At 38.1% G+C, this 288,358-nt stretch overlaps 4 protein-coding genes, 2 long non-coding RNA genes and 1 pseudogene across 7 annotated transcripts in view; 4 read left to right on the top strand and 3 right to left on the bottom strand.

The window, feature by feature from the left end:
• Positions 1-45,217: 45,217 nt before the first annotated feature.
• HSF2BP (heat shock transcription factor 2 binding protein) lies at positions 45,218-163,812 on the bottom strand. The gene is made up of 9 exons (XM_069074830.1): positions 163,685-163,812; positions 146,136-146,283; positions 122,365-122,468; positions 111,895-112,044; positions 95,763-95,898; positions 91,145-91,262; positions 68,297-68,400; positions 45,974-46,200; positions 45,218-45,316 (listed from the first exon to the last, which is right to left on the bottom strand). Exons 1-8 carry the CDS (start codon positions 163,766-163,768, stop codon positions 45,992-45,994), a joined length of 1,053 nt encoding a protein of 350 aa, XP_068930931.1. The 5' UTR covers positions 163,769-163,812; the 3' UTR covers positions 45,218-45,316; positions 45,974-45,991.
• LOC138151383 (uncharacterized) lies at positions 47,366-50,128 on the top strand. Its single transcript, XR_011165806.1, has 2 exons — positions 47,366-47,658; positions 49,821-50,128. It is a non-coding gene; the product is annotated as an uncharacterized lncRNA (long non-coding RNA).
• Positions 119,528-131,432, top strand: LOC138151385 (uncharacterized). The gene is made up of 2 exons (XR_011165807.1): positions 119,528-121,777; positions 130,968-131,432. It is a non-coding gene; the product is annotated as an uncharacterized lncRNA (long non-coding RNA).
• Positions 163,813-185,681: 21,869 nt separating the features above from the next.
• On the top strand, positions 185,682-231,242 carry RRP1B (ribosomal RNA processing 1B). 2 transcript variants are annotated; one of them, XM_069074831.1, is made up of 16 exons: positions 185,682-186,048; positions 192,522-192,604; positions 194,100-194,157; positions 195,430-195,515; positions 195,981-196,042; positions 199,518-199,647; positions 200,181-200,245; positions 200,961-201,139; positions 214,003-214,094; positions 218,922-219,019; positions 219,457-219,476; positions 220,270-220,398; positions 221,201-221,940; positions 224,752-224,904; positions 227,061-227,127; positions 228,047-231,242. In XM_069074831.1, the coding sequence occupies exons 1-16, from the start codon at positions 185,697-185,699 to the stop codon at positions 228,238-228,240; spliced, it is 2,508 nt and encodes an 835-aa protein (XP_068930932.1). In that variant the 5' UTR covers positions 185,682-185,696; the 3' UTR covers positions 228,241-231,242. The 2 variants fall into 2 exon arrangements, with proteins under 2 accessions (XP_068930932.1, XP_068930933.1); XM_069074832.1 differs by lacking the exons at positions 185,682-186,048; positions 192,522-192,604 and adding an exon at positions 194,770-194,895.
• Positions 203,047-204,551, bottom strand: LOC138151387 (alpha-galactosidase A-like). Its single transcript, XM_069074833.1, has one exon. The coding sequence runs from the start codon at positions 204,371-204,373 to the stop codon at positions 203,306-203,308; it is 1,068 nt and encodes a 355-aa protein (XP_068930934.1). The 5' UTR covers positions 204,374-204,551; the 3' UTR covers positions 203,047-203,305.
• Positions 203,047-204,607, bottom strand: LOC138151388 (alpha-galactosidase A pseudogene; annotated as a pseudogene).
• Positions 231,243-263,887: 32,645 nt separating the features above from the next.
• Positions 263,888-288,358, top strand: part of PDXK (pyridoxal kinase) — a 92,591-nt gene continuing 68,120 nt past the window's right edge. The window contains exon 1 of the mRNA XM_069074835.1: positions 263,888-264,240. Within this exon, the coding sequence (XP_068930936.1) occupies positions 264,154-264,240 (87 nt within the window). The 5' untranslated portion in view covers positions 263,888-264,153. The remainder of the gene's footprint in view (positions 264,241-288,358) is intronic.

Consider the following 288,358-nt stretch of genomic DNA (forward strand, 5'->3'; position numbering starts at 1 on the left):
GCCATGACCAAAAATAATGCCTAGACATCATATTTCAAGAGGTCTTTTAAAAAATTGTGCTGATCTCCTGGAAAGAGAGGGCAAAGTAGAAATATAAAGAAATCACTGGTCACCTCCTGAAAGAAACTTTCAAATGAAAATCCTCAGGAATAGTACAGCCAAAATATAGAATGCCCAGGTTAAGAGAAAAAGTACTACAAGCAATCAGAAAGAAAAATTTCAAGTACTGAGGAACCACAGCCAGCATTACATAAGATTTATCAGTCACTACTTAAATGAGCAGAGAGCTTGAGATATGATATTCCAGAAAGCAAAGGATTTAGCTTTACAATAAAAAATAACTTATTCAGCAAAACTGAGTATAATCCTACAGTAAAAAAAAAAAAAATGGATCTTTAACAAAACAGAGAACTTACAAGCATTCCTAATGAAAAGATGAGAGCTGAAAGACCGGTAGAAAATGTGATATACAAACACAAGAATGAAAAGAAGCATTAAAAAGGCAAATATGAGTGAACAATCATCAAGAATTAAACCAGATTAAATTGCTTACTTTTTAATAGAAAAAGATGCCCTGCACTGACAGCAGTGCTTGTCTCTGGAACCAAATCTCTTGGATTTAAGACAAAGTCTAATCTGGCTCCATGGCTAAACATCAGTCTATAAAACCAGTAAAAGATCTGTTCTTCATTTAAAAAAAAAAAGGTTTGAGACTGAGGACACAGAGGTGACAGAATACACCTTTCCCTGATCTGGTTTGTCAATTAATTGTTGAATATAAGTTTTTATATAACCTAAGTGCTTGTCCTAAAACTCACTCCATGGGAACCCTTTTGGGATTCCTAATTAGAGGTAGGTGTTCTCACCTGCCATCAGAGGTTACTCTTAGTTTTAAACCTGAAATTGAATGGAAAGGGCTCTCTTTTTGTTTGTCAGTAAAATAAGGATAAACATTTTGTCCAGTTAAAATGTAGCCCTCCCTATGTGTTAATCTAGCTTATAGTGTCCAGCATTCTTTGTTGATCACAATGCAATAAAAATGGTAATTCAGAGAATATAAACAAAACATATAGACCTCCTAAACGAACATCCCAAATAACAAGTCCGCAAAAGAACACATGATAGAAAAAAATAACAACTGTGAAAGAGAATGATAATGATGAGACAACATGCCAAAATATCTAGGATGAAACTAAAGTCAACCTCAGAGGACAAATATCTCTCAAAATATAACTTCACAAAATAGAAAGAAAAAAGAGAGAATTAATGAATGGTATTGCAATTTGTGCCTTTTTATTTTTATTTTTTTTGCTTTTTGGAGGGCAATTGGGGTTAAATGACTTGCCTAAAGTCACAGGCTAGCAAGCGTGTCAAGTGTCTAAGGCCAAATTTGAACTCAGGTCCCCTTGACTCCAGGGCTGATGCTCTATTCACTACACCACCTTGCCTCCCCAATCTATGCCTTTTTAAAAGCTAGAAATTCAACAAATCAATAAATCCAAATGTAATAGTAATGGAATTTAAAGATGCCCCTGTATTGGCTTGGTTTTTGGATTGAGTGTGTTAAAACCCAGAGCTTGTGAATCCCACTTGTGGGATGGACTTATTGACATGAAAAGAGAGGGCTGAACTGGGAGGAGCTGGTGACATGAATTTAGAGAGGCACAAGCAGAGAGAGAGGCAGAAGAATTTTTTGGAAGCAGCATTGTGGAGGCAGAGAGATGGAGAGGATTGCTGAGGGCCAGTTCGAGCTGCCCAGGACTTTTGAGAGTTGCCACCCAGAGCTGCCAAGGACTGAGGAGACATGGCTGTTATGCTGGTACGTTGTCTGTCTGTTTTGATGTTGTTTTGCCAGATTTGTTCACTGGTGAAGGACAGTCCTGTTGTTGCAGAGGTTCTGGAACCTTGCTGTTGGTTCAGAAGCCCTGAAGAAGGATTTTCTTGTTGTATATTTACAGAAATCCTGGAAGAAGGTCTGTTCTGCAGACAGAGAATGAATTAATGAGGACACTGGCAATGTATCTTGTGGCTAAGCTTTGTCTCCCCAGGAACAAAGATTGCTGAGAACTTGCCTCGGGTTAAGATGAAGAAAAGACCTCTCTTTGGGTATTAAATGCTGTGCTTAAGCTTATTGTAACTCTGAGGTAGATGGCCTTTTTAGTTGTGATCAGGGGTGGGAAACTTTTGACTTTTTTGTGCTCTGTGACTGACCAAATGAATGTACTTTGTTTATGATTGTAAACTAATCTCCATTTGAGAAGAGGGACTTTGTGATTGACTAAATGAATGTAATGTCCAGGGGTAGAGTAGTACTTGGAAATTATTGAATTATACTTGGTGAATGCTGTATTTTGAATTATGCTATAGTTTTATTTTCTCTGTTCTTAATTTGTCACTGAATAAAAGGGAGGCCAGCTATGCTGGTATTTTGAACCTTGGGAAGTTGCCTTTGCTTGGCATTACACCAAAATAAGTGCAAATGAAGAAATTTTGAATGTTAGAAGAGAAATAGCTAAGATGAATGCTCTAAATCACTATTGATTAGAGAGATGAAAATCAAAACAACTCCAAGGTACCATATCACATCTATGAGACTGGCTAACATGACAAAACAGGAAAATGATAAATGTTGGAGAGTATGAGGGGAAGCTGGAACACTAATTCATTGTTGGTGGATTTGTGAGCTGATCCAACCATTTTGGAAAACAATTTGGAACTATGCCCCCAAAGGACTATAAAAATGTGCATACCCTTTGACCCAGCAATACCACTTCTAGGACTGTATCTCAAGCAGATCATAAAAAAATGGGAAAAGGACCCACATGTACAAAAATGTTTATAGCAGCTATTTTTGTGGTGGCCAAGAACTAGAAATCAAGGGGATGTTCATCAATTGGGAAATGGCTGAACAAGTTGTGGTATATGAGTGTAATGGAATATTATTGTGCTTTAAGAAATGATGAACAAGTGGACTTCAGAAAAACCTGGAAAGACTTATATGAACTGATGCTGAGTAAAGTGAGCAGAACCAGGAGAACATTATACACAGTAACAGCCACAGTGTGTGATGACTGATTTTTGATAGATTTAGTCCTTCTCAGCGATGCAAGGACCTAAAACAATTTCAAAGGATTCATGATGGAAAATGCTGTCCACATCCAGAGAAAGAACTATGGAGTCTGAATGCAGAGAGAAGCAGGCTATTTTCTTTCTTTTTAAAAATTTATCATGGTTTTTCCCATTCATTATAATTCTTCTATACAACATGACTAATGTGAAAATAGGAATGTTTAATAGGGGTGTATATGTAGAGCCTATATCAGATTGCATGCCATCTTGGGGAGGGAGGAGAAGAGGGAGGGGGGGGGAATTTTAAACTTGTGAAAGTGAATTTTGAAAACTAAAAATAAACTTAAAAAAGAAATAGCTAAGATGAAAAACCAAAGACTACAAAATTAATCAACAAAAGTAAAAGTTAGCTTTTTGAAGAAATTCCCCAGTGGATAAGTAGGAAAATGATAAGAACTAACAAATAGTTCTTAATAATAGTCTTGCAAACTATTAACAAAAAAGACTGCTCCCAATCACTAATAACAAGAGAAATTAAAGTCAAACCAATTCTGAGGTTTCACTCCCCACTCAGTAAAGTGCCAAAGATGACAAAAGATGTATACAATCAATTTTAAGTACTTCAGGAATATAGATACATTAATACATTGTTGGTGAAACTAGGAATTTGTCCAACTCTCCTGGAAAACAATTTGGAATTATTCTATGAAAGTAACTTATGTTACTTAAATTAAACACCCAAGCTTCTTGACATGTAGAGCCCATTGCTAGGCATATACCCCAAAGAGGTCAAATAAAGGGGGGAAAAAACCATTCACAATAACATTTTTTGTCGTGCTCAAAAAAAGATATGCCTACCAATTTAGGAATGGAGAAACAAATTGTGATACATGAATATGATAGAATAATACCAGAATTTTATGGAATAATGAATACGAAGAATTCAAAGTAACATGGAAAACCTTCAGTGATGCAGAACAAAGTAAATATAACCAGGAAAACAATATGTACAATGACTACAGCAACATAAATGAAAAGAACAAAATGAAAACAAAAATAAAATCACATAGCAATTATAATGATCAACTTATCCCAAAAAGAGATGAGAAAATGTACCTCCCTGCCTTTTGTGCAGAGGCAAGTTATTAAGGGTGTGGGACATTGCATATACTCTCAGATTTCATTGATATATTGGCAAATTCTATTGGATTGCTTTTTTTTCTACTTCTTTAAATATTTTTTTGTTACAAGTTATCAGGATCCCCATGCCAAGACCACCCCTCTCTTTTTATTCCTCTCTCTTTACTATTTGGAAGCACTCTGTTTTTCAGAGCAAGCTGTGCCCTGAGCTTGGCATAACCACAATCCTTTGTGTTCACCCTCTGGATGAACTCGGACACAGCAAAATCCCAGAATTGTTTCACCCCATATCAGGTGGTCCCTGAGCTCGGACAAGTACCTGCAGGACCCTTGTTCCAGTCATGAAGTCCTGCTATGAATCAAACTTGTCTCATTGTTGCTGTTACCCCTCATGGCCAGGTCTACAGCTCACTGTGTAGTCACTAGCATATGTATTGAGATTTGCCCACACTACAGTGGGTCTCCTCAGTTTCAGAGGAGGCACCCAGGCACATGTATATAGTTTTCCTCCTCTAACAGAATACAGAAAGCTTTTTGCTTATGACCACGGTTAATTACTTGGTTTTATTTTGTTTTTATTTTATTTTTCGGAGTTAATTGAATTAGGTTGCAATAACCTGTGTGAGTTCTTTGGTATTTTCAGAGTTAATAGTGGTTACATAACCTCTGTAAGTTTTTGGTCATTTGTTTTCAGAGTTGACAAAAGCATAGCTCACTTATTAGAGGAGGGGTAAGAATAGGTTCAGAAATAAAATCTCAAAAAAATTTGTAAACTGTATATTGTTTTCATTTATCTGTGTGAGAATTGTATCCCATTAATAGAATGTAAGCTTCCAGAGGGCAAAGAGTATATATATATATTCTTATATATCTTCAGTGCCTACCATAATGCTTTACACATAGTTAGCACTTAATAAATACTTGTGAAATTGAATCAAATGATTTTGTGATGGAAACCTCACATTACAGGATTTTTGCTTCCTAGTTCTGTCTTGGTGATTTAAGATGGGCCAAAAGTACCAGAGCAGGTTAGGTGGCACAGTGGAGAGAATACTAGACATGGAGTCAAGAAGACCTGAGTTCAAATCTAGCCTCAGATACTTACTAGCTATGTGATCCTATGCAAGTCACTTAACCCTGTTTGCCTCAGTTTCTTCATCTGTAAAACGAACTGGAGAAGGAAATGGCAAAACACTCTAATATTTTTGCCAAGAAAACCCCAAATAGGGTCACAAAGAGTCAGACACAACTGAAATGAAACAACAACAAATATACCAACCTTCTAATAATATTAAATCCATCCTGACATTTAACTAAAAGGCTACCTGACAAAGGGAGAAAATTAGTTTGTTGCTTAAATTCACAATAGAACTAGTAGGAACTTTTGAGAGAATCTAGTACAGAGGTCTAGACAGGCCAAGTAAATTACACAAGATTATACGGTTTGTAAGTAGCAGAACCACAATTCAAATCCAAGCCTTCTAACTAAATCAAGAGTTCTTTATGTTGTGGTTCAAGTGAGATAATACACAGTATACATGAGTGTATGCTCATCTATTTTTTGCTAGCATAAGGAACTCTGATGAGGAAATGCTCTCTACTTGCAAACATGCAACTGTTCTGAAATTTATCTAAGTACATCCCCTGGAGCAAAGAAAAGTCAATGGACTTGTCTAGGGTCCCCAGAGGACTTGAACCTTGGTCTTCCTGATTCTGAGGCCTGCTATGACACACTGCTTCTCTCTCTCTCTGTCTCTTTCTCTGTCTCTGTCTCTGTCTCTCTTTGGCTCACACACACTCTCCTCTCTCTCTCTTGCTCTATATTATCCATATGTATATGCGTGTGTGTGAAAATACATCATTTTGAAAAACTATTAGCACAAGATTAGCAGTAATGACCAAGGTGAGGCTAAATACACTAACTGAAAAATCCAGGTGTTGGTGTGGGGATGGGATTGGGTCCCCCAAGCCATCCTAGTGGAAAGTTTTAAAATTCAGTTGTTTCAGTAAACATCTCTCTTAGAACAAGGAGGCTGGAAACAATAGTGGTAGGCTGGTCTGTGTGAAGGAATTAGCCACCCCTTCCTCTGTCTGTCAAACAAACCACTTTCTCCTTCAGAGACTTCACCGCCCGAGGTCTTTTCCTGCCAGAGGAATCAAATTTTCCTAACAGTCACGCTTTTCCTGCTGTTTGACTATCTAGGTTTTGATGCCCTTTTATGGTTGTTTTGACTTGGGTCCTCACGTATCATTGCTCTAGTTACATTCAAATCTTATGTAACAAACAGGCTCAGACTCATCTAAGAGAAGCTCCTTCTAAAAAATATAAAACCCAGATCTGGAAGAAACTTAAAAAGTTATAGACAAACCTTACAAAGGGTAGTTTGCAAAGGTCATTTGGCCCTCAACCTTGTCTTTGCCCACATTTACTGCTACCTCCCCCACTGTTCATCATAATACCTACTTCTGGTAGGAAACAAAGATTTCCCCAGGAAACCACATTAAGAGGAACTCAAGAAAAGAGGCCTCCACTTAAATAAATTTCTAATGTACGATTAGATTTGATTTTTCAGATTAGATTAGATGCTGATTTTTTGATACCTACCCCTGGATATATGAACTTGAACTCATTTTTTTCTTTTTTCTTTTTGCCTGCTAACTTTCTCTATTCCTTTGTCTCCTGCAGGGTCCCACTTAACTAGACCTTAAATGGATAAGAATTTATCCTATTAATAAAGACCTCCAAAAAAAGGAATATTCAGGTAGCATATTACAGAGTTTCAGTCTTTCTAAGCCCCAAAGATGGGACAATCAACTCCCAAAATAGTGTCCAAAAAAGTATGCAAAGCATCTCATTCACAGTAAGACCTAAGACTTTAAATGACATACCCAGGTCATAAGGAAACGGGCAAAGGAAGACATCTTCAAGACAAAGATTATATGCCAGGTCTGAATTAACAGAAGGAAGGGGGAAATTGCTTCCCAGTCTCTGCAGTGGGATGATGGAGAGAGGTCACCAAGGCCTCAGTTGGAAAAATGGTCAGGCCACAGCAAGAGGAGAAAGGTCCTGCCAGAAGTTTCTCAGGTACTTGGTTTCCCCAAGCTATTGCTATGGGAAAAATATCTTTTCTATGAATTCATGTGGTAGGTAACTGCTGCCAAAATATATTTACCACAATGCAGAAATTACAGAGATTAAAAAAATTAGGTTTTATTATTATGTTACAGAATAGGTTCAAGCCTTAGAGAAAACAATAAATCTGAACCATCAGTATTTCAACAAGTCTTATAAGCAAAATTACCAAAGTGATAAAGAAATAATTCTTTTACATATTGCAATCTTGTACATTCCTTTTGGGTCATATAAGTTAAAGAAAAGACAGATTCATGCTAGTATCCTTCCTTCAATGTCATAAAAGTTGAAAAAATGTAGTTAAGCATAATCACAATCTTGCATATCCCCTAAGGAAACAAACTTCATCAAGCAAATTCTATAGGCAAACTAAAGCAGGTTACACATTAAGCTACATTAAGCAGGTTCACAAATAGGCTAAAATGATGAAAGATTTACATGTTGCCAAAGAGTCAGAAAGAGTTGAGATTCTTACTGAGGTTTATCTGAGGAATGTTCAAGGTTTTAAGTAAATTTTTACATCCCATGGGATAGGTTTTGATCAGGTGAGGAAGACAGGTTTTCAGTTAACTCAAAGATTAAAAAGTAAAAAATTTCCTTTACACTATCATCACTCCTAGGGATATGTGGGAAAACAGATTCATTCATCACCTCCACACCAGGGCAGCATCTTGACTTAGGTAATGCCTCTGGGAGGCATGAGGAGGTGGGAGAAGGTTCCTGCTTAGGAGTGTCTGATTGGTTTTACATCATTTATGGCACATAAAAGGAATTATAAACCTGAGCAAATAGATAGACAACCAGATAGATGATAGATAGATGAATAAATAACAGGAGATAAATAGATAAAATAAATAATGATGTATGAAGTCTCTGAGGGCAGGAATTTTATCTCATCTGAAATGTTTTTCTCCTCCAGATATTTAATCACTTGTTGAATTGAATGATTCCTCAGAATTCATATGAGCAACCAATAGATGGCAAGTTCCTTGAAGGAAGAGACTGTTTCATTTTTTGCCTTGGTATCTTTCTCTCCCCCTGTGTCTGACATTGAACTGCATTACATTGAATTGAGCGGAATTAAATTTCCAGCTACAGACTTTTATAAGAGCTAAACCTACTTACTGCATCTAAAAGTCTTCTTGTATAATTTTTTATTTCAAAGAAACCTGGCATCAAGATATATGCCAATGGTGAGTTTTCTTTTTTTAAATACTGGAACCCCTTAAGAAAAGCATTACTTTTTAGTTAGACTTTTTCCTAGCATAGTGTAACAAGGCCCCAGGAGCTGGAACTAGAGATTAACCTTGGGATGTGACTGTTTCTATTTGACTTCAGCCCTAGGAACAACCAGGACTTAGTTACATACATGTTCAGCTGCATTTGTGAAATATGTTCCCTGTTTGTTCTTTTACTAGCTTTGCCAGGAAATCAGAGCTTTCCATTTCCTGTACACTATGGATCTTGTGCTCTTTTGTATTCCCCCAAATAGGAAGTCCTCCTCTAACCCTTTTGCCAAATACATGGAAACATGATTTCATTTTAAAAGCCTGAGATTAATGGGCAGGAAGTGTTATTACAAAAATGAACTGACAGGCCAATAAGTGATACAAATGGCCTGAAAGTAAAGACCATTATTTATGGACCTTATGGGTCATCCAAGGAATGATTACTAAGAGTTCTAATTATTTTCATTCTGGTCTTCTAATTCCCATACTTTGCCACACTTAGAGTTCTCACTGGGATAGTGAAAACCAAACTTATCTCTCCTCCTGAATACTATCTGTTCTTCTGAGTTCATCTCTCTCTTAGTTCTCCTGCCTATTTGACCACTCCTTGTCAGACTTCTTTGAAGGACTGTCAACCAAATCATGCCCCTAAATTTAGGTGCATACCAAACTTCTGTCCTAGGCCCTCTTTTCTTCTCTCTATACTGCTTTACTTGGTAGCCTCATCAGTTCCTATAGGCTTAATTATAATCTTGATATAAATGTTTCCCAGTGTATATGTTTCCATAGATATATAATATGTGTATATATTTGTATATTTGCATAATGCATATATGTGTGTGCTATATAAACATAAAATTGCATATGTATGTCTTTACACAGATAGATCCTTATTCTCTTTCCTGAGTTCCAGTTCCAAATTACCAACTAACTGCTTTTCCATATTTTATCTATCCTCCATATAGTTGCTAAAGTGATTTTCCTAAAGCATTGATCTTACCATATTACTCCTCAACTCAATAAACTCCCCCAGCTCCCTAGGATCAAATATAAATCCCTCTTTTGGGCATTTAAAACTCTTCACAACTGGACCCCAATCTATTTTTCCCACCTTATTATAAATTATTCCCCTTCACACTTTATGAGATGGCCAAATCGATCACTTAATGTTCCTTATACCCAGCACTTCATTTTCTAGCTCCATACTTTTAAATTCCCTCTTCACCTCAGCCTCACAGAATCCCTAGTTTCCTTCAAAACTCAGGTCAGTCTTGGCCTTCTACATTAAGCCTTTCCCAGATTTACCTAGCTGCATATACCTTCTCCTTGAATATTACTCTTTATTCATTTATATAAAATTTGTTCACAATTATTCTATTTGAACTGGGGTGTGTAGGCATTCAAGGAGGACTAGCTCCTCTGATGTGAGGGCCTGCTGATCCCTTTTCAGGGCTGTTCATCAACCTTTGGTGTCAACTGGCAGCAACTGTGGCCACACCCCAGTTAACCATCTCCCAGACAGGATAAAGATATGGGCAACAAACCCATCGGTAAGTTAGGGAGATGTCTATCCCAAGCATGTTAAGACTTTCCCTGGTAGAACAGGCAGATGAGAAAAATTCATTCCAATGACCATGAAGGTGGCTAAGTTAGCAGGAGCTGTGGAGTACTTAGAATTTGGTCAGAAATTGAAGACACCCAGATAGATCACCCACTGCATCCTAGGCCATCACCAGTCATCCTGACTTTTGTCTTGTCACTGGACTTCAATGACTCTGGAAGACAGAGTGAGGCTGACAGCTTTGTGCAACTCTTCACTTAAATCCAATCCAACTGTGAGTCAAGACATCACCCTTCGATGTCATTGGTCCTCTTCAAAATGGAGGACAAACAACATTGAATTATATTGTATTGTACTGTTTTATATTGCATTTTATATGGCTACTTTTGACTTCAGTGGGAGAAAGTTGTGGGAAAAGGAAGAGGAGAGAAAAGAAGGAAATAGCATAGGTGACTTGGAAGGGTTTGGACTAGTAAAGTGGGTTAGAAGTTTAATTTAAGAAGAAATTTGGCAAAATTTGAAGGAAATTGAGGGGGAAAATTGAAGGAGAACAATATCCAAACCCAGATACTAATCAGGATTCTACTGTAGGATATTTTAAAAAGTAAGATCAAGGAAGATTAAGGAGAATATAAAAAGATTTAGAAGGATGAAAAGTACCAAGGAAGATTTGGGAGTAGAATCTGGAGAGGTAGATTCAAAGAACAAGAAGACAGTTGACAAGATGAGGTAAGGTAAATAAGAAAAGTTAAATGGAGGGGGCAGCTAGGTGGCACAGTGAATAGAGCACTGGCCCTGGAGTCTGGAGGACCTGAGTTCAAATATGGCCTCAGACATTTAACACTTACTAGCCCTGTATCCTTGGGCAAGTCATTTACACCTATTTCCCTGACTTTCTCCCTCCAAAAAGCCAAAAAAGAAAAGGTAAAAGGAACAAGAATCAAAGAATTAAGCAATTCATAGAATGGATTAGTGGGTGGGGCAAATTGCTGAAATAAACTAGAGATTAGACTGAAATGGAACTAGTAGTATTTTTGAGACAAAGTAAAGAAATTTGAATAACATTATTAAGTAATTAAGAGAACTAATCTGAATGCCAGTAGAAGCATACTATTTTCACTTTATCTTTTTCTTGTTTTTTTTTTCCTTTTGATCAGTTTCTTCTTTCACCATATGACTAAATATGAAAATATGTTTTACATGGTTGCACATATACAACCTATTTAAAATTCTTACCTTCTTAGGAAGGATGAAGGAGAGGGAAGGAGGGAGAAAATTTGGAATTCAAAATTTAAAAAAATTTAATGTTAAAAATTGTCTTCACATGTAATAGGAAAAAATAAAATAAAATAAAAAAAAGATATATTGGGTTCCCTTTCCTTGGAAGTCTTCAAGTAGAGACTGGAAGACCTCTTGTTAGATCTAGTATAATGGGGATTCCTTATCTAAGTGGATTGGATTTGAGGTCTCTTCTAATACTGAAATTCTGAATACTTCTAATACAGAAATACTGAAATTCTCTGATTCTGTAATATGTAAGGAAAGGAAAATTTGGCCCCCTCTCTTCTAGCTCAGTTAATGCAAATGTAATCATAGAGAATGAAGTGTTAGAGTGTTAATAAGGTGTTAATATCCACTATGTCATTTTGAAGCAAGAACATCTTTCTCTATGATGGAATTGATAGACTAAAACATTGGACAGTGATTTTCCATGCTCCCCAAAAATTAGAGGAGCAATTATGGAAATGATGAGGCTCTGGGAATCCCCTTGATCTGTGATTAAATCTTCCCATTTGATGAGGCATTTGCCTGAGGACATAACCCTTTCATTATAGACTAGCCTAGCCCTCCATTGTCTCATCTCCAGGTAGCCTCCAGCTACTTCCCACCCTTAATCTCTCATCACTCCATTCTGACCTCATTTGACTCCTCCTGATGACCCTCCCCAAACTCCTCCTCTAGACCACCCCTAGATTTCTCCCACAACCTTTCTGTATATAAGACCCCATCTTGCCTCCATGAAAAGAGAGAACTGCAAGAATTTTCTAGTGCAGACTCATTCTGTGTCAGATGATTCTGGCCCGCTTGTCCAATGCAAGCTTCACAGATACTGAGGCTCCTTAAGAGTCTACCAATTATGGAGAATCTCTAATAAACTTTGCTTTTCTTTGGCTGAGAGAAGACTTGAGTCAAATTAATTTGGCAGGAACCGGTATGTTGGTATTTTGGGGTCTTGATCACCCCTAAACCCTAAACCTCAACATTTTGTGGTTCCCTGAGCAGGAAACACTGCTAATCTCATGTTCTTCTCCAGACAGGACTAGAAGGTAAGTAAACCTCTCTCTTTCCCTATTCCCTTCTTGCTCTCCAGTACCATGGAGGTGTTTTTTGGGGGCCTGACCTCTCAGGTTCCATTAGGTCAGACAGCTAGAAGCCTATCTTGTACTCAGCCTGACACGCTCAGGTTCTCAGTGCACCTGGGCACAGCCGTGCACCTGGGCACAGCTTCTGAAGAATGGAAGATAAGGATAGATGCCCCATCCAGAAGTGTAAGCCAGATTCTCTCAATTCTCTCAGTACTAGAGAATTGGGAAAATTTCAGGTACCTTTCGTTTTTTTTTTTCTTGTTTTGTTTTGTTTTGTTTGTTTTTCAAGGCTTACTCCCAAATCTTTCTCTATGGAGGAAGGGCCTTCCAGCTCCTATGCCTATAATGGGCTGATCTTTTTTAGCTCCTAAAAGTTTGCCTTTGGGTTGTCTTTTACAACATTGGAAAAAAATTAGTTTCTCTAAAGAACTTGAAAAGAAAAAGTTGGGGGTGGCTAGGTGGCACAGTGAATAGAGCACCAACCCTGGAGTCAGGAGGACCTGAGTTCAAATTTGGCCTCAGATACTTAACACTTACTAGCCCTGCAACCGATTGTCCTCCAAAAAGAAAAAAAAAAGAAAATTGGTGTTCTTTTGCAGCACTGTTTGGCCCCGGTATCACCTAGAGGACCACAAAGAGTGGCCTGTTTTGGGGACTTTAAAAGACAATACTCTTGCAGTTAGAATTATACTGTCACAGAGAAGGAAGATGGATAGAAGTTGACTGCTTAATGGTCTTTGTCAAACTCTCTCGGAACATGGTTCTCAGGAAAAATTGTTGAGATGCTTGAAGCTAGAGCCTCTCCACAAAGGGCCAATAGGAGCCAATTAAATGACCCACTTCCTATGGCCCCCAGAGCTTTGGCTCTAGCCCCTCCCCCCTCAGTGACTCCTGCTCAGGTCCCAGTCTCGGGTCTCGCTGAGGCAGCTCCTCCAACCCCTCCTGCTGCTCCCCAACCCTTTTCCTCTTGGTTTCCCTTCCCTTTTCCTCTAGCCCAACACCCCTCGTTTCCTGCCTCATACACCATCCATATCTCCTACCCTGCACATCTCCCACCATGGTTCCTCCCCCTCAGAAACTCCTGCTCAGGTCCCAGCCACTGGTCTTTCTAAGGTGCCTCCCTCTGTGGCCCCTCCCCCTGAGGCGACACCCACTCACACCTCAGGCCCTAATCCCATGGCAGTCTTTGGGGTATCTCCTCTTCTGACCCCTTCTACTCCTCAGGTACAAGCTGACCTTCCCCCTTGCCAGCCGAATCCTCCACTCTTGCAGTCTGATCCAGTTCAGCCAGCACCCCCCAGTCACACCCTCACTTCCTATCTCCTTTCCCAAGCCCCTGTCCCTTCAGGACCTTTTCCCCTAAGGGAAGTGGCTGTCTCTTGTGGGCCAACTAGAGTACACATACCATTCTCCATTTCAGATCTCATTCGAGTTAAAGAAAAACTGGGGAGGTTCTCCAAAGATCACACAAAGTTTACTGACGGCTTTAGAGACATACCTCTACAATTAGAGCTTTCTTGGGGTGATTTGAGTATCCTTTTCTCTACCTGTTGTTCCACTGAGGAGAAGATAAGAATCTGGGAACAAGCCCCAAAATTTGGGGATTGTTTGGCTAGCAATGACCCCACAAAATACCCCCCAGGAACAGCTGCTGTTCCCACTAGTGATCCAGGATGGGATTACCGAACATGTGAGGATAGGGGAAAAAGAGACCATATGGTACTTTGCCTTTTAGAAGGCCCAAGAAATGCATTTCAAAAGCAAGTAAATTATCATAAGATTAGGGAAATTACTCAGACAGATAAAGAAAAACCTGCCCTTTCCAAGATTGACTGGTAGAAGCTATTAAAAAGTATACGAATTTAGATCCTGACTCTACAGAAGGGGCAGCAATCCTTAACATGTATTTCATTAATCAGTCTGTCCCAGATATTAGGAGAAAACTGCAGAAATTGGCAACGGGACCCCAAAAACCTCAGGCCCAATTGCTGGAGATGCCCTTTGGAGTGTTTAACAACAGAGACCTTGTTGTGGCAGATGAGAAAGAATGAAGGGAACAAACCAGAGACAGAGAACATGCTTGATTCTTGGCTGCTGCCATGGCCAGGAAAAGCCCTTCTAAGGCACCCCCTTGGAGGAAGCGCAGAAAGTTGGGCAGTGGGGAAACCTGCTTTTGATGCCACAAGGAGGGTCATTGGTCCAAGAAGTGTCCCTCCAGGGCACTCCCCTCCCCCTAGGGAGACCCCTGGAACCAAAGTCTCTAGGACTGTGTCTATTTGACCAGGAGGGACATTGGAGGAAGGATGGTCACCAACGCTGGAAAAGTGATAGAGCCACCTCTACCTGTCCTCCAGTCTTCTCAAGATTTGGAATCACAGGGAAGCCTGGAGCTTGGCAGTGCTCCCACCTTCTCTATCTCCCTTCTGAGCCCTGGGAAAGCATTGAAGTCAAAGGTAAGATTACCTGATTTCTAATCGATACTGGGGCTACGGGCTACGTTCTCTAATTTAATTAGTTACTCTAGCCCAACTCACACCTCCACCCATTGGGTCATGGGCATTGAAGGGAAAACTAAGAGATGTGGCAGGACATACCCCCTCCCCTGTCTATTTGAGGATCTGTTGTTTTAACACTCCTTATTATCTCCTCTTGCCCTGCTCCCTTGTTGGGAAGGGACCTGATGGACCTGAGGAAAATTGAGGGGTCAATTTTCTCTAGTTAAATCTCCCATCTCCCTTTTCCCTCTGTTCACCAGAACCCTTACCCCCCTCCCACCCCATGTTCCACCAGAAGTATAGAAGACAGTTGAGCCAATTGTTTGGGTTCAGGAAATTCCTGGGTGAGCTACTTCTGCTATGCCAGCATTTGTTTGACTAAACAAATTAGTCCTAAAGTGTTCCCCCATCTCAGTCTATATCCAATTAAGCCCAAGGCCTGGGAGGAACTGCAACCATTAATTGCTATTCAAGGCCCAGACCACCACAAGTGTCTAAATTGATTACCGATCCAGCTTTACCCAATCTAGAAAAACCTTTCACTCTCTATGATGATCAAAGGAGAGAACAGGCTTTGAGAGTTGTTGCCTGTTTTTGAAAACTATTAGATTCTGTGGCTACTATTGCTTTCCATGTGCTATATGTCCATGGAGCAATTTGGAAAGGAAGGGGATATCTGACAGCGTTCTGGCCTTGCCATAGTCACCTTTAAATCCAACCAGGAAAATTTTCATTTATACCAAGGAAATTATCCTTTCTCTATACTTTTTTTGGTGCCTGTTTGGTCTTCCTTTGCTTAACCTCTTTGTCAGGTTTGTCTCCTTCAGGGTTCAAGCCATCAACCTCTGGAAGACCACTAAGGCTATGCAAATCTCTGACTGAATCCAAGTTCTCCAGCACACTGGACCTGGCAAGTCATGTTCCAGAATCTATTCCCTTGAATGTGAAGTCTGATCCCCTTGAACAGGACCCAGAGAGGCAGGGACAGCGACTCAAGTCTTCTCTCAGCCAAAGAAAAGCAAAGTTTATTAGAGATTCTCCATAATTGGTAGACTCTTAAGGAGCCTCAGTGTCTGTGATGCTTGCATTGGACAAGCGGGCCAGAATCATCTGACACAGAATGAGTCTGCACTAGAACATTCTTGCAGTTCTCTCTTTTCATGGAGGCAAGATGGGGTCTTATATACAGAAAGGTTGTGGGAGAAATCTAGAGGTGGTCTAGAGGAGGAGTTTGGGGAGGGTCATCAGGAGGAGTCAAATGAGGTCAGAATGGAGTGATGAGAGATTAAGGGTGGGAAGTAGCTGGAGGCTACCTGGTGATGAGACAATGGAGGGCTAGGCTAGTCTATAATGAAAGGGTTATGTCCTCAGGCAAATGCCTCATCAAATGGGAAGATTCAATCAGAGTTCAAGAGGGTTACCAGAGCCTTTACCTCATCAGAAAGGGACCTTTGCAACTATGCCAGAGGGAAGCAAGGTAGATCAAGCTATTTCTCTCATCCTCCTTTCATCAGCCATGGAATCTAGAAGTAGAGCTACTTGCACAGAAGGAGACACTGATCCAGTAGTTGGAAAATAAGTTTGAGAAAGTTCAAGGCACAGTTGGCAGAACAGAGACATGCTTTCTAGGCAGACATAGATGCAGAAAGGAGCTTCTTTCAAGGACCCTGACCTCTGCAAGCAAAGAAAAGAGCCAGTTATGAATTCAAGAGAGAGTTAACCCTGGCAACCAAAAATTTGGCTACAGAGAACAGCAGAACCTGGGATCCCAAGCAAGTGACTCATGCAGCCGAGACATCGTACCCTAAGGGAGGGACTTCCTGAGAACTGCACAAGGAGGTTCTGGAGTTGCCAATATGGATTCCCTACATGTCTGCCTTACTACTATTATATTCTAAGTTTCTTCTTACTCTTCTCATGGATGCTGTGTGTATTTGTGGGAGAGTATATCCCAGGTTTAGGGGTGAGCCAATGTCTTGCAGCCATTGTTCTTAATGTCGTTTTGAGAAATGTCTGACTGTTCTGCAGACCTCTATGTAAAGGATTTTTATATAAGGTAAATTTGCCCAAGGTTGTGGAGAAGGGAGAGGGAAGGAGACAGGAATGGGGCTGCACATTGGTGGTGGGAGGAAGCCAGCACAAGGTTGAAAGACACAGGGGGGCCAAGGACAGAAAAAAGAGGAGCAGCAGGAGGTATACTGGTGGTAGGAGCCAGTCAACAGGAACCTGGTCAGAACCCAGAGAAAGAGCATGGGCAGGGAGGATGGAGGGAGGGAGATACACGGGGTCCAACATGGACACAAATGGGAGTGGACAGGCAACACTTGTGGGGCAGGACAGGAAGACAGACATGTTGGATTGACACATAGTCAGGAGCAGGAAAAAGGTCTCCAGTCTCAGCTCTGGAGATCTCAAGCCAAGCCCCAGGCAATCTCACCCCACACCTTCTGCTTTCACCTGAAGGGTTTTTGTTTTGGGGGGTGGGAGGAGAGGGGGAAGGATTTTTGTTGTTGGTATGGAGAAAGAGAGCACAATACTATACAGTAAAGTTAACATAGGTATTTTTTTTAATGTGCATTTCTTACAAAATCATATACATAAAGCAAGAATTGTCTGTAATTGTATCTATAGGCTGTTCAAGGAAAGTACACCAGTGAAGGTTTATGAACTATAGCTTTAGAAAGTGAGTCCCATAGTATACCCCTTTCAGTCCGGGAATCAACTACCATCTGGGACTCAAACTTAGAATGAGAGCACAATAAAACCGTTCATCAGTTGACTAAAAATAATAATAATTATGATGGGGTACATGTTCTGGGAAACCCCTTGAACTCTGATTAAATCTTCCCACTTGATGAGGCATTTGCCTGAGGCCATAAGCCTTTCATTATCCTAGGTCCAAATCTTTGTTACTCTACCTAGCCTAGCCCTCTACTGTCCAACTGCTTCCCACCCTTGATCCTATCAAAAATATCCATACCCAGATCTGTTACCCTTAAACTAGCCTAGCCCTCCATTGTCATCTCCAGGTAGCCTTCAGCTATTTCCCACCCTTAGTCTCATTATTGAAGTCTGACTTCTGTAGTCAAGATCTTCCTTAGACTCCTCCTCCAAGACCCTCCCCAAACCCCTTCTTCTAGACCACCCCTAAATCCTCCCATACTCTTTCTATTTAAGATCCATTTTGCCTCCATGAAGGGTCTGAGAATTCATTCTAGCAGAGACTCAGTGTCGGATTATTCTGACCCACTTCTCAATACAAGCTTCACGTATACTTAGGCTCCTTCAGAGTCTACCCATTATGGAGAATCTTTAATAAATTCTGCTTTACTTTGGCTGAGAGAAGACTTGAGTTGAATTCATTCGGCAGGACCCAGTGTGTTGGCATTTTGGGGTCTTGTGCTCCCCTAAATCCTAAACCTCAACAATAATCACTAACATTTATATAGTACTTACTCTGTGCCAGGCACTATGCTAAGCATTTTGTAAATTTCTCATTTGATCCTTACAATAATTCTGGTAGGAAGGATTATTGTCTCCATTTTATTTATTATTGTCTCCATTTTACAAATTAGAAAACTAAGGCAAACAGAATTTAAGTGTCTTGCCCAAGGGTCACCCATCTAGTAAGTGTGCTGAAGTAAGAGCTGAATTTAAACTCAGGCCTTCCTGGCTCAGACCCAGTGACACATCCACTGTGCCATCTAGTTGCATAGGTAGTGTCTATCTAGTTATCTAGCAATCACTTATCTGGTAACCTCAATTATCTAGAACATATCTGAGAAGCAGGATGTAAACAGAAAAGGTCTTTGTACAGTCATACTAGATATTGGCATCATGATATCACTGGGGGCAAAATGTTTGGTTTTAGAATCACAGTATCTGGGTTCAAATCTTCAATTTTCTATTTATACTTGGTCCTTGGAAGGAAAGTTATGGCAAATGTGGACAGCATACTGAAGCAGAGACATCACTTTGATGACAAGAGGTCTGTATGCTATGGTTTTTCTAGTGGCAATATATAGCGGTGAGAGTTAGACTACAAAAAAAGCTGAGTATACAGAATCAATGCTTTTGAATTGCAATGTTGGAGAGACTTTTGAGAGTTCCTTAGACAGCAAAGAGATCAAATCAGTCTATACTTAAAGAAATTAATTCAGGCTATTCACCTGAATGTCAGATGCTGAAGCTAATGCTTAAATACTTTGACCACATGATAAGATGGGATTCCTTAGAAAAGACCCTCATGTTGGGAATGATTGAAGGCAAAAGGAGAAGAGGATGGCAGAGAATGAGATGAATAGATAGTATCATGAAAACGACAGACTTCAAGAGATGAAGAACCTGGTGCGCTATGCTCCGTAGAGTCATGAAGAGTTGGACACAACTGAAGAACAAACCTCAGTGACCCTTAAACTATGTTAAACACATTCTTGTCATAAAGGCAGGGGAAATATCAAAGTCTAAATGTTTTTGTAGAAAAAATAAGTAAAATACAAACCATCTTGACACCTATAAAGGTACATGTCCTTCTCTGGAAAAGTCTCTTACGTGTAACAGCTCATTTTTATTTTCCTTAGAAAAGGGACTTGGTCTGTGATTTCATTGATACAAGTAATTCTCACCACACCATCTCTGAAACTTGTAGTCTTGAAGAGTTTCTAAGGGCACTGAAAGTTTAACTGGTTCACCTAGGGTCACATAGTCACTGTGATAGGAACAGCAGCATTTTCCTCACCCAATTTACTTGAGCCTCAGCTTCCCTAAAGCCTCTGCTTCTCAAACTTCTTGGGTGCCTGAGACCTTTAAAGTCATCATAATTTGATGACTTACTGACCAGACTTGTTTCTAGATGGAGGTGGGGACCATACCCAAAGAAGCAAAGGACCACGATATTCTCCTTCCATACTCTTGACTGGGTTAGTGCTAAGTAAACCTCCTTTGATCAATGTTCAGTGACTTATAAGCATTTAATTTCTCTCAACATTGAACCAGAACTAAGAGGGTATTGGCATTAGAACTATACATACAACATTTGGAATGGTCTTGGCAGGTTGGGACAAGAAGAGATGGCCTCATGGCTCATGTCATGTTTGAGCTGCTAATATGGAGGAGGAGGGTTGTGTGATAGGAAAGTGGGAGCCTGCCTGACTCCCTGTACCTAGACCCTTCCTGATCTTATATAAGGAGTCCTCTCTGTGGGATTAGTAGCAAGTCCCCATTCTGGCAGAGAGAGCTGTTGGAGGAGAACAGCCCAGAAGGATAAAGAGAGTGCCAAGGCCAGCATTCCCTCGAGGTTTTTACTATAATGCACAAATTGCACTGCTTGTATAGTTATACTGAAAGTAAACTGGGCTGGCTGCAACTAGACACAGTTCTCAGCTTTCAGGGACTGAAATCAAAGCAGAGGGGTGGCTAATGGAGTTGGTGACTAGGCAAGTCAAGAGATCTCTTCTGATGGGTATAGGGACTAAGGGACCCCAATCAAAAGCCCATACCAGAGGTTCTAGATTCTGCTGAGATAGGAGCCATGACACTAGATGAAAACATGGAGCAGAAACTGGGAAACTCCCAACCAGGTTATGAAAACTTCAGGCTTATCCTGTCACTACTCCCAGGAGGAATACTTTGACTCCCTACCTGTGGGTGGATCTCTTCTACCAAGAAGCTAAGGAAGTTGCAAAAGTTCAAACAAATTTGTGGAGCCCTGGCTACTGTTCTAATGGAACCAATGCTGAAAGGTTCTCTGCTGTGGACTGTCATAGATGGGGGAAATATCTCAGGATCTTCTTTATAAAGCCAACTAAATTTTGGGGGACCTCCAGAAAGAGATGTGGAATTATTTGTACCTGACCTTGTAAAGATGTGAGTGAGCTTACTGCAGTGAGCTTACAGGTGGAGATTCATAAGGGAAGGCATGAAATTTCTAAAGGAAATAGGCTTAATAAGTTGGTTTTATGTTCCCCTCCCCAAGGCTTGCAACACACTACCCAACTTAGTCTCACCTTCTGGATAGAGCCCCACCTGAATGGCTTCTAACTTTAACTATAGATCTCTCCCCCACCACATAACCATTAGGTGTGGCCTGATCAACTGGTGAAATTTAAGCAATAAGTTGAGACGGTTGTGGCTAGGGCAAATACTGCTCTCAGTGAAAATAGACACTCTGCCAATGAGAGGAGAAGTCACAGAGTCCGTTGCTATACTGGTAGGTGGGCATATGGGAATGACACCATTCCTAGGAGGGAGCTGGAACTGATCAGAGGGGCTAGTAAATCTGCACAGAGAAATCAAGCATCAGGGCACTAGGGGCTCTTTAGTCTCACTAAAGCCTCTGCCACATTTGGATCATACAGTACATACATACATGGACTACAGAGCCCATGGAGGGAAGAGGTGCTATGGGGTTAGGATTTGAATGGACCCTTTCAGTAACCTCCATGCATGTCAAATGGAAACCCTTAGAGTTACCTGAACCATCCCATAAGGTTATCATCATATATCAGGTCTCCAGGAGAGTAAAATATATTTCTTCTATAGTGATGAAGATGAAGGAAATTGGAGTACTTCATTATACAAAATCCCCTTTATAAACAACCCCGTGTTAATTATTAGGAAGGCAGATGGTACCTGGTAGCTTCTGTTGCTAAGTGGAAATGGTACATTAGAAATCATGATTGGCTGGGTCCCCCAGATGTTAGAGCTCTTCACAGTCTAGTGATGACTATGCCAGACACCAAGTCCTCCAGTCCAGACCTTGGTCCTCTGCCTCCTCCCCTGGCCCAATGGGCTCCCAATAATGATTTGGCTCCTGAGGATTGCCATATTTCCAGTTGAACCAATGGCTCCATCTGCTATGAGAGACATAAGTACCTGGACTTGAGCAGCTACTAATCTGGTAACAAGAAATACATTGGGGAGTAGGAGTCCTGGCAAGTCCTTCTAGTTAGCTGAGGTCTAAGATGCATGGCTGGCATGTGAAAGAGCTTTGAGGGATGGGGTATAGAATATTTTCATTTACACTAGCTCCTGGGCAGTGGCTGTGGTTCTGGTCAACTGGACTGGGACTTGGAGAACTAGACTGGATAATGAAAGGTTTTCTCCTTTGTGGCCAGGACCAATGGAGAAATTTTGTGGATATCTCCCTCTAAAAAGAGTTGTTTATGGGGCATGTCAGTAACCATCAGAGACATATGCTAAACAACCAGGTTAGAGATTTTACAAAAATAGCAGAGGTTGTGAAGTGGGTCCAGTGTCAATTTGGACATTTAGGTGTTGATTCTATGCTGTGATGAGCACAAAACCATACAATCCCACTCACTAAGAACTAGGCAATTATTCCTAATCCAAGGGGTTCTCAACTTGTCCCCAAATGGCAAAATGGAACTCTCATCATGTATTTGACTTCCCATATTAGGTGTCCAACTTACCAGAAATCATGTCTGTGACAAACCAATGCTACCCTGAAAGAGGGAAGGGTTTTCTTGTCCAGCAATTTCTTTGATTCTAGTCTTGAGGAAGACTTATCTGATAAGATTGGATTGTGAACATAGTTCTGGCTAAACGTCTCTGTCCTTTCCTTCCTTCCTTATTCCTTCCCCAGCAGAGTCACCTTAGCCTCAAGGTATTTGCCCCATCAGAAAGCTCCATCAACCCTGGAGAAATAGTCAATATCCCCCTCAATTGGAAGACTTTCTTTCCCCTGGAATGGTTCAAATAACTCTTTTCCAAAAGGTCTTAGGGGACCAAGAGATGGTACTGTTGAGAGGTATATTGTTTTTTTTTTTTTTAAAGCAATTGGGGCAGGGGCGGCCAGGTAGCACAGCAAGTAAGAGCACCAGCTCCAGTGTTGGGATGACCTGGAGATCAAATCCCGGGCTCAGATACTCAGCACCACACCCAGAAATAACTGGCCGTGTAACCTTGAGCAAGTTACTTAACCCTGATTGCTTTAAAAAAAAAAAAAGTTCATTAAAGCAATTGGGGTTAAGTAACTTGCTCAAGGTTATGCAGACAGTTATTTCTGGGTGGGGTGCTAAGTGTCTGAACCTGGATTCGATCCCCCAAGTTATCCCAACACTGGGGCTGGTGCTCTTACTTGCTGTGCTACCTGGCCGCCCTGTTATATTGCTTTTTAATAGCATGTGGAAACTAAAACTTTTTCTATATAATTGTAGTGGGTATGCATTTACCTGGAAGAAAGGGGATCCCTTAGTTGACTTTGTGGTAATTCTGAGTCACTGGATGACGGTGAGAAAGACTCCTTACTTAGCCACTGTGGAAGAAGGGGAGAGGCCCTCCACAGAGGCTTCTAAGAGGTAAAGATTTTATATGATCCTCCTGATGTAGCTGCAAGGGAGGGGGAGGTTTGGATGGTGGGCTAGGGAATATTGAGTGGGTGGCAATACAGGGAGACCCTAAGTATCAAACTTAGATCCGGTGATAAGTTGCATGCAAGAGGCTTAAGACCTCTTAGTCACTTTACTACAGATGACCCTAATGTTGTATGAAGAATTTGGAGCATGTCAGAAGTGTCTGTGCAGTGACCCTGGTATTCTCATCACTACTGCACATCTGGAGAAGAATTATTCTATAACTATCCTATGTGTTGTGGCTCTCATATTCCTGACGATGCTCTGGTTCATTATTATTTTGATCCACTTTGAACTCCAAAGATGTGGTATCACCCATCATATGAACCAGACTGTGAGATTTTGAGACTTAGTCTAGCTTAGCACCCCCACAGAGTCAAAACCCACAGTTTAAGAAGTGCCGAAGGGGTCAAGAGTAGAAAAACTCTAAGAAGCCCTGGTCTAGCTGGGGTAAGGAAAGGTTTAGGATTTCCTGACTTTTGTATTTCTCTACATTTTTATTTTGTTTGGGTGCCTCTTTTTTCCTTAGTGCTGTCCACACTAGGAGTACTGTTCAGTAAAAACCTGGAGACTTGAGACTTGGTCCTTCTGAAGAAGGGGAGGAAAGGCCTAGAATTTCTAGTTTTTGTTCTCTACATTTTTGTTTTTACTTTTTTCCCTTTTCCCTTTTTTTCCTTTAGTATTATTCATGACAGGAGAACTATTCAGTAAAAACAAAAACCTACAAGCATGGTGGAAGGTCCTCCAGAAGATCCTTAAGACCCTGCTACCAAAGGGTGGTATGTGGACCAGCATTTTGCTGATGCAACTTCCTTCAACCACAGCTTCCCTAATAACTCCAGCTTCCCTGACAGAGTTCTCTAGTCTAGGTACATAAAAAGCCCCATCATGCCTCTCAGAATTAGTAGGTACTTGAGACTGCATGAGTCACTGTAGCCTGATAATTTGCTGACCAGATTCATTTCCATAAGGGGGGGCCATGTCCAGAGAAGAGTGTCTTGTTGCATATTTGCACTCTGTTAGAGAAAAGTAAACCTCCTTGCTGATCAGTGATTTGAGTGCCGCATTTTGTCCTAGAGTTGAAACTTAACCTGAAGGGTGCTTGAGTTAGAGCTGCACCTACAGTAGCCAATATGTATCAGAGGTAGGTCTTCCTGGTTTTGAGGCCTCTTCTCTCTCCAGTATACCATTCTGTCCATAGAAGAACCAAATGAGTAAAGAATAATAATAGAACAATAGTATATTCTTTCCTTTCTCTGATGCACTTATGTATTGTCATTTATTACAATTACCAATGTGTCTTATTCCCCTTAGTATCCTCATAGAGAACTCCTAGAAGGCAATAATTATTCCCTTTCCAAATTGTCCATCTTCTCCAGTTCTTCCTGCATTTTCCCAGGTCCCCTAATCTTGAATTTGCAACCTCACAAAAGTGTCTGGGATTCCTCTGAGAATTACTGAAGTTCCAATTCTTGAGGCACTTAAGGGCAGCATTCCAGCAACAAAATAACATTAGTCTGACACAACCATGAAAAGGCTCATGAAAGAATGACACAAGGAATCACATGGCATATTTAGGAAATAAACAGGCATTTACCATATGACAAATAGAGGAAGTTTGATGGGCTGAGTAAGTGCAAAGTGTTTCAGGCAGGGAAAGTAGAGAACACATAGGGAAAAGCATGTCACCAGTGTGTGAGAGAAGACAAAACAGTTAAGACATGAAGAAACAAAGAAAATAGCTTTCATTAGGCTTCTTAGAGACTTAAAGTTGAAATAGCACAGAGAAGCAGGGCAACTGAACTGTGGGAATAAGGACGGCATCAACTGTAGTTAGCTAATAAAAGCAAAGAGATTCGGGACCTTTAAAGTTAATGTTTCTAGACAGTTCTTATGTGATAGTGAGACAATCATCTTAACAGAAGTAGGACAAGACAGCACAAAATTGCCTCTTCAGGGCAGAGCAGTAGAGCTACAAGAAATAGGGTATGACAGATGAATAATTCCTAGGGATTCCTAGGACGTTCCTAGGTGACTCCTGGGTAAGTTTTGGCCTGGTCAGAGTTTGCGTGACCCTGACAATCAAAGGTACAAGGATCCTTATGGAGATTATAGAATTTTGTTCTGAGATATAATTTGTACAAATTATATTGTACCTATAGGGTCTTAAGGTAAGGAATATTATATAAGTGGTAATTAGAGATGACTTTTTTTTTTTTAATCACAGAGTGGTGAAGTCTAAACCCTAGACAGCATTCAATGAATTGCTAGTGTGGGGGGGGGGGCAGGTAATTGGTAATGCAGATTGCTAGTAATCAAGGAATAAATTAATTAGTGGGGGAAATATAACAGAATTGCAAGCTAGTTGGATCATAGCAAAAGATACTGGAGGGAGGGTAATAGAAAGAAAAAGAGGAAATGAGCAGTCATTTATCAGGTCTTACTTGCAAGGATTAGAAATATAAATTTTAGGTAATCAGATAGGAAATTACTACCTGATGAATATATTTCAGGAAGTCCCTGAACCCATTCATTTGGCAAACACAGTATCAAAGAACTTTTTCTTTTAAAAGTGAAAGAAGAGGGGATTTAAAAAAAAATTCAGTGACATTTACCAATGACAGAGTAAGAAGCAACAATATGTCCTACTTGATATACACGATAACAGTTTGAAACAGAGAGGGAATGAAAAGGAATTTGCAGCCAAGGTCTATTAAGACCATAATAATAACAATTGGCATTTACATAGCTCTTTAAAATTTACAAAGCACTTTATACATATATTTATATTATATTATACATATAATATTTATACATTTGGGCCTCATAACAACCATATAAGTTAGATATTATAGATAATACTATCATCATTTTAAGAAACTAAGGCTCAGAAAAGTTAAAGTTACTTGCTCTAAGTTATACAGCTAGTAAGCTTTCAAAGTTGAGATTTAAATTCAGGTCTTCCTTCAGTACTCTAGTCACCATACCATACTCCTGCTCTAGGCAAAAGTGTAGATAGTACAACATTTATTACTGAAGTAAGAAACCAACTTTATTTAACAAGCATGTATTGAAGGTCTAACATACAGACTACTGTGATCTTGGATCACTTTTCTAGGGAGAGAGAGCAAGGGAAAGAAATGAGTTCAGACTGGAGAAGGATCTAATCATTGAACCCAGATACTCAATTTAACAGAGCCTGAAGGCATGTGTGTGTGTGTGTGTGTGTGTGTGACTAAGAAAGCAAATCCCAGAGCTTCAAGATATTATTTTTCATTTTCTCTAAGTCTCAGGAAACAGGAAAGAAATTCAGTCATACAATGTTCCTTCATGCTGGAAGGGGCTAAGCATGGTAATGTTTTACGTCTTCAACAGGAACATATCTTCAACAGGAAGAAGCACTGAACAAAATAAGATTTCCCTCTCCTTGCTGAGATTCCATCAGGATTTCATAATATGTGACATCATGGTCAAATGTATGCGTTGAGGTTAGGAGAATGGCAAGAGAAGAAGTTATACCAAGATGGGCAAAGGACACGCAGGTATAAGGGGCATAGAAATCTGCCATGGAAAGGGAAAACTTAAAGCAATGTTGGTGGAAGCCAAATTGTGTTAGACTTTTGTAGGAAAAGAAAATATTCTACTGTCATGAATATTAGAGCAAGAAAGGGGGAGGACCCAAATACCAGGAGAAAATAAATGGCTTTCATCAGTAAGGAATTAGTCATAGATTGAGCAACAATAATGAACATGACTGAGCCTCAAGACCTGGCAAGGTACTACATCAAACAGGTTTGAACAAAGCCACACTTTTTTTTTCTTTTATGATATGAAAAGAGCAGGAGGCTGGGACTAAAGAAATCTAAGTTCTAGTTCTAGCTCTTTGAATAACTGGCTGTGTGATTGTTGGTTGCTACCTCTCTGGACTTGTTTCCCTATCTATAAAATCAAGATGTTGAAAAAGGTAATAGCTAAATGACCCACTAGCTCAAATAATCTAACATATAGTACACACACACACACACACACACACACACACACACACACACACACAGTATCCTAAATCCTGGTATCAAACAAAAGCCCTATTACTCCCTCCCCATCCATCCATCTCTCATTCTCATTACTTGCCAATATATCACTCTCAAAAAGGCAGCTCTAGAATAGGGGCTTGGATTACCTGCCTTCTAATTCTGGCTCAGACATTAAATTGCTACCACTCAGAGGCTCATTTTTCCTATTTGTAAAATGGTGGGATTGGGTTGAATAATCTTTCAAATGTAAAACTTAATAGTTAATTGTTTTATGCTCCCAGAGTCTTGTGATCTTAAAACAACTTATAAACAAAAAACTATATTATTTCTGCCAGAGCCTGGCCACTATTTGACAGGCGTTAATGTAACCTGAAGTTAACAAGACTCTCAAACTTTATCACACAATTTGTCCTTAAGTAAATTGCTTTTTTTATACTAGACCTCTCATCTTTGCCGGATGGCAGACAAATTTAAATAGGAAAAGAAAATTCCCACCTGTTCTTTATGGTAGTAACACCCATGCCCTAAATAACTAACAGCATTTCTGTCTCTCATCCCACAAGCTTCAACTTGTGGGGGTGTAGAATATCTCAGCTCCATCAGGGAACATTCTTCAGATGGGAGGGATGTTCTCTTTCTCTCTGAGCCTTATACAGTGTCTCCTAAATTCGCCGTGAGCATCAGAGTTCCCACCCTGGGCGGGTTCCTCAGACTGTGGTATTGCTTTGCTCTATGCTAAGGAAATAAATACATACTGTTTCCAAGGAAGTAAGAATGTCTGGAGAAATACCTCCTGCTAGCACTGAGCTTGCATACTTCCTCTACCATAAGAGCTAGAGCTGAGTCCCACAGCTTGTTCCTTTTGCTGTAAATACTCTTGCACCCATGCAGGCATAAGTGTTCATTTTCAGAGCCCAGAGTAAGTTGGTTCCTCATGTGTGACTAAGCTATTTTCCAGAGGAAAATGTATACATATTTTTCAGTCCATTTACAGAGAGAAGAATCTATGTTTTATTGCTTTTCTTCTCTTGGCCTGTAGTATAACCAGGAAAAAAAACAACATAAAATATGAAAAATTAAAGGACAGCTGTAACAAATAAAGTTTTTATCACTGCATGTGAGGTTTTCCCTAGTTATTAGTCAAATATAGCCACTTCCCTCTAGGATGACAAATTAGAACAATTCAATTAAACACTTATTAAGTGCCCCCAATGTACATAGAACAGTGCTAGGTGCTAGGTACACAAATATAAGATCAGACAGAGTTCTTACCCTCAAGGGGTTTACAATCTAATAGGCAGCTGGGGAGAACTCTTCTCAGCACTTCCATCCCCAACCCAATCCATCACCACCAAATGCACTACCTAGCGCAGTGCCTATCACATAAGCCCTTAATAAATGCTTGTGACTTGGCAAAAAGGGTAATCAATTTCTTCTGTCATGTCTTGGTACATGCCCCAGGAATTCATCTTTATTATTGTGATTAGTTCTACAAGTAGTTGTCTCAGCACCCCTAAGAAGAAAATCACCAACCACCTCTACCCTTCTGTTCTTTCTCTGACCTTTTGCTGAATAATTCTTTCCTGAACGATTCTATGGTTCTACTGTGTCATTCTTTAAAAAATGAGCATCAAGGTTATCTTTTATAGAGTACCACCTCATGTAAGAAACCTTCTACAAAATCTTTGCCTCGTTTAGCTTCAATACTTTCAAGTTACTTTGTTAAATTTTTTTAAAAGGAGATTCCATTGCTAGATTATGAAAAAACTCTTGCTTACATTGATCAGAAATCTGCCTTCCTGTAACTTCTACTCATTGGTCCTAGTTCTGTCTACTGGAACAGAAAAACAAATCTCTTCCACATGCTTGCCCTTCAGATATTTGAAGGCAGGAAACAGGTTCCCTTAAAAAAGACAATGTAGAAAGATCTTTGTCAGAGTACACAAATTCAAATCTTAGCTCTGCCATTCACTCACTATCTCTACAGCATCAAACAAGTTATTGACCCTTACGGGGCAAGAATTCCTGATCTGAGAGGACTGGACTCATCTCTAAAGGTTCCTAACAATCTATGCCTAAATTCTCTTCTCAGGTTAAAACAGCACCAGTTCCTTCACATGATCCTCATAAAATACAATCTCTGGTCCCCTTCACCACATTGGGTTTGCATTTCATCATTTTAAATTGTCAGAGTATGCTGGGATATGGAGAGAAATGGTAGTCATGTGACTAGCAAGATGGGGAATTAGTCACTTTTTCTGGACCCCTTTTCTAACCTTCCAGAAAAGGAATTATGCAACAGAGGTAGAGCATTGCAGCTCAATCTAGAAGGCAATGAGATGATTTCAACTACTTAAAATCCTTAGGAATTAACACCTAAGAACTCTAATCTTCAAAGGCTTCATATATCTCCTACTAGGCTGAAAAGGTGCCAACAACAGGGACCTGAGCTGACTCACAGACTTATTATGCCTAGGATCCACCTTGGGTCCCTTGCCCCTTCTGAGAGAGTATTCCAGAGCTCCATCTCTGCCCATCACACATACATATAACCATCTCTGCCCAATCACATCTAACCAAAAAAGATAAGAGAGGAAGGCCTGAAAACATGCTACCTTATAACTGTCAACTCTGGTAACAAACAAATGACCAAAATGTCACAGAGGTTTTATAAACACTGTTAACTCCAAAAATACCAGAGTTCACATAGGTTAAAAACAAAAAGCTTTCTTTATTCTATTGAGAGAAATTAGGTACATGTTGTCAGTGCTTCCTCTAATAGGAGGCTAAACCTTGACTTATTTATTTGTGGCTAGATAAAGAATCAAACTGTATAGTGTAGCAACAGTGGTGAGGCCCAACAGCAACTGGGAGGCAAAGCTGTCTAGTGACAAACAGCCCATTCACAGCAGGGCTTCAGGTCTGGGCTTGATGTTTTCCCAAACTCAGATCTGTTCAGTGATTTAGTCACAGAAAAAAATCATCCAGGGTGCAAAGGACTGTTGTTATATCAAGCTCAAGGCACAACCTGTTTGCTGGGCCTTAGTTCTAGAAAAGAGGGTGTTTAAAAGGAGAGAGGTGGTCATGTATCCTGACATAACTGAACCCAGCCCTAGTTTAGGGACACCAAAGACTACAGAGACACTACTCTGAACACCTTCTACACCCTCATCCTGTCCTGCAAAAAGTGGCAAATTTCTAGCTGACACTGTCCAGCTAGAAAAAGGAGAGCAGAGAAGAACTAAGGCAGAGGACAAGGGTACATTGCTACAAGAGTCCTGAAGGGAAGCAAACTGAAATCTGGCTGGAGTCAGTCCTGTCCCTGCCTTAAGGCACCCAGGACAGAAACAAAGACCAGTGAGCCCGACATCCTTCTCAAAGAGAATGTTGTGCTTGCATGGCCATCCTGGCCCAAGAGAAGGGATGTGTGAGCTCTTGGGACCAGCTGGCAACTCAGAAGGCTCAGGAGGATATTGCAAGCCAGTTCTGACTCAAACCAGGACAGTGGTTCAAGTTCAGGATGAGAACAAAATGATATACTCATAGATCATCTACCAGTCAACAGGAGGAAGTTGACAGTCATAGCATGGAAAGGATATTCAGATTTGAAATAACACTGATTTATGCCTCTTCATTTGCCGTGGTGGCACATTGATGTCAAACCTGAGGGAGGAGCTCCTGGTTCCTTATGTACTAGCTTGCCTTCTTAGGCCACCAGGAAACTATGTTAATGGACTGAGCCTTCACTCCTTCAGTCAATTAATTCTCAAGGATAATTTCAGTAACTTAAGACAAACAAACAAACAAACAAAAAACAACTAGCCTAGCCTTCATGGGGTAGAGCCTTAGGAAAATCTAGCCCAACCTACATGTCAAGGACAATATTGATTCTACCACAGGTGATATGTACTCAAAGATGAGATAACATTGGGAACCAAAGGGAAGAAAACTTTAATGAGAAGGACAAGAGGTAGAAGTGGACCACACATTTAGGGCAATAGGAGTAATTTCTAATGTTCAGAGACGCTTCTATTTAACTTTACTTCTCTCATGAATTTGAATTGATCATTCAAATTACAAGGCAGAGCAAGAAAAAAGAATGATGAAAAGAAATTTATAAAGTCAACACAAGAACTTAGAAGGAGGATGAAAAGAGGGAAGATTTTAAACTAGTCACTAACAAAGAGGGGGAAGAGAAGAAGTAAAAGAGGGGAATAAATAGATCACTAAACAAATAAAAAAATTCATAATTTAAGTAAAACACAAAATTTAAGAGAAAAGGTAGACAACTGAAAGCAAGGAAGATAGGGAAAAGAAAGCCTGTGGAAACAGAGTTGGATCAAAATAGTTTAAGAAAAGCTAGTTTCAGAGATAAATTATTAATTTAAAAGATAAATTAGGTTTTTTTAATTTAACACTAAACAAGTTACTTAACCCCAATTGCTTAAAAAAAATTTAACATAAATGGAGGAAAAGAAAATGAGTGGACTAAAGAATACAATAAATGAAAAGGGCAGGATGGATAAGAAAATAGTCTCACAATTTGTTGTATATAAGAAAAACATCTAAAAAGCAAAAAGAAACAAAATCAAAATGACAGGCTAAGTATTAGATCCAAAAATGCAAAAATTATAGTCATGGTATTAGACAAAACAAAAATAAGAATTCACAATATCTATAGAGATAAACAAGGAAAAGTCATAACTACAGGAACCATAAACAATGAAACACATGTACACCAAATAGCAGAGTATCTAAATTAATAGTTAACTGAATTGCATAAAGGCAGATAGCAACAGAAAAATAGGAAACTAATGTTCCTCTCTCAGAGCTGGGCAAATCTAAAAGAAAAATGAACAAAATGGAAAATACAAAACCAAACAAACTGTTTGAGAATTTAGAGTTCAAAGATTTATGGCCCCTTTTGAATAGGAATATTAAGAACATGCATATTTCTCATCATTACATGGCATCCTTACAAAAAAATGAACTATTACCTAGGCACTCAAATTCAAAGCATCCTTGTGTTCCAACCCATACATTTTGTTCCAACCCAAATATCTATATCTAGGACACAGAGACAAAGTAAACTATTCTCTAACCATTCTTTAGAAGTCTACTGTCTGACCACATACTTAGTCATCCATCCCACTTGACCCAAACATATTTATTCAAATTATAACACCTGTGGGTATCACTGTAGATTGTAGAGTTTACTGGCCAGCATTCAATCCCTTACATTCTATCCTCCTTGCTGGACAGGGACTGAGATGTTTCTTATATCCTCTTTAGGGTGTGATCATTTCTCTAACCAATGTCCTCTTCACCCTACCCCTTTCCTCTTTGACGATTTAATCAAGAATACCCTGTTATAACAATTAGCTTACTTTTTAGATGGGGGAAATGTAACAGTCTTCAAGTCCAATAGTATCTTAGAATCTGGATAAATTCTCTGCTGCTTGTGCTAATTTTGGCCTAACAATTAATACAAATACTTCTCCATTGGTCAGCACCACACCATCCAAACATGGAAACATCAGTTATATCAAATGGAGAAGTTCTGAATGCTGTGGATAAGTTCACTTACCTTGGCAGTATATATCCAGGGACATACACATTGATAATGAGGCTGACACATGCATTGCCAGAGCTAGCTCAGTGTTTGGGAGGCTTCGGAGGAAAGTGTGAGAGAGAAGAGGTATTAGATTGACTACTAAACTGAAGGTCTACAGAGCCATTGTGAGGTCCTTTCTTGAACTAAACTGCCAAGTGAACTCGAGTTCACATGGTGGTGAAAAAGTAATACAAGGACACTCTCAAGGTCTCTCTGAAGAACTTTGGAAATGATTATATGACATGGGAGATATTGCACAGGACCACCCAGCATGGTGTGCACTCATCAGAGAAGATACTATGCTCTATGAGCAAAGCAGAATCGAAGTAGCTCAGAAGAAACATGAGATGCACAAATTTAGAAAATCCACTCCAAATGTTCATGTAGATTGTTTGTGCCTGACCTGTGGTAGAGTACTCCAAGCTGATCAGCCACAGTAGGACATACTGTAGCTTGACTCTAATACAGTGATGTCATTTTGGGCCTCTTAGAGAATGAGGGACAACCCGTCACTTTCTTCAATTTAACATGTTTATATCAAATGGCAAGTATATATATATATATATATATATATATATATATATATATATATATATATATATATAATCACAAACTTGAAGCCTCAGTTAAGAAAAGTTCTAACATCTCAACAAAGTTTTGTTCATCTGCCCTAATTAAAATGCTTTATTTCTCTTTAGCTTACCCCTTTGCCTCTTTATGTTGGAGGCAAAAAATGAGAAGGCAAGAAATGAGCAAAGCATATTACGGTATCTATTACTAGCCAGGAATGGAGAGTGGAAGATGAAACAAGCAAAAACATTTCTTTGAAAACTTCATCTTCAAGTCCTCCAAGTAGTTTCAGGAGACCAGACCACTCCTTTCTAGTTTGGATCCATGAACCAGAACTGAGTGATAGGCCATAAAGCTTCCAGATGACATCTGTTCCTGTACCTAGTACTAGTTTAGAGATCCCCTGGGATTTCTTTCTGCTTTGGTGCTTCCTGACTGAGTGCTCTGCCTCAGCCCCCTTTCTGTCTGTGAGCAATGGAATGCTCCTTGCTGCTGCTGCTGCTGCTGCTGCTGCTGCTGCTGCTGCTGCTGCTGCTGCAATGGGCACTCTTGGCCAGATCACCTCCCAAGTGTCTGCAGATACTGTCTGTCTTCCTAAACTTCCCTGAAGTGGAAAAAAATGACTCATTATGATTTTCTCTTGACTGCCACTCAGAATCCAATCTAGTATATTTTCTAGTTTTTTTGTGGAGGACGTGTGCTGTTGACCTAGGCAATAATGCCTCCTCTCACTCATCATCTTGACTTAGTCCCCTCTGACTTAGAGTCCCCTCTGACTATTGTTTTATATTGTTTGAGTTCTGAAAGTGCAATTCCTCCTTCATCTCTACATTTTTTTCATTGTTCTTTTGATATTCTAGATCTTTTGTTTCTTCAGATGTACTTCACACTTTTAATCAAATTCTATATAGCAAGGCCTCATTGTTGTGTGGGCCCATGTATACTAAGGGCTGTCCACTGCATGTGGCATGTCCACTACACATAGCATACTTGTGTGGCTTAAAGGGAGACAGAATAGATATCTCTAGCCTCTTCTTCCTCTATCCTTCTCTAATGAAGACTTTCACTCCTGCCAGGAAGAAAAGTGGGAGGCTGGGGCCAGAGGCTATTCAGAGAGAGGCAGTACTGGGATAGAATTATATCTATCTCCCCCCTAAATATTGTTAGTCTGGGGGATGTTATTTTCAGGTTCAATCTAACTTCTGAATACTGTTTCATTTTGGGGGAGAGGTAAATCTCAAACTTTAATCCAAGACTTGACCTCCTTCCCACCAAACACCAGTTCCACAATGAATAGATACAGAAATTATCAAACTCATTTATCCAAATCAGTAGCAAAACCAAAATCAGAGAAGGTACCAATGTAAGAATATATACCAGACAATACAGAGTGAAGGAGCTCTCCCACTGGAAGAGAAGTACCTCAGCTCAACTAAGAGAGAGTCATAGATCTCACCCAAAGTGAAGTTTCCCCAAAGTCTCTAATGTAGTAAGTGGGGACAAGAACATGATGGAGATTGCTAATTCCTCTCATGTCCTCCCAAAGTCTTTTCCTTCAGCAACCTGAAGTGGGGTTGGCCTCCTTCATCTTTTCTCTCAAAGCTGGAAGCCAGAAGTGCCTGAAGCAACTACAAACTTCAAAGCAACTTGAAGAAAATTTGAAGACTCTAGTGCCTAAATAAGAACTCAAAAAAGACTGAAGAAACAGATGAGATCTCTTCTCTCATTCTTGCTCTTACCAACTCTGCCCTGACCCTTATACAGGACTGGGCCTTCATCTCCACCATTAAGGAAAGAGTCTAATCCAAATGGGCTTTGGGACTGGTGTTACATTGATAAAGTACCCCTTTGATTGTTTTATTAGAATATTATTAAAACAGTAAATTAATTTGGTAGTATTGTCATTGTCATGACCCAGACATGAGCACTCTAGCTATTTAAGTTGTTCTTTATTTCTTTAAGGAACACTCTGCAATTGGCTCTATACCAGTCTTTTTTGTGTTTTGGTAAAGTGACCTCCAAATATTTTATTTGTTTTGTAGTTATTTTGAAAAGGTTTTCCCTTTATATCATGAACTCCTGAGTTTCATTATTATTATTAAACAGAAAAGTGGTCAATTTTTGTAGGTTTATTTTGAGGCCTTCAACTCTGCTAAAGTTTACACCTTTAATTTCTTTTTCTTGTCTTATTGCTTGCTATACTAGCATTTCCACAACTACACAAAAGTAGCAAAAATTACTAATAACAAACTCTGCTTTAGTAAAGTTCCAGTGATTAACGTCCCAGTCCCATAAAGTGTAAAATAAGCTTGGCAGATATAACCTGAACTTACACATTCTGTAAGCCCCAATATTCAGAAGGAGACTTGCTAGAAACACATACAGCTTTCAAGCTGGAACAAGACACTGAGACAATTGGGTCCAGTGATCATCTGGACTAGGAGCTCTGTAAATATTATAGAATTGGTTTGTGGCAGAGGTAGTGAAAGACACCAAAAAGACATCCCCATACACATAGTAACACGTTATATATACTCCTTTGAAAAGTAATAGAGCCAACCCTCTACACCCAAATTCTTAAAATACTGTAAAATACCTATGTAGTATAGGCACTGAGGTCACCCTTCTAGCACACATTTGGCCTAGCAACTTAGGTCCTCAGAGCTCAGATGCTTCTCTTCTCTGGGTTCCAGGAATAACCCTGATGGGTTTGGTGGGTGGTTGGAAAGTATGTGCATCCCTCCTCATAACTTTTGACCAGTTAAAATCAACCCAATATCACTTAGACAATTAACATCAATTAGCTTTTACAAAGAGTAAGAGTGTAGTACTCTTTACAAAGAGTAAATTGGCTGTGAAGGTATAGCAGGGACCTAAGTACAACAATATCCCAAACCAAGAGGACACTCTTCCTCACCACTTCAATCCCTGGGGTTAGTGGGCTCAAACTTAAAGTGGATACAAAACTGCTACAAAATACTTCCCCAGTAAAGTCACATCTAGATGTGGCATAGCTGATGGAAACATTTTTCCTTTGGTTACAGAACAGAGTGTCTTGGCCTCTGGGTTGATTTACCACTGGTCTTGATCAAACAAGTCATTCCTTAGGGCTGGCTCCTTCCTGGGCTTGGCTACTGTATCTACCATGAAACTCTGCTTCTATCCCCAGTTAACAGACCTCTGATGGCTTTTCTGACCTTTTGAAGCTCATAGCAGTGTAACATGGTCTGCTCTTTTTCTAATATTTAGTCACCTTAAATCAGGAAAGAAGAAATATGGCAGAGACAAAAGAAAGAGCAGCGCCATGTTTTCACAGTCACATATCAACCAAGTGGGAAGATAAGGCGCCTGGAGACTGGAGGCAGCTGTGGCTGCCACCTCTTCCTCTACCCCTAGGCTTACAACAGATCTTAACTTGCTCAACCCCGGGGAAGAAAGAACAAATGAGGTTTTTTTTTTTAGTTTTTGTATGCACATTCACTTCTAGTTTATCAGTCAATTAAAAGGATTTTTGACTAGCACAGTGAGCCAATAAGAAACAGTTATAGGATTACTACACATGCTATAAAGTAGAGAGGGAAAGGGCCCTACATTTCCTGCTTTTTTTTTTTAACCTTCCGTTTGGCATTTAAAGCCCTTCACAACCTGGTCCGAACAGCTTCCAGCTTTATGATACATTACTCTTCTTCATGTACTCTGTGGTCCAGCCAAATTGCTGTTCCTCACATGCATTACTAGATTTCCCATCTTTTAGCCTTTGCCCTTGCTGTCTCCAGTGGAATGTGTTCTTACTGAGTATGGTGATCTATACACAGAGAAACACGACCTGTTGAAAAGCTATTAAGCTGTTCAGTAATAACAGGGCTTTGGCAGAGTGAGTTTGAATTGGCTCAGACATTGTTAAATTTTCATTTTTAGTATTTACACCTCAGAAATCAGCAAGAGCCACAAAATCAGGCTTGATTTATTTCTTTGTTGATTGCTTATACTTAAGAAAAATATGGGAAAATGTTCATGCATATTAAATTCAAAAGTACTTTTTTTTTCATGTACTTTTTTTGAGTGGGGAAGGTTAAAACATTTACCAGCACTCCAGCACTGAATATTAACTTAATATTTGATTATTGTATTATCTTTTTTCTCCAGAATTTATTTTGTTTTCTACACTCATTTCCACATGATTTTGAGTTTCAAATTTTCTCCCCATCTCTCCCCTACCCCCCACACCCCAAGATGGCATGCATTACTGATTACCTCTTCCCCCAGTCTGCCCTTCCTTTCATTCCTCTTATCCCTCCTTTTCCTCCTTCCCCCTTACTTTTTTTATAAGGCAAGCTAGATCTCTATACCCCCTTCCCCATTTATCTTATTTCCCAATTGCATCTAAAAATAATTTTTAACATTTGTATTTAACTTTGAGTTCCAGATTCTCTCTTTCTTCCCTCCTCACCTATCCTCATTAAGACAATCGATTCAATATAGGTTATACATGTGTAGTTATGCAAAACATTTCTGTAGTAGTCATATTGTGAAAGAGTAACTATATTTCCTTCCATCGTATCCAGCCCTGAATTTATTCTATTTTCTCCTTGGATCCTGTTCCTTTTCAAAAGTGTTTGCTTCTGACTATCCCTTCCCCTAATATGCCCTCCCTTCTATCACCCCCCCCCCCCATCCCTTTCCCTTCTACTTTTCTGAAGGGTAAGATACCCAATTGAGTGTGTATGTTATTCCCTCCTTAAGTCAAATACAATGAGTAAGGTTGAATCATTCCCTTTCACCTCTCCACTCCTACCCTCCATTGTAACAGCTTTCTCTTACCTCTTGTATGTGAGATAGTTTACCCTATTCTATCTCTCCCTTTCTCCTCCCAATACATTCCTCTCTCATCCATTAATTTTATTTTTAAGATATCATTCCTTCATATTCAACTCATCCTGTGTGCTCTGTCTATATATATTCCCTTCAGCTACCCTAATACTGAGAAAAGTCTCATGAGTTACAAATATCGTCCTTTTCATGTAGTTCAACATGAAACTAAAAAAAAAAGTTTCAAACAGTTCAACTTTAATAAGTCCCTTATTATTTCTCTTTCCTGCTTACCTTTTCATGCTTCTCTCTCTTTTTATTTTCTTGGTGGATGGAAGGCAAGGCAATTAGGGTTAAGTGACTTGCCCAACGTCATACACATAGTTAAGTATCAAGTGTCTGAGGCCAGATTTGAACTCAGGTCCTCCTGACTTCAGGGATGGTGCTCTATTTACTGCACCACCTAGCTGGTGCAGTATGGATGCTTCTCTTGATTCTTATATTTGAAAGTCAAATTTTCTATTCAGCTCTGGTCTTTTCATCAAGAATGTTTGAAAGTCCTCTATTTCATTGAATATCCAAATTTTCCGCTGAAGTACTATACTCAGTTTTGCTGGGTAGGTGATTCTTGGTTTTAATCCTAGCTCCTTTGATCTCCAGAATATCATAATCCAAGCCCTCCAATCTCTTAATGTAGAAGCTACTAGGGGTGGCCAGGTGGTGCAGTGAGTAAGAGCGCTGGCCCCAGGTCAGGAGACCCGGGATCGGTTCTGGCCTCAGATACTTGGCACACACACAAAATAACTGGCCATGTAATCTTGAGCAAGTTACTTAACCCCAATTGCTTAAAAAAAAAAGAAGCTACTAGATCTTGTGTTATCCTGATTGCATTTCCACAATACTCAAATTGTTTCTTTCTGACTGCTTGTAACATTTTCTCCTTTACCTGGGAACTCTAGAACTTGGCTATGATATTCCTAGGAGTTTTCTTTTTGGGATCTTTTTCAAGAAGAAAACAGTGGATTCTTTCAATTTCTATTTTGTCCTCTGGTTCTAGAATATCAGGGCAGTTTTCCTGGATAATTTCTTGAAAGATGATGTCTAGGTTCTTTTTCTGATCATGGCTTTCAGGTAGTCCAATAATTTTTTAATTATCTCTCCTTGGTCTGTTTTCCAGGTCAATGGTTTTTCCAATGAGATATTTCACATTGTCTTCCATTTTTTCATTCTTTTGGATCTGTTTTACAATATCATGGTTTTTCATAAAGTCATTAGCTTCCATTTGTTCCATTCCAATTTTGAAGGAATTATTTTCTTCAGTGACTTCCTTTTCTATTTTGGCCAATTCTGCTTTTTAAGGCATTTTCTCCTCATTGGTTTTTTAGACCTCTTTTGCCATTTGGGTTAGTCTGTTTTTCAAAGTGTTATTGTCTTCAGTATTTTTTTTTTGATCTCCTGTAGCAAGCTGTTGACTTGTTTTTCATGATTTTCTTGCATCACTCTCATTTCTCTTCCCAATTTTTCCTCTACTTCTCTTACTTGATTTTAAAAATCCTTTTTAAACTCCTTAATGGCCTGTGACCAATTCATATTTTTTTGGAGGCTTTTGATGCAAGAGTTTTGGTTTTGTTATCTTCTGGTTCGATGTTTTGACCTTCTTTGTCACCAAAGAAAGATTCTATAGTCTGATTTTTTTTTCTCTGTTTGCTCATTTTCCAAGTCAATTACTTGATTTTGAGCTCTTGGCCAAGTAGGATCCTGCTTCCAGAGTGGAGAATTCTGTGTCCTAAATTTCTGGGGTTTTGCACATCTGTTGCTAGAGCTTCTTTTAGATACCCAAAAATTTTCAGTTCTTCCAAGCTCATATCATCAAAGGAGAGGTGTTTACTCCTCTCCTGGCCTGTGCTCTACTCTGTGAGTGACCACAAACACTCTTTTCTGCCTCAGAACTGTGAGGTGGTCTCCCTTTCCACAGCCGCCACAAGTTCTGGCACACCAGTACTCCTCCTCACTCCAGGACCACCACCCAAGACTGCAACCCATATCCAAGTAGGGCAAAGCAAGAGAATCTTGCCTCAGTGCCAGCAAAGAGATCCCCGCAATTGTCTTGTGATTGGCCGCTTGATCCCCCCACCATCTGTGGTCCTAGAGTTCTAGAAGCAGCTGTAAGTGCTGCTGCTGCTGCTGCTCTTGCTGCTCCTGCTAGGGCCCTACATTTCCAAGCAGGGTCACCAAACCTCAATGTGGATATTGTGCACTGCTAAGGACTAGGCTCTCGTTGGTCAGACACATAATTATACCTAGAATAATTTATAATCTTCACCTGAGCCTAAAAGACAGGTAAGTTAAATGACTTAAAGTATTATAGATTAGAAACAGATTATCTAAACTATGCTTCTAGTATAATACAATAATTGTCAGAGAAAAAGAAAAACCTCTGTAAATGTTTTACTTTGTGTTCTGAGAAGCAAAAACATGTGTACATATTCTTATTTTTGTAGAACTCTTTATTTCCAGGGACAGATTTTTCTGCCTCTGGGGAAAAATAAATATTACCTCATGCTAATAAATATTAATTAAATTTGTGCTATTTCCCCTATTTCATTTCTTTTCTAATGTAAGTTCTGTGGGGATAGGAACCATGACTTACTTAAATTTGCATCTTTCCAACTTTTAGCACACTGAATTAAACACAATCATTATTATGGGTTGTTTTTTTTTTTTAATGCAAAAATCTAGTCATACTACTCCTTTGCTCAAAAATGGTTACCTATTGCCTACTGATTAAAGTTCAAAGGTCTCTACCTGGCACTCAAGGCCCACAAAAATATGAAGGGATACTATTTATCCAGCCATATTTCATATTATTCCCCTCCATTAACTGGATGGTATAATCAAACTACACTCCAATCCAGCTCCATCTAAGTATGGATGACTCCATACTATGGTGGGCATGTATCTTTCATCCTAAGCTCCGCTCCTACTTCTGCTTCCCTACTTCCTCACCTTCCCCTACCTCTCTAGGGGTAAGGAAGTCATTTTTAAGTTTTAATTTTGTGTAAAATTCTTAGGAATTGGGTTTTTCCAACTATTGTATTTTTTTTAACATATATACTATACAAGCCCACATTAGAGATTTCATCTGGAAACTGTGATAAAGTCCCAACCTTGAATCACATACTCAGATATACTGTTCCACTCTGTGAGAATTAGCTTCAGGAAGAAGAAATGAAAAGAAACCCAGTGAGACAGTCCTTTGCCACCAATGGACATGAAAATCTCTTCTGTTCCAGAGGTCTTTGAGCTGGTTCAGCACTGAAATGCAGAATGTAAGCATGCACCTTTGGTTATTACTAGGGTCTACAGCATACTTCAAAGTGCAGGAAGCTGAGGTTAAGGGCCAAATATAATGAATAAAGCTCTCAATTCAGAGCTAGCAGAATGAATATAAGTGTTGCTAATTTCTACTTACTCTTATACATCCTTCAAAACACATCTCTAGGGTATTGTAATAGTGAGGGGGGACATAATCAGGGAGCCTCCTTGGTTTGTTCTGGCAGAAGCACATCCCTCTTCATGTTCTATTTATTTCATCCCATTTCTTCCTACATATTGCCCCTTAAATCATCTCTTCCCTTTAATCTTTAATTTCTTTCTATTGATTTCTTCTCTAATCCCTACAAATATGCCCATGTCTCCCTCATTTCTGTAAAACCCTAACTCAACCCTAATATCTCCTCAAGTTATTATAGCAAATGCTCCAGGGTTACTCTACCAAGACACCTCACATTGGCCAAGAATCCCCAAAACTCAACTGCTTTATCCCCAATCAGGTCTTTAGTGGCAACTCTGGAGGTGAGGGGTGTTTTTTCTAATGCTATTGCATAAAAACTCCCATCAGTATGTCTCTGCCAATAATTATCAGTTGATATCAATTAGTCAGACTTAACTAGAGGTATGTACTTAGGCAATGGGCAGCAAGGTGGCACTGTGGATAGAGTTCTGGGCCTAAGGCAGGGAGACTCATCTTTAAATCTATCCTTAGATACTAACTATGTGACTCTGGGTAAGTCACTTAACCCTGTTTGCCTCAGTTATCTCATCTGTAAAATGAGCTGGAGAAAAAATGGCAAACCACTTTAGTATCTTTGCCAAGAAAAAGGGGTCATGAAGTATCAGATATGACTTAAACTACTGAACAACAATAATGACAGCCTTAGTGTAGTAACTTCTGATAAAATCACACATACATACACAGAGTCTAGGATACAGTCTCCCACAGGGTCTAAGTAAAAGAGGGCTCAAGCTTAGAGCTCCTGATTGCTAGAAGGCCTTTTCTCCCCTTTGTTGGGCTATCTATGAAGTTCCCCTTAGGCATTATATAATTTATGCTAGATCTGCTTTGAATCTGCTTTTTACCTCATACCTTATGTACCTTGATCAACAGCCAGAACCTACTGATCCCTGGGTGTGGGTGAGGAATACCAAATCTTTGTTCATTTAGAGGTTCTTGAGGAACTGTCTACTTCTTCTGAAGCAGCTGGGTAGACACTTTTGATAGAATCCTAATAAAGCTGCCCCCAGCCCCAATATGCTAACTTCATTATAGGCCTGGCCCTAGTGAACAGCAGGCCCACTGCACCTACCTAGCCCCTCCATCCCGACCAATGTCCTAACTTCTTTGTATATGCCTCACTGCTCACTGAAACAACAGGTGTGTCCCTGAACTCTTAGTTCCCACAGAAACAGCAGGTGTGTCTATATGATGGGAACCTAGCTACTGCCTCTACCTGGTCATTGCCCCCAGACCCATTCCCACAGAAACTGGTGTGTTATTTTATTCAATCACAATCACATCATCCATCTAGCCCAAGACAGGACCACAATAGCTAGCCATTTGGGGGACAGAATGACCAGAATGTTTAACCACCAAACCATAGATGGGACCACTCCTCCATTACCTAATCCTTTAACAAACTCCTCCTGCCTTTTTAATATTAATGATATTCCTCTATTCTATGTAAATTTCTGTTGTGTAATTACATAGTTATCCTATAAAAATCCATTGTGCTTTCTCTCAAGCTTCTAGTTCCTCTTGGAATTTAGCTCACTTCATGAGAAGCGTCAATCTCAATAAATGCCTATACTTTTCCCCAATTGATAAATGGTCAAAGGATATGAACAGGCAGTTTTCAGAGGAAGAAATTAAAGATATCTATAAGCACATGAAGAAATGCTCTAAATCACTACTGATTAGAGAAATGCAAATCAAAACAACTCTGAGGTACCACATCTCACTAGTCAGATTGACTAAGATGACAAAACAGGAAAATGACAAATCCTGGAGAGGATGTGGGCAAATTGGAACACTAATGCATTGCTGGTGGAGTTGTGACTGATCCAGCCTTTCTGGAGAGCAATCTGGAATTATGCCAAAAGGGCTATAAATACTTTCATATCCTTTGATCCAGCAATACCACTCCTAGGGTTATATCCCAAAGAGATCATAGACATGGGAGAAAGACCCATATGTACAAAAATGTTTATAGCAGCTCTTTTTGTGGTAGCAAAGAATTGGAAATTAAGGGGGTGCCCATCAATTGGGGAATGGCTGAACAAGTTGTGGTATATGCATGGAATTATTATGGAATTATGGAATTCTATTTATGGAATACTATTGTGGAATACATTATGGAATAGTATTGTGCTATAAGAAACGAGGAGCAGACGGTCTTCATTTTACCTGGAGAGGCTTAAAAGAACTGATGCTGAGTAAGAAGAGTAGAACCAGAAGAAATTTGTACACAATTACAGACACAACATATGTGTGATGACCAACTGGACTCTTCTCAGCAATGCAGTGATATGTCAATCCCAAAAGACTCATGATGGAGAGAAATATGTGCATCCAGAGAAAGAACTAAAAAGAACTAAGTTTATATCCAGGTGGAAGCAAAATACCTGATCTTTTTCCTTCTCTTATTTGGTTTTATGTCCTCTTTACCATTTTTCATTCCACCTGGTACAATCCGTCCTTATAACCTGACTAATGTATAATGTGAAAGTATTTACAGACCCTATACTTGACTATAAGCCGCCATGGGGGGTGAGGGGAGAGGAGGGGGACAAAATGTGAAACTCAAGGAATTGTGGAATTGAATCCTGTAAACTAAAAGGAAACAAACAAATTAATAAAAAAAAAAAAAAGATTAAAAAAATGCCTATACTTGGATTAGAGGTGGTCTGACTCTGAATTCTTTGAGATAGTTCCACCACCACACATTATGAAACCGAAAGAGTTTTGGGGTGGGCAGAGCCTATACCTCAACAGTTTTTGGTGTCCCTGGGTTTAAACTGCAACAGCTTTTTGGCATCCCTGGATTTAAACCACAACACTTTCACTTTCCCCTGTCACCAGAAAATAAACCACCTCCCAACAATGCCACTGCCATCCAAGCTCTCTTTGGAGATGAGTTGTTCAATGACCAATAGGGTACTATTAGAACTGTGGAAGGATACCATTGGTTCCAGATTCCATTAAGGAAAGGGTTTAGTGGGTCTGCCTTTACCATTCTGCTACTGGGTCATGTGATAAAACCCACTTCTCTTCAGACTCACAGTTTCCTCATATCTCTGTGTACCTTAGCACCTACCTCCCAGGTAGAGAAAGAAATGGGCAATTGTTATGAGTATTTGCAAAACACTTAGCCCAGTGCCTTGTACTTAGCATCTATCTATTGATAGACACACACACACATACACATACACACATGCCCACATCTACACACACATGCAACTGGAATTCACACAACTATGCCAGCTGGATCCACTTAATAGCAATCCATTTATTGTTCCCTCGTTGACTATCACATTTCCCTCAGCAGCTGTTCAAAATTTTCTCCTTTCTCCTTGAGGGTCCTCCACCTAAATAGATGACAGTGTGTATGTTTGTCAATAGATAGATTATTATTACATTGTATCAGTTATATTAATAGATATTAACAAATCTATCAATCTCCTAGATACATTTATTTAAAAAAACAATGAATACATTAGAAAACAAATATAGGGTTAAAATGTGCCACATAGTTTTTAAACTGACTATAATCACTTGAAGAGGACTGAAGTGACTTGTTTTTGCTTTTCTTTACACACACACACACACATAGTAACACTAAAGGCACCCAAGAAAAATACTGACCTATGAGACACATACTTATTTCATTTTCCATTTTTAGGTGATATCATATTGGGAAACAAAAGGCTTACTGAAAACCTAATGAAATTTAATGAATCATTCACTTCAAGAAATACCACTTCAAGATGTTCAGATATCCAGAAACAATTCAAGAAATGAACAAGATACGCCTTCTTGAGATGGCTCTGGCAGAATCACCCAACTATTTTTAGATGTTTATATTCTGCCAAGAGAAATTTAACCCAGACTCACATATAAATTTATGTCCCTCTCTAGTCATTTGTATTTTACCATGTGGAAAATATGGTTACAGCATAACAAATGCAAAATGGGGGAGTGAAAGAATAGGAAAGGATCAGAAACAATATCTATAACCAAAATACCTCAATTTCTAAGCATCTCTACACTTCAAATTCTAGGGCTTTAAAATCTTCTAAGAGTTCTTCAGCCAGTGTCCGCAAGTTGAAATTCTGACTCTTAGATGTAGTTATGATATGGTGAAGGAGCATGGAGTCACGGAACTGTGATGCTAATTTAGAGAAGACTTCTGTTTCCAGAACCACAGACTGGATAAGTCGAAGAACATGAAGACATACTTCTGGATCTGGATCTAAATAGAATAAAAAAAAGTTCAAATTTCTTATTTGATACAAGTTCTCATACAACGTTACACAAGTTTCCAAAACAAAAGAAATTGTCTCTTTTTTTCTGTAAAAGAAAGATTAATTCCATAATCTGTAACACAAGTTGTAAGTGAGAAATAAGAAAAAATTTAACTATATTCTGAATATTAATCAGCAATCTCATCACCAGACATCACTGATGATTATATAATTTCAAAATGCAGAACTCAAAAATAACTTTGTATCTTTGGGTTTGCTATAATTCTTTCCAGTAGTATCAAATTCTTTTTTTAAAAATAACATTTTCATCAATATTCTTACTTCATACCCAAATGACAAAAGATAGTCAGAAAAACACTTTAAGAAGCAAAAAGCTGGGGCAGCTAGGTGGTACAGTGAATAGTATGCCGCCGCTTCTGGAGTCAAGAAGACCTAAGTTCAGATCCAGCCTCAGACACTTAACATTTACTAGCTGTGTGACTTTGGGCAAGTCACTTAACCTCAATTGCTTTGCCTTCCCCCACTTCAAAAAAGACCCCCCAAAAAAAGAGAAAAAAGAAAGCAAGAAGCCCTCACAACTAAATTCTTTAACTGGGATAAAGCCCACTGATTAAAAAAATTTTTTTCTTGACTGCACCTCTCTAATGTACTTCTAATAATATATTATTGTGCATTACAGTTATATGTTCTTGACTAAAGTACAATTCCATTGCTTTAATGTGATACAGAGGAGCTGGTAGGTAAGATCACAGATTGTGTAAACTCTGGCAGATAGTAAGAAACTGGAAAGCCTTTGAGTATCAGCTTAACAAAAATGGTCAATATCCAAGGAAGAGCCTAGCTAAATTTTAAAAAGTTTATGACCAAGTCAGTCTCAGGGTGATTAATTTTCCTACAGTCAAAACTTAGAATTTTTAATGTAGAGCTGGAAAAGACCTCACAGATCAACTAGACCAATCTCTTCATTGGATCTTCAGATTAGGAAACTGAGGCCTAGAAAGGCTAAGTAACTTGCCTAAAATCATACAGGTAATATCAGAGCATCTAAATCCAGTTCCTCTAATACTTTACAAACTCTTAAAGAATACCTAGATGAAATCATAGATGTTGAAGTATTGAAATGAGAGTGACAATTTATTTGTATACCTGTCTTTTCCCCCTTTTAGAGTACAAACTCCATGGTTACAGCATAACAAATGCAAAGTGGGGGAGAGACCCAGATCCATAAGTAGGTCATGTATTCATGAGTTAGCACCAGGTTTCCCACAAATGCTGGGTGTGCTCTGGCCCCCTTCCTAGCTTCTCTCTTGTCCCTGAGATGTCACTTAGGCATTTCTCTCTTAGAACTGGAGGGTAGGATTTATTAGTCAAACCTGGCTGCATCAGTTCAAGGGAAGGACTAACTCTGAGAACACAATGAGGAAAATGCTGAAAGATTCCAGTAGGTAATCATCTTCAGAATTCCTATTTCCTTGACTACTCTAAGGAGTATTACACATTTATGCCATGCTTATATGAACTTGTGTGTGCACAATTTTATATTCTTGTCTGGGATGTGAAATTAGCTGGTTACAGTTCTTCTAGTTATAGCAGACAGTATCTGATTTCTCTACCCAATATGATAAAGAGGTCATCCATAGCACTGAGTTAAAGAACTGAGAAATCTTACTGTTGCTGGTAATATATGTTAATCTTACACAAATCAGCAATCCATTTGTTCAGAATAATTAGATTTTTATCCATTTTGTTAATACTATGTAAATACTCTGTGACTATTATAAAAAATATCATTGAAAGTCCTTTGCTTATCATCTAGATTTAATAAGACAACACGAAAGAAGCCATAGTATTCTACTTGTTTGGTTTTATTTTAGTTTTTCAATTTAGGTCTTCCAGATAAATTGAGGGATCATTTTTCATAAAAATCAACCCCCACCAGGAGCCTGAGCTAGCTATAATGAAAATCACAAAATCCTACTAAAAAAGGGGACTAAGAAGGGACAGCCAGGCAAGACTAAAACATATATGGTGGTGAAATGGTTTGGGGCAGGGAAGAGGCTATCCCAGTTGGACTTAATATTTAACATAACTCTTGTCAGTCACAATGAAACTATTTATAATGCATTAAGTTTATATTTACCATTGTGTAAACTATGATACAGTCCTCAAAATAAGTTATCACTTACAGCAGCAGCACGTACCTAAATAATTGAATAATTACTTTATGATCCTCCTAGATTTCACTTTAGGAAAAATGCATTTTTTCTCCTTAAGACTTGGACACTTTGTACAATAGATCATAATGCAGAAGTACTAATAAGATCACTACATGAAACAATGTTTTTAACCTCATGTTCATATTATGTTTTGGTAGCCCAATTTGTCAAATGTCAGAATTGACAGTTTTATTACTGTCAGAAATGCTTATGGTCATTATAATCCTTATTCCTTGTCAAGTCTTTGTGAACCTTCTTAACCACTGATGTGGAGAGTTTACTGGTAAATTAATTTCTCAGTTAGTAATTCCAAGTCTGTAATTCTGAAGGGCGAAAATACTTTAGTACACTACCTGGATTAATGATCTTGAATAGAAAGTATAATAGAATTCTTACCACAATTACAAAGCATTGATGTAATTTTAACAATGTAATGAAGGAGTTTCATTGTGCAGATGCCCTCTCCATAGCTAACACTGCCATTTGGTGTTACTGACAAAAGTCTCTGATTAAGCAGGCAGATTCTCAGTCACATCTGTCATTTGCAACAGCTCTCTGGCAAATTGTTCTCCATAGTTAGGCTTAAGTAATTGCATTACATCAGTGCTAAACAGCTTAAATGCAATTGACTCTACAAGCAGGGCCAACTCAATTCATATGTGCCCATAACATTCTCAGGCCACCTGGACAAAGGATTCATTGTTGTCAAATGATCTATAACAGTGAGGAGAGTGGTAACAACCACAAGGAAATTATTTCTAGAGTTGTTAGGTTTTTGTTTATGGTGGATACCAATAAATCCAGGATGGAAAATTAGGATATCAATGTCCTTCAGCAAAAATGATTCCTATAAAAAAATAAATTACCTCCTTTGTATGGGTTATAGATTTCAATTTTCTTTCAAGCACGCCAGCTGAGAAGTCCTGTTTCCTCATGGGCCTTTCAGTAGCTTCTTTTACACACAAAAAAAGTTCTATGTTGACTTATTGACACTTAAAAAGTCAATGAGAGAGACAATATGGCATAGTAGATAGAGACCTTTAATGGGAGTCAAAGAAACTGACTTCTAACTCAAACATTAGCTATTTGACCTTGAGCAAGTTAAACCTTTCTAAGCCTCAGCTTCCTCATTTGTAAAATGAAGTTCATAATAACAGGTCTATGTAAAGTGCTTTGCAAACCTTAAAGTACTATATAAATATCAGTTATTGTTACAATTATTATTGTTATTACTACTATCAACATCAACTTCTGATAGCAGAAAGGCTCACACACATACACACAAAAAAATTCATTCTCAATAACTTCCATCATTATCAGCCTAATTTATTGTCGATCCAGACCAAAGAATTTGGCTATGGTACTGAGACACTTTGATTTCGTATTTCCAGGCTGCTCAGGAAATCTGCACTCACAAAAAGAAGACTCATGGACATGAAGAAGAAACCACTATTCTTTTCAAATGGCAATTGACAAAACTTTAGCCACACTTTCCTTTTTATACCTTAATTTCTCAAGTATCAGAATTTCACAATCAAAAATGCTGAATTACAAATCTTTAGATTCTGGTCCCAATGTGTTTCATTATAGCATTAATAGGAGACAGCTTTATAGATTGTTTATGTCAGTGGGACGGTTGAATATTTTGTCTTTAGACATACCTGGCAATAAAAATTCCTTTCCCTTTTTTGCACCAATATTTCATCTGCATTATTATTTTCTATTTTCAGAAATGTCATGTTTGCTTATAGTCTAAAACATAAAGTAAATTAGTAGCTTATAATGCACTTACCCAGAAAAAAATATTCATTTTTAAAAATCTGAACAACAGGTATGATAGTTGTTGATTCATCTTACAGATATAGAAACTGAGGCATAGTATAACTACTCCAACAAAGATTAAAGAAAAGCACCAAACTGAGTGGTGATCAGGAAATCCAAGAAGAAACATCCAAGTGGGTCATTTTTACTGTCCATGTCAGCACAAGGAGACAGAATCCTTTGGGTACTAGGGGAGGGGGGGGTGGGGAAGATGGGGGAGGAAGTAGGGGAGAGATAGTCAAAAAGACAGAGCTTTCCAAAACAGGGACTAGAAAACAGTGGTTCTCTATGCATAGAACAAGGAGCAGGAATAGTTCTGTTGCTTTGACCCCAGACTGGGGTAAGACAGCAAACCAAGAAACCAGACCAAGAATGACCCTGAAGTTATTTTGCTGACTCCAGAGCAGGATCTGGGATTCCACAGACCTGGTCTAAAGCTTGTACCTGAGACAGGGGGTAGGGATAGGGTTCCCTATCAAACAAATTTAAGTTCATTGAGACTTGGTTAAATCCCTTCAGAATGACTAGCAGTTTTATATCCTTCCAACTCATATACAAAACAAACAAAAACACCTTACTGATGGACTGATTTAACTATTGAGCATGTAGCAATGTGTGCACTTAACTGCAGAAATTTACTGTATTTCATTACCTATTTCCCTTGTGTCTGGCTGTACTTAGCATTTAATACTTCAGTATTCATCTTATTTAATCACTTAATTTTAAGGGAATTTATCAGCCACAACTCCAATCAATTGCAATGTCTATGCTGTATTAAGCTTACATTCAGCATGAGGTAAACTATGATACAGTCCTAAAAGTGAATTATATATCAATTGTAATGGCACCACTCACCCCCCAAATGGAATATTTACTTTATAGCCCTCCTAGGTTTCACTTCAGAAAAAAAGAATGTTTCTTCTTAAGTTCAAGAACTGGATCCTTTGTACAATAAATCATAATTCAGAATTACTAATAAGTACCAATAAGAGCACTACATGGAATAATGTTTACAACCTCAAGGTCATATCATGTTTTAGTAGACCAATTTTTCTGGAATTACCAAAGTTTATTAATGTCAAAAATGCTTTGAGAGTTAACTACTGATGAAAGCTTCTTCACCATGCTGTCAATCTTCTGATGAATCATTCTGAACTTAGCTAGCTTCACTGTCACTGGACCCATACATGAGCCATTTACACTATGCACTAAGTGCCATGAAAAACAAATAGCTCAAAATATATTAGGCTTGTGTTATTAGAACATTTAACTATCATAAATACATTTCTTTTCCACTTTCTGCCCAAGCAAAAAAAAAGCATTTTTATTAATAATAATTGTTGTTGTTGCTGTTGTTTAATCATTCCGTCATATTCAATTCATGATAGCATGCCAATACTATCCACGGGTTTTTTCTTGGCAAGTATACTGGAGTAGTTTGTCATTTCCTCCTCCAGGGGATTAAGGCAAACAGAGGTTAATGAGTTGTCTAGGGTCATAGGACTTGCCTCTGTCTGAGGCCGGATTTGAACTCAGGTCTTCCTGACTCCAGGCTCAGTGCTCTACCCACTGAGCCAACTAACTGGTTCATAAATAATAAGACTCTTGATAAAGATAAAATATTACCATTAAAAATAGGTCACAATTGATTTGGATTATAATGTTGCTAAGAAAGAAGTCATATACCTATCACTGAAATATAATTGATTAATGTTGTGTCTAACAAGATGGAGGACTAGACATTTTCTCTGATACAAACTCTCAAAACTTTCCTAAATAAGAATAATGTACAAGAGGAAAAGCAAATGCAGCTGTCTCTATAGGCTGAGACACTGAGAACCTAATGAGGTAATAACTTGATGAATTAACAGCAGAGGACATTAATCCCTAAAGTGTTCACTTAGCACCCCCTCCCCCAATAGTGCCCATTTTCTGAAAGGGTTGCAAAGTGGGACTCATGGATGTGTGCTCTGAAATCTACTCAGCAATTCTTTTGCTACTGAAAAGTAAATAAGAGGGAGCGGAGCCAAGATGGTGTAGTAGAAGCAGGACCTCTTGGCTGCTCCGGCTTCCACCCTCCCCAATCCATGAAAAAGGGGACTCTAAACAAACTTTGGAGCTGCAGAACCCACAAAATGACACAGAGAAGCTAACCTCACGCTGAGGACAGCCCAGTAGGCCGGCAGGAATCCAGCACAGCACTCTGGGAGCCAAGCCCAGCACTGCCGAGGCTTTAACCCCAGGGCGGGCCTGACCAGCTGCAGCCTGAAGGACTCCAGATCAGCAGCAGCTGTGGCCATTTCTAGATTTATCAACACACAGATGCGAAGGACAAAGTGACAGGTCAGTGCAGTCTGGACTTTGGGAACAGTAAGTGAGAGTGTGTGGCTTTTGTCCCCAGGGCGAGAAGCCGCTGAGGTGGCCTGCACAGCCAGCCCGTGCCATGTGGCAGCTTCAGCTCCTGGCCTGCAGAGTGTAGGGGGGCCAAGCACCAGTCTGAGGGGTAATTGCTCTTGCCTTAACCTGCTTGGATCTGGATTGCAGTCTAGGGTGGAGGTCCTGGGGTGTATGTCCAGCTTGCCAGAGTGTGTGGAGACCTCAGAGAGGGTACCCATCTAATACATCCGGCAACTGAGAAAACCCCAGCATTTGGGACAAAAGCTCCCCTGTCTGGTGGCAGAGTCCTACTGTGGCAAAAAGCCCAGGGGTCAAGTGACTGAGGGGCGACCTGACCAGGCAAAGGAAACGAAGCAGACAGAAGATTCCAACATTACACTCTTATTTTGGGGACAAAAAGGAGCAACGCAAGGAACAGGAGGAAGACAGTGAAGTCAGAACTCCTGCACCAAAAGCTTCAAAGGAAAATACAAGCTGGTCACAGGCCATAGAGGACCTTAAGAAGCAGATAAGGAAAGTGGAGGAAAAATTGGGAAGAGAAATGAGAACAACGCAAGAAAATTATGAAATGAGAGTCAACAGCCTGACTGAGGTAAATAACACTTTAAAAAACAGACTGACTCAAAAGGCAAAAGAGGCTCAAAAAAGCAATGAGGAGAAGAATGCCTTAAAAAGTCAAATTTGCCAGATGGAAAAAGAATCTCAAAAGCTCAGTGAGGAGAATAATGGCATCAGAATTAGATTGGAGCAAATGGAAGCTAATGACTTTATGAGAAATCAAGATGCTGTTAAACAGATCCAAACAAATGAAAGAATAGAAGGCAATGTGAAATATCTCATGGGAAAAAACACAGACCTGGAAAATAGATCCAGGAGAGATAATTTAAAAATTATTGGACTACCTGAAAGCCATGATCAAAGTAAGAACCTAGAAATCACCCTCCAGGAAGTTCTCAAAGAAAACTGCCCTGATGTTTTAGAATCAGAGGGCAAAATAGAGGTTGAAAGAATCCACCAATCACCTCCTGAAAAGATCCCAAAAAGAAAACTCCTAGGAATATTATAGCCAGGTTCCAGAATTCCCACATCAAGGAGAGAATATTACAAGCAGCCAGGAAGAAACAATTTGAATATTGTGGAAATACAATCAGGATAACCCAGGATCTGGCAGCTTCTACACTGAGGGATGAAAGGGCTTGGAATATGCTATTCCAGAGGTCAAAGGAGCTGGGATTAAAACCAAGAGTCACCTACCCAGCAAAACTGAGCATCATGTTTCAGGGGAAAATATGGTCATTCAGTGGAATAGAGGACTTTCAAGCATTCTTGCTGAAAAAACCAGAGTTGAATAGAAAATTTGACTTTGAGATACAAGAAGCAAGAGAAGCATGAGAAGGTAAACTGGGAAAAGAAATCATTAGGAACTTATCAAAGTTGAACTATTAACATTCCTACATGGAAAAACAATAATTGTAACTTATGAAACTTTTCTCAGTAGTTGAAGGGAATAGAAATATATATATATATATATATATATATATATATATATATATATGTCGATATATGAGGGTAGATGGGCATATGAATACATATGTGAATGTGTGTATATATTTACAGGTATACATAGATAGAGGGCACAGGACCAATTTATCAGGAAGGGATGATACTTAAGAGGTGAAAGAGGAATATAATGAGAGGAGATGGGGAGAGACAGAATGGGGTAAGCTATCTCATACAGAAGAGGCAAGGGGAAATGGTTACAATGGAGGGGAAGAATAGGAAGGCAAAAGGGAATGGGTCAACCTTATTCCCATTGAATTTGGCTTGAGGAGGGAATGAAATACACACTGAATAGGGTATCTCACCCTACAGGAGCGTAGGGGATAAGGGGATGAGAGGGGGGATGATGGAAGGGAGGCTGGGGGGAGGGAAGTTGGAAGCACCCACTTTTGAAAAGGGACAGGATCAAAGTAGAGAATAGAACAAGTGGGAGGTGGGATAGGAGGGAGGGAAATATAGTCAGTCTTTTACAATATATCTACTATGTTATTGTTTTGCATTAGCCATACGGGTACATCCTATCCTGAACTGCTTATCTTTCCAGTAAGGGTGGGTGTCACGAGAGGAATGGAATGAATCTGGAATTAAAAGTTTTAAAATCAAATATTCAAATATGTATGTATATATACATGTGTGTGTATATACATATTATTTTCAATATTATTTTACATGTAATTGGGAAATAAGATATACAGGCACTGGGGCATAGAGATCCACTGGAAAAGTCGAAAGGGGTATGGGAGAAAATATGGGAGAGAGAAGATTTGAGGAGGGGATATCCTGTGGGACTGCTATTTTGGGGGGGGTGGGTAGGGGAAAAACGGGGAGAAAATTTGTAACTCAAAATCTGGCGGAAATGAATAATGTAAATCAGAAGTTAATAAAGCATTTGGAAAAAAAAAAGAAAAGTAAATAACAGAGGTTACTGGGGCAGGATGCTAGTTGTGGAGGGGACTAGACCAAGTGTGAAGGAATGGAGACTGACATCCACCCTGGGGCCAATTCTTTCCCCTCAAAAGTCATTTTGGGTATATTGAGGCTGGTGAATTCCCCAGCCTTGGAGGAGGCAGAGACCCCTTTAAGGTCCAATCCTCAAGGAAACTGATTATCAAAAGGAAAAGTGTCAGAAACTGAGCAATAGGGGAATATAAGGAAAAAAGACTAAAACATCAAGCATCTCAGAAGGAAAATTCAGTTTAAAAAAAAACACAAAACAAAACCTTGAGCCCAAGCAGTTAAATCAATAGGAAAATTATTAATAACACAATACAAGATGGGCTGCAAGACATCTAAATGACTCCTAACATTTCTGAATAAATATTACAAGACAAGGGAAAATGAATCAACATTCAGTAAGGCAGACGATCCTGTGGATTCCCAAAAGAGCATGGAATCACAATAAGATGTTCCTGAATGGTTAAAAAAAGAAATAAGAATGATGAAGGCAGAATTTATGGTCTATAGAGAAGAAATCATTGGCATAATAGAACAACTTTAATTCATGATGGCAAATCTCTCAAGAGAAACAAAAGTGAGAATAACTGCTTGAGAATACAAATAAATAGAAATAAAAACAATCTGGGAGAAGAAAAGCAAAAGGCAAACACATTAAAAGAAAACAGGTTCACCATACAAGCAAAACATACTGATGCTGAGTGAAGCATCCATAGAGAAAACCTAAGATAACAGGTGTTCAAAAAGAATGTGAGAAGCCTAAAAATGCAAGAAATCATACAAGAGCCCAGAACTTCTAAACACAGAAAACAACGTGCCATTTGAAAAGACCCATTTTTCATCTTTAGAAAATAAAATCAAGGGGGTAGCTAAGTAGCACAGTATAGAGTACCAGTCCTGGAATCAGGAGGATCTGAGTTCAAGTTCAGCCTCAGACACTTAACACAAAACCAGCCTTGTGACCTTGGGCAAGTCACTTAACCCCAACTGCCCTACCTTCCCCCCTCCAAAAAGACAAAAAAATAAATTTAATGTAATTTAAAAATAGAAAATAAAATCAAATGCTGTGATCCCCCAAATTGAAGAATTCCAACTACAAGCAACAAATTTTGTAAGGGACAGGAAAAAAGATCTCCAAATATAAAGAAAAGAAAATTCAAATAACATAAAACTATTCTGTACTAAACAGAAAATCCCAAAGGGAAATGGAATAATGTATTACAAAGAGCAAAATGGGCCCAAAATGCAACATAAGGCAGCATACCCTGCAAACCCGAATCTAATCATCAATGAAAAAGGATAGGTATTCAATGAAAAAGAGGCATTTGAAGCTTTCCTAGAAAGAACACTAAATATGATCTATTTATTTGCTTTAGAACACCCCAGACAATAGAAACAAAAGAAAGTTAAACAAATAGAGAAAGCAAGTTGCTCCAGAAAAAAGACAAAAAGAGAGAAAGACATCTATGGGGTTTAAAAAACAACAACAACAAAAGGAGAACAGTTAAAAGGTCTTTTCTAAAAGTACACAAGGAGATAAGGACCATGGACTAACAGTGACAAGACTATGCCTATGGGTAAATCAATGTTTGTTTGCTGACCAGTAAACAATGAAGGGAAAATAACTCTTTAGTCCTGTAAGATGAAGAGGGGATATGGAGAATGGGTAAGAGGTCAAGGGGAGAAGAGAGGAATTAAAATAGGGAGAAAGAAAAGAGGAAAACTTGATTCAGTGCTAGGAAGAAATTCTACTGAAGAACACTACCATGGAGGGAGAAAAAATCCATAATGGAAAATATGGACATTAAATGTATATAATCTGCAGGAATTTGGTGCTCAGAGAAACCACTATTTCTCAGAGTATCATGCCTTCACTGTTAGCATTCTGTCTTGGGAGAAGGGGAATAAGAACTCCTAGGGGGCAATGAAATGCAGAAGGGTAAAAATGAATGAATCTAAAAAGGAGATTTCATGGCAAATGGGGGAAAATGAGCATAAAGAGAAGATGATATGGGGCAGCTAGGTGGTACAGTGAATAGAGAACTGGCTCTGGAGTCAGGAGGACCTGAGTTCAAATCTGACCTCAGACCCTTAACACTTACTGGCCGTGTTAAAAAAAAAAAAAAAGAGGGGATGATATAATAATGGACATCCCAATCTGAGACAGAAAATTTTCTGCTATTAGGTAATATTGAATACAAGAAGCTGTTAATCTAGGCATATGGTCATTAAGATAAAAACTCCTTTTTCTTTATTCCTGGCTTGTGGAATCATCAAGTGAAGTCAAAAGCTACCAAGAAAAAAATGGAATTCCAAGATGGATATAGTAATCATATTACTGTCTTCATCACCTTGATTACTAAACTGGGGGGCAGGGAGATAAGGACAATGGTGGTAGAACCAAAAAGAGAATATGTATAATCTTTAAGGTCAATAGCATTGCTTTCTCAAAATAAGCACCTTTGGTTATCAATTAATAAGTTATCCTCCACTGTTTATTTGTTAGAAAAATATTGAAATAATAAAGCATTTCTAAGTTGTTAAATGAGTGTTTTCAGAAGCTAACTACAGCTTGTTCTCCTCAGCACAAAGGGGTCAGATGTTCTTTTTTTTAGCTTCTTTTAAAATTTTTACTAATGTTTTTCATTAATATAATACATTCATTCCATGTTATTTTTATTTTATTTTGTTAATCTTCCCCTCCCAAAATTTCCTCCATTAAGCAAAATTGTTTTAAAACCATGAAAAATAAAGCCCTTGATGCATATTTGTAACATTTTATATAGAAATATTAACTTCCAAATGCATAATCATAAATATACTCCCTGCCATATGTGGGAGGTATAATTCTCCTTCCCTTCTATGCCACCTCAGTCTACAAGGAAAGGAAGGAGGTTAGGTTCATAGCTTAGCTTGGTTCCCATACAGCACAGACCCAATTCCAAGTCCAAATATCCCACTGGGCTTGAGTCCCAGGCACCCTGATTCTCAGGGTTTCCATGCTGAGATGGCCAGCTGCTCCACCACCCTGCCTGCAATCTTGGCTCCAGGGGTCTCCATGGCTTGAACTCTGGCCTGGTCTGTAAGGATCACCTCCGGTACCTGAAACTGAGGAAAAATTTAAAAAGCAGAAACAAATACCCCGAACCCATTTCTCACAGGGTGTAGAGATAAAAGAGCAAGGCAGGAAGGTAAAGTCCCTCCCCTCTACCTTTCTGATTCAGTTCATGGCATCCATGATGGGCACAGCAGCTAGGATTACAGTTGTAAAGATGGTGAAATCTAAGAAAGAACTACAGAGTCTGAATGCAGACTGAAGCAAACTACTTGCTCTCCCTCTTGTGTTTTGTTTTGTTTGGTCCCTTCTTTCTCATTGTTCACTCCATTGTTTATAATCTTTCTTTACAACTTGACTAATGTTTAATGTGAAGGTATTTATAGATCCTATATTTGATTGCATGCCACCATGGGGGAGACAGGGGAAGAAAGAGAGGGGGAGAAAATTTAAAACTCATGGAATTGTGGAACTGAATGTTGTAAACTAAAAGTAAGTAAATATTTTTTAAATAAAATTTAAAAAACAGAAAAGGAAATAATGTGGAAAAAGAACTAGGGGGGCAGAGTCAAGATGGCAGAGTAGAAACAGGACTTCCCTGGGGTTCCGGCTCTCACCTCCTCCAATTCATGTAAAAGGGGACTCAGAACAAACTTTGGAGCTACAGAACCCACAAAACGGCACAGAGAAGCTAACCTCTTGCTGAGGACAGCCCAGCCTGCCAGCAGCAAGCAGCCAACACAACGCTGTAGGAGCTGACTCTGGCCCAAGGGAGCCAGAGGTTTTAGCCCCAGGGTGGGCCTGATCAATCACTGGCTGGAGAGACTCCAGAGCACCAGCAGCTGTGGCACTTTTCAGAATTATCAACACATAGATGCTAAGGACAAAGTGAGAGGTCAATGCAATGTGGACTTTGGGATCCAGTAGTTGGGAGTGCCTCAGCCTTCATCCCCTGAAGGGAGAAGCAACTGAGGGCTGCAGCACAGCTGACACCATGTGGCAGCTTCAGCTCCTGGCCTACAGACTATAGGGGGATCAAGAGACCAGTCTGAGGGGCAATTGCTCTTGCTTTAACCTCCTTGGACATGAATTGCGGTCTAGGGTGGAGTTCCTGGGGTGTGTGACCAGCCTGCCAGAGCGTGTGGAGGCTTCAGAGAGGGTACCCAACTAATATCTCTGGCATTTCAGAGAGGGTACCCAACTAATATCTCTGGCATCTGAGAAAACCCCAGTGTTTGGAATGAAGCTCCTCTGTCTCGTAGCAGAGCCCTACTGTGGCAAAAAGCCCAAAAGTCAAGTAATTGAGTAACAACATGACCAGGCAAAGGAAGCAAACCAAGCAGAGCAATCCAACATTAGACTCCTATTTTGGGGACAAAAAGGCTCAAAGTATGGAATAGGAAGAAGACAGAGAAGTCAGAACTCCTGCACCAAAAGCTTCCAAGAAAAATACGAGCTGGTTACAGGCCATAGAGGACCTTAAGAAGCAGATGAGAGAAGTGGAGGAAAAATTGGGAAGAGAAATGAAAACAATGCAAGAAAATTATGAAATGAGAGTCAACAACCTGACTGAGAAAAATAACACCTTAAAAAGTAGACTAACTTAAATGGCAAAAGAGACTCAAAAAGGCAATGAGGAGAATAATGCCTTAAAAAGCCTAATTTGCCAGATGGAAAAAGAATCTCAAAAACTCACTGAAGAGAATCATTCCTTCAGAATTAGATTGGAGCAAATGGAAGCTAATGACTTTATGAGAAATCAAGATGCTGTTAAACAGATCCAAACAAATGAAAGAATAGAAGGCAATGTGAAATATCTCATGGGAAAAAACACAGACCTGGAAAATAGATCCAGGAGAGATAATTTAAAAATTATTGGACTACCTGAAAGCCATGATCAAAGTAAGAACCTAGAAATCATCCTTCAAGAAATTCTCAAGGAAAACTGCCCTGATGTTTTAGAACCAGAGGGCAAAATAGAGGTTGAAAGAATCCACCAATCACCTCCTGAAAAAGATCCGAAAAAGAAAACTCCTAGGAATATTATAGCCAGGTTCCAGAATTCCCACATCAAGGAGAGAATATTACAAGCAGCCAGGAAGAAACAATTTGAATATTGTGGAAACACAATCAGGATAACCCAGGATCTGGCAGCTTCTACCCTGAGGTATCTAAGGGCTTGGAATATGCTATTCCAGAGGTCAAAGGAGCTGGGATTAAAACCAAGAATCACCTAGATCACCAAGCAAATCTGAGTATCATGTTTCAGGGGAAAATATGGTCATTCAGTGGAATAGAGGACTTTCAAGCCTTCTTGATGAAAAAACCAGAGTTGAATAGAAAATTTGACATTGAGATACAAGAAGCAAGAGAAGCATGAGAAGGTAAACAGGGAAAAGAAATCATAAGGAACTTATCAAAGTTGAACTATTAACATTCCTACATGGAAAAACAATAATTGTAACAGATGAAACTTTTCTCAGTATGAAAATAGTTGAAGGGAATAGAAATCTATCTATCTATTTATCTATACATATATATGTCTATATAGGTGGGTATATGGGCATATGAATACATATGTGAATGTGTGTGTATATATGTGTACAGGTATACATAGACAGAGGGCACAGGACCAATTTAATAGGAAGGGATGATACTTAAAAGGTGAAATTAAGAGGTGAGAGAGGAATATAATGAGAGGAGATGGGGAGAGACAGAATGGGGTAAACTATCTCACATAGAAGAGGCAAGGGAAAATGGATACAATGGGGGGGAAGAACAGGAAGGCAAAAGGGAATGGGTCAACGTTATTCTCACTGCATTTGGCTCGGGGAGGGAATGGCATACACACTAAATAGGGTATCTCACCCTACAGGAGAGTAGGGGAAAGGGGATGAGAGGGGGGATGATGGAAGGGAGGGCAGGCTGGGGGGGGGGGGGGAAGTTGGAAGCACCCACTTTTGAAAAGGGACAGGATCAAAGTAGAGAATAGAACAAGTGGGAGGTGGGATAGGAGGGAGGGAAATATAGTCAGTCTTTTACAATATATCTACTATGGTAATGTTTTGCATTAGCTACACATGGACAACCTATACTGAATTGCTTATCTTCCCAGTAAGGGTGGGTGACAAGGGAGGAAGGGAATGAATCTGGAATTCAAAGTTTTAAAACCAAAGGTGTTTATATATGTATATATACTATTATTAATACTATTTTACATGTAATTGGGAAATAAGATATACAGGCACTGGGGCACTGAGATTCACCATGCCCTACTGGAAAAGTCGAAGGGGGTGTGGGAGAAGATATGGGAGAGAGCAGATTGGAGGAGGGGATATCCTGTGGGACTTATATTTTGGGGTAGTGGGTAGGGGAAACATGGGGAGAACATTTGTAACTCAAAATCCGGCGGAAATGAATGATGTAAACCAGAAGTTAATAAAACATTTGAAAAAAAAAAATAGAAAAGATGGTGAAAAGAGAGAGACCGGCTCTGTCTCACCAGTTTTAAAGATGCAGGCAGCCAACCAAAGGAGATTATCTTAGTCATGTGGTTGGGGACGCAGCTATCTCCACATTAGGCAAGCTATTTATTACACTTTTTATATTTTAAATTCATCACTTCTTTGGTAGGAGGTGAATGGTATGTTTCATTTTCATTCTTTTGGACTCATGGCTTATCCACTGTATTGATCAGAGTTCTAAAGTCTTTCAAAGTTGTTTTTCTGTTATTGTATAAACTGTCCAACTTCTGCTTTTTTTGTTTTGCATCAGTTCATAGAAGTCTTCCCAGTTTTCTTTGAAACTGTCCCTTTCTGGGGTGGCTAGGTGGTGCAGTAAATAGAGCACCAGCCCTGGAGTCAAAGAGGACCTGAGTTCAAATCTGGCCTCAGACACTTAACACTTAGTAGCCATGTGACCTTGGGCAAGTCACTTAAGCCCAATTGCCCTGCCTTCCCTCCTCCAAAAAGGGGGAAAAAAGAAACTGCGCCTTTCATCACTTAATATGGCAAAATATTTAATTAAATACTTATTCCGCAAATTAGCTATTCCCCAGTAAGAAGAAACTGCCTTATTTCTAATTTTTGACCACTACAAAAAGAGCTGCTATTGATACTTTTGTACATTTAGGTCCATTTAAGCTTTTAGCAGTATATCTCGGTCAAAGGGTATGTAGAATTGAGTAAATCTGGGGGAATAGGTCCAAACTGCTTTTCATAATGGTTGGACCAATTCATAGCTCTACTCACAGTGCAGTTTTTCCACAGCCCTATTAACATTTGTCAACTTCCTCTTTTGTCATTTTTGGCAGTTTGATAAGTATGAGGTAGAATGTCAAAAGTTGCTTCAATTTGCATTTCTTTGCAAATATTTACAATTACTAGTAAGAATATTTTTTTTCTGGTAGGGTTATTATTAGCATGGAACTGCTTTTTGGTAGCCTTCCAATACTAGATCTCTATATTACAAACTACATTATAAAACTGTAATCATCAAAACTATCTGGTACTGGCTAAAAGAATGGTGGTTCAGTGGAATAGATTAGGTACACAATACACCAGAGTCAATGACCACAGTAACCTCATGTTTGATAAACCAGAAGATCCCAGATTTTGGGGTAAGAATTCACTGTTTGACAAAAACTGCTGGGAAAGTTAGAAAACAATAAGACACGAACTAGGTACAGACCAACATCTCACACCATATACCAAGATGAAGTAAAAATGGGTATATGATTTAGACATAAAGGGTAACACCATAAGCAAATTAGAAAAGGAAGGAATAGTCTACCTGTCAGATCTATGGGGAGGGGAAGAATTCATGACCAAACAAGAGATAGAGAGTATTACAAAATGTAAAATAGATAATTTTGATTATATTAAATTAAAAAGCTTTTATACAAACAAAACCAAGACAACCAAGATTAGAAAGAAAGCAGAAACCTGGGAAACAATCTTTATAGCCAGTGTCTCTGATAAAAGTCTCATTTCTCAAATACATGGAGAACTGAGTGAAATTTTTAAGAATACAAGCCATTGGGGCAGCTAGGTGGCACAGTGGAAAGAGCACCAGTCTTGGAGTCAGGAGGACCTGAGTTCAAATCAGGCCTCAGACACTTAACACTTACTAGCCATGTAACCTTGGGCAAGTCACTTAGCCCCAATTCCTCTGCTTTCCCCCCTCCAAAAAGCAAAAAAAAGAATACAAGCCATTCCTCAATTGATAAATGAAGAAATCCCTAAACTGATAAATGAAGAAAATGGTAAATGAAGAAATTAAAGTTATATATAGGCATACCTTTGTATATATGTATATATATGTTTATATATGCCTATATATATAAACTTCTTTAAGTGCTCTAAATCACTTTTTTTTAAAGCAATCAGGGTTAAGTAACTTGCTCAAGGTTACATGGCCAGTTATTTCTGGGTGTGGTGCTGAGTATCTGAGCCCAGATTTGATCCAGGTCATCCCGACACTGTAGCCAGTGCTCTTACTCACTGAGCCACCTGGCCACCCCTTCTAAATCACTTTTGATTTGAGAAATGCAAATTAAAGCAACTCTGAGATATCTATCAGATTGGCTGATATGACAAAAAAAGGAAAATGATAAATTTTAGAGAGGATGTGGGAAAATTGGGATATTGATGCATTGTTGGTGGAGTTGTGAACATATCCAACCATTGTGGAGACAAATTTGGAACTATGCCCAAAGAGTGACCAAACTGTGCATACTCTTTGATCCAGAAATACCACTACTAGGTCTATATCCCAAAAAGATCACCAAAAAAGGGGAAAGGACCCACATGTGCAAAAATATTTATAGCAGCCTTTTTTGTGGTGGTAAAATATTGGAAAAATCAATTGAGAAATGACTGAACAAGATGTGGTATATGAAGGTAATGGAATACTATTGCACAATAAGAAAAGATGAACAGACAGATTTCAAAAAATCCTGTAAAGCCTTATACAAACTGATACAAAGTGAAATGAGCGGAACCAAAACCAGGAAAACATTGTACACAGCATCAGCAATATTGTGTAATGATCAATTATGAATGACTCAGTTCTTCTCAGCATAACAGTGATCCAAGATAAATACAAAGGACTCACAAAGGAAAATGCTATCCATATCCAGATAAATAACTGATTAACTCTGAATGCAGATCGAAGCACATTTTTTTCACTTACTTTATTCTTTCTCATGGTTTTTTTTCCTTTTGATCTGTTTCTTCTTCCACAACTGTGACTGATATGGAAATTTTTTTACAAGATAGCACATGTATAAACTATATCAAACTGTCTACCATTTTCAGAAGAGGGGAGAGGAAGGAGGGAATAAGGGAGAAAAATTTGGAATTCAAAACCTTGTAAAAATGAATGTTTAAAAATTATATTGACATGTAATTGGGGAAAAAAATGAAATACTACTAAAAACTACTTCTCCATTAATCGTTCATCTATTGGAGAATGGCTCTTAAGTCTTATACATGCAAATCACTTATCAGAGAAAATTATGGAAAATGTTTTTTCCAAGTTACTCATTTTCCTTATATATAAAAGACATTCTATAGATAAGTTTGCACGAAAATGTTTTAAATTTTATAAAACCAAAATTATTCATTTTAGCTTGTGTGACTTGTTTAGTTCTGAACTCTTCATTTATTCATAGGTCAAAAAGATAATTTCTTCTTTGCTCTTCTAATTTGTTTATAATGTAACTTTTTATATCTAGGACATGTATCCATTTGGAGTTTACCTTGGCACACAGTATGAGGTGTTGGTTTAGAATATAATTTCTGTCATCTAGTTTTTTCAATGGTTTTTGCCAAAGAGTGTTATCTTCCCTTCTAATAACTAGGATCTTTGAGTTTACTGAACATAATGCTACTGGATTTTTTTTTTGCTTCCACACATTGAACCTCTAATATGTTCCACTGAACAAACTCTATTTTTAGCCAGTAACATGATGATTACTGCTTTGTGGTATAGTCTGAAAACTGGTATTGCTGAGCCCACAGAGTCCTACTTTTTTTCATGATTGTCCTTGAGATGAGATCTTTTGTTCTTCCAAATGAATTCCCCTCTTTTTTTAGCTCTATGAAATATTCTTTGAAAAGTTTGATTGAATAAGTAAATTAATTTAGGGCATATTGTCATTTTATTATATTTGGTAGCACTACCCACAAGCAATTGTTTCTCCAATTATTTAGGTTTATCTTTATTTCTGCAAAGAGTGTATACTTGGATTCATAAAGTTCTTGGGTGAATCCTGGAAGACACACTCCCATATATTTTATACATTTTGTAGTTATTTTTATGAAATTTCTCTTTCTAACTCTTCCTGCTTGTTTTTGTTGGGGATATACAGGACTGCTGAGGATTTATGTTACATGTTACTAGTTATCAAGTTTGCTGAAGTTTTAATTATTTCAATTAATGTTTAATAGACTCTCTGGGGTTCTCATATCATCTCATATTAAACTAGCACAGCTGAAATAGCAAGGCTCCCTGAGGGACACACAGAGGCAGAATGTGAAAGACAAGTTCAACAAACCACCGTCACCTTCCCTCAGACACTGATATGGAGGGCCCAGGATACTGAACCACAGAGTCTTGATGGCCCCCATGACACTAAACCTGCTTCTAGTTCAGGCCCCAATGAGGAGAGAAATCATTGTGGAGAGAGGGAATAACTTCTTCCTCACTAACAGCAACAACTGCTGACCAACTGCCACCAGCAGGCATGGGAACTCTGAAAGTGGCAGCACCACCCAGAGCATTGTTCTTGCTTCTAACCCAGCCCTCATGACCATCAGTGGGGAATGTGGTTCCTGTGAAGAAGCCAGCCAACTTCACTAAATACCAACCAGCTGATACACATAGGGCAAGCCAGCCACCCGGATTGAAGTAGCAAGGCACTTTAACTCAAATTCTGCTGAAGTTTTAATTATTTCAATTAATTATGAATTGATTCCATAGGGTTCTCATATCATAAAATGCTTATCACAGTGCCTGGCACAGAATATGCACTACATAAATGTTAGCTATCATCATCATCATTATTTCACATCAAATCAGTCTAACTAAAGAAGCAAAATACCCTGAGAGACAGTAGGCAGCATTTGCCAGAGAAGTCAAACCACCACCATCTTGACTATTATGTCTTAAAATCTTATATTTGGGGTTTAAAAAATTGACTTCATCTTATACAAGATGAGAAAGATGTGGTTAGACACAGCATTATGTCAGAAAAAAAAGTTTTTTGTTTTATTTTTGTTTCTGTGGCAATGGGTAAAGAGCAGGATAGTTCCAATTAACTAACCACCTACTGAAGAGAAGGCTCTTTAATCATCTTTGGAAGCATTCAAAAAAGTCTTACAGCATCTGACTTCTTTTTCTTTTTGCTTCCTTTTGACTCATTCTCCTTAAGTTTTATTCAGTAATTCTTTAGCTCATGGCTTCTGGTGAGAGACCATGCTGAATATGGGAATGCTGAAAGGTCAAGAAAGAAAACCACAGGAATCTGTTCGTTAGAATCCAGGAGACAGAGGCCAAGTTAAGTTTCACAACTACAGTGACACTGATGCCACAAGGAGCAACTTTTGGGAGTACCTTCAGGTTTGTAGCCCAACAATAGGTGACACAGACACTCATCTAGCAGTTGTACTATATTATCTGGACATGCACCTGACAGAATCAAGGCTATGTAGTAACTGAGCTAAGTTTCAAGGCTTCTTCCCCAGACACATAGGTTTTATATCGTAGAGTATATCCTTAAGGTGTTGGGGGAAAAAATTGTATATTTTTTCATGCTATATCTTTGAAGTAAATATTACTTTGAAGTAAATATTAATTGATGTCATATTTGAATGGAAATAGGTCCCAACAAATGGGGAAAACATAGGTGATAAGAACATTACAATGGCATTAGAAAAAAGTCCCACAACCCCCAACTCTTCAGGGTACCTAGGATCCTTGAGGTGAGATGTAGCCTGTTTTGGCCCTTAGAGAGTGGGGCCAGGGTACACTTACTACAACTGGTATATGAAACTCCCTTTACCAACGCAGATCAGTTCTACAATTTGAAGCTAATGGAATTAATTGAGGGGAAGCAAGATTCTGTGAAGAGAAGTCATCAAAACAGAAAACTATTCATGAATAAATCACATTTTATTAGTTCTTGATCAAATATCCTTGTCTGCAACTATAGATGCTTGTAATAGCATCTATCCCTACCCATCCCTACTCAAGTAGTCAACATCTTGGTCAATAAATGTCTCAATGATTTTAGGCAGGTGCTTCAAAACAGAATAATTTGAGCATCAATGGATTAAGAAAGGCCCTTGGGAAAATTGATTAAGCCCCCAAATACTTTAGTAAAAATGACTCTTTATTATTGTGCCATGGAAGTCAAATCTAAAGGGAAGTATGTCATATGGTGCTATATACTGTATCATGCAATTTTGTCAGAAAAATTATGTTCCTCAACACTTGATTCAATCTTTGTTCATTTTGAGAATTAGAGTGTTTCAAATTAGAACATAAATTTATTAAAAAATAAGATAAACTTATTTTGATAATTTTTTTTGCTTTTTTGGAGGAGGGAAGGAAGGGCAATTGGGGTTAAGTAACTTACCCAAGGTCACATGGCTAGTAATTGTTAAGTATCTGAGGCCAGATTTGAAGTTAGGTCCTTCTGACTCCAGGGCCAGTGCTCTATTCACTGTGCCACCTAGCCTATATATATATATATATATATAAAATTTTTACTTTTTCTATAATTTTTACTTTTTCACATAAAAGTCCTAATCAAACCTGTTCTTCAGTGTTTACTATGAAATGTTGGTCCCCATTTTAAGCACATTTAAGAGGACTTTTTACCTGTACTAACTATTCCTGGATAACAAGAAGATGACAAATATTCATAGAATACCTTTGAGTTATCTTTATCTCAAGGAATTTCTTGAAAATATAAAGTAAAACATCCCAACATATTAAATCAAAAATTTTAATAGTAAAATCTACTTAGCCATTGCATAAGAAGTTTACATATTATAGCTTATTCAAAGCCCTTACCTTTCAAGAGCCATGACAGTAGAGGGATGAAACCTGGACTGTCACTTATATATTTCAGGCCTTTCAAGTTGATGCTTACATTGTATAGTGTCATCAGCATTAACCTGAAATATAAAAGAAAATGGAGTAAAAAACATGGTACAATTTCTTTACCAGAAGTACATTTCATTATATTCAATAGGCCATTAATATACTTGACAATTTGTATGAAATAAAGTATTATTGAGAATTTAAAGCTATTTCCATTATATGTAGCAGAGATCTATAGCAAACAGAAAAATTCAATAAAATTAGGGTACAAATAGTATAAAACCTAGGTTATTCTAAATTAAAATGTTGATAATGACTCATTCTACCTCAAATAAAAAACAAAGTAAAATAATTATAGAGTTATAGGTCTTAAGGTAAACAATAGTAGAAAATGATACGTTATTCCTCACCATTTTTTTTTTTTTGCCTTTTTGGAGGGCAGTTGGAGTTAAGTGACTTGCCCAAGGTCACACGGCTAGTTTTTGTGTTAAGTGTCTGAGGCCAGATTTGAACTCAGGTCCTCCTGACTCCAAGGCTGGTGCTCTATTCACTGAGCCACCTAGCCACCCCCTATTCTTCCCCATTTCTAATGGTATTTTGTGGGATACTTTAAAACAAATGCTAAGTAAATACCTAGAGTTAACATATTTACAGAAATTCTTCTCTTGATAGTCAGATAATGGAAATCAGTTATAATTCCTAATTACTATTTATATATGATGAAAGGCAAAATAAATATTCATTTTCTACAAAAACTATAGGATTATGGGCTCATATAATTGGCTTTTTAATTTAATTTAATATAATATTAAAGCTGCAATGGGCACATATAACAGACTCACAGACCCATTTTGCTTACTTATTTATTTGCTATGTAGGGAGTATTACTTCACAAAGTCCTGCTACCATGCCTCACAACTGAATAGAGAAGGGAAATTTTTCAAAGGCTATGCCAACAGAGCATAAACTCTAGCAGGTTCACTCAAGGTAGGCCACTTTGAATGTAGGCTTAGCAACAGACAATGTTTAGTGTCTAAGGATCAACCTAGCTAAGTATGGTGGGGCTCATCACCAGAAAGTTAATGTAACAAATTTATTTGATAATGATTACACATAGCACTGGACAAAAATATAAAATGACTTTCAATACCATCTAATGGCTTTTCTATTTGAATCAAACAGATCTTAGACCAAACATTAATTTATAAACGTTGATCCAACCATTCATACTTCTAACATTACCTATCCAATGTCTTAGAAATTTATATACTCAGAAGTGAACCATATCCATATGAACATTCATGTTATAAATGAAGCCAGAAGGATCTTAAACAAGCTTACAAAAAGAAAAAAAATCTTACTCTTTCCAGTGTTATGGAGACTCTGGTTCTAGGCTATGGAACTTTGCATATGTGCTGACAGCTCAGCCATAGACCTTCAGGAGCAAAAGCTTGCTTAGGGCCTGCAAACCTCTACCATCAACACTGCAATGCTCTGAACTGCCAGTGTGGGGCATATGATGCTGAAAACTCTGAACTGCTGGTGTCAGGCCAGAGAACTGAGGAACAGAGGGAGTGGGGCAAATCACCAGGAAAGATACTCTGTGTGCACTTGGGGGTGGGGGTGAGAGTAGGGAATGGTATATACTGTACAGCACTCCACTAACCTTGAAGTAAAGAGTAGAACATCTAGTTATAGCTATTTTTATCCCTCTAAAAGTCACTTGAGGCAGAGATCTAGACTGGTAAACCATGAAATGATAAACATAGGAAGAGGTTGAGACATTTTGAGATCCAGCCCCCAGAGAAGCTACCTTCAGAGAGGAGAGAGTCAGAAAGTGATCCATAAGGAAAAATAATGGGCTAGGGGGTGGGGAGAAAGATTTAAATTACCAAAGATGTCAGGGAGAAGAAAATTCAAAGATTGCTGAAAACAGATACATCAACAGGGAAAATATTAACAACAGAAGGAAATATGGTCCAGATCTAGTAAACAAGTTTAGGCATCTATAAATAAGTACTACAGAACAAAAGAAAATGATCTGACTCTTGATGAGGTAGGAGATCATATGGAATGTGAGGAGAACACAGAACTACAACATGCTGTTTTTGAGTGACTCAAAAGAAAAATGGGAAGTATGAGAGCAGAATTTATGGCCTGCACAGCAAAAACAATAGACAGAATTTTTCAAAAAGTTGAATATGCAATGCTAGCCCTCACCAAAAAAAATAACAACAACAAAAAACAGACTGGGAATGCAAATATATAAAACTGAAGAACAATATAGAGGAAAAGCTGCATAAAAAATAACATTAAAAGAAAATATGCTCCCTATTCAAGCGAAATCATAGGTCTCCCAAAAGAACATGAGAGGACAAAAAATAATAAAAAAGAATAATGAGGGAAACAACAGAAACAAACTGATCAGAACTCCTGAACAAAGAAAATGAAATACCAAGTGAAATAATTTACAAATTACCACCAGAAAAAAAACAAAAACCCAAGGCTGCAAATTCCAAGATTCATAGTGGTTAAATTTAACAATTCGGATGAGAAATAACAAATTCTACAAGAGATCAGAAGAAAAACCTTCAAATAAAAGGAAAATAAATTTGAATAATACAAAACAATTCTGCACTAATTGTGACAATAGCTTCAGCAAAGTTTCTAGTCAGAAAATAAATCTACCCAAATCAACAATATTTCTATACAATAATAACAATAAAATACAAGATGCAGACACAGAAAGTAAATCTCATTCCAAATATTTACAAAATGCATAAAATAACTAGAGACTGACCTCTCAAAGCACATACAAGACTTGTACAGATTCAACGGTAACGTGTTTGGTAAAAGAAATAAAGAACAACTTACATAGAGAAATATTCAGTGTTCATGGCTAGGCCAAACCAATATAATAAAAATGCAATATTACCAAAGGTAATTTGTACTTTTAAAACTTTACCAATCAAATTACTAAGGAGTTACTTTCATAGGACTTGATAAAATAATAACAAAATTTATTTGGAAAAATAGAAGACCTAGAATATCAAAAGAAATATTGAAAAGAATGATAAAAACTGAATTCTAGAACACAAACAGCAGCAGTGATCAAAACCATCTGGCACTGTTTAAAAAACAGAGAGACAGATCAATGGCTAAGACTAGACAGAAGAGAATCAGAAACAATGAAACTCAATAATCCAATAAAGTAAAAAAGAATTTCTCAGGAAAAAAAATCTATTTGATTAAAAAGCTGCTGAAAAAACTGAAAAACAATCTGGTAGAAATCAGACCAACACTTTATACCATACTCCATATTGCTTTCTAAATGGAAATGTGATGTTAATATTAAAGATTTTACTATTAAAAAAAATTAGAAGAGAAATAGATTATATGCCTCTCACAGATATGGGTAGAAGAAGTATTCTTAACCAGAGGTGTCAAACTTGGAGCATACATGGAATATTGCCCAAAACAGATTAAAATGTAATTGGGAAATGATTAACAAAATAAATAAAAATACAATGCAACATAGATTATGTTAATTTGTGGTTTCCTAAATCAGTATGCCACATACAGGAATAAGTTTCTATTTGAGTTCAACACTACTACTTTTTTATTTATTAGACATAGAGGCAATTACTATAGATAAAATAGATAACTTTACAGGAAAACTGAAAAGTTCTACACAAACAAAATTAATGCAGCACCTAGGATAAAAAGGGAAGTAGGCTAATAGGAAAAAATCTTTGTATCAATTTCTCTAATAAGGGGTTGGTATCCAAAATGCATGAGCAATTAATAAATGTATTAAAACTAATAGCTATTCCCCAATAATATAAGTGGTCAAATGATATGTCCAAATGGTTCTCAAAAGAATTGCTAAGCATTCACAACCATATAAAAGAATGCTCCAAATCACTGAGAGAAATGCAAATCAAAACAAGCCTGAGGTTTCACATTACAATTTGCAAATTGGCAAAGATGACCCTCCAAAAAATGGAAATAGTCAACAGTCTCAGACAATGTAGGGTATGGAATAATAGGCACATTAATACATATCATTTCTCATGGTGAAAATGCCTGTGCCTAAAATCTACAAGTAGCTGACTTGTCTTCTTGTCCTGTTGGGTGAGTTTCCAGCTCTATTTGTTTACCCTTGCAATGGCAAGGATCCTTGGAGAGAATTTTGGGTGCCCTTTAGAACAAAGACCCAGGAAAAGCTGCCCTCTAGGGAACCACCTATGCTACAGGGTCCCCTAGAGAATGTAGGTATGCCCTGTGTAAAAAGGAAAACTTTTTGTCCAAACCTGGGTTGAATGGCCAAAAGCATGTAAGACTTTCCACCTAGGACAGTTTCTCATCTAAGAAAGAGGTGATGCCTACTGACTCATGTCCAAAATCCCTGTAGGGAAGTAGTTTAAATTCCAGGTAGTTTGAAAAGTCCAGTGGGAATCAAGTTTCTTTCCAAGACAGGAAGCCAGTTTTCTTTGTTTTTGCTCTTTCATTTGCTTGTAGGTTGAACTTACTATATGGCACTAGGGAAGCAAGTGAAGACATTGTTTCTGCCTCCCTATAGACCATAAAGAACTGTTCTGCACTTGAAACAAGGACTGAGTTAAAAAATGCACCCCTACCTATTTGCTGGTGGCACATTTCAAACATAGGGAAGTGTGTAATGGGACCTTGAAGCATGTCTAAATGGCCTAATATAGCTAGGCTATCTCTGCATTCTCTCTCCTTTTCTGTATTCCCCTACAATGGAGGAGCCTTCTTCAATTGCCTGAAATAACCAGAACAAGTTGAGTCTTTAAGCTGCCAAACTTGAGTATTTCATTCTTTTGCCTCACATTCTTTCTTATTGCATCCAGACAGTGAAGATTCCATATGGTTTATTCATAGCATAGGCACCATGAATTGAACTGAGGAGGAATATCTTCCTGCCTTCCCATCTTCTTTACCCTGTGCTTGGGATGTTTGTCTTACTCTGTTTCTTTTGTTCTTCTCAGTTTCAGGCGCTGGCAGTGATCCCCACCAGACCAGGAATTCAAGCTAGGGAAACCTTGGAGGCATGATTCTAGGTAGGATATTGTAGCCATCCAGACTGGCAGGGAAGTCCTGAGAAGCCAGGGCATTTGGTATTCAAGCCAAAAGGGAATTGTGCCCTCTAGGAACTGAGCTAATTTATTAATCTAAGCCCCTTCCTTTCCCCAGAGAATGAAGTAGTATAGGGGCTGGAGAAGAGGAGGCCCCACATGTTAAGGAGTAAGTTTACACATCTGGGATTATATTTTTGAAGTAAATATTTCTTTGTGAAAACTCATCCAACTGTTAGTGGTTAAATGGAACTGGGAAGGAGTAGGCCCTCCCTCCTATAATCAGGGAAACAACATGTGGGAGCTTAAATCAATGGAATAGAACCTAGAATCCTGTAATGGCAAGCAAAGTAGAATTTTTTGCTGTTTTACTGGATTGGGTTTTAGCCAATCAAGTGCCTTTGATTGAGTCTTACCTTTGACTGAATCAAGAGTCTTTGATTGAATCAAGTCTTTGATTGGAAATAGTATATACTGTATTGCTTGTAGGGAAAAGTGAGAATAGAGAAAGAAGCAGAGCTGAAAGAGACAAGTGAGTGTGAATGGGCTAGGGAAACTTGCTTGTGGGAAGGCCTAACAGAAAGTTAGGCTTTTTGATTTGTGATGTCAGTGCTTTCTCTGCTAATCTGTGTTAATTTTTCAGACAGAAGCCTCTCTGTTGATCTGTGTTAATTTCTCAGACAGAAGTCCTGTCTTTATTCAGTATTAATTTCTCAGACAAAAGCCTTATCTGTTGGTCTTTATAAGTGAATTGAGCTGAAGAGCGGAGATCTACCCATGGGAAGGAAGCTTAGTTCAAGCTCCTTTGAAGAGCTGTTAAAGTGAATTGAGATGATGACTGCTGGTGATGTATATAAATATTGTTGCAGCCCTGGTAAGCTTTGTTTTTCTAAAAACATAAGCTGTAGGAAGGAATCTCTGGAGCCTGTTGTCAGGTAGAAGTAGGAAGAACTTAGAGTGGAGCAGTCCCCATGAACTGAGACAAGGAGCAGAAGCAGAAAGCTGCTCCCTTGGTAAATATTGCAAAATAACTATTTGTAGGAACAACTATTTCTAAGAATTTGATCATCTTCATCAAGAGAGTTGAACTACTACTGAAGATACATCATTCAAGCAATCAATTTGCTGTTGCTAAGCAGTTCAAAGGCATAATCGTATAGTCTGAATACCAAAGGAACAAGGGGAACTTTCCTTCTGGTGTGATAACTTAGCAAATGTCATCAGATATTTGCCTACTAGGCCTTTAACTTTTCCTTTAAGGATAAGTATAAGCAGGTGTTTGAGATGAAATGAACAAGTACATGCAGTTTTGAAGGTATTTTGCTGGTAATCTTGCCCCTGGTGGTACAATTGGAATCACTCTCTGCTTTTTCTATTCCTTGGATTTTTCAAGGACCCACTCACAACAATTACAGGAAATCTGACACTGAGAGAGAAGTGAAAGGCCTGGGAAAATGCCTTGTGAAAATCAGCAAGTATGATGAAATTCATGGCTTGTTTCATGTTTTCCATAGATTAATACAGGATATTATTATCTATAGAGCATTCCACTTTGGAATTCATGATACCACAAAAGATATGCTCCCAAATCTTATGAACAATCATGCTGCAATAAGTTGGATGTTTGCACAATCAATGACTGTTGTAGAAAGTATCTTCTCCTATTGCTTCAATACAGTAAAGCAGTGAAAGATGATTTAGTTGCAGCACAAGGAGCTAATATCATGTGTACTGGAACAATTAACTGCTGAATGAAGACTGCTAAACATGAGAGTCACAATTTTCTTCAAGAGTGCCTAGTCCAATGTTCTTAGAGCCACGGATGGAGCTTTTGTGTTTGTCTTGTATGATGAATAGAAGAAAGTAATTTGAGAAATCCTAACTAAAAATGGAAACAGTGGAAATAGATCATGTAGAATATTTAACCATCATTGGCATTTTGGACCTCTGACTCTCAAGGGATTCATGCTGTCTTTATTCTCAGCCAGATCATATTTGTAAAAGAGCCAAGAAAAGATCTTAGAAATAGATACTTATTTACTGTGATTCATTATTCACAAAATAGCACTAATGATTCTACTGGTTTTGGGAAGATAAATTTCTGTGGATCCAAGGATGGAGATCAACCTAAACCATCTAGTTTAAATGCTATTTTACAAGAAAAATAAATTTGTGTTAAGCATTTATATTAAAAAAAATTGTGTTTGCCATTTGTACTTAAGTACTATACATACTATTTTGCACAGCTGAATCTGCATATTTGCACAGCTGAATCTGAATTTACATAACTGATCACATTTATTATCTGCATTGGGCATTTTGCTGTATAACAATAAATACAAACACTCAAAGAAAGAAAATAAGGTAGTGGACATCAGCAATTTCTTATTTCTCTGTTTCTGTAATGCCATGCACAGAAGCTTTCCAGAAGAACTGCTACTGTGAACAGCATTTTTTAAGGTTCTGATTACTCAGGATAGTGATCACTCTATTCCATAACAAAAGCATGGAAATCATCCATGGAAAATCAAGGTACAGCATAATTTAAAATACAGCATTCACCATATTTCAACTTATCACAGAAAATCACAATATAATATTCACAACATAGTCTCAAAGTAAAATAGTCACTCTTAAGTTAATTCAAGCAGTCACAAAATAGTGACTCTTAAGCTAATTCAATCAGTCACTTATCAGTAGCATCAAAGTCTTCCCCTCTTGGGGCAAAATCTTGATTAACTCAATCAGTCACTAATCAGTAACAATAGTCAAAGTACAATCAGTCACTTATTCAGCAAAGTCTTACTAAGTATCATACACAAAACCCTCCACAGCTTAGGTCACTAGAAAATTATAATTCCATAATTACTCAGTACCCAAGGAGAAGTCTTTTCTTCATCTTGACTTTGGGGCCTGTTCTCAGATTCCCTGGATCCCTTTCCATGGTCCCACATTCTACCTGGATTCAATGGCAGACAGCTCCCAGTTCCTTGACCAGCTCTCTGGGGAGGTCCTGCTCCACACTTGTGTTCCCATGGTTTGGTCCATGTCAGCTCCTTGACCATTTCTGCTCCAAGGAATTCAAGGCTCAACTAAGCCACAAACAAACAAAGTCTCAGCATCCTGGTCATGCTTCAGTCACCTGGCCTCCTGGCTCTGGGCTCCTGGGATCCTGTTCAGAAGAAGCTCCACCAAGACAAGTTTTCAAGACTCAAGTTCTCCATTCTTCTGTAGCTGTTCTGTCACCAGATCTCAGTCTCAAGGAAATTCTGACTGTACCTCTCTGGGGCTTTTCTTATATACACAGTATTACCTACCTCACTTCCTTCAGCCAACTTCCTGTTATGTCAGTAACAAGGGGCAGGAGTTCATACCTTCTGTTCCTCCAATCAGAGGCTTGATCAGTTACTAAGTGTTAAGTACCTGTTACTTTTATCAACATAAAAGGGATCTTCAAGTTCAAAATTACATTACCATTAGTTTTATAAGTAGGAATGAGAGGCAAGAGAGAAGGGCATATTATATAAATACATATATAGAAAAAAATTAGACAGAGAAAATAAACCCTGTGTCAGAACTGCTGACACTTTAAAATGTTTATTGGAGTGGCTAGGTGGTACAATGAATAGAGCACCAGACCTGAAGTTAGAAGAACCTGACTTCAAATCTGGCCTCAGACAAGTCACTTAACCCCAATTGCCCTGCCCTCACCCTCCAAAAAAAAATGTTGATTGAATGAATGAATTAATCTTTCTGGCTACAAACTTTGGAATTAAATGAAAGAAAATTTTATTGTTAACTTCACATAGCAGAGTAAAAGCATATATTTAATTTTCCCCAAGACAAAAGCAGTAATTTTTGTTGTGTGGGAGAGAGAGTGAGTTGCCACAGGAGGCTATTTGATGCTTCTCACTGATCTATTTTTTGCCTTTCATTATCCTCCTTTCATGTAGCTGAGGACAGTGACTAGAGAGACAGTCACTCCCAATGGGAAGAGTGGCTGGAAAAGACTGGTGATATTCATACTCTAAAGATGGGGGTAGAGGAGGCCAGGTAGCACAGCAAGTAAAGAGCACCGGCTCCAGTGTCGGGATGACCTGGGGATCAAATCTGGGCTCAGATACTTACCTAATGAGCTAGTTCTTTCCATCAATTAACATTGATTAACTGTCTTCCGTATATCAGGCACTGTGCTAAGCACTTAGGATACAATGAAAGGAATGTTTGTTATAAGGATTTTGTTTTTCTTTCTGTTTCTGTTTGTTGATTGGAAAGTAGAAGGGAGAGAAAATAGCCCTCTGTTAATTAAAAAAATTTTTGATTTTTTAAAAGTCATAAACTTTACTCAAGATAGAGACTCCCTGAGAACTAAAAGACCAGATAGAAATCATTAAGATAGCAAGACATACTTTAACAAAATCAAAAGGTTGAAAAGGTGAACATAAAATATAAGATATCTGATATCAAAAAGAACCGAAAATAGTCCAAGAAGAAAAAATTGAAGAATCACTAGATTCTATGAAAATTATGATTTTTAAAAATTTGGAGGGAAATTCTGGAAAGATGGCAGAATAAGGCAGGAAATTATTTGGTTCTTCTAAATTTCCCCATAATTAATATAAAATAATACCTCAAAGTGAACTTTGAGTAGCAGAAAAAATTTAAAGTCAGAGTAAAGCAGTTGTCAGCCTAAAACAACTTTGGCATAAAATAACTTCAGAGGATGTGAGGAAAGACTCTACCTCTGGAAGTGGTTGTTTGACTTGAATGAAGTCCAAACACCTTCAGACATATACTGCTCTGTCAACAAAACAACAAGCCCTGGAGACAGCTGAATCAATAAACAACAAGCCCTGTGAGAAGCTATATAGGTTGCAGCCTCAACTTCAGGAAATTTTCCCCCACAGACACCTGATCAGGGGAAGACTGCAGGGTGCTCAACTGGTGCCCAGCCCAGGTAAATTGACCTGATGTCCAGGACTGTGGCTGTGGGTGAGGAGGAAGAAGAACATGCTGGGTGAGTGTGATCACAGAGGGCAGGGACCTGCTGGCTGTGGGCACTCGTGTGGTCCCTGGCTTTGGTTCCAGGGCAGAGGGGTAAGCTGAAGCTTGCAGATGCAGGAGGGACCACAGGAAACAGAAGCATTTGTGGGAACAGCATTTCAGGGGTGCCTGGTCATGGTTCACAGACAGAGAAGAATACCTGAAGTGAGTGAGACCCCTGGATAAAGCTAAGAAAACAATTGCACAAAAAAACCCTGTAGCCTTGATGAGGGATGACAATAGGTGCAGCAGGAACTCTTATCTTTATCTAAGACCAGAAAGTCTGGAAAGAATTCAGTCCAAGCCAACTTGGAGTCAGAGTTGTAAAAGTTTATTGTATGCTTTACAGCAGGCAAGGGTCCTTAGAGGACCTGCAAGCTTAAAGAAGACACAGGAATAGCTTTTAAGGAGTTAAAGCTATTCATTGGATGTCAATTATGCTGACCAGGTGAGAAGAGGGTGGGATTAGGGAGGAGTTAAGGTGGGGCCAGTGTTTAAAGGAACATGCACTTTTAATGTCAACTGTGCAGGTGTATTGCCCATAATTCACTGGGAAATAGTCCAAGGGGGGTTCTACCTGGAGGTGTGGTTTTAGGCTTGAAACATCACTAAGTCAGCTAGCAGTCAAGGGCTGACGGAGAAGTGCCCAGTCTGCCACCTATCAGTGTCATGTTTGACAAGATTGATGTCTGGGAACCAAGGCTAATGGAGACGAAGTATGTGGATAATTACTAAGGAGTTAACCTAGAGATAGAGTATTGAAGGGTTCATGGGGGCAGCGGGACACTATACAAGGGGGAGATAATAGTTGCCTAAGCTGGAATGTTTATAGATACTTTTGTGAAGGATTCATAGGTGTAGCTTCTTATTGTTTCAAGCTGAGATAAACAATTCATGAGTTGTTGCTGGGCAGAGTTAACACTCTGAAGCTGGGGTGTGGGGGGGTATGATTTTACAAACTGGTTTTACAAATTGGCTTTACAGACTGATGTTACAAATTGGTATTACAAATTGATGTTACAAATATAGATCCCAAGCACCCCATCAGCCTGAGATACTATCACACCTTTGGATTGGAGCCAGACTTTAACACTAAGTCCACAGAGAAGAAATAAGCCACTAAAATAAGAATAATAATAATTAAGCAAAAGAGAAAGAATCTACCACAGATAGTTACTATGGCAATAGAGAAGATCTGGATTCAAACTCAGAATACAGTGAAGTTAAGACAGGTACTTCTATCTCAAAGAAAAAAGCAAAATGGTCACAAACCCCAAAAGAGTTTCTGGAAGTTCTTAAAAATGGACTTTAAAATTCAAATAAGAGAGTTTGAGGAAAAATTAGGGGAAAAAGAAAGTAATACAAGAAAATCAAGACATTTATGAAAAGAAAGTCAACCAACTGGAAAAAGAGATCAAAAAACTTATGAAAGAAAATAACTTCTTAAAAATTGCACCTACCCAGCAGAACTGAGTATCATCTTTCAGGGGAAAATGTGGTCATTCAGTGGAATAGAGGACTTTCAAGCATTCTTAATGAAAAAACCAGAGTTGAATAGATTAATTTGACATCCAGATACAAGAAGCAAGAGAAGCCTGAGAAGGTAAACAGGAAAAAGAAATCATAAGCAACTTATCAAAGTTGAACTATTAACATTCCTACATGGAAAAATGATAATTGTAACTGATGAAACTTTTCTCAGTATGAAAATAGTTAAAGGGAATAGAAATATATATATTATGTATATATCGGAGGGTATGTGGTCATATGAATGCATGTGTGAATGTGTGTATATGTGCTTATAGGTATACATAGAGGGCACAGGACCAATTTAACAGGAAGGGATGATACTTAAAAGGTGAAATTAAGAGGTAAGAGAGGAATATAATGAGAGAAGATGGGGAGAGACAGAATGGGATAAACTATCTCATAAAGAAGAGGCAAGGGAAAAAGGGTTACAATGGAGGGGAAGAATAGGAAGGCAAAAGGGAATGGGTCAACCTTGTTCTCACTGCATTTGGCTTGGGGAGGGAATGAAATACACACTAAATAAGGTATCTCACCCTACAGGAGAATAGGGGAAAGGAGATGAGAGGGGGCGATGATGGAAGGGAGGGCAGGCTAGGGGGGAGAGAAGTTGGAAGCACTCACTTTTGAAAAGGGACAGGATCAAATTAGAGAATAGAACAAGTGGATGGTGGGATAGGAGGGAGGGAAATATAGTCAGTCTTTTACAATATATCTACTATATTTACAATATATCTACTGTATTAATGTTTTGCATTAGCTACACATGTACAATCTATACTGAACTGCTTATCTTCCCAGTAAGGGTGGGTGACAAGGGAGGAAGGGAATGAATCTGGAATTCAAAGTTTTAAAGTCAAATGTTTAAAATTATATATACATATATATTATTAACACTATCTTACATGTAATTGGGAAAGAAGATATACAGGCACTGGGGCATAGAGATCCACCATGCCCTATTGGAAAATTCTAAGGGGGAATGGGAGAAGATATGGGAGAGAGCAGATTGGAGGAGGGGATATTCTGTGGGACTGCTATTCTGGGGTGGTGGGTAGGGGAAAAATGGGGAGGAAATTTGTAACTCAATATCTGGTGGAAATTAGTGATGTAAATCAGTTAATAAAGCATTTGAAAAATGAAAAAATGCTCCCAAGAAAGGCAAAAAAAAAAAAGGAAAATGAAAAAAATGTGCAAGCAGAAGCTAATAACTTCACAAGACACCAAGAAATAATAAAACAAAATCAAAAGAATTAAAAAGTAGAAGAGAACATGAAAAATCTCATTAGAAAAACAACTGACCTGGAGAATAGACAGAAGAGAGACAATAAAAGAAATGTTGGACTACCTGAAATTTATGATTTAAAAAAAAGTCTAGATACTATATTTCAAGATTATTAGGGAAAAATGACCTAAAGTTTTAGAATGACAAAGTAAAACAGAAATGGAAAAAACTACTGATCACCACCTGAAAGAGATCCCAAGTTAAAAACTCACAGGAACATCATTGCCATGTTTTGAAACTCCCAGGTCAAGGAGAAAATACTACAAGCAGCTAGAGAAAAAAAAATTTTAATACTGTGGTGTTACAGTAAGAATATCATGAGATTCAGCAACTTCTACATTAAAAGACAAAAGGTGACGGAAGAATATATTCTGAAGAGCAAAGGAGCTGAATTTTCAACCAAGAATAACACCCAGCAAAGCTGTGTGATATCCAGAATTGGGGGGGGGGGAGGAAGGGAATGGACATTCAATGAACTAAAGGACTTTCAGGTATTTGTGAAGAAAAGACCAGAACTAAATAGAAAATTTGACCTACTAGACTTAGGAGAAATATAAAACAAACATTAAAGGTCAATTATAAAGGACTTCATAAGGACTTCAAAATCTTTACTTCTTATATGGAAAAATGTTACCTATAACTCTTAAGAATGCTACCATTACTTGGGTAGTTTGAAAGTGAATACATAGATAGGAGGCTTGGGGTTGAGTTGAGTATGATAGAATAATCCTAAAAAGTAAAACTGGGTAGGGAGAGGTAAAATGTGGCAATTATCTCATACAAATGAGGTGTGAGTGGAAGAACTGCTACAAGTGGAGGAAGGAGGAAGTGGAGGGCTCAGAGTACTAGAATCTTATTCTCATCAGAACTCTAAAGAGGGAATAACATATACATCTAGAAGGGGACTGAAGTCTCAACTTAAAGAGAAATAGAAGGAAGACAGGATAAAGGATGGATCTATACATACAAGGGTGTGCAGATCAATAAATAGGGTAAGGGGAGAGAAAAAGGGATTCTTGCATGATTGTACATGTATAACCTATATCAGATTGTTTATCATCTCATAGAGAGGAATGGAGAAGGGGGAGGGATAGAATTTTGAATTCAAAACTTTTAAAAAATCAAAATTTTTTTCATAAAATAGTTTACAAAAAAATTAGGTTTTACATATAATTTGGAGGAAAGTAAAAGTTTTTAATTTAATGTTAAAATTGTTTTTACATATAATTCAGGAAAAATAAAATATTAAATAAATGTATATAAAACTTGAAAAATTATAGCCTCTTTCCCAATATTATATTTAATAATTTTAGGTATAAGTGTTTGCTAGAAATATTAGCATAGTTTTCTTTCTATGCTTTAGATATTCCTATCAAGATCATATTTTTATAGCAGGAATTTGGTAAGAACCCTTTTTCTATTTTTGTAATATTGGATTCAATTCTCCTGGAAAGAATGATAGAATTCATTTGTATGTCTACTGGTCATGGGTTGTTTTTCTCCTGCCCCCTTTGGGAATTCCTTTTATGGGCTAATCATTTTATTTGTTTGAAATAGGGTTATTAAAATTACATATTTCTCATTTTGTTAATATGGAGTTTTTATATTCACCTATTTTGTTTAAGGGACATTTTGTCAGCATATACTTGTGCAAAATAGTTTCAAATTGTTTCCTTTATTTTATTTTTATTAAATGTGAGTTGTCCTTTTTTCAATTTTGATACTGGAAATATGGTTTTTCTCTCATTTTAAAAAATCAAATGAGTTAATGGTTCATTTATTGCATGAATTTTTTTAAAAGTTTCCCAAAGTTAACATATTTCTATACTTCTGTGTATGTGTGTGTGGTGTATAACATTTCTAGCTGTGTTCAATTTGGGGTTTCATTCAGGAAATAACTGATAGATTATATTTTTATTTTGCCCTCTGGCTCTAATAGAACTGAGCTTTATTTTATGATTACATGAAACATGGTACTTATATTTTTGTCTAGCCATGTTTTTTTTTTTTTCAAAATTTTTTACATTTTTATTTAAAGTCTTGAGTTCGAAATTCTCTCCCTCCCTTTTTTCCTCCCCCTGACCTGAATTGGTAAGGAATAAAATATAGGTTACATGTGTAAAAAAGACTTGAATAAAAGAAAAAAAGAAAGAGTTGAAAACAGCATGCTTCAGTCTGTTTTCAACTAATAGCAGTTCTTTCTCTGGAGGTGGATAGTATGCTTCACCATTAGTCCTTTGGGATTGTCTTGGATCACTATATTGCTGAGAATAGTTAAGTCATTCGCAGTTCTTCATCAAACAACATTACTGTTACTACATACAATGTTGTCCTGGTTCTTCAGTTCACTTCACTATGCATCAGTTCATGTAAATCTTTCCAGGTTTTTCTGAAATCATTCTACTTATCATTTCTTATAACACAATAATATTCCATTACAATCATATGCCACAGCTTATTTAGTCATTTCCCAATTGATGGGCATCCCTTTGATTTCTAGTTCTTAGCCACCACAAAAATAGCTGCTATAAATATTTTTGTACAAATAGGTCCTTCTCCCTCCCCCTTTTTGGGATATCTTTGGAATATAGACCTAAGAGTGGTACTAGCCATGGTTTTCAAGAAGTCCAGTGATTCTTTTTTTTTCCAAATGGTTATTTTATCAGATTTTGTTTGAACATTAAATTTATTCTCATTTAGCAATCCAAAATAGTTACCTGAAGTTTGTTATGGGTTTTTCCTTGTGTTTATATTTTTATTGGTTTTTTTTTACTCTTTGGCACAATTTTTGGGGGCGTTCAGACTGTCACAGTACAAGTCAGGAGAGAGCTTTCCCTTTGTGCTGCCAATTCTGAGCATTTAAATAAGAAGTCCAGTGATTCTTAAATCCTCATTCTGTATTTTAGGTCAGTTGCTTGTGATGGTATATATAAAACTAATTATTCTAATTTTTTGGCCTTGTTGACTTGATTCTACTCTAATATTTCTTGTTGCTTCATTGAATCACTGAATTCTATTTTATTAATTCTGTTTTGGGGGGAATAGAGGCAGTTGTTTACTACCTGATTAATGTTGTGACTTTTCACTCTTTCTAAGGGTTCTAATTATATTTTTAAAAATCTCATTTCACGTCTTCCATTTCTTACATTTACTTTTTTTTTTTTGGCTTTTTGCAGGGGGGAAGGTAGAGCAATTGGGGTTAAGTGACTTGCCCAAGGTCACATGGCTAGTTTTTGTGTTAAGTGTCAGAGGCCGGATTTGAACTCAGGTCCTCCTGACTCTAGGGCCAGTGCTCTATTCACTGTACCACCTAGCCACCCCTTTACATCTAGTCTTAAAAGTCTTGACATACAATTCATTCTCCTTTTTTAGTTTCTGTTTGTTCTTTTCTGAATTATTTCTTTCCTCTAGGATACTGTTAGGATTATTTTAAACCTTATCTTCATTACAATAGTCTTGGGTTTGTCCGGTTTTTTTTACTGTTTGCTCATATCTACCTACAACTTCAGTTCTTAAGTCAGGACTTTATGCCAAGGCTAAAATCTGACCTACCCTGTGCTGCTGGATGGAGCACTAAATTTCAGGTCTTATGTCCAGCTGAAGTTTGGAAATGGGACAACATTCTACTAGGACTATATTCTGCCTCCATTGCTGTCTGGAAGCTGATGTCTTGTTATCATTGAGTAGGATGCTCTCTGGGGCCAGAACCTGCCTTTTTCCACAGCCCTGACCTTGGTGAGTTTGTGGAAAATATTTTTTCTCCAGAAAAATTAATCTTATAAGTCAAAGAAAGGAGCAACAGCATTTTATTTTTTTTTTAAGCAATCAGGGTTAAGTAACTTGCTCAAGGTTACACAGCCAGTTATTTCTGGGTGTGGCGCTAAGTATCTGAGCCCAGATTTGATCCCCAGGTCATCCCGACACTGGAGCCAGTGCTCTTACTCGCTGTGCTACCTGGCCACACCTGAGCAACAGTATTTTATAAGAGTCAGATTGAGTCTGTATTTTATTCAATAACAGAATAAATCCAACGATTCTCTCTTCAGAGCTAATGCTATCCACCCAACAACAGCCCACCAGCTAATAGCTATTAAAAACCCTTTTTTTACTTTCTAGTTGTGACTTCTCATTCATTGACCTCCAATCAAATGGACCATTGTAGGAGAACTTCAGGAAAGACCTCTAAGTTAAGGATGTCTCCAGAAAAAGCATGAGTGTCTAAATCTGTTTTTGAGGACTAGTTTTCAAGTTCTTTCAGCTCAGCTGCTAAAAAATATTGCAAGGATGAAACTATCTCATTTAAAGTACTAAAGTACCAATTTTAGGTAACACTCTGGCTAATCCAAATACACTTGGTTCATTGCATGAGAAAGTAAACATATAAATTCCTCAAGATATGGACAAAGTTCTCTGTACTTGTCAGCATTAAAAAAAAAGATATTTTAGTATATGCTGCTAAAATAGCTTAAATGATAATAACAATGTTTTCATCATATCATCATTGTAGATGTATCTTTAGGTGTAATCTTCAGTAATTTTTTTAAAAATTAATTTTAGGGGCGGCCAGGTAGCACAGCAAGTAAGAGCACCCACCCCAGAGTCAGGATGACCTGGGATCGAATCTGGGCTCAGACACTTAGCACCCACCCAGAAACACCTGGCCGTGTAACCTTGAGCAAGTTACTTAACCCTGATTGCTTAAAAAATAAAATAAAAAATTAAAATTAATTTTAAATTTTGCTTTCTTTAATCAATTTTGTTGTTCAGGTATAAAGCCAAGCATAAGCAGCTTTCCAGAGAATTGCTGCTGTGGACAGCTTTCAAGGTTCTGATTACACAGTATAGTGAACTCTATTCAGTAACAAATCTGAGCAAAACATTCACAGAAACCAAAGTACAGCATTAAGAATTTTATAACTTCACAACTTATCACTAAAATGGAGTCACTACTAATTACCCTCTTAAGGGGTAGTGGAAAGTACAAAGGCCATCCATCCCTAGGTCATAATTAAGTTGCAATATCATCAATCACTACTAAGTACCCTCTTAAGGGCTAGTGGAAAGTACAAAGGCGATCCACCCCTAGGTCACAAGTATGTTACAATCTCATCAGTCAGCATTAAATACCCAAGGAGAGGTCTTTTCATCTTGACTCCAGGCAGACTCTCAGCTTCCATTGTTCCTCTTCCATGGTCCCAGCTCCTACCTGAATCCACCAAACTGTCACCTGGGTTCAAAGGCAGGCAGCTCCCAGTTCCCGTTCCATATTGAAGCTCACAGTGTCCAATCCATCTCAAGTCCTTCATAGTTTCTGTTCCTGGGAAGACAAGGTTAACCAAGCCACAATAATATCCATGCACATTGCCAGCATCCTCATCAATTCATTTTCTGCCTGTGAAATTAACATGGACCCAAAACAGAAATACAAAGTAATGTCACCACAGTCATGCTTCCTCTGGCAGCTCCGGCTGGCCCTCAGAAGTCTTTGGCAGCTCTGGCTGGTTCTCAGAAGCTCTTAGCAGAAGTTCTGGCTGGCTCTCAGAAGAAGCTCTGTCACCATAAGCTCCATTTTCAAAATCAAAATCACTTTCTCCAGCCTGGGCTTCTCCTCCTCAGCCTCCACTTGGCTTGCTCCAAGAAGTTCAGTATACCTTGCAGAGGCTAAAGCTTGTGTTTTTCATTATATGAGGTATTAGCTCCTCCCTCTTCCACCCCTTTCTGTTACATCAGCAACAGGGGTTCATACCTTGCTGTTTCTTAACAGAGGCTTAATATAATTAACTTGAAACTAAGTGCAAAATACCTGTTTATTTGCCAATACAAGGGGATCTTCAAATTCCGTTACTATTACATCAGGCAATACTAATCTTCAGTAATTTTTTATTTTAAATTTTGTTTTCTATAATCAGTTATTAAGTATTAAATATCTATTATGCACTAAGCATTCTGTCAAACACTGGGGATACAAAGAAATGATAGTCTTAAGGAGTTCTTAAGGAGTATACAGTCTAATGAAAGAGAAAATATGCAAACAACTTTGTAACAACAAGCTATATACAAGATAAATTGGATATAATCAAAGAAGAAAGACCCTAAAATAAAGAGGGATCAGGAAAGGCTTTCTGGGGGCAGGTAGCTGGCAAAGTGAATAGAGCACTGGCCCTGGAGTCAGGAGGACCTGAGTGCAAATCCAGACTCAGACACTTAACACTTACTAGCTGTATGACCTTGGGCAACTCACTTAACCCCAATTGCCTTGCCTTCCCCCCTCCAAAAAGAGAAAAAGAAAAGCCTTCCCCTAGGTGAGATATTAGCTAGGACATGAAGGAAGCCCAGGAAGCTAGGGGACAGAGATGAGGACAGAGAGCATTCCAGGTATGGATAGCAGTCAGTGAAATCTCCCAGAGTGAGAAGATGGAGTTTCACATTTGAGGACTAGCAAAGAGGCCTATTCCTTTTTGATTGGATCTCAGCATATGTAGTGTATCTCAGCATATGTAGTAGGAGGGAGAGGTAAGGACAAGATGATTGACTATAAAAAACTTGAATCAGAAATACATTTTTATTATTCTTTGTTGTTATGTGTGTTATGCATATTTCCATTAGCTTTGATCAATTACCATATTTTACATGAAGCTGAAATTTTGAATGGACCAATTTTTTAATAATGTGATCACTTCAAGGGATTCATTATTTGCACTAAACTGGACCTAGCTGCATTCATGATACATTAGAGAGGTATGAGGCTTCTGTGTAGAAGCCTTTGGCTTCTCTCATTCCCTACTCCAGAACCATATTTTCCAACATTTTTCATTATCTTTGTCTTTACTTCTTGAATGCACATTATAAGGATTTGCAAAAATATGATTAGGAAAATAACTGAATTTTTGTGCCAGTATCCCTTGCAGAGGCTAAGGAGGTACAGAAACTACAAAAACCTCAAAATACCCTTCAAAATAAAAGTGTACATTGATAATGTAAAAGTATATTAAAAATATTTTATGCCCATCAATTAGGGAATGGCTGAGCAAGTTGTGGTATATGAATGTAATGGAAAGAAATGAGGAGCAGATGGACTTCATAATAACCTGGAGAGACTTATATAAACTGATGTTGAGTGAGAAGAGCAGAACCAGGAGAAATTTGTTCACGATTACAAACACAACATATGTGTGATGACTAACCTTGGATAGACTGGGTGCCTCTTAGCAATATAAGATTATAAGACAACCCCAAAAGACTCATGATGGAAAGAGATATCCACACCCAGAGAAAAGAGCTACAGAGTCTGAATGCAGATTGAAGCAGACTACTTGCTCTCTTTCTTTGTCTTGTTTTGTTTTGATTCCTCTTTGCCATTGTTCATTCCATTAGTTACATTCCTTTACAACCTGACTAATGTTTAATGCGGAGGTATTTGTAGATCCTATATTTGATTGCACGCTACTATGAAGGAGGAAAGGGGAGAAGAGGGAGGGGGGGGAAATTTTGAAACTGTGGAACTGAATGATGTAAACTAAAAGTAAATAAATTAATTAATTTTCAAAAAAAGAAAAATATTTTAGTAAAACTGAAAATATTAGGAAATAATATTTTATCCCTTTCCAGATTTATTTCTTCAGTAAAGTAAGTAGGACAAAAAGAGTGGCAAACAAAATTTAAAACAAAGAAGAGTTTCTCTTTATCAGCCTTACCCACTGAAATAATTGGGCTACTAACCCATATAAAGGCAATCTCTTCTTTTCTAATTAGTAATTAGCACTATTGGTCAGCATCTACAAGCAGCTTAATTAGGCCTTGTCAAACTTTTTCTTTATTGGTAAGATGAGACCAAACCTTATGGGAAGAATCCTGGGACTGGGGACAGGAAAACACAGTAATCCCTAGGTTGAGTGTTAAGGCTCAATGGGCCAAATATATAAGATACCAGTCATCCAAACATCCAAACTTAAGGATCACAAGTCTCCTTGAAATACATGCCAAATCAAAAGCCTTAAATACCATACTGTAGGAAATAATATAAGGGCACTGCTAAAAACTTTTGAATATAAACAATAAAGCATCAATTAAGAAAGCCCAAAAATTGCCACAAGAATAAAATCCCTTTGTTCTAAATTTTGAGAATATAGTGGTTATACTTAACAATTTTAAGTATAAAGAGTAAAATGTGAAAATATCTAGAAGAAAGATTTTAAATATGAAGGAAATGCAATTCAAATAGCAAAGAATTCGTCTGAAGCCATAAGAAATCAGAGAAGGGTGGCGCAGTAAAAGTGCTGGCCCCCGAGTGAGGAGACCTGGGATCAGTTCCAGCCTCTGATACTCAGCACCCACACAAAAATAACTGGCCATATAACCTTGAGCAAGTTACTTAACCCTGACTGCTTTAAGAAAAAAAAAAATCAGAGAAAGGAATGGAAAAATACAGTCCAAAAATACAGAACTGCAATAACATACCACAAAACTGAGCCTAATCATTAATGAAGAAAAGATGTATATTCAAGAAAAAAAAAGAGAAAAATATTTGGGAAATTGCTACAAAAATAACAACAACAAAAAAACCAGAAGTGAACAGATCATTTTACCTATAAATACCCCCAAAGAGAAGCACAACAAAGGTAATTACAACTATAAAAAAGAGATTAAGGAAAGAAATATTTGCAGCCTCAATAATTATCTTTGTATTTACAAAAAGGAATAAAAAATAAAACTGATTACCAAGTGAAATCTGATTTGACAGGTCAATGTCATCTAAGTACAAAACTTAAACCAAATGAAATGAAGCAAAAAAGTAAAACTGAACTTATATATTTTTCCTGTTGTAAAATCAAAGACAGTGACCTTGGAGTTTCAATATGTACCAAAATCTTGGTTTAATTATATAAACATTCCTCATTTATGCTATGCCACACATACACATATTTTAAATAAAATGGCTTAAAATTAATTTGTGACCATTTATGGACAGGAAGGGACCCCAAAGGTTATCAAATTTAACTCTCACATTTTATAAAGAATCTGAAGCACACAGAGATTAAATGATTTGACTAGTGATAAAGAGTTAATTAGTATCTGAGGCAAGATTCAAATTCAGGTCTTTCTGACTCCAAATCTTGTGTTCTATTCACTATGTCTTACCTTGAGGTGTTATAAATCCTTCTTTGTAAATTAGTGATTGGCTTAAGACATTGAAATTCAGAACCTGAATTAATCTGAATTTATATTTGAATGAATGAATTTTAATTCAATGTTTGCATTTGTGTATATCTCTCACACATGTGAGAGATAACACATGTGCATATGTAGATATGAGCATGCATGTATATACACATATATCCATATGTGCATGTGTGTGGTGTCCCAAAAATCTTAGTGCAATTTTAATAGTTCATCATATATATGAGAGAGTACATAGAGAACTGGCCTTGAAGTCAGAAAGACATGACTGACACACCTCTGACACAGGTTGACTACGTGACTCTGGGCAAGTAATTTAACATCTCTGTGCTCTAAGCAACTCTCTAATATAAGCTGCAAAGAAGGTCAGTACCTACACATTAGAAGGAGTTTCCTCACCTAGGAGTTTCCAATGCCAATGAATCACAGATTTAGTCCATAGATATGTGTGTATGTGTATATGTATACACATATACATGCATATATGGTATGTGTATACATATATGTATATGTGTGTCTATACATACATATACAATACAGTGCTCCCTTAACTCACCAAGGAAATTATCCTTTCTATATTTTTAAAAGAATATTCCAAAGTGAATTGAACTTAATTAAATAGATTAGTTCAATACATTTTAAGCAATAAGAAAATGAGCTTCATCTTTTTAATATTATCCATCATACACTTTGAGTTTGGTACACTGTCCTGGCTTCAAGTCATCCAGAAGTTGCATTATTGTGTCCAACAGTACATGACTTGAATTAACCAGAAATTCACGACCACAAGCTATGGCAGCAACATCTGCAACAGAAATATAAATAAAGTTCATTGTTAAATTTCACAAGGTTCCAAGATTTAAATAGTTACAAGAGGTTGTTCTTAATAGATAATAATATCTGATTTCAGCTTCAGAACTATAGAATGTATTCAAAAATAGACTAAAAATTATTTTAGCCTAAGAACTGACAGGTCATAAAGCTGAACTGACAACCATAGCATTTTAATTAAGGTAGCTGAGATATTCTTATTGTGATGATAAAACAACTCCTTTTGCAATGAAACACTGTTTTAATTTAATTAATGCATGTATTCAGAAGCAGAATAAATATTATGTTATGCTCTCAGAGGATGCAGACTAAATGTCTGTTAAACTGTTGGCATTTGAATATTTGATGAGGGAAAAGCCAGCTGACTACCATATAGCAAAGCCAAGGAAAAGACTATCTGCCTCAAAAAAATATCTGTGTTTACTAATGACTTTTAACCAACATGATAAAGTCACAAGTTACTGAGTGGGACCAAGAAAAAAAACAGAGAAAGTATCACCACTACGATAAATTTTAATAATATGGGTTAGTAATGTCAACTTCAAATATTACTACTACTACTAGCATGCATATAGTACTTTAAGGTTTATAAAGTGCTTTACAAATATCTCATTTTATTCTCATAATAACTCTTGTTAGTGGCTGCTATCATCCCTATTTAACAAATAAATAAAATATATCTGGAATGAAAATATGAATATATGTTTGCCTTTGTTGTTGTCATTTTAGTTGTGTTCAACTCTTTGTGACCCCAGATGAGTTTTTCTTGGTAAAAATACTGGAATAGTTAGACATTTCTTTCTCCAACTCATTTGACAGGTGAGAAAACTGAGACAAACAGGGTAAAGTGAGTTGCCCAGGGTCATATGGTTAGTTAAGTGTTGGAGGACAGATTTGACCTCAGGAAGATGAGGCTTCCTGAATGCTGGTCTAGCCCTCTCTCTGCTATGCCACCTAGCTGCCCTTGCATCTGCCAGAGTCTGGTTATTTTTTTATTTATGAGTCTTTATAGAGCTAGAAATGTGAGGCTTTGCCACAGGAATTAGTGAATCTGGGATTAACTGGAAGTTAAAGTAAACCTTTCAAGGGAGAAACTAAATTAGATGATGTACTGGAGTGTTGGACTTGGAGTTAAAAAGACCTAAGTTCAAATTCTGCCTCAGAGGAAGGTATGTGAAAGGGAATAAACATTTATATAGCACCTACTATGTGCCAGGCACTATGCTAACCAATGCTTTAGAACTATCTCATTTGATTCACACAGCAACCTGTGAGGTAGGTACTGTGTTATCCCCATTTTACAGTTCAGGAAACTGAGGCAGAGAGAGGTTGAGTGACTTACCCAAGGTTACACTGCTAGTAAGTGTCTGAGTCTATATTTGAACTCAAGTTTTCCTGACTCCAGGATTGGCATTCTATACACTGTAACACTTAGCTGCCTCTGGCTGTCTATGTCACCCTGGACACATTATTTAAGTTTAGTCATTTGTAAAATGAGGATAATAACAGCACCTACCTCCTAGAACTGTTATAACAAACAAAAGGAGACAATATATACAAAGTGTCTTGCAAACCCTTAAAACACTATGTAAATGCTAGTTATTACTATTATTATTGTTGTAGTTGTTTTGATGTTGTTAGTGGGCAAAAATTCACCTGAGTCCCTGGAAACAAATAAGGGTATCCAAAATTTCTCCAGGGATTCTGACAACACACGCAATCCAACTCAAGGTTCAAACAAAAAATTCTCTCTGGGCCATTTCATAGAGCACCTAAAATTTCCCTATTCCACTTCTGCAACAAAGAGCCGTCTACATGGAGGTCTGCAGTCACTCCCTCATTAAAATAAATAGATCATCTTAAAAGAAAACACTCAGAAAAATCCTCAGAAAGGTATAGGGCTCATAAAGGGATAAAGCACTTGGGGATTATTACTCTGAGTTTCTAGGTCATCAGGCAAATCTTATTTTATAAGCATCGCAAACTGTCTAGAATCACATCACTATAAAAGCTAGTAGCCTAGGCCTGCTTACAAGTACCAAAAAATGAACATGGATGAACTACCACAAGATCTAGATTTTTGATATAGCTTCTAAACACACAATGAACACAGTAATATAATGTATATCGATACATAAGTATTCATGTCTCAAATAAACTGGTGTGCCCTGTGGGAGCAGCACCAGGGTTTCTTGCACAATGGCCTCCAACTTTCTAAGTCTAAAACTCATCCATGACCCAGATATTTTGTAAGCCTCCAAGGGTATGGCTAGCTTATTTGTTCAGGCAACTGTGTTGTTCTTAAAGAAATCAGGAAGATTTCACACCTAAACTGAGAAAGGACATAGTCTTCTTATACATTAAAACTACTCATGACTATATAACTTTGGGGTGGAGGTGGGGAGTGCACAGAATCAAACACCACCTCTGTGATCTAGTACTGCTAGACCCCCTTTCTTCCTACCTTTAGGCCCCCTTTCTTCCTACCTTTTTCATATTTGTTATTATTTTGCCTATTTCTATACAGTGACTCTTTTGTAGTTTGATTATTACAGCACTGAATATGTCAATCTAAATAGTAATGTCACCTATTGTTATCATTACTGTTATTTATTGTTTTATAATATATTTCCTATATTATTAAAATGCATTATTAATTAAAAGACAAGTAATCAGTGAGACTTAATTTCACATGGGCAACTCATATCTCTCTAATTGCTTAAACCTTTCTTTTTCTTGACCTATTTGATACAGTTATAATTTCTAGAACTGTAGCAAATAATGGTAATGACAATGTTTATTTAAAAGGCTTCTTTGCTTCTTCCTTACAAATAATGCTGGCTCTCAGTTTTAGATAAATATTATTTATTATATTAAGGAAAGGTCCATTTATTTCTATACTTAAAACGTTTTTAATCTTAACAATTGTTGAATTTTTGTCAAAAAGATTTTTCTGCACCTATAGTCATAAAATTCTGATTGTTTTATATCATATAGGATAAATTCAATATGTAACTTTACATGGTCCTAATTATCTGTCATTCTTTGTGACCTCCATTCTGTTCTCTTCTGTACATTTCTTAAAAATACTTCAATGAGGGGTGACTAGGTGGTGCAGTGAATAGAGCACTGGCCCTGGAGGCAGGACAACCTGAGTTCAAATCCCGCCTCAGATACTTACCACAAAAACTAGCAGTGTAACCTTGGGCAAGTCACTTAACCCCAATTGCCCTCCCAAAAGCAAAAAAAAAAAAATACTTCAATGATTCTCATTTCTTTCTTTTCGGGATGTTTTTTTTTTTTTACCTTAAACCCAATCCTCATTTCATCACACTACAATGCTCCAAAATTTAAAAAACAAAATAAATAGGTTTTTGTTACATTTGTTTAGTCCTGAAGGGAATACAGTGAGACCCTCCACTTCTATGGTTTCACTGTCTATTCTGGTTATGTGTGTGTGTGCCTGTGCACACACATGCAGGCACATACAGTATTAATATTAATTCATTATTTAAGGTGCCTGTAAGTATAATGCAGTGTTTATTTTTATGGCTGCCTTTTTTGAAATCATGATTGCTATCCCTGATTTCTGATTTGAATCTCTAAGTTTCTACTCAGTTCTGACCTTTTCATCAGGAATATATGGAAGTCTTTGAATAGAAGATTTACTTTTTTTCCTCTGAGAAGATTATATTCAATTTTGCCAAATGGGTTTTTCTGGTTTATAAACTATTATCTTTTGCATTTTGGGATACTATATTCCAAAATCTCCTGTTTAAAAAATTAGCAGCCAAGTTTGCTGTGATCCTGACAGTGGTTCCTTGGTACTTGAACTTTTTGCTTTTTGGTTGCTTACTTTTCTTTCATCTAGGAACTCTAGATTTCAGTTATAACCTTGTTGATAGTTTTTATTCTGCAGTTTCTTTTGGGAGACTACTAGTAGATTCTCTGTATTTTCACTTTGGCCTATCCTTCTAAGAGATATGGGAAGTTTTTCTTTATTAATTTTTCACATTCAGATTTTTTGCTAAATGATCTACAAGGATGTAATTTCATTCCAGTCCTGAGCCTAAACTACCATATTAGGCTGAATCTGGCCAGGCTAAGAGCAGTGTGGTTTCATTATATTCATTTTAGAATTTAGAGGATTTCTCTCTGCAGCTTTTTGAAAAACTAAATTAGCACTTAACTTGGCATGCACATTAGTACACAGACTAAACATGATATTATAAGAGGCTAATTTGAAAAGAGCTGAAGCTCTGGATTTTTAAAGTGTTTCCCCATTTAAATAGAAAATAAAATACTAACTTCAGAAATTTTTAATGTAAACTTTCAGTTATCACTGTTATTTGAGACATGTCATAAAAAAGATTTGTGTGTTTATACATAACAACAAAATGTGCTGGCCTGTACCATGTCAATATATTTTCTAGACAGTATACGTAAAGATAAATTAGTTCCAAAAATGACTTACTTGTTATAATTCCAGCCAAAGCAAATACAAATTGATTTTCATCAGAATCCAGCTCCTGTTTTATATTCCCATCCAGTGATTTTACAAAACTCTCCATTGTTTGTCCAGTGATATTGAAAAACTTCAATGCTTTACCCTGAAAGTTAATAAAGAACAATTAAAAACACATACTCCTTTAAAGTTTTTAAAAATATAGCTGGGAATGTTAATCTGTCTTTTTCCAGGACTGATTAAATCAATTAAACAACTATTTATTAAGAACCTACTCAGTGAAAAACACTAAAATTATATGACAACAAAACAGTACCTACCACCAAGGAACTTATATTCTGCTACGGATGTACAGCATGTACAGATAACTGAACACAGATACAAGATAATTTTTTAATATTTTTTTATTAAATGCTTCATTAACTTCTAGTTTCCATTGTTCATTTCCACAAGATTTTGAGTTACAAATTTTCTCCCAGTTTTCCTTTACCCACCATCACAAAATAGGAATCCCACTGGATATCTGCTCCTCTAATCTACTCTCTCACATGTCTTCTCCCATACCCCCTCCAACTTTCCAGTAGGGCACGGTGGATCTCTATGCCCCAGTGCCTGTATATCTTATTTCCCATTTATATGTAAAATAATATTGATAATGGTATATATATATATATATATATATATTAAACATTTGATTTTAAAATTTTGAATTCCAGATTCATTCCCTTCCTGCCTCGTCACCCACCCTTACTGGGAAGATAAGCAATTCAATAAAGGTTGTACATGTGTAGTTATGCAAAACATTAACATAGTAGAAATATTGTAAAAAAAAAAAACTGACTATATTTCCCTCCCTCCTATCCCACCTCCCACTTGTTCTATTCTCTAATCTGATCCTGTCCCTTTTCAAAAGTGGGTGCTTCTAACTTCCCTCTCCCCCAGCCTGCCCTCCCTTCCATCATCCCCCCTCTCATCCCCTTCCCCCCTACTCTCCTGTAGGGTGAGATACCCTATTTAGTGTGTATGTCATTTCCTCCCTAAGCCAAATTCAATGAGAATAAGGTTAACCTATTCTTTTTTGACTTCCTGTTTTTCCCCTCCATTGTAACCATTTTCCCTTACCTCTTCTATATGAGATAATTTACCCCAATCTGTCTCTCCCCATCTCCTCTCCTTATATTCCTCTCTCACCTCCTAATTTCACCTTTTAAGTATCATCCCTTCCCATTGAACTGGTCCTGTACCCTTTATCTATGTATACCTGTATACATATATACACACATTCACATTCATATGCCTATATACCCTCCTATATAGACATATATATGTATGTATATATATACATATTTCTATTCCCTTCAATTATTCTCATACTGAGAAAAGTTTCACAAATTACAATTATCATTTTTCCATGTAGGAATGTAAATAGTTCAACTTTGATAAATTCCTTATGATTTCTTTTCCCTGTTTACCTTCTCATGCTTCTCATATCACAATGTCAACTTTTCTATTGAATTCTGGTTATTTCATCAAGAATGCTTGAAAGTCCTCTATTCCACTGAATGACCATATTTTCCCCTGAAACATGATACTCAGTTTTGCTGGGTAGGTGACTCTTGGTTTTAATCCCAGCTCCTTTGACCTCCGGAATATCATATTTCAAGCCCTTCAATCCCTCAGTGTAGAAGCTGCCAGATCCTGGGTTATCCTGATTGTGTTTCCACAGTATTCAAATTGTTTCTTCCTGGCTGATTGTAATATTCTCTCCTTGATCTGGGAATTCCAGAACCTAGCTATGATATTCCTAGGAGTTTTCTTTTTGGGATCTTTTTCAGGAGGTGATCAGTGCATTCTTTCAACCTCTTTTTGGTCCTATGGTTCTAAAACATCAGGGCAGTTTTCCTTGAGAATTTCTTGAATTCTAGGTTTTTTGATCATGGCTTTCAGGTAGTCCAATAATTTTTAAATTATCTCTCCTGGATCTATTTTCCACGTCAGTGGTTTTCCCAATGAGCTATTGTTTGGTGTTGGCAGCCAAAGAGGCCAAGCCAGGACTTCAGATAATTACCTTGATATCAGTGGACCTGAATATCAAAGACCTCTTTGAAACGCAACTTTTCCTCAAGTTAGCTCTGAGTTCTTTTGATATGGGTTACACTTACAAGGATGTTGTTTGAGTTCTGAGACCAGCAGGCTATATCCCAAGATTTTATTCATTGAGAGTCAAAATATTTGATTCAGCACTAAGGTATCTTTGGGTGGTCAGCTCTAAACGTGATGTCTTTTGAGGATTGCAGCTTTGGCTTTGAAGTCTGCTCTCAATTGTATCCGTTTATGACTGTGGCTGCATTAGCAGGTACCTGAGGCCTAGATCAAAGATCTTACCCTAAGACTTTAGTCTCCTATCCTAAATAGATGTCAAATTATCTATTCTGTGCTACTTCCAGAATATGAAAGACTAAGATAATGATAAGAATACTTGAGCCCCCTTCCTTTGTCTCATTTGCTCTATAAAAACCTTGTCCTAAGAATCAATAAATGGAGTTCATTATTCTTCCATGAACTACCCACATGACCTGGTCATTTCTTATCTCCAAATCATGCCAAGTGCTGGACACTGAGCAGCCCATGGCAAATGGCGCCCAACATGGGGAACACAGGGACCTGAAAAGAAGGTCCACAGCAGAGATGGCCCTTACAAGCAGAAGGAGCTCCAAAAATCGCAAGTCAAAGGGTAAGGGAACTTTTTTCAATCAATTCTAGTCATTCTATTCCAACAGGCTGATACAGGGATTTTTAAGCTTTCTATCACTATGGATCAAATGCATAGGGTACAGTTCAAAGATCAGGAGCAATATTTTCAAGTATTAAAGAAAGTAGTGAAAGAAAAGAGGGTTTGTTATTATGAAGTAACAATTAGAGGAATTTTATTTAGTGTGCTTAGAACATTGTTGCCATGGGTTTCCAAAGGGTGGTGTAATAGAATGGGAAACAAAAGGAAAACAGAAAACTGAGAAACTAGGAAAAGAAGGAACCCAGCATTTACCAATTTCTGCTTCTTTTTCCCTATGGAATATATTAAAGATATGTTTAACATCAGGAATGAAAGTGTCAAAGGTGGCACAAACAATTACATGCAATGCAGCTGTCTTTATACAGTATTTATAGCAAGTCAAAAAAATATACAAAAAACATATCAGGATAAAAATTAGAAAAAATAAATTACTTGCATGAACAATGTGAACAGAAGTTTTAAGGTTTAAGGGTCTCCTTTCCTCCAATCCAATTCTGGCCAAGTTTGATTGTGGGAAAGGCTGTTAAAAAATAATATTAGTCGGGCTGGAGTCAAGATGGCGGAGTAGAAGCAGGACCTCCCTGCTGCTCCAGCTTCCACCTTCCTCAATCCATGTAAAAAGGGGACTCTAAACAAAGTTTGGAGCTGCAGAACCCACAAAATGACACAGAGAAACTAACCTCACGCTGAGGACAGCCTGGAAGGCTGGCAGGAATCAGCCAGCACAGTGTTCTGGGAGCCGAGCCCAGCCCCACCCGAGGCTTTAGCCCCAGGGTGGGCCTGACCAGCAGGCTGCCAGAGGGACTCCAGATCAGCAGCAGCTGTGGCTGTTTCCAGATTTATCAACACATAGATGCAAAGGACAAAGTGAAAGGTCAGTGCAGTTGGGACTTTGGGACCAGTAAGTGGTAGTGCGTGGCTTTTACCCCCAGGGCGAGAAGCCACTGAGACACCAGCACAGCCAGCCAGTGCCATATGGCAGCTTCAGCTCCTGGCCTGCAGAGTGTAGGAGGACCAAGCACCAGTCTAAAGGGTAAATGCTCTTGCTTTAATCCTTCTTGGATCTGGATTGCAGTCTAGGGTGGAGGTCCTGGGGTGTGTGTCCAGGTTGCCAGTGCGTGTGGAGACCTCAGAGAGGGCACTCATCTAATACCTCCGGCAGCTGAGAAAACCCCAGGATTTGGTACGAAAGCTCCCCTGTCTGGTGGCAGAGTCCTACTGTGGAAAAAAGTCCAAAAGTCAAGTAATTGAGTGGCAAAATGAGCAGGCAAAGGAAAAAAAGCAGACAGAAGATTCCAACAAGACGTTCCTATTTTGGGGACAAAAAGGAGCAAAGCATGGAACAGGAGGAAAACAGTGAAGTCAGAACTCCTGCACCGAAAGTTTCAAAGGAAAATACAAGCTGGTTACAAGCCTTAGAGGACCTTAAGAAGCAGATAAGAGAAGTGGAGGAAAAATTGGGAAGAGAAATGAGAACAATGCAAGAAAATTATGAAATGAGAGTCTGACTGAGGAAAATAATACCTTAAAAAACAGACTGACTCAAATGGCAAAGGAGGCTCAAAAAGGCAATGAGGAGAAGAATGCCTTAAAAAGCCGAATTTGCCAGATGGAAAAAGAATCTCAAAAGCTCAATGAGGAGCATCATGGCATCAGAATTAGATTGGAGCAAATGGAAGCTAATGACTTTATGAGAAGTCAAGATGCTGTTAAACAGATCCAAACAAATGAAAGAATAGAAGGCAATGTGAAATATCTAATGGGAAAAAACACAGACCTGGAAAATAGATCCAGGAGAGATAATTTAAAAATTATTGGACTACCTGAAAGCCATGACCAAAGTAAGAACCTAGAAATCATCCTCCAGGAAGTTCTCAAAGAAAACTGCCCTGATATTTTAGTACCAAAGGGTAAAATAGAGGTTGAAAGAATCCACCAATCACCTCCTGAAAAAGATCCCAAAAAGAAAACTCCTAGGAATATTATAGCCAGGTTCCAGAATTCCCAGATTAAGGAGAGAATTTTACAAGCAGCCAGGAAGAAACAATTTGAATATTGTGGAAACACAATCAGGATAACCCAGGATCTGGCAGCTTCTACACTGAGGAATCGAAGGGCTTGGAATATGCTATTCCAGAGGGCAAAGGAGCTGGGATTAAAACCAAGAGTCACCTACCCAGAAAAACTGAGTATCATGTTTCAGGGGAAAATATGGTCATTCAGTGGAATAGAGGACTTTCAAGCATTTTTGCTGAAAAAACCAGAGTTGAACAGAAAATCTGACCTTCAGATACAAGAAGCAAGAGAAGCATAAGAAGGTAAACAGGGAAAAGAAATCATAAGGAACTTATCAAAGTTGAACTATTAGCATTCCTACATGGAAAAACAATAATTGTAACTTATGAGATTTTTCTCAGTAGTTGAAGGGATTAGATATATATACATATGTCTATATATGAGGGTATATGGGCATATGAATACATATGTGAATGTGTGTATATATGGTTACAGTTATACATAGATAGAGGGCACAGGACCAGTTTAACAGGAAGGGATGATACTTAAAAGGTGAAATTAAGAGGTGAGACAGGAATATAATGAGAGGAGATGGGCAGAGACAGAACGGGGTAAACTATCCTCATATAGAAGAGGCAAGGGAAAATGGTTATAAAGGAGGGGAAGAATAGGAAGGCAAAAGGGAATGGGTCAACCTTATTCCCATTGAATTTGGCTTGAGGAGGGAATGGAATATACACTAAATAGGATATCTCACCCTCCAGGAGAATAGGGGGGGAAGGGGATGAGAGGGGGGATGATGGAAGGGAGGACGGGGGTGGCGGGGAGGGTAGTTGGGAGCACCCACTTTTGAAAAGGGACGGGATCAAAGTAGATAATAGAACAAGTGGGAGGTGGGATAGGAGGGAGGGAAATATAGTCAGTCTTTTACAATATATCTACTAGTTATTGTTTTGCATTAGCTACACATGTACAACCTATACTGAACTGCTTATCTTCCCAGTAAGGGTGGGAGACAAGGGAGGAAGGGAATGAATCTGGAATTCAAAGTTTTAAAATCAAATACATATATATATATATACATATATATACTATTATTGATACTATTTTATATGTAATTTGGAAATAAGATATATAGGCACTGGGGCATAGAGATCCACTGGAAAAGTTGAAAGGGGTATGGGAGAAAATATGGGAGAGAGCAGATTGGAGGAGGGGATATCCTGTGGGACTGCTATTTGGGGGCAGTGGGTAGGCGGAAAACAGGGAGAAAATTTGCAACTTAAAATCTGGCGGAAATGAATGATGTAAATCAGAAGTTAAGAAAGCATTTGAAAAAAACATTCCTTTCTCATACAATGATTAAACCATGATGGGGATCATGAATTTGTTTAACTCAGACACCCTTAATTGGGATGATCTTAGAATGCACTTAAGCTCTCTCATCCTTTTGTCCTTTTGTTCATCAGTCAGGACTCTAGTCCTGCACTTCAGGTACAAGTAGTAAAGCTAGCAATAAATATTTCAAGCCACTCAGGTTAGTTTATGGTAAAATTTAGTTGTAACCCCATACAATTATTTAGGACATAAAATAAGAGAAAAAATTATTGAGCCTCAAAAATATAGCAATTCAAAGAGATAATGTGAAAACTTTAAATGATTTTCAAAAATTATTAAGAGATATAAATTGGGTTAAGAACACATCAGCTCACTCACTTATTTAATACCCTAAGGGGAGAACCAAACCTCCATTCTCCTTGAACCTTAACAAAATAAGCAGAAGAAAAACTTAAAATTATTGAAAATGACATTCAGCAGTGCCAAGTCTATAGGACAGATAGTAGTAATAGCCCCAAAAAAATCAGTGTACTGAGGACACCTGAATTCCCTTTGGAGCCATCCATAGGTAACAAAATATCTTAAGAGTGTATTTATCTTCCTCATCAAAGCCAAAAAAAACCCATTGTTTCCTACCCTCAATTAGCAGCTATGCTAATAAGGCTATTCTAGGTGTGACAACCACTTCAAGCTCCCTCCCAGTACATTTTCACTAACCTTATGTTAAAGCCCAAATTGAAATGCTAATTAAGGTAGACCCTTCCTGGCCAGTTCCTATTAACTGTTTATCTAGGAACTAGGGATAATACAATTCTACTTTCCAATCAACAATGAGTCATTTCCAAAATAACATCTTTTTTTTTCCTCTCTTACAAGGGGCTAAGTTAGTCTTTTACTGAGGCCTAAAATAAATAGCTAACAGAATTTATTTCTACTCCTTCTCATTTACCCAAAAGAATGAAATGTATATTATATGTCTTTTTAAGGAACAATTTCAACCCCTTAACATTTTTATGGATAGTAAATATTATTTTTATACTATAATGAACATTGAGACAGATTTCAATAATCAAAAGTTATATCAATTGTTTTTTTTCAGTTACAACAAGTGGTTAGAGGTGGAGAAGGTCCTTTTTGGATTTCTTATGTTTATTTTCATACATCTTTGCCTGAGCCCATTCAACAAGGCAATGCTTTATTTTTTATTTTTTGTTTTTTTTTTTTGCTTTTGGGGGGGGGGGGCAATTGGGATTAAGTGACTTGCCCAAGGTCACAGGGCTAGTGTGTGTGTGTGTGTGTGTGTGTGTGTGTGTGTGTGTGCACACGCGCGCTCACACGTTAAGTGTCTGAGGCTGCATCCAAACCCAGGTCCTCCTGAACTCCAGGGCCAGTGCTCTATTCACTGTGCCACCTAGCTGCCCCTAAAGGCAATGCTTTAGCTGATAAATTAACAATACAAACTTACCCAACACTTAATCCTTTATCTCTGCATTCAAAATGCAAGGATGTTATTAAGTAATTTCACCTTTACTCAAGAACAGGCCAGGCAAATAGTTAAATCATGCACAAAATGCCTTCCTCACATACCTTCTCTCTCTTCCATCTCTATTAATCCTACAAGTTTAAAATATAATAGTCTTTGGCAAAAGGATGTCACTTCTTTAGAAACTTACAATATATCCATGTGACAAGTGAAAACTTTTTTCTCATACACTTTTGTTTTGGTAACTTTAAAGGTTGGCTAATCTTTGCTGTTTAAAGCTAAATAAGAATTGAGAATATCAACTTCCAAATATTTTCATTCATAAGAATGTGCACATACTGATATTTGGAGTGAGACAAGTATTATCAAGCACAGATTAAATTTGTGATCTAAACAATTTGAACATGAAAGTTGAGTTTTCTTGAATCTAAGATTTAATTTTTTGAGCCATATGTCAGCATTACAGTTCTTTTTATGTTGAAGATTAACCATTTATCATAACTATGACTCACATACCTATTTAAGGTGAATGAGAAATGGGAAAGAAAACTTTCAGTGTATTACTAGAAGTCTCTAATTTAATTTTTATTGTTGCCATCTCTTCAAGAATTGACTTTTTCAGAATGATATTTTTCCCTCATATAAGACACTATGTAATCATATATTTAAATAATGGAGAGTCCTCTCCCTGTAACATCCCTCAGAAATGAAAAGGCAACAGTCAATGACTATATTTCCATTCAAAAAAAAATTAAAACTTAAAACCATTTTTATCATTTTCTGACTGTGAAACCTCCCATTCATTTAACTTAACACATTATATGGACAGAACAAAATTATTGTCCTTCAATTTTATATGATTACTCCTGTACCTATATTTCTGTAAGGAGAAGCATTGTTTTTTCACTCCATTTACATTGTTCTTCATTTCTTAGGTACTCCTAAAGAAACAAAAACTGATAATGCTCTTGCCTATACTGGCAAATCATTTCAATCTTTCTGTGAAACCTATTGACAAAAATGATAAGGTGATTTGGATTTGGACCTATATATCACAAGGACAATTAGCTACTGCCTTATATACCCTAAAATTTTTTAAGCATCACTAAAAAAGGGTATAAACCAGCAGAATAACAATTTCAAAAAGTAAATTAATGGAAAAGACCTGCCGCTTAATTATGTAGCGGCAAGGGTGTGCTTATATTTTTTTTTAGACACTGATGAACGACCACTGAAGATGACGACATAGAATGTCCAGGCATGTTCCACCAGATGCAGAAAAGAGAAGAGGATCAGAAGATCCCTCACAAGGACAACCACAGAAGAAATGACTTGGTGTCCCACCTTCTGACAGAATGATACAAGGCTTCTAATGGAACATTACATAATGACAGACTTCAGAGGAGCCTGCACTTCAAGAAACATCCAATTTTCTAATAAGAACTGACTTTTGGACTTTTTAAATCACAGGACTAATTGCCTCCCTCTTAATGTCAGCAACTGTTTCTTCTATTTTAAGTGGGATACAAACTGCTCCATCTATGAATGAATTTGCAAGGAATGTTACCTTGCCTTTGAAAACCCAAGACCAGACTCCCTCTCCAATGTAATTGTGGATACACCTATCTATGTATGAACTTTTAATTGCATTGATTTTACTTTTGCTCAATGTATATCTAGTAGAGATCTTGTTGAACAATCTTTATTTTGCTTTTCTCCAACTAATGTTTGGTATCAAACATCAAAGGTATGTGCATTGCATCAAATTTCTGATGTTTTTAAAAAGGGGGAAAAAGGTTTGTCAGATTTCTTGTTTCTTTATTCACTGTCCTAATATTGTTAATGGTTTCAACTCCTGTGTTTGCAATCCAAACTGCACAATAGGTTAATGAATTATCAAAAAATGCTTCTGTAGCCTTTAAGACACAGGATATACATAATGATCTTTTGTATAAGATCAATTTATCACAATAATTAGTATTATGCTTAGATATGAGTTAAAAGCATCAAAAACTCAATTGTTACTTAGATGTGGTTATAAATACACATATATTTGTGTTACCACTAGCTTATATAGTTCCTCTCATCCCAATACCACATGGGACAGAATCAGAGTCTGCTTATTGGGAGGGTGGCATAATTTCAATATCACCTTAGAAATAAAAAGCTTTCAATCAAATTATTAAGATATTGAACATAGTGACATTCCTGGGATTGACCCAGTAGGAGTTACAAAAACAATTACTGATACATTGAAAAAATCCCTATGCATCTACTTCCCATATTAATCATTATAATTGTCTGTTATATATTTGGACCTTGCATTATACGAATCATAACCTGCAATATTAAAACTTTAGGCACTGAATTACTTGCCTTTAAACTTCCTTAAAAAGAGGGAAAATGTTGGGAGCCAAAGAGGCCTGAGCCAGGACTTCAGATAATTACCTTGATATCAGTGGACCTGAATATCAAAGACCTCTTTGAAACGCAACTTTTCCTCAAGTTAGCTCTGAGTTCTTTTGACATGGGTTACACTTACAAGGATGTTGTTTGAGTTCTGAGACCAACAGGCTATATCCCAAGATTTTAGTCATTGAGAGTCAAAATATTTGATTCAGCACTCAGGTATCTTTGGGTGGTCAGCTCTAAGTGTGATATCTTTTGAGGATTGCAGCTTTGGCTTTGAAATCTGCTCTCAATTGTATCCGTTTATGACTGTGGCTGCATTAGCAGGTACCTGAGGCCTAGATCAAAGATCTTACCCTAAGACTTTAGTCTCCTATCCTAAATAGATATCAAATTATCTATTCTGTGCTACTTCCAGAATATGAAAGACTAAGATAATGATAAGAATACTTGAGCCCCCTTCCTTTGTCTCATTTGCTCTATAAAAACCTTGTCCTAAGAATCAATAAATGGAGTTCATTGTTCTTCCTGGAACTACCCACATGGCCTGGTCATTTCTTATTCACATCTCCAAATCATGCTAAGTGCTGGACACTGAGCAGCCCACAGCAATTTGGATCTGTTTAATAGTATCTTGATTTCTCATATAGTCACTAGCTTTCATTTGCTCCAATCTAATTCTGAAGGAATGATTCTCTTCAGTGAGCTTTTGAGATTCTTTTTCCATCTGGCAAATTCAGCTTTTTAAGGCATTCTTCTCCTCCTTGCCTTTTTGAGCCTCTTTTGCCATTTGAGTCAGTCCATTTTTTAAGGTGTGATTTTCTTCAGTCAGGTTGTTGACTCTCATTTCATAATTTTCTTGCATCATTCTCATTTCTCTTCCCAATTTTTCCTCTACTTCTCTTATTTGCTTTTCAAAATCCTTCTTAAGGTCCTCTATGGCCTGTAACCACCTCATATTTTTCTTGGAAGTTTTTGGTGCAGGAGTTCTAACTTGGCTGTCTTCCTCCTGTTCCATGCTTTGATCCTTTTTGTCCCCAAAATAGGAGTCTGATGTTGGATTCCTCTGTTTGCTTTGCTTCCCTCCTTTACTCATCTTGCCACTCAATTACTTGACTTTTGGGCTTTTTGCCACAGTAGGACTCTGCTACCAGACAGGGGAGTTTCATACCAAATGTTGGGGTTTTCTCAGCTGCCAAAGGTATTAGTTTGGTGCCCTCTCTGCAGCCTCCACATGCTCTGGCAAGCTGGTCACACACCCCAGGACCTCCACCCTAGATCGCAATCCAGATCTGAGCAGGTTAAAGCAAGAGCAGTTACCCCTCACATTTGGTCGCTTGGTCCCCCTACAGTCTGCAGGCCAGGAGCTGAAGCTGCCATGTGGCAGCATGGCACCTCAGCGGCTTCTCCCTCCAGGGGATAAAGGCCAACCGTACTCCCAACTACTGGATCCCAAAGTCCACACTGCACTGACCTCTCACTTTGTCCTTAGCATCTATGTGTTGATAATTCTGGAAACTGCCATACCTGCTGGTGATCTGAAGTCCCTCCAGCTGGCGGCTAGTCAGGCCCAACCTGGGGCTAAACCTCTGGCTCCCACAGAGTGCTGCACTGGTTGCTCCTTGCCGGCCTGCTGGGCTGTCTTCAGTGGGAGATTAGCTTCTCTGTGTCATTTTGTGGGTTCTGTAGCTCCAAAGTTTGTTTAGAGTCCCCTTTTACACGTGAATTGGAGGTGATAGGAGCCAGAGCCCAGCCGAAGCCCTGTTTCTACTCCGCCATCTTGACTCCACCCATACAAGATAATTTCTGGAAGGAAGAGAATACCAACAACTGGCTGAATCAGGAAAGGCTTCTGCATAAGAGGTGACACCTGAGTAGTGGTTTTGAAAGGAATGCAGGATTCTATGAGGCACACATGAGAAAGAGCCTATGACAAGGAAGGAAGAGTTGGAATGTCATGCATGAGCAACACACTGTAACCACTGTCACTGAAAGAGTATACACAGAGGAGAGTCAGATGAAATAATACTGGAAAGAGAGACAGAAGCCAGATTTTGAGCCTTAAATAACAGGCTGAAAATATTTTACCCTGAAGGCAGTAGGAAGCCAATGAGCATATCTGAGTAGAGGAATGATGCTATGGGATGTGTTTGAGGAATATCAACTTGACAACTGTATGGAAGATCAATTAGGGAGGGGAGAGACTGGGAGACTAATTAGAATGATATTGTAATGGTCCTGGCAAGAGAATTCAAAGGCCATAACTAGGATTGAGGCTGCATAAGTAAAGAAAAACATGTGGATGGTAAATGAAGCTATGGAGGTAAAAGTGACAAAAATTTAGAACTGATTGAGAGAGGAAGGAAAGAAAAGTGTCAAGGATTACTGTGAGATTACAAATCTGGATAAACAGAAGAACTGTGATGCCAACAACAGAAAGTTGAGAAGAGAGATGGATTTATATGGGCATTATGAAACCCATTTTGGACCTACTGAGATCCAGGTAGAGATGCTGATAATAAAGAGCTGAAGTTCAGGGGAAAGATTAAGATGGATAGATTTCAAAATCATCTGCATAAAGATGATCACTGAACCCACAAAAACTGATGATACCATCAAGAGAGTGTAGTCAGAGAAGAAGAGAGAACCAAGGACAATCCCAAGGAATTTCATGTTTAGGGGGTGGGGCATGGATCCATCCAGCAAAAGGGACTGAAAAGTCACATAGGTAAAAGGAGAAGTCAAGAAAATCTAAGAGTGTTAGGGAAACCACGGAAGGATACAATATACAGAAGGAAGAGTTACCATATCAAAAACTATGAGATCAAATACAATGAAGAGAGAGAGAAGGCTTCTCAGTGTTTTAAAGAAGTTTGTGGCAAAGAAGTAAGGAAACCCACAGCATGGAAAAGATATATGAGACAACTTTTTACAATAGATAACAATAGAAAATATTATGTTTATTCTATGTATTAAATCACACACTAAGTAAGAAAATGCCCTCCAGAAACAAAAATCTAAGCAACTCATTATTTTCAATACTCATACCTCAAACTTCCTCTTCCAATTGATGTCCATATCTATGTTATTACGTACCTCTAACTATTGAAACTAGTTATTTCTGTTTCCTACATGGTTGGTCTCCATTTACAACACATTACCAGGTCCTATTGATTTATCCTTTATCATATGGTTGGGTTTTTTTGGAAGGGGGAAGGCAAGGTAAGAGGTTAGGGTTAGGTGACTTGCCCAAGGTCACACAGCTAGTAAGTGCTATGTGTCTGAGGTGGCATTTGAACTCGGGTCCTCCTGCCTTCAGGGCCAGTGCTCTATATACTGTGCCACCTAGCTGCCCCCCTTTATAATATCTTAATATTTCCTTTCTGTTCTCACTGCCACCATACTAATTCAGGCCCAAATTACCTGAAGCCTAGAATACTGCAATGTCCCCCTGGTTTCCTTGCCCATTGTCTTTCACTGGTCCAACAACAATAAATATTATTGATACATATATACAGTGTTTTAAAAGTTTGCCAAATATGAAAATGGTAGGTTCAGCATCAAGTGGGGTCTTGGGCAGTAGTAGTAGCTTATGATCCTTTATAGCTTTTTAGATCACTGGTTTTAATACTGATCAAAGTTATTATTTGTATAAGGAAACAAAGAAGCTGTTAAGAATAGCAAACCACTTTGTATCTGCTGCTCTGCCTGGTTTCCACTCTACATAACAAAATGAGTTCATCACTTTTAAACTCACCACCATACTGCTAACTTAAGCCCTGACTGACACCACCTTCTTCAGCCTCCTCTCCCCTCTGGAGTTCTAGAGGGAAGATTATCAAACGTCTTCTAATGCCTTCCTTTTTAGAGGGGAGAAACTGAACTCTCAGATCACTCCACTTTGTATCTGCTGCTCTGACTGGTTTCATCTCCACAGAACAAGACACCCACCTCTCTCTATCCCCTTCACCCCATTTTCCTGCCTCCTTTTGTGTGTTGTCTTCCCCAGCCCCAGCCCCGCCCCATAAAGCATAAGCTCTTTAAGGGAAGGGACGTTTACTAATTGTATCCCCAGTGCTCAGCACACTGCCTGGCACATAGTAGGTGCCTAATAAATGTGGACTGGACTGGATTCTTTGTACAAGGAAACAAAGGACCTGTTTTAATAGCAACCTGGGCCAATCTATCTGCCTGCCTGACTACTAAGGACTTGGGATGGGAAAGGACCACCCATCACTACTGCTGTTGGGGTTTGGAATTTAATGTTTTATACTTCAATGAATTATGAAATCTATTCATTTCATGTAGTGCATGTGAAAATCACCGAATTAAACCAGTTGCTCAAAAAAAGGTTTGCCAAGTACTTTATACACACTATTTTATTTGAGCTTCACAACAACTCTGTGGGGGTAGATATTAAAGTTGTTATTATCCCCATTTTACAGATGAGTAAACGGAATCTCAGAGAGGTTGTGACTTGGCCAAGGTCACACAATTAGTAAATGGCTGAGGCTGGGTTCCACTCAGTCTACCTGACTCCAATCACCCTATCTGGTGTACCACATCTATATGCTGCCTAGAACAGACTGTTCCATGTGACATTGCTTCAGATTCTTAGAAGAAAACTATTATGCTCCCCCTATATTTTTTCTTTTTCAGGCTAAAAAGTCCCATTTCCTTTGACAGACCTTGAACTTGAGGCATGAACTTGAGGTCTTTAACCACCCTGATTTCTTTCCTTAAATATTCTCCAGCTCATCAATGTCCTTCATAAAATGTGGCACATCTTATGTTAGCAGAACAGAACACTCCAGATGTGGTACAGTGGTAATATCATTTCCTTATTACCAGACACTAAGTTTTGCTTAATGGAACCAAAGATCACGTTAACTTTTCTAGGGGTGATATCACACTGCTGGTTCACCGTGAGCTTTTAATCTATTAAACCTTGTGAATCTTTTTCAGATGAACTCTTCTCCAGCTATATCTCCCCCATCTCATATTTTTGAGGTTAATCTTTTAGAGAAGGGAGACAGAGTGATAACGTAAGAGGAAACTCCAGCTCTGCTGCTTCCTTCCTGTACAACCTTGAACAAATCAATACACACCTCTCTGGAAATCCATTTCTGCATTTTGAACTAAGGGAGTAGGACTATGAGATGATTCCTAAATTTGCTTATGACTCTTCACAGGGGTTTGTGACTCTGCCTTCCTAGCTTTATCATCTGTCACATAAACATTTCAAGCCAGTGTCATCATTAGGGACTCATCAAGTCACTGCTGCCTTGACTTCCTCAAATGCCCCTCTCACCGTCTCCACTTCTAAAAATCCAACCTACCCTTTGAGATTCAGCTCAGATGTCTTCTCCTTCACTTTTCACTCTGGCTATAGGTACTCTCTCTCCTTTAATACCTATATTAAATAGGGGCGGCAAGGGGGTGCAGTGAATAGAGCACTGGCCCTGGAGTCAGGAGGACGTGAGTTCAAATCTGGCCCCAGTGACCTTGGGTAAATCACTTAACCCCAAATGCCCTGCCTTCCCCCCTCCAAAAAGGCATTCACAGCGTTCAAAATTTTATCCATTTGCTATATCTGATGGTTCCATGTATGGATAGGCAGTGCTGGCAGGTGGAGAACCTGGTTTTTTGGTATTAATTCTTAGGGCACAATTAAATGCACAAGTAGTAGAGCATCAATCCATACTTTGTTGCATCTCAGCCTCAAAGGCTGCATTGAATGCACAATCCTCTGCAAACACAAAGTCATGAACCAACTCTCCTCTTTAGTCTTGAATTGTAGACCTTTCAAGCTAAATAGCTGACCATCAGTGTAGTAATTGACTTTGATGGCATTTTCATCCTTGTTGAAGACAACATCATGCTAAAAAGCACAGAAGCAAGCAAACAACCCTGCTTCACTTCATTTCACTGGTGACTGGGAAAAGGTGAGAGTTATTATAGTGTTTTAAATACTGAATACATTTTTTAAAAGACACAAATAACTGGGTCTTTTATATAAAAGTATTAATATAACTACCATATCCTCCAAATTATTTAATGCTGAGCTCTAATACCGGATCTAGTTCACAAAGGATGCTTACTCCTCCCAAGATTGCTTTTACTACTTCCTCACTGCTGGAGACACTCCACAAAAGCGTACATGTTGCTGCTCCCATTTCTGTACAATATTCTGCCTGCTGCAGTAGTTGCTGCTTCAATTCATTCAGCTGCTGTCTAAGAGCCAGCTTCTCCTGAAATTAAATCAGAATAAAATATCAAAATATTAAAAGCATCATTCTATTTCTACTTTTATTGACAAGTAATAGCAAATTAAAATAAAATTCTAGAATTGTAAGTATAAATGTTAACTAGAAAGCTTGACTCATCAAAATTATTTCCTGGACAGCCACTATCCAGGGCAGACAAAACTCAGAAAAGGAAGGATACTACTGAGTATAACTGTTTTAAATCTTTTAAAATTTTATTTTTTTAATTATTAATTTGACAAACATCGACAGAAAAGAACATGTCCATATACAAAGAAAGAGACTTGTATATGAAACAGTAAGTATCTATTATGTGCAACTTATTTTTCAAGCATTTATTAACTAAAACACTGCTAAGGAGCCCTGTTTCTGCTCCCTAAAACAATAGCTCAGGTATCCTACCTTTAATAGTCAGAGGTAACAATTAGTTCAAAGCAAAAATATATAATGAAATTTCATAGTAAGAAAAGTAGCAATAAAAAGTTTCCCCAATAAAAACCTCCCACAAACACACACCATCACTGAGAAACATGAATATATGTATGGAATATGAGTGGAAAGGCCAACATGTAAGAAATATGTTTGGCCAAAGTGCATGTAGAAAGGGGAAACTCATGTTTCTGATGCTTTAGGGACACTGCTGTCTTCTGGTGATATCATCACACTGCCCCATCAGGCTTGCTCCCCACTCTAACACATAATCTCCACTAGACTCTGGACATCAAATGTGTAAACTCCATTAGATGTTGGTCCACCAAAAACTGCTGCATTAGTCAACTCCAAAAGCTGCTTTGCTTAACCACAGTCTTCACTTAGCATTGCCAGATCCAATCCCACTAGGACTATGTGGATATGGAGCTTCTGTTTGCTTCTGATTGAAGACTGCCTGGCTTCTCTGGGGCTTCTTCTGCTTGGATCTTTTAGCTCAGTCAGAAAGGTATCTTTATAGTTCTTAGAAAAACAGCCACCCCAACCACTGATGAGCAGAAGTTCTGGAAAAAAATGTTTCTTATTTACAGACTGACAGTATTTATAGACTAACCTGTTGTAGCGCCAAAACAATATTTACAGTGCCCACAATCACAATAAAGACTGTGACTATAAGTACTGTATGACATTCAAACGCAAAATATAACAAACTCTCCAGATAGAGGATAGAGCTGAAGCATTGATTCAGACACCAGAAAACCCAATCCCAAAACCAGTAAGCTGATTCCATTATAGTACCAAAGATATACAGAAGCCATAATAACGCTGAGAGCCACAGTATCCTTCAGCCTTCCCACAAACCAATACAAGATCAATATCTACTCACAAACCTCTCTATCTCCTTGCCTGAGCGTCCTTTCTCTCCCACCATCTGGCTAGCTCAGACCAGCTTCCTGTGGGCTCTGCTTCCCATAGGCTCTCCTTCCCTTCAGCAAACTCCTCCCACCATAGGCTCTATGTGACTATAGTGAGCCTATTAGGGAACAGAGTTTATCTTCACAGCAGGGAAGCTTCCTGTGGGCTCTGCTGCACCCTTTAGCAAATTCCCTCCATCATAGGCTCCACGTGATTACATTCAGCCCATTAGGAGGCAGGGGGAGTCTTTAAACTCCCCCCTAGGTCTATTAAGGGGCAGGGAAGATGTTCAAATTCCCATTCCCATTACACCCTGTCTCATTCCCTTAAGAGTCTTGGTTTTAAGACCTCCATCTATCCTGGTTATAAGACTATCTAAAAATGATCAGTTCCAGGCATCAAGCTCATTAAAACAAAGAGGGGAAAGGACACTATTAGCTAAAGAGTTGGTACCCTCAGTCTCAAATCTACCCTCAGGAGATCTCACTTACAGCAAGCAAACCTCCTTTAACTTCTGAAGCCTAAACTGCTCCTCATCATTAGCCACGTATAGGCTGGATAAACACTAAACAGCTCTTGGGCACCAGGTCCCCCAGTTTTTCAACTACAAGCCTCTTCCATTCTCCCATATAGATACCTGAATAGGAAAAAGCCAGTCAAAGGTAAGCCCAGGGGCAAGGTCATTGTCTCATCTACCAGTCTAGTCACCTTCCTGGCCTACCATATATTAGATAAGGTCAGTAAAGCCTAAGCAACCAGCAAATAACAAGCCCAGTAGGATCTTGTATTCTCTATAATTTTCAGTCAATTGTATAACTATGAAAAAGTGATCTGTGATAGAAATGCCTGTCTGTTACCTCTGTATAGTGGTTTTAAAGACACCCTCCATATGTACATAGGCTGTTCTCATAAAATTTTATAAAAATGAGAAAATAGGTATATGCATTCAGCAATTATAGATGTCTTCTCAATTACTTTTGGGGGGGTAACAACAGCATTCATGAGCTTACCCATGTTTTGGCACTCTGCCCTCTCACTGAGAAATGATAAATGCAATAAATAAAAACAATTCCTAAAAATTTTAAAAAGTGTATCTCAAGGGCAACTAGGTAGTGCAGTGCAGTGCAGGACCTGAGTTCAAATCTAGCCTCTGACACTTAACACAAAAACTAGCTGTGTGACCTTGGGCAAGTCACTTAACCCCAATTGCCCTCCAAAAAGCAAAAAAAAAAAAAAAAAAGTGCATCGCCTTCAGCATGAATTCCCTTTGTATCTATATGGTATATCCACTTTCTCCTCCCAAATTTATCTTTATTTACATCATTCCTATATCTTCACATAGCAATTTTAAATGTGGTAGTTCCAATGCTACTGATCAATCAATTGAAAATGATTTATTAAAGATATACAATGTGCCAGACAATGTGTTAGGTTGTCTGGCAGACAGACAAAATGAAAGTTTCTGACCTGAAGGAACTTACATTTTGCCAAGGGAAACAAAATGCAAACATATACAGAATACATACAAAAGAAGAGAGGAGTGTACTAGCAGCTAACAGCTAGGGGGACCAGGAAAAGAATCTTGCAGAAGGGCAGAAGGTAGTACTTAATTCTAAAAGGAGATCAAGAATTCCCAGAAGTAGAAGAAAGGAGGAAGTGAATTCCAACCATGGGGAGAACATGTACAAAGTTCCAGAGACAAGTGACAAGAGTATCAAGGTATAGAAAGAAGATGAGATCATAGTATGAAAGAAGGAAAGTAATATGTAATACAATTGGAATGGTAAGAAGGGGTGGGGTTTTGAAGGATTTTATTTTTTATTATTAAACCAATAATAACTAATAAACATGAACATATCCATATAAATAGGAGAAAAAAAGATGCTTGAATAATAAATTATCAATTTCTTTTTTACATACAAGTTAGTTTCTTAAAATATATATTAAATTTAACATGGTAGTTACAACAGTGCTCTATAATTAAATGTATTCCCTTCTGAACTTCTAGTCTTCTCTGTATTTTTAAAAATGTTTTGTTGATATTCTTTTTTTTGTTTTTACTATATCTACTCCCTTCCTTTTATAATACTCTCTCCCTCAAAAAATCAAAACAAAACAACAAACCCATAACAAATATAGTCAAGCAAAACAGCCACAACTGACAATGTCTGAAAATGCATGTCTCATTCCGAATCTCCATATCATCATCTCTTCATAAAGAGATGATAAGCATGTTTTATCATCTATCTTTTGAAGTCACAACCAATCATTGCATTAATCAGAGATCTTAAGTTATTCAAAGCTGTTTTCCTCCATAAAACTGTAATTATTTAACAATTGTTATACTGATTCTATTTGCTTCACTCTGAATCAGTTCATAAAAGTATTCCCAAGCTTGTCTAAATTTATCACTTTGTAGAGCATAATATTATATTTTATTACTTTCACATACCATAATTTGCTCATAATTCTCCAATTGATAGGTACCAATTTTGTTTCCAATTCTTTATATAATAAAAGTGCTACTATAAATACTTTGGGCTTAGAGGACTTTCCCTCTTTTTTTTTTATCTCTTTAGAGGTCTGTGCCTAATCATGGCATTGCTGAGTCAACAGGAATGAAGTTCAAAGTGTTTTCTAGAATGGCTGTATTAACATCACAGCTATTTTCAAGTATTTGTGAAGGATATTAGACTTATGCCATGTGTTCCTATAGGGCAGAACTAGGAACATTGGGTGGAAGTTAGAAAGAGGTCAACTCAGGTTTTGTTGGAGAAAACTTCCTAATAATTAGAGCCGTCCAATGGAATGGACTATGGGGGGAGGGGGTTTCAAATTCTACCTCTTCAGGGGTCTTCAAGCAAGAGTTGGAAAACCATGTATTTGGTATTGTTAAAATGTGGATTCCTTTTATGCACAGGTTCAACTAGATGGCCACTGAGGTAGATTCCAAATCTCAAATTCTATGATTCTCTAATTTTGTGATTCTGAAAATCCAGAATTCTTGCAACTAGACTGGTTCCAAATTGTAAATAATCTGCATAGACAGGTGTGTGCAGCATGTTTCATTAAGTGTACACCCAAGGATTTTAAATTATCTTTAAAGGCCAACACTAATTAGATATTCAAACAAAAAGGTTGTTATTTTTACGTATAATGCAGATTATGTCATTTTCTCTGACATTTTCAGAGCAATCAGTTTGTTCTGCCTGTTATTACCTCAAAAAAACAAAAAAGACTGAGGAACCTGCTTCAAATCACATGTAACGGAAGGGCCCTACTCCCTAATTTAGAGAGTGCCCAGGTATTGTGACTGTTTCCTGTCGCCATCACATGTGGTAAATAGTAGTCTTTGGATTGGCTGCTGAGCTGGTAATGAGAATGTGTACAAAAGATAATGACTGGGTGATCTGGCCCTTTTTCATTCGTTGGTAAGTGAGCAAGAAGGACAGACTACTATTGGTTCTCAGTTACCATGAATCTGAGAGCAGTATTAACAGAGGCTGCAGTGGCCTCCTCCTGTCAACTGCCTATCTCCTCACCTAGATCAACATGTGGTCCACGAATACCAGAGGCCTCTGTTCTTTGCCTCTTTATTTGTTTTCTTGCTCTTAGATTTTAAAAAAGTATTTGAATAGGCTGTAACCTTATATCCTTCAAGAGCTTGGGAGAGGGAGCCACTTGAGGTCTAGGAGCTAGAGGCCATGCCAGATTTTCTGGCAGCCTATTCCAATGAGAAACAAAGTCCTGAGTGACCAAATTGATCTCATAACAGAAGAGGACTGAGTAGGGTATGGCAGCATATGACTATAATGTCAGCTACTGGCTGGCAGGTCTTGAGCACTGAGCTACATTGGGTGCTGCTCATGCAGTATCTAAACTAAGTTCAGCATTAATGTGATATGCTCCCAGGAGCAAGGGGCCGCCAGGTTGTCTAAGGAGGAGCAAACCAGTTCAGGTCAAAAGGAAGCAGGTCAAAGTTTCAATCCCAATCATTAGGGGGGCCGTGAGTACCTCCTACACTCGAGCCTGGATGGGACAGAGAGCACTAAACTTTTTTTAAAGGGGTGAAAGAGTTACACTGTGAAATGTGCGTGACCTAAAAACAAAAAAATATAACTAAAATTTATTTTTTTAATAGATTGAAAATATTCGGGGTCACCTGTCATGACCAGAGTTATGGAAATTTTCCAACCTGTTACTACAGTAAATAAGTTAAGATCTGGCAGTTAAAGAGCCTTAATTAACACCGATATATAGGATATATCAAATGAAGGGCAAAGATGAACCTGAATAAATTTATTTCATAGATTATGTCTTTCATTTTAGCTTCAGAAAGGTAAGTTGTTTCAGTATGCTCTTCTTAAGTTTATAGAATGATGGATTAAATTTTGCTTGATAGCAGATATTGTTTTTGCTCTGCATGCCCATCTTGTTTTTGACAGTAACTTCAAAGCCTTCAACCTGAGTTGAAATATCTTGTAACAAAATAAAGTAGTCAAGTAAAGCTAATAGGGTCAGGGACCTCATCTGAAAATGCATGCAACATTTCATATCTGGAGCACCCCTTCACCTCACTATTTTTTTAAAAAAATTAACATAAATCTATTTACTCTCTGACTCCTGCCTCATTGGTGAAAAAAAAGAAAGGAAAAACTGATTTCTTGGAACAAATATGGAGAGTCAAGCAAAATAAGTTCCCTCAATGGATTCATGCAAATATGTTTATGTCTTTCTTAAGCCTAAATCTAGCACTTCTATCTCATAGATAGCATGTTTCATCACCGGTCCTCTGGAATAATGAATGTTTGATCAAAACTGCTTGTTTTTACAGAGTTGTTATTGTTTTATAAATTGGTTTTTTGGTTCTGCTCATTTCATTCTTCATCAGTTTATAAAAGTCTTCAAAACTGTTGGTTGTTATGATATTGATCTTATAATACAAATGATTCTGGTTCTGCTTCATTCATTCTGCATCAGTTCATATAAGTCTTCTTATGTGTCACAATAAAAAGAGCTGCTTTAACTATTTTTATATATAAATGTTATCTATAGAATATAAATATAATATTTCATATTGTAGTTATACATAAATATATAATATAATATTATAAATATATAAAAAATATAAAAATTCTTTTTTTTTGGATCTCTTTTGGGCACAGGCCTAGCAATGGTATTGTTGGGTCAAAGGATGCACTGTTTAGTAACTTTTTGTGTGTAATTCCAAACTGCTTTCCAGAATAGTTGTAACCATTCACAACTTGTATTCATTCACAGTGCATCAATGTTTCCCATGATCCCTCTAAAATTTATAATTTTCCTTTATGTCATTTTTGCTGATCTGATGGGTATGAGGGTGAATCTTAGAAATGCTTTAATTTACATTCTCTAATTTGGAGTATTTTTTCATATGGCTAATACATAGTCTGGGTTTCTTCCCTTAAGAACTGCCTGTTTATAGCCTTAGGCCATTTGTCAATTGGGGAATGGCTCTATTTCCTATCAATTTGAATTAGTTCCTTATCTATCTTGGAAATGAGACCCTTTTCAGAGAAATTTGCTGCAAAGATTTTTTCCAGTTTTTTCCCTTCTAATCTTAGCTGCACTGAATTTGTTTGTGCAAAATCTTTTCAATTTTATGGAATAAATATTATACATTTATATTTTTTATGAACTCTATTCCTTGTTTAGTCATGAACTTTTGTTTTATCCATAGACCTAATATGTTAATTTTTTCCCCATTTTTCTCTAATATGGTTATGATATGATCCTTTTATATCTAGGTTTGGAGCTTATCTTTGTAGAAGTTATAAAGTATTGGTCAGTTATAACTCTAATTTCTTTCATGCTGAGAATTTTCCCAAAAGTTTTTGTTAAATAGTGAGTCCTCATTGCAGTAGTTTATCAAATACTAGAGAATTAGATATATTTTCTTCTGTATGTTGTATATCTGATCTGTTTGACAGATCAATCCATCTATTCCTTAAGCAGTAACAAACTGTTTTAATAATTAATGCTTTGTAGTAAAGTTTAAGACTGGCAGTTACTAGTTCCCCTTCATTCCCATTAATTTTTATTCTTGAGATTTTTGACCTTTTTTCTCTCCATATGAATTTCTTTATTATTTTTCTGGTCCTATAAAGTAATCCTTTGGTGAGCTGATTAAATTTTGCATTAAATAAGTATATAAATTTAAGTAGCATTATCATTCTCATTATACTGCCTGGTTCTACCATTTAAAAAAAATTAATACTATTCCAATTATTTAGGTCTGTTGTTTTTTTTTTTTAAAGCAATCAGGGTTAAGTAACTTGCTCAAGGTTACACGGCCAGTTATTTCTGGGTGTGGTGCTGAGTATCTGAGCCCAGATTTGATCCAGGTCTTCTCAACACTGGGGCTGGTGCTCTTACTCGCTGTGCTACCTGGCCGCCCTGATCTGGTTTTATTTCTGTAAACAATTGTTTGTAATTATATTTACATAGTTTTGTGTGTATCTTGGAAGTGAAACTTCCAAGTATTTTTTTACATTTTGTAATAATTTTAAATGGATGGTGGTTTTGTTTTTTAAAAATTGTTAGCCCTGTGGAAGTTTCAGAATTAACATCAATAGATTAAAGGAGCAATGGAAATAGCAACAAAACCAAAATACTGCTTTCTTTGATGAACTATATTGTAACCACTTGTACTTTTTCATACAATATTGAAAACTTTTTTTTATCCCTATTTTACTCAATAGGAGCTGATAAGGACCTCTGGATAATTAAGAATGGAGTTCTAATCTATTTTTTGGGATATAACACACCAACTCAATAGGGTAGACATGTGATAGCTTTGATTAGGAACTATACTAACCTGAACTAAAATACAAAATCTGTTTCTACTGGCCATCATTCAGTATGTTGCTCACAGCAGAACTGGTAGTAGTATTATTTTCATGTAAGTTCTTAACCAATGAGGCTGAAGTATTTGTATGAATATCAGTATATTCATTAACAGTTTGTTTCTTCCTTTCTTATCTTAACATAAAAATGATCTATATTTTAACATTTAAAAGAGGTGTCACTATAATGAAAGTAAGGCCACAAGCTTTTCATGTTATTTCATTAAAGTACAGGTGACAAAGATTACAAATATTACAATGCACTAGGCACATCATACTTAAAGCCATTTATATAGGTCAATTTTTTTTACAATAGTTGTCTGAGAAGAGGAGAAACAATAGCAATGCTCTACCATAGAAGTAGAGATATATGTTTTTAGTAAATATGAGCTTTTAATACATTTTCTACAATAACTATATTATGGAAGTTGGTGCATATTGCATAACATAAATAAATCTATGCTTTAAAACTAACAGAACATATCATGCAATTAAATTAAAACACAAAGACATTTTTTTAAAGACATCATTAGAGTTTGCTTAACACTCCCAGCATGCTCTTTAAACACATCCTTGATAATTTTGATACAGTGAAGCCCTGGAAATAACTATGATTCTACATTTTTATCTAAGGATGGCACTAAAAAAGATCTTTGCATAAACCCAGACAAACTTTTAAGTAGTCAACATCATAAATAACCATACTTGGGCTTAAACTAGTGGTACATTGTCAGAATATACAATTCTGTTTCAAAGATGCTTCAGCAGTTGTTCTCCTATGCTTTGAAACCTAGAATTCTCCTTCTCCTAACACAAGTGCAAATCCTCAAATTAAAGAGTCCAAATTTGCCTCCTAGACTAATTAAGTTTAGACATGGACTCAAAAGAAAGCAGAGAACAAGGAACAATTATCTTCAAATAAATTATCTTCTAAGTTGTATTGCTCCTGCAACTACTTCTACCAGGTCTTGACCTTTTAAATTGACCTCTGATTTTTATCTTGGATTCTGTAACTTCCAGCTTGACCTCACCTCTAGACTGATTATTTGATAAAATTTCATTTTATTCCTATTCACTGGTTTCTATCCATCTTCCCCAAACCTAATTTCTTCTCTCAGATATCACCCAACTCTTTTCTTAAATGGAACATAGACTTAACCAAGGTAAAAGCAATCTCTAATTCTTTGGGGTTCGACATACTTTGCAGCTTTAACTGGACACCATAAAGATATTAGTTAAGTGGGTTTCTTCTTACATAAATGTAATGGGTATTTGGTGCCTGCTGAAGACATCTAAGATGAGGGAACCTATATAGGGAACACCAAGGACCTGGGGGCAGATATGGATATTCTTCTTCAGCCTACCATGTGATTGGGAGCAGCCTCCTGAGGGTCATCTCCCCTTCCCCCTCGACAACTGGTCCTAAAAAATGGAACTGGATTTTTGGTCCTTTTCAGTTAAAGACACAGAAAGTGGAGTTCAGAGCTCAGGTAAGTCCTGGAACACAAGTCCAAGGTAGGTAGGGGGTGTGTGTGTGTGTGTGTGTGTGTGTGTGTGTGTGTTTAGAACAATCATTCATACTAAATTAATAGTAATCAGCTACTAAAAGACATGAAGTGAATATCCATGTTAGTTATAAAAATCTATCATCTGACAATTTTCAAATGCATTCTCTGCCTCTCACCAATAAACAACTCACCAAAAAGAGATGAATACTTCAAATTAAATGTCTTTAAATCTATTTGTAAACCACTACTGGGACTGCATTTTATCATTTTTGTTACAATATAGTTCTTCAGATTTTTAAACAATCTTTTATACTACATTAATTGTAAGCAGTTACTAAAAGGCATAAAGTGAATATTCACATTACTTAGCTTTTTATTAAAGACCACTGTCCAACAATTTGCCAATTCACTCAGAATTTAAAAAAAAACTTGAGATATATTATCTAATGATATTTAAGAGTTGTAAATAATAAATCTTTTCATTTTTTGTGCAAAACTGAAATACTCTACTATTTGTTGAACATAAACATAAATTGAACAGTTAATTTTTTCTTTAACAACTACTATACCTTCTTCTCTTTTATGCTATCTGCTTGTGCTATTTCCAATCGGGCTCTAAAATGTTCACAATCCATTCTTATCTGTTCTACTTCCTGCTCTTTCTTTTCCAGGCCTGGTAAGAAAGAAGAAAAAAATTCTTGAGATTTTTCAAACTCTTTATCTCTATAAGCTCAAACTTTTGACTCTTCTGTTAGAAAAACTGTATTTGATTTTCTATTAAAAAAATAATAACAGGATCAAACTAAGACTAAGAGCTCTACTATCTCCAACATTTTTTTGATTCTTTGTGTTTGGCTAATAAATGGGAGGCTGCTCTTTTAAACTTTTTCATTTGTATAATGCCTCCTCCTTGTGGCCTGTTGTAAACATCACCACAAAAACCATTTATAGGCAGTGCCCCCTTTTTACCATCTTGCATTTGGGATTTCAGTGACTCAGTCTTGCCTAATAAAACCTTATACCTTTACTTGCTCATTCATAGGTTTATGCTTAATTTTACAATATATGATAAAAGTAGCATATAGTAAATACACAGTTGAGATTTTTCCTTATAATTATTTGCTTTATAGTGTCATCTTTAAGATACATTAACACAATGGGCAGCTAGGTGGTGCAGTGGATAGACAATAGGCCCTGGAGTCAGGAGGATCTGAGTTCAAATTTTAATTCAGACACTTGATGCTGGGCAAGTCACTTAACCCCCATTGCCTTGCCAAAAGAAAAAAAAATTACATTAGGACTAAAAGTGTGGACTTCCTATATAACATTCTTAAAATTTTCCTGCAAATTCTAAATTAATCCCAAACTGTTACTAATTTTATTTTTTAAACTTTGTACCTAAGCATGGATAATAACATTGATCAAATAAAGCTGAATTACATTGAAAAAAATTAAAAGAATTCATATCTATGAAATCTTATGGTAATTGCTAAGATTTTATTTAAAACATTTCATCCATATTCATTAGGAATATCTGCCTACAATTTTCTTTATTTTGTCTTTCCCTCTTCATATTTTTATCAGTAAACAAGCATTTATTAAGCATCTACTAAAGTGTCAAATACCTTGCTAATCACTAGAACTATAAAGAAGGAGAGGGGAAGTCTGATCTCAAGGAGCTCACAGTCTAAAGTGGGGGTAAAGTATGAGAAAACCGGGAAGGTAGGAAGGACCACGTTATGAAGAGCTTTAAAAGAGGATTTTATGGGGCTAGGTGGCACAGTGAATACAACACCCGCTTGGAGTCAGGAGGATCTGAGTTCAAATTCGGCCTCAGACACTTAACACTTACTAGCTATGTGACCTTGGGCAAGTCACTTAACCTCAATTGCCCTGCCCTCTCCCCTCCAAAAAGAAAAAAAAAGAGGATTTTATATTTGATATTGGAGGCAATAGGGAATCACTGGAAATGACTGAATGGGAGCATGGGGGGTAAGGTGGCAGGATCAGACCTTAAATTTACAAAAATCAATTTGACAGCTGAGTGAAGGGCAGAATCAAGTGGGGAGAAACTTGAGGTGGGGAGACTAAGTAGAAGGCTATTATAATAGTCCAGGAGTGAGGTAAGAAGTATCTACACCACAGCAAATGGTAGTATCATAAGAGAGAAAGAACCTAGCAAATGATTGGATATGAAAGAAGAGGGAGGAATAGAGTATGAGATCTAGATTATAAGTCTAGATAACCAAGGGAAGAAACTTCAACAGTAAAGGCAAGTTCAGAAGAAAAGAGGGTTTAAGAAAAAAAGATAAGAAAATTAGTTTTGGATATGTTGAGTTTAAAATTTCTATGGGATATTTAGTTCAATATGTTTAACTGCAAATAGTTTGTGTAATATTTGAATTAGTTTTAATATTTGATAAAATATACTTCCATATTCATTTAGTGCTGGACTTTTTATTTTCCCCTTTGGGAGTTCATTTATTGATTGTTCAATTTCTTTTTCTGAGATGGGATTATTTAAATAATCTATTTCTATCTTTGTTCACCTGAGTACCTCATATTTTTTAGTGTTCGCCATTTCTTGTCATTTTTGTTAGTATATAATTAAAGGAAAATGTCTGATAATTTTCCTTATTTCCTCTTCAACTATTACAATTTTTTTCATTTTTTATATAATCTGGTTTTCCTTCTCCTAATTTTTTTTTGCTTTTTTTTTAAAGGGGGGAAGGCAAGGCAATTGGGGTTAAGTGATTTGCCCAAGGTCACACGGTTAGTAAGTGTTAAGTATCTGAAGTTGTATTTGAACTCAGGTCCTCCTGACTCCAGGGCCAGTGCTCTATTGACTGCACCATCTAGCAGCCCCCCTTCTCCTATTTTTTTTTAAGCAATTGGGGTTAAGTAACTTGCTCAAGGTTACACAGCCAGTTATTTCTGGGTGTGGTGCTAAGTATCTGAGCCCACATTCGATCCCCAGGTCATAACAACACTGGGGCCAGTGGTCTTACTCGCTGAGCCACCTGGATGCCCCCCTTCTCCTATTTTTAATGAGATTAATCTATTGTATTCTTTTTTTAAAAGCTCCCTATTTATCATGCTAGATTTTTTTTTGCTTTCAATTTTTGTTAATCTTTTCTTTAATTTTTAAAATTTCTAGCCTGTTTTTGCTTTTTTTTTCTTATTCTAGTATTTTTAGTTTTGTGCTCAACTCACTCAACTGTTCTTTCTCTCTTTTTGTACTTTTATATATTATTATAGTTTTACTTCTCTATCCTATGCAACTAGCATAGTTGGAAGACAATGTTGAAGACAAAATTTTACAGTTGAGGAAACTGAGTAAAATGGAAATTAAATGTCTTGTCCAGGGTCACACAGATAATAAGTGTCTAAGGCCAAATTTGATCTCAAGTCTTCCTGACTTTTTCTGACTCCAGGCCCAAGTACAGATCCACTATATCACCAGCTACATCTTATATTGTGTTAAGAGGTAGCTAGGGAAAAGCCATCTTGCTTTCCAGTACCTACTACAGTTTGAAAGAGGGTAAAGAGTAGTTAAATGTTATTTGGTACATAATTAGATTAAGTATGATACTGATTCATTATCTATGGTGCTAGGGAAGAGCCAAGATGACAGAGTGAAGTCAGCATTTATGCTGAGCTTTCCCAACACAGCCCCCTACAACTTAAAAAGTACTTCAAACCAAATTGTGAGTGAGTCATTTTTCCAGCTGAAGGCAACTTAAGAAGACAGAAAGGGAAATCTATGGACCCTGAGATGGAGCTGACTGGGAGCAGAAGTGGCACCAGCATAAGTGTTAGTTCAATAGAAACATAATAGATTTTGCTTCTGCCTCTCATTTTGACTAGCATCAGGGGTGAAGCTACTAGAAGAAGAAAGGGAGCAATGAAGTGTAAACAGACTACTTCATCTATAGATCACAAGTGTCAAGTAAACCACATCTCTTTCATTACCTTCATATTTGTAAAGAGGGGAGTGGGAATAAAAGGAAGAAAAAGTACAAGGACAAAATGTAAAGAAATAATCAATTAGTCATCATAACCATGAATATGAATGGGAAGAAACCTCTCATAATTGGAAGAGGAAAGTAGACTGGACTAGAATCCAACAATATGTTGTTGTCTACATATGTTTCTTATACATCCTGTAACATTGAAATTTATATAAATAAGTATAGCTAAGACCAGCTAACTATAGAAAGACAGGCTCTGCAATTGATACAGAAAGTTCATCTGGCTGAAGGCAAGCTCTGATGTTGAAAGCTGATTGAAGAAAGGAAAGGAAAGAGAATGAGCACTTATACAGTACCTACTGTGTTTCAGGCATTGTGTTAAGCACCTTTTACAATTCTTATCTCATTTATTCCTCAAAACAACTCTGCAAATTAAATGCTTTTATTATTCCAATTTTACAGTTGAGGAAACTGAGTAAAATGAATGTTAAATGACTTGTCCAGGGTCACACAGATAATAAGTATCTAAGGCCAAATTTGATCTCAAGTCTTCCTGACTTTTTCTGACTCCAGGCCCAAGTATAGATCCACTATATCACCAGCTACATCCTATATTGTGTTAAGAGGTAGCTGGGGAAAGGACATCTTGCTTTCCAGTACCTACTACAGTTTGAAAGAGGGTAAACTCTCCAGTGACTTGCCTATATTGCTTTTATTGCCTTCTATAGCTCAAAAAGAAAAAATTCCTCAAAGGTAATAAATAGAAAGCAAATCTGAAAAACTCTGTGGATCCCAGGCTTTCATTGAAAGAATTTAAAGCTCCTTCAAGGCATGGCCAAAGAAAAGTTGCAAAGTTCCCAAAATGCCAAGATTAAAGAGATGTTAGCTAAAAGAGCTTAACACTGCTTTGGTGGGCTTTTGAGTAGCAGAGACATGGCTTTGTCTAGCAGGAAAGTAGAGAGGCTCAGAAGATAAGCACAGCCCTGCCCAGCAGAGGATCTGTGGTACTGATTTAATCCAAAAAGATTACACACAACCAGGACTACAGCGTCCAGAATCTCGAAATCTACCCCCTCCAGCCCAAACATGGGCTCTCTCTTCATATGCTTTACTGCTAGCTTTCTGTAAGTTTGCGCCTAGTCCAGGGGTGAAGAACCTACAACTTTAAGGCCACATGTGGCCTTCTAGGTCTGCAAGTGTGGCCCTTTGAATCCAAATTTCATAGAACAAATCCCTTTAATAAAAGGATTGTTCTATAAAACTTGGATTCAGTCAAAAGGCCATGCCCAAGGACCTAGAAGGCCACATTTATGCTATAAATTAGATAAAATTTATTTGTTTTACTTCCTGGTTCTTGACTACTACATACATTTGAAGATGCCAAGGTCTGATCATATGGTAAGTGGGATAGATTTTTAGCCCCACTTCAAAGTACATATTCTGCATTTTGACACTTAAAAATAAAGGAGAGGTGCTCTAGATGGCTAAATGAATTCCAATAACTTTTTTAAAACTAATTAAACTAAAATACTTTTAATTAAAATACTTGTTCTTCAGTCATGTCAAAGTCTTTGAAACCCTAGTTGGGGTTTTCTTGGCAAAGATACTGGAGTCGTTTGCCTTTTTTTCTCTAGTTCATTTTACAAATGAGGAAACTGAGGCATTTAAATAAGGTTAAGTGATTTGCCCAGGGTCACAGAGCTAGTGTCTGAGGTCAAATCTGAATTCTGGTATTCCTGACTCTACATCTAGTGTTCTACCCACTGCAAGCTGCCCAAATTCCTATACTACAAAAGATTATCCACTAAGACTACACTGAATTTGTGCCAGGGATGCAAAAATTCAATTATTAGGAAAACAAATAATATAATTATTCATAAATTATCAAAAATCCACATGATTATAATAATAGGCTTAGGAAAACATTTTCTTTTAAATATAGCACTCACTTATGTTAGAAATCCTAAAAAGCACAGTAGTTCTGAAAGTGTTTTTTTTTTCCCATCTGAAATAGAAAAATACTGAAAGCTTTTCCAATGGGAACAGGAATAAATCAAAGGTGTTCTTTTATCTTCATTATTAAATGACATAGTTCTATAAATAAAGCAATAAGACAAGAGAAAGAAATAAAAGTATAAAAAGTAGCAAAGTTAACGGCTAGGTGGTACAGTGAATAGAGCACCAGCCCTGGAGTCAGGAAAACCTGAGTTCAAATCTGGCCTCAGACACTACTAGCCATGTAACCTTGGGCAAGTCACTTAACCCCAATTGCCCTGCCTTATCCCCTCCAAAAAGGAAAAAAAAAAGTAAAAATTAATTACAAAATTTATCTGAAGGAGCAAATTCCAAGGATTGTCAAGGAAAATAACTTTAAAAAGAAAGCAAAAAATGGAAAGAATTGTATTCTTTCTTTTAAATTAGACTATAAAGCAGTGATTTATCAAAACCATTTGGTAATCATTTTTAAAATAGTAAAATAGATAAATGAATCATGGAAAATAAAGAAGCAATCAAACACAATAAACCCAAGAACACAAATGAGTTGAAGAAGAAACCAAGTCAACACAGAAGAATCCAGGTCTACAAGACACTCAATAAAACCAGAAAATATATTATTAGAAATTAAATTTAGATCATTTTATAATAACATATATCATAATAAATCTTCAATGGACACATGATCTGAATGAACGTACAACCCACAACCTCAATTCTGTCCAAAACCTTTTTATCTGGCACAATGGATAGAGCACTGGATCTAGAACTTAGGGAGACATGAGTTCGAAACCAGTATCAGACACTTAGGTATGGGACACTGGGCAAATCACTTAAACTAGTCTGCCTCAGTTTTCTCGTCTATAAAATAGGGATAATTTCAGCATCTACCTCCCAGGGTTGTTGAGAGGATAACGTGAGTTGATATTTGTAAAATGTTTTATAATTGTTAAAGCACTATATAAATGCTAGCTACTGTTATCATCATTGTCATTGTTATTGTCATCATTGTCATCATCATCATCATTATCTTCTCTCTACATCAGGCCTGCACAACATTTGGTCCACCAAAGGATTTCAGGTGGCCCAGGGAAAAATGTAGAGGATATAAAAGAAAGTAGAGATATAAGGAGTGCTTTGTCTGTGCCCTGCTTAACCCACCTTTCACTAGTCACTATTATGCACATCATGTAACTTGGTGGGTGGGTTGCCTCTGCACACTCTCTCCTGTTTGTCACATGACCCGTGGCAACCAACCAACATCAGTCTTTGTCTAATATGAGAAGAGCAAGAGTTGTATCTTTTCGCTGTGTTTTTGGTTGTTACTAGCATTGAACGGGGATCAAAGAGAGTTCAGCCACATGACAACACAGCTGATGCCTGCTATGTAATGAGCAGCAACAATGCAAAGGTTTCTTCCCATCCCTTGCTGCAAGGCCACCTTCCAAGTTACATGAATGTCTGGTGCTCTCTCCAAGATCAGAAACTCAGTTCAGTATTTTTTTGTATATGAGCATTTTTTGGTTCTAACATTAACGTTCTGGGGGTGACTTTGTAAAATCGGTGATAAAAAGAAATGGAAGGGGGCAGCTAGGTGACGCAGTGATTAGAGCACCAATCCTGGAGTCAGGAGGACCTGGGTTCGGATCTGGCCTCAGACACAACACACACACACACACACACACACACACACACCCACGTCGTGTGACCTTGGGCAAGTCACTTAACCCCAATTGCCTTCCAAAAAGCAAAACAACAAAAAACAAACAAACAAAAAAAGAAATGGAAGATTAAATGACATAAGAGTATTTAACCCAGAGCAGACAAATAGATTCTTGTTTACTTAACAGGAGGGACAAAATATTGCACCTTGTTTGCCTAGAAGTAACAGCTGTTCCAAAGGAAAACAATCTTCAGCACCATTTCAAATCAGAACACCCTGACTTAAGCAAATTGGACACCAACGAAAAACAAATTAAAGCTTCCAAATTGTTGAAAAATCTCAGTGGAGAACAACGGTTTTTCAAGAAAGTAAACTCAAAAAATTTGGCAACTACTAAAGTTAGTTTTCAGATTCCCACAGAAATTGCTGCTGCTAGGAAGTCTTTTACCAAAGTTGACTTTATAAAGAAGTGTTTGCTGATTGCAGTTTCTGAATCATGTCCTGATTTTTTTAAAAAAAAGTGTTTTTGAGACTATAAATTAGTCCAATATGACTATGAAGCAAAAAATAGCTGATATATCCAATAACCTTAACGATCAGTTAAATCAGAATGCAAATGAATTCAGCTATTATTCTTTATTGATGGACCAGAGCACTGATTTGACAAATGCTGCTCAACTTCTAATTTTCATTTGTGATGTTGATGACAACTTTGAAGTAACCAAGGAACTGGATGGTTTATACTCCATGCAAGGTCAAACTACCGGAAAGGAAATCACAAATCAAGTGAACAAGTATATAACTGAAAAGGTAGGCATAACGTTTGTAACTTAGTGATCATTTGTTACTGATGGCACTCCATCTATGTGAAGGAAAAACCTTGGTGCAGTAACTGTTGTTGAAGAGTTTGTTGGCAAAAAAAAAAAAACAACTAAGTGTCATTACATTGTACATCAGCAAATGTTATGCAGCAAAGTTTTGAATTGTAACCATGTAACATCAGTGGTACTTTCGATTGTAAACTATATTTGTTCAAGGGGATTAAACATAGGCCATTTCAAGTGTTTCTTGAAGAGGTTGATGCCAGCTACAATGATGTACTCTATCACAGAAATTTGTTAAGAGTTTGATGGGGCTATGGAAGAGTACTGCAACATTTTGTTGCTCTCCAGAAAAAAACTGTTCAATTCTTACAGAATGATTCCAAAAATTACCCAAAGCTGCATAATGAAGTTTAGAATAATGATCTGTATTTTTTATGTGACATCACAGGTGATCTAAATGAACTGAATTTATAGCTTCAAGGGGAAAGTCAACTTATTTTTCAAATTACTGCTGCAATAAAGGCTTTCAAAATGAAACTGAAACTCCTCAAAACCCAACTCTCAAAAGGAGAAATGTGCCACTTTGCTATGTGTATGAAACATTGTATAAGTATGCTGAGTTAGGTTGACATTGAACTTTTGTTCCAGGAGTTTGACAGAAGACACACTATCCAAAAAAGATATTAAATTTAAATTAATTGAAGATCCTTTCTCTGTAGATCCACAGGAACTCCCCCCGCATTTACGGCTAGAGGTTACTGAACTTCAGTGCTCAACGAAGTTTATCAAAATAAATACAGAGAAAACAGCCTGCAAGATTTCTACAAGAGTTTAGACAAGAAAAAGTTTAAAAATCTGTGAGATGGTGCTTTACAGGTTTTCAGCATATTCAGGAATACCTACACATGTGAACAAACTTTCTCCACTATAAACTTGAATAAAAACAAACAACAATCAACTCTAATCAATGAACACTTGGAAGTTATTTTGAAAACTTTGATTTCAAACATGATTCCAGAATACAATACTGCTGACAAGAAGTGTTAATATGTCCCATTAACTAAACTGTAAACAATAATAAAACCAGAAAAATATATTAAAACTTGTACCACTTAGCAAAGTAATTTTTTAGTATTAATATGATTTTGTGATAAATAAAAATCTTAAGTACTAAGTATAATTGATATCAATTGAAATTCCCTTTTTTAATAATAGTTTATTTGCAAAATAATTTAATCATTAATTATACCCTTCTTTGGAAAGTGAGTCACTAAAAACAGATCTGTGGCCCAAAGAAGTTTAACCTATTTTAATTTTGGGCCCTACCTACTGCCAAACTGTGCAGGTCTGCTCTACAAACTCCCTCTAAGTGACCTCACCAGAACCTATGAGGCCTACTTATTATCTGTATGAAGAAGACTCTCAGATTCAGCTACTGAACCCTGTCCTCTCCCCTGAGTTCCAGGCTCTTATAACCAACTGCCATATTATATATTTTGAATTAGATATCCCACAAGTACCTCAAACTCAACATGTCCCAAACCTCCTCCAGACTTTGCTAATTCTGCTAAGGGAATCACCATCTTTCCAGTTCTCTTAAGTTCTGAAGTTCACAAACTCATAGTCATCCTCACTTCCTCACTCCCCTTAGGCCATATACTCAAACCAGTTGCCTCACCCTGATAACTCTTCCTCTATAACAGAGGTATCAAACATATGGCTCTGGGCTGCATATGATCCACAAGACTTTCAAATACAGCCCAAACCAGACTAAAATGAAATTGGGAAATATTTAACAAAAAAATAAAAATATAGATAGTATTACAGTTTTAAACTAAGTCAACATGTGGACCTTATAGAGGGATGCAGGGTTCATTATATACAAATTAGTGGTCCCCATTTCTACTTGAAGTTTATTTGAGTTTAATGCCACTGCTCTAAGACATATCTCATATCCATTCACTTTTCCCTACTCATATAGCCACTGAGCTAGTTCAAGTACTTATCACATCTTACATGGACTATTTAAAAAGTTTCTTAATTGGCCTCCCTGCCTCAAGTATCTCCTGTCTTCCATTCAATCTTTCACACAGATGTCAAAGTAGTTTTCCTAAAACATAGGTCTGACAATGTCACTCCTCTATATAACAAACCCCTGTGGCTCCCTTATTTCTACAATCAAATACAAAGTTACTTATTGGTCTTAATTGGTTTCTTCACTGATTCTGTTTGGCATTTAAAGCTTTCAGTCACCTGGCTCCAACCCACATTTCTAAACTTATTTAATTACTCCCTTTCACACACTCTGAAGTCTACCTAAACTGGCTTTCTTATTGTTCCTTGCAATACAACACTCAATCCAGAATGGAGTCAGGGGACCTATGTTCAAAAACTACTTTTTTTGTCTTTATTAATTTGTTCATTTACTTTGAGTTTACAAGATTCAGTTCCCCAGTTCTTTGAGTTTCAAATTTTCTTCCCTTCCCTCCCCTTCCCCCCCCCAGCAGCATACAATCACGTATAGGATCTGCAGACACTTTCACATTAGACATTGTTCAGGTTTAAAGAAGGATTGTATCTGATGGAATGAACAATGGGAAAGAAGAAACCAAACCAAACAAGAAAAAGAAAGAGAGCAGGTAATTTGCTTCAATCTGCATTCAAATTCTGTTCTTTCTAGTTCTTTCTCTGAATGTAGACATCTCTCTCCATCATGAGTCTTTTGGAGTTTACTTATAGCCCTGCATTTCTGAGAAGAGTCCGGTCTATCAAAGTTAGTTGTCACACATACGTTGTATCTGTAATTGTGTACAAATTTTTCCTGGTCTGCTCTTCTCAGCATCAGTTCATATGACCCTTTCCAGGTAGATATGAAGTTCATCTGCTCTTCGTTTCTTATGGCGCAATAGTATTCCATTACATTCATATACCATAACTTGTTTGGCCATTCCCCAATTGATGGGCATCCCCTTAATTTCCAATTCTTTGCCACCACAAAAAGAGCTGCTATAAATATTTTTGTACATATGGGTCTTCCTTCTGCTTCTGTGATCTCCTTGGGATACAACCCTAGAAGTGGTATTGCTGGGTCAAAGGATATGAAATTACTTATAGCCCTTTGGGCATAGTTCCAGATTGCTCTCCAGAATAGTTGTATCAGATCACAACTCCACCAGCAATGTATTAGTGTTCCAATTTTTCCACATCCTCTCCAGCATTTATCATTTTCCTGTTTTGTCATCTTAGCCAATCTGACCAGTGAGATGTGGTACCTCAGAGTTGTTTTGATTTGTATTTCTCTAATCAATAGTGATTTAGAACATTTTTTCATATTGGGGAATGACTTGTATTCTTATAGATTTGACTCAATTCTCTGTATATTTTAGAAATGAGGCTTTTATCAGAGACATTGACTATAAAAATTCTTTCTCAATTTTCCACTTCCCTCTTAATCTTGGTTACATTGGCTTTGTTTGTACAGAAGCTTTTCAGTTTCATGTAATCAAAGTTACCCATTTTGCATTTTATAATGCTCTCTAATTCTTGTTTGGTCATGAAATCTTCCCCTCTCCATAAATCTGGCAGGTAAACTATTCCTTGCTTTCCCAGATTGCTTACAGTATCAGCCTTTATACTTAGATCATGCACCCATTTAGACTTAATTTTGGTATATGGTGTTAGATAATGGTCTATGCCCAGTTTCTGCCATACTATATTCCAATTTTCCCATCAGTTTTTGTCAAATAGTGAATTCTTATCCCCAAAACTAGGGTCTTTGGGTTTATCAAAGAGTAGATTATTATAGTCATTGACTGCTGAGTCTTGTGTACCCAATCTATTCCATTATCCACTGCTCTATTCCTCAGCCAGTACCAAGTATTTTTGATGATAGCTGCTTTATAATACAGATTAAAATCTGGTATAGCTAGTCCACCTTCCCTAGCATTTCTTTTCATTAATTCCCTTGATATTCTGGACCTTTTGTTCTTCTAAATGAATTTTGTTACTATTTCTTCTAGTTCTATAAAGTAATTTTTTGGTAAATTGATTGGTATGGCACTAAAGATGTAATTTAATTTAGGTAAAATTGTCATTTTTATTGTATTACCTTGACCCAGCCATGAGCAATTGATGTTTTTCTAATTAGATGTGACTTATTTGTGTGAAAAGTGTTTTGTAGTTGTGTTCATATAGGTCCTGGGTTTGTTTTGGTAAGTAGATTCCCAAATATTTTATAATGGGATTTCTCTTTCTATCTCTTGCTTTTGGATTTCATTAGAAATATACAGGAGTGACAAGGATTTATGTGGGTTTATTTTATATCCTGCAACTTTGCCAAATTTATTTATTGTCTCAAGTAGTTTTTTACTTGATTCTTTAGGATTCTCTAAGTATATCATCATATCATCCACGAAGACTGATAACTTGGTCTCTTCTTTGCCTAATTTGATTCCTTTGATTTCTTTTTCTTCTCTAATTGCTACTGCTAACATTTCTAGTACCAGATTGAATAAGAGGGGTAATGGTGGACACCTTTGTTTCACCCCTGATCTTAATGGAAAGGCTTCTAGCTTATCCCCATTATATATAATACTTGCTGATGGCTTTAAATAGATGCTACTTATTATTTTAAGTAAGGTTCTATTTATTCCTATACTTTCTAGTGTTTTTAATAGAAATGGATGCTGTACTTTGTCAAAAGCCTTTTCTGCATCTATTGAGATAAATCATGTGGTTTCTGCTAGTTTTATTGTTGATATGATCAATTATACTGATGGTTTTCCTAATGTTAAACCATCCTTGCATTCCTGGAATAAATCCTACCTGATCAAAGTGTATTATTCTTGTGATAAGTTGCTGTAGTCTTTCAAAAACTACTTCTAATGATTACTACCTGTGTGACTTTGGACAAGAAACTCAACTTCCTTGGTCCTCAGTCTCTTATCTATAAAATGAGGGGATTTTTAGAAGATATCTGAGATCTCTTCCAGCTCATTATTTATGATCATATATTTCTTCTCTGTGCTTTTGCACAGGTTGTCTCCCATAGCTGAAATGTACTCCCTTCCTTATTTCTGCCTCTTAGTAAAAAAGGAAAATCCTTGGATGGCCAAACAAAGTTTGCCCCAAAGCCTTCTGAGAGAGAAAGTCGAGAGAAAACATGCTATTTGTGCCTAGTCAGACATACTTTTGAAATCCCTATAGAACCTTGCTTATACTGATTACATTAAGCCTCAAAATATTACAGAACCTCCTTAAAGATAGAGCAATAGAGAATTCCTAACAATTCCTACAGGAAAAACTAAATTGATGAAGAATGCCTATTGTACAACCTATGACATAAAATAGGATAGTTAATTGAGTTAGAGAAATCATGTGATTGCTTTCAACAACCTCAAGGTGAGCCCACTCCCAAAGTCCATCTTTTCAACTTAAATATTCTCCTGACAATACTATATAACTTATGAGACTATAATGCTATATAAATGAATATGAGAATATAATACTATATAGTGAATATAAGAACAGATGTTGGGGCAGCCAGGTGGTGCAGTGAGTAAGAGCGCCGGCCCCAGCATCGGGAGACCCGGAATCAGTTCCAGCCTCAGATACTTGGCACCCACACAAAATAACTGTCTGTATAACCTTGAGCAAGTTACTTAACCCCAATTGCTTTAAAAATAAAAAAAGAACAGACATTGCAAGGTGATCCACAGGACAATGGAAAGATTCAGGGTAGACATAAAAAGACAACTACAGCATGTTTCCAAATATGATCTAGTATTCTAGCTAGAAGTAGTATAAGAAAATATATTATGACAAATGGAAGGAGATATGGCTAAGAGGACAAAAAGTAGCCAAAGTGAGTACCACACAAATACCCACAAAATATACCTCCACATATACTGGGTAAATCTTCCTAAAAAGTTATGAAGGAAAACAGGGACAAGAATTGTATATGACAGGATGTGAATGGATTATAATGTCCACTAATGATGTACCCATATTGATGAGATTAGAGATCTGTGAAAATAATTAAAAAAACACAAAAGATTTTATAATTGTTATTTTGTGATAATCCTAAAGAACAGACTGCTAAAAATCTTTTCGTATGAAACAAAAAAAAATATTTAAAGAGGAATTGAGACTTCTAAAATGTTTTATTGATTCTTTTTAACATTGCTATTACTTCCCAATCACATACAATAGAATTCTTCCTTGTCAACTTAACAAAACAAAACCAACACATTGACTGTAGAATTAAGACTTGCTTTTGGCCAATGTTTCTAAATTAGTTCTTCATGAAATTTAACATGACAATCTGTCATGTCACAAAATTGTCCTGTTCTCCAATGTTTTACTGACAGAGAGGATGTGTGTACGCATATCTGCATATATAACTTGAGTTAGCACCTGGAGATGTAAAAAGAACATATAATTGAACCAGGAAATTGCTTATGGAGAATACAAGAGTAATTAAATTCTTACACAGTTATGTTATGGACTAAAAAAGGTTAAGACGTACTGCCTCTGTTTGGCATTGAAAGTCTTTCACAACCTAACCTCCCCCTCCCCAACCTTTCCAGCCTTCTTATACAGTATATCCCATTGCCTCATGACAGCCCAATCTGTGTAATTTTTGTCTATGTGTTCTCAAGATTTGCTACAGAGGGCTCCATTCAACATGCTTGAGGCATTTTTTCTTTCTCTCTAATGAAGATAAAGATCGTTCCCTGTCCATGATAGGGCCTTCAAACTTCTGCTTAGGCAAATCCTCAGAGCAAAGGAAGTAAGGAGCCCAGTCAATTTCCATATGCCCCAAGCAGATTTCCTGCTGCACCAAGAGATTTCCATTTCCTGCTCAGACCACCTGATCTATGCATGAGAAAAGGAATAAGAACTTCGGATGGAGACTTCATCTCCTGCTGCCTGTTCCCTAAGGGGACTACCAGAGGTTAGTGAAAACAACTTCTATCTGTGCCAGCACAAGATAACTTCTATATCCTAAAGCCAGCCTGATCTCCCAATAGGCATGTGGAGAAACTCTGGGGCAAAGAGAAGCAACCTTCCCTGTGATTTTCAAGTCTTCCATCTCCTTCTGCACTTGTCTTTTCAGGAAAGTCAGTGATGGGCAGGACAAGCTTCTCCTGCTGTCCAGGTTTGACTTTTCTCTCCTACTGCTCCCTTTCCTGTCACATGTTCAGCCTTCAAAGCGAAGACTAGTGAAACAGAGCCTCCCATCTGACCATATGCCTTCCATCTCATCTTGTACTTGTCTCCTGCCTGATGTCCAGCCTCCTCTGGGAAAAGAAGTAGCACTTTCCATTCAATTATGAATATTCTCACATAAGGTCATACTCTACACATCTAAATCATTCTGAATTCCTTAGGTCATCCTCCAAACCCCATTCCTCATCCTCCATGTCCCAATTCCTTATTTCCATCCTCTTCAACCCTTCCACCTCAAAATCTAGCCTAACACCACCCACTCATTGCACTAAGGCTTCTGGGATACTTGTTTCATAGGCAACAACCTTCTCTTTGTCCTAAATCTTTTCCTCCCCCACTCCTTCCATCTTCTATCCATTCCTAAAATCTGGCTCCTCACTAATGACACAGGTGTCTCTGTGTCACTACTGGCTTCATCATTCATTATCCTTGGTTGAGACAAGGAAATTGAAATATTCCTTGCTCCCCATTGCCACTTTCAGGTTTTTCCCCATCTCCATCACTCAGGAATCTTTCCTGCTTTGAGGTTCATGCTATTCCTATTTCCTACTCAATCAAAATCCTGGTAGTTGCTGTCCACAGACCTCCAGGTCACTCCCCTTCCATCCTCAATGAGTGGTACATGGCTTACAATTTTTCTCTACTGTCCAATTCCTGCCTTCATAGTATGTAACTTCAACATACACAGTAACTCTCTCAAACACCTTAACCTCTCAGTTCCTTAAAACTACTCACTTCCCATGGCGTACTTTTCTACCATAATTCAGTCATACCTCAAGAGAGTCATACCCTTTTGCCGTGGGCTGCTCAGTGTCCAGCACTTGGCATGATTTGGAGACGTGAATAAGAAATGACCAGGCCATGTGGATAGTTCAAGAAAGAACAATGAACTCCATTTATTGATTCTTAGGACATAGTTTTCATAGAGCAATGAGACAAAGGAAGGGATCTCAAGTATTCTTATCATTATCTTAGTCTGTCATATCCTGGAAGTAGCATGGCAGTAAGACCTTTTGTTCTCTAGGTGCCAGAAAGTCTTAGGAAGAGCCAGTTAACTCCTTTCATATGCAGTCACATTACAAAGGATGCTCTTGAGAGCTGGCTTCAAGGCCTGAAGCCAAAGCCGCATCATCAAGTACATCTGCATAGGAACTGACCACCTAAGAATTCAAATATTTTGGTTTTGAACAACTAAAGTCTTGGGGCAGAGCCTGTTGGTCTCAGAACTCAAATGACATCCTTATTAGCCCATATCAAAAGAACTCAGGAGCTAACTTGATGAAAAGTCGCTTCTCAAAGAGGTCATTGATATTCAGGTCCACTGATATCCAGGTAATTATCTGAAGTCCTGGCTCAGGTCTCTTTGGCTCCCAACACCCTTTAACTTGACATCTCCCACAAATGTTCCACCTCCATCTTGAAGAATTCTGAAATCCCTTGAAATCTATTGGCCTTCAACCGCTTCCTCTGCTTTCCCTTACCAAACCCTACTCTTTGTCCACACCACCATCTCCAATCCCTCTATCTCTTAATTGTCTCTCAGGTCATCTCCCTTGCACTAGCCACTCTCTCCTCTTTTGACCCCTTGATGAACCAATTCAATTCTACATTGTCTTTTCTCTTGAGTCGCTGGCCTCCCTATCATATCACCAAATTCACTCTGCCAAGCCACACTCAGCCTTAGATCACTCCAATCATCTGCTGCCTTCATGTATGCTGCTGAATGTAGATGAAGAAAATCAAACAAAAGTTCCAAAAGGGTCCTCTACAAATTTATGTTATACAACCTCAACTAGGCCTTCACTGCCACTAGGAAATCCTTCTACACCTGCTTTATCACTCACTGACACATATATCACAATATCTCTTTCAAAGCTTTTCATCATTCTAAAAACCTCCCATGACTCCTCTTCCTCCTTTCTCAGCTAAGAATCTCATATTTTACAGAAAAAATAATTGGGGTCATTCACCATGAGCTTTCTCTTCTTCTTCTCATATCACTCAGATACCACTATTTCCTCCTTCACCCCTGTTATACATGAAGAGGCAGCCTTACTCCTTATCATGGCCTACCACCTATACAAGTGATCCCATCCCACCATATCTCGTTCAACAGATTTCCCCCTCTATGACCATGAATTAGGGAATGGTTGAATAAATTGTGGTATATGATTGCGTTTGTAATACTATTGTGTTGTAAGAAATGATGAGCAGGATGGTTTCAGAAAAACATGAAAAGAACTATAAAAACTGATACAAAGTGAAGTGAGCAGAACCAGGACAACATTGTACATAGTAACAGCAATAATGTAATGCTGATCAACTGTGAAAGACTTAGCTATTTTGATCAAGACAATGATCCAAGACAATTTCAAAGGACCCATGATGAAAAATTCTATCCACTTCCAGAGAAATAACTGAGGGAGTCTGAGTCAAACTGAAGCATATTTTTTTCATTTTCTTTATTTGTCCTATATGGGGGAGTATTTTCTCTTGTAACACGAATAATATGGAAATATGTTTTACATGACTTCACATGTGTAATTAATATCCTATTGCTTGCCTTCTCAAGAGGTAGGGAAACAACAGGAGGGAAGAGAGAATTTGGAATAAGTATTTTTTTAAATGAAAGTTTAAGTATAATTGGTAAATATTTAATGGAATATATTTCTTTTAAAAAAAGATTGCCCCCTTTGTCATTCCCACATTCAATTTCTCTCTAAAGGAGGGAACTAGGTTCCCTCCTTACAGCTTACAAAAATGCCCAGGTCTTCCCCATCCTCAAAAAAAGTCACTTGACCCTTCCATTCCTGCTAACTATAATCTTATTTCTCTTCTGTCCTTTGCAGTTAAACTCCTCAAAAAGGCCATCTATAATAGGTGCCTCCACTTTCCTCTCCTTTCACTTTCTTCTTAATAACTCCTTACAATTTGGCTTCTGACATCATCATTCCACTGAAACCACTTTCTCTAAAGTTACCAATGATGGGGTGGCTAGGTGGTGCAGTGAATAGAGCACCAGCCCTGGAGTCAGGAGGACCTGAGTTCAAATCCTGACTCAGACACTTAACATAATAACTAGCCATGTGACCTTGGGCAAGTCACTTAACCCCAATTGCCCTGCAAAAAAATTTTAAAAAATAAAGTTACCAATGATTTCCATAGTCAAAAATTGCTTTTTCTCAACACATTCTTCCTGACTGCTTTGCATCCTTTGATATTATTGATCACTCTCTCTTCCTTAATACTCTTCTTTCTGGGTTTCCAAGACACTGCTCTCTCCTGGTTCTCCTCTTACCTATCTGACCGCTCCTTCCCAGTCTCCTTGGTTGTATCCCCATCTAGGTCAAAACCTCTATTTGTATGTAGGTGTCTCTCTCAGGGTTCTGTCCCAGGTCTTCTCCTTCTATACTGCTTCACTTAGTAATCTCAACAGCTCCTATGGATTCAATTATGATGGCTGTGATGACAAGTCTTAAATCTACCTATCTTGCCCTAACCTCTCTGCCCTCCTCTAGTTTTACTTCCCCACCTACCTTTCAGAAATCTTAAAATGCATATCTAACAGACATCTTAAACTCAACATATCCAAAATCGAACTCACTATCATTCCTCCAAAACCACTCTCCCCAACACACACACACACACACACACACACACACACACACACACACACACAAAATATCCCTATTATTATATTATTGTTGAGGGCAATGACATCTTCCCAGTCCCTCAGGCTCACAACATAGGCAGGTATCATCCTTCATTCCCCACTATTCCTCACCCCTCCCCCATCCAATCTGTTCTAATATAACCTGTTGATACAACCTTTGCAACTTCTCTTTAATACACCACACCCCCTTCTCTCTTCCAGTGCTATTACCACCACAGAAAAGGCCATAAATTCATATCTGGACTACTACAATAGCCTGATAGTAGATCTTGTGCCTCAAGTCTCTCCCCACTCTATCACCCATTTACCAACTAAAGTGTTTCCTTGAAGCACAGGTGCTAACATCACACACCCCCTCCCCCTTCCCTATTCTATAAACTCCAGTGGTTTCCTATTGCCTCTCAAATCAAATATAAAATCCTCTGTTTGGTATGCAAAAACCTTCATAACAAATCTTCCCATGCCTACCCCACCTTTCCAGTCTTGTTATACCTTACACCCTGCAATCTATTCTTTGATCCAGTAACACTGGCCTTCTTGCTCTTCCTCAAACAACAATTTCAGATTGGGGAATTTTCTCTCATACCAAGAATGCCCTCCCTCCTGATATTTGCCTACTGCCTTCCCTAATTTCTTTAGTTCCAACTAAAATTCAATCTTCTACAGGAAGTATTTCCCAGTCCCTCTTAATTCTAGTGCCTTCCTGTTTTAATTATTTCCTATTTATCCTGTATTTATCTTGTTTGTATATTTTGTTTGCTTAATATCTCCCCAATTAGATCATGAATTTATCGAGGGCAGAGACTATCTTTTGTCTCTTTTTTGTAACCACAGTGCTAAGCACAATGCCTGGCACATAACAGGCATTTAATAAATTTTTAATTGACTAACTGTCCCAACATCCCAAGCATACCAGTAGAGTACTCTGGCTATCCACCCACCATCCCTTGCTCTTGTAACTATATCATCTCTTCCTGTCAAACAGTTCATTGATGACATCCTTTAGTCATGTTCTTTCTCAGAATTCCTCACTGGTTATGTGCTGGCTATATGATGTAGCCATATATTGGTTATATACCATATATGGTACAGTCTGCTTATATTCATGAGTTTCTCCATTGCCCTCTCTGTGATTCTCACCTTCACACTCAGAGGCAATGGTATTACAAGTTTCTGGAACACTACCAATTAAATGTTGGTATTGAAAAGAAAGACCTATGCTTTCATGAGAAGCTTGTGGGCTGGTAAAAGAGTTTTTAAATTTCCCAAAACCAATCCAGCCTGCTCTCCTCTTTTTCAACTCTGAGTCCAACTCATTATTCTAACTGTACAATATTTCTCAGATATACAGTATATACTAAGGGATAATTTTAAGACAGTGCCTCATCCAAATTCACCTGGATAATGGTTATTTTCATTCACAGGTCTTACTTTTGTGGGTGGAAAGGCCAAACTATGCTGAGTAATTAAACCTCTCTTCTAAGAGGTTGTGCAATTCAGGGGGGATTTGGTGTATACAAATTGAGAACCTAAAAGACCTCAAAGTTTCCCTGGAATTCCTTCTTTAAGTGGATTCTGTACTGTATCACCTCCATTATAGTGGTGAATACTTTGGCAAGCATACATCTCCATGTTTTATGTCTTATACACCAAACTCATGCTTGAGTAAATTAACAAAGCCAAATATAATTTTAAAAAACAAAAATGGAAAAGATTCAGGAAGATGGCAGAGTAAATCAGAAAATTCCAAGCTCTCCAGATTTCCCCCATAAAGGAGATAAAATAGCACCTCAGGGCAAACATAGAGCAGTAAAAACAAATAAAAGTAGGGGCAGAATAGTGGGGGAATACTGGGGCAATCAGAGAAGATCTGAAGAAAAATCCCAAGATGAGGTCCTTGTGAAAGTGTTTATTACCTCCAGGCTATTTCAGCTAAAACAAAAAACAGCAAGCTCTGGGATTAGCTGGAATGGGAGGCTGCCTCTGCCCCAGCAAGGAGAACTTTTACCTCCTGGACAGTGAAGGAAATTGGGTATCTCACCCTGGGGAAGAATGAGGGAACCTCTGTTGACAAGGAACACCAGACCTAGCTGTACTGGGGAGATGTGTTGGGGGTGAGAAGGAACACACACCGTAAGTACAGAAGCAGCGAGGTGGGAACACCATTGTCTGTGGGCACTTACAGGAAGATGGAGGTCTTGGTTTCAGTTCCAGGACAGAAGGGAGAACTAACAGAGGATCTGAGGCCAGAGGCACTATCCCCCATACCTTTAGACTAGAGGTAATTACAAAAAATAAGCTGCTACAAATAAGTAAATAAATAAATGAGCAGGCAAAGGAGAAAGAGTTCAACTACAGAAAGTTACTATGGGAATAGAGAAGACTGGGGTTCATCTTCAGAGGAGGATGCAAGAGCAAAAAAAAAACTCTCTCTAACCCCAAAGAATAATGATTTACCCAACAAGAATTCATAGATTTTTAAAAATACTTTAAAAATTGGGGCGACTAGGTGGCGCAGTGAATAGAGCACCAGCCCTGGAGTCAGGAGGACCTGAGTTCAAATCTGGCCTCAGACACTTAACACAAAAACTAGCCATGTGACCTTGGGTAAGTCACTTAAACCCAACTGCCCTCCAAAGAGAAAAAAAAAAACTTTAAAAATCAAATGAAAGAGATTGAGGGAAAAAAAAAAGGAACAATCTAAGAAAAACAATATTATAAAAAAAAGAAAGCTAACCAATTAGAAAAGGAGATCCATAATCTTAAGGAAGAAAATGACTCCTTGAAAACCAGAATTGGGCAAGGGGAAGTCAAAAAAGTCATAAGAGACCAAGAAATAATAAAACAAAATGTGAAAAATGAAAAAATAGAGGAGAATGTGAAATATCTCATAAGAAAAACAACTCATCTGGAGAAAAGATGAAGAGAAAATGTAAGAATAATAAGACTATGAAAACTATGATCAAAAAAAGAATGTGGATACAATTTTTAAAAATGAAGAAAATTGTCCTGAAGTGTTAGAACAAGAGAGGAAAGTAGAAATAGAAAAAATCCACCGATCACTACCTGAAAGAGATCCTACAAGGAAAACCACAGGAATATCATAGTCAAATTCTAAAACCCCCAGTTCAAAGATAAAATATTACATGCAACAAGAAAAAAATTATTTAAATGTGGTGGTGCCACAGTTAGAATCACACAAGACCTAGGAGCAGCAACACTAAAAGAGTGCAGGTCTTAGAACACCATATATTGAAGAGCAAAAGAACTGGGGTTCTGACCCAAAATATCATACCCAGAAAAGCTAAGTATAACCCAGAATGAAAAAAAAGTACATTTAATAATCTGTCAAATTCTCAGGATTTTTTTTAAAAACAAACTTGAACTTAATAGAAGATTTAACATATAAAATCCAAGAGAAATATAAGGCACATATCAAAGACTAATTACAAGGGACTAAATAAGGACAAACTGTTTACCTTTTATATGAAGAAACATATGTCTAAGATAGTAATTAATAAATGGATAGTTCATAAAAAAGACTGGGGTATACCTGAGTATGATGTGACTTTGAAAAGTAAAACCATTTAGGAACAGCTAAAAAGAGTATTTTATACAAATGAGGTATGAGAAGAAGAACTGGCATAGAGGAATTAGATGGGGGAAGAGGGCTGGTTGTTCTGGAAACCTATTTTCATCGGGAATGGGTTCAAGAGGGAATATATATATCTAAAAGGGCATAAAAATCGTCTAAATTCAGAAAGAAATAAAACACTAAGAGTATATGGAGGAGGGAGAAGATAAGGGAGGGATCTTTAGAGAGGAGGATAAAGGGATAGGATAAAGGGGGGTATAAAAAGTTATTTAGATTAATGAGAATGGGATGATAAGGGAGGGATCCTTGGATGGGGCAGGTAGGTCAAGTAATAGAAGGGCAAGGTAGCAGGTAAAAGTAGAGAAGTCAGGAGGGATAGGAAATAAGAGATACGCGCAAACATAAATAAAGATCAGGAGTAGAATTGTTAGGGAAAAAGGAGTAGGGGTGGTAATCATGATCCCAGACAAAGTGAAGGCTAAAATAGATTTAATCAAAGGAGAAAAATAGGGAAACTATACTATGTGTCAGTCATATTCATCAATGTTGTTTTGGACTATATAAAATAACTAGATAATATATGGCTGGAATATTGCTGTGGTCTAGGAAATGACAAGTTGGTAGACTTGGAAAAATATGAAAAGACCTAGACTTATGAAGGAAGAGGTTATCCACCTTCAGAGAAACAGAGGACAAATAAGTATAGTCCAGTCTTAGACTGATGCATATGAATATATATGTCTATATATGAGTATGATTATAGATATCTAAGTATATGTATGTGCATGTAAGTATATATATGTATGTGTGTATATATGTATATGTATGTACATATTTATATATCTGAGCTTAATTGCAGTCTTTATGGGGGGTAGGGCTGGAGAGAAGGGGAAAAAAACAAAGTAAAAAGTGCACAGCAGAGAACAGAAGAAAACTTATAAGAAAGCAAAGAGGGACAGTACTTAACATAATGCATAGTACTTATTATATAGGCTGTCTTGAAATGGAAATTTATTGCTGCATATTTTAAATCCTCTTACATTCTGCTATTCACATGGCAATGCTTTTTTTCTTTTTTCTTATTTTGTACTTAAGTTTCAACATTCAAGTTTATAATATGTTTCTTTTTCTTTTCTTGTAGTATATTCAAGTTTTAGTATGTAATAAAAAAATTTTTAAAGAAACAAAAACAAAAAAACCCAAAACATAAGGTTACATAATAGTGGGAAAAAAAACATAACATAGATTTCTAGTCTGTCAGTTCTTGGTGATAAATTACAAATTTCTTTATGATTATTTTCATGCATAAAGTAATATCAGTTATCATACATAAAGTAATATCATTTATTTGTTGATTTGTTACTGTCACTTCTATAAGATGGGACTTACTTGTTTCTACAGCATCCAATCTCTGGAAGCTTTCCAACATCTCCCCATTCAGTATTTTGGGTAAAAAGTCTCGTAACTGCATCACTTCTGTTGTCAACCGTTCTAGGTCTCTCTTTCTGACTTGAACAAATTCTTCCTTAGTATCCACCTATTAAAATATAAAGTAGGTAATTTTTGATCAAGGTATCAGAATGAATAAAAGCTAAACAATCCTAATCTCAAACATATACTCAAGAAAAGATAAAACAAAAAATCAAATTGAATAATGATTAAGAAATAAACTACAATAAGTACCTTCATCCAGTCTATATTAGCATAAGTGGACATTCAGAAATCTGCAGGCACGAAAAAGTAGAGCACAGATAGGTGGGATAATGCAAACAGATCATTTGGAGACCTCCCAACTCCCACAGTCTCAGAATGTCCCAACTGGGAGTGCCCAGATGCAGGGACCAGAAGAGCTTGGAAAGCCCCAGGAAGGGCAAGGACAATTCAGATCCCAGAATCAAAAGACCTAAGTACTCCTGTGATAGAAGCCCTGAGTTGTTAAGCACTCATAAGAGTTCTGGGTTCAGAAATAAAGATAGGAGACAGCAGAGCAACAAATCTTTTACTAGGAAAGTGATCAGTTAGTCTGCTCATCCTGGTGTCTCTTAAAGTTTATATGCACTCATCTAAGCTACCACTGAAAGACTAGAAGAGTTCAGCACTCTGTACCTTGAGGTTATGAGTGACCTTAGGAACTGCAACCTTGTGTACACAGCAAATACCAGCAGAAGATCCAGAAACCAAAAATGAGACAATACCAATGTAGAAGAAACAGGGGCCCACTCTCCTTTCAAAGCATACAGAGCCTAGACTTGACAAAAAGTCCCATTTTAGGAAGTAAAGCTGGAAATATAAACAGAAGATGCCTATGACAAAGATTTTATAGATCTAGTGACTTCCAGAACATGTCAAGAGGAAGAAAGTAACTCACAGAAACTACCAAGAAGATTTTCAGATAAATTTATAGCTTGGCCACAAGTTCTATTAGAACTTCTAGAAGAGAAGGGCAGCTAGGTGGCACAGTGAATAGAGCACTGGCCCTGGAGTCAGGAGGACCTGAGTTCAAATCCAGCCTCAGACACTTAACACTTACTAGCAGTGTAACCTTGGGCAAGTCACTTAACTCCAATTGCTCTGCCTTCCCCCCTCCAAAAAAAGTGGAAAAAAAAAGAATTTCTAGAAGAGATAAAATGATAACTTAAAATATATCATAAATTAAATAAGAAAGAAATTAGGGGAAAATAGCTTAATATAGGAGGTAAAAAAAACTTACACAGATAAAGATAAGAGAGCACAGAGTAAACATCTTGATAGTTGCATGAACTGGAGATAAAATAGAAATAGCTTTCTTAAATTTAATATATTTCTCCCTAAATTAAGGGGGGAAATTATGAATGGAGAAAGTTAACTACAATAACAAAGGAAGAAACAAAGATAGATATAATTCAATCTCCACTCTAAATCCATCACTTCTCTTATCTGGAGGTGGATAGTATGCTTCATCATCAATCTTGTAGATTCATCATAGTGTTGATGAGAGTTCCTAAGTCTTTCAAAGTTTGTTTGTCTTTACAATATTAGTGTTCTTATACAAATTGCTCTGGTTCTGCTCACTTTCCTTTGCATCAGTTCATACAAGTCTTCTCAAATTTTTCTTTATCATTTCTCAGAAAACGATAGAATTCCATAACATTTAGATACCATAACTTGTTCAGTCATTCAATCAATAAACATTTAAGTGCCCACTATGTGTCAAGCACTGTGCTAAGCACTTATAGCAGCAACCACACTGGCATACCAGGATGGCTCCTAGCACAGGTTCTAGGTCTGCTTTACTAGGAAAGATAGCTGTTCAAGGGGTCAACAATCTTTTTTTAATTACATTCATTAGTTCAGGGGAAAAGTCAGCACCCTGAACTTCAGAGAAAATACAAACAGAGAAATAAAAGACCAACAGACAGGGCTTCTAACTGTATGAGAAATTAGCACAGATCAACAAACAGATCCAACTGTCTGACCAAGGCAATACATAGTTACCAGAGAGAGAAGCACCAACATCTGGGTTTTTCAAGTGGGGGAGGGGGGATAAAGGGGGGAAATGTTACTTAACAGTTAATCAGAGTCTCATCTGCTCAAATCACAAGAATGCTCTTTCAGTGAGTGAGCCCCTAAAGCAAAATGCTAACCTCAGAGTATATATATCCTTTTTCCCAGCCAGAGGGTATCACAAGCCTCATGACTCAGTGCCTAATTAGAAATTAACAAAAGGTGTGAAAGCTTTCCTACAAGCAAGCCTCCCCTAAGCAAGCTTCCCTTAATCGTCTCCACATGAGGCCAGTTAATAGGTGAGGGAAGATCTTATGTCCAATTAACATTACAGCACTGGGGATACAAAAAGAGGCAAAAGATAATACAAGCCCTCAAGGAGCCTACAATCTAATGGAGAAGACAACAAGCAAACAAATGTACATAAAATAAGCTCTATACTGAATAAATGGGAAACAATTAACAGAGTAAAATGTTGGGGAAGGCTGCCAGTAAAGGATGGGGACTTTTCTTGGCACTAAAAGGAAGCCAGGGAGAGCAATAGTCAAAACAGAGGAGGAAGGTCACTTCAGGAATGGGGGACAGACAGAGAAAATGCCTAGAGCTGAGAGATGGAATGTTGAAGATATTGTTCAAGAAATAATGGATTTCTCCAATTGATAAGTGGTCAAAGGATATGAACAGGCAGTTTTCAGAGGAAGAAATTAAAGCTATCTATAGTCATATGAAAAAACGCCCTAAATCACTACTGATTAGAGAGAAGCAAATCAACAAAACTCTGAAGTACCACATCACTCCTATGAGAATGGTTAACATGACAAAACAGGAAAATGATAAATGTTGGAGAAGATGTGGGAAAGTTGGAACACTGATTCATTGATGGCAGAGCTGTGAGCTGATTCAACCATTCTGGAGAGCAATTTGGAACTATGCCCAAAGGGCATACCCTTTGACCCAGCAATACCATTTCTAGGGCTGTATCCCAAAGAGATCATAAAAATGAGAAAAAGACCTACATGAACAAAAATATTTAAAGCAGTTCTTTTTGTGGTGGCCCAGAATTGGAAATTGAGGGGATGCCCATCAATTGGGGAATGGCTGAACAAGTTGTGGTATATGAATATAATAGAATACTACTGTTTCATAAGAAATGATGAGCAGACTTCAGAAAAACCTGGAAAGACTTATATGAACTGACACTGAGTGAAGTGAGCAGAACTAGAAGAACATTGTACACAGTAACAGCCACAGTGTGCAATGACTGATTTTGATAGACTCAGCCCTTCTCAGCAATGCAAGGACCTAAAACAATTGTAAAGGACTCATGATAGAAAATGCCATCCATATCCAGAGAAAGAACTATGGAGTCTGAATGCAGAGTAAAGCCGACTATTTTTGTTTTGTTTTTCTTTTTCATGTTTTCTCCTATCTGTTGTAATTCTTCTATGCAACATGATTAATGTGAAAATGTGTTTAATAGGAATGTATTGTAAAAGCTATATCAGATTGCATGCTATCTTGGAGAGGCAGGGGGAGAAAATTTAAAACTTATGGAGGTAAATATTGAAAACTAAAAATAAATTAACTAAAAAATTGTTTTAAAAGAAAGAAATGGAGGGTCTAGTTTGTGGAATAGCCAGGAGGCCAGTGTCACTAAATCAAAGAGTACATTTTTTTTTCCATAGACCCTACACCATTTGTCATTTTCCTTTTTTGTCAATTAGCCAGTCTGATGGGTGATATGGTACCTGGGTTGTTTTAATTATAATTTCTTTTTGTTGTTTTCAGTTGTATCCAACTCTTCATGATCCCTTTTGGGGTTTTCTTGGCAAAGATACTTAAGTAGTTTACCATTTCCTTCTCCAGCTCATTTTACAGATGAGGAAACTGAGGCAAACAGGATTAAGCAACTTGCCCAAAGTCACAAAGCTTGTAAGTGTCTGAAGCCAGATTTAAACTCAAGAAGATGACTCTTCCTATCAACAGGTCCCTATTTCTGGGTATATATGACTATGTGGTCACAGATGACTAACTTCCCTGGTTGTCTCAGTAGTCCAGTGGAGGAATCAGAATCCTCCTTATTTTTCATTGTCACTTTCAGACTTTCCTTCCACCACCATCACTCAGCAATCTGTATAACAGGGTTAAGTGACTTTCCCAGAGTCACACAGCTGGTGTCTGAGACAAGATTTGAACTCATGAAGAATACTCCTGACTTCAGGTCCAGCACTGTGTCACCTAGCTACCCAATCATTTCTCTAATTAGTAGTAATTTAAAGCATTTTTCATGTGGCTATTGATAGCTTGGATTTCTTCCTCTGAAAACTGCCTATTCAAATCCTTTGATCATCTATTAAATGGGGAATGTCTTTTATTCTTATAAATTTTAATCAGTTCCCAATATATCTTAGAAATGAGACCTTTCTCAGAGAAATTTGCTGCAAAAATCCCTTGTCCCATTTCCTATTTCTACTCTAATTGTAACTAAATTTATTTGATTTAGTTGTGCAAAAACATTTTAATTTTAGGTAATTAAAATTGTCCATTTTACTTCCCATGAAGTTATTTCTTATTTTGGTCGAGAATTCTTTCCCTGTCCACAGATCTAATAGGTAATCCTTCTATGTTCCTCTAATTAGGTTATGATGTCTTCCTTTATGACTGAATCACATATATATTTGGAGCTTATCTTGGTATATATTGTGAAGTGTTTAACTATACCTAGCTTGTTGGATTGTTTTCCAGTTTTCCCAAGTTTTTTTTCCCCCAATAATTAGTTCTTGACCTAACAGATGGAATCTTTGGGTTTATCAAACACTAGGTTACTGTGCTCATTTGCTTCTATATAACATGTGAATAATTTATAGTTTGTCCTTCATTTTGAAGAAGACCAATGATATCACAGGGTGATGTCTTGACTTGCACATAAATTGGATTTAAGTGAGGTACAAAGTCATCAATCTCACTCTCTCTTCCAGAGACATCAAAGTCCAGTGGCAGGACAAAAGTCAAGACAACTGGTGATGACCAAGAATATAGATGATCTTAGTATCTTTGGTGCCTGACCAAGCTCTAAGTGCTCCACAGGAGATTAAATTTTTTTTAGCTCTTTCAAGTAGTCTTTTGGGAGTATGATTAGTATGGCACTGAAATAAATTAATTTAAGTAGTATTGTCATTTTTGTTATATTGGCTCAGCCTACCCATGAGCAATATTTCTCCAATTATTTGGCTCTGCCTTTATTTGGGTAAAGCATTTTATAATTATGTAACTGCTTTTGTAATACATACTTCCTGCATATGTCTTAGCAGGTAGACTCCCAAATATTTCATACCATCTACTGTTATTTTAAATGGAATTTCTCTAACTCTTCCTGCCTGATTTTAGTAGTAATAGAAATTAAAATAATTTGTGTTGATTTATCTCCTGCAACTTTGCCGAAGTTTTTGTTTAGTTTTTTAGTTGACTCTCTAGAGATTTCTAAGTAAACCATCATATCACCTGCAAAGTGATAGTTTTATTTCTTCTAAGTTTTATTTCTATGAATGGTTTATTTCTTATGATTATTCCTTTAATTTCTCTTTCCTGTCTTACTGCTATAATACTATAATATTATATTATATAATACTATAATTATATTATATACTATAATATTATTATAATATAATAAATGCTATATACTGCATTTCTAGTATAGTATCAACAGTAATGGTGATTATGGATATCATTGCTTTATTCCTGATTTTATTAGAAAGGCTTCTAGCTTGTCCCCATTACAGAGAATGCTGGCTCTTGGTTTTAAATAGATACAACTTGCCATTTTTTTTAAGTTCCATTTATTCCTTCTTCCTGGTGTTTTTTTTTAAGCAATTGGGGTTAAGTAACTTGCTCAAGGTTACACACCCAGTTATTTTGTGTGGGTGCCAAGTATCTGAGGCTGGAACCAATCCTGGGTCTCCCAAAGCCGGGGCCAGTGCTCTTACTCACTGCGCCACCTGGCCGCCCCCTTCCTAGTGGTTTTAATGGGAATGGGTATTGTATTTTGTCAGAAGCTTTTTCTGCATCAATTGAAATGACTATATGATTTTTGTTTTTGTCATTAATATGGTTGATTTTATAGAATTCTAATATGAATCCTAACATTCCTGGCATGTAAACCCATTCTGGTTACAACAAATGGTCTTTGTGATATATTGCTATAATTTCCTTGCTGATATTTTATTTAAAGTTTTTGCATAAAAATTCATTAGGAAAATTTGTATGTAGCTTTCTGTTTTGACACTCCCTCATTTGGGACTGTCAAGATTGTTGTGTCATAGAAGGAATTTGGTTGGATCCCTCTTTACCTTTTTTTTTTTTATCAAAGTTCATGTAGTATTGGAATTTTTCTTTAAATGTTTGGTAGAATTCACCCCAAATCCATCTATTTCTTTTTTCCTCCCTTTGGGAATACACTTATGGCTATTCAGTTTCTTTTGCTAAGATCAGGTTATTTAAATATTCTATTTATTTTTCTGTTAATATGGATAATTTATATTTTTGGAAACTTTCAGATTGTCAGTTCTTCTGGCATATAGTTGGGCAAAAACAGTCATCATAATTGTTTTTATTTCTTCTTCATTAGCTGCAAATTTACCTTTTTTTCATTTCTGATACTAGTAATTTAGCTTTCTTCTCTTCTAAATCTTTGATCTCTCTTTATTAACTCAACTCATTCTCTACAAACATTCCTACAAGCATCCCCATTTTTAAAAAACTCGCTTTAAGGGCAGCCAGGTGGTGCAGCGAGTAAGAGCACCAGCCACGGCGACGGGAGACCCAGGATCAGTTCCAGCCTCAGATACTTGGCACCCACACAAAATAACTGGCCATGTAACCCCGAGCAAGTTACTTAACCCCAATTGCTTAAAAAAAAAAAACTCGCTTGATCCCTCCATTCCCACTAAATACTGTTCTGTCTCTCCTCCCTTTTAAGAGAAAAAATCTATAATAAATGCTTCTCCTTTCTCTCTTTTCTAAACACTCTGCAGTCTAGCTTCTTACCTCATGATTCAACTAAAACTCTTCTTTCCAAAGACATGATCTCTCAATTGCCAAGTCTAATGTCTTTTTCTGTCTTCATCTTTCTTGACTTCTCCTTTGACTCTGTCAAACACCATCTGACTACTCCTCAGATTGCATTGCTTAACTGTCCTCCAGTTCATACTCTCTCATGACACATGCCGCACAGGGGTCTTTCCTGTGCCCTCTTATCTTGCTTTTCCATACTATATCACTTGATGACTTCATCACTTCCCATGGGTTCAATAATGAACTCTACACAGAAGATTCTCTGAATGAAAGAACAATGAGGTTGGTATAATGCCATGCACAGAAGCTTTCCAGAAGAATGCTACTGTGAACAGCTTTTAAAGTTCTGATTACTCAGTATAGTGATCACTCTATTTATTCCATAACAAATCAAAGCAAAACATCCATGGAAAATCAAGGTACAACATAATTCAAAATACAGCATTCACCATATTACAACTTATTACAGAAAATCACAATATAATATTCACAACATAGTCTCAAAGTAAAATAGTCACTCTTATGTTAACTCGATCAGTCACTTATCAGTAGTATCAAAGTACACAGTCAAAGTCTTCCATTCATGGGGCAAAGTCTTTATTAACTCAATCAGTCACTTATCAGTAACAATATCTCAAAGTATTCAAAGTACAAATCAGTCACTTATTCAGCAAAGTCTTACTAAGTATCATACACAAAACCCTCCACTCCTTAGGTCACTAGTAAACTATAATTCCATAATTACTCAGTACCCAAGGAGAGGTCTTTTCATCTTGACTTGGGGCCTGTTCTCAGATTCCCTGGATCACCTTCCATGGTTCCAGATTCTACCTGGATTCACCAAACTGTCACCTGGGTTCAAAGGCAGACAGCTCCCAATTCCCTGACCAGCTCTCTGGGGAGGTCCTGCTCCACATTGGCATTCACAAGGTGGTCCATGTCAGATCCTTCACCATTTCTGCTCCAGGGAATTCAAGGCTCAACCAAGCCACAAACAAAGTCTCAGCATCACAGTCATGCTTCAGTCACCTGGGCTCCTGGCTCCAGAGCTCTGGGGCTCTGGATTCCAGGCTCCTGGGCTCCTGGCTCCTGGCTCTGGGCTCTGGGCTCCTGTTCAGAAGAAGCTCCACCACCACAAGTTTTCAGGACTCAGTTTTACATTTTTCTGTAGCTGCTCTGCCACCAGATCTCGGTCTCAAGGAAATTCTTACTGTGCCTCTCTGGGGCTTTTCTTATATACACAGTATTACCTACTTCCTTCAGCCAATTTCCTGTTACATCAGTAACAAGGGGACATACCTTCTGTCTCCCCAATAGAGGCTTGATCAGTTACTAAGTACTAAGTACCTGCTGCTTTTGCCAACACAAAGGGATCTTCAAATTCAAAATTACATTACCATTATAGTTGGAAAGATCACTTGGGGCTGAGTTGTTTCAGGTTTTAAAAGCCCTTTTTTTAGTTTATATTTTATCCTAGAGGAAATAAGGAACCACAGGAGTTGACTGAAAAGGGGAGTAATATATCAAACCTGTGCATAAAGAAATGCCATGTGTAGTTGTGAGTCCATATGTATTAGAGTTGTGAGAGACTTGAAAAAGACCAGTGACCACTGTAATAGTTATATAAAAACTGATGAGGATTTGAAATAAGGTAGTCCCTATATGAGTTAGAAGGGGTCAGAATTAAGAGATATCAGGGAAATAGAAACTATGCAACTGATTTTGATACATGGGGTAAAGAAAAATGAGGAGTCAAAGATGACACTGAGGTACTGATAGCATTAAAACATAAGCAAGGAAGCTATGAAGCAATTTCACTTAGACATCATACAATGTAAAGTGTTTGCTAGCTCTAAACCTGCTGAAATTTCAGTTACCTCAGAATTCACTGACCTCAGAATCTTTATGGTGTAAGATGGGTCTACTTATCTAACTAACTATGAACAACTGTTCTCTAAATTCCTTTAAGTAAATCCAAATAAATACGGCCCTTACTCTATTAGAAAAGATTAACGATAGGACAATGTATTTGGTCAGTTCAGGAAAAATGATAGCAACAAGCAAAGTTAACTGAAATAGCTGTGAAGCAGCTAAGAAATTTAGTAAATGGGTAAATATCTCAGCATATTAGAAATTATAGCACTTGCCTCCATAATATCATTTGGCCATTAAGTCCACATTACAAGCACTGTTCAAAATTCATTCATTTTCTTTTGCTGGATACAGAAATATTGTAGGAAAAGACAATGAAGGCTTATATTTGAGACTACAATAAATATTTTTGTATGTATCCTTAAATAATTTAATATTATTTTACAGACAGTATTTGGTGACTTTTTCATCATCACATGTTACATAACTAACATAAAATCAGATTAGTCAAATTGCACATGAAACTAATTATAAATGTGTTTTTAAAGTATTTGGCCATCATAGTTGCTTTTATAAATGTTTTCCATTTCCATCTCCAGCTCATTTTACAGATGAGGAATCTGAGGCAAACAGGGTTAAATGACTTGGAAAGGGTCACAATACTAGTAAGTATCAGAGGTTAGATTTGAATTTAAGAAGATAAGTCTTCCCACTCTAGACCCAGTACTCTATACTTGAGTAACATTTTTCACTTGGCTTCCAAATACATAAAAAGGAAATGCCTAATATTATTTATTTCAATGTTATTTGGTGACTTTTAGCTTTTTCAAGGAGACTCTAGGTATGGGAAACCTATAGCCTCAAGGCCACATGTGGCCTTCTAGGTCCTTGGGGTGCAACCTTTTGACTGAATCAAAGTTTTACAGAACAAATTCTTTTATTAAGGGGATGTGTTCTGTGAAGTTTGGATTCAGTCAAAGGGCCACACTTCAGAACCTAGAGAGCCAAATATGCCCTCAAGGCCACAGGTTCCTCATCCCTGGTATTGAGCTGAGAATAGTGGGGGCATGGGGCACACAAAGCAGGCTATCTAAAACCAAACTTGATATTTACTTAGAATACAAATGTGTATTATTTGTTCTACTTGTGTAGTTTCCTTTAATAATTTTTGAATGTGAAAAATACTTGTTTAAATTTTCTAGAGATGCATTTTTTTTATTCTATTCCTAAGGGATAAGATTTCTATTCATACTGTTTGTATCTCATTCTACCATAGCTATTTTGGTACAATTTAAATAAAAGTCAAGAGAACATGTGGGAAAACTGGAAAATTAATGCATTGATAGTAGAGTTGCGAACTGATCCAACCATTCTAGACAGCAATTTGGAACTATGCCCAAAGGGCTATAAAAATGTGCATACCCTTTGACCCACAATACCACTTCTAGGGCTGTATCCCAAAGAGATCATAAAAATGGGAAAAGGACCTACCTACATGGACAAAATATTTAAAGCAATTCTTTTTGTGGTGGCCCAGAATTGGAAACCGAGGGGATGCCCATCAATTGGGGAATGGCTGAACAAGTTGTGGTATATGAATGTAATGGAATACTATTATTCCATAAGAAATGATGAGCAGGTGGCCTTTAGAAAAACCTGGAAAGATTTATATGAACTGATGCTGAGTGAAGTGAACCATGAGAACACTGTACATATTAACAGCAACATAGTACAACAACTAAATTTGAGAGACTTAAGCTTTTCTCAACAATGCAAAGATCTAAGATAACTCCAAAAGACTCATGATGGAAAATGCTATCCACATCCAGAAAAAGAACTATGGAATGTGAATACAGATCGAAGCATACTATTTGCTTTCTCTTTCTTTTTTGTTTTGTATCTTCTTTCTCATGGTTCCTTCCACTGGTTCTAATGCTTCTTTACAATATGACTAATGTGAAAATGTTTACTATGAATGTTTATATGCCTATATCAGATTCCACACCGTCTTGGGGAGGAGGGAGGGAAGAGACAGGGAGAAAATTTAGAACTCAAAATCTTATGGAAGTGAATGTTGAAAACTAATAATTAATTAATTAAAAAAAAAAAAAGAAAAGCTAAGAACTGGGACCAACCATGCAATCTGTAGCCTATGTGAATATGTTTGCTGATAAAAGTGATAACTGAAATATCAGTAATGTATTCTCCTTATGGGAACACAAAAAGTACAAGCCAAATGAACATGGAAAAATATAAAAAAGAATGTACATTTTCCCTCACTATAGATTATTCACAGCCCAAATACAGTTCCAAAAATTTCTTTAATTTTTCTGAGAACTGAAATGTTTCTCATATTTCTTATTATTCTGTATATTCCTCTTTGCATTTTTCTGGATATATGCTTTTAAGAAACTCATATCAAAAAAAAAAAGTGGGGCAGCTAAGTGGCCCAGTGAATAGAGCACCAGCCCTGCAGTCAGGAAGGCCTAATAGGCTTGACACTTAACTAGCTATGTGACCTTCAGGCAAGTCACTTAACCCCAACTGTCATGTCTTACTCCTCCAAAAGAAGAAAGGAAACTCATACATGATTATAAAATGAGTGTAAATAACTACATGTACATGTCTTTATTTTGTGGTGCAATATTAAAAACGATGAGCAAGTTATCAGGGAAAAAAGAAACAGCAAACATCTCAAAGTGTCAAAAGTCACTAATAATCAAAGAAATACAAATTAAAGCAACTGAAATATTTCACCTGAGAAGCACCAAATTAACAAAGATGGTAAAAGATTTTAAAATTCAATGCCAGCAGAATGGGGGGGGGGGGGAGGTGGAAATACAGGCAGAGTTGTAAAAACATTTTGGAAAGTAGTAAAAAGAAAAAGTTCATACACTTTCTACCTCACAGATTTCACTATTAGGTTTATGCCCTAAGGAGGTATAAATAGGTATACAGGAAGACCCATATATATTAAAATATTCATAGCAACACTATTTGTAACAGCAAAATGCTGTAAACAAACTATAATTAAAATCATTTGTGGGATAGGAATATAAGGTAATATCATTGTATTGGAACAAAGGGTAGATGTGTAAAATACAAAGAAATACGAGAAACTTATATGGAATTCAGAGTGAATAAAGCAGAAACAAAATAATAATATATGCACTGTCTTTAACTATACAAATGAAGGCATTAAACAACCATTAAGTACAATGGACTCTAATTTACAGTTTTGGTGTTACACTAATCAAATTACAAAAGGGATATTTTAAAGAGCTAGACAAAATAATAAAATTCATTCGGTGGAACAAAAATCTTGAATATCAAGGGAATTAGTGAAAAATGCAGACTTGAAGGGAAAATAGCATCTCCAGTCCTCAAAATCTATTATAAAACAGTAAACATTAAAATCATTTGGTGTGTTAAGAAATAGAGGTGTAGTTTAATATAACAAACTAGAAAAAGAAACATCAAACAATTTAATTCAATAACCAAGTGTTCTACAAATCTGAAAACATGAATCACCTAGGAAAGAATTCCCTATTTGATAAGAATCACTGAGAAAACTGGAAAGCAGTCTGTAAGAAATTAGGTTTACAGTTACAAAGAAGATTAGGGAATGGCTAACAAACTGTAGTACATTAGTGTAATGAAACAACTGTACTCTAAGAAATAATGAATATGATGAATATAGAAGGGGGCATGGGAAGACACAATACAATAAATTCAAAATAGAACTACTACCTGAATACCTTTTAAAAAATGGAATATCTAGGAAATAAATTATCAACCAAACAAGGTTAGAAGCAATTACAAATTATAAAATATATCATTTTAATTACATGAAATTGAAAAGTTTTGTAATGAATAAAATTAGTACAAATGGGACAATATGGGAAATGGTCAACTGGGAAAAAAATCTCTGATATCCAAGATAAACAACTAATTAAAATATGTAAAAACAAAAGCAATATAGTCATTTTCCATTACTTTTTTTTGTTTTCTCAGCATTTTTTAAAAATATAAGTTCTTTGAGGATAATTATTTCTTTTTTTCTTTTAACTTTGTAACCCCACATTTCACAAAGTAGGGTTTAATTAAACTGAAATTGCCTTTGGTAAAAACAAAACTTACAATTTTAAAATTAAAAATATATAGTAGTGGGCAGCCAGGTAGCACAGCAAGTAAGAGCATCGGCCCCAGAGTCAGGATGACCTAGGATCGAATCCGGGCTCAGACATTTAGCACCCACCCAGAAACACCTGGCCATGTAACCTTGAGCAAGTAACTGAACCCCAATTGCTTTAAAAAAAATTTATATATAGTAGAGAAGATGTTTTAAATTTTCTACAAAATCCTCAGCTTAATTCACAAAATTTTAATTCTTTCCTAATAAAAATTGATAAAATGAAAATTATTAAAGAACACTGAAAAATGCAAAAGAGATCTCTACATCCTGAAAATCAGATTAAAAAGTTCTATAAAATAAACATTTTCTTATATTACACAAAAGGGTTGTTTTAATTCCTTGGAAGAAACACTACGTTTTCAAAGGCTATGACATGGGAAAGCAAACTCCTGCATGTTCTACCAAGCTTTAAAGGCTGAAATACTAGCCTAGAGATGTGTGTGGTACTGCAACACTCGTTGCTCAGATTAGCCACTGAATTTTTTGGCCATGACAACTTATAAAAGAGAGAAAAAATTGTAATGGCTCTGAGTCATATATAATCTGGTTCCACTTCTATAATAAAGGTGGCAAAGAGTACTATGACCTATAAACACGAAGTTAACTATCGATACTCTAAATATGCCATCTTTTTCCACGGACCAATGAACTGACACCCTATGGAAGTATTTATACTACATGTACATTTGATAGAGGTAGTAATGATACAAGGGAAAGAGCACTGACTCTGGAGACAGAGGACTTAGATTTTAAAACACCTGCTAATACTGACCTTGGGCAAGTCACTCAAGGTCGCTATGCTAGCTCCTGATCTATGATCTCATGAAAATCTTGTTATAGATTGTATAGGTGGCCTTCAATACTCCAAAGGAAGATGGGAATATGGGCATGTCTCATTTTATTGTGCTTAGCTTTACTGCCTTTTGCAGATATTGTGGGTTGGTTTTTTTTTTTTTTGGTTGGGGTTTTCTTTACAAATTGAAGGCCTGTAGCCACCCTGCATCAACCAAGTCTATCAGCACTATTTTTTCCAACAGAATGTGCTCACATCATGTCTCTGTGTCACATTTTAGTAATTCTTGCAATATTTCAAGTTTTTTCATTACAATGATGATGATAATCTGTGATCAGTAATGTTTGATGTTATTATTGTAATTGTTCTGAGGCACCTCAAACTGCACCCATAGAGGGAGCTTAATAAATGTTATATGTGTTTTGACTGCTCCTCTGTTCATTTCCATCTCCCTCTTCTTGGGCCTCCCTATTCCCTGAGACATAACACCGAAGAATATTACATGAACTTAGTTGATAAAGCAGTGGCAGAGTTTGAGAGTACTGACTCCAATTTTAAAAAAAGTTTTACTGTAGGTAAATGTTATCAAACAGTATCATATGCTAAAGAGAAATCTTTTGTGAAAGGGTCAATCGATGTAGCAAACTTCACTGTATTATTTTAAGAAACTGCCACAACTATCCCAACCTTCAGCAACCACCATCCTGGTCAGCAGCCACTGGCATCAAGGCAAGACCTTCCACCAGCAAAGAGGATTATGACTTGCTGAAGGCTCAGAGATAGTTAGCATTTTTTTAGCAATAAAATGTTCTTAATTAAGGTATGTATACTGTCTAATAGACTACAGTATAGTATGTATATAGTACAGTATAGTATAAATGTAACTTTTATATGCAATGGGAAACCAAAAAATTTATGACTTGCTTTACTGCAGTATTTGTTTTATTGGGGTGGTCTGGAATCAAACCCATAATATCTCTAAGGGATACCTGTAGAATGGAAGAGCTTCTCTGTTGCCCCTGAAGGGCTGGTAAAATTCATGTCCCCATCACGTTATCTTCCCAGTCAAAAAACGGTCCCTGTGAATCATACCAGATATATGTATACTATTTATGCAACAACATTGTCACATATTATACAATATTCATGGCTCACCCACAGTAGAGTTAACTTCAGTAGACCTCACATACTCCTTATTATCTATGTGCCATTTTGCCCAGAAAGCAGTGTGTTGCACTGAGCTAGCAAGTACTAGTGAACTACATGGATGATTGTTATAGGAATGTAAATTTTTAAGATCTTCCCTGCCCCTAGGCTTAAGTGCACCTAGAGCCTGTGGTGGGGGGCTTGTTTCTCAGGAGATACTTTGTGATTGGGCAGTGGGTCAAGAAGGTTGTTACATTCTCTGAGCCAGGAGGCTATATAAGCCCTGATGTGAGGCTTTGCTTTGGGGCTCACTTTGAGAAGTGCTGTGTGATTTGACCAGATGAGACTCTGGGCAGCCGTTGTTGAGAGCCCCCCGGCTTTGAAAACCCAGATGCTGATGCTTTCCTCTCGGGTAACTGTGATTTGGTATGGATGTATGTAATGGTTGGACTGTTTGGAAGCCTGTCTGCTGAAATGTTCTTGTAACTTATGCTCGTAACCTCTGTATATTCTGAAGTTTGGGGTGCTGACCTTTTCCCCCTGAACTAGGTAAATAATATATGTTTTATTGATTAAAGTAAGCTTGTTAACCCATTTTGAGTTGCTTTCCTTTAGCAAAGCAGATCTAAGAACCTGTGCTGGCAGCCACCCTGGAGATGCTGGGGTGCTTGCTGCTACAATGATGCAACAGAATCACACTGACACAATCTTAGGGTGAGCAAGGACCTCAGTGAACATCTGGTCCAACCTATACCTGAAATGAATTTCTATTATAAACATGCACAACAAAAGGTCATACCGCCTATGCTTAAAGACCTTCTAGGAAGGAAAATCCACTACCTCATCACACTTTAAAAAAAGACAGTCCTGACATCAAATCTTAATTTACTTCTTTAATTACTTAATTTACTTCTACCAGCTGGGGGCTCTGTCCTCCTACTTCTACCCTCCAGGACTAAACTGAACAAATCTAATCCTTCTACATAACAACTCTTCAAACACTTAGGGAAAGCTATCATGTCCTCCTTGCCTCTCCTCTCCTTTAATCTAAATATCCCCAGTTCTTTTGATAGATTGTCACATGATATGAACTCCAGACTCTTTAGTATTCTACTGCCTTTCTCTAAGTATTCTTCAATTTATCAACAGCCTCTTAAACTGCACATAATGCAGTTTAAACTAAAAATTCAGTTCAAAACTGAACATAATGTTCCAGATAAATCTAACCAGGCCAGAATACAGAGGGATATTATTGTTGTTGAGTCGTGTATGACTTTTCATGATCCCATTTGAGGTTTTCTTGGCAAAGATACTGGGATGGTTTGCTATTTCCTTCTCCAACTCAGTTTATGGATGAGGAAACTGAGGCAAACAGGGTTAAGTGACTTACCCAGGGTCAGACTGACTAGTTAGTGTCTTAAGGTCAGATTTGAACTCAGGAAGATGAGTCTTCCTGACTCTAGGCCCGGAGCTCTATCTACTTTGCCAAGTGGTTTTATCAACTATTTATTCTTATGTTTCTATTCATGTAGCACAATTTCTTTTTAGCTCTAAGAGCCGCCATATACTATTGCTAACTCATATTAAACTTAACAATCCATTAAAATTTCCAGACTTTTGTTAGATACTACAAACTACACCTCTTCCAACTTGTATTTGTGAAGTTGATTTCTTGTACCCAAGTACATGATCTTAAATTTAATCCTACTGAATTTTATCTTATTATTCTACTACTCTAACCTGTCAAGATTTTTTTTTTGGATACTGATTCTATTATCTAGTGGGGTAGTTATCTATCCCAGTTTTATATCATCTTGCAAATGGACAAGTATACTGTATTATTATCCAAGTCACTGATTAAAATGTCACAGCACAAGGCTAAGGACAGATTCCTAAAACACATTACAAAAGTCCTCCTGATAAATGAAACCAGCTATCCCCCAAGTTTTGAATCCTTCTAATTGTACTATAGGCTAGTCTACATCTATTTCTTCCACATAAATAGTATGAAATACTTTATCAACTTTTCTAACAATCTGTGTAAATGAACTCTATCCCCCAAACAAACGAGGAAATTTTCTGGGGGTTCCCCCAAACAAGAGAAAGGCTGCTCCCAAGGTGCCCCAAGGCCAGGCATGGGGAGGGTCCGGGAGCCCCAGCCGCCCCAGCCTCCCCTCCCCCACCTTGACACCTTCGGAGAGTCCCGGGAGACCCCGCCGCCCCGCCCCCCCAACACAGGCGGCTGGGGGCCGCGAGAGCAGGGCTCTCTGGCAGTTCAAGTGTGGAGCCCGTCTCCTAGGACACGGAATAACACAAACCGCTGCAAGGCTCTGGAAAAGAAAAGGAAAGATGCGGAGCCGCCTCGGCCTCCTCACTGACCCGGTAGGTAATCTCCCTGCCCGTTGCGTCCCCCATCACCGCCAGTGGCCCCCGGCGCCTGCGCCTGCGCCTGCGCGGCAGCATCACGTGAGGCTCCTCCACCTTGAATGAGTGGAGGAGTTGAAGCTGGGAGGGGCTGCGTGGCAGAGGGAGCCGTGACTCAGGTGCTGCTGTGGCTCAGAAAAGTTTTTCGTGGCACTCTCTCCTGCCACTCGTATCACACTGCTTTATAACCCTTCTGGTTGGTGCGCTGGAGAAGTAAACAGCCTGGTGGAAAGGACACAGTGTGGGACTGAAGTCAGGAGACCTTCGTTTGAATCATGTCACTCACACTTAAATATCTTTCACTACCCACCAGTAGGGGAGTGGGGAACCTGTGGCCTCGAGACCACATGTGGCCCTCTAGATCCTCAAGTACGGCCCTTTGACTCAATCCAAACTTCACACTCCTGGGCTAGTCATTTAACCTATCTGTGCCTCAGCTGACTAATTTGTAAAAATGAAACCAGTATTGCCTTGCTTCATAGAAATACAGCCCAAATGAGATAAAGCAAAACACCTTAGAGTGCTACTCATATATCAGTTATTACTATTATTTGAATAGGTGGTGCCAATCACTCTCATCTTCCTGAGTTCAAATCTGGCCTCTCCTGCCAAGTCACTTGACCCTGTTGCCTCAGGTTCATCATCTGTAAAACGAGCTGGGAAGGAAATGACAAACCATTACACAATCTTTGGCAAGGAAATCCAAAAAGGGTTTGGGAAGACTCTGAGAGGACTGAACAACAAAAACCTAAAAGCGTAGGTAAAATTCAGCCATGTTACATAAATCCTATCTAGACCAAAGACCAGTGAGTCACCAACTGACTCAGGAAGCATCCTATGTTCTCTGGTTCTTTCCTATCTCATTTTCATAAAGAACTTATCTTAATAATAATAGACTTCTCCTGAAGACTTCTCCAAGATAGGTGGGTGCAGTAAGTTGTGGATAGAGAATTCCACTTGGAGTCAGAAGACTTAGATTCAAATTCTACTTGAAAAGATTCCTTTTCTGTATGATGAACATAGTGTTTGGCTGAGGAAAAGAGACCATCCACCAGTTGTACAAAGACTCACCCAGATGTAGGCCCTGTAAGTGATGTGTCCAGTAAAGGAAACCATGAATTGTTATAGGGCAGAAGAACTAAACTCAGAAATAACCATTCCTGCCTAAAGCTGCTACAGAGAATCCTTGGATTATAAAAACAATCAATTTTGAAATGCTTAAGAAGGCTAGTCAATTAAGTGATCAGCCATGATTCCAAAGGACTAGTGATGTAGAATATTACCCATCTGTAATGAGAATGGGAATTTGAAGATCTTCCCTGGCCCTTAATAGATCTAGCGGGGGGGAGTTTGAAGACCTCATCTGCTTTGAAAGTAAATTTTCCCCCCAATAGGCTGAATATAATCACATGGAGCCTGTGATGGAGGGAATTTTCTAAAGGGTACAGCAGAGCCCACAGGAAGCTCCCCTGCTGTGAAGATAAACTCTGCCCCCTAATGGCTGAATGTAATCACATGGAGCCTGTGGTGGGAGGAGTTTGCTGAAGGGAAGCAGAGCCCACAGGAGCACAAGCTGGGAGAGAGCAGAGCTGGTAGGAAGCATAGTTGTGGTGCCAGAACTTTGTCAGTCTGTGTGATGTTTCTTTGTCAGATCTTTCTGCTGATGGAGGGCATTGCTGTTGTTACAGAAGCCCTGGGACCTTACTGCCATAAAAGTAAAGCCAAACACTAGCAGCTCTCCAGAGGACTGCTGCTGTGAACAGCTCTAAGGTTCTGATCACATAGTAAGTATAGTTAACTCTCTATTCAGCAGTAAATTAAAGCAAAACATTCACAGAAACCAAAATACAGCATTCACAATGTTATAACACAACAACTTATCACTAAAGTGGCCACATAGTTTTCACCAAAGTGGCCACACAGTTTTAAGCAAAAGATATCATTCATTAAGTCCTTAACTCAACCATCCTTAAGGAGCAAGCCTTCTTAAGGGACACAAAGAACAAAGGTCAAAGTTCTCCACCCCTACGTCACATTGTCTTAATTTCTCAGTCAAAAAGTCTTCTTTCTTCTTAATTGGAAATTAGTTTCCAATCATCCTTAACTCAATTGTCCTTAAGAGGTACAAGGTTCAGAGTACAAAGTTCTCCCACCTCTAGGACACAGTAAATCATGATCTTGTCAGTCAGCATTCAGTACCCAAGGATAGATCTTTTCACCTTGACTTGAGGCTGGCTCTCAGATTCCATAGTTCCTCTTCCATGGTCCCAGCTCCTGCCTGAATCTACCCAGCTGTCACCTAGATTCAAAGGTAGGCAATTTTTCAGCTCCTCATAAAGCTCCTCATCCAGTTCCTGTTCTATATTGAAGCTCACAGTGTCCAGTCCACCTCAAGTCCTTCATAGTTTCTCTGGGAAGACAAAGCTTAACAGAGCCAAAACAATATCTACACACATCAAGCTTAGCAGCATTACAACAAAATTCCCACACATTGCTGGCACTATCAATTCACTTTCTGCCTATGTAATCAACACAGAACAGAAGACAGGGTATCTGTCTGAGAAATCAATACAAATCATCAGTAAAGTCCCAGGACCTCTGAAAATGTCAGTAAAACCCTCCTTCAAGACTTCTGTAAACAGACAACAAAAAAGTCCTCCTTCAGAACTTCTGTAAGCAGACAACAAGAAAGTCCTCTTTCAGGGCTTCTGAATCAGCAGTAAAGTCCCAGGGCTTCTGTAACAACAGCAGTGTCCTCTATGAGCAGACAGATCTGACAAAGTAACATCAACACAGACTGACAAAGTTCTGGCACCAAAACCATGCTTCCTACCAGCTCTGCTCTCTCCCAGCTTGTGCTCCTCCTTTTATATATTATCAATTCCTTCCTGCTCCACCTCTTCCTGTTGCATCAGCAAGTTCCTCCCACTGTGGGGTTCACAAGTTCTGTTTCTTAACAAAGACTTGATATAATAATGGGCAAGGCATAAAAGAAACTTGAACTGAAACAAGGTGCTAAATTATTAAGTAGCAGAAACAAGGTACTAAGTACTTCTTTGCTTGCCATTACACAGGTTGAGGTTCAAAGGCACAGAGACAAAAAATGGAATGTTCTTTGTGGTGAGCTATGAATAGGGTAGTTTGGCTGGAACTCTCGTTCCTCTCCAGACCATACTCCATATTTCTTCTACTATGCCTGAACTCATTTGGAAACTTTCTCCATCCCTAGAATTCACACAATACAAGTACCCTCTGCCTCTACCTTTTATGGCTCTTCCCAGAACTTGCATTTAAGGAGGGCACAAAAGACAGTCATGCCTCATTCTCCCAGGCTGCACTCAAGATGGATTTCCTCTACCATGCCCCAAAGCTGAGTACCAGTGTCTCTCCCAGGCACACACACCTTATTCCCACATGTTAGCTGCCTGCCAGCCCAGCAGGGGAATCAGGGTGCTTGGGACTCAAACCCAAAAGAGATTTTGGATGTGAAATTTGGGATTATGCTATATAGGAACTGAACTAAGCTGTGAACCTAATATTCTCCCCTCCATAGATAGTCACTTGGTATAGTTAGGAGGCACAGTGGATTGAGTACCACAACTGTAGTCAAGAAAATCTGAGTTGAAATTTGACTTCAGATACATAACAGCTGTATAACCCTAGGCAAATTACTTGATCTCTGTTTGCTTCAGTGTCTTTATCTATAAAATGGGGATAATAATAGCACCTTCCTTTTAGGGATCGCAAATGAGATAATAACTGTAAAGTGCTTAGTACAGTGTCTGGCGCATAGTAAGGGCTATAGAAGTGATGTTATTATCATCACCATCATCAATCATTTTAGAGATCCCATGTGTATTGAGAGTTATGTCTGTATATTTATCAATATATTTTAAAGTATTCATTTGTAAAAGCTACTCCAGATGTTAATGGTTAATAGAACTGGGTTGTAAGGGACCCATTCTCTATACTTTAGGAACACCATTCATAGGGACTGGAGCCATTAAGAGAGAACTTAGACTCCTTCCAATTCCCCTTAGGTGTATTGGAGAACCTTACAGGAGGGATAAATGTAATCTACCAGGCCTTCAGGCACTGAGGGTGAGGGTAGCATGTGTTATATGTGGGGCCTTATCTTGATTCTTTTACTTTAGCAGAGACCCCTGGAGAGATTACCTAACCAGAACTTTTGATTTTTTGAGATACCCTAAATCATACCATCCGACCTAGAATCCTGGTACCAAGGTCACCATGAATTGAACTCCTGAGCCAAATGGGGATCACTGCCAGTACCTGAAACTGAGAAAAACAAATGATACAAAACATAAACAAAGACCCCCCTCCCAGATCCATTTTCAGAGCCTAGATAAAAGAGAAGGAGCAGAGAAAGGAAGTCCTTCCCATCTCACCAGCTCAGTTGATGGCTCCTTCACTGTGGTTCACTAGGATCTTCACCCTCTAAATGCAATTGGAAGAAACATTCAGGAGAGAATGCTAGCAAGAAAGAGAAACATCTCAGTCCTACCAATTTTTTGTAGGGGAAAAGGGAAAGGCAAGGCAATTGAGGTTAAATGACTTGCCCAAGGTCACACAGCTAGTAAGTATGTTAAGTGTCTGAGGCTGGATTTGAACTCAGATCCTCTGGGGCCAGTACTCTTTTCATTGTGTCACCTAGCTGCCCCATGGTCCTGCCAATTTAAAAAAAACAAGTCTTGCTCCATCTGTGCAACCAATCAAAGGGGGCCACACCCACACATATGGTGAAGGATGCAAAGCACCCATTATAAATTCTTGATGACTGATTTATTGTTTGGAAAGCTAAAGGAAAGAAGAGCAGCTGCTATAGGGAGTATAGTAAAAAGTCAAGGAGAGAAGAATAAAAGGACAACCTTGTAGTGTTGTGAGGGCTCAGTTGTGATTAAAACATCAATTTTGATTGTGCCCACTCAGCATGGTAATGTGATTTTCTTAAGAGCCATTCAACATTGAATGATTAGGAATAGAGAAAGAAGATATAGGTGGGGAGGAAAGTGAAGCCAAGATGGCAGAGTAGAAACAGGACTTCCACAAAGCTCCAGCTTCCACCTCCTCTGATACATGTAAAAAAAATGACTCTAAACAAACTTTAGAGCTGCAGAACCCACAAAGTGACAAAGAGAAACAAATCTCCCACTGAAGGAAGCCTGGAAGGCCAGCAGGAAGGGTCCATCACAGTGTGCTGGGAGTGGAGCACAGTCCCAACTGAGCTAAGGTTTTAGCCCCAGGGTGGCCCCAACAAGCAGGGTGCCCAGAGCAGACTTCATGAGAGTACATCACCAGCAGCTGTGGTGGTTTCCAGACTTCTCAATCCACAAATGCCCAAAACAAAGTAAAAGATCAGTGTGGAACTTTGTTGGGAACAGGGGGAGCATGGTCGGATGCTTCCCCCAGAGGAAGAAGCAGAGGAGGTGCGGTGACTACAGCTGTTGCCATATGGCTGCATCGAGTGCTCCTGGCCTGCAGATTGTAAGGGGACCAAGCGACCATTCAGAGGGTAATCACTCTTGCTTTAAGCTGCTTAGATCTGGATGGCAGTTGAGGGTAGTGGTCCTGGGGTGTGTGACCAGTGAGCCAGAGTGTGTGGGGGCTGTAGAGAGGGCACCAATCTAATATCTTCATTAGCTGCAAAAACCCCAGTGATTTGGGACATAGTTCTCTCCATTCTGGAAGCAGAGTTCTACCATGGCAGAGAGTTTAAAAGTCAAGTAATTGGCTGCCAATATGAGAAAGCAACAGAAGCACAAACAGGCGATAGAATCCTTTCTTGGGAACAAAAAGGATCAAGGCATGGAGTGGGAGGAAGACAGCAAAGTGAGAACACCTGCATCAAAAGCCTCCAAGAAAAATAAGAATTGTATTATAATAAGAAATAAGGATTTTGAAAATCAAGTAAGAGAAGTAGAGGAAAAATTGGAATGAGAATGATGCAAGAAAATCATGAAAAGCAAGTCAACAGCCTGCTAAAGGAGACCCAAAAATACACTGAAGAAAATAACACCTTAAAAAATAGACTAACTCAAATGGCAAAAGAGGCCCAAAAAGCCAATGAGAAGAATGCTTTAAAAAGCCAAATTTGCCAGATGAAAAGGGAATTTCAAAAAATCACTCAAGAGAATAACTCCTTCAAAATTAGATTGGAGCAATTGGAAGCTAATGACTTTATGAGAAATCAAGATACTATAACACAGATCCAAACAAATAAAAAATAGAAGGCAGTGTGAAATATCTCATTGGAAAAAACCAATGACCTGGAAAAATAGATCCAGGAGAGATCATTTAAAAATTATTGGACTACCACAAAGGCATGATAAAAAAAAGAGCCTAGACACCATCTTTCAAAAAATTATAAAGCAAAATTGCCCTAATATTATAGAACCAGACGGCAAAATAGAAATTGAAAGAATTCACTGATCACCTCTTGAAAAAGATCCCAAGTCAAGATGACAGAGTAGAAACAGGAATTCTGCAGGGCTCCAGCTTCCAGCTTCCTTAATTCATGTAAAAGGGGACTCTAAACAAACTCTGGAACTACAGAATGCACAAGATGACACAGAGAAGCTAATCTCCTGCTGAGGACAGCCCATCAGGCTGGCAGGTATCGGCCAGCACAGCACTCTGAAGCTGAGCCCAACTCGACGCTGAGGTTTTAGCCCCAGGGTGGGCCTGACCAGCCGCTGGCTGGAGGGTCTCCAGATCACCAGCAGCTGTGGCCTTCTCCAGAATCATCAATACATAGATGCGAAGGACAAAGTGAGAGGTCAGTGCAGTGAGGACTTTGGGACCCAGTAGTTGGGAGTGCATGGCTTTTGCCCCCAGGGCGAGAAGCCACTGAGGAGGCACTGCTGTGCAGCCAACCCCATGTGGCAGCTTTAGCTCCTCACCTGCAGAGTGTAGGGGGACCAAGCAACCAGTCTGAGGGGTAATCATTCTTGCTTTAACCTGCTTGGATCTGGATTGCGGTCTAGGGTGGAGGTCCTGGGGTGTGTGACCAGCTTGCCAGAATGTGTGGAGGCTTCAGAGAGGGCACCCAACTAAAACCTCTGGCAGCTGAGAAAACCCCAGCATTTGGGATGGAAGCTCCTCTGTCTGGTGGCAGAGTCCTACTGTGGCAAAAAGCCCAGGGGTCAAGTGACTGAGGGGTGACATGACCAGGCAAAGGAAACAAAGCAAACAGAAGATTCCAACATTAGACTCCTATTTTGGGGACAAAAAGGATCAAAGCATGGAACAGGAGGAAGACAGTGAAGTCAGAACGCCTGCACCAAAAGCTTCAAAGGAAAATACGAGCTGGTTACAGGCCATAGAGGACCTTAAGAAGCAGATAAGAGAAGTGGAGGAAAAATTGGGAAGAGAAATGAGAATGATGCAAGAAAATTACTAAATGAAAGTCAACAGCCTGACTGAGGAAAATCACACCTTAAAAAACAGAATAACTCAAATGGCAAAAGAGGCTCAAAAAGGCAATGAGGATAAGAATGCCTTAAAAAGCCGAATTTGCCAGATGGAAAAAGAATCTCCAAAGTTCAATGTGGAGAATCATTGCTTCAGAATTAGACTGGAGCAAATGGAAGCTAATGACTTTATGAGAAATCAAGATGCTGTTAAACAGATCCAAACAAATGAAAGAATAGAAGGCAATGTGAAATATCTCATGAGAAAAACTACGGACCTGGAAAATAGATCCAGGAGAGATAATTTAAAAATTATTGGACTACCTGAAAGCCACTATCAAAGAAAGAACCTAGAAATCATCCTCCAAGAAATTCTCAAGGAAAACTGCCGTGATGTTTTAGAACCAGAGGGCAAAAATAGAGGTTGAAAGAATCTACCATTCACCTGCTGAAAAAGATCCCAAGAAGAAAACTCTTAGGAATATTATGGCCAGGTCCCGAAATTCCCAGATCAAGGAGAGAATATTACAAGCAGCCAGGAAGAAACAATTTGAATATTGTGGAAACACAATCAGGATAACCCAGGATCTGGCAGCTTCTACACTGAGGGATCGAAGGGCCTGGAATAGGATATTCCGGAAGGCAAAGGAGCTGGGATTAAAACCAAGAATCACTTACCCAGCAAAACTGAGTATCATGTTTCAGGGGAAAATTTGATCATTCAGTGGAATAGAGGACTTTCAAGCATTATTGATAAAAAAAAAAAAACAGAGTTGAATAGAAAATTTGACATTCAGATATAAGAAGCAAGAGGAGCATGAGAAGGTAAACAGGGAAAAGAAATCGTAAAGAACTCATCAAAGTTGAACTATTAACATTCCTACATGGAAAAACAATAATTCTAACTTATGAAACTTCTCAGTATGAAAATATATACATATACATACATATATATATTCCTTTCAACTATGTATAGGAGGATGTATGTATATATAAATACATATGTGAGTGTGGGCATTTGTATGCTCATGTATACATAGACAGGGCACAGGATGAGTTGAATATGAAAGGATAATATCTAAAAAATAAAATTAAGAAGTGAGAGAGCGGGGTGGCAGGTGGCGCAGTGAATAGAACACTGGCCCTGGAATCAGGAGGATCTGAGTTCAAATCCGGCCTCAGACACTTAACACAAAAACTAGCCGTGTGACCTTGGGCAAGTCACTTAACCCCAATTTCCCTGCAAAAAAAAAAAAAGACATTTAGGGGTAGCCAGGTGGCTCATCGAGTAAGAGCGTCGGCCCCAGTGTTGGGATGACCTGGGGATCAAATCCAGGCTCAGATACTTAGCAACACACCCAGAAACAACTGGCCGTGTAAACTTGAGCAAGTTACTTAACCCCAATTGCTTTAAAAAAAAATTTAATTTAATTAAAAAAAAAAAGAAGTGAGAGAGGAATTTATTGGGAGAAGAAGAAAGGGAGCAATAAATTAGGGTAAATTTTCTCATATAAAAGAGGCAAGAGAAAACTGTTACAATGGAAGGGAAAAGCAGGAAGGTGAAAAGGAATGGAACAACCTGATTCTCATTGAATTTGGCCTAATGAGGGTATAACATACACACTCAATTGGCATATTACCATACAGGATAATAGGGGGGTAGGGAATAAGGGGTGGGGAATAGAAGGGAGGGCAGATTGGGGGGAGAGTAGTTAGAAGCAAATATTTTTGAAAAGGGAAAGGGTTAAAGGAGAAAATAGAATATGTGGGGGCTGGGATAGGATGGAGGGAAATGTAGTTAGTCTTTCTCAATATAACTACTGTGGAAATGATTTGAGTAACTACACATGTATAATCTATATTGAATTGCTTATCTTCCCAGTGGGGATGGGTGAGGAGGGAAGAAGGGAAAAAAAATCTGGAACTCAAAGTTTTAAAAATAAATGTTTAAAAACTGGCTTTTTATATGTAACTGGGAAATAAGATATACAGGTACTGGGGTGTAGAAACCCATCTTGCCTTACTAGAAAGTTAGGGAGGTGGAGGGGGGGATATAAGAGAAAACAGATTGGGGGAAGGGGTATTCAGTAGGCTTGCTATTTTGGGGTGGAGGTAGGGGAAAGACAGGGAGAGAAAAAATTGTAACTCAAAATCTTGTGGAAGGGGCAGATAGGTGGCGCATTGAATAGAGCACTGGCCCTGGAGTCAGGAGGACCTGAGTTCAAATTTGGCCTCAGACACTTAACACAAAAACTAGCCATGTGACCTTGGGCTAGTCACTTAACCCCAACTGCCCTCCAAAATAAAAAGCAAAATCTTGTGGAAATGTATGTTGAAAACTAAAAATAAATAAATTTAAAATTTGGGGAAAAAAAAGAAGAAACAAGAAAACTGTTCAAGACTTATGAACACAGAAAACATAGTTTTAAACAAAAGATATCATTCTGTAAATCCTTAACTCAATTATCCTGAAGGAGCAATCCTTCTTAAGGGACACAAAGTTCAAAGGTCAAAGTTTCCCCACCCCGTAGGTCACAAGTTGTCTTAATCTTTCAGTCAAAAAGTCTTTTTTCTCCTTGATTAGAAATTAGTTTCCAGTCATCCTTAACTCAATCATCCTTAAGAGGCAATCCTCCTTAAGGAATACAAAGTACAAAGTTCTCCCACCCCTAGATCATACTGCCTTAATCTCTTAGTTAAAAGTCTTCTTTTTTATTGATTGGAGATTCATTTCTAATCATCCTTAACTCAATCATCCTTAAGGGGTACAAGTTACAAAGTACAAAGTTCTCCCACCCCTAGATCACAATAAATCATGATCTTCTCAGTCAGCACTAAGTACCCAAGGAGAGGTCTTTTCATCTTGGTTTGAGGCTGGCTCCCGGATTCCATGGTTCTTCTTCCATGGGTCCAGCTCCCTGGATTCACAGGCAGGCAGCTCTCAGCCCCTTGTCCACCTCCTTGTCCAGTTCCCATTCCATATTGAAGCTCACAGTGTCCATTCCCCCTCAAGTCCTCCACTGTTTCTGTTTCTGGAAAGACAAAGCTTAACAGAGCCAAAACAACATTTAAGCACATTGCCAGCACCATCATCAATTCACTATATGCCTGTGAAATCAACACAGACATGCAAACAAGATCTAAGAACTCAACACAGGCCCACAAACAAGGTCTGAGAATTCAACGTAAATCATCAGTATAGTCCCAGGACCTCGGAAACCCTCCTCCAAGACTTCTGTAAACAGACAAGAAAATCCTCTTTCAGGGCTCCCAGTAAGGTCCCAGTGCTTCCTGTACAAAAGTATTACAAACACAAATCAGTACAAACAGAACAAACAGAGTGCCAGCCACCACAAGTGTTCCCTTCTTAGTTCTTCTCTGTCCCAGCTGTACTTAGCTTTTTATATGGTCTTTAGCTCCTCCCTGTTCCTGTCTTTGGCCAGTCCCTCCCACTGTGGGATTCACAGGTTCTGTTTCTTAACAAAGACTTGATGTAATCACTGGCAAGGCTCAAAGGCACTTGAACTGAAACAAGGTGCTAAATAATTAAATAACTGAAACAAGGTGCTAAGTACTCATTTGCTTGCCATTACAGTAAGTAAATTAGTTTAGTTAGTATTTGGTTCAGCCTGCACATGAACAGCTTACATTTCTTCAGTAGAGATTTTAAGAAATAAGGAAGGGAGCATATTCACTAGATAGATCATTATTCCAGACATATACACTCACAGTACTGTTTGGGCAGCATAGTTCAGACCATCAACAACCATTTTTATTAAGTTCCAGGTTTACTATGTGGCATGGCAAGCATTTCATTAGGCATCCAGAGACAAAAATAACTGGGCCTTCATGGAATTTGTATTTAATCAGTAGAAACAATATATACATATATAAGTAAATAAAAAATATACAAAATAAATACAAGGTATGATAGGATCAATATCTACCAGGGTCCTCATTACCACATAGGTTAGGCTAATTTTTTTCCCGAAAAGGTGAGGTTCAGTATCAGAAGTGTGCAGATTAGGAAAGGCCTTATGTATTGATCTGAGGCTTACAGGAAGGAAGATATTCTATTAAGCATAGAGGAAGAGAGATATAGACTGTGGACAAGGCATGAAGATTGGAAATAGAATGTCAAATGTGAATAGTAGTGAACAGTAAGAAAGTTGTTTTCTTGTTCTACTTTAGATCACTGTGTAGAATTGTAATGGGAATGTAAATTTAAAGATCTTCCCTTCCCATAGGCTAAAGTGCACCTGGAGCCTGGAGTGGGAGGCTTGTTTTTCAGTAGATACTTTTTGATTAGGCAGTGAGTCAGTGAGGTTGTTACATTCTCTGAGCCAGGAGAAGGCTATATAAGCCCTGATGTGTAGCTTTGTTTTGGGGCTCACTTTGAGAAGTGTTCTGTGATTTGATCAGATGAGACTCTGGGAAGCTGTTGTTGAGAGCCCCCCCCACCAGCTTTGAAAAACCTAGATGTTGATGAAACCCAGATGTTGATTTGGTATGGATATAATGGTTGGACAGTTTGGAAACTGTCTACTTGATCTGTTTCTCTGTCTTGATAATTCTGTCTGTATAATTCTGAAGTTCGGGGTGCTGACCTTTTTCCCCTGAACTAGGTAAACGATACATATTTGACTGATTAAAGTAAGCTTGTTAACCCATTTTGAGTTGCTTTCCTTTATCAAAGCAGATCTAAGAACCTATGTTGGCAGACACCCTGGGGACGCTGGGGTGCTTGCTGATACAAGAATCTAGCCACTATTTGAATGAACTCATAATTTCCCACCCCCCTTTTGCAGTTGTAATCCTAGCCCTCTTGTCAGGGATTACCACAGTATATGTCAATCCAAGCATAGGAAAGGGCAATCACATGTGCTTTGATCCTCTTTTAGAAAGCAGCATCTACCTGGATTTTAAACTCACCTCTGTGATAACACTAGTCTATCCTCATTTAGACATATATACCTAGGGGCAGCCAGGTAACACAGCGAGTAAGAGCACAGGCTCCAGTGTCGGGATGACCTGGGGATCGAATCCGGGCTCAGACACTTAGCACCCACCCAGAAACACCTGGCTGTGTAACCTTGAGCAAGTTATTTAACCCCGATTTCTTTAAAAAAAAAAAAAAAAGAAATATATACCTATCAGGATTATCTTCTCTTACTATGAAATTCATCTTTAAAAACAGTGCATGATTTGAACTTGGTGCCCGTCTGCATTCAATTTGCTTTTACCTTAGATGCTACAATAAAGTCCTTTTAATTTTATCTACCAGAGTTTGCTTCATTATTGAGGGCAAAGACTCAATTAAAGATTTTCTTTTAACATTTAAGATTTTGTTTTTTGGCAAGCCAGCCAGGATGACACTTCACCCCAGGGACACTCACTGGGAAATTCTATTCTGACTCACAGTTGGAAAACTAGTACTTTGTCCCATGACAGATAGGAACAAACTTCACTGGGATTTACTCAACTTTGCAGTAGTAGGAGAATTTTAACTCCCCAAACTCAAGTAGTATAATGAAGAAATAAATCCAACATCTAAATTTTGATTTTTTTTTCTCTCATTTGTATAAAAAGAACTGAGCATGCACACAAAAGTGGGATAAGATGCTTGCACACAAGTGTCTCTTATTTCCAAAGGAATACCAGTATTCAAATTCACATAGGGATTGGAAGCAGCCAGTCCCCTCCTGACTTCCAGAGAGAAAAACTGAAATAAAAAAAAAAAAGACGTGGGAAAGCAAAAAGGAACCCTACCAGGTTTAGTCTACTGAACTTAACTGTTTTGCAGGAACTGAGATAGTTTTGGGGTTTTTTTTTTGGGGGGGGGAATAAGGAAAAATAAAATTCAGCCAAATTAAAAAATAGGACCTTGGGAATTATAGTCAGTCAGATGCACATTCTAAACAAAATTTAAGGATCAATAGCCCATGCAAAAATGGGATTTTAGGGCAGCTGAGAGGAGTTTTTGAAACTGCTCTATTATTAATGCAACTAAGAACAAAATACCCCTGAGAGAAGAGACTCAGAAGAAGGGATTAAGGAACAGAAAGGGAAATTTTAAAAATAAAGAGGGGCTCATGAGGAGGAACCACTAACCTTACTTCTAGCCACATGGGACTTCCAGCCCCACCCCCACATCACCTGGGCCCAGACCCTGTTGTGGATAATGGAATAAATATTCATAAGGATGAAGATAGTTAGGAATTAGTAGTGTCTTTGGGAAAGCTGAAATAGAACACCTTGTCACCCATAAAACTACTGTGAGACAACACAGGAAGGGAGTTTAGAAGGGTAGAATTTCAAAGCAGAGATAACAGCTATCAATAATTACTTTCATCGACTTTTTGATTAAACTTGCAGTGGCAAAAAAGAAGGAAAACTACTACCAATGCTTCTATGTGTTCATCTTGTCAGATTGTCTCTGTTTTGTGTCTTGTGTTTTGTGACTTAATCAACCAAAGGAAAAAGGTATAAAGAGTGAACACTTGGGGGGGCTAGATGGCATAGTGAGTAGAGCCAGCCCCCAGTGGGAGGACCTGGGATGGGCTCCGCCTCAGACACTTAACACCCACACCCACACACACACACACACACCCACACACACCCACACACACCCACACACACACACACACACACACCCACACACACACACACACACACACACACACACACACATCGCCCTGTAACCTTGGGCAAGTTACTTAACCCCAATTGCTTTAAAAAAAAAAAAGAGTGAACACTTTTCTGCAGAATTTTCAAAGCCTCCAAAAGAGTGTCTCGCTCCCACTATCTTTCTAACTCTAACTCTAGCCAAGTTGAGGAGAAAGATGAGAGACAACACCGATAAGAGGAAAGTCAATTCTTTTCCCCAGTCTGTAAGGGTTATGGCATTGTAAACTAATTAGCGACTAAATATGTGACTGAAAAATAATTCTTTGTTGTGAATTTCCAAATTGTAATTTAAATGTTTTTATATGTGCTGACATATTTTAGTGAATTTTTGAGCGCTGCTCTGTAGAATTTGTTTTAAGGAAAAATAAGAAAAAAAACCTGAAAATTACAAGGAAACAACACTTGGACCTTTTATCACTCTTTCCCTAGAGAATGACAGATTTATTGTTTTCATGCTAGGGAAGAAGGTAATTTCACTGATGGGGGGAGGGAAGGGGGAAGCTAGTTTGAAAGTAGTATCGGTAAAGTTCCAAAGTGAAGAAAAAAATGGGTTTGGAGTTTAAATTTTAAAAGCTGCCTATTACTAATTCTTTTCTAGACCATGAAAAGGGATAAACTTGTTTAAATCAGGGAGCAACTTAAAAGTAAGTAAAATTTAATTTGGAAGAATGTTTTGTGTTACCACTGTATTTTCTTCTGTGAATGATATAATAGAACTTAATTGTTTAGGTAAACTAGAAGCAAAACTCACCAAAAGGTGTTGGAATAGACCATATATTTTAAGCTTTTAAGAACTCTAAAAGTAAAAAAAAAAAAACTAACCTTGGGCAAGTCACTTAACCCCAATTGCCCTACCTTCCCCCCTCCAAAAAGCAAAAAAACAAAACAAACAAAAAAAAAACCCTCAAAGTAACAGTCTTGCATTTAATTGCTATTGCATAATAAAAACCTGTGCTAATGGTAAAGGAAAAACTCAGTGGAGTGAATAGTTCTATTGATGATCTAGTATATGATTGGGAAAGAAAGATTAGAGGAATTAAGCAAATAAAAGAAAGAGAAATATTAGATCAGAATATACAAGAAACAAGACTATAAGGTAGAGAGAAATTTTAAGCAAGTAGGGATAAGAGGAAATGGCTAGAAAGTTAAGAAAGTTGTAGTCTTTTTTCACTGACCGTATGAATAGAGGATTTGAAAGTTAAAAGTTTGAAGCTTTTTGGAGAGATTTGAGGAAGGGGTTTGATCTTATTTGGTTAAGAAGGATGTGAGAAACTTTATTTGGCTATTCTTTGTGATATGGAAAATATAGAAATATATTTGCAGCATTGAATTATATGGGTATAACATCAAAATTCTGTCCCTGAAGGACCATTATAAGGATATATTTTAGTCTTTATGTAAGGAATGTACATTCATAATTTCACTATTACATAGGTGAAAGTAGCTGGCCCTATAATTTGAAGTGCTAGCTTTAATAAATGGTCCATGGGAAAATTGAGGTTCTAAATATTACCATTAAAGATTGTTAAACCCAAACTTGATTTGATTGAAACTTTGTCCTGAAATTAAATTATGTGGTCTCATTTAGAGTGAGATGTGTTCTCCTACTAGGATAATTGTGGTAAATTAGAACTTAACAGGATACATTTGATACTTGGCAATAAGGAGACATGCTCAGAAATCTACATGAATCAGAAAACTTGAGTTCAAATCTTAGAATTGTATTAGCCATGTCATCTTCAGAAAGTCATTTCACCTGTTTGTCTCAGTTTCCTACTTCCATGAGTTATTGTAAGGATCAAATGATGTAATAATTGTGGAGTGCTTAACACAGTGCCTGGCACATAGTAAACACTATATAAATGGTAACTATTATTATTTTTTATTGAATGTGATTACTACACACTGGATTACTCTATACTGGGTTTTAGATATGATTAATATAGAAAACAAATAGTGTGATAAGATTGGTTGATTTCTATGTCAGATAATTTTTGAAATACATTTGAGTGAATTTATGTCATCTGACTGGTATTAAGTTTTATTTCATGTTTTAAACACATGATATTGTATATGTTATTAAGTTTCTAAATTTTTTCTTATATTGTGAAATTTGGGAAACTACTATATCAGAAATGCTATTAAAATATTTTTAAAAATTTTTTTCTGGATGTGGCTAATTATGAATTGAGCTATTAGAATATGGTCAAAACTTTTAAAAAGATTAAATATTTAATTGGACATATTTGGCTTTAAAACGGATGATACTGATACTGTTGGGAGAAAAAGTAGGGGAGGCCTCTTTAAGTTATCTTTATCTGTGAGGTTCTTTGGGACTTTCTACTTGGGCAAAGTCGTAAGACCTTATCAGCCCTACTAACCATTTGTTGTAACATTTTCCAGTACTGAAGTTACATCTTTGAGCTAACTTTGTAACAACAGATCTTAGATTCAAATATTTCATTTTTGCCCCAGGAGTTGACAGGAATACAAAATTGGATGTTTTCTGTAGCCAGAATTTTTTTAGGGTTTGGAGTCAACTGTCGTGTATTCACTATTATGTGTGAAATTCCAGAATGTAATTATTCTTAGAATATAAATGAAGGGTTAATAAGAAGACCTTATATGTGCTAATTGTTAACTAATCTTGCAATATGAGAAAAATGATAATGCCCTAGCTTTAAGCTGTGATTAGTTTAAATTTGCTATTTGAGGAAAACTCTTATGGGATTGTAGTTAGATATTGTTCTGAGTTTGATTTCAGGTGTGATTATCTGAATTGCTCTTATGCCAATAGTCTACCATCCATGAGGAATGCCATGCACTGCCCAAAGGGAGTATAGCCTGAGAATGGCTACAGGTGGATGTCTGTCCCTGGGAAAAGTTGAGGGAATGACCTTGCACAGGCAAAGGTAGGATCCTCTTGACTCAGTTTCCCATTGTGCTATTTCCTTTCTAAATAGGAAATTTTTCTACCTGGTTACTATTGAGCCTGGCTATGATACCCTGTGAATACTATGGAACTTGGCTGTACAACTGTACAATACAGTTAAATATGACTCATGCCTGGTATTAAACAGTATAAAAGGTGTTTTCCCCTTACTAATGGTTTATGTCAGATCAGTCTATGCCTTTGAAGGAATAGTCTTGATATCATAACCATGTCCCTCCCTTTTTCCTTTCATAACAATTTTCTATTATTAGGATAGGTGAACAGTGGAAGTTTGTTGTTGTAATACTAAACCTACTAATTTACATATTAATAATAAATGTCTGAGTTATTATAATAGGGGGCCATTATGAAAGACCTCAACTGGATTTAATCTGAATTTGTGGTCAACTCCATATCCTGAGCATCTAAGTAAATGAGTTCTTGGACTTGCCATCCTCTTGCTAATAGTTTTATATTCATGTATAACATTAGGCCCTTGAAGTATTTCACTCTTTTAGGACTATATGAAGATAATGTATGTATCCTCAAAGAAAGGTATAGGGAGAAAATGTAACAGTTTTGAGGGGAAAAAATAATTTTACTGAAATAGAAAACTTTGAGAAAACAATGAGATTAAAACATTAGAAACCTAAGGACTAGGATATATACATACATTCATTGAGTAGCATTACTTACAGGATCTCCACAAGTGACCTAGGACCTGAAGATGTTTGAAGAAATGCTTCTACAGACCTTTCCTGATCCATACTCAGCTGTTTGAGAGATGTACAAGAAGTTCTTGCTAGACCCCTTAAACATCATGGATACTGTCAAAGGATTTCATATCCCTAAAGCTATTGCTATATTGGATTTCTTTATTCACCTATTGCAACTTTGTTATGTTAGTCCTGTGTGTGGTGTAGACCTTTCACCCATTCTATAAGCAGCTTATTTTTGCTAGGACTGATACTAATGGAGAAACCAAGGCCCTTGTACTGTGCTTTGCCTCTCATGTTTGCCCATAGTGTTTATTCAGAGACCCATCATGTGCCTTTAAAAAAAAGTTAAAAGGACTTTGTTAAATAACACCATGTTAGAAAACATCTTGGCCAGCTGATCACTAAGGATCAGTGCAGGATTCAAATCACCAGTGTCAACCAGACCAGAACAGGTCTCTTAACCTGTGGGTAGCCAGAGCCCAACAAAGCAGGCCAGAGACAGAAGAAGAGTCAAGAATCAAACAGAAGTTTAATTTCAAAGTGAGGAAAACACTTGCAAATGGGAGTCCTTTTGAGAAGGATGGCTTATAGTTTATGGCAGGGGTAGAGTTTTTATGCATGAAAACCACAAAAAGGTGGGATTCAACATAGTCATTCTTAGGTATTACTTAAACAGTTCCCATGGCAGGCCCATATGTGCAGGCATTTTGGGACAATCCAGGCATTTTTGGGTCCTGTGGGAACAGTCCCCAAGTTATTAGAATCATTGAGCCTTGTGATTGTCTCAAGTTGTAAGGGTCATTGAACCTTGTGATCATTCAGCAGGGTACAGAACCAGAGTTAGAATGGCAGGAACAGGAGTGCAGCCACCTGGTTCAGTTCACTTAGCAGTTACAGGAGCAGGGATTGTTCAGTGTCAGGAGACATGATATCAGGAGATATTTTCTATTGCAGCATGTTGGCTATAGCCCCAGCTGTCATGCCAGGATCTCTTGGGATCAAATCATAAGTCCCAATTCTGGGCTTTTGCTTGACTGAGATAATTAAGAGGGTGAGCACCCTCAGAGGATTTTTGTTATATCAAAATCAGTGTACAGCCTGCTTGCTGGACCTTAGCTCTGGAAAGCAGGGTGTCTCCTAATATCTTGACACAAACCATTTTTTAAAAAAACTTTTGTAATAAGAAAAAGACAAATCTGACAAGTACACATTTATTTATATGGGGTTGGGCCTTTTTATCTCAGCACCTCCCCCATTACCTCATAAAAAATGAGATTAGAGGAGTAAACTATCTCATATAGAAGAGGCAGGGGAAAATGGTTACAATGGAGGGGAAGAATGGGAAGGCAAAATGGGTCAACCTTATTCCCATTGAATTTGGCTTGAGGAGGGAATGAAATACACACTAAATAGGGTATCTCACCCTCCAGGAGAGTAGGGGGAAAGGGCATGAGAGGGGGGATCATGGAAGGGAGGGCAGGCTGGGGGGAGGGAAGTTGAAAGCACCCACTTTTGAAAAGGGACAGGATCAGAGTAGAGACTAGAACAAGTGGGAGGTGGGATAGGAGGGAGGGAAATATAGTCGGCCTTTTACAATGTATCTACTATGTCATTGTTTTGCATTAGTTACACATGTTCAACCTATACTAAACTACTTATCTTCCCAGTAAGGGTGGGTGACAAGGGAGGAAGGGAATGAATCTGGAATTCAAAGTTTTAAAATCAAATGTTTATATATATACTATTATTTACATGTAATTGGGAAATAAGATATACAGGCACTGGGGCATAGAGATGCACCATGCCCTACTGGAAAAGTCGACAGGGGTGTGGGAGAAAATAAGGGAGAGAGCAGATCGGAAGAGGGGATATCCTGTGGGACTGCTATTTTGGGGTGGTGGGTAGGGGAAAAATGGGGAGAAAATTTGTAACTCAAAATCTGGAGGAAATGATGTAAATCAGAAGTTAATAAAGCATTTGAAAAATGAAAAAAATAAATGAAATATGTCATCTTTAAAAAAAAATGAGATTAGAAAAAGGGATGGGATGAACAAGTTGTGTGTAGGCTGGCAGATAGGACTTGTTTAGTCGTTTTTCAGTTGTATCTGATTTTTCATGTCCCCTTTTGGGGTTTTCTTGGCAAAAATACTTAAGTAGTTTGCCATTTCCTTCTCCAGCTTATTTTACAGATGAGGAAACCAAGACAGATAAATGACTTGCTCAGGATAACAAAGCAAGTAAGTGTCTGAGGCCATAAATTTAGGGAGATGAGTCCTTCCCACCCCAGGCCAGGCACTCTAGCTGTTGAAATCAGGGACCATAAAATGTTGAGGTATAGGGTTCCATAAAATATAGAGGTTTAAGGTTTAAGAGTGCTCGAGACCCCAAAATACCAACATGCTGGGTCCTGCCTGAATGAATTCGACTCAAGTCTTCTCTCAGCCAAAGTAAAGCAAAGTTTATTAAAGGTTTGCCATAATGGGTAGACTCTTAAGGAGCCTTGGCATCTATGACGCTTGTATTGGACAAGCATGCCAGAATAATCTGACTAGTGAGTGCTAGATAGTTATGCGGCCTTCTCTTTTTTTTTTTTTTTTATGGAGGCAAGATGGGGTCTTATATATAGAAAGGTGGTGGGAGGAATCTAGGGGTGGTTTAGAGGAGGAGTTTGGGGAGGGTCTTCAGGAAGAGTCAAATTAGTTCATACTACAGAAATGAGATTAAGGGTGGGAAGTAGCTGGAGACTACCTGGAGATGACAGACAATGGAGGGCTAGGCTAGTCTAAGGGTAACAAGATTTGGGTATTGATATTTTGGGAGGATCTAAGGTGGGTACTAGCTGGATAATGGAGGGCTAGGCTAGTAACAGAGATTTGGCCTCAGACAAATGCCTCCTCAAATAGGAAGATTCAATCAGAGTTCTAGGAGCTTCCCAGAGCCTGTACCTTATCATAGCCACCTAGCTGGTACTTAGTAAATCCTAGTTGATCTACTGGGGATGAAAAAAAAAATCTTTACCTAAAGGAGTTTACATTATATTGGGAGAAACACCATGCACCCAGAGACACCATAAATACCTAGATAATCAATGCAAACAGACTAGCATGTAGAAGGTGTTGTTTATGTTATGCCTTAAAGGAAGTTAAGGGAGTCTATGAGATGTATGTGAAGCAGGAAGTGCATTCCAGGCACAGGGCAAAGATGGGAAATGGAATATTTCCAATATCATGTATGAGAAACTGAGAGAATATTTTGGCAAGAATATAGAGTATAGGAAGTACTGATAGATTCTCAACACCGTATGTGTTAATAGTCTTATGTATATATATATAATATATAATAGTCTTATGATAAGGGTCTACCTCATTAAAATCAAACACTGGAGTCTAGAATATCTCCACTGATTCAATCAGTGGTATAGATTAGCTGTAAAGCACAAAGATTCTTCCTTTGCAGTAATGATTTTTTAAAAGAGAAATAAAGTAGTTTAGCAAAACCAGTTAAATCTAACAAGTCTGACAGAATATGTTAGCTAATAGTCTAATAAGGGACTAAGGACTGGACCTGTAATTTCATTAGTCTAGGAAATTCTCTCAATTTACAAGTCTTAGCTGCCTAGATCGCTGAGAAGTTAACAGTTAATCCAAGGTCACACAGTATGTGTGTGGCAGGAGGCAGGACTTGAATCTGAGTTATCCACTGTACCAGGCTGCCTCTCATAGTAGATTACACATACATACGTAACTATAACATAAAATAATGCGTAATACACGTAAGAGGGAAGCGAAAGACAACTGTAATTTGAAATTCAGAGGTCAAGGCAGAGATCAAAGATGCGGCATTCGTGTCCTAAAGCTACTACATTTGCAGGGTGCTTAGTGCATAGAGAGGACAACTGAAAAAAAAGGACAGATAAGAACGATAAGGAGAGTAAGTGCCACCAAATTGTGGAGAGCCTTGAACGCTAGAGAAAGGAGACTGTCTGCGCCTTACTAAGGAAATACTCCAAATTTTTGAGCAGAGGAACGTGTCCCTTTTCTAGCAGAAAAGTGACCAAATGAAGGAAGAAGGGGGAAAAAAAAGAGCGGGCGGGTCAGGAAGCACAGTGTCTTAGGGAATTCGTCGGTTAGAAACGGGAGGTGAGCGGCTGCATATTCGCCCCCCAGGCTCCCCGAGATCTCAGGGTATCTGAAGCTTCGATGCCAGCCAGCACCCAGGCTCAGCCAGGTGGCACACCGCAGCCACCCCCCTTTATGACGTCATCAACCCGCGTTCCTTGGAACGTGACGCGCGGTTCCACCGCCCGCTGCTGCTCAGGGCTCGTCCGCGGCCTCTGCGCAATTGTGGCTGCAGGAGGAGGAGAAGGAGGAGAGCGGCAGTGGCGTGGGAGGGAGAAAGGAAGGGGATGTTCCGGGGGCATCATGGCCCCTGCCATGCAGCCGGCCGAGATTCAGTTTGCCCAGAGACTGGCATCGAACGAGAAGCTGATTCGGGATCGCGCGGCAAAGAAACTGCGCCAGTATATTAGCGTGAAAACTGAGAGAGTGACAGGTAAAGGCGCTGACGCGGGGGTCGGGCCTCCCACCCCCACCCCCCGCCGCCGCGCGCGCCCCCAGAGGGACCGGGGGAGAAAGAAGGCGGCCGGCGAGATTACACGCCACATGGCTGACTGGATGGGGTGGGAGGCGAGGGAAGGGACGGGGAAAGCACATGGGGCACCAGAGGGGAGGTGCGTGCGCTGCTGTGGCCGGCGGCACTTAGAGGGTCCAGAAATGGAGTGGCTGTGGAGAGGGTCCGCGAGCTGTGGGGTGCGCCTCTGCAAGAGGCAGAGGGGGAGGCAGGCACCGCATCATAAGAGTTTTTTATTTTTATTTCTTTGCCCAAAGCAACAGTAGTGGCAGCGGAGGAAGAGCCCAGCAAGTGATCAGGAAGCAGTAGGCAAAGAAACGGGAATTTCCACTATGAATTGGGGATGGGAAAATGATGGGAAATCAGGTTTGGTTGGCATCAGTAAGGCAAGGACCAAGGTAGTCAGAAGCCAATTTGAAAAACTGGACTTTTGAAAACAAGGTTTTGAGGATAGAATGTTGTGCTAGATAAAGTTGGTAGCAAACAGTATAGAGAGAGGACATATATATATATAGAGCAATCGATAAGCGACAAAGCTCTATTACATAATATTATCACATTTGGACCTCCCCTCATCCGCTGAGCTAGGTTGCAATATATTTATGCCCCTTTTACAAGAGATGACAACAGCTAGTAAATGGCAGAGCCAATAGGACTCAAGCCTGCATCTTCTGACTCCAGGTATATGGCATTTTCCACCACCCTACAGAGCTTTACATATCTGTATACTAGGAAAAAACTACTTTTTCGCAGTATGTTTTGTTTATGTATCACACACACAGACACATCACTAGGGTGACTCTAAGTTAATGAGGTTTTAGCTTTAAGAATTCTCAAAGACCATGTATAAAAGTCATGGAGGTGCTGTGATCTCTGCCCATCATCCATTTATCCAAGGTGATAAAGAATCCCTAATCCTTAAAGTAGTGACATAAATGCCTTCTTTTATGTCAGTATTAAAATCAATAACTTAAATTACTTTCATGTAGCAGATAAGTAGTATACTTTTTTTTTTCAGAGCAGGTATAAGTTGTGAACTAACTATAAGATTTAGAACTCAAAGGTTGAATTAGAGACCATCCCCTTTGAGTTAACTGAGGCACAGAGAAATCAAGTCACTTAAGCCACAGAGTGTCACAGCTAGAAAGTGAGAGAGATTGGATTGGAGTCTTCCTGATTCCAGAGTCTGCTATGTCTGGTTGCCTCCCCATGTGATTTTGTTGGACCTTACTCCTATCTCTTCACCTGGTATCCTGTTGGAAACCTTTCTCTTCCTTTATTTTTTTATACCATTTCTTCTAATTCCTTTAAGAAAGTAACTATTGACAGGAAAGATAATAGACTTCCCAGAAAAAGAAAAATAGGCTAAAAGGAAGGTCTTATGTTTTTATGGATAACCCTGGAATAGATAGGGTCAAGAAATTGGAGTTTTGCTTCTTATTTAACTGTCTTATATAAGCCTTTGGAAAAGTTAGGTAGATATAGCAGCAAGCACCCTAGCATACCCAGGGTGGCTGCCAACACAGGTTCTTAGATCTGCTTTTCTAAAGGAAAGCAACTTAAAATGGGTTAACAATCTCGCTTTAATCAGTCAAACATATCATTTTTACCTAGTTCAGGGGGGAAAGTCAGCACCCCGAACTTCAGAGTATACAGAAACATTTCAAGCAGACAGGCCTCCAACTGTCCAACCATTACATCTATACCTAGTCAGTTACCAGAGAGGGAAGCATCAACATTTAGGTTTTTCAAAGCCCTGGAGTCTCCTCTGGTCAAGTCACACAACACTTCTCAAAGTGAGCCCCAAAACAAAGTCTCACATCAAGGTTTATATAGCCTTCTCCAGGCTCAAAGAATGTAACAACCCTCTGCCCAATCACAAGGTATCTCCTGAAAAACAAGCCTCCCACCACAGGCTCCAGGTGCACTTAACCTAGGAGCAGGGAAGATCTTCTTACACAATACAATCTTTGAAAGATGGCCACAATGGAAATTTACATTCCCATTACTTTGGGGTAAGAAACCAAAAAGATACTATTTCCTGAGGTTTCTTAAAAGCTAGAGCCCTGCCATTTATTTGTATATTAGCCTTTGGTGCCTAGCATACTGCTTTTTTTTACTAGATATATTTCCCTCACTTGTCCCTCCATCCCCACTATAACAATTGTCCCGTATCTTTTCTGTCTTTTGTGGCTAATTCCTTCTGAAGACCCATCTGTAACAGGTCCCTCCGCTTTCTTTCATCTTCTTTGAAGTCTGACTGATGATCTAATTATTTAATGAGATCTTCTCTTTCCAAAATTACCAGTGATATCTGACAAAGATCTGCCAAATACAATGGGATTTTCTCAGTTCTCATCCTTCTTGACTTCTCTTTAGCCTTTGACACTGTTGATCACTCTGTTCTTGATACTGCCCTAGATCTTTAGGACTCTACTGTCCTGGTTCTCTTCCTACCTATTTGACCACTCCTCCTCAGTCTCCTTTAGTGGAATCTCATCCAGATCACACCTTCTAATTGTAGTCATCTCCCTAAGAGTTCTATCCTGGGTCGTCTTCTCTTCTCCCTCTTTGGTGATCTCAACAGTTCCCATGGATTCAGTTATCATCTGTATGCTGATGTAATATCTATGTATTAGGCCTAACTTCTCTGCAGACCTTCAATATCACATCTCCAGAAGAATATTACACAACTCAAACTGGATGTCCCATAGATATCTTAAACCTAGCATGTCCAAAGTGGAGCACACTAGGTTTCCCCACAAACTTGCCCCCCCCACTTCACTCCCAATACCGTTATCCCAGTCTCTGAGTCTCACAACCTAGGTGTCATCCTCAGCCCCTCACTCTCTCACACACACCCAACCCCCCATATCCAGTCTTTTAACAAGGCCTGATGATTACACCTTTACATCTTTTGAATACCACTTTCTCTTTTCTGATACTGCCACCACCCCAGTGATCTTGTGTTATTGAAGCCACCCTCAGCACAGAAAGTATAATTGCCCGTCAAGACAAGAAATTATCACAAATGTTTAAAAAAAAAACAACTTTTAACCTATTTTGAATGTCCGGCATTTTATCTGATGTTTCCTGATGATGGTCAGGTTTCCTGACCTGAGCCCACAATTGTAGGATTAAGTCTACAAATGAGTATTCTTTGAATTCATATATAGGATGAGTAGGGATAACATATGGACCTGATGTTAATGTTATGTACAGTTTACTCATTCATTCAACACTCTGATAATTAGTAATATTAATTTCACTGTTCTGTTGAGTTGCTGTTCACCATTAGGCATATTGCTACATTCTCTTCCAAATTTTTATCTTCTAGAAAGTTTATCACCAGATGATAGGATATAAATGTTCTTTCATATTGATTAGTTTTGTATAGAACCAGTAGTAATAATAAATGGAATTCATAATTATAATCGCAGTGGGATAGATCCCAACTTTTGATGGACCCAGAGGTATTGTTTTTTTTTTTTTTTAAGCAATCAGGGTTAAGTAACTTGCTCAAGGTTACATGGCCAGTTATTTCTGGGTGTGGTGCTAAGTATCTGAGCCCAGATTTGATCCCCAGGTCATCCTGACACTGGAGCCAGTGCTCTTACCCCCTGAGCCACCTGGCCGCCCCAAGAGGTATTGTTTTCATTTCGTTATGAAAATGACTTCCATTTTATCGTTTCAAAGCATGCCAATATTTAGAACATTCTGAGGTAAATAAAATTATGTTAAATTCATATCCACCAAATAATCTAGTTTTTATCTATAAAGATTTAATATTGAATAATTTGAAAGAAATTGATTTGCATAACTTTTTGCTTTACTTTTCTGAGACTGTTTTTTTTACAACAGAAATAAATACACATTGCATAAAACATTTCAGAAATGAACCTTGTTTTCATAGACTTCTCGTAAAGTAAAAAAACGATGGAAAAACCAAGACATAGTGATGAAATGATTTGAGTGTACTTGTACACTTGAGTCCCTTTCTTGCCATTGGCCAAAATCCAGTTCCATTACTTTTGATTGTAATATGGGTGTTTCTATTTTAAAACAATCTTTCATACACAAACTGTAATGGACCAACATACTAAATTGCATCTTAGCTCTGTGTGATTTAAAATGGTAATTTTGCTTTCTTTAAAGATGAGAGCATATTGTCGATTCCCGACCTACCCATATAATTTTTGGACTAAGTCTACAAATGAGTTTTCTTTGCACTCATGTATAGGCTAAGAAAGAATGTGTGTGAGAGGAGCTTTTTCTTTTTTTTAATGAAGTGATAAAAGCACAGCCCATAGTCCCACTCCCAATATTCCCTTGAAAGAAGCTTTCAACATGTTTACCTCTGAAGGAAAGACATTAAATTATTATTTATTTGTTTTTCTTTTTCTTTTTTTTTTGAGGGGTGAGGGCAGGGCAATTGGGGTTAAGTAAGTTGCCGGAGGTCACACGGCTAGTAAGTGTTAAGTGTCTGAGGTCAGATTCGAAGTCAGGTCCTCTCACTCCAGGGACTGTGCTCTATTCATTGTGCCACCTAGCCGACCCAAGACATTAAATTATTTTATAGTTGAAAGGAGCCTTAGAAGGCTCAACTTGGCTCTACTTCATTATTTTATGGATGAGGAAATCGAAGTCCTTTTACTCTCTTTTGTCTTTGGAGCTGATGAACTTGCAGAAGAGCTTCCTCTTTAGAATATCCCCTCCAGGTGTGAATATACTTTTGTCAGAGTTTCCATCTCCCTAAATTATGCACTTAACCACCTACATACCTTACTTTTCTTATAAATTGTATTTGCCATTTATTACAATATAATTTCTCTACCTTCAACACTACTCCTCCTCTATATAGAAATTAGACGTCTTTCAAGGCCTCTAATTTAGACCAAACCCCAAAGGAAGTCACTTTTAACTTCTCTGAGCTTATTTTTTCATGTGTAAAATGAAATTAGTAATATTTGAAATATCTCATAGAGTTATGAGGAAAACATTTTATAAATCTTATCAAAATGTTCTAGAAGAAGTAAGATATTTTAGTCTATTTGTATTGTAGCTTTGTGGACCGCTGTGACCTTGTCTCAATTTTTGTTATTCCCAAACCTTCCATTTTGATACTGCCTCAGAAGCAGGCTTGATTTGGAGCACTATGTGATTTGCCTTACTTTGAAGAATGGAGTATGAATCCTCTAAAGTTGGTCTAGTTCTTTTTTGATTCATTCAGCTAATATTTACTGAGTGCCTACTATGTGTAAGGTACCATACCAGTTCTAATTGTACAGTTCCTAATAAAAGATCCTACAGCTTGAGGAAAGAATAAATTCTTGGTATGGCATGTTCCTCGTTTTTGAGAAGTATTTGCCTTAGCAACCTTTCATTTTACAACTGTTCTCTGATTTTTTAAATGCACAAGATGAGTTTACCCCCAAAGAAAGTAAATGCTCCTGTCTTGTGAATATGTAAAATTGTTGCAAATTATAGAAGTGAATCACCAGAAAGCTAGGGTGATAGCACTTTTTGAATACAATAAACAAACTTGAGTTCAGGAAAGGGTTTGAATATAGTCATATGTGTTGCATGAGTATTTTTTAATGAGTACAACTTCTTTAATGTGTTTGCTGTCATCCATTAGATCCTGCTTTTGCTAACCCCCAAAAGGTTTATCTTGTCCTTTAATAAAATTGTGATACATTATCATATATATCAGGGTTTCAAATGCCAGCAAGATTACATTTATTGTTTGGTTATTTAGTAACACTTTTGGAAAAATTCAAGACTGTGTAGTATTTCCTGTATTTACATTAAATTTTATTTTCCCATTATTAATATTATTGATAAGTTCAGAAGATCTAAGTCTAACAAAGTTGGTCATCACACAGTGTTGCTATTACTATGTACAGTGTTCTCCTGGTTCGCTCACTTCATTCAGCATCAGTTCTTGTAGGTCTTTCCAGGCTTCTCTGAAGTCTACCTGTTCACCATTTCTTACAGAACAATAGTATTTTATTGCATTCATACACCACAACTTGTTCAGCCATTCCCCAGTTGATGGACATCCTCTCAGTTTCCAATTTTTTGCCACCACAAAAGTATGAAATAGCTTTGATTATTTAGAAGTTCTTATGTTGAACCAAAAATCTATTTCCTTATAAATTCTGTCCATTGGTCTTAGAACTCCTTTCTGTAGCCAAGCAAAATAAATCTTAATTCTTCTCCCATGTTCTCAAAACAATGAAAATAAAGTTCATATCACCCACAGATATGTTCTATAGGTCTTATCTACATGATGCATATTTTACTATTTATTCCTTCAGTTGTTGCTCCCAAATTTTAGAAAAGGAATATGTACATTTTCCAATAAGAATTTTGTGGGATTTTTTATACTCTAGGTGGTTTCAGTCAAGAAGAACTATTAAAAATTTGGAAAGGACTTTTTTATTGCATGTGGATGCAAGACGAATCTCTCCTACAGGTAAGACCATTTACTTTGAGTTACCTTAACAAAAAAAAAAAACTTTTTAAAACAAAATTAGCAACCCTGTAAGGTAGATAGAAAAGATTCCCAGTTTGGTTAGTTTTATATATTAAGATAATTGCCACTATTTTACAGGATTGTTGTAAAGTGAGTAACTTAAAGTCTTATATTAATATGGGCCATTATTACTATTCAGGAAGACTTAGGATCATAGCTGGAAGGTATTAGAAGCCATTGAATCCAACCTCGTTTTGCATATGAGGAAACTGAGGATCAGAGAGGTTATTTGATTTGCCCAGGATAAACTAGGATAGGCAAATATTTTCAGGGGAATTGTAGTATTCTGTCCAGTATTTCACACTGCCTCAAAAAGAGCAAAGGGATTACATACCATAAATTACCTTAAAATGAAAGCTGCCCATAAATTTTAGGTGTCTCTTCAGTCATAATTCATAATCCAATGAGTTTTGTTTTACAGGTGTCAGTGGACAAGATATTTTTCATCATTCACTTTAAATATGACTCTTCATTAATTCTGCCATTTAAGAAATAATGGAATAAATTCTACTTTGGATTTTAATATATAACCTTTAGCATAGCTGCTTTCTTTGGAGCACATAAAAATTTGTTCTGGTTTACTAATTTTTACCAATATGAATTTGCTCTAGTTAGGATGATTGTGTAAATTGTTTTTCACTTGGCATCAAAGATTAGTGAAACATTAAGTTTAATAGAAGTGAGAAATTTTTAAAGTTGATCCAGAACCAAACCTAGGATCAGAAAAACTCATAGATATCTCATTAAAATTAGTAAGATTTGCTTTCTCTTCTAATGAGCAGATTTTCTTTTTTTAAATATTTTTTCCTCACCAATGTCACCTGATTATATCCTTTAAACCATGTGTATAGCTCATGATAAATCTTATACATGTGCTGTGCTGTTTTCCTCTTAATAGTAGGAAGAGTCAAACTGATACTCCTCAGTTCTGTGTGGATCACAGTTTGTCATTCTACTTTGTCTTGACTTGTCTAAAATCATAGATTAAGTCAATAGTGGAGGGTGAAATTCTTATGTATGGCTATATTATACTTTTCTTATCAGATCCTACTGTAGGCTTCATTGTTTTGTAATTATTTGACTTGTTTTTTAAAAAATCACAATATAAATATTAATACCTATGTTTGAAGAAAGAAACTGCTACTTTATAGTATAGATCAGCTAAAGTGACAAATAGGGAAAATTTTCCTCCATGCTGCTTAAACAACACTTCAAAGACATATATTCTGGCATAATGAATCAATAGAAATGTGATTTTTTACATATGATATGCAAATATTCATTATACATATATTCTAGTAGAAAATATGTTAAAAACAGGAGACTCAGATTTCCTCATCAGCAGGTATGAGAGGAGGGCACTGGCCATTATGTTGTCACTATGCATTGTTACCACATATTAACACTAACATCTTTCTCAACCTCACTTTTACAGGAGGAATTAGCTGATACCATTTCCCAACTCATCCATGTTATTAACAACTTGGAGGCTCGTAAGTCTTATTTAATGTTGGGTGACATAGTTGGTCATCATTTTTCCTTTCTTTCTCTACTTTCCTTTAAAGTTTTAGTCTTTCCTTTTAGGGCTTAAGGCAAGTGTATAATATAAGATTTCTACATAAGGTTGGTTTTTAATGTTTTGACATTATGAAAACAGGCTTCTGAGTAACTCATGCAGACATTGCAAATAGCCATTTAAATGTAGTGCTATTTTTAACAAATAACTATTCAGTGACTAAAAAACTTGAAGTACTTTAATAGGCACTTTTATATAGCTATATGTCCATATTCACATATTTGAGAGAACTTCTTTGAATGTCCAGATGGACCTTCCTCAAGTTCAGAGAACTGTTTAAATCTAATGAAAATGAATTGAAGCAATAATACATTTTGGAAGATGGTTCTTAGTAGTAGAGCTGAATTTTAAAAGTGATGAACACAACAAGGATATTTCTGAAAGCTTTTGCCCCGCGGACATAAAAAAGAAAGAGCAAAGTTAGTTTGTTCTATTTTTAACAAGTCAGACCTAATGATTCTAATGACTTTGTAACTCAAAGTAGTTTTCTGAACTGTATTCAGCCAGTAATAAAGGCAAATTTCTACAGAGAACTACATGCACAGAGAATGATCACTTCACTTTCAAGTGGAAAAAAGCAGCTCTAAGTTGAGTACCAATTGAATTTTGAGAAGATAAATGCCTAGCACAGTTCCTGGCACATGCTTTGTGCTAAGTAAGTGCTTGTTGATAAAATGTTTTGTGCTTTTTCCCACCCAACTAACATACGATATGGGGTCAAAATGTATGGGTAGATCTTGCATAGGCTTTGAGGGTATTCATAAAAATAACTGATTTTTAATTCTGGATGCAGGCACAAGTTAAAAAGGCCTGTGAATATGGATCAGAAAAAAAGATCTTAATTTGGAGGGAGGTAGGAAAGGGGTATGTTAAAAGTGTCTACAGTGTGTCGGTGTTAAGCACTTTACAAACATTATATTAGATAAACATGTTCCTAGAGGACTCTGCTTATTAAAACATAAATTTCCATATATTTCCTATTATGAAATCATATTTTCTTTTTAAAAAAAATTATTGGCCCTATTTAGCATATATTTTATTTGAGGTTGACCAAAAAGAATCATTTATAAGCATTAATCTAAATGGTACATTACTCTGAATGTGTTCCTACATATTCATATGTTGTTTGTAAGATAGCATATTGTGTTATATTGGAAATCAGATGTTCAGGTACTTTTGTTCGCTCTAGAACACCTATTCATCCAAACCTTTTGGAAAACCATGAATCGGGAATGGAAAGGAATAGATCAGCAACGTCTAAACAAATATTATATGGTAAGAGCTTAGATCTATGTTTTTCATTTTGTTTTCTCTTTTTCAACTTTGTTGCATAACATTCTCAGATACAAGTTAGTTATTATAACATACAAATTCAGAATTTCTGGTTGGGGGTAATACTCAGAAACTTAAATTAGTCAACAAAGACCATTCCAGGTAAGTACAAGAACAGAATGTAAAATGAACAGACATAAGAAGTAAAGTTATAGCAATAGAAAGCTTCATCTTTAGCCATTATTTGCTTGCATATTTGAAAAATCGAGGTTTTGGGTCACTTCTGTGCTATTGTAAAAGGTGGATTTGGGAAATACTACTTTGGTACAGTATTACCTAAGGCTTACATTTGAATTACAGTATAAGCCATCAGCATCTGGACTGCAATAGTTGTGTCAATACCCTTCTTTCACTGAACTAGTTGGAAATGTCTCCTTTCTTGTGTAACATACTTTTTTTTATCTTTAGCTAATTCGTTTCGTCCTGAGACAGTCCTTTGAAGTACTGAAGAGAAATGGTTGGGATGAAAGGTTAGTAATGCACAAGATTTAGCCTCAGCACAGTCATAGAGTAACCAATTAATAAACAGTTGTTGAATGACTATTAATAGCAAACTTCAAGATCATGGATTTACTTAAAGCTTCAATCAACTAGTAAAGTATTTGAATATGAAACACAGTGCTAAAGGCATTTTATGATTTAAAAGAAGTATATTGAATTACTTGTCCATATAGCACTTGAATTCCAGTTAGCGGATGAGATATAAGTGAAAGGACAGCTAAATGGTGCAGTGGATAGACAACTGGCTCTGGAGTAAGGAGGCCCTGAGTTTACATCCAGCCTCAGACACTTAATAGCTGGCTAACTGTGGACAAAGTCACTTAAACCTGATTGCTTCAAAAATATTTTTAAAATATGCATACACACATACACACACATGAAAATTAATTACAAAATACCAGTGCATACTAATAAGTTCTAATTTGTGCATTATATTTAAACAATAAGAATATTTAGTAAGGTTCTGATGGTGCGGTATGGAAAAAAGTACAAAAGGAATTAGGGCAGGGATCAGGAATTACTGTAGTCTGGTAGAGAAGATTTTATGTAGTAGGTGGGAGTTGAGCTGGCCCTTTTAGGATAAATATGTAAAACAAACAGATGTTCTAGGAAAAAGGATGCACAGAGCAGACAGAATAAGCAAAAGTACATAATGGACTTGGGGGCTGGATGGGGAAGATGGTGAGAAGAGTATTTTTAATTCCATTTTTTTCTTTGTTCAGATTCTCCAAATTTTTGTTACATTTCAGTTGTTTTGCATTTATTATAGGATCATATATTTATAGCTAGAAAGGATCTCGGGTCAGATTTCACAGATAGGAAACTGAGGTTCAAACAAGTTAAGCAAGTTACACAGATTCACATAAGTAATAGGTAGCAGAGCTGGGAGTGTAATCCAGATCCTCTGCCTCCGAAGTCAGCAGACTTTTGAGTAATGTCAGTGTCATGAAATAAAATTAGATTTTTTTTTCTTTCTGTTTTGGAGCCCAGATATAATCCATCAGTATTCGTGTAACTCCTTAATTAAGAACACTTGCATTATGAACTTACACAAAAGCATTTGAATGAAAAATACTTAGATTATGAACAACTCATGGAGGCACAGTTTATTTTTCCAAACCCAAATCCAGCCTTAAGCCAACAAAATGTCCTTCCATTTACTCTTGATGTCCTTTGCTGTTGGGGCTCTCTTGTTGGGCCTCTGCTGTTGGGACTCAACCTACACACTAGCTACAAAAACTGTTTGTGCAGGGAGTCTTTACAGGAGGCAGGGAGGCCAGTGCTGTGGTGGTTCTGCTGGACCACTCAGAACATCTGCCTGGACCAGCACTCCTATGCCACTTTATAAAACAACCAGTATGCCAGATTAAAGAACAAAGCAAAGAAAAGAGGAGTAGAAAAATATCTTCAGAGAGAAATTAAAAGAAAAACCAGAGCAAAGGACCTGCCAAAAAAATATGGCCCCAATGCAACAGAGAAGTCAGTCAGTCCAGCTTTGCTTGAAGACGTCCAGTGAGGTGAACTTTGTGGGCACCAGGAGTACCCCGTGCACCGTTAAGATTTCTCTGTTTACAAAAAAGGTAGTGTGGCATCATGGAAGCAGCTCTCGTCTAAGACTCAGGAGGCCTGAGTTAACATCTCAGGTGTTAGCTGTGTGACTCCAGAGCTAAGGCAAGTCATTTGGCCTTTCTGTGCTTCAGTTTGAAAAAAAATAAATGAGAAAGTGTTCTGTAAACCTCAGAGTCTGTATATGCGTATCGAGCTCAGTTATACTCTGAGCTTTACTCTTACATCCCACTTTCTCAAACTGAATGTCCTCGAGGCATCTTAAACTCAACATGTCCAGAAGTGAACTCATCATCTTTCTCCCCAAACTCCCTTATTTGAAGTTTCCCTATTTCTATCCAAGGCACTGCACCATCCTTCTAGTCTTTCAACTTTGTAACTTTGACATTATCCTCAGCTCCTCACTTGCCTCTCACCAGCCCCACATATCCAATCATTTGCCAGATCTTACCACTTCTATTTCCACAACATCTTTGGCATCTGACCCCCTTTTGAGTCTCAACAGTTACCATCTTATTTCAGGTCCTCATCACCTCTTGCTTGGACTGGTGATCTCCCTGCCTCAATTATCTCACCTCTTCATGCTATTTACAAAGTGATTTTTCTTAGGCATAGATTTGACTATATGACTCCCCTACTAAACCAACTCCAGTGGCTTCTTGTTTGCTTCTAGGATAAATAACCATTTAGCCATTAAAACCCTATACTAGGGGCAGCTAGGTGGCACAGTAGATCGAACACTCACCCTGGAGTCAGGAGGACTTGAGTTCAAATCCAGCCTCAGACCTAACTCACTAGCTGTGTGACCTTGGGCAAATCACTGAACCTTGATTACCCCCCCAAAAAAACCCCAAATCCTGTACAGCAGATGGGGCCCAAGATGTCAGAGAGAGGGGAAGCATTTAGCCTAGCCCAACACCTACACCCAATTTCCTCAAAAAAGATCTAGAGAATGCACAAGATTAAATTCTAATTGGGAAAGTTAAGAAGTCATATGAGTCATTTTTCTAGCCCAGGGCAGCTTAGGTAGAAAGACACTGGGGAAGGAGTCTAAAAATCTGTAAACAAAGCCTCACAGAAAAATGCAGCTTAGGGGCGGCCAGGTGGCACAGTGAGTAAGAGTGCCAGCCCCAGCATTGGGAGACCTGGGATTAGTTCTGACCTCAGATACTCGGCACCCACACAAAAATAACTGGCCGTGTAACCTTGAGCAAGTTACTTAACCCCGATTGCTTTAAAAAAAAAATGAAGCTTGAATATAAGCCCAACAAGCATTCCCAGAAGAGTTAAAGAAGGAAGTAAAAATATTTTAATAACCAAATGAAAGTTGTAGAGGAAAGAATGGGAAAAGAGCTAGGGAAGAAAAATATGAAAAGAAAACATCTAGGTAAAGCTTTATGCTACTTGGCCTCAACCAGTCTTTCCAGCCTTTATTGGCCATTACTCGCCTTCCTGTACCCTGTGATCCAGCCAGACTTGCCTCTCTGTACCTCACACATGACGGTCCATTTCCTTTCTCTGTTTCTCTGTACTGGCCGTCCTTCATATCTGGAATACACACATTCCTAGATTCCCCTTCTTTCTATAAAATGCATCTCAGTCACCTTCTTCTGCATGAAGCCTTTCTTAATCCCTCCAATTACTAATGTCCTCCCTTCCAAACTACCTTTATTATACTTTGTATATATTTGTGTTTGTTAACATATTTAGCATAGTGCCTAGTAAGTATAAGTACTGAATAAATGCTTGTTAATTGATTGAAATGAGTTGTTAGTGTTGTTACTAAAAAGAAAATACTAACACTTTGAGTTGTTTGACAACTATTTTCATCTTTTAACTATAACACATATAATAATTATGTTGTATTTTTTTCACTAGCCAGATCAAGCTTTTTCTGGATGTCTTGATGAAGGAAATTCTGCACCCTGAGAGTAATTCTCCTAATGGAGTGAAATTTCACTTCATTGACATCTACCTTGATGAACTAGCAAAAGTGGGAGCAAAAGAGGTAAGGCCAGCATCTTGCTTGTAGTTTGTATCGCTGTTCAGGCAACTATATTAGCCACGCTAGTAATTGAACTAACCTGGTATATTTTTAAATTTATATTTCTCTATAGGATACTGTCCTTTAGGAAAGGAAGTATTTTTCTGGTGTAGAAGTAACCAAGTTTCTTATACTCTCCATTCATAACAGAACAGTGATAATCCAGATACCTGGGTTTGGAAACTTGCTGGCTAGGAGAAAATCATAGACTTCATAAGTCAGAATTTCTCTAGCTCCTGGCTTTGAATATTGGAACCATGGAATAGTAATTAAATGAACAAGGTAGCTCTGAGGACACATGCAAGAATAATAAAGTTGTCTCCTGTTAATGCAGAAATAACTTTTTTAAATTCCAAGTCAAACAATATTGAAATGCTTCAATGGTTCCCTTAAAGTGTTCTCCAAAGAAACAATGTCTGCAGTATGTTTGAAAAGGAGACAAAAGCTATTTTCTTTGTTCTTCTTTTCTCTTATTTCCTCATACTTTTAAATTACAGCTTGTGGCAGATCAGAATCTCAAGTTTATAGATCCATTCTGCAAGATTGCAGCTAAAACTAAGGAGTAAGTAAGAAGTAAAACTTACATTTACTTCCTTGTGTATAACTTTTCTTTAAATTCTCCTTATCTTGGTGGGGGGGATGGAAGACCATCATACAGCCAGTCATACCACATCCTGAATTTTCCTGTTTTGTTTATAAGACTTTGTGTGTCATGAAGTGGTAAGAGCACTGGCCTTGGCCTTGCAGTCCCAGCTATAAACACTTAATAGTCTTGTGATTCTGGTACTATAATTTAACCTTTCTGAGTATTTGTTTCCTCATCTGCAAAATGAGAATAATACTTGTATTCCTTCCTTCACAAGGTTGTTATGAAGGAGGTGCTTATAAACCTTAAAGTGCTATGTTAAGTGTAAGGAATAGCTGTTAGTTGAAGGAAAAGATAACAAAATCTGAAATACCAGTTAGTTAGACACTAACGTTTTTACTGATAGTTTAACTGCTAGTTTAACCCTGTTTCTAATCACTCAAGCAGTCAGCTCCACTGTCCGTTTTCTGTTATACTGTACTGGTCACTTAGTGCTTTTATCACTATGGTTGGTTAATGTCTAAGTGGATATTTCTTTGTACTTAGTCATTCAAATGCTTGTTGACCAATGGGCTAACCTTATACACTAGTCAAATTAGAAATTTAATCATTCTCATTCCTGTATGCATCTTTGCATAATACATTCTCATTAATTTTAATCTCATTCTTTTCCATATGCTTTTGTCCTCAGCCATACCTTGGTACAAACGATAGCTAGAGGAATCTTTGAAGTCATTGTAGATCAATCCCCCTTTGCTCCTGAAGATTTAATGGAGGAACAGAAAACTAATGGTGACAGTGAGCTGTCTGAGGAAGAAGAATCTGATAATGAGTTGACATCTAAAAAAGCAGTCATTAAAAAGAAACCAGGTAAGGAATGTCATGAATTTTCATTTACATAATAAAAGCTGACTTTAGTACTTTAAGGTTTCCAAAGCATTTTACCTACATTAATCATTTAATCTTCAAAATACTGTGAGGGAGGTGCTATTATCCCCATTTTACAGATGAGAAAACCAATTCTCAGATTGTACAACTTCCCCATAACTAATGTCAGGCAGGATTTCAAACCCAGATCTTCTTGACTCTAAGCCACTAAGGCAGAAACTCATTAAGTATCAACCTAGACTGCCTTTTATACATTTACTGGAGACATGGTGAATTTTAATGTTCTCTGCACATCCCTCAGTGTTACTGATACTAGATTTTCATTATTCATACCAACACTTTAAGTTACAATATTCCTACTTTTATGAAGAACTTAGGTGAAGAACTAAGTGAATTTTTTTAATAATGAAACCTGCAAGTAATTCAAGCTTCATTATCTTTAGATAATCTTCCTTTAGTTCTTTAGGTATTTCTTGAGAGAAAATTTAAGTATGATAGGTGTATGAAATTTGTTTAAGTGCCATCTTTTCCAAGTATAATGTCCAAGTAGAATATGAAAGAGATTATATAAACTAAAAGCTTGAAACAATCTTCTTCCAAAAAGTTCTCTTCAGGGTGGGAGAAGGGGTGTTTATAGTGGTAGCAAGAAGGGACAGCCAATGTGGTTGAAAAATTCTGTTTATGTTGACTTCCTGTTAAGAAAGGATATTGCCAAGTTGAGAGTGAGAAATAATAGAACACTAGTGAAATCTGTACTCCACATAAGCCTTACTCTGATGCTTCATTGTACTCTGGGGGTCACCCTGGGTTCTAAAGACTATGGCAACTAAACACATTCTATCAGACTAGAAAAGCTTTGGGTTATTATCCCAGTGATGTACTCTCTGCCTGCCCGACAGTGGAGAAGCTAATCCACAACTGGACTGGCTATTGGGTGATAAATTATTTGGGCATCACAAATGGGAGCAAAGAAAAATACAAAAAGGCTTCCAACCTTGTGTGGCCTCCTTATTCTATTAATGATAGTAGAATAAAAAGAAAGTATTAGCTGCTAAGAATCAAAATTTTTAAATTATATATAGATATTACTTTAACTATTGGTAAACTTCTCATCCATTCAATGATAAAAGTAACTGAACTATATCAGTAATGTAGGATACTGGACTTGGAGTCCAGAAGATCTGACCTAAAGTCAAGAAGACCTTAGTTCAAATCTGTCCTCAGACCCTTACTATCTGTGTGACCTTGGGCAAGTCACTTAATCTGCCTCAGTTTCCTCATGTGTAAAATGGGGATAATAATAGCACTTCCCTCCCAGGTTTGTTGTGAGGATCAAATGACATACTTGTAAAGCACTTAGCATAGTGCCTGGCAAATAGTAAGCTCTATGTAAATTTTGTCTATTGTTATTATTATATATATATTAAAATCACGTGAGATGGTAGATGTAACCATAAAGATAACTTTATTCAGTAGTCCTCTAATTATAAATCTCATCAATAATTGTAAATATCAGTCACAAAACAGGGAGATAGATGTTCTCCAAGGGTTTCTGTCACTTTCATGGAGAATATTCTCTACAGAGTCCACAAAGAAGAATTTCCATAGATAAAGATTCTCCAGATGCTCCTTTTTGTGGATGATATTATGATTATTTAATTAATCCCCAAGTACTAACTAGTCACAGTTAAAGATATGTGGCCACTCAGAAGAAATCAGCCTGACAGTCCTCAGTGGGGGGGAAGTAAATTTATGAAGAATGCATGTCCACACAACTGTAACATGTAGTTGTATGGGTGGATAGTCTGTTGCATTAACCAACTAGTACACAACAAAAAAGCATTATAAATGGACAGCAAGTTTGTTTCAGAAATTTCTTTCCTCTTAACTTTTTTTTTTAACCTTAAAAAAATGGTTTAATGCCCAGAGGCAAATGAAAGGGGCCCATACTTAATTGTTGTACTAAAAGGGGAGAAATCCATAAAAGATGAGAAAACATTTTAAAATCACATTATAAATTAAAAGTCTTCAGATGATAATGGAAGTGAATTCAGCAGAAGTGACATTCAAAACGGAATCATCCAAGTCATTGGAAGTAGTATAGCTGGAAATGAGTTATCCAGGGTGGTATTACTGTAAACTTCTGTGTTACTGAAAAGTCTGTAGCTTCAACAGGATGGTGCCTGTGGGGTTTACTCGAACCTTCAACTGAGATGTCCATTCATAAAGCCCCAGTTCTTCTTTAAGAGGAAGGATTTGTGTGATAAAGCAGGCTGGAGCACACCCTAGGCCCCCCCCCCCCCCCCCCAAGGCAGCAGTGGAAAAGGCATAATTCTGAGGCCCCCCGATCTCTTTCTGGTTCAGCACAGCCACGGCCCAGGCTAAATTTGACAGGGGGCGTTCCCACACTTCAAAGTCCTCAACCTTCCTGAGCCGGTAGCCCTGCTTGCCCAAAGGATCCTGGTTGATTGCAATCACATCTTCATTCTGCAGCAGGGACTTGGATTGGGGACTGATGTGTCGGAGGTCATTAGACATGAAGAGAGGGGCTGCCATGATAGCCCAGAGTGCCATCTGAGTTACCTGTTGATCCCAGCTAAGTCCAAAGTTGCCAATCACTAACATGTCAGGATCATTCCATCCCCCTGGTCCAGCCTCAGGAACAAGAGTCTCCTGCTTAGATGCAGTCCAGGCCAGGATACTCTTCACGCTACTCCAGGAATCCAAGATATCACCATAGTTCCTCCAGTGGTTACAGTACTGCCGAATTTCTGTGTATTTGGGCTCCTGGAAGGGCCTTGTATACAGAGGCCACTCACAGGAATACAGAATGCTCCGGCTAGTTCTGTTGAGGGCAAAGGACATGTACTTATAGCCTTCTACCAAGCTTTCCAGGTCTTTAGAGTTGCAGCCGTCAAATTTCAGCAGGTCCACTCCCCAGTCAGCAAAGGTTTGGGCATCAATATCATAGTACCCATAGCTGCCTGGGTACCCGGCACAGGTGAGAGTTCCCACATCTTGGTAAATCCCTAGCTTCAGTCCCTTGGAATGTACATAGTTTGCCAGGTGACGGATTCCACTGGGGAAGCGTATGGGGTCTGCTTTGAGCCTACCATTCTCATCTCGCTTGGACGCCAACCAACAGTCATCGATGCAGACATACTCATAACCCACATCCTTCCAGCCTTCTGCTACCATGAGGTCAGCCATTTGCATGAAGAGCTATTCACTGATGCAGTTCTCCAGGTCCTCGATGCAGTCCACGTTACACGTGAAGCGCTCCCAGTGCAGCCAGCCCATGGTCGGGGTCAGGGCCAGCCCGTTGTCCAGGGCAGTGACCCCGGGCATGCCCACCAGGGCCAGGACCAGGGCCAGGGCCAGGCTCAGGTGCCCGAAGGCAAACGCCCAGTCCTGCTCCTGCCCCAGCCCGTTCGCCCTCGACCTGCCCATTTTCGTCTGGACCCCGGAGTCTTAACTTTCTTCTTAACTGTCTGGCATCTGACCTCATCGTTCAACTAAAACTTCTCTCTCCAAAGTTACCAGTGATCTCTTAATTACAATATCTAATGTCGCTTTCTCAGTCTTCATCTTTATTGAATTCACTTTGGCCTTTAACACTTTTTGAGATCAAGATTAATTATTACAGGGGCGGCCAGGTAGCACAGTGAGTAAGAGCACCGGCTCCAGTGTCAGGATGACCTGGGGATTGAATCTGGGCTCTGACACTTAGCACCCACCCAGAAACACCTAGCCGTGTAACCTTGAGCAAGTTACTTAACCCCAATTGCTTAGGGGTGGCCAGATGGCTCAGTGAGTGAGAGCACCGGCCCCAGTGTCGGGATGGCCAGGGGATCGAATCTGGGCTCAGATACTTAGCACCACACCCAGAGATAGCTGGCCGTGTAACCTTGAGCAAGTTACTTAACCCCAATTGCTTAAAAAAATATATATTAATCATTACATTAATTGGAATTTTCTTGTCTTTTCACATTGTTTTCTTTTACATTTCAAAAATTATTCTGATAATTCTGTTACTCTTCCACCAGTTCATCCATATCTTTCCAGATTTCTCTGAATTTCTCATACATATTGTACTTTGCAGTGCAATGATAATTACATTCACACTATAACTTTAAAGCTGTCCCCCAATTGATGAATGCCCGCTTTGGTTCCAGTTTTCTCCTGCCATATAAAGTGTTACTATGACTATCCTAATATATATAGAACCTTCCCTTCTGTCTGTGATGTCTCTGAGCTATAAAATACTGAAAGTTGCATAAAAGATGATTTGGAGTTGGGGAGAGGGGTATCAGTTGCTATATGAAAGGTATTTAGGGTGGAATCAAGAAGGTGGAGTAGAAACAGGACTTCTGTGTGGCTCCAGCTTCCATCTCCTCCAATTCATGTAAAAAATGACTCTAGATAAACCTCAGAGCTACAGAACCCACAAAATGACAGAGAGAAGCTAACCTCCTCCCACTGAAGACAGGCCAGCAGGAAGGGCCAGCGCAGCACTCTGAGAGCCGACCCCAGCCCTGCACAAGCCCAAGATTTTAGCCTCAGGGCGGCCACAACCAGCCACCATCTGGAGGGACTTCAGATCAGTAGCAGCTGTGGCAGTTTCCAGAATTATCAACACATAAATGCCAAAGACAAAGTGAGAGTTCAGTGTAGTGTGGACTTTAGGATCCAGTAGTTCAGGAGTGTGGTCTGGCCTTTACCCCCTGGAGGGAGAAGCCAATGAGGCACCACGGCCTTGCTGCCATGTAGCAGCTTCTGCTCCTGGCTTGCAGATTGTAGGGGGACTAAGTGAACAGTCTGAGGGGTAATTACTCTTGCTTTAACCTGCTTGGTTCTGGATTACAGTCTACAGTGGAGGTCCTGGGGTGTGTGACCAGCTTGCCAGAGTGTGTAGAGGCTCAGAGAGGGCACCCAGCTAACAGCTCCAGCAGTTACGAAAACCCCAGCGACTGAGACAAAGCTCCCCTGTCTGGTAGCAGAGTCCTACCGTGGCAAAAAGCTAAAAAAATCAATTCATTGAGTGGCAACATGAGCAAGCAGAGCAATCCAACTTTACACTCACATTTAGGGGACAAAAAGAATCAAAGTATGGAACAGGAGGAAGACAACAAAGTCAGAACTCCTGCACGAAAAACTTCCAAGAAAGTTATGGTTACAGAACATAGAGGACCTTAAGAAGGATTTTGAAAACCAAATAAGAGAAGTGGTGGAAAAATTGGGAAGAGAAATAAGAATGATGCAAGAAAATTATAAGGGGCAGCTATGTGAATAGAGCACCGGCCCTGGAGTCAGGAGGACCTAGGTTCAAATCCGGCCTTAGGCACATGACACAATTACTAGCTGGGTGACTTTAGGCAATTCACTTAACCCCATTTACCCTCCAAAAAATTAAAGGGCAGCTAGGTGGCACAGGGAATAGACCATCAGCCCTGGAGTCAGGAGGACCTGAGTTCAAATCCAACCTCAGAAACTTAACACAAAAACAAGCCATGTGACCTTGGGCAAGTCACAACCCCAAATTGCTCTCCCAAAAAAAAGGCAAGAAAAGAAAATTATAAAATGAGAGTCAACAACCTGACTGAAGAAAATAACACCTTAAAAAATAAGACTAACTCAAATGGAAAAAGAGACTGGAAAAACCAATCAGGAGAAGAATGCCTTAAAAAGCCGAATTTGCCAGATAGAAAAAGAATCTCAAAAGCTCACTGAAGAGAATCATTCTTTCAGAATTAGATTGGAGCGGGAGCTGCAGAACCAACAAAATGACCCAGAGAAGCTAACCTCCCACTGAGGACAGCCTGGCAGGTTGGCAGGAATCGGCCAGCACAGCGCTCTGGGAGTTGAGCCCAGGCCCATGTGAGCCAGAGGTTTTAGCCCCAGGGTGGGCCTGACCAGCCTCCGGCTAGAGGGACTCCAAATCACCAGCAGCTGTGGCCGTTTCCACAATTATCAACACATAGATGTGAAGGACAAAGTGAGAGATCAGTGCAATGTGGACTTTGGGGCCAGTAGTTGGGAGAGCATGTTTTGCCCCCAGGGCGAGAAGCCACTGAGACACCTTGGCTCAGCCAGCACCACATGGCATCTTCAGCTCCTGGCCTGCAGAGTGTAGGGGTACCATAATAACCAACAAATGCAATATATCAAGCAAGATAAGCAATTTGGATTTTGAATGCCTTGCCAATTTAAAACTTAAGGATTGTCAAAGTTGAACGATTTATATTCCTACATGGAAAAACGATAACTGTAACTTATGAAACTTTTCTCAGTATGAGAATAGTTGAAGGGAATAGAAGTGTATGTGTGTGTGTATACATATATATGTATAGGAGGGTATATGGGCATATGAATACATATGTGAGTGTTTGTATTTATGTGGACAGATATACATAGATACAGGGCACAGAACCAATTTAATAGGAAGGGATGATACTTAAAATGTGAAATTAAGAGGTGGAAGAGGAGTATAACGAGAGGAGATGGGGAGAGAGAATTGAGTAAACTATCATATAGAAGAGGCAAGGGTTACAATGCAGAGGAAGAACAGGAAGGGAAAAGGCAATGGGTCAACCTTATTCCCATTGAATTTGGCTTGAGGAGGGAATGACATACACACCAAATAGGGTATCTCACCCTATAGGAGAGTAGGGGGGATGATGGAAGGGAGGGCAGGCTCAGGGGGAGGGAAGTTGGAAGCACCCAGTTTTGAAAAGGGACAAGATCAAAGTAGAAAATAGAACAAGTGGGAGGTGGGATAGGATGGAGGGAAAGATAGTCAGTCTTTTACAACATATCCACTATGGAAATGTTTTGCATAGCTACACATGTACAACCTATATTGAATTGCTTATCTTCCCAGTAAGGGTGGGTGACAAGGGAAGAATGGAATGAATCTGGAATTCAAAGTTTTAAAATCAAATGTTTAAAAATATTAATATTATTACTTTACATGCGACTGGGAAATAAGATATACAGGCACTGGGGCATAGAGATCCACCGTGCCCTACTGAAAAATCGGAGGATATATGGAGGAAGATAAGGGAGAGAGCAGATTGGAGGAGGGGATATCCAGTGGGGTCGCTACTTTGGGGTTAGTGGGTAGGGGAAAAATGGGGAGAAAATTTGCAAATCTAAATCTTGTGGAAATGAATGATGTAAACTAGAAAATAAAAGGTATTCCATAATTACCAACAAATGCAATATATCAAGCAAGATAAGCAATTTGGATTTTGAATGCCTTGCCAATTTAAACGTTTTTGGCATCAGTTTGAACTTTTTAAATTATACAGAGAATCCAGTGAATCCCTGTTTTTTCTTCTGCTGATGTTCAAGTCTACCTGGCTTGCATAATTGGGGAAAAAATGCTAATAATGTTTATTGACTTGGATTATCTTTCTCCTTAAATCTACGGAAGTATGAGTTTGACTTTTTCTTTGTTAAAATTTATTTTTATGAACTTGACAAAAATTGAGATGACCATTTTAATATGTAAAAAAGAATATAATATTGTGATCTATTATACAGTTTTTTTAAATTGTGTATTAAATTTAACACGCAAGTTCCAGGACTTTCTTCTTGTTTATATCCTCTTCTGATCTTCCTACTCTCTTTATAGTTGCTTAATGATCCATAGATGCTCTTTTTCTTTGGCGGGGGGGATGGGGGGAGGACGGAGATTTATCATTTCTAGTTTTGGCCCACACCCTAACATAAGACCTCCCTTATAAGTATAGTCAAACAAATAAAATCATACTTTGTGCCTGAAAATATAATTCTCATTCTACAGCTATAAACTATAAACAAGAGGTAGGAAGTGTGCTTAATAATCAGTCTACCAAAGTCATGATAGGTCATTGCATTTATCATGAAATCTTTTGAAGTTATTTTCCTTTATGTTATTGTAGTAATTGTTTAAACTGCTTGTTTTTCTCTTCATCAGTTCATGCAGATTTTCCCAGGTTTTTCTGAATACATCTCTTTCATCATTCTTACAGCATAATAGTCCAGGTTTTTTTTGTTTTGTTTTTGTATTTTTGTTCTTTTAGGGTTTTGGGGGGGTTTTTTGTTGTTATTGTTGGGGGGTTTTGCTTTTTGGAGGGGAAGGGAAGGGCTATTAGGGTTAAGTGACTTGGACAAGGTAATATGGCTAGTAAGTATTAAGTGTCTGAGGCCGGATTTGAACTCAGGTCCTCCTGACTCCAGGGCTGGTGCTCTATTCACTGCGCCACCTAGCTGCCCCCTGTTATTTTCTTAAAACATAATTTATCTTTTCTTCAATTGATGGACATGCCCCTTGCTACCATAAAAAGGGCTGCTATTGATATTTGTATACACATGGACTCTTTCTTTTATTTTATCTCTTAGGGGATGTATCTCTAGGTCAAACTGTATAAACAGCTTTGTGTTTTTGTTTTTCTTTTTATATAGTCATTTTAATTCTGCGTGAATTTTTGTTTCAAATGTTTCTACATATTATTGGATTCCTTTTTCTAATCCATTATGCCACCCTTTTCCCTTTTGTGGATGAGTTCATCCCATTCACATTCATAATTATATTCTATCATATGTTCTATATAATTTTCTGCTCTTTGACCTGTCCTCCCCTATACTCCCCTCCTCCCCCCCAAAAAAAGGTAAAGAAAGATAAGAAATAAGATCAACATTAATAGTCTGTAATTGTGGTCTTATCTCACTTCTCTGCCCATACTTTCATGACATCTCCTAATCCCTGGTTCTTAAATTCCCCTTTCTCCATACCCATCTGTTTTCCTTTTGAATTTATTTTATTTCTACACTCTGTGTGTGTGTGTGTGTGTGTGTGTGTGTGTGTTTGTCTGTGTGTGTTCAACCATCTTTGTCCACTTTAAATAAGAGTGACGTCTGTGGATGGATACCTACTCCCTTCTCTATGTTTATATATTTTTATCTTGGATGACCCAGTTGTGAGAAATAGTAAATTCTTTCCCATTCTTCCTCATTATTGCCTTAATTTATTCCTTTCTCTCCTTTTATTTCCTTTTATTTTTATTTCTTCTCTTATTAAAACCAATAAAACTAATCTTAAAACCAGTAAAACCACATCTAAGCCTTGCATTTGTCTTTTTTTACTCACTGTGAATCTTAAAGAAGTAGGATTCTAAAGGGAGACCTGTCTCTTCTGCCCCTTTAGAATGTAAGTACTTGTGTAGCGTCAGTGCAATATTTACAGTGCCCACAATCACAATAAAGACCATGACTATAAGTATTGTATGACGTTCAATCGCAAAATATACCAAACTTTCCAGATAGAGGATAAAACTGAAGCTTTTATTCAGACACCAGAAAACTCAATCCCCAAACCAGTAAGCCGATTCCATGATGGAATATTCAGAGAGCCACAGCATCCTTCAGCCTCCCCACAAACCAATACAAGGTCAAGATTTACTCACGAGCCTATCTGATTCCTTGCCTGAGGTCCTCCTCTCTCCCCCACTGTCTGGCTAGCTCTGACTACCAGTTTCCTGTGGGCTCTGCTTCCCTTCAGCAAATTCCTCCCACCACAGGCTCCTTATGACTACATTCAGGGGGAAGAGTTTACTTTCAAAGTAGGGGAGGTCTTCATACTTCCCCCTAGGTCTATTAAGGGGCAGGGAAGATATTCAAATTCCCATTCTCATTACACCTTGTTCATTATTTAACCCACTCAGCTTCCTTAAAAGTACTAGATTTCTTTTGTGTCCCATGTTTGTGTTTCAAAAATTATACTTAATTTCCTAATTGATAGTCAAAGGTTATGAAGAGGCAGTGTTTTCAGAAGAAATCACAGTTGTCTATAGTCACGAAAACAATTCTCTAAATTGCTATCAGAGAAATGCAAACTAAGACAACTCTGAGGTACTATTTCATACTTATCAGATCAGCTGACATGGCAGAAAAGAAGAATGAAAAATGTGGAATAGTTGGGACACTAATGCACTTATTGGTGGAGTTATGAGCTAGTTCAACCATTTTGGAGAGAAATTTGGAAATGTGCCCAGAGGGCTGTAAAACTCTATGTAACCAGCAATACCTCTGCTAGATCTATACCCCTAAGAAATCAAGGAAAAAAGGAAAAGGACCTCTGTGTACAGAATATTTATAGCAGCTCTTTTTGTGGTAACAAAGATTTGGAAATTGAAGAAATGCCCATCAGTTGGGGAATGGATAAACAAATTGTGGTATATGATTTTGTTGGAATATTATGCTATGAGAAAGGATGAGCAGAATGATTTCAGAAAACCTGGGAATACTCATATGAACTGATGTGAGTGAGTGAGTGGCAGAGTGAGGTGAGCAGAACCGGGAGAACATTGTACACAGTAACAGCAATTTTATACAATGATCAACTATGAGTGACTTGGCTGTTTTGACGAATGCAGTGATCCAAGAAAATTCCAAAGGACTTAAGATGAAAAATGCTGTCCACCTCCAAAGAAGGAACTGATAGAGTCAGAGTGCAGATTGAAAAATAATTTTTTTCACTTTCTTTTTTCTTTTTTTGCTCCATGGCTAACATGGAAATATATTTTGCATTACTCCACATGTATAATTAATACCACAGTCCCTGTTCTCAAGAATTTTGTGTAATGGGGAGAGACAACATGCAAATAACATTCTGTTATTTTAAACTATACAAGACATATATAGTATAAATGAGAGGTAACTTTAGAGGGAATGCAGAAGCAGTGAAGGGGTCTCTTGTAGAAGGGGGGATTTGAACTGAGTCTTGAAGAAAGCCCAGGTGGGGGGAGTGTATTCTAGCATTAGGGACAGCCAACAAAACAGCATGGTGTCAAGAGATGAAGTGTCTTGATTGAAAAGTTGCAAGAAAGCTAGGATCGCTAGATTATAGAAAGAGAATAAAGTATGAGAAGACTGAAAAGGCAGGAAGGGACCGATTGTGAAGGACTTTTTGATTGAACCTAGAGGTAATAGGAAATTATGGGATGTGGTCAGATCTGTGCTTCAGGAAGATAACTTTTTCTGTTTAATGGAAGATGGATGAGAGTAAGGAAAGACCTGAGACAAGGAGACCAGCGAGCAGGCCCTCTGCAGCAGGTAGGCTGAGCATACCTTTTGACCCAGTAATACTGCTACTAGATCTGTACCCTAAAGACATGTACAAAAAAATTTATAGCATCTTATGGTGACAAAGAAATGAAAACTGAGGAGATGAGGAGAGTCCATCAATTAAATTATCATATGTGAATAAAATGAAGCATTCGCGGCATGGTCAAAGAAACCTGGAAATATTTGTTTGGCAAAGTGAAGTAAGCAGAACCAAGAGAAACAGTATTGGAAAGACAAACAATTTTGAAAGACTTGGGAACTTTGGTCAATGAAATGACAATCACAGTTCCAGAGAACTTATGCTGCAACATGCTGTTCACCTCCAGAGATCTCATGAACTCAAGAGAGTTAATGAAACAGAATGCAAATTGAAACATGGGTGTTTTTTGGACATGGCTTAATCCAGGAATTTGTTTTCTTGAGTAAACATGTTTGCAACAGGTTGTTTGTTTGTTTGTCAGTGAGAGAGAGAAAAGAGAAGTCATACCTGAAAATTCTTAAAAGAAAACAATTTTAAAAGTTTGAAATGTAATATAAAAGCTTTTTTTTTTTAATGGACTAGTCTAGATCTAAACCAGAGTGGTTGGTGTCTTTGTGGGTGAGGAGAAGGTGGCATATAGGAGATGTTATAAATGAAGAAATAAGACATGGCAACATTGGATAATGGGGCAGGAGATGAGTGAGTGAGTAGTTCAGAATGACAACTAGGTTGCAAGCCTGGATGTCTGGGAGGGTGGTGGTACCCTTAACAGAAATAAAAGATTTAGAAAGAGGGGAGGATTTAAGGAGAAAGATAAACAAGATAATCATCATCTTGTGCAGCCATGCCCTGGAATCTAACATCTTTTCCCTTTGATTTTATTGATCATTGCTTCATCTTTGAATTTTTAAAACTTTTGCTGAGAGGTTATACTTGGCTATAAAGACCACAAATGCATTCTTATCAGGATGAATGTGAGAGAGAGGAAAAAACCAGATTTTATCTGGAATTCAGAACCATATCCCCTCTTGCTGCCTCATCTTGGTATTTACCTCAATGTCTCCACACTAATGTGGAGCTTCCACACCTAGAACAGCCTCCCTCCTTCTGCCTGTACCCCCTCCAGTCCCTTTCCATTCCTCTGCAAGACCAATTGGTGAATGATTCCTGAAAGCTGTATTTTGTGGAGGAGCCAACACTTTATTCTCCTGTTTATTCTTCTTAACGCCGTTCCTGGCTTTCTTTGGACTTCAAAGTCATGTTCCCCCCTCACTTGCTTCTTTTTGCTCTCAAAGACCCCTTCTTGCTCCCTTTTATAGGCTATCTTCTATCATTAGAATGTAAGCTCTTTTGGGGGTGGAAATTGTCTTTCTTTTAGCTTATGTTTGTATCCCAAGTGCTTAGACATAGTGCCTGTAACTTAGTTAGCACTTAACAAACATTTGTTTTCTTTCTTCCTTGATCTATGTGCAGTATAGAAATATTTCTAAAAGGGGAAATTTGTGATGGTGTATTTTCACTGCTTATGTAGAAAGTCAGGCTAAATAAAGATGATGAAGAAATATGTGATATCTCTGACATACCTTTAGCCCTAGTGGCTGAACAACTGGAGAAGTTTTAGTCTTTGGGAAGTTATAAACAATCATTAAAAGCTATCAATTCTCTGCTTGAATTATTAGGTTCCCCTACAAATGGTGATTCTTAGGTACTTGATATTTCATCCCTTTTGTAAAATATCTTGGATTTGTTTTGCCAGGAGCAGACAAATTTTCAACAAGAAATGAATGGAATGTTGAAGGAGAAAAGGATGACAATGGGACCTCTGAAGACACAAGTCCGCTTCTCCAGGTTGGTGACTTTTTTCACTTTACATAGAATATAGATATACCGTTAATAAGCTGAAAATCATTAGCCTACTTGATTTGATTCAGAGCCAAATAAAATTAAGCAATAAGGTTAATAATGTGGGATGCTGTGTTCCCTCTCTTAAATTTTTTAATTCTAATTTTTAACAGCAAAATCCCTTTTTCATATTTTATCCTTTTTGTTAAAGTATGTAATAAATTATAGACATAACTTTCAAAATAGCCCTATTTGTCTCTGCTTCCTTCTACAACTTATATTCTGTGCATTTGAAAAACTGTTTCAATGGCTTTTTTTCCCCTTTGGTATCACTTGCTAACCAATAAGTTGTCTGCTAGGTGGCTGAGTGGATAGAGAACTATACATGGAGTCAGGAAGACTCAAGTTCAAATTCAGCCTCGTACACTGGTATGACACTGGACTAATCACTTAACTTCTGTCTGCCTTAGTTTCTTCATCTCTAAAATGAGGATAGTAATAGTACCTCCACCAGTTTTCATGAGCATCAAACAAGAATATTTTTAAAGCCCTTTGCCATCCTTAAAATACTTTATAAATGTTAGCTGTATTGTTAGCCACTAAACCAACTCCCTATTAAGAACAGAGAAGGGGAAAAAAATTCCATAGTAAACATAGTTAAAAAAAAAAGTCCATACATTGCCATGTCCAGAAATTTTTTTCTGTCTGTTAAGACATATGGTTGACATTAATCAGATTCTGAAGTCTCTCAAGATTACAGTCAGATAGTGTAATTTAAAAATTCACAGATGTGGAAGGTGAGCACATATGGGTCATGGCAAAATGAAGGATTTGACCATCTCTTTTTGTAGCTGAGGTGAGGTAAAGTTCCATTCCGGGTTAAATTACTCTTGGTTGTAAGCTTATATCTTTTGCTTTTTGGAATATTGTATTAGAAATTCTCCTCTCATCTTTTGGTAGAAGCTGCCAAGTCATATGAGATCCTAACTTTGGTTCCTTCGCACTTGACCTATTTCTTTGTCTTGACATGTTTAACATGGGAGTTCTGAGTTTTAGCATCAAATATTTGGAGTTCCTTTTACGAAGGAATTCATTGGTGTATTCTCTCTATCTTCACTTTGCCTTCTAGTTCTCACAGATTTGGGTCCCTTTCATTTATGATTTTTTTTTTAAAATAAGGTATCCAGGCCCCTTTTTGGTCATGGCTTTCAGATAATTCTTGGTTTTGTTTTGTTTCCTCCTTGACCTGTTTTCCAGGTCATTTTTAAAATAATCATATATCTTATATTTTATCCCATTTCTCTGTTTTGAGGGGGTGGGGTTCCTAATATTTCTTAATGTTTCATGGTGTCATTGATTTCTGTTTTTTCATTCTTTTCAGGGAGTCCATTTCTTGTGTAAGGTTCACACATTTTCTTTTCTAAGCTATTTATTCTTCTTCCAGTTCTTTCCTGCGGAGTTATTTTATTATTTAATCTCTTGCTTCATTTCTTCTAGGCATTCATGTAGTCCTTATAGAAAATTCATTTTTTCCTCTAAATTTCTTCTTGCAATTGTTGCAGAGTTGCTCTCTCCTTATTTAGGGGGATTTTTTTAGATTTGCAGTATTTCTTCATTTTTCTGGTTGAAGTCTTCTTTGGTTTGTGCATCTTTCTAGCCTTATTTCCTGAATTGGGACTGGCCAAGTCCAGGCTTCCACTTCTTCTGCCCTTTTGGGTTGGTGGTCAGCCCTTCTTGGTCTATCTGAGGCAATTAGATGGCATAGTGAATAGCACACAAGACCTCAGGAAGACATGGGTTCAGATCTGTCCTCATTATCTTAATAGTTGGCACCCTAGGCAAGGCATTTAACTCCTGCTTCATTTTCTCTTCTGTAAAATGAGGAGCACCTCCTACCTCCCAGAATTGTTGTGAGGATCCTCTGAGATAATATTTGTAAAGTGCTTCACAAACCTAAAAGTGCTGTATAATGCGAGCTATCAATATTCCTGCTTTGACCCCTGACTCTTTGAAAGTTCAGCATGGTAGAACTTAAGAGTCCTGTCAGATAGGGGTTAGGGCAGCTAGGTAGTGCAGAAGATAGATCTCCAGGCCTGAAGTCTGGCTTCAGACACTTAATAAGTCTGTGACCTAGGGCAAGTCACTTAACCCTGTTTGTCTCATCTGTAAAATAAGCTGGACAAGGAATTGGCAAACCACTCCAGTATCTTTGCCAAGAAAATCCAAAATGGGGTTGCAAAGAGTTGGAAGTGACTGAAACAACTGAACAACAATTGATAGGGGTTCTTAACCTTTTTTGTGTTATGAGGAGCTAAGTGGTGCTACAAATAGAGCACCAGACCTGGAGTTAGGAAGACCCAAGTTCAAATCCAGTTTCAGATACTTAATAGCTGTGTGACCACGGGCAAGTTACTTTACCCTCTTGTCTGCCTCTGTGTTCTCATCATTAATATAAGGATAATAATATAAGAGTTCCAAGTGAAATTATAAATGCTGTCATTATTATTACCATGGATAGTCTTATAAATCCTGTGAACCCTTTCCCAGAATAATGGTTTTAAATGCCTAACATAAAATACATAAGATTGCAGCAAAAGCCAATTATAAATTGATATCAGATTATTAATTATCAAAATATTTTTCAAAAATACTTTCATGGGCCCCAGGATAAGAACTACCGTTCTTTGGCCCCTCATGACGGAGTGTTAGGGACCTCAGCGTCTCTGGGCTCCTAGACTGTTGAGTCTGAGCACTTCCCCACTCGCTCTACTGTTCACTACTGTTACATGGCATCTATGGTTCCTGCTATAGGTTTCCAGCTGTCATAGGGCCCTCTCTGAATTCACAGCATTTCAGGGTCCATGTGTCTCTAGTCCTTTTCTGCTCCTATAGGAGACTGCTGGCTAATTGGCCTGTGCTGTTGGCACCTTTTTCTTGCCGTTGGTTTTTTTTTCCTAGTTCTAAGTGGAAGAAATCTCTTACTGTAGTTTTTCATTTGTGTTTTTTTTGTCATTATTTGATCTACTGCAAATTTTATGTTTTTGCTGTAACAGATATCAGAGCTGAGAGGTCAGCCTGTATTCAGGCTGTCTTTTTTTCATTCAGTTTAAACTTAAATGCAAAATGAGGGAAGAAAATTATTTCCATGTACACAGCAAAACATAAATGAGAGGATTCAATATAAAACCATGAATTTCCATTTCAGACTGTTTACTTTTTGGGGGAAAACTACGTAATAAATACTCTACATTGTTTTCAAAGCTACCTAGCTCTTCTGTGGTTCCCTCTAAGTTTTCTTTTTTCTCTGCTGTGCACTTCTTTTCTCCCTCCCTACCCTGCCTTAGAGAAGGCTACAATTAAATGCAGATATACATATGTATTTATATATACAAATATATGTGTATGTATAAAACCATCCTATACATCTATTTATTAGTTCTATCTCTGGAGGTGGCTAGCATCCTCATCATAGATCCAAGTCTTTTCCATGTTTTTCTAAAATCAAACAGTCCATCCTTTCTTATAGTGTAGTAGTACATCATAATTATATACCACAACTTGTTTAACAGTTCCCCAATTGAAGGGCATCTGTCATTTCAACCAGTCAGTCTGATAGGTATAAGATATCTCATAGTTGTATTAATTAGTATTTCTCTCATCAATACTAATTTGTATCTTTTTTTTATATGACTATAGTTTTGATTTCTTCAATGGAAAACTTAACTGCCTGTTCATATCCTTTGACCATTTATCAGTTGGGGAATGACTTGTATTCTTATAAATTTGATAAAGTTCCTTATATATTTGAGAAATTAGATCTTTATCTGGCAAATTGTCTATGAAGCTTTCACAGTTTTCTGCTTTCTTTGTAATCTTGGTACATTAGTTTTATTAGTGCAAGAACTTTTTAATTTAATATAATTGAAATTATCCATTTTGCACATCACAATGCTCTCTGTCTCATTTATTCATAAATTGTTCTCTCCATGAGTCAGATAAGTAGTTCCATGTTCCAATTGTCTTGTGATATCTCCCTTTATATCTAGGTAATGTTATGTATTTTGATCTTATCTTGGCACATGGTTTAAAATACTTGCTTGTGCCCAATTTCTAGGTAGTCATCTTGACCAGAAGTCTGCTTTCCTTTTTAAATTTCTCTATGACATTCATTTTTGAAAAGAGCTTATTTAATGATGCTGTGCCATTTTTAAAAAATTTTGAAATAAACTTCTTTAATTATTATGTTCTATTAAACATTACTGAATATTCAGTTTCAAAAATGTTAACAACTTAATTAAACCATTATAATCAATCTTCAAATATTCCTAGATAAAATTCTGCATTTGTGGATTCCATTTGGAAAAAGAAAAGGGCAAGTTTCCCCCAATACTTAGTTTACATTAAAACCCTAAAAGTTCCTTTCTAAAAGTTTTGCTGTTTCATAATTAAGCAAGGCAAGTGTTAAATTTCAGAACTGGAAGTAATCCTAGAGATTAACTAATCCGACTTCCATATTGTGCAAATATATTAACCTGCATCCATATTAATCCCTTCAAGAATTTGTGAGCATATTAAGGGCAGCAATTGATTTTCTTCAGTTTTTGTATCCCTTGTTCTTTGTATGCTAAATAAATGTTTATTAAATTGAGTGAAGATACTCAGATCCAGAGAAATTAAATAACCGTAATTACTGACTGATAAAGGGAGAGCCGAGACTTTTGAATCTTTCTTCAACTTACATTTTTATTCTTTTAAAGTCCTTCCCATTGCTAAATCCAAGTTCAGAAATAGGTGGGTTTTTTTATTTTTATGCTTAATTTTCCTTTTAAACAGTTTGACTATAAAGCTGTTGCTGACCGACTCCTAGAAGTGACGAGCAGGAAAAACACTCCACCCTTCAACAGGAGACGTCTCTCAAAACTAGTCAAAAAGTAAGCCCTCTTTTATTGTAATGGAAAACTTGCTATGGATATTTCCTAACTACCAGGGCCCCCTGACTTAATTAACACAGTGCAGAATTATTACTGTCAGTTCTATATACTGTGAGTTTTACTTTATTTAACATTAGAATTATAGTTGTGAAATGAAGCTGTTAGGCTGTTTATGACCAGCAGATGAAAAAGTAACCAATGTCTTTGGGGCCCCACTATTTATACTCTTTTATAATAAAGATGAAAAGGTTGGTGCCAGAGAAAGAAAGTCATTTTTTTCTGCTCCTCTTTCTATTTCCTTTCAAACCCTCACCACTGCTTAAAAAAAAATTAAACAAAATTGGAATTTGGTAATTGTGGAAATAACTGTTGCTAAAATTTTTTTTTTTTTTTGAATACAACATTGAACTCATCTTAAGTGTTTTTTTTTCTTCTAGATTTCAAGATTTATCTGAAGGTGAGACTTGAACTAAACATACACAGTGTTCTTCTACAAGTATTCAGTTTCTTTTTAAAAAACGGAACTACTTCTTGTTGTAATGTGGCTATTAGGACATGTCCTAATCATAAGCCTTATACCATAATAATGTCTTGCATTTTACCACTGTCAGGAGCCAATTTATAAGTTTCAAGAAGAGAGACCTGATTTTTAAGAAATACCATAGAATATTTAGAGTGCTTTTTTGGGAATCCTATTAAGAAGTCAATTTTATTGATTTAGGGTGGTTTAGGTTTGGTCCTGTCTTTAGGAGGAAGGAATTACCTTTCAAAGTTTCTTCTGAAGATTTGTAAATTATTCATTATTCCACTGGAAAGAGTAGATGAGGAAGGAAGGGTGGAAGGTTATGATTTCAGAAATTCAAGGAATAAGGCAATTGCATCACTAAAACCATCGTATTTGCTATGTGCTAGTCCTAAAATTATACCATGTCTGGTAAGAGGTTTGACAAATATAAATACTAATGTTATCTGTTCAGTCTCAAGCATGATCTCTCTAGATTTTAGGACTGAGATGTATGATGTTTTACTGCAGGAATAAAGTTTTCCTAAGACTATTAATCCTCATTGGTTCATAAATCCATGAAATTGTTTTCCTCCTGATATGTTGCTTTTTAAATGAGGGGAGTACTGGCTTTCCGGAGAAAAGTAGGGTGGAATGGAATGTCTGAAAGGCATGAATGAAAGGTTTATATAGTGCTCTATGCTTAGGGAAATAGTATTATTGATGTATATGACTTTGTGTCTGGCAGGCATTTTCCCTCAAATCAATTTCCCTGAAGACATTTCTGCAGATGAAGATGACCATACCCTTAGTCGGGGAAGGCGTAAAAAAAAAAGAAACAAACTTCCAGAGAAATCCAAATTAGAAAAAGAAAAAGGTAAGCTGTAAAGCTTAAAAACAAAAATGAAGTGCAGAAAGTAGGAAAGTGATCCCAGGATTTCAGAGTTGGAAGAGAAATTAGAAATCATCTGTCTAACCTCATTCTATGGATCTAAAATTTGAGACCCACAGAGATGAGGTGACTTGCCACAGTCAGAAAGATAAATGCCAGAGCAGAGATTTAAACTCAGCTTTTCTGACCCCAAATCTGAATTTCACTGCAGCCACACCCAGACCCGTCATGCCCATTTCTAGCTGATCTATTGTTATTTATCATAGTGAAAGTAAAATTTTTCAGTTACAAGAGATTTGAAGGGAAAAAAGGAAATTATTTCAAAATTTTTACTACAAGTATTGGTAGTACAAGCTGCTGGTACTTTTTATTTATTCATCTCCAGAAAAAAGGAGGAAAGTACTTGGTAAATCATATTTTTTTTTAATAGAGTTTACCAGTTTTATCAGTTCAAGAAAATTCTTCTGGGTTTAAAATCACTCAGAGAAAACCTATTTGTAAAAATGGTTGCATTTTTTAATGGTTTTCCAAAGAAAGATGATCATCAGCTATTCCTAAGGCAGACTAGAAAAAGACATTCCCAGTTTTCATTTGTGATATGAATACCAGCAAAAATGTTTCTCTGAGTTTCTTTCACAAGATGAGTGCCAGACACACAGCAGAATTACAGTGTAGTATCAAGAAAGAGGGGAAACAAACTTCCTCTGTGTCTCCCTCAGAATCTGTACTATCTGGGGTCTCATTTATCTACTGAGACTCTTCTTTACTGGTTTTGATTTGTTTGCAGGACAGTGCAAGCCAAAGAAATTCAATGCAGCTGAGGAAGAAAGTGAATGTAACCTTCAAAAGAGAAAACGAAGAAAGAAAAAGAAAAATAATTCCCACCCTGAAAACTCAGGTTCAGGTGATGCTTTCATTCCCCCTGAACCAAACGGGAACAGTGAACTAGAGTCATGTAAGAAAAAAGACCCCAAAAAAAGTACCCCTGATAATGAAACAGATGCATCCTTTGGTGTAACTGAGGAAAGTGGCATGGAATATCCCCCAACTACCAGCACACAAAACAAAAGGAAACGGCCAAGAAAGAAGAGTTTAAGGGTCCTCGAAGAACCTGCAGAGATGGGAATGCCGCCTGTTGAGACTGCCATTCAAAATGGCCCCGGTAGCACTGCTGCCCAAGAACCTGTCACCAGCAGTCCACCAGCAGGTGGGGTCAAAATAGTGAAAAAGAAGCGGAAACTTGGGACTCTGACAGTCAGTAGCAATGGCTTATCCCCATTGGTGGCAATTCGGTCAGAGAGGGAAAGTTTGCTAGAGAGTCCAGCTGGAGAAGGAGATTGCCCATCCCTCCTGACCCAGAGTGTCAGGCTAAAGAAAAAAAAGGGGAAGCTGGATAGCCTTGAGCCAGTTGGCCTGCCCAATCAGAAGGTTGCATTTCTGAAAAAGAGGAAGAAAATAAAGGAGGTATTAAACTTGGTGGAAACTAATGGAGCCCTGGAGGCCGAACTGAAGAAAATCCAGTCTACGGTAAGGAAAGCATGTTCTTGGGGGTCACGTTTGGTTCCTGCAGGAGTTCCATTTAACCCTCCAGAGTAAGCTTGCTTGTTTTCTCTGGAGTATTTGCTGTCATAGTACAGTCCTTAGATGCCACAGATCTCGGGGGTAAAAAAGTAATGGAGCAAGATCACAGTTTACAGATAGTCTTAGTGATAACTATATATAACAATATAATAACAGCTTCATAGACTATAAAATGACACAGATGTGTAGCTAAACTAAAAACTATTAACTCATTAACTTTTTGTTACTCACTCAACCAATCATGAGTCTTTTCTGCACATGGGAAAATAAAAACCTAACATATTGAAGGGTAGGTGGCTTTATTGACATCTTTTTTTAATAATGGTTCTGGCATTCTATATACAGATATCAGGTGTAAACTAAAAACAAGGCCTCAGTCTTTGTTCTTTAAATATTATTGCCTTGTTTTAAATATTGCAGTATTAGTGCCATTCACTTGCCATTATTACTCATGTATCAATCTTGATATACCCACACATTTTTTTTAGTACACAGTTTCAAGGTAGTTGTGCTTTTTCAACCTCTATCATGATATGAAAAATCTGGTTTAGCATCAGACGAAACCCAGTTACATGCAAAGTATGGTGAGTTGGCTGCTATAGTTCACTGGAATGACTGTATTGTCATTAAGAGGGATTGGATTGTTTTATGGTCAATAAATGAAATGTTGCCATTACCAGTGGTCAAATTAGAATATCTCCTATATTTTTCAGTTACATCATAATTTTTTGTATACCACTATTAAAAAGCAAACTTCTTGAGAGTAGCATCTGTGTGGAATCCATTTTTGGTATCCCTGATACCTGGCACAGTACTATGCCTTTTGTAATGTTGATTGAATTGATTTGAAACCCTCAGATTAGAATCCCAAGGATGGCTCATTTGTCACCCACCTACTCTAGCACAGAGTGATAAAATTTTCGACCACAGATGCTCTCAAAAGATCTACCAAGTCAGAGAAGTTAGAATTACCTCCATGGAGAGAATACCTTCAGCACTGAAACCACAAGTCATTGATGTATCTATGTAGATACCTCACATCTCTTTGAGAGAATTAGCTTTGCATAGTGGGTAGGACACTAGCTTTGTAATCAGACTTTTCACCCTTCAGGCCCCAGAGAAGGGGTTGATCTGCATTGACTGGGAAAGTTCCTCACTGAAGAAATCTACTTTCTTCCCTCTCCATTCCATCTTCCACAAAGCTGCCAAAGTGATTTCCTTAAGCATAGAGGTGATGTACTCCGTATTCAGTAAGCTCCAATGATTTCTGTTGCCTCTAGGATAAAATAACAACTCTTCTGCTTCCCTTCACTACGTGGTCCCAAAATATCTTTTTAGATTCATTGCATACTGCCCTTGCCTCCCACCCTCCATGATCCTGATAAACTGGTCTTTTTTCTGTTACTCATAAAAGTACTCCATCTCCCATATCAGTGGCTTTTGCACTTTAGTCTTAGTCTCTCCCTCCCATACCGCCCCCCACCCCCATGGGACACCCTGTATTTGTATCCCCAGCACCTAGCACAGTACCTAGAATAATAGTAGGTACCTGTTGGCTGATTGATTGATGAAATCATAGGGCTAATCAAAAAAGACCACACACATATAAAAGTCCCTCACCAGACAACCTGTAAATTTCTCCATACAGAGTGACAATGCACCAAGTCTCTGAGGCACATAAAGGTTATGTTATGTGTTCAATGTCACTTGTTAGAGGCAAGATTTGAACCCAGGTTAAATCAGTCCCTCCTTTTCCCTTCCTATTTTCCCCTTCTTTTCTCCTTCCCCTTGTCCTTAGCTACTCTTAATACCACCACCATTTCCTTTTCTCCCTCCTCCCTCCCACCAGTCAGTGTTAGAGCCAAGAAATAAGTAGGAGAACCCCAGGGTATTGTAGTGCTGAGAAGGCAAAGAGAGGCAAGTTTTGAAAAGCACAAACGTCTAATAGTGTCTAATCTGCATGTCAGATAAAATGAGTAACTGAGGAACGGTCACTGGATCTAGCCCTTAGCTTAAAGTCCTTTCATTAGAGTTATGAGGAGAGTCTAATTTAGTCCAGGGCTTCTTAAACTTTTTCCACTCTGAACCCCTTCGGCACTTCTTAAACTGTGGGTTGCAAACACTTTCTAGACCATAAAGAGTTATGGTCTAGGAGCAGTAAACACAGACAGACAACATCTTCAAGAAGTTTGGTCATTACAAGTAGGAGAAAGGGCTGCCGGGGAAGCTTTTTTCTTGTAAGGAGGTATATATTTATGGGTAAAGGGGAGGACACACTTTTCTCAGAGGTATATATCTCCATGATATTGGGTGGTATCTAAAAAGTGGTGGCCCTTATACCCTCTCAACATTGCATCTGCTGGAGCAGCTCACCAGAAACTGCCTAAAGGAATTCCTCCTCCTTAACAGTAATATCTTGATACTTCTTGACTGTTCTATCCACATGACCTCAGATCTGTGGATGAATAGAATGCCAAAAGCGTACACAATTTTTGCATATGGAATTTGAGTTCTAGTAAAGTAATGAATCCTTAAAAAAACAAACATGAAAAGGGAGACAAAAGTGTTCATAGAGCCCAGCTGGAACAGTTGAGTTCTAATTATCAGTGTCCTTGTTCTTGGGATTCTCCCTATGTTCAGCTGGATGTTTATATTGGGATCCTGATTTGTCACTTTCTATCTGATAGATACATAGACTTGACTGAACTACTTTGTCACAGTCATGATTTGTTTTGTTTTCTCTCCCTTTCCTGGTAGGGAAGCGGCACGACTTTCAGCCCACTGAAGAAAAAAAAGCTAAAGACTGAAAATGACTTTGTGAAATTTGAAAATACAACCTTACCTAAGCCTTTGTTCTTTAGAAAATCCAAAAGCAGCGTTAATATCTCTTCCCCCAGCCCCACTATTCAGGTACAGTAGAATTTCTTTAAATATATATTTTATATATTTTTTTATATATTTAAGGATATATATGTATTTCCTGCCTTTATTCCAAACTATACCTTAAAGTGTTTCCCATAGCTACCCTTGCCACATCTATATATATTCATAGTTTCATATCCATAGCTGGTGATGGATGCTTTGTTAATAACCAGTAGGAGGTCTACCACATTAAGTCCAAATATTTATATTTTGCTTTGCCAAAACTAATCTATCTCACACCAAAAATATTGGGACTAAGTTTAACCTAGGCCTTTCTTGGGGATAGGATTGGTTGCTTGTCTACAGTAACTCAGGTTATTCCAAGTATTAAGGATGTCAGTGGTGGGGTGGCTAGGTGGCACAGTGAATAGAGCACTGACCCTGGAGTCAGGAGGACCTGAGTTCAAATGCGGTCTCAGACACTTAATACTTACTAGTTGTGTGACCTTGGGCAAGTCACTTAACCCCAATTGCCCTGCCTTCCCCCCTCCAAAAAAAAAGGGTGAATCTTCATTCTCTCTGCCTTTGACTCCTGACAAAGTTGGTCTAGTTCCTTCCCTTGCTGCTCTTACTGTGAAAATTGCTCCTTAAAGTTCCCCGTTTCTCTCAGCCCTATCTTACAAATCCAGTGGAGCATCATAACCCTTGGCTCCATGGGTCATCTTTCCTGGTCGCACCAATAAGATCCCATCAAAGCACCTATTATTCCTACACAACCAAATACCAAGTGTATCCTGGTGTTTAACATCATTTTATCCTCTGGCATTTAATCTTTTAATCACCTTTTCTGAATTGTAATTCATTGCAATGCCTCCAGCCCAGCCTAGGCAGGGTTCTGATTGTGGGCAATGGAACACTTTTGAAGCCTGACTATGCAAGTAAGAGGTTACTTAGGTATAGGATGTAGTTCTCAAGAAGCAGTACAAGGTGTACGTGTGTGATATATACACAATTACATATAGAGTATGGCTTCCTTATCTCTTTCTGTTGCCTTATGAAGATGGCTTGTCTCCAGATGAAGATAACTTCATAGAGCTAGAGAGTCCATAAGGTCAAAGAAGTCAAGTAGGGATACTTAGGTGATCCTTTTATCTTCCTTGGTGGGCCCCTCCCAATCAGATACCTGAAAGGTCTTCATCAGCACTACTTGTCATCTCTGTAGTTTCTTAGTGCCTTGTGGGCCAATTATATAGTACATTGGCATAGTATAGTAATGGGGCAGCTAGGTAGTGAAGTGAATGGAACAACAGGCCTGGAGTCAAGAAGACCTGAGTTCAAATCTAGCCTCAGACACTAGCTGTGTGAATGTGGGCAAGTCACTTTACCCCATGTGCCTCGGTTTCCTCATCTGTAAAATAAGCTGGAGAAAGAAATGGCAAACAACACCAATATCTTTACCAAGAAAACCCCAAATGAGGTCATGAAGAGTTGGCAACTGAAATGACTGAACAGCAAAATAATATAGTAGTGGGCCATGCCATAGCCTAAATCAAACCCTAGTCTACCTTGTTCAAAGTACCATAATAATTTATAAAGAGAAATGATATTTGAAAATGTCTACAGGAGAACATGGATCATATCTAACAAGATGAATTCCATGAGGTTGTCATCTCCAAGTTAAGATTTCTACACTCTTCCACTTGAATAGGAGTTATTAAATCTTCCCCCAAAAAAACAGTTTTCTTCAAGTTAAATGACAAAGAAGATCTTCCATGTATAATTTTTCTGGTACTGATATTCACTTGCTAATCTTCTAATGAAAAAATATAAAACATCAGAAATATGATATAGGGGCGGCCAGGTAGCACAGCAAATAGGAGTACCAGCTCCAGTGTCGGGATGACCTGGGGATCGAATCCGGGCTCAGACATTTAGCACCCACCCAGAAACACCTGGCCATGTAACCTTGAGCAAGTTACTTAACCCCAATTGCTTAGGGGCGGCCAGGTGGCTCAGCGAGTAAGAGCACCGGCTCCAGTGTCGGGATGACACTGGATCAAATCTGGGCTCAGATACGTAGCACCACACCCAGAAATAACTGGCTGTGTAACCTACTTAACCCTGATTACTTTAAAAAAAAAAAAAGAAATATGATATAAAACTGATTTAAACATCCTAACTTGTTTTTTTTTTCTCTTCTACAGTTGAACAAGCAACCATCATCCAGCTCCAAAAAGGTCACTTTTGGATTGAACAAAAACATGACTGCAGGTGAGAGAGGGTATATTGGGGATGGGGAGCATTTCAAGTCTATGTAGAAATGCTTAGATTGGACTTGGATTCTCTTTTCAAGAGTTGAATATCTGCCCCCAAAAGCATCTTATTAAAAATATACATAAAATTCACTGTGGATCAGGAGATTCCACTTTTTATCCTATTCCTCCAACAGAGGTAAGCATTCCAATGGCTTATCCCCACTTAGTGGCTGTACCGTTGTGAAGCAATAAAGGAAGATTCCTGGACTTTTCCAGTTTTTCTCTTCATTTCCATTCACAAAACAAATTTTTCCCAAGAGCTTTTATATTATTCTCAAATGGTCACGTAATCAGTGGGACTCAGATACTAGCAAGTAATTGAATTACTGCCCTTATTGTGTCTAAGACAGTAATCAGAAAAAAGTCAAAAGGCTTGAATTTGGGGGCAGGGGAGGGGGTGGGGTGTTAAGGCATTCTTTTGAAAAAAGAAATATTGGTACTGTGTGTATTTGTTTAAGAACCCATCCTTTGCCAGCAGAGTTAATTTCAGGCTCTTTAAATAAAGCTGGGGACGAGCAGTGAATAAAGAAGCTGCAGGAGAATATCACCTGTTTATTTTTTTTTTTTTCAAGAATTTATCCCGCTATTATAAAACTAAAAGAAAACCCAAATGACACATGATAGTCTTAAGACAATCGATCAGGTATTTTCCTGACTTCTTTTAACAATCTCATTCCCAGAGTTGATCATTTAAAGCTCCTGCTCTTTTCCACCTTACCCTAGGAACTGAACAACTCAAGTCTAGATTCCTCCAGGAAGGGAGATGTATAGAACAGGGAGCATTTTAAAGACTTTACTTTAGTGAATCAGTTTGGTGTAGCTTCATTCTTTTCTCTAATATTTGACAAGATATGACTCCATTTTGTTTCTGACAGAATTCAAGAAAACTGACAAAAGTATCTTGGTAAGTCCAACAGGACCCTCCCGAGTAGCTTTTAATCCTGAACAGAAGCCTCTCCATGGAGTGCTGAAGACACCTACGAGTTCACCCCCAGAAACTCCCCTTGTGACTAAGAAATTGCTTATTGCACCTCCAAAGAGAAGACCAACTGCTATGGACTTCTTTTGAGCATAGCAAGATTCTTTTCTCTTTCAGGACTGCTTTTTGTACAGAATATTCTGTAAATTATAACTTTGGAAATTTTTGGCCTTTTTATCATTATTATTATTTTATAAATTCCTATAAATTGTATATAAAAGGTTCTGGTTGTGATCTGTGACACTGCTACTTCACCATCTCTCCAGTCTAAGGCCATGGAGATGCTTTGTATAATACATTCTTGCATTTGGATTATAATTGGTCTTTGCTTGAATCCTTGAGAATTTCCCTCTGTTTAGTGTCTTCAGCGAGAACCATTAGTGAAGGAAGGAACTCAGACTTTTTCTATTCTGTCTTTTTTTTTTAAGAGTATAGAACAAAATCTACTGCCAGTTGCTGCTTTATATGGAGCTTTGCTACTATTGTTGTACATGTTGTGGTAGATGATTGTTTTCTGGTTATTTGTAGTTCTAATGAGCTCTGTGTGATTGGCTTTGAGGGAAAAAAATACCATGTGGTGTTGTTATCCTCATATAACCTTTAGATGTTTAGTAGTTTTGTCTGGTAGAACATAATTTCTTTCAATTTGGTGGATTAACACTACCATAGTTTGTGTGATCAGCCAGTTTAACATAGACAAAACATCATCTCAGTCCTGTTCATTGTTTTCCTCTGTCATCTACTAGCATTGTAATGCTTTCCTACCTGCTGGGCAAGTACCAAGGCCATCCTCAAAATGACCCTACTGCTGAGCTTCGTGAAAAAATTAATTTACTGATGTTTTCTGTATTCTTACATGAAGATCTCTGTTTCATTCTTTGTTCTGTTGCATGTTTTTTATTGATTGACTATTTGAACCAAGGTCTCATGACTCTTGAAATAGCTTTTTTATATTGAAATAAGGCAGTGTCGCACTCTCTTAGAATCCCAGTTTCTTTCCAAGATGCACAAACAAGGAGGCTATGAAGATTCTGTTTGGGGATATTGATTTTACTTTATTTAAGATATGACCCATAATTTTAACCATCTGTTATTTTATTTGGCCACTTTTTTTTCCCCTGGAATTTAAACATTTAAGATTCTGAAATTTCCCCATTTCAGTCAGCCACCAGGATTTTCATTTGTCCAGATTGCATTTTGTAAGCAAGATTGTAATGTTCTGTTGATAATTCAGTTTTTTATGAAGGAAAATGTATCTCTACCTTGCAACTGAACATGTATTGAGATACAGATTCAGAACATCTCTTCTTCAAATCCACATAGTTGGGTTAGGGAGCAAGGGAGAAAAAAAGGATCATTAATGGCCCTTCTCCTTGGTTTATTCTATAAAAATATACTTCATGCTTGTCAGGCAGCAGCAGACATTGAAACATCAAACATATTACATGTATTTTTCATTCTGCTTCATTGTCAGGACTTTTTCAGATGACTCTGAATCATACAAACAGAAACTTACATAGAGGAGGCCTAAGAATTTTTAATTTCCACATTAACCACTAGGCTCTTTTCCCTGATTTCACCCGTTATGCCATGGTTGAGTCACAAAGGGTGCTTGATATTATACCAGCTGTGACAGGAAAGGCTTTTGAGAATGACAAAAATTCTAGAAATCTACATTTATATTTCCTTTTTTGTTAATTCACATAATCAGTGAAGAAACTTTTAACCACAAAAAGTATAACTGAATCACCTTGTGATTCTATAACTGAATCACCTTGTGATCTATAAGTTAACTGATAGAAGGGACAATATGCTTTGGTAACATTTTTTGAACTTTCATGATTTTTGCAGTGCCTGATTGCATAGATTTACCATAATTAAGCCAAGGAAGAAAGAACTAGTTGATACTGTCCTCTTTATCTTGTTTCTTGTGGTAACAATTCTCTTATGTTACTACATATAGATTAATAGTTTTTGTTGTATAAAAATGCATGATTATATTCTATATGCATTTGTTTGTCATGTTCAAGAAAATAGCCCATATGTATTGGAAAGATTGTATTTGTGGATGTTCGCAAACAAAATTAATTTTAACTTTCCTTTTTTTGAAGTAATTTTTAAACTCTTAAATTGTCTTTTTAAAGAATATCTAATTTTTATTAAGCACTGAGATCCTGAATCCTACTACCAAATGTGCTCTTTTTAACCCCAAAATACAAAAAACAAAAAAAAAAGCAAGAAATTCTAAGATAAAAAGGCATTGGTTTTACAGTGACTAGTGATTTTATTTTTCCTTCACAGAATTGAAGGCCTCAATTATAGTGTCATCTATCTGTAATGTGGTATTGTTGTAATAACCTGTAAATATGCCTGTATCAAATATAAATTGTTTTCTATCATATATAATTTCCAAGAGGTAACACTGAGTACCTTTAGTTTACTTTATCTTCAACTGTTTCTGAATTTGTTTCCTGTTGTGAGTAAATTGAAAAAGTTTATTCTAGAGTTTTAGCTTTGAATTTTTGCTTTGTTTTGTTAAGTGTGAACAGCAAAAGAAGGAGACAAGTAGTGTTTACTTGAATTCCCCTTGTACACTCAAGAAATGTAAAACCTAAAGAAAAAGCGTATTTTGAAAATCACAGCTTTCTGTTTGAGTATATGTTATTTTTATAGAGAAAATTGCCAAGAATACTTTAAAAAGCCAAAAACAGGAAATGACTAATGTTGGTAACCTTGAATTACAGTTTTTTGTAAAGGGTAATTATTTTTCACAGGTCTGGTCAATTTTGTACAATTTTGTATCAGACTCTTCTTAAGATTTATAATCATTTGTAATTTCTAACTGGACTGAAAGCACAAAGGGAAGTGTTAAGAAATCTGGAAAAGGTTGGTTTTAAGTGTTGAAAAATTATAAAATTGGATTTAATTTTAATCGTGTGTGTTTCTCTGTATTTTTATTATGCTAGCAAGGACTATGTTTCTTTACTGTAAGTTTGTATTAACAACTGCTGTATTAACAGTGTTTGTCAATGTGGTATTTCAACTAAGAAAGTCACATAGTCAAATCCAATAAAAATTAGTCTTTAATCTGATGGGTTTTGTGTTTAATGATGAGATTTTTCCATCTATAAAAACCAATTATGTATATTAAAGAAGTTTTACTTTGTTTAAATATATACTTAATATCAAAACATATATTTAGGAGAACAGTTGTTATCCCTTTCTATATTTGACAACATGAACTACCTTCTGTTTCATGCAATTGGGTATTCTGGTAAATATTTAATAACTGGCTCACTGAAAAACAATGTCTTCAGGACATACTTTTAAATGTAATCTTCCCAATTAACATTTTCTCCACCGCTTAAGTCGAGGGAATCAATAAAACAGTAATGCAAACCCAGATTTGTAGCATTTGCTGATTTTTGATGCGTTAATACTCGCACTTAAATTTAATGACTCTCCAGAATGTTGGTGAATTTCGGTAGAGAACAAATCCCAAAACCTGAAATAGTTTTAGAAAGAATTTTATTGTGTCACTGGCAAAGGAGAAAAACCTAAAAAGGGGAATTGAGTCTTTGTGAGGTTACATTTTATAGAGTTCAGACAAGAGTAAAAGGACAGTTGCTTGGGTCACGTGTAAGCAGTTAGCCAGAGATACATTTAAGCAGTAAGTATAAACATTCAAATTAACATGAATTTTGAGTGGACTCTAAGCATTCCCTGTAGCCATATGACTTCCCAGGAGTAGGAGCCTCTCAGAAGTCAACCTGAGCCGTACCATAAGCTTTAGGTTAGATAATTTCCTAGATACAAAATGTTAGGTTCAGACAGTATTAATAAATAAGATATTTTCTCCACAAGAACCATATGATCTGACTCCAGCACAGTATACTCTTCCATGTACATTACTTCATAAAACTAAACACATAACCAAATATTGATGCAAGGACTATGAGGAGTGTTGTCCCACTATATACCTCAAGCAACCCATCTGTCTTTTCTGGGAAAAGCCTGTGCTGGCCAGTCAGCTGTCGTTTCTTTGTTCCTTTGAATCCTATATGATATGTAACTTGGATGATGAGGGGCAAGGGTGTCAGGCTGTGGGTCAGACCTGTGTCAGACTGCCTTCTGCCAGATAATGTACTTCTTTCTAAATTATTTCAGTTCTGGATTTTGTTCTCTGCCCCATCAAGGGGCTCTAACCCAGAGGTGTCAAACATGCTATGCACATAAGCCAACAGAACCAGATGAAAATGTAATTGGGAAATATTTAACAAAATAAAATACAATAAAACAGATAATACTACATTTTTAAAACTAAGTCAATAGGAAGTCCATTATGTACTTTGTTGTTCAGTCATTTTCAGTCATGTCTCACGCTTTGTAACCCCATTTGGGGTTTTCTTGGCAGGGATACTGAAAGTGGTTTGCCATTTTCTTCTGCAGCTCATTTTACACATGAGGAAACTAAGACAAATGGTTAAGTGACTTGCCCAGGATCACACAGTAAGTATTTTGAGGCCAGATTTGAACCCAGGAAAAGTTCCTGATTTACAGGTCTGGCACTTTATCCATTTTGCTACCTCCCAACATATAGTTTAATGGCCTCCTTTTCTATTTGAGGTTGATCCCACTGCTCTAAGCTACCTATCAAATGAGTCAAATATTCACAGCCTCTCTATTCCAGCCACACTGGACTCCTAGATGTTCCCCAAATTTAATATCCATCTCTCGTTTCTTTGCCTTTGCACAATTGTTCCTACTATCTGCTCTGTCCTCCCCTAACATACCCTAGTATCCTTAACTCCCTACAAGGTTAAACTTAGGAGCCGCTTACTTCCCCATCTACAGCTGTTCTTTGACCCCTCTCAAAGTTTTATTTTATCACTGTTTTATGTTGACCCCTCTCTGGAAAATGTAAAATCCTTTAGAGAATGGACTTTTGTTTTTGTCTTTGTATTTTTTCCCCTGCCTAATCCCAGCATCTTTAGGACTACATAATAGAAGGTGTTGAATGTTTGTCAAATTGGAATCCACATTCCCCTAGAGATTTGCAGTTCCCACTTTGAGCAATGTTTCCCCAAGGAATTCTAAATAATTTAACAAAAATTCCTTTTTAAGTGTTTATTATTTGACTGATACAAGGCTAGACCCAGGGAAACAGATATTAGTATACAAAGCAATCTACAAGTGAAAGAGAAAATTTCGTGAAGTCAGGTTGGGGGGAAATAATTTAGATCTGGGAATGCATCCCAAAGGAGGTAGGATTTGAGGTGGGCTTTGAAGAATAGGGAACAGCTTGAGTAAAGTAATGTGAAGAAATGTGGGGGAGTTTGTTAGAGTATAGAGTACACAGGACATGTATGAGATGATGCTGAAAAGGTAGGCTGCTACTAGATTGTGGTATGTATTGTCTATAAGAAAAAGGAATATGAACTTAATAAGGAATAGGGAACTGTTGATGGTTCTTGCCTGGAAGAGTGATATGACCAGAAATAAGCAATTGTACCATGGGGTACCCTACTTCCAGCAGGCTTAGGGAGTCTCCCCCTTGGCTCACCAGTACTTCCTCTCAGATTTCAAGTTGCCATTACTTCTTGCGCACCAGGATCCACAAACCTAAGGTTCCCTATTAGATTGCTTCCTCTACTTCCTGATAACATACCAATAACTTCATTATTTAAAAGAGAATTACAGAGAAGCACCATAGGGAAACACATGGCAAGAAGGAAGGAAATACCTGAAGTGGGGAGAAAATAGGATAAAAAATAGTTTATAGTTTACAATGGTCTCAACTTAATTCTGGTCTTCTAGTAATATGCTCAGTGACTAAAATTGCATATTAACTAGTTCCTGAAAGCATCTACTACATAACTGAGGGGAAGTTCCCCTGAGATGGCTACCTCAGATTCAAAGTATTCTTTGTATTCACATCCACCAAAACCATAAGTCCCTCCTCCCCCCACAAATAAATCTTTCACAGTCAACTAGAAGACTTGTAGCCAAGATGGCTAAGTTGACGTACACTGACTATCTAGCTTCCATTCACTTACTCCAGCAAAAACCTAGGTTGGCCCTAACCCAAAGTTCCAATTCTGGAAATAAGACTGGAAGAAAAAGAAGAAAGAAACTCAAGGGATTGTGGAACTGAATGTTGTAAACTAAAAGTAAATAAATTTGTTTTAAGAAAGAAAAAAAGAAAAGAATAATGATAAAAAGCTGCAAGAGAGCCAGGGATGCCCAATATAGAAAGCCAAAGAAGAGAGTAACATCTACAAAGGGTCAAGAAAAAACATAGCTACAAAGTCAACTAGAATTTCTGTATGAAGCAAGAGTTTAAAAATATCATACATGAGTCCTGGAGAAAGAATTGAGAAAGTAATAAGAGATCAAAAGGGAAAACTTAGAAGGAAAATTAAGAGCTTAGACATGGAAGTTACAAAACCATTCCCAAGTGATAGACTCCATGAAAACTAGAATAGACCAAACAGAAATCAATGATTCAATGAGACAAATAAGTTAGAATCATGTCAAAAACAACTAACCTTGGGGGAAAAAAAGAAAAAAAAAATCTAAGAATGCTTAGATCAGAAATGTCAAACATGTAGCCTGTAGGGCAATGCAGCCCACAATACTCCTAAGTATGGCTTCAACCAAATTAAAATTCAATTTGGAAAATGAATAAAAACACGATAAAACATACATAATACTGCATTTTAAAGCTAAATCAACATGCAGTCCACCAGGAACCTTTTGTATAAGTTAGTGGCCCCCACTTCTATTTTATTTTGGGGGGGGGGAGGAGGCAATCAGGATTAAGTGATTTGCCCAGGGTTGTACATCTAGTGTCTGAAGCTGGATTTGAATTCAGGTCCCTCCTGATTTCAGGGCCAGTGCTCACACCATTTCTATTTGAGTGTGACACCACTGTCTTAGACTATCTAAAAGCCACAATTTTTAAAAAATGCATATCAAACATTTCAAGAACTATTGAAAGAAAACTGCCTTAGAACCAGAAAATAAAGTGAATATGAAAAAAATCTACCATTACCTCCTGAAATAGTAAAAAGAAAACTTTTAACATAGCCAAAATCAGGCCAATGAAAAAATACTGCAAATAGCCAAAATGAGAAAAGATCCATGTTCAGAATGGCTCAAGATTTGGCAGATGCTACTTAAAAGGAAGGAGAGTTTGGAACACAAGAGTTAGTAAAAAAAAAAAATTTATTAAGCACCTACTGTGTGCCAGGAACTCTGCTATGCACTGGAAATACAAAGAAAGGCAAAAGACAGTCTCTACTATCAAAGAGCTCCCAGTCTAATGGGGAAGACAACATGCAAACCACCATGTACAAAGCCATACAATTACATACATAAACTATATATAGGATAAATTGGAACTAGTCAACAGAATCATAAAGGCCCTAGAATTAAGAGAGATTGGGAAAGGCTTCCTGTGAAAGGTATGATTTTAGCTGAAGCTTGAAAGAATCCAGGGAAGCCAAGAGGCAGAGATGAGAGGGAAGAGCATCCCATGCAGAGGGGACAACCAGAGAAAATAAATGCCCGGAGCTGGGAGATGGAGTATCTTGTTTGAGAAATGGTAATGAAAACAGTGTTGCTGGATTGCCAACTACATGGAAAGTAGTAAGGTGTGAGAAGACTAAAGGGGGAGGGTGGTGGTGGTGATGGTGGTGTTTGTCCTTTGTTCTCATAGAAGATCATGACATCAGGGCGGCGATACCATAACTTGCAAGTTTATTGGATTTAAGTGAGGGAGGGTTGTACAAAGTCACCAGCCTCACTTTCTCCTCTGGAATCATGTAGGCCCAGTAATGAGATATGGATCACGGTGACGAAATGGCCGACAAAACAGGGTAGGAGGAAAATTATGAAGGGTTTTAAAAGTCAAACAGGATCTTATATTTGACATTAGAGTTAACTGGGAGCAACTGGAGTTTATTGAGGAGGGAGGTGACTTGGTCAGACCTGTACTTCAGAAAGATTACTTTGACAGGTAAGTGGAGGGCAGATTAGAATAAGGAGAGACTGGTAGCAGGAAGACCAATAAGCTGTTGTAATAGTCCATTAGTGAGGTGACATAACCTGCACTAGGGTGTTGATAGTGTCAGAAGAAAGAAGGAAGAATGTGAAAAAGATGTTATGGAGGTAAAATTGTCAGACCTTGACAATAGATTGGATATATGGTGAGAGAGAGAGTGAGGCATTAAAGAGGGTACCTAAGTTGCAAAACTGAGTGACTGGGAGGATGGTGGTACCCTTAAGAGTAAAAATAAAGTTAGGAAGAAGGGTGGGTTTTGGGGAAAAGATGAGTTCAGTTTTGAATACGTTGACCCTTTAAGGGCCTATAAGTTGTCCAATTCCAGATATCTAATAGGCAGTTGGAGACATGAGACTAGAGATCAACAAAAGGTTAGGCTAGATAAATAGATTTGATAATCATCAGCATAAAGGTGGTAATTGAGTCCATGAGAGCTGATAAGATCACCAGTAAAATGGTATGGAGAAAACAAAAGAAGAGGTCCCAGGACAGAGCCCTGTGGTATACCCAAAGTTAATGGGCATGACATGGATAAAGATATAGCAAAGGAAATTGAGAAGGAGTGGTTTGAGAAGTAGGAGGTAAACTAAGCTAGAAAATCTAAAGAGAAAAAATTATTGAGGAAAAGAAGGTGATTGACAGTGTCAAAGACTATAGCAAGGTCAAGAAGGATAAAGGCTGAGAAAATGCCTTGGATTTGGCAATTAAAAGATCATTAGTAACTTTGGAGAAAGTTTCAATTGAATAATAAGATCAGAATCCAGACTATAAGAGAGTTAAGAAAAGGCAAAAGATATAAGCTTACAACCAAAAATAACTTGGCCAGCAAAACTAAGTATAGTCTTTCTGGGGTGAAAAAAAAGAAAGAATCTTCAGTGAAATAGAGGTCTTACAAGTACTCCTGATGAAAAAACAGAAGCTGGTAGCAAAGAATTGGAAGTCAAGGGGATGCCCATCAATTGGGGAATGATTAAACAAGTTGTGGTATATGAATGTAATGGAATACTACTGTGCTATAAGACATGAGGAGCATACGGACTTTATAACTTGGAGAGAAATATAAACTGATACTGAGTAAGGACAGCAGAACCAGGAGAACTTTGTACTCAATTACAGACACATCGTATGTGTGACGACTAACATTGATAGACTGGACTCCTCTCAGCAATACAAGGTTAGAAGACAACTACAAAAGACACATTATGGAAAGGAATATCCACAAACAGAGAAAGAACTACAGAGTCTGCAGATTGAAGCAAACTATTTGCTCTCTCTCATTTGTATTTTGTTTTATTTTATCCCTTCTTTTTCATTGTTCAGCCAGTGGTTATAATCCTTTACAACATGACTAACGCTCAGCATGAAAGTATTTGTAAAACCTATGTTTGATTACATGCACTATGGGGGGGGGGAAGGGAGAGGAGACTGAGGGGGAGAAAATTTGAAACGAGATTGTGGAACTGAATGTTGTAAACTAAAAGTAAATAAAAAGACATCAATTATTTAAAAAAAGAAAAAACAGAAGCTAAGTAGAAGTTTGGAAATGCAAATTTAATAATCAAAACAAATATTAAAAAGTAAACATGTGAGCAATTGAAAAGGCAATGAGGAGAAGAATGCCTTAAAAAGCCGAATTTGCCAGATGGAAAAAGAATCTCAAAAGCTCAATGAGGAGAATCATGGCTTCAGAATTAGATTGGAGCAAATGGAAGCTTTATGAGAAATCAAGATGCTGTTAAACAGATCCAAACAAATGAAAGAATAGAAGGCAATGTGAAATATCTCATGGGAAAAACCATGGACCTGGAAAATAGATCCAGGAGAGATAATTAAAAAATTATTGGACTACCTGAAAGACATGATTAAAGTAAGAACCTAGAAATCATCCTCCAGGAAGTTCTCAAAACTGCCGTGATGTTTTAGAACCAGAGGGCAAAATAGAGGTTGAAAGAATCCACCGATCACCTCCTGAAAAAGATCCCAAAAAGAAAACTAGGAATATTATACCCAGGTTCTGTAATTCCAAGATTAAGGAGAGAATATTACAAGCAGCCAGGAAGAAACAATTTGAATATTAGGGAAACAAAATCAGGATAACCCAGGATCTGGCATATTCTACACTGAGGTATCGAAGGGCTTGGAATATGATATTCCGGAGGTCAAAGGAGCTGGGACTAAAACCAAGAGTCACCTATCCAGCAAAACTGAGTATCATGTTTCAGGGGAAAATATGGTCATTCAGTGGAATAGAGGACTTTCAAGCATTTTTGATGAAAAAACCAAAGTTGAATAGAAAATTTGACATCCAGACACAAGAAGCAAGAGAAGCTTGAGAAGGTAAACAGGGAAAAGAAATCATAAGGAACTTATCAAAGTTGAACTATTAACATTTCTACATGGAAAAACAATAATTGTAACTTATGAAACTTTTCTCAGTAGTCAAAGGGAATAGAAATATATATATATATATATATATATGTCTATATATGAGGGTATATGGGCATATGAATACATATGTGAATGTGTGTATATATGTTTACAGGTATACATAGATAGAGGGCACAGGACCAATTTAATGGGAAGGGATGATACTTAGAAGGTTAAATTAAGAGGTGAGAGAGGAATATAATGAGAGGAGATGGGGAGAGACAGATTGGGGTAAACTATCATACAGAAGAGGCAAGGGAAAATAGTTACAATGGAGAGGAAGAATAGGAAGGCAAAAGAGAATGGGTCAACCTTATTCCCATTGAATTTGGTTTGAGGAGGGAATGAAATACACACTAAATAAGGTATCTCACCCTCCAAGAGAGTAGGGGGGGAAGGGGATGAGAGGGGGAAACAGGACTAGCAATTGTGATCTCAGACAAAGCCACATCAAAAGAACTTGATTAAGAGAGAGTAACAAATTTTGTTTAAAGGTACCATAGACAATGATCTAATATTAATACTTAATTGACATACACCAAATGGCATAAAATCTAAATATGTAAGAGAAAAGTTAAATGAGTTACAGGGATAAAAAGACAATCAAAATATAACTATTTGAAACCTCAATATACCCCTTTCAAACCAGAAAAATCTAGGAAGCAGTTAAGGTCCTAAATAGAATTTTAGGAAAGATGGATATGATAGAACTCTGATGCTTACTGAATGGGAAAAAAAAAAGAAATATGCATATTCTGAGTCCTTTACAAAAACTGACCATGTATTAGGGCATTCAAATTTTCAAAAACAAATACACAGAAGAATAAATGTTAAAGAACTCCTTCAATGACTAGTACAATGAAAAGGATAATCAATAAAGGATAAGAATAAAAATGAACCAAAAATTAACTGAAGATAAATAACTTAATCCTAAAGAACTGGTGAGTCACTAGCTAGCCCAGTAGAGAGCTAGATGTGAAGTCAGGAAGACCTTGAGTTCAAATCCATCCTCAGACACTTACTAGCTGTGTGACCTTGAGCAAGTCACATAACCTATTTGTCTCAGTTTCCTCATCTATAAAATGAGCTGGAGAAGGAAACGGCAAACCACTACAGAATCTTTGCCAAGAAAACCCCAAATGGGGTCATAAAAATTGCATGCAACTGAAATAATAAATTTTGTTCTACCCCTTTATTTTAACTCTTTGTGAATCTTTATATTTCAAGTGTGTTTCTTATAAATAATATAATGTTGCATTCTCCTTTCTAATGTATTCTGCTATTGTCTTCTATTTTATGGATAAGTTCATTCCACTCATATTCACAGTTACAATCACTAATTGTGTATATTTCTCCAACCTATTCTTTCACTGAGCAACAACGACAAAGCCCTCCCAGATCCAATGGAAGAGAGATTCCCTATAAGAAATAAGGTCCTCAAAGTATCCAAAGCAAAACTCGGCATCTTTCCCCCTAAACTCTCTCCTTGCCTCCTACTTTCCCTATTACTAGAGAGGGCCTGAGTTAGTCAGACTCACAACCTAGTGTTGCAGTGGAGGCTCTGCCCATGCCAAAAACTGTTGGGTTTCATGATGTGTTGTGATGGAACTGTCTCAAAGAATTCAGTCAGACCACATCTAATCCAACTATAGGTATTTATTGAGACTGATGCCTCTCATGAAGTGGGCTGAGTTCCAAGGGGAACCAGAAACTTCAGAGAAAGCAAGAGGGATTTTTATAAGGTAAAGATGCTGATTACACAATCAAAATTTACAGAATATAGGAATATGATTAATATTTAAAAGGCAGGAGGAGTTTGTTAAGATATTAGGTAATAGGAGAGGGGTTCCAGCCACAGTGGAACTGTGCATGCGATTACCCACAATGCATACAGAAAAACCCATTTAGGGGGTATGTATAATAATGTTATTTATAATAAGCCTCTCTACATCATACGCTCACTCTAGATCAGTTCTTTACTATTTACTACATAGGTGCCTACTTAGAAAAAGTCCCCTCCGTTGTTTTGGGGTCCACATCCTGCTCAGACATCCTGGTAGTGCTGCTTTCTGATTGGCTGACTATTGTGGTTCTCTCTGGGACTACTAGATGGATATGTTTGCACTTGAGTGCATAGACACACTGCCATTTCTGTGGGAAATATGAAGAATGGGTCTGGGCATCTGCTGTTCTTCGAGAACTATGAGTTCTGGACACACCTGTTGTTCTAGTGAGCAGTGAGGCATATATGAAGAAGTCAGGATATTGGCAGGGGACTAGGTAGGTGCAGTGGGGCTGCTGTTCAGTGGGGCCTAAAATGAAGTTAGAATATTGGGGCTGGAGGCAGCGTTATTAGGATTCCATCACTAGGAGTCATCCTGGTTTCCTCACTATATCCAAGCTGTTGCCAAGACCTGTCAATTTCACTGCTGCAATATTTCTCAAATATCCCACTCTTTTCTCCTATAAAACTGCCACTACTTTAGTATAGACCCTCATTACCTCCCACCTTCATTATTAGCCTGCTGATGGGCCTGTCTGCTCCAAGTTTCCAATCCACCATTCTAATCTATTCTCCATTCTCCACTAAAGTGATTTTCCTAAAATACGTCTAATCATGTCATCTACTTAATAAACTCCAGTGGCTTCTTGTTGTCGCTATGTACAAATACATTCAAAGCCCTTTATAACATAGCCCCCTCCTACCTTTCCAGTCTTCTTATAACTTACTCCCCAATAAATATTTTTACTGGCCTCTTGGCTATTTTACCAATAAAATCCATCTTTTCCATTCCATTCCATCTTTTGACTAAGGCGTTTTCTCTGACTGTCCTGGAACATTCTCCCTCCTCTACTACAACTGCTGGCCTCTCTGGACTCCTTTAAGTCTCAACTAAAATTCTACCTTCTGTAAGAACTCCTCTTAATTCCAGTGCTCTCTCTGTCTTAATTACTTCCTATTTATCCTGTACATAGCTGATTGCTTTGTATATATTTGTTTGCATGTTGTCTCCTCCATTAGATTGTAAACTCTTTGAGGGTAGAGTCTGTCTTTGCTTCTTTATGTGTGTGTTTTTCCCCAGTAAGGGGGAGGTAGATGAAAAGAGAAAATAAATGTTTGTAAATTGAAAAAGATGAAACTTAATAAAAAATTATGTACAATCAAGCAAAACAAATTTCTACATGGGACATACCCAAAAATGTATATCTCCTGTGTCTTTAATCCATTATCTCTGTCAGGAGGTAGGAACATGCTTCTTCATAGGTCTTCTGGAATCTTCATTGTTCATTTAATTGATAAGAGTTTTTAAGTCTTTTAAAGTTATTTTTCTTTACAAAGTTATTATTGTTTAAATTGTTATCCCAGTGCTACTCAATTCACTCTATGTTAGTTGATAATAGTCTTCTCAGATTTCTCTGGAACCAACTGTTTGATCATTTCTTATAGTGCATTAATATTCTTCTATATTCATATACATAATTTCATTTGCAATTCCCCAAATTCAGGTATCCCTTAGTTTCTAGCTTTTTATTACTATGTAAAGAGTTGCTAAAATATTTTTACACATAAAGGTCATTTTGCTCTTTTTTTAAATTTCTTCATGCCTAGTAGCAGCATGGCTGGGTCAAAAGGTATATGTAGTTATTTTTTTTTTTCTGCATAACTCCAAATTGCTTTCCAGAATGACTGGACAATCCACAAATATGCCAACAACATATTAGTACTGGTTTTCCCAAAGACCTTCAACAACTGTAGTTTTTCACTTTAGTTTATCTTTGCCAATCTGATGGGTCTGAGGTGGAAAGTCAAAATTGTTTTAATTTCCATTTCTCTAATTCATTAAAACTGGGGCAGCCAAGTGATACAGTAGATAGAGTACCTCGCCTGAAGTCAGGAAAATCTGAGTTCAAATCCGGCCTCAGACATTTACCTGCCAGCTGTGTAACCTGGGCAAGTCTCTAACCCTATTTGCCTCAGTTTTCTCATCTGTAAAATGAGCTGGAGAAGTAAGTGGCAAAGCACTCCAGTATCTTTGCCAAGAAAACCCCCAAAAGGGTCGCGAATAATGAGACACAACTGAAAATCACTGAACAACAATTATTAACTTTTTGTAACATTTTTTCATATGGTTGTTGATATCTTGGATTTCTTTCTTTGAAAACTGTCTATTCATACCTGTAAGGGCAAGTAAAGTGGCATTGAATTCTAGCCAATCAGAGACTTGTATGTACATTGAGTTTTAGCCAATCAGATATGGGTATTGAGTTCTAGCCAATCAGAGCCTGGTATGTGAGGTCAAGGAAATCAGCTGCTGACTAGGACTCTACATAAAGAGAGCCGGTGGTGTGTGAGAGAGCAGACATTGATGAAGACAGCCTTGAGAGAGCAGAAGAAAATGAAGAGACAAAGAAGAAGAGAAGAATGAGCTGTGAGCATTGAGCTGAAAGGAAACCTAAAAGAGCTGGGGAAAGGAAACCTCTGAGCTGGGAGGAGATCTCTGAGAGTGAAGAGGAGACCTCTGAGAGCAGAGAGAAGACTCTTGATGACAGACTTGCTGAAGGAGTTTCTGAATTGTAAAAACAAATAGAGCTGTAGGTCAGGAAGCAGAATATGTCATGCTAGGGAAGACCCTAACCTGGGATCCTAAATTTGGGGATACAATGATATGTGCCATGTAATGTGTTGTGCTAGGGAAAATCCTAGCCTGGGACTCCCTGATTGTGTAAACAAATATTTTGGGGAATGCTACTGAATGCAATGATATATGCTATGTGCCATAAGATATATATGTATGTATAAAATTTTACTCTCTAAAGAAAGATAATTTTATTTCCTATTTGTCTTTACTGATTCCTTCAATTTTTTCCTTGTCTTATTGCTATCGCTAGCATTTCTGGGACTATGTTAAATAATGGTGGTGACAATGGGATATACTTGCTTTACCCTGATTGGAAAGGCCCTAGAAGTTCTTTATTATACATAATTTCAGTTAGCATTTCTGTATCTATTCAAAAGTATTGTTGATAATGGACATCAACACTTTACCTTTGATCTTATTGGAAAGGCATTTAGATGCCCTGGAAAGATCTAAGGCATTTAAAGACATTGGAAAGGCATTCTTCATTATCTATAATTTTTCCTCTTGGGTTTAGATAGATATTATTTACTACATTAAGGAAAGTCCTATTATTTCTATGTTTTCAAGTATTTTTTAAACAGAAATTGGTAACGGATTTTATTTTAAAAATTGGATCTACTTTCAACATCTATCGATGTTATCATGGAGTTTTTATCATTTATGTTTTTCCTTATGTTGAACCAATACTACATTCCTGTCATCTTTCAAATATGCTATTGTAGGCTATTTACTAATGTTTTATTTAACCTTTTTATATTAGTATTCATTGGGGATGTTGGTCTATAATTTCCTTTCTCTTTATCTCTTTAGTTAAGGTATGAAAATCATAGAAAGATCTTGGAAGGGTTCTTTCTTATTATTGCAAATAGTTTATGTAACATTAAAATTGTTCTTTGAATGCTTGATGGAATTGGATAGAATAAAAGCTTTCTTCCTTTTTTTGCCATGGGATAAATGAAGAGGAAACAGTCACTGAATACTTGTACATACTCTGAAGTAGAGTTCCATTTCATGTCATCATGCATTTCTTTTTTTTTTAATTTGAATAAATTGTTTAATTTTAGAAAGAAGCATGTTTTTTTTAATTTATTAATTTGTTTGTTTCCTTTTAGTTTACAGGATTCAATTCCACAATTCCTTGAATTTCACATTTTGTCCCCCTCCTTCCCCTCCCCCCCATGGCGTCTTATAATCAAGTATAGGATCTGTAAATACTTTCACATTATACAATGGTCAGGTTATAAGGATGGATTGTACCAGCTGGAATGAAAAATGGTAAAGAGGACATAAAATCAAATAAGAGAACGAAAAAGATCAGGTATTTTGCTTCCACCTGGATATAAATTTAGTTCTTTCTAGTTCTTTCTCTGGATGCACGTTTTTTCTCTCCATCATTCGTCTTTTGGGATTGACTTACATCCCTGCATTGTTGAGAAGAGTCCAGTCTATCAAAGTTGGTCATCACACATACGTTGTGTCTGTAATAGTGTACAAATTCCTCCTGGTTCTACTCTTCTCACTCAGCATCCATCATGCATTTCTGGAAGCAGGCTGTAAAGCCAAGCACAAGCAGCTTTCCAGAGGACTGCTGCTGTGAACAGCTTTCAAGGTTCTGATTATATAGTCTAGAGAACTCTCTATTTATTCAGTAACAACTCAGAGCAAAACATTAACAGAAAATAAAAATACAGAATTCTCAATGTTACAACTTATCACAGAAAATCAAAATACAGCATTCACCATGATACAACTCACAACTTATCACTAAAATAGCCACATAGTTTTCACCAAAGTGGTCACACGGTTTTCAACTAAGTACAGTCATTTAGTAACTCAATCATTCAATCATCCTTAATTCAATCAGTCTTAAGGAGGAGAGCCTGCCTAATTCTTAACTCACTCATCCTTAAGGAGACACAAAGTACAATAGTCAAAGTTTTCCACCCATGGGGTGTTAAGTTACAATATCAGTCACCACTCAGTACTCTCTTAAGGGGCAGTGGAAAATACATAAGCCAGCCAACCTTCAGTCACAAGTAAGTTACGATTTTAACAGTCACTATTCAGTATCCACAGAGAGGTTTTTCCATCTTGATTAGAGGCAGGTACCAAACTGTCACCTGGGTTGAAAGGCAGACAGCTCCCATTGGAATGAGCTATTATGTTACATGGACAGCCTGGCCATTCACTGTGATAGTTTACTAATGGGGACCCAGAAAAGGTAAACAAAATGGCAGGTGGTGTAAGAGTGTGTGAGTGTGTGTGTGTGTGTGTGTGTGTGTGTGTGTGTAGGTGTGTATGTGAGAAAGACACAGAGAAACAGAGAGAGATAGACACAAAGAGAGATAGAGATGAGAGGTAATATTCCCCAATGCCCAAGTGCATTTATAATTTTGCTGAATGGGGCAATGCACTAATTAATTAGGATATAAAGAGAAATTCATGTACCAAATTAAGACATTGCCCTGCATTTCATACAACAGAAAAGTACTGATAAAAAGAAGACAGAAGATGCATACATTTGACAAGGGTGGGAAAGGGTCACAAGTAGAGAGACAGTTAAAAGGTTCTTAGCATTGGACTATATGGGGACAGATAGAGTCCTGAAGTAAGAACACTGTAATGCCAAGCAAAGGCAACTTCCCAAAGGTTCAAAATACCAGCATAGACTCTCTCCATTTTATTCAGTGACAAATTAAGAACAGAGAAAATCAAAATACAGCACAATTCAAAATACAACATTCACCAAGTGTAATTCAATAATTTCTAAGTACTACTCCACCCCTGGACAGTACATTCATTTAATCAATCCCAAAGACCCTCTTCTTGAATGGAGATTAGTTTCCAATTATAAACAAAGTACATTCATTTGGTCAGTCACAGAGCACAAAAAAAAAAGTCAAAAGTTTCCCACCCCTGGATCACAACTGAATAGGCCATCTACCCCAGAGTTACAACAAGCTTAAGATATCATCACATCATTTAATACCCAAAGAGAGATCTTCTCTTCATCTTGACCCAAGGCAAGTTCTCAGCAATCTCTGTTCCCGGGGAGACAAAGCTTAACAAGGCCACAAGATACTTTGCCAGTGTCCTCATTAATTCATTCTCTATCTGCAGAACAGTCCTAGGACCCCTGAAAACATCAGCAAGACCCTCTTCCAGGATTTCTATAAACATACAACAAGAAAATCCTTCTTCAGGGCTTCTGAACCAACAGCAAGGTTCCAAGACCTCTGCAACAACAGCATGTCCTTCACCAATGGACGAATCTGGCAAAACAATATCAAAACAGACAAAGTACAGGCATCACTCAATCATTCAATCATCCTTAATTCAATCAGTCTTAAGGAGAAGAGCCTCCTTAATTCTTAACTCACTCATCCTTAAGGAGGCACAAAGTACAATAGTCAAAGTTTTCCACCCATGGGGTGTTAAGTTACATTATCAGTCACCACTCAGTACTCACTTAAGGGGCAGTGGAAAATACATAAGCCAGCCAACCTTCCTCAGGGTCAGGAAGGCAGGTTAGATTAACCATTGATTGAAGGAAAGGTTAAGGATTCGTGATAAAAGCCTCATTTTATGTTGTGTTTATATTTCTAAGTCTTGTTTTCACTCCATAGCCTATTTAAATGAGGTGATTGTTTTGTGCATAACTGTTGATATAAGGAGTTCTGTTTTTATTTCAAACAAGCAAACAAATCATTGAATGGGAAAATATACTAATCTCTAACCATCACCACCACCACCACTACCCCTCTCCTGTCCATATCACAAAATTATAACTCAGAGATCACGGTCCATCTGATAGTTTACTTTGATTGTAAGTCAAGCATAAGGGGTGAAAAAAAATTGGCTTTGCAGAGGTAGACTTAATAAGTCAAAGTATATGTCACCATAGCCATGGTGATCAGTGTTTGTAATAATGATAGAATTTAAAGATCCCCTGTATTGGCTTGGTTGAGTATTAAAACCCAGAGCTTGTGAATCCCACTTGTGGGATGGACTTGTTGATGTGAAAAGAGAGGGCTGAACTGGAAGGAGCTGGTGATGTGAATTTAGAGAGGCACAAGCAGAGAGAGAGAGGCAGAAGAATTTTTTGGAAGCAGCCTTGTAGAGGCAGAGAGATGGAGAGGATTGCTGAGGGCCAGTTCGAGTTGCCCAGGACTTTTGAGAGTTGCCACCCAGAGCTGCCAAGGACTGAGGAATAACCCCATCTCCTAAGAATTGAAAATGATTAATTTCATGATAAGTGTGAAATGTCTGACATGTTATAAACAAGGAATTAGTAAGAAGCAGTGTAAAGGATATGCAGGAGTATAAAGAATATGGGCTAGTCAGGTAGAAGAACAAACATGACCAATGGACAGCTTATGTGTTCCATTGGAAGCCTCAAGACATTAAAAATAAGTGAGGAAGACCCCTAGCATCACCTTGATGGGGGATGCCTTGGGGTGAACTTACAGGAAGATCTGAACAAGAAATATATGGTTTGCAAATACCCACCATGATGAAATCATAGATGCATTGAAGAACTCTGCCAATTAGTATCTAAGTTTTCATCTGTTTATAGTTTTTTATTGGACAAATCCTTCAACTCTTCCCCTTCCTGACCCTCCCCCATTAATAATTTAGTGGCCCTTTCTAGGGAAATGGGATTTCTAGTTGATTGTTTCCATAGCCATCTCATCCAGATCAGAGATGTCTGCCTTCTTCTGTTGCCCTTCCAGCTACAGAACTTGACAAAAACCTGATCAAATCCAACTTAACAAAGAGGTTTTATCACTACCAACACCACAGGATTGGGTAGAGGAAAAGGGGGCATGATTATACCTATGGCTATGTGTTCTCTTGAGTTTTGAGTTCTTAACATTTTAGATAGTGACTGGACCTATGATTTCATTTGATGTAAGGAGTTCCTGGTGAGGAACTTCCTCTACTAATGCAGGTTGTTGGTTGTTAGGTTCCTTCTCTGTAACTTAGAACCTTAGAGAACTCTCTGAGCCCTAAGAAGCTAAATACCTTGTCCAAGATCACACAGCTAGTGTATCTTAGTCAATACTTCAACCCAACTCGTCTGGGGGATGAGGTCCATTATACCAGAGCTATCAAACTCTTTGCCTGAGTAGGCCACAAACCAGGTTAAAATACAAATGGGAAATGTTTAGCAATATAAGCAAACATACAAAGCAACATAGATAAGATTATTTTGTGATGATCTAAGTCAGTATGCCCCAGTAGGAATCTATTTCTGTTTGAGTTTGACACCACTGCCTTATACTACATGGCACAACATTACCATATAGAAAAAAGAGAGGGAAACAGGTTACATTGATCACCCACAGTGACACTGTAATGAACAGAAAGATCCCAAAGTACTTAGACAGAAAAAGGTGTAAAGCATTCGCCATGTAAAGAACTAGAGTGCTTGCTAAGAAAGTGAGAATAAATATTGAATTTACTCTCAATAGGGATAAACATAAATTAGTGGCTGAGAAGCTATTCAACATAACAAGAAAAACATGTACATTTAAAGTTACTTAGTAGGGTAAGTCCATTCATATTTCCCTGCAGCTCTACTAATGATGAATTTTAGATACATTCTCACCCTCTCACACAATCTGGGATAACACTGAGTGATTAATTAAGATGTGAACTCAGAACTAATCCTGATTCAATTGCTTTCTTATTTCTATTTGATAAACTGCTAAAGGTTCTCTTCCATGTCTGCCCTTACTCAGTTAAGCTTGACCTAGTTTATAATACTCTCACCTTCTCTGCAGTCTTAAGGTATTTCTAAAGTGGGTTTAGAGCTGCCCTCCCAATGGGAATCTGGCTCCAAATGTATCCTTCCAGTATTATTTGACATTGGACCCCATTCATGTACTATGACCACTTGCTATTGATAGAATTCAAAATTCTTTGTAAGTGATGTCCTGGAATGCACTCACTCCTATCTCTATCTTGCAGAATTTCTCATATCCTTCAGGGTTCAGCTCATATTCCATCTCCAATTGGAAGTCTTTCATGATTCCCCTACTCAGTGACTCTTTGTTTTAAGCTGAGGGCTCTATGACCACAGGTTCTAGAGCCCAGGCTCCCCTGACCTGTCAAAGTTCACATTTCCTGTATTCCTTCTTCCAGGTTTCTATGGTCCTAGATGAAGACAGTTACCAGCAAATTTCAGCCAATGGCTCCATAGAAGGATGGAGCAATAGAATGTAGTAATCTAGTAATAGAATGGCAATAGAAGTAGTAATGCCAGTCAGCAGAAATTACTGAGAAGGCCAGTGTTCACTTGTCGGGTTCTTCTTTGCTCTCTTTTTTACTATCTGTTGGCTCTCCCACAGGAAGACTCTCAGTGGCACGGGAATCTAATATGAAGACAAACATGAAAGGAGAACAGAAATGTAAAATAGTGTCATAAAGGCTAAAGCCCAGAATGAGCTTTTTTTTCAAGCCTTTGGCTTGAAAAAAAATGCTTAAGTACAACAAAAAGATCGTTTATAGTTGTGAAGAGAGATGAAGTACCACGTCTGAAAGACAGCAAGCAAGTCAGTCTGGCTGGATCACAGAGTATGTGAAGAAATTGTTGTTCAGTAGTTTTCCAATCATGTCTGACTCTTCACAACCCCATTTGGGGTTTTCTTGGCAAAGATGCTGGAGTGATTTGCCATTTCCTTCTCCAGGACATTTTATAGATGAGGAAACTGAGGCAAACAGGGTGAAGTAACTTTACCAGGGTCACACAGATAATAAATGTCTGAGATTAGACTTGAACTCAAGACTCATCTTCCTGACTCTAAGCCCAGCACCCTATCTACTGTGTTACATAGCAACTCTGTGTGAAGGTGATTAATAGGCAATAAATCCAGAAAGGTAGGTTAGAGATAGATTATGAAGGATTTTAAATGTCAGATAGTGGAGTTTGTATTTAATCCTACAGAAAATATAGGTAAACCACTGGGGCTTTTGAGAAGGGGAGTGACATCATCATACTTATGCTTTAGGAATATCTCTTTGGCAACAGTGTGAGCAGATTAGTGAAGGGAGAGACCAGAGGCAAGGAGGGAGGAGGAGGAGGAGAAAAAGGAGAAAGAGGAGGAGAAGGAAAAGAAGAAGAAAGAGGAAAGGGAAAAGAAAAAGGAGAAGGATGATAATAACAGTGATGATGGGCATTTTTTAGCCACATACTCTGTGCCAGGCACTGTGTTTTAAGTATTAAAGATACAAAAAAAGTCAAAACTACACAAAGACCCTGACCACAAGGACCTCACACTCTAAAGGGAAAGACAACAAGCAAAAAAAAAATATATACAAGATTATACAATTCAAATGGTAGGTAATCTTAGAGGGCAGGCACTAGCAGTGGGAAGGGACACATAGTGGCTATATGATACTAAGCAAATCACTAAAATCTCTCAATTCCCCTAGAGACTCTAAAACTATCAACTGCAGAGAAGATGACCATCAGCATCAGCAGAGGGAGTTGCCCCATTGGAGGCTCCCAGTACCAGTGAAATCACAGTTCCAGGTGTATCCCACACATGCCTCTGTTTAACTGTGAGTTCCCTAAATTTCCTTAATGCTTATCTCATTTACCATTCTCTGTTTTTCTGCCCTGTATTTTCCACCAAAGTCTCTTGAATTGGTTTGCGTTCAATGTGCCTAAATATTTGCTCTCATGCCAGACTTGACCTTTCAGGGCACCAGGGCACTAGGGTAGTGTGACAGCAGCAGCTATCAAAAGGATTACCTTAATTAACAAAGTATGATTCAAGTGGCCCTATAAAGCTCTGCCTCCCATTAGAATAATGTCCCTACTGGTCTACTGTGACATTATCCTACCCTCAAAGCTGGCATGAAATTTGAACCTTTGGGTTTCTCCAAGAACTGAGAGATCTTAGGTAGAGCAGTGGATAAAGCGTTGGACATAGATTCAGAAATCCAAATCCAAATCCAGCTTCAGACATGGTATGACCTTGGGCAAGTCACTTAAACTATGTTTGCTCCAATTTCCTCAACTGTAAAATGGAGATAATAATAGTACCTATCTCCCAAGCCTCTTGTGGAGATCAAATGAGTAAAGCCCTTCGCATAGTTCCTGGCACTATATAAATGGTGCTATATAAATGCTACTTATTACTATTATTACTATTTTGCCAGATCCAATTACTTTTTCTCAGTCATTATTCTTTTTGACCTCTCAGCAACATCTGATACTGTTGACCATCCTCTCTTCCTAGATATACTCTCCTCACTTTGTTTTCATGACTCTGCTTTCCTTTGATTCTCCTTCTCTCTGTCAAGCCATTTTTTCTGTTTTCTTTGCTGGAATATCATCCAGGTCACCACCTCCTAACTGCAGGTGTATCCCAAGGTTTTAGCCTCAGCCTTCTTCATTTTTTCCTCTATACATTCTATCTTGCTGATCTTGTCAGATCCCATGGGTTCAATTATAATCTCTAAGCAGATGACTCCCAAATCTATATAGTCAACCCTAGTCTCTCTTCTCATTTCCAGTCCCTCATTACAAAATGCCTATTGAACACTTCCAAGGTTCTGTCCCACAGGCATGTAGGTGTTACAGTGGATAGAGTCAGGCATGGAATCAGGAGGACCCAAGTTCAAATTTGACCTCAAACACTTACTGTGAGACCTGGACAAGTCACTTTACCCTGTTTGTCTCAGTTTCCCTATCTGTCAAATAAACTGGAGAAGGAAATGACAAACTACTCTAGTATCTTTGCCAAGAAAACCTCAAATGGGGAAACAAAAGGACTAAACAACTTGTCTCACAGCTGATCTTTCCTTGTTAAACCATAATCCCAGTTTGCTCCCACCTTCTACTTTCTTTGTTCCTATCCTCACAATGCTGCTATACCACTAGAGGAAGTCACACAAACATATATAACCCTGGTCCATGAGGAAATTCAAGTGATCTAATCTCAAGTGGACTCCCATTGCAACAAGTACTCTTTTTACTTTTCTGTGACTGACTGTTAACATACTCCTTGAAACTACAGCTATTGCAAAACTTTTCTCCCTCAATCTGACAATATATCCTCCTGCCCTTACCTCCTTACTTAACAAATGAATGAATAAACAAACTGAAACCAGTCACAGTAAGTCCTTTCTTCTCTTCTACTCTTATGTCTCAAAGCCCCTTTACATTGTGCCTATTCTTTTTTTTTATCCAGTCTTTTAAGAAAAGGTGACCTTTTCTTTTGACAATGTCAACCCCTCTTGTATTGTTGAGCACAACTCCACCCTTCCCTCCCCCAACTGATCCTGAGCAGGAATTTCAGCCTAGGGTAAAATCCCTACCAGATATTTCTCCATTCTCTCCCCTGCCCCCCCCCCCCCCGATTGTAGTCTCGGCATACGTAACCCCCCCCCCCCCCCCTCTCCTCCTTTCTCTCCCCCTTCCCCCCCCTCCCCCCCCCCCCCAGATATTACTCCATTCACTCCCCTGCCCCCCCCCAATATTTCTCCATTCTTCCCCGTACCCTGCCCCTTTGACCAGATATTCCCCATCTCCACCCATTCTAGGTTCCCTGTCCCTCAGCCTAGGGTAAAATTAAACTTCACACACAGGGAAATTCAAAAATACACTGTCAAATCACTGATTGTAGTCTCGGCATACGTAACTGGACTCACTTTAAAAACTGGCACATTGTCCGTGCCAACTCACTGTCTGATCTGGGTATGTGACCCCTGCAGTGCCAGGGCAAATCCACTTCCAAATTTTACTCTCGGAGATCTTTTGTCTTGCTCCTTTTGGCTCAACAGTATGTCTTGATTTTATCCCCACCCCCCCCAAAAGGAAGTGATTTTATCATCCCACTGTCTTTCTATCATCTTTTACCCTTTTGTGATCTACTGTAGGCCTGCACAACCTGTGGCCTGTGAACATGCCAAAGGATTTCAGGTGGCCTACAAAAAATGTAGAGGATGTTTTGCTCTAAGTTTTTCTCTGGCCACTCAATATCCTTTGGCAGGCCACAGGCTGTGCAGGCCTGATCTCCTGCATCCTTTCTCTCTTTTTTTTTCAAATCAAATGCTTTATTAACTTTTGGTTTACATCATTCATTTCCACCAGATTTTGAATTACTAATTTTCTCCCCGTTTTTCCCCTACCCCCCCCCCCAAAATAGCGATCCCACTGGATGTCCCCTCCTCCAATCTTCTCTCTCCCATATCTTCTCCCATACCTCCTTCGACTTTCCAGTAGGGCATGGTGGATCTCTATGCCTCAGTGACTGAATCTTATTTCCCAGTTACATGTAAAATAATATATATATTTTTAAGCATTTGATTTTAAAACTTTGAATTCCAGATTCATTCCTTTCCTCCCTTGTCACCCACCCTTACTGGGAAGATAAGCAATTCACTACAGGTTGTACATGTGTAGCTATGTAAAACATTTCCATAGTGGATATATTGTAAAAGACTGACTATATTTCCCTCCCTCCTATCTCACCTCCCACTTGTTCTATTTTCTACTTTGATCCTGTCCCCTTTCAAAAGTGGGTGCTTCCAACTTCCTCCCCCCCAGCCTGCCCTCCCTTCTATCATCCCCCTTCTCATCCCCTTCCCCACTACTCTCCTGGAGGGTGATACCCTATTTAGTGTGTATGTCATTCCCTCCCTAAGTCAAATTCAGTGAGAATAAAGTTGACCCATTCCCTTTTGCCTTCCTGTTCTTCCCCTCCATTGTAACCATTTTCCCTTGCCTCTTCTATATGAGATAGTTACCCCATTCTGTCTCTCTCCATCTCCTCTCATTATATTCCTCTCTCACCTCTTAATTTCACCTTTTAAGTATCATCCCTTCCCATTAAATTGGTCCTGTGCCCTCTATCTATGTATACCTGTAAACATATATACACACATTCACATATGTATTCATATGCCCATATACCCTCATATATAGACATATATATGTATATATTTCTATTCCCTTCAACTATTTTCATACTGAGAAAAGTTTCATCAGTTACAATTATCATTTCTCCATGTAAGAATGTTAATAGTTCAACTTTCTTATGGCTTATGACTTCTTTTCCCTGTTTACCTTCTCATGCTTCTCTTGATTCTTGTATCTGAATGTCAAATTTTCTATTCAACTCTGGTTTTTTTCATCAAGAATGCTTGAAAGTCTTCTGTTCCACTGAATGACCATATTTTCCCCTGAAACATGATACTCAGTTTTGCTGGGTAGGTGATTCTTGGTTTTAATCCCAGCTCCTTTGACCTCCAGAATATTGTATTCCAAGCCCTTTGATCCCTCGGTGTAGAAGCTGCCAGATCCCGAGTTATCCTGACTGTGTTTCCACAATATTTAAATTGTTTCTTCCTGGCTGCTTGTAATATTCTCTCCTTGATCTGGGAATTCCAGAACCTGGCTATAATATTCCTAGGAGTTTTCTTTTTGGGATCTTTTTCAGGAGGTGATTGGTGGATTCTTTCAACCTCTGTTTTGCCTTCTGGTTCTAAAACATCAGGGCAGTTTTCCTTGAGAATTTCTTGAAGGATGATTTCTAGGTTCTTTTTCTGATCATGGCTTTCAGGTAGTCCAATAAATTTTAAATTATCTCCCCTGGATCTATTTTCCAGGTCCGTGGTTTTTTTTTTCCCATGAGATATTTCACATTCTATTTTTTCATTTGTTTGGATCTGTTTAATAGTATCTTGATTTCTCACAAAGTCACTAGCTTCCATTTGCTCCAATCTAATTCTGAAGGAATGATTTTCTTCAGTGAGCTTTTGAGATTCTTTTTCCATCTGGCAAATTCGGCTTTTTAAGGCATTCCTCTCCTCATTGCCTTTTTGAGCCTCTTTTGCCATCTGAGTTAGTCTATTTTTTAAGGTGATATTTTCTTCAGTCAGATTGTTGACTCTCATTTCATAATTTTTTTGCATTGTTGTCATTTCTCTTCCCAATTTTTCCTCTACTTTTCTTATTTGCTTTTCAAAATCTTTCTTAAGGTCCTCTATGGCCTGTAACCAGATTGTATTTTTCTTGGAAGCTTTTGGTGCAGAAGTTCTGACTTCACTGTCTTCCTTCTGTTCCATGCTTTGATCCTTTTTGTCCCCAAAATAGGAGTCTATTATTGTATTCCTCTGTTTGCTTTGCTTCACTTGTTTACTCATGTTGCCACTCAATTACTTGACTTTTGGGCTTTTTGCCACAGTAGGACTCTGCTACCAGACAGGGGAGCTTTTTACCATATGCTGGGGTTTTCTCAGCTGCCAAAGCTATTAGTTGGGTGCCCTCTCTGAAGCCTCCACACACTCTGGCAAGCTGGTCACACACTCCAGGACCTCCACCCTAGACCACAATCCAGATCCAAACAGGTTAAAGGAAGAATGATTACCCCTCAGATTGGTTGCTTGGTCCCCTTACACTTATACCCCTTACACCCTACAAATTAAACTCTTTAAAGGTCATTAGCATTTATTACCTGTACTTTCTCAGCTCCAAAGAGAGCTGTCTCCAGGAGCTGAAGCAGCCACATGTGGCTGTGGCTGCAGGGCCCTGGTGCCTCAGCGGCTTCTTGCCCCAGGGGCAAAAGCCAACACCTCCCAAATACTAGATCCCAAAGTCCACACTGTACTGACCTCTCATTTTGTCCTTAGCACCTATGGGATGATAATTCTGGAAACTACCACAGCTGCTGGTGATCTGAAGTCCCTCCAGCCCGTGGCTGGTCAGGCCTGTCCTTGGGCTAAAACCTCCGTTTCGCCCGGGGCTGTGGTCAGCTCTGAGAATGCTGTGCTGGCTGCTTGCTGCCGGCCCACCAGGCTGTCCTCAATGGGAGGTTAGCTTCTCTGTGTCATTTTGTGTGTTCTGTAGCTCCAGAGTTTCTTCAGAGTCACCTTTTACATGAATTGGGAGAGGTGGAAGGCGGAGCCCCAGGAAGTCCTGTTTCTACTCTGCCATCTTGACTCCGCTCCTCCTGCCTCCTTTCTCAATTGCTACATACATAACATAAGGTTCTCCATATCCTTACAAAACTTTTATTTGGCTCTAACAAGCCATCAATCTATCATACTATATTTCTTCTTTCTTGTATAATCAAACTCTTTAAAGGTCATTAGCATTTATTACCTCTACTTTCTCAGCTCCAAAAATCTTGTCACTCCCCTTGCAATCTGACTTCTGACTGTACCACTTATGAGAAATGTTCACTTCAACGTTATCAATCATCTCAACTGCCATATCTGATACTCTTTTCTCAGTCTTCATCAAACTTGATGTCCCTAAAACTTTTGGGCACTGTTTACCATACTCTCTTCCTGTATGTATTCTCCTCACTTCTCTTGCCTTCCCTCTGCACTCCTTGGTTCTCATTCTACCTCTCTGACCAGGTGTAGCAGCAACCACACTGCATACCCAAGATGGCTGCTAGCACATGTTCTTAGATATGTTTCATAAAGAAAGAAAGTTGTTTAAGGGGTCAAAAATCTCTTTAAATTACATTCACTAGTTCAGGGGAAAAGTCAGCACCCTGAACTTCAGAGAAAATACAGAAAAAATACAAGCAGACAAATAAAGACCAACATACAAGGCTCTGACTGCCTGAATCAAGTATACACTTTACATATATCACTAGATCAAAAGAGTCTTTATATCTGAGCAGGTGGGGGGCACTGAACATACAGCCACTAAAAATCTTGACCAGGGAATCACAAGATCCCTCTTATAAGCAAGTCCCCAAAGTAAAATATAAACTCAGAGTATATGTACACTCTCAGATCCAGAAGGCATCACAACCCTCCTGAATCAGTGTCTAATTAGAAATTAGCAGGGGTGGCAAGGTGGCACAGTGAATAGATCACTGGTCCTGGAGTCAGGAGGACCGGAGTTCAAATCCCACCTCAGACACTTAACACAAAAACTAGCCATGTGACCTTGGGCAAGTCACTTGATCCCCCCTCCAAAAAGCAAAAAGAAGAAGAAGAAATTAGCAAAAGGTATGAAAGCCTTCCTACAAGCAAGTCTCCCCTAAGCAAGCTTCCCCTAATGAACTCCATGTGAGACCTATTAATGGGTAGGGAAGATCTTATCTCATTAACAACATTACACCAAGCCTTCTCAGTCTCCTCTGCTAGATCATCCTCACGGTATGTGTAACCAAACCCTGTCCTTTTCTCTCCAAACTTTCCCTTTGGTTATTCCATCTATTCCAATCAATCTAATTATTATACCTATGACCTAGATGCATGACCATGGGCAAGCATCTCAACCTCTCATGACCTCAATAAAACTGTCTCTAAATTGTAGATGAAGTTGCTGATCTATACTAATAGAAGTTTTCCACACCAGGAGCTCCCTCATAACATGGAAGCACATGCCTCAACCTTAACCTTCCCAAGAAACAACAGCAACAAAAATTCTAAGATTATAAACTAATTGGGGGCAGAGACTGTATCATATTGCATTGTTGTATCCCAGGACCTTGGGCAGTCCTTTGCACATAGTAGGTGCTTAATGAACATTTGAACCATTATATCACCTACCCAGTAAAACTGAGTATAATCTTTTTTTTTTGGGGGGGGGGGGATGGATATTCAATGAAATAGAAGACTTTCTTTTTCTTTTTTTTTTTGAAAGGTAAATTTTTTTATTTTTGGTTTTCAGCATTCATTTTCAAAAATTTTCTCCTTCTTTCCCCTACCCCCTACCACAAGAAGGCATGCATAGTGATTACCCCTTCCCCCAGTCCGCCCTCCCTTCCATCCCCTCACCTTACTTTCTTGTAGGGTAAGATGGATTTCTATACCCCATTGCCTGTGTATCTTATTTCCCCAGTTGCATGTAAAAACAATTTTTTAACATTTGTTTTTAAAACTTTGAGTTCTGTAGTGGACAAATGAAATTGACATGACAGCAATGCCAATTGAAATTTAATAGGAGTATTTATTAACCAGCTGGTGACTCCCTCCCCAATAGGGAAGACAGCATTGAGTCTTCTGTAAGATGCATTTTTATAGACCTAGGTATTGCTAACAGAGTATATTTCTAAGGGGGTGCAGTGCCGTTAGTATTGTTCCTATTGAAGCAAAGCCTTAGTATTACTCCTAGTGAAGCAAAGCCTTAGTATTGTTCCTAGTGAAGCCAAGTAAAGCAATGATCCCTTAGCAAAGCCTTGGACACAAACATAAACAGACCTGAATCTGTGGGAATCTGTGGCATGTTTCTAGCAACACAGGTGAAACATTTCTTTACTATTGGGGCCTATTAGGTAGTTTCCAAGGAACCTAGCAGGGGTCACCACTAGCAAGTTTAAGGGGCATTGGTGTACAATTTCTGGTGGGCACTTCAAGTTCCAGATAGGAAGGTAGATTTTCATCTCTTCCTGTCAGTTGGAATTTTGTTGTTTTTGTTTTGGGGGGGGGTTGTGGGGTTTTTATTTATAATAATCTTTATGCAGAGGTGTGCTGCTTAATGCTTAACAACAATATCTTTGAGAGGAAATATACATAAGAAATTTTTAAGGTTAAACTGCAAAAATAGAAGACTTTCAATCATTCTTGAAGAAAAGACCAGAACTGAATAGAAACTTTGACTTTCAAATTCAAGACTCAAGAGAAGCATAAAAAGGAACACAGGAAAGGGAAATCACAAGGGACTTAATAAGGTTAATCTGTTTACATTCCTACATGGGAAGATATACTTGTAACTCACAAGAAAACAGAGGTCACAGGTGTGAGTTGAATATGAAGGGATGATATCTAAAAAAAAAATAAAATTAAGGGATAGGAGAGGAATGCACTGGGAAAAAGGGGAAAGGAAGAGGTAGAATGGGGTAAATTATCTGACATAAAATAAGCAAGAAAAAACTTTTACAATGGAGGGGAGAAGAAGCAGAGGTGAGAGGGAGTGATAAACCTTGGTCTCATCATAATTAACTCAAAGAAGGAATAACATACATACTCATTTGGGTATACAAGAATTTTTTTTTTCTTTTCTACAGGAAAGCAAGAGGACAAAGGGATAAGAGATGGGGGTGATAGAAGGGAGGGCAGATTGGGGGAGGTGGTAGTCAGAAGCAAAACACTTTTGAAGGGACTGGGTGAAAGGAGAAAGAGAATAGAACAAACAGGGGCAGGGGGAATAGGTTGGAGGGAAATACAGTTAGTAACTGTGAAAAAAAATTTTGAAGCAATTTTCTCTAATAAAGGGCTCTTTTCTCAAACATATAGAGAATTGTATCAAATTTATAAAAACAAGAGCCATTCCCCAATTGATAAGTGATCAAAAGATATAAACAGTTTTCAAATGAAGTAATCAAAGCTATTTATAGTCATATGAAGGGATGCGCCAACTCATTGTTGATTGTGGGAAATGCAGATTGAAACAATTCTGAGGTGCTGCCTCATACCTATTAGATTGTCTAGTGGTACAGGGAAGAAGAATGATGGATGTTGGAGGAGATGTGGAAAAAATGAAACATTAATGCATTGTTGGTGGAGTTGTGAACTGATTCAACCATTCCATAGAACTGTCTGGAGTTATGCCCAAAGGGCTATAAAACCTTTGACTTAGCAATACCACTACTAGGTCTGTATCCCAAAAGAGATAAAAAAACAAAAAGGAAAAGGACTTATATGGACAAAAATATTTATAGCAGCTCTTTTCTGATGACAAAGAATTGGAAATTGAGGGAATGCCCATCAATTGGGGAATGGCTGAAGAAATTGTAATATGCAATTGTAATTGAATACTATTGTGCTATGGAAAGTAATAAGCAGAATAGTCTCAGAGAAATCTTGAAGGACTTACACGAACCTATGCAAAGTAAAATGTACTGTTTACAAAATAATAGCAATATTTTAAGATGATCAGCTGTGAGTGACTTAGCTATTCTCAACAATACAACTCTGAAGGATGAGGAATGCTATCCAGAGAAAGAACTGATTACAGATTGTGTCTGAATACAGATTGAAGGATACTTTTTTCTTACTTTCTTTATGTTTCTTGAGTTTTTTTTTTGGGGGGGGAATGTCTATTTTCTTTCACAATGTGACTAATGTGGAAATATGTTTTGCATGACTACACATGTATAATCTATATTGAATTGTTTCCCTTCTCAAATGAGGGAGTGGGGAGAGAGGAAGGAAGAAAAATAGAATTAGAAGACTATAAAATAGAATTAGAATTCAAAGCTTTAAAAACAAATGTTAAAAATTGTTTTTACATGTAATTGGGAAAAATAAAATACTAAATTAAAAATAAGAGAAGAAAAGAAAAGATGAACAACAACAAAATAAACTAAAATAAACTCTCTAAAATTTCAGAGGAGAAATGGAATTTCAGAGGAAATATGGAACTTAGGAGCCCATAGACTCTGAATGAACTAATTATTATATATATATATATTTTTTTTATTTTATATTTTGCCTTTTGGAGGGCAATTGGGGTTAAGTAAATTGCCCAAAGTTACACGGCTAGTTTTTGTGTGTGTGTGGGTGTTAAGTATCTGAGACAGGAACCTAACTTGGGTCCTCCTGACTCTGGGTCCTGAGCTTTACTCACTGTGCCACCTAGCCACCCCTGAACTAATTATTATAACAGAGTGTTATCCTAGTAATTAGAGTTATGCAAAAATGGAATGACCTGCCTTGGGAGACAGTGGTATTCTCCTTCCTGAAGGTCTTTAAGCAAAATAGAGAATCACTTTTTAGATACAGGTTGGATTAGATTACCTATGAAATTCCTTCTCACTCTAAGATTCAGTGATTCCTTAAATCTATCTGGTGCATCTTACTGGTTTTCTTCCTTGGTAATCTATTGAACAGATATTATGAATCAGTTTATATAGATTCACTGATTCATTTAAAAGTCTCTTCTCAAATTAGTACTTATTTTTCACTGATTTGAATTTAAAGGCTGATTTATGACACCTGGTGGTGTCATAAATCCTATTGTGAATGATAAATCCATTGCTACCCAAATCAAACTCATGACAACCCAAATGGCATATTTCTTGGAATTTGGTGTAATCTTGTGCCAGAATCTGGCTCTACATTAGTGTGACCCTAGAGATTCAGATTTTCCTACGATCTAATTGGCCATGAGGTCATGAAGGCTGTTCACAGAGATTTCTAGTAGAGTCTCAAAAGAAGGAAGAAACTGCAACCAAGGGGTAGAAGTGTTGAGGTTTAGGGTTTAGGGGTGCTTGAGACCCCAAAATACCAATATGCCAGGTCATGCCAAATGAGTTTGATTCAAGTCTTCTCTCAGCCAAATAAAGCAAAGTTTATTAAAGGTTTGCCATAATAGGTAGACTCTTAAGGAGCCTAGGTATCTGTGAAGCTTGTATTGGACAAGTAGGCCAGAATAATCTGACACAGAGTGAGTGTGAGCTAGGTAATTCGCTGCCCCTTCATGGAGGCAAGATGGAGTTTATGTACAGAAAGGTTGTGGGAGGATTTAGGGGTGGTCTAGAAGAGGAGTTTGGGGAGGGTCTTCAGGAGGAGTCAAATGAGGTCAGACTCCAGTAATGAGAGATTAAGGGTGGGAAATAGCTGGAGGCTACCTGGAGATGACAGACAATGGAGGGCTAGGCTAGTTTAAGTGTAACAGATTTGGGTTATAGATATTTTGAGAGGATCAAGGGTGAGAAGTAGCTGGACAATGGAGGGCTGGCTAGTTAGAGTAAGAGATTTGTGTGGAGCTATAATGAAAGGCTTATGGCCTCAGGCAAATGCCTTATCAAATGGGAAGATTTAAGCTGAGTTCAAGGGGTTTCCCAGAGCCTGTCATCAGGACAACCATCAGAAGGACATATGTCTCCATATTGAGGCCAATGTAGACTTTGTAAAATTAAGCATTTTTCATGGGATTTGTGCTTCTTTGCTCTCTTCTTCAAAGACTTCAAAAGTAGAAGCTGTTGCTAAGACAGTAGAGGTCACCCCAATTTAACTTTGTCACTAAGGCAAAGGTGACCAGTGAGTGATGACCCTAGTGGACTAGATTGGCTAAGAAGATCCTGACCCTTGTTTCCCTAAATTCCTTTTATCATGGCTCTTAGCTGGGGAAAAGGCAACTCCCCTTAATTTCAATACCCCTCTGGAGTTTGTTTTACTTATTCCCTGTGAGCAGAGTCAATCCAGGGAAATTCTCTTTCCTGTGGCAGCTGGCTGTACCCAGTCAGCATACACCCACAGTGACTTTTTTTTCCCATTCTTTTGCTACTTTTTTTCTAGTGTCACATAAAATACAATAAATGTTTGCTAACATTTGTTTGTGCGTTAAGTGGGTGATATAAATTGGGAGCCATGAAATCTGGATAATGTGGTAGATTCATCAAAAGTCAGCTCCTGGATAGGGTAGCTGAGCAATGGGCTGTTCTTGGAACCAAGTGAAAAATCAAGGTCAAGGTGAAACACAAGGGCAAATAAAAGCAAAGTAGTTTATACGTTTACAAGCTTAACTTTAATAACCTATACTACAGGCGTGTATGTATGCATGCATACATGCAAAAATACATATGCACATAATACAAATACACACGTGTGCACACATGATGCATGTGTGTATAAAATGCTTTAGCACGTCTGAAAGTCAAGAATGAAAAAAGTAGGATTGTGCTTCAACAACGTTAACAAAAAATTTTTCATATTCTTTGAAATCTGGTGGACTTTGTTTTAATTTTTACAAGACATGTAGATCTCGAATACACATCTTATATAGATCACATTGGTTTCCTAGTACTGAAGTGGAGTAACTGTCTATCGTAGGAGATGGAATAGAATTGGGGGAAAGGGGGAAATAATAAATGAATCTAAAAGATCACAAATAACTTTGTCTGTGGAGGTACAAAGACAAAGCAAAACGGCGATCAGTAACTCTTGATAGAAACCAGCACAGCACTAAAATAACCTGTATAAAGTAATGCTCCTATCCGTTTTTCTTTCTTTGCTCATTCATAAACTACGTACATGTAATTATGAATGTGTCTGGTCCAGGAGGAAGCCCCTGAAATCTGCAAACCAGAGCTTGTGTGGAGGTATTTATGAGCATCCGCAGAGCGGGAGGAGGACCAGCCATTTCAGTGAGAGGTTCCCCACCCCCTCCTCCCCTACTAGTCCTCACATCCCTTCGTTCAAAAGCTGGCTCATGGTTAATGATGTAACAACACAGGCTTAGTGGGAAGCGGGTGGTTTTGCGTTTTCTGGATAGAAACATGCGTGGGGTGTTAATTGCTTTGGGGGGGAGAACACACGAGGGTGACCCGCTGCGTAGTGTGGGTGCGGGACGCGGTACAAACGCAACTGTTGCCCCGACTCCCTCCCCGCCGGCTCCCAAACGTTCTCAAGCTAAGAGGGAATGATGTAAAAAGCAGGAATTAGGTGTCTACGCGGATCGCCTGAGCCGAGCTCCTGAGAGAGGCCCACTGAGCGTGCAGATGCCAACCCTAGAAGCAAGAGGCGGCGGCAACACTTTGACCTTGGCTCTGGCCTACGTCACTCCTGTCAGCAACACCCCCGGTACGGGCCGCCCACCCCGCCTCCCACTCCTAGCTCTGCCCAGCTTGGCCTAGGCTCCTTACTTCCGGCCTGTGCGCTCCGCCCCCCCTGCCCCCGCCCCTCACCCGCCAGGACCCCGCCTCTTCTGCCTCGGTTACAGCTGCTGCGCTCATTGCTTGATTGCTGGTCGGCGTGGTGTGAACGTGGCGGGGATTGCCAGTCTCCAGTACCCTGGACAACCCGCGTCCAAGCCTGCCGGGGCTCTGTCTAGGTGGGCTGCTTGCGTTCTTGCCCCTGACGCCCTGTCTCCTCCTTCCTCATTCAGCCGACCCTAAGCCTCGGGTTCGCCTCTGCTCTCGCTCCCGCTGCCCGGAGAAGGAGACCAGCATGGAGGAAGAGTGCAGGGTCCTGTCCATCCAGAGTCACGTCGTCCGAGGCTATGTAGGCAACCGAGCAGCTACTTTTCCACTGCAAGTAAGGCGTGGGTGGAAGGGCGCGGAGGCTGGAGGAAAGTCTGCGTGGGGAAGGGGAGAAGGGGCTCAGGGTGCGTTCTCCTGAAAGCCGCTATGAATTCAGGGGAGAATTCACTGGTTTTTGGAGAAAATTTGGGAGGCTGCTGGTGGGCGAGTCTGGAGACGCGATTGGGATCCCAAGACCCTCTGCATGTACGAGCAGCCTCCTCTTTCCTTAGGAGTTTATGTAGCTATCTCTTTTGTCTGGGTTTCATTGTCAAGATTGTTAATCTGTTAAGTGGTCAGGGCTTTGGAGGGGAGGTTGGGGCAGGGCAAGGCTTGACACTTAGAAGACCCATTTTATATATACATACACATATATATGTATATGTAGACATGTATATAAGATATAAATACACATACTGTATGTATATGTATAAGAGGTTGAGGCAAGGCTTGACATTTAGAAGACTCATTTTATATATGCATATACGTGTATGTAGATGTAGACATGTATATATACACACGTGCATATTTATATAAAATATAAACACATGTCTGTACATTATAAATACACATGCTATATGTATAAGAGGTTGAGGCAAGGCTTGACATTTAGAAGGCTCGTTTCTATATATGCATATATACATACATGTATATACAAAATATATACATATGTCTACATTATAAATACACATCATTTATGTATGTGTATAGGAGGTTTGGGCATGGCAAGGCTTGACACTTAGACGACTGATATATGTGTATATATACACATACATATGTGTATATGAGAACTCAATCAGGCTGGGGAGGGGTGAAGATAAAGGATAAATTTATTTGCCTGGGCTGCAGTGGTGGGTGTCTCTTAAAATTGACATACCCTCCACAAACAAAAGTAAGCCTTAAAAGGGTGGCTAGATGAGGCAGTGAATAGAGCACCCCCCCACCCCCACCCCCAGAGTCAGGAGGACCTGAGTTCAAATGCAACCTCAGTCACTTAACACTTAGTAGCAGTGTGACCTTGGGCAAGCCACTTAGCTACAATTGCACTGCCTTTCCCTCTCCAAAAAAGACAAAAGACAAAACAAAAGGAAACCATAAAAACCTATGCCCAATTGCAAAGTCCCTCCCCTGTCCCCCCATTGGCTGGCTAATACAAGGTGTACAACTTTCCAATATGCCTACTACACAGTTCTCCTTGATATGTTCTACCTCCCCTTACATACATTATATGACTATTAAAAGGAACCTTAGGGGCGGCCAGGTGGCTCAGCGAGTAAGAGCACCGGCTCTAGTGTCGGGATGACCTGGGGATCAAATCTGGGCTCAGATACTTAGCACCACACCCAGAAATAACTGGCCGTGTAACTTTGAGCAAGTTACTTAACCCCGATTGCTTTAAAAAAAAAAAAATAAAAGGAACCTTTAGGCCTCCTAGAGAAGTTAATATACATAAGCTTATTAAGCAGGAGCATTCCAAGCAAGACTTAACTTTTACTCTACTTATCTGACTTCTAACCTCAAAACAAGATAAAACCAGTTGGATCCTTGCTTTGAACATTATCTTATATGTGAGACTATGACTCATTCCTTATGTCTCCCATTCTGCTGATTGCTATTCTGAACTTATGGAAACAAAGTTCTCTGTTATATCTCTCAATTTCCCTCTTCTGCTAGAACATAATCTAGTACTAATCTATGTTGATAGTGTCCCTGTTTAAATGTCTCTTCTTGGATAGCCATAGGCTAAGAAATTCTCTTAGGTATGCTAATTAGCCTGATGAGTGAAGATGTTTAATTAACATCTTCCTTTGCTTTCTTCTACAATCAATTTATTTTCCTCCATTTGCTGCAAGTCAAAAGACTTTCTGGTATGTATGGATCCCTAGATTTCATAAGTCATGTATTACATAAGTTCTATGGAAACAAAAGTTTTATTTATTCCTTACAACATAGACACATGTCTACACCAATTTACACTCCAGTCAAAAGATACACCCATATATTATAAATACACATCATTATATGAATAAGAGGTTGGGGCAGTGGAAGGTAAGGCTTGACATGATATATATATGTATATGTATGTATATATAACATATATATGCACATATACAAATACATGTACATCTACATTATAAATACACACACATGTATAGGAGGTTGGGGTGAAGCAAGACTTGACACTGAGGAGACTAATTTTATTTATATAGACACATGTACATCTATACTAAGTATACATATTTGCATCTACATACATATATACACACATATGCATGTGTAGATTCATGTGTATATTCATATGTGTTGATGTATATAGGAAGCTGAGGCAGGACAAGGCTAATATCATCTCTGTCCTTAGTTTTCAAGCAGCACTTAGTTCTTGAGCAGATACTTTGTTGTTCAGTCACTTTTCAGTTGGTCTGTCTCTTCATGACCCCATTTGGGATTTTCTTGGCACAGATACTGGAGGGGTTTGCCATTTCCTTCTCCAACTCATTTGACAAATAAGGAAACTAAGGCAAACAGGGTTAAATAACTTGCCCAGAGTTACACAGCTAGTAAGTGTCTGACATCAAGTCTGAACTCAGGTCTTCCTGATTGCAAGGCCAGTCCTACACTATTATATGCATACACACCCCTATTATATGTGTACACACACATACATATGTGCATAGTACATACATACATATCGAGGAGGTTGGGGCAGGCCAAGACTAATAGTATCTTCCCTATATTTAATTCTCAGGGAGCACTTACCAAAACAGATTAAGAATTGGGAAGGCACTAGCTGTGAGGGGAAAAAAAAGCTAGCCATTGCACAAGCAATATAAATTATACATTGCAATGTATGTATATAATCCTGTGTATGATGAGCCCTTTATGGGAGCATGCTTGCAGACCAGAGTTGTGCAGAAAAGGATGATAAAATGTTTGGGAATAAGGATGTTGGAACTGTTTTGGTTTTTTTATTTTGTTGGGAGAGCAGTAGTAGTTCTATAGTAAAAATGCTCTGATAAGCAGCTTATCATAAGCACTTTTTTTGGTGGGGGGGACAAAGTAGAATCTAAGTACTTTTTTTTTTTTATTAAAACCCACTAGGTGTTGATTGAATTAAAACATGTTTATTGTCTTTTTTTTTTTTTTTAAACAGTCAGGAGTAAGTGACTTGGCCCAGGGTCACACTGCTAGTAAGTGTCTAAAGTCATATTTGAACTCAGGTCTTTCAGACTACAGAGCCAATTCTCTATCCACCGTACCACCTAAGTGCCCTAAATTAGGACATGTTTGCAAGGTTCCTACAGAGTGAAAACCTTCGTAAATAGAGATTTTTCCCTTTGTGAAAAGGTTCCTTTTCTTAAATTAGCAGTCATCATTTGCCTTAGGTATTTAGAGAATGGAAATAGGTTTTCATTATAGAGGTTGTCTTTTTTGATTTTATAGTAGATCAAATATTGTTCCTCCTTAGGTGAAATACAAAAAAAGACTTATTTAAAAAAAATACAGATTGAAACAACAAAAAAGTACCTTGTATTGTTTGAAGTTCCCATAGGATAAATCAGAAAAATGTGTTAAAAAGTGAAAAGAAAATGGACACATAGGCCTTACTTTACCACATTCTATCTAGAGACTTAGTCTCTCTGTGAAGCTGCTGTATAATCAAAGGATTTTGGAGAAAATAAACCAATGAAGTACAAGAGGAAAATCCAAATCACGTATTTGGTATAAACATCTAAATCTCTAAGAGTTAATTTTTGTTTTTTGTCTTTTCATGAAGAAGGGAAAGAAGGCAGCATAAAATCAGGTATAGATAGAGGATGAGATAGTGCAAATAACTTGAACACTGTCTTGATCTTGGTTGTTGATTTATCCCAGTGGCATATGCAAAAAAAATAAATAAATTCTAAGATTTTATTAATGATTTCCCTCTACAAAATTCACTGAAATGAAGGAACCTTATTTCTTTAGGTTTCATCCAAAAGCAAATACATACTTTTTTTTAACCTTTGGAATAGGAGACCAGAGGTCAGTTCTAGAGTTGTATGTGGTTTGTTTTCAGGACTTGCATTTTAGATACAGTGCATAGATGGTGCCAAAGTCAACATATTGAATCCATATATTTCCAGGGATGTTACTTTTGATTCTGTTACTGATTTAAAAATATTTTCTTTCTTTTGCTATTTTTATAACTTGTGGTTTTGCTAATTGTTTTCAGTCTTTTAGTATACTTTTAAATTGCCAAATCGAGAGGGCGTAATATTAGAGGTTATGAGAGCACTCCATAACCATGGATAACTAAAGGTTTATATTCAGGATGTACTTGAAAACTGTATTCTTCATCATGATTGTATGGGGTGTGAAGACCCTATCCCAAATTGACTACTCGGAGACCTCAAAGTGAAGGTAGAAAGTTTTATTAGAATCTCTAGAGAAGCCAGCTGTCCAGTCACTGGAATTATGCCGAGAGAGAGGCAGCCAAGGTACAGAAGCTAAAGCTGGGTTAAATAAGCAAGGGTTACATGCCCCTCCCAAACATTAACCTAAGTATTACTAATCTTGGCTCTAATCTTGTTAAATAACATACATAATACATGAGGTCCATTACACAAGCGAAGTAACAACCTCAGAATACTGAACCCCCTTCAGTCTAACCTAGATACATCCTTATCTGGGCCTTAGTACCCCAAGGCCACTGTCTGTTTCCTGATTGATCAAATCCACCTGCTGTTGCCAGCTCCTTCCATTCTCCATTGTTTTATTTTAGTATTATCTAGGAATTCTCTGGGAACTGGAGACTTCTTCCCAAGGCTACTGCCTCAACTTTTCCTAAGGCTTCTGTCTGGTGCTTTTTATCAGTAGTCTTGTTCAGCAATTCTTGCAGTTCTATAGAAACTTAAACCTTTGCTACCTCTCACACTACCATTCCTTTCCCCAAACTAAAAACACCTCTAATTTGGTCTCAATAGTTAATCCAATCAATTGTATTAATACTCAGTAGCTCTTACATTACCTTGAAATACACAATGACTTACATATATATGGGGAAACAATACTGAACTTAGTTACAAAATGCAAGGAAGTGGTAAGAATGTATATATGATATTCAGAATGGGGAAACTTCACTGCAAGTCATTCCACACATGATGATTACAGCAGGAGAAGAAAGGAAAAAAAAAAGAGGTAAAAGTGATCCTGGGGCTTAGTGATGTAGTCTGTGAAGGACAAGGGCCAGGATCAGAGATAAATCATCTCAATGTGGCATAATTTACCAGTGAGAAGTTATTTCAGTATCCTCTTTTGCACCCCCTCCCCAGTCTATCCTGCATACACTGTCACAATAACCTTTCTTGTGCTGATCTGTCATTCCTTTGTGTCTGGTCCTGTCATTCCTTTGCTTAGATATCTTCATTAATTTCCTCTTGCCTACCAAGTTGAGTATCCTTCACCAGACATTGAAGGGACTTCACAATACCACTTTAATGATTCTATGTCTATAGTAGGAACTTAATAAATGTTGAATTGCATAAGTTTAGTGACCAAGCTTATTCTTGAAGGTGGGAAAATGCACTTTTCTCCCTGTTTTGCAAAGGTGGGAAGGGGAGAGGTTCTTATAGATGTGGAATATTGAGTATACTATCTGATTTAAATGTTAGGGTACTTTTGCTGAATTGCTATTTTTTCTCTCCTTTATTCTTTGTTACGAGAGGATTCAGCAGGGGTGGGTATATTTGGAAATGTTAAGTCATTTTTCAGTTCTGTCTGCCTCTATGATGCTATATGGGGTTTTCTTGACAGAGATACATTTTCTTCTCTAGCTCATTTGACAGATGAGGAAACTGAGGCAAACAGGGTTAAGTGACTTGTCTAGGGTCACATAGCTAATAAGTGTCTGAGGCTGGATTTGATCTCATGAAGAATAGTCTTCTTGATTCCAGGCCCATTGCTCTATCCACTGCAATACCTAAGTGCCCCCATAAGCATTTGTTGTTATTTGGTCATTTCAGTTGTGTCCAACTCTTCTGGGACCCCATTTTAGGGTTTTCTTGGCAAAGATACTGGAATGGTTTGCCATTTCCTTCTCCAGCTCATTTTTTTGACAGATAAAGAACTGAGACCAACAGGGTTGAGTGATTTACCCAGGGTCACATAGCTAGTAGGTGTCTGAGGCTGGATTTGAACTAAGGTCTTCCTGACTCCAGGCCTGGTACTCTATCCACTGTGCTACTGAACTGCTCAAAGGCAAACTTTTCATTTTTAATAACTAACCTTGTGTTTTCCTTCATTCCTTCAATAGCCCACATTATGGGTGCTTCCATTTTTTTTTTAAGCAATGTTTTAATTGGGAATTCTAGCACCTGGGGCAGATTTAGTTAGGGAGGGGAACAGGAGGGAGAAAAATCCTAGGACACTGAACCAATATATACCCCACCATCATTGTCAATGATTCCATGTGTCATGGATCCCCAATTTAGATGGCACAGAGACTGGGTGCAATTATGCCATTGTGGTGGTAGGAGAAGATACCTTGGGAAGAGGATGGTGTGGGTCTTGGACAGCACATTTCCTTCCTTCAGGGTGCTAAAATCAGGTAAGTGGAAAGAGACTGTATTTGTTCCCTGAGGTGGTCCTCTGTGTCTCATGGTCCTCCACTGGCCCTGTACCATCAGCTGTAGGAAAAAAGCACCAACGCCATATGACAAAACCCTGGAATAAAAGCCTAGTGGCCCCATGCTAGATGCAGTTCTTTATGTTAGTAACTGTGTCAGACATAGAGTACTGATAAAAAGGCTTGATGAATTAGGTTGACATTACCTGAACACCTGACTACTGAACCAGATTGCAGTGTAATTGGCACATGTTTAATAAAACACAGTACAACCTAGGTCAAGTTAATTTGTGGTTTTCTATGTCAGTATGCAGCTAGCAGGGGGATAACATGCAAATAGCTACATATAAACATACTATATATACTGGATATATACTAGTGCCTTCTTTAAGGGAAGACAGTAAGATTAAGAAAAGCCAGGAAGTCTTCTTCTAGAGGATGAGATCTTTAACTGTGACTTGAAGGAAGCCAAGAGCAGAAGTTGAGAAGTTCGGTCCAGACTTGGGTGACATACATTGAAATTGCTCAGCGTCTGTAGATAGAGTGTCAGGATTTTCCATCACTTGCTCTGCTTGGTTGTTGCTAATTTCCCCAGGGTAATCTTATCACCTCAAATCTCATGGTCATGGAAATAACACAGTTTTGATACTCTGATTAAAGGGCTGGAGCATGAAGCTGGAACCTCTTCCCAAAGCTCAGAGTTCAGAACTTTCCAGTTTTCCATTAGTTCTTCTGAATTTGGATTAAGAGATATCATTGTAGAGTGCCCCCCCCTCTCCCAGCATCATACTCCTATGTGTAATACTTTCTAATGGTCTCCCTTCCCTCCCTTTTCAGCTTCTTTTTTGTATTTTTTCTTCCCCCTCTCAGATTGTAAGCTCTTTGGGGACAGAGACTGTTTTTTTTTTTTAATTGTATCTCTTAGCACAGTGCTTGGCACATAGTAGGTGCTTAATGTCTATTGGCAGGGACGATGACAAGGACCATACAGTAGGTTAATGGCAATGTCTGAGAGTTGTTATGAAGGTAAAAATGACAGGACTTGGCAAACTGATTGGGGGAGTGGAGGATAATACTAGATTGCAAGCCTGGTGACTGGGAGGAATGAGACTGGAGGTCAGCAGAATAGTGATAAGAGCTGGACAAATCTGAAAATCATCTATATAAAGATGTTAATTGAATCCATGTGACCTGGGGAGATCACTAAGAAAAATAATAGAGGGAAAAAGAAGAGGGCCCAGGATAGAGCCGTGGAGAACACCCATTCCTTAAGTGGTCTTGACCTGAATGACCATCCAGCAGAGGAGACTGAGAGTAGTCCAACAAGTAGGAGAACCAGGAGAGAACAGTGCTATGCAAACAGAGAGAAGAGAGTGTCAAGAAGAGGCTGCATTGAGATCAAGAAGATTGAAAATTATGCAACCAAGATGAGAAGGAAAGCAGAAAGCTGGGAAAAAAATTTTTTTTATAGCCAGCATCTCAGATAAAAGGTCTTTTTTCTCAAATATATAGAGAACTGAGTCAAATTTATAAGAATAAAAGTCATTCCCCAATTGATAAATGGTCAAAGGATATAAACAGGCATTTTTCAATGAAGTAATCAAAGCTGTCTGTAGTCATATCAGAAATGCTCTAAATCACTATTGATGCGAGAAATGTAAATCAAAACAACGCTGGGGTACCACCTCACACCTATCAGACTTGACAAAAAGGAAAAATGATAAATGTTGGAAAGGATGTGGGAAAATTGGGACACGAATACACATTAGTGAAGTTGTGAATGGATCCAACCATTCTGGAAAGCAATTTGAAACTATGCCTAAAGGACAATCAAACTGTGCATACCCTTTGATCCAGCAATACCATTACCACATCTGTATCCCAAAGAGATCATAAAAAAGGGAAAAGGAATACACATACAAAAATATTTCTAGCAGGTCTTTTTGTGGTGGCAAAGAATTGGAAAAGATGGGATGCATATCAATTGGAATGGTTGAACAAGTTGTGGTATATGAATGTGATTGGAATACTGTTGTGCTATAAAAAATGATGAGCCTATCAATTTAAGAAAAACTTGGAAAGACAGACTGATGCAAAGTGAAATGAGTAGAACTAGGAGAACATTGTGCACAGTAACAGCAACATTGTTTAATGATCACCTTTGATTGACTTAGTTCTTCTTAGCAATACAGTGATCTAAGACAATTCCAAAAGATTCATGTTGGAAATATCCATATCCAGAGAAAGAATTGTTGGAGTCTGAATGCAAATAGAAGCATACTATTTTCACTTCATTTTTTTCATGTTTTTTTCCTTTTGTTCTACTAATATGGAAATATGTCTTACGTGATTGCCCATATATAACCTGTATCAAATTGCTTACTCTCTTAGAGAGAGGAGGGAGAAGAAGATGCAGGGAGGAAATTTAGAGCTCAAAATTTTATTTAAAATGAAGGTTAAGGGGTGGCCAGGAGGCTCGGCGAGTAAGAGCACTGGCTCCAGTGTTGGGATGACCTGGAGATCGAATCCTGGGCTCAGACACTCAGCACCACACCCAGAAATAACTGGCCATGTAACCTTGAGCAAGTTACTTAACCCTGATTGCTTAAAAAAAAAATGAAAGTTAAAAATTATCTTTGCATGTCATTGGAAAAAATATTCAAAATTTTAAAGGAGGATGAAAATTTAGAAGACCATCAGATTTGGCAATAAAGAGATCATTGATCACTTTGGAGAAAGCAGTTTTAGTTGAATGATCAGAAACCAGACTGCAGAGAGTTAAGAAGAGAATGAGAGGAAAGCTAGTGGAAGCACCAATTGTCTTTTCAAGAGGCTGTTAGCCAGGAAAGAGAGAAGAGACATAGGATGGTAATTAGAGGCTATAGATGTATCAAGTGAGAATGTGGGAGACACAGGTTTGTTTTAGGATTAGGGAGGCAGGCAATAAACAAGGAGAGATTGAAGATTAGTGAGTGAACAACAATGACATTAGGAGAAATCTGCTGGAGATCATGAGATAGAACAGGATCACTTGTACTATAGGGAGGGATTTGCCTTAGCCAAGAAGGACTACTTCTTTATGTTAGGTGGGTGAAGGAGGAAATAGTAGCAGAAGACTTCTGAGTAATATGAAATGAGGAAGAAGGAGAAAGAGGCAGACGGTCTCAGTTTTTTCAGTGAAATATATGGCAAAGTTCTCAGTTGAGAGGGTGGGGGAGGAAGAGCTACAGCAGGAAAGTTTGGGGGTGAGGAGCCTGGGAGAGAGTTGAAGGGTAGAGGGTTCAGAGTCATGGTTTTTTGTTTTGTTTGTTTGTTTTTACTTCCAATATTTTTAGTTGTTTGTGTCACAGTCATTTCATCTTAGGTGCAGATGACCCCTTCCCTCTCCCCCTACAGCAATAAAAACAAAGGCACTTCCCTCGGAAATGCTGCCTGGACAGGGCTTCTCAGAGCACTCAGTTTCCAGTGGTGAAGAGATCAGGTTGAGGCTGAACAGGCTGTGTGTTGTGAGGCAGGGGGAAGGCCTTGCAGACAAGGCCAAGAAGACCCAAAAGGGGGATAGAAGCTGGTGGTCACAGAGGTTTGCAGTTTTGCAAAGACAGCCTACAGGCACGTTCCTGTGGGCTGCCAAGTAGTGTCAAGACTCCCTAAGAGAAGATCTGGTAGAAATCCCACTATTTTAGGACTGTCATGGCTTTGATTCCACTAGTGACTTAGCTGGGGACAGGAAGGGGGTGGAACTGGAGATTTTATGAACCTGCAGTGTTTTACAGAATGCTGCTGGATATTGAGTCCTACTCACCCGAAAACTGTTCAAGGAGACCCCCAGTGGCTTGGATTCCTGTTCAGTCAGTGCTGTAAATAGACAACTGTTAGGGAGCTCATCTGAGAAGCTGAAAGGAAGAGAGGAGTCTGGTCAGAATTGCCCACTCCTAAACTGCCATAGCCCGTTACCATCTGCTATTTGGCAGAGCCTTTACAGATGAAAGATCTAGACAAGGAGTGGTCCTCAGATCTGGTTTTGAGGACCCCTAGGAGACCGCTTCCTGTTTGGAAAAAGTTGTCAGAATGATAAACTGGAAAACTTTCAAATATAATAACTTATACTCTCCCAAAGGTTCCCTTGTATGAGGACAAGTGCTTGTGGCAGTTTGAGTGGGAGAGAGAGTGTTAACAAGGCACTGAACTCTTTGAGGGAGGAAGAAAAGTGTGCCTGAAGGACAAGAATTACCAGAATCTTATTTGAATGATGATTAAGGATTAAGTGATAAAGCCTGGAAATGGTTATGTGGAGCAGAGAGTATTTATACTCCCTCCAGCTTGACCAATGAATTGGGAGTATGAATGAAGCATGGCAAGGAAGCTCAGTTTAGGATTGGGCTAAACCTCAGTGGGTTTAAAAAGATGAAGAAAGCAAGGAAGGAAAAGGGTTAAAATGAAAGCTAGTTTGTTATCTCTTGAGCAGGCTGTCTAGAAAGAACAATGGAAGGAGTGGGAAGATTTAGAATAGTTTCGAGATTGGATTGAAAAGAATGAGAATGAGAATAGTGGAATGGTTGATAGTGAATGGAGAGTGGGATTTGAACAGTGGTATGGAGTAGTGGCTCAGAATCACAGGGCAAGATGGGCTGTTGAGAGTTCATCATTGAGGAAGATGTTAAATTACAGATACGTTACTGATCCATCTCTGTAGAGGAAATTTCCCCACCAAAAATCATCAGCTACATAGTGCAAGCACCCTTGTAAACCTTCCAGAACCTGGAGGAGAGGGAGCCATATCGCCTTTTCTGCTCACTCTGCTGTACCAAATAACCTAATAATTTTCTTTCTAAAACTATCTCAGATTTTGGGGTTCTTGTGAATAACACTACACTACTTGATGCTTATGTATTTGTTTTGATATTTGTGCCTTTAAGTATAGTATAATTTCCATGCTCATTTCTTTTTTATCATGTCTTATCTGAAATAATAACTGCTACCCAGAATAGGCAGTTTTCTTTCTTTCTTTCTTTTTTTTTTTTTAAAGCAATTGAGGTTAAGTAACTTGCTCATGGTTACAAAACCACTTACTTTTGTGTGGGAGTTAAGTATCTGAGGCCAGAACCGATCCCATGTTTCCTGACTCTGGGGCCAGGGCTCTTACTCACTACACCTGGCTGCCCCAATAGGCAGTTTTCTAAGGAAGATAAACCAAACTGTCAATAGCCCTTTGAAAAAATCCTGTGGGGGCAGAGCCAAGATGGCAGAATAAAGACAGGGTATTCACCTAAGCTTCCCCAAATTCCCCTCCAAACAATTTTAAACAAATTCTGGAGTGGCAGGATCAACAAAAGGTCAGGGTAAAACAATTTTCCAGTTTAATACAACTTAGAAGGTCAGCAAGAAAGGTTTGTCTCATCAGGGTGAGAGTGGAGTGCAGGCTTGGTACATGGCAAACCAAGCAGCAGACCCTGGTGACAGAGGCTTCCAGAATTCTAAGCCACAGACAGTAAGGGAATCAAATAACCCGTCAAGAGATTACAGGGGACTCTTTGGGTGCAAGACTATTGTTCATAGGAAGTTCTGAGTCAGTCCCAGGACAAGGAGGAACACCAGCACACTAGCCCCTGCAGCTAGAGGGGTACAGAGGCCCTGGTCATACTTCCAGGGTAGAAAAGAATGATTGTGGCTGATTACAGACTACAGCACAGGATAGGAGAGCAGTGACCATACCTCTCCTTGGATCATACTACCTTGAAAAAAAGAATTCCTTAAAAATTAGAATTGGGCAAATGGGAGCTAATGACTACATGAGACATCCAGAAACAAACAAAATCAAAAAGAATACAAAAAAAGAAGAAAATATTAGCTATCTCATTGAAAGAACTGACCTGGAGACCAGATCCAGGAGAGATAATTTAAGAATTATTAGACTACCTGAAAGTCATGAAAAAAAAAAGAGCCTAAGCATAGTACTTCAAGAGACTAGCAAGGAAAACTGCCCTGATAGCCTAGAATAAAATAGAAATTGAAAGAATTCACTGATCCCTTCTTAAAAGAGATCTCAAAATGAAAACTCCCAGGAACATTATAGTTGTATTCCAGAGCTCCCAGGTCAAGGAGAAAATATTGCAAACAACCAGAAAGAAACAATTCAAATGTTATGGACAACAATCAGTATAACACAAGATTTAGCAGCTAAAAGGATCAGAGGGCTTGGAATGTGATATTCAAGGATGACCTATCCAGCAAAAATGAATATAATCCTTCAGGGGAAAAAGAAAAGATATTTAATGAGACAGATGATTTTCAAGCATTCCTGATTAAAAGTCCAGAACTGAATAGAAAATTTGACTTTCAAATACAACTCAAGAAAAGCAAAAAAAAAAGTAAACAGGAAAGAAATCATAAGAGATTCAGTATCGTTACTCTTAACATTTCTATATGGGAAGGTGATACTTGTAACTCCTAAGAACTTTATAATTATTAGGGCAGTTAGAAGGATGAAGAGTATACATAGACAGGGCATGAGTATGACTTGACTATGCTAGGATGATTTTAAAAAAACTAAAATGAAGGGTGACAAAGATGGATGGACTAGGAAAAGGGGAAGGGAGAAGCGGAATGGGGTAAATTAGTTCACATAAAAAGGATGAGAAAGAAAGCTTTTACAGTGGAGGGGAAATGGGGGTAGATGGGCAATGCTTAAATCATGCTCTCATTGGAATTGGTTCAAAGAGGGGAGAATATACACACTCAGTTGGGGAGAAATCTGTCTTATCCTATAGAGAAGTAGAAGTGGTGCAGTCTAATAACAGGGAGGGCAGATGGGGGAGACAGTGAACAGAAGCAAAACACTTTTGAGGAGGGACAGAGTGAAAGGAGAGAAAAGGATAAATGGGGGTAAATAGGATGGAGAGAAATAAACAATAATCTTGACTGTAAATGTGAATGGCACGAACTCACCCATGAAACAGAAGTGGATAGCAGAATATATTAAAAACCAGAATCCAATAATATGTTGTTTACAAGAAACACACTTGAAGTAGTTAAAATAAGGGTCTGGAATAGAATCTGTTCTCTTCAGCTGAAGAAAAAAAAAAAGGAAGAGTAGCAATTGTTAACAGGATTTTTACTGAGCCAGTCTTTAACCCTGGAATGATGAAACAGCAAGCCAGAGACAAAGTGCCAGTAATCAGGTAGAGGTTTAATTAGTTTCGTTATGAGAAACATTTGCAAATCAGGAATTCTCCTGATCAGAATTTTACCTTGCTGTAGTAAAGGCAGAGATTGTATACATAAATCACAAGGGAGGAAGTAGGGGGAAGGTGGATTACAAATAATTGTTTCCCAGGGTCAGAGTGGTTTCCCATGACAAGCCCACAAGACAGGTGTTCTGGAGTTCTGTGAAAACAGTATTATTTCAGGTGCTTGGGGGTTGTTACTTAGTGGGTCACAGGACCAGAGTTCTGTTACAGGAACAGGTTCTACAATCTTTCATTTGCTTCATAAGGTACACAGGCACAAGAATGCAATGATTGTGAGAGTGTTGTCAAGGTTTGATTGATCATTTCAAGCTGCATTGTGAGCTTTTGACTCACAAACCAGAAGAGGCAGTTCTGAAAAATCTAAATTGTTAGTATACTTATTACACATATCATATTAATTCCTATGAAAATCATAATTCCCTTTACAAAATCATGATCTCAGACAAAGCAAAATCAAAAATAGATCTAATTAAAAGAGAAACAGATTTTGCCAAAAGATAAGAGACATAGACAATGAAGCAGTAGCAATATTAAAACATACACAAATGGCATAACATCCAAATTATTTTTTAGATTTTTTTCTTTGATAGCATTTTATTTTTCTCCCAATTTTATGTAAAGACAATTTTAACATTCTTTTTCTTTTAACAAATTTTTGAGTTCTAAATTTTTCTCCCTCCTCCCTCCCCTCCCTTGTCCTAAAAGAGTAAGCAACTTGATATAGGTTATATATGTAGCATCCAAATTCTTAAAGGAAAAGTTAAATGACTTACAGGAGGAAATAAAACTATACTAGTAGAAGACCATAACTTTTCCCCTTCAGAACTAGATAAATCTAACCAAAAAATAAACAAGAAGGTAATGGGGATAAATAGAATTTTAGAAAAGTTAGATATGATAGACCTGTGGAGAAAACTGAATGGAAATAGAAAGAAATATATCTTTTTTTTCATCAGTAAAAGTTGATCATGTATTAGGACATAAAAAAAAAACTTCACAATCAAATGCATCCTTTTCAGACCACAATGCAATAAAAAAAAATCACATACCAAAAGGGTTTCAGGAAACAATTCTAAATTAATTGGAAAGTAACCTAATCCTAAAGAATGAGTGAGTCAAAGAACAAATCATAGAAGCAATTAATTTCATTAAAGAGAATGATAACGATTAGAGGGGCTTGGAGCCAAGATGGCAGAGTAGAAGCAGGACCTCTGTACGGCTCCAGCTTCCACCTTCCCCAATCCATGTAAAAAGGGGACGCTGAACAAACTTTGGAGCTGCAGAACTCACAAAATGACACACAGAAGTTAACATCCTGCTGAGGACAGCCCAGCAGGCCGGCAGGAATTGGCCAGCACAGCACTCTGGGAGCTGAGGCCAGGCCCACATGGCCAGAGGTTTTACCCCAGGGCAGGCCTGACTAGCCACAGGCTGGAGGGATTCCAGATCACCAGCAGCTGGGGCTATCCAGAATTATCAACACATAGATGTGAAGGACGAACTGAGAGGTCAGTCAGTGTAGTGTGGACTTTGGGACCCAATAGGTAGGAGTGCATCGGCTTTTGCGCCCAGGGTGAGAAGCTGCTGAGACACCTGGCACAGCCAGCACCACGTGGCAGCTTCAACTCCTGGCCTGCAGAGTGTAGGGGAACCAAGTGACCAGTCTGAGGGGTCATCGCTCTTGCTTTAACCTGCCTGCATATGAAATGCAATCTAGGGTGGAGGTCCTGGGGTGTGTGACCAGCTTGCCAGAGTGTGTGGAGGCTTCAGAGAGGGCACCCAACTAATACCTCTGGCAGCTGAGAAAACCCCAGCGTTTGGGACGAAAGCTCCCCGTCTGGTGGCAGAGTCCTACTGTGGCAAAAAGCCCAGGGACCAAGTGACTGAGGGGTGACATGACCAGGCAAAGGAAACAAAGCAAACAGAAGATTCCAACATTAGACTCCTATTTTGGGGACAAAAAGGAGCAAAGCATGGAACAGGAGGGAGACAGTGAAGTCAGAACGCCTGCACCAAAAGCTTCAAAGGAAAATATGAGCTGGTTACAGGCCATAGAGGACCTTAAGAAGCAGATAAGAGTAGTGGAGGAAAAATTGGGAAGAGAAATTAGAACGATGCAAGAAAATTATGAAATGAGAGTCAACACCTGACTCAGGAAAATTACACCTTAAAAAACAGACTAACTCAATTGGCAAAAAGACTCAAAAAGGCAATGAGGAGAGGAATGCCTTAAAAAGCTGAATTTCCCAGATGGAAAAAGAATCTCAAAAGCACAATGAGGAGAATCATTCCCTCAGATTTAGAATGGAGTAAAGGGAAGTTAGTGACTTTATGAGAAATCAAGATGCTGTTAACCAGATCCAAACAAATGAAAGAATAGAAGGCAATGTGAAATATCTCATGGGAAAAACCACTGACCTGGAAAATAGATCCAGGACAGATAATTTAAAAATTATTGAATTACCTGAAAGCCATGATCAAAGAAAGAACCTAGAAATCATCTTCCAACAAATTCTCAAGGAAAATTGCCCTGATATTTTAGAACCAGAAGGCAAAATAGAGGTTGAAAGAATCTACCGTTCACCTCCTGAAAAAAATCCCAAAAAGAAAACTCCTAGGAATATTATATCCAGGTTCTGGAATTCCCAGATCAAGGAGAGAATATTACAAGCAGCCAGGAAGAAACAATTTGAATATTGTGGAAACACAGTCAGGATAACCCAGGATCTGGCAGCTTCTACACTGAGGGATTGAAGGGCTTGGAATATGATATTCTGGAGCACAGAGGAGCTGGAATTAAAACCAAGAATCACCTACCCAGCAAAACTGAGTATCATGTTTCAGGGGAAAATATGGTCATTCAGTGGAATAGAGGACTTTCAAGCATTTTTGATGAAAAAACCAGAGTTGAATAGAAAATTTGACATTCAGATACAAGAAGCAAGAGAAGCATGAGAAGGTAAACAGGGAAAAGAAGTCATAAGCCATAAGAAAGTTGAACTATTAACATTCCTACATGGAGAAATGATCATTGTAAGTGATGAAACTTTTCGCAGTATGAAAATAGTTGAAGGGAATAGAAACATATATATGTCTATATTGGAGGGTATACGGGCGTATGAATACATATATGTTTACAGGTATACATAGAGGGCACAGGACAAAGTTAATAGGAAGGGATGATACTTAGATGAAATTAAGAGGTGAGAGAGGAATATAATGAGAGGAGATGGAGAGAGACAGAATGGGGTAAACTATTTTATATAGAAGAGACAAGGAAAAATGGTTACAATGAAGGGGAAGAATAGGAAGGCAAAAGGGAAAGGGTCAACCTTATTCTCATTGAATTTGGCTCAGGGAGGGAATGACATACACACTAAATAGGGTATCTCACCCTACAGGAGAATAGGGGGGAAGGAAGGGAGGGCAGGCTGGGGGGAGGGAAGTTGGAAGCATTCACTTTTGAAAAGGGATGGGATCAAAGTAGAGAATAGAACAAGTGGGTGGTGGGATAGGAGGGAGAATAATATAGTCAATCTTTTACAATATATCTTCTATGTTAATGTTTTGCATTAGCTACACAGGTACAACCTATACTGAACTGCTTATCTTCCCAGTAAGGGTGGGTGACAAGGGAGGAAGAGAATTAAATCTGGAATTCAAAGTTTTAAAAACAAATGTTTAAAATTATATATACTATTATTAATACTACTTTACATGTAAATGGGAAAGAAGATACACAGGCACTGGGGCAAAGACGTCCACTATGCCCTACTTGAAAAAGTAGAAGAGGTTATGGGAGAAGATGTGGGAGAGAGCAGAATAGAGGAAGGGATATCCTGTGGGATTGCTATTTTGGGGTGGTGGGTAGGGGGAAAACGGGGAGAAAATTTGTAACTGAAAATCTGGCGGAAATCAGTGTTGTAAATCAGAAGTTTATAAAACATTTGAAAAATGAAAAAAATTTTAAAAAAATAAATAAAATCTGATTAGATAAAAAAAGAGAATGATAACAATGAGACAATATACTAAAATTTATGGTAGTGTAATTCTTAGAAGAAAGTTATATCTCTCTATTAACATCAGTCAAATGGAGAGCAGAACAATATATTGGGCATACAACTGAAAAAAAACAGAAAAAGAACAAATTAAAAACCCCCAATTAAACACCAAATTGGAAATCCAAAAATCAAAGGAGTGATTTATAAAATTGAATGTCAGAAAACCATTGAACTGGTAAATAAAACTAGGAGCTGGTTTTATGAAAAATAAAATAGATCAGCCATTGACTAATTTGATTTAAAAAAGAAAACCAGATTGTCAGTATCAGAAATGAAATAGGAAATATTTTTTCTAATTATATGCTACTAAATCTGACAATCTAAGTGAAATGAATAATTATTTATAAAAATATAAATTGCCCAGACAAGCAGGATATGAAATAGAATACTTAAATTATCCCACCTTAGAAAAAGAAATTGAATAAGCTGTCATTGAGCTCCTAAGAAAAAATCCCCAGGACCAGATAGATTCACAAGTAAATTCTACCAAATATTTAAAGAACATTAATTCCAATAGTATACAAACTATTTGGAAAAAATAGGCAAAGGAGCCCTACCATATTCCTTCTACAACACAAATATGATGCTAATACCTAAACCTGGAAGAGTAAAAACAGAGAAAGAAAATCATAGACTAATTTCCCTAGTGAGTATTAATACAAAAATATTAAATAAAAAACTAGCCAGGAGATTGTAGCAATATATCACAAAGATCATACATGATGACCAGGTGGGATTTATACTAGGAATACAGTACTGGTTCAGTATTAGGAAAACTATTCTCATAATTGACCATATCAATAACAAAACCAACAAAGTCTTATGATTATCTCATGAGATACAGAAAAGGTTTTTTGATAAATTACAACACTTATTCCTGTTAGATTGAATGGAACTTTCCTTAAAATGATAAGTTTTATCTATTTAAAGCATTATCTGTAACAGTGATAAACTAGAAGCCTTTCCAGTAAGATCAGGGGTGGAGCAAGGATGCCCATCTTCACCACTGTTATTCATTATTTCATTATTGTTCCAGAACTGCTAGCTATAGCAATGAGACAAGAAAAAGAAATTGAAGGAATTAGAATAGGCAGTGAGGGAACAAAATTATTGCTCTTTGTCAATGATATGATAGCATACTTAAGAGAATCCTAGAGAATTAACTAAAAAACTAGTTGAAATAATTAACAATTTCAGCAAAGTTGCAGGACATAAAATAAACCCCCAAAAAATCACCAGCGTTTCTATATATTACCAACAAAGTCCAGTAGCAAGAGACAGAAAGACAATTTCCATTTAAAATTTCTATAGATAATATGAGTAGACTGAAATGAGTCTTACCTGCCAAGACAAACCCACGAATGACATGAAAAAAATTACAAAACACTTCACACAAAGCCAGATCTAAACAGTTAGAGAAATATTAATTGCTAATGGTAGATTGAACCAATATAATAAAAACGACAATTCAACCTAAATTGATTAACTTATTCAGTGCCAGATAAACTACCAAAAAATATTTTATAGAGCTAGAAAAAATAATAATATTCAAATGATATAAAAGGAAAATGACAAATGTTTGGGGGATTGTCTGAAAAGGGATACGTTAATGAATTGTTTTTGGAGCTTTTATATCCCATAATAGAGAAGTGACAATTAAAGCATCTTTGATATTCCACATCACACGGATCAACTTGGCAAAGATGACATAATGGATAATGACAAATGTTGGAAAAAGAGGCATATTAATGTATTGTTGAAGCTGTGAATTCTAGTCATTGCGAAAAGCAATTTTGAACTATATAAATAGGCACACATATCATGTATGTATATATGTATGTGTGTGTATGTTACATGTGTGTACACACATACATATTTAAAGCAGATAGGTGGAGTAGTGGTAGAGTGCTGGGCCTGAAACTGAACTTATTATCTGGCTTCAGACATTCACTAGCTATGAAACCTTGGAAAAGTAATCTAATCTTTCTTTGCCTTGTTTCCTCATATATAAAATGAAAATGATAACAGCACCTACCCCGTGGTTGTTATAAGGATCAAATGACATAATCTTTGCAGAACCCAGTGCCTAGAACATAGAAGGTACTATATGTTAGTTATTGAGTCAGAAACATTTATTAAGCACCTACATTCCAAGCACTGTGCAGAGTCCTGGGAATACAAAAAGAAGCAAAAGATAGCCCCTGACCCCAAAGGAGCTTATTGTATAATGGAAGAGACAGCATGCTAATAAATATATAAAAAGTAAGCTATGTTCAAGATAAATGAGATATAATCACGAGAAGGCAGGTAGTAGAATTTAGTAGTATTGGGGAAAGTTTCCAGTAAAAGATGGGATTTTAACATTTAGTGAATAAATGCTTTTATTATTTTTATATCCAAAATGTTATTCAACTGGCATACTTACTGCTTGGTCTGTACCCCAGAGAGATAAGAAAAAGGAAAAGGACTCATATGTACAAAAACATTTATAGTAGCTCTTTATGTGGTATCCAAGAACTGGAAACCAAGGGGATATCCATCGTTGGGGAATAGCTGAACAAATTTTGGTATATACTGTGTTTCCCCGATAATAAGACACTGTCTTATTATTATTTTTTTTTTTTGGACAGAAAAACACCAGAGGGCTTATTTTCAGGGGAGAGCTTAAATGAACATTGACAGCAATTTTAATAAACAGGTAAATGTGAACAAAAAAATGTACCAGCAAGCAAATCACTGGGGAAGAACAGGATGATGCGCTCACTGCTGCAGCTCTGATTGGATGCAGCTCGGAGCGCGGCGTGCGTTTCACCCGGGGGGGGGGGGACGGTGCATACAGAGGGTACCGTAATGTAGCGTGTAGATATATTGTAAAAGACTGACTATATTTCCTTCCCTCCTATCCCACCCCCCACCCATTCTATTCTCTACTTTGATCCCGTCCCTTTTCAAAAGTGGGTGCTTCTAACTTCCCTTCCCCCCAGCCTGCCATCATCGCCCCTCTCATCCCCTTCCCCCCCTACTCTCCTGGAGGGTGAGATACCCTATTTAGTGTGTATTTCACTCCCTCCTCAAGCCAAATTCAATGGGAATAAGGTTGACCCATTCCCTTTTGCCTTCCTATTCTTCCCCTCCATTGTAACCATTTTCCCTTTCCTCTTCTGTATGAGATAGTTTACCCCATTCTGTCTCTCCCCATCTCCTCTCATTATATTCCTCTCTCACCTCTTAATTTCACCTTTTAAGTCTCATCCCTTCCTGTTAAATTGGTCATGTGCCCTCTATGTATACCTGTAAATATATATATGCACATTCACATATGTATTCATATATACCCTCATATATAAACATATTTATATTTCTATTCCCTTCAACTATTTTCATGCTGAGAAAAGTTTCATAAGTTACAATTATTGTTTTTCCATGTAGGAATGTTAATAGTTCAACTTTGATAAGTTCCTTATGATTTCTTTTCCCTGTTTGCCTTCTCATGCTTCTCTTGCTTCTTGTATCTGAATGTCAAATTTTCTATTCAACTCTGGTTTTTTCATCAAGAATGCTTGAAAGTCCTCCATTCCCCTGAATGACCATATTTTCCCCTGAAACATGATACTCAGTTTTGCTGAGTAGGTGACTCTTGGTTTTATTCCCAGCTTTTTTGACCTCCGGAATATCGTATTCCAAGCTGCCAGATCCTGGGTTATCCTGATTGTGTTTCCACAATATTCAAAGTGTTTCTTCCTGGCTGTTTGTAATATTCTCTCCTTAATCTGGGAATTTCAGAACCTGGCTGTAATATTCCTAGGAGTTTTCTTTTTGGGATCTTTTTCAGGAGGTGATTGGTGGATTCTTTCAACCTCTATTTTGCCCTCTGGTACTAAAACATCAGGGCAGTTTTCTTTGAGAACTTCCTGGAGGATGATTTCTAGGTTCTTACTTTGGTCATGGCTTTCAGGTAGTCCAATAATTTTTAAATTATCTCTCCTGGATATATTTTCCAGGTCAGTGGTTTTTCCCATGAGATATTTCACAGTGCCTCCTATTCTTTCATTTGTTTGGATCTGTTTAACAGCATCTTGATTTCTCATAAAGTCATTAGCTTCCATTTGCTCCAATCTAATTCTGAAGCCATGATTCTCCTCATTGAGCTTTTGAGATTATTTTTCCATCTGGCAAATTCAACTTTTTAAGGCATTCTTCTCCTCATTGCCTTTTTGAGCCTCCTTTGCCATTTGAGTCAGTCTGTTTTTTAAGGTATTGTTTTCCTCAGTCAGGCTATCGACTCTCATTTCATAATTTTCTTGCATTGTTCTCATTTTTTTCCCCAATTTTTCCTCCACTTCTCTTATCTGCTTCTTAAGGTCCTCTATGGCCTGTAACCAGCTTGTATTTTCCTTTGAAGCTTTTGTTGCAGGAGTTCTGACTTCACTGTTTTCCTCCTGTTCTATGCTTTGCTCCTTTTTGTCCCTGAAATAGGAATGTAATGTTGGAATCTTCTGTCTGCTTTGTTTCCTTTGCCTGCTCATTTTACCACTCAATTACTTGACTTTTGGGCTTTTTTCCACAGTAGGACTCTGCCACCAGACGGGAGCTTTCGTCCCAAACGCTGGGGTTTTATCAGCTGCGGGAGGTATTAGATGGGTGCCCTCTCTGAGATCTCCACACACTCTGGCAAGCTGGACACATACCCCAGGATCTCCACCCTAGACTGCAATCCAGATCCAAGCAGGGTAAAGCAAGAGCAATTACCCCTCAGACTGGTGCTTGGTCCCCCTACACTCTGCAGGCCAAGAACTTAAGCCGCCATGTGGCACTGGCTGGCTGTGCTGGCGTCTCAGCTGCTTCTTGCCCCGGGGGTAAAAGCCACGCACTCCCACTTACTGGTCCCAAATTCCAGACTGCACTGACCTCTCACTTTGTCCTTCACATCTATGTGTTGATAAATCTGGAAAAGGCCACAGCTGCTGCTGATCTGGAGTCCCTCTGGCCGGTGGCTGGTCTGGCCCGCCCTGGGGCTAAAGCCTGGCATGGGGCTGGGCTCGGCTCCCAGAGCGCTGTGCTCAATTCCTGCCAGGCTGTCTTCAGCAGGAGGTTAGCTTCTCTGTGTCATTTTGTGGGTTCTGTAGCCCCAAAGTTTGTTTAGAGTCCCCTTTTTACATGGATTGGGGAAGGTGGAAGCTTGAGCCTTGGGAAGGTCGTGTGCTTCTACTCTGCTATCTTGGCTCTGTCCCCCATACATCAGTTCTAAGTGTAGGGCATAAGGAGCAAGACAGAAGATCCCCGAGATTAAAATTGGAAGTAGATTTTTTACTGAGGGACTGCTGGGTCACATACCCCAATCAGACAGTGAGTTGCCATGAACAATATGCCGGTTTTTAAAGAGATTACAGTAGGCGGGTTACGTAAGCTAAAACTACAATCAGTGATTGGTCAGTGTGTATTTGAATTTTCCAGCGCCCACAAAGTTTTTCCCTAGGCTGAAGGACAGGGAACCCAGAATAGGTGGAGATGGGGAACACCTGGTAGGGAGTGGGGAGGCAGGGGACGGGGAAGAATGGAGTAGGGATTTTTCCCTAGGCTGAAACTCCTCCCGCCCATAGATCAATTAGGGCAGGGAAGGGTAGAGTTGTGCTGAAATTCCTGCTCATAGATTAATTAAAGGAAGGGAAGGTGGAGTTGTGCAGAAATGCCTGCTCACAGATCAATTAGGGTAAAGGAAGGTGGAGTTGTGCTCAACAATATGTAAGCCTAAGAGTTATCGTATCCAAAACTTGTCAAATAACCTATCATTTTTCATACCAGGTCCCATGCACTGTGGGGATACAAATTAAGGCCAAAACCCAGGCTCTGCCCTCAAGAAGATGGGCCTCTTTCTTGTATGCAATGCTACTTTTTCTTTATCTTTTTTATCTTTGTGTCCTCTGCCCGTTCTGATAAATGGGTACCAGTAGTCTCTAAGAACTCATGTCCCTTCTCTTTAGGGTGGGATGCTGCAGCACATTTTTTTGTGTATAGTAGCATAACACCCTTTGACAAAATGCTATGGGAAAGAAAGTTTGGTACATTTTGTTGAATGGGATAGAAAATCAGCTAGGGAAGAGTCAAAAAGATTCTTTGTTGCAGTAGGCAACCATTGCTATTAGAAAACATTAATTTGTATTGGACCCAATCAGCATGACTATGTGACTTCCAGCTTAGTTCAGTAGTATGTGAACAGAAATG

Source organism: Petaurus breviceps, unplaced genomic scaffold (assembly GCF_028583685.1).
Source record: "Petaurus breviceps papuanus isolate PSGF00001 unplaced genomic scaffold, PetGlider_PUasm1.0 90897, whole genome shotgun sequence".
Taxonomy (NCBI): Eukaryota; Metazoa; Chordata; class Mammalia; order Diprotodontia; family Petauridae; genus Petaurus; species Petaurus breviceps.

Excerpts from the sequence above, each read along its gene's own strand:
- HSF2BP (XM_069074830.1), bottom strand. The coding sequence starts at position 163,768 with ATGCTGCCGCGCAGGCGCAGGCGCAGGCGCCGGGGGCCACTGGCGGTG. Across the intron at positions 112,045-122,364 it reads ATAGCATAAAAGAGAAGAAG|GAGAAGCTGGCTCTTAGACA; the intron begins GTATAGTAGTTG and ends ATTTAATTTCAG. Across the intron at positions 95,899-111,894 it reads TAAAAGCAATCTTGGGAGGA|GGTAAAGCATTGAAGTTTTT; the intron begins GTAAGCATCCTT and ends ATTAACTTTCAG.
- RRP1B (XM_069074831.1), top strand. The coding sequence starts at position 185,697 with ATGCCAGCCAGCACCCAGGCTCAGCCAGGTGGCACACCGCAGCCACCC. Across the intron at positions 214,095-218,921 it reads ACACAAGTCCGCTTCTCCAG|TTTGACTATAAAGCTGTTGC; the intron begins GTTGGTGACTTT and ends CCTTTTAAACAG. Across the intron at positions 224,905-227,060 it reads CCCCCAGCCCCACTATTCAG|TTGAACAAGCAACCATCATC; the intron begins GTACAGTAGAAT and ends TCTCTTCTACAG.
- LOC138151387 (XM_069074833.1), bottom strand. The coding sequence starts at position 204,373 with ATGCAAATGGCTGACCTCATGGTAGCAGAAGGCTGGAAGGATGTGGGT.